Source organism: Eptesicus fuscus, chromosome 15, assembly GCF_027574615.1.
Source record: "Eptesicus fuscus isolate TK198812 chromosome 15, DD_ASM_mEF_20220401, whole genome shotgun sequence".
Lineage (NCBI taxonomy): Eukaryota > Metazoa > Chordata > Mammalia > Chiroptera > Vespertilionidae > Eptesicus > Eptesicus fuscus.
Window position 1 is genome coordinate 52351905 of NC_072487.1, and position 288358 is coordinate 52640262.

The following is a 288358-nucleotide window of genomic DNA, read 5'->3' on the forward strand; positions in this document are numbered from 1 at the left end:
TTGGGCCTTGGACCATTCCCAAAGAAACTAAACACAACTTCCTAACCTGTTCTTGCTATGTCAGCTACCCAGGGACTCCTGAGAATCGTCTGATATGACTTAATAAAAAATCTATCTACAATGGATACTTTACCCAAGAATATCTATGAAGGCCCAATAAACGTGAAAAGATGCTCAGTATCATTAGTCATGGGAATATGCAAATTCAAACCTCAATGTGATATCTCCAGATATCCACTGGAATGGCTAAAATGAAAAAGACTGACAATACTAAGTACTAGAACAACTGGACCCCTCATACATTGGTGGGGATAAGAGGGAGGGGAATCCAAAATAGGTCAATCACTTTAGAAAACAGTTTGATCTTATAAAGTTCGACATGCAGTTACTCTATAACTAGAAATTCTACTCCCAACTCTTTTAGCAAGAAAAACATAGAACCATAAAAAAATCTGCATATGATTGTTTACAACAATTTTATTCATAACTAGAGGCCCGGTGCAGGGATTCGTGCACCGGTGGGGTCCCTTAGCCTGGACTGTGGGGATCAGGCCAAAACCAGCTTTCCGACATCCCCTGAGGGGTCCCGGATTGTGATGCACCCTGGAATCGGGCTCCCTCCTCTTTGGTCCTGGGTGCGTCACCTGAGAACCACAGCTGCCAAGTCACCACAGCTCAGCAGCTCCTGCATTGAGCGTCTGCCCCCTGGTGGTCATTGCATGCCATAGGGACCAGTCGGATGGTCAGACGGTCGCTTAGGCTTTTATATATATATATAGGTAGGCGCAACCTGGAAACAACAAAATTCATCAAACTGTATATTAAATTTTTTATTATATGTAAATTATTCGTTAGTAAATCTGATTTCTTAAAAAACTAGCTGCAGAGCATCTTTTTCCTTAATCCATAAGACAGCCCAAACGTGGAACCCCTTTGCAAGGATAAAGGACCTCAGACTTGGGGTCAACTCAGTTGGTTTATCACTTATTTTGTATATTGGACTCTGCAGTTTTTCCTAATTTCCTACTCCAACTGGCACTCTTTCAACTGGGAGCGGCTTTTTACGTATTTCCCATTTTAAATATGGAGCCAGAGAGTGTTACCAGCACTGCAGAGTCCAATTGGGTCTGGTTGCACTTTAGGTCTATTAAATCCACTGCAGTGTTTGGAGCAGATTGGAGGAGAGAAGGGAAAGAGCTCTGAAATAGACTGAAATACAGCATCGGACAGAAAGGAGTGCCAGGGAGAGACATTGGGCAGACTTAGGGGCTAGATGTGGAAGTATAAAAGAGAACAGTGTTCAGAGACAACTTTGAACAGTTCCCCATTGCGTTAGGGAAAAGGCCCAAATTCCTGAGCATTTGTCTATCAGGCCTTCCATGATCTACTCCCAATCTACTTTTCATTCCTGAATCAAAAGCTCCTCAAGCACAGGCCTTAACATAGTAGGCACTCCATGAAAGTTTGTGTTCAATATATACTGTTTGTCCATTCACCTTCTGATGAACATTCGTGTGTTTCCATTTTTGGCTGTTAGGATTAAAGCTGCTATGAATATTCTTTCTTGTCCAGGTCTTAAAGTGGTCATACGCTTTCATTTTTCTTGGGTAAACTCTAGAAATGGAATTGCTGGATCATATGTTGGTTTAAGGACTATAACCAATATGCCCAGTAAGTGTTGGCAATACTATATGTGCAGAAGAAATAAATGAATAAATATTAGGTGTTCATAATTTTAGAATGAATGAATGCATTTGACAAATAATTTATCATGTGCCAGGCACTGTCCTAGGCTCTGGGATTAGACTAGGGAACAAGACAAAGATCCCTGTGCTTATAGATCTTTAACTTGAGGAGGAGAGTAGATAGGAAAAGGTAGGAAAACATTCAGCGGGCTAAGGAGAGAGAGCAGAGAAGGGAGACAGGGAACATGAGGGAAGGAGATTGACGTTTTTGAGATTGTGGCCACTCTCCCCGAAAGGGCGAAGCTTGAAAAAGACCTAAAGGAAATGAGCGGCGGGGTGGCTGTCTAGCTGAATAAAAATTGAATGAGCAAGAGTTGAATGAAATGCCGGATGGCAAGGTTGAACGCAACAGCAGGAGCGCGCCAGAGCGGGTGGGTTCTGCCGGTCCCGGGCCCGCTTATACTTGCGCCGCCCAGGAGGAGGCGCTGCTGAGCCCACCCCGCAGTCTGCGCCCCGGGCCCGCGAGTGGGCACGCGCAGAAACCGCTAGGCGGCGTCGGTTTCCCTTCCCACGCGGGACGCCGGCGTGGGCCGACGCGGCCGGAGAGCCCGCGCGTGCGCACACCGAGGCTGGGCGCTCTCGGGGAGGGCGGGCGGGGCCGACGGGACGGGGCGGGGCGGGGGCTGGCGGTGATTCCCGAGCCGCAGCGGCAGCTCGGGCGGTGCGGGGGAAACCGAAAGTGGGCGGCGGCCGCGGCTGTGGCCCGGACGGAGACGGCGGCGGGAGCGGGGTCCGGAGGCGTGGGGACCGGCCGTGGGCCCCCGGAACCAGGTGAGCGCACATCCTGCGGCCGAGGGTGCGACAGGTGCCCGGCGAAGTCGGACAAGGTTGGGGCCGGCGCGGCGCACCTGTGTCCCCCGCGGGACAGTGGCCCGGGCGGGACCTGAACGGGCCTCTTGGCTGCTGCCGCGGGGGATGCCGCGGTCCCGACCGCCGGAAACGGGCCGGGCGCCGGGGAGTTGGAGTTCCAGAGCGCTGTGTTTTAAATCTCTGATGGGACCCCTCCCCCCGGGCACTCGGGGCCGGCTGGGCGGTCACCCGGGAGTCGGACGGACCCTCCTGCCCCGGGAAACTCGGAGCAGCGGGGGAACTGCGGCAGCGGGGGTGTGGCCGCGGGGCGGGGGCGCTGACCAGGAAGTGGTTCCTGGCACCGGCGGGACCGCCACAGCCACAGCCGTCAGCTCGCTCAGCTGTCTGTCTCTGCCCGGAACCTGGGAGATCCGAGCCCCAGGCTGGATGAACGCCCGTGTTTTATTCCTGGAGCTTTAAGTTCCATACCGACACGGGCTTCTCTTTTTGGACCAGCCCATGCAGGCCGCCCCAGGTAATGCGGGACGCCAATACCACCCGTTCCATCAAACCGTGAGCACAGGGTGGGTACCGAGCTCCAAGCTCAGAAGGAAACGTGAATCCGTGAATGAGTTTGTCCCTTAACTTTCCCCTCGATCCAGCAGGGCCCGGTTCTCAGCTTCAACTTAATGGGAGGAGGCTTGGAGCTCACACAACTTGACTGCTCCGATCCACTGGAGGGACATGATATATTTCCGTTAATAACCAAGGGTGTCACTCCCAAATAATTTCCATTACTTGAGCAGAAAAGGGGAAATACCTATATTAGAAAAAAGTCCAGGGCCCAAAAGGATTCTGATAACTGTCCTACAAAACAAAACAAACCATTGATCTAGGTCAGCTTACCCCCAACCCCCAAATTGTGCAAGTGGAAAAAATTGCAGAAGCGTATTCTGTCTAGTGATAAGCATTGACTTAATGACTGAAAGTGAAATTTAGACACAAGTCCCCAGCTTACACCGAGCTGCCTTGATGGGCTGCCTTGATGTGTAGGTGTTGCATACTGCAAACATTGTGGCCTTTGCAGACCTGGATTGGAATCTGTCTGGGCTTCTCCTCTTACTAACTGTGATCTTGAACAGATTGCATACTTCCGTTGAGCCTGGTTTTCTCTGTGTCAAATGGAAATATTTAACTTAGTCTGCACAGCTTTTAAGAGATAACTATTGTAAGTTCTTTGGCTTGTAGTAACTAGTCAGGAAATGTTAACTCCCACCATACTTCCCATCATTTCCATAATTGGGCTTCAATTTCTTGGAAGCAGGGACACATCTTTAAATCCTCTACATAATATAAAGTGGCAGGTGGTGGAGATTTTTGCAGTTCCACTCAACTGACATTCATTGAGCATCAGTTACATGTAAAGTACTGTGCTGGGTGCAGGGAATTCAGGGAATTGCTCCTGGGCCCAGCTGGATTAGAACCCTCATCTCCTGTGCCTGGTACAAGACCCTTTAGTGGCACACAGCCTCCCTAGTTAACACAGTGAGACTGTGAGGCAGCGGTTGGCGGTGTTTTCGGATTTCAGTCCCTGTAGACTGGAAATGTAATCCCTGCTAATGCCCTTTTAAGTGTACTGGTTGAATGTGGCTGAATGAGCTATTGTAGTTTGTACCAAGAGATTTAAACTTCTTTTTTTTTTTTAATATATTTTATTGATTTTTTACAGAGAGGAAGGGAGAGGGATAGAGAGTTAGAAACATCGATGAGAGAGAAACATCGATCAGCTGCCTCCTGCACACCTCCTACTGGGGATGTGCCCGCAACCAAGGTACACGCCCTTGACCGGAATCGAACCTGGGACCTTTCAGTCCGCAGACTGACGCTCTATCCACTGAGCCAAACCGGTTTCGGCAAAATTTAAACTTCTTGAAGGACCTCTCTTTATGTTCTCCATGCAATAAATCTAGTTAGAGACTTAGTTTGAATGTAAAGGAAAAACATTTAATAATCTGACTCTAAGTGCCTACTCTGTGTTTGATCAAGTGCTGTTTTCAAAAATTGGTATTTGACATAGAGTGAGTGATTTGCTTCTGGGCACTTTCAGGGTCAGCAGATAAATACAGGAAGGACAGAAATGCCCTGGTGTATGGAATGAAATCTAATTTCATTTTTGTGTGAATTGGTTTTTCTTTCTTTATGTAAAACCTACTTTCTCCACCCAGTACTCCAACTTAGTGCTTTCTTTTTATTATTTCCCCATTGGGCCACTTTTTTTGTAAAGTTCTGTCTTTCAAACAAGCTATTTTAAAAAAATCATTTTTAGCTAAAGATTTGTGTGTGTGTGTGTGTGTGTGTATTTGCCAATAAGAGCTTCTAATCAGCACAAGTTACCCAGTGTGACCCCAACGTGAATTCAGTATTTTAGTCGTGCAACTTTGTCAGGGGAAACAAATCCATGGTTCCCATTAGGCCTTTGGACCCCATTTTAGAGCTCTAAGGACTCCACGGAAGATTGAGAATCATGGTTCTTGTCCACCTTCCTTATCTTTCACGTGAAAAAAGAGACCAAAAATGACTTGCTCACAAGGTTACAGCTGATAAGTAGCATAAATAGGATTAAGATCCACACTCCTAAATAAACCAGTTTGTCATCTCTAGTACAAATATAGATTTATGTAAAGCCCTTGTTTATATACTCACTAGAGACGCAGTGCATGAAATTCGAGCACTGGGGGTGGGCGTGTCCCTCAGCCCAGCCTGCACCCTCTCCAATCTGGGACCCCTTGGGAGATGACTGACAGCCCTCTCACAATTCGGGACTAATGGCTCCTAACCACTTGCCTGCCTGCTGGCCTGATTGACACCTAACTGCTCCCCTGCCAGCCTGATCGCCCCCAACTGCCCTCTCCTACAGGCCTGCCCCCCCCCAACTGCCCTCCTCTGCAGGCCTGGTTGCCCCCAGTTGCCCTCCCCTGCCGGCCATCTTGTGACAACGTGGGGGTGGCCATCTTGTGGCAGCCATCTTGTGAGGATGTGGGGGCGGCCATCTTGTGAGGGCAAGAGGGTCAATTTGCATATTACCTCTTTATTATATAGGATAGTATGAAGTTAGTCATGCATGGATAATTTGAAGTTTGAAATTACAATAATAAAAAAGAAAGCTGCTTCCTAAAGATACTGTGTGGAAGTATGTCACCATCTGAGCCATTAATTATTATCTTTCCTTTTAAAAAGTTGATAAAGGAGTGATTCAGGTGGTAACAAGTAGACTACAATTGGGGAAAAATAATAAACATGTTAAACTGTTACAAGTTGAGGAATCATGTGGAGGGTCTTTGGCAAAAGCATTTCTTCTCTTAGGCTCATTGTATTATTTTGTAAGATGAGGGGTTTGGGCTGATGTCTCAAATCTTTTCAGCACAGACATTCTGGACTTTAGAACCCTGGCTTGTTGCTAAAATAGTGTCTTCAAGGATAAGAGCATCCAGTTGCTAGATGTGTATGTCCTGAGGAGATACTACCCTCCCCCCTTATCCTCCCCTCCTAGGCCTTCAACACACTATTGTCTGTGTCCAGGGGTTATGCATATATGCATATAAATTCTTCGGTTAATCTCTCTCCAACCACCCACCCATCCCTACCTTTCCTTTGAGATTCATCAGTCTGTTCCTTGCTTCTATGGCTCTGGGTCTATTTTGTTTATCAGTTTATTTTGTTCATTAGAGTCCACATATGAGTGAGGTCATGTGATACTTGTATTTCTCTTACTGGCAAAAATAAGACTGTTTCTCAGGACTCTTTTTAGGTGTATGAAAGAGAAAAACTGTGAATTTCCAAAATACAGTTTAGAATGTGAGAATTATTTTAGGCTATTGAAAATGTTTAAATCTTGCTTTTCTAAAAGTTGTCACTATTCTCCCCTACTTCTTGCCCCACTTCTTGTACATATCAACACTTGGGGGTACTCATAGTTGATTATGTAGCAAAGAGAAAAGGAACAGGATGAAACGATAAAAGGTTTCAATTGCCACCATTGAATTTTTGCAATAGTTGGCAGTTCTTTTGAATTTGGATGCCACACCCTTCCATCAGAATGTGGCAGATCCCTGCTTCATGCCACTTTAAGGGCTAGTTGCTGAGCACAACCCAGGGTTGTTGTCAGTGATCCTAAGGCAGATTTACTTTCAGAAGCATATTCCACTCTACATTTGGAGCAGCTGTCTGAGAAGAAGCCCTATGTTTGGGAGTCAGAAGATCTGGATTCTTGTGGTTCTGGCCATAAAAATATGTAAGACCTGGAACATTGACTCTGGGCCTCAATTTCCTTACTTGTAAACTGAAGAGCTTGGAGGAGATGGTGTGAAGGTGCCCACTAGACGCCCATGCGTCTCTCAGCTCCCCTTGCTGAGGTTGGGCCCACCATCCTGTGCTGCTTTCCTTGGCCAGGCAGAGCCTAGGGACATTGTGGGGTTGTGTCTGGCAGGGGATCTCTGCTGCGAGACCATTTGCCAAAGCAGTAAATGACTTTTTGCCTATCGTTTAGATTAGAGATGATGTTGGAGGAGATCCAGTGGCTTTCTTACCAAGCTTTCCTGTTCATAGTATGCCAATGCTTATATCATTGCACTCTTGGCCATATATTCATAGGTAGTTTTCTGTCCACACCATGCTTCTAGGGAAATGTTTTTAATTAAGTAACTACTGATGTCAAGTATTGTGGTAAGCACATGTAACTCTACTTTCAAACTAGTCATTCAGAAAGAGAAGCAAAGAAAGGAGGAGAAAAAAGAATGAGAGGAAGGAAGCGAAAGTCAAGTACAATATGTTGTGATCTGTTGTGGCCAGTTTCTTCCTTCTTGACTGTGGTCTTTGCTAGCTGACCTTGGTCAGTTTTTTAAATAAAAAATACTTTAATTCTCCAGATCCACCTCCACTTTACTCTGCTGTTTAGGATTCTTATTCAGCGGAAACAGCTCCCTTAAGCCTCTTCGTTGTCTAGGGAAACCCTTAAGGGTTTTAATCTGAGAACCTGTGGGCTAAAACAGAGATGCCCAACCTTATTTCTCCCAACCTAGCCTACCTTATGGTCCACCAAGCCTTGCATAACATTCTTAAAATCTAAGTAAGTTGAATTCTCTTAAATTCTAAATTGTATTTATTACAACACTTTTAGAGAATAGAAATAATGGGGAAGAGATTTGAAAGATCAAATTGGCAACTTTAGAATTTTGGGAAGCCACTTTAGAGAAACTTCAAACTTAGTTTTTGGAGGGATGCCTAAGGTTTCCCATTGAGACACTAAGAGTTGAAATTTCCATGATAAACTTCCTTTTGTTTCTAATGGATGACATTCAAGATGGTAAACTTGATTTTTATAGTTAGAGGAAAGTATTCTCATATACTCCACCTTTTGTAAAAGTTCTCAAGTATAATTGCCATCTTCAGGAAATCTCAAAATATGCCATGATAACAAAGGAATTAACAAAACTTAGAGCATTTGAAGCAATATAGTAGATCAGAAAATGATAATGATTTTTTAAAAGCTTTAGTACCTCTCCTTTTGTTCAATGCCTAAAGTGATATTGCTAATGTAGGAATTGCAAACCAGACTGCAAAGCATGAGAACAAGACATACATCTGAACAAGACATACAGTCACACCTGCTGTTCCAGGTCTTACTGTGCTTAACTGCTTCTCACCAGCTTTGGGATCCTCAGTCTTATAGTCTAAGGAACTGCTCTTCCCTCCAAAAGTTGTATGCAAATAGAGGATTGTAGTATTCCATGAAAATAGCATGTGTTTTCAAAGTCACGGGGTAGAGGGGGGGGAGTGGAAGGGTACTTAATTTAGATTGCCTTCTTGTGGTCAAGCATTGCTTTCCAGTCTTAAGTATAAGGTCCTTTTTGTTAGCTTTGTAAAAAACGTTGTGAAACCTCACACACTAGTGGTTGTACTTCTTCTAGTGTCTATTGGTTGATAAAATACATCACTACCCAAAGCTGTTGTGAATTCAATATCAGTTTGGGTTTGTAAATCCCAATGGTGTCTGTACACTGTTTGAAAAACAGGAATATGTGTGAGACACCAGTATTCAAGCAGTGCTCACTGCTCATCGGAATGTATAGACTCTGTGCAGTTTGCTGTGGCCTTGACCTGGGCCTGCCTATGAGAACACTGGCTCAGAGTAGCAAGGCCCAGAATTCATCCACCTGATGGTTCTCAATGACAGCTTGGTGACACAATTGGCTGTCTCAGTCAGTCGATAACAGTCATTAAAATTTGCAAATATTTTTTTCTCTTTTTTCCCCCTGCAAATAATTTTTAACATAAAACTTATTCCTTTAATAGTTCACATGCATATATTTTAGTGAGCAGGAGAGAAAAGCAGTGGTGTTAGGTAGATGGAGACTTTCTCATTCAGTCATTCAATGTTTATTGAGCTCCTCTTGTGGCCTGGGCAGGAGGAATTCGGCAGTGACCAAAACCTTACAAATCCCTGCTTTCACAAACCTTACATTCAAGTTGGGGAGACAGCCAGTAAAATTCAGTAAAGTATTTGATGATGGTGGTAAATGCTGAGGATTGTTATGTCTTCCTGATGAATTGATGCCCCCCTTTTCAATCATATTATTAGTAATGTGTGTGTTTTCCTTAATAATCAGCCTGGAAGTTTATCCATTTTATTGATGTTCTCAAAATACTAGTTTTGTCTTCGTTATAGACCTGTTTCATAATCTTAATGTTTATTTTGTTCTCATTTTTATGATTTCCTTCCTTCTACTTTTGCTATAATTTGCTCTCTTTTGTTTTCAAAGTTGTAGATTAGATCACTGATTTGGGACCTTTCTTCTTTTCTAACATCCTATCTAATAAAGAGGGAATATGCTAATTGACCATCACTCTGTCACAAAGATGGCTGCACCCACAGCTGAGGCCAAGTTTCCATAAGGAGCCTTAACGAGCAATCAGCAGGGACCTGAGCCTACGCCCTCCCCAACTCTGTGGGGCTTGACAGGGGATCTCAGGCTGCACCCCCCCACCTGGCAGGGCTTGACAGGGCACCTCAGGCCACACTCCCCCACCTGGCAGGGCTTGACAGGGGACCTCAAGGTGTGCTTCCCATCCTGGTGCTGGGCTAGGGGAACTCAGGCTGCTCTCCCCCCCCCACCCCAGCGCCAAGCCGGGGGACCTCAGGCCGCACCCCCTACCCGGCGGGGCTTGACAGGGGACCTCAGGCTGCACCCCTCGCCCCAGCACTGGGCCAGGGGACCTGAGGCTGTGCCCCCCTGCCTGGCTGGGCTTGACAGGGGACCTCAGGCCGTGCCCCCCAGCCAGTGGGCCTTGTCAGGGGACCTCAAGGTGCACCCCCAGTGCTGAGTCGGGAGAACTCAGGCTGCACCCCGTCCAGCAGGGCTTGACGGGGGACCTGAGGCTGCGCCCCACTCCCGGTGCTGGGCCGGGGGACCTGAGGCTGAGCCCCTCCACCTGGTGGGGCTTGACGGGGGACCTCAGGCCATGTCCCCCACCTGGTGGGGCTTGGCAGAGGACCTCAAGGCACGCCCCTTGCCCTGGTCTGGGCTGGGGGACCTCAGGCCATGCCCCCCCCCCATCCTGGCGCCGGGCCAGGGGACCTGAGGCTATGCCCCCTGCCCCGCAGGGCTTAACAAGAGTGGGACTGGCCAGGTCTGGATCTAGCCCAATGTGGGAGGCCAGCAGGTCTGGGTCTCATGCAGTTTTGAGGTGCATGTGGGCAGGCGGGAACTTGACTCTGGGTCCCGTGGTGAGCCCCAGACTCTGACAGGAGGAAGGTTTTCATATATATTTTACTAATTTTCTTTCATCTCTGACACTTCTAATATAGAGAAAGGGCAAATAGTAGTATTAAATTATTTCCTCTAATTAATCCCCTTTTAATGTGCATGAATTTCATGCACCGGGTCACTAGTAACCATATAATGCTCCAAATTTGCCTCTAAATGCAACCAGTAAATTTCTATATATTGTGTTTTCATTTATTTAAAAATATTTTCTGATTTTTGGAGAGTTTTCCCTTTGATAATTGCTTATTTAGAAGTATGTCATTAAATTTGCCAATACATATATCAATGTCATTGGTACCTAATTTAATTTTGTTCTGGTCATAGTGCACTCTTTGTGTAATTTCAGTTATTATAGATTGGTCAAGGATTGTTTTGAGTTTCAGAATATATTCCATCTTGGTGAATGTACCATGTGCTCTTGAAAAGAATGTATATTCTGTTGTTGGAGGGGAGTATTCTATAAATATAAATTAGATTAGTTTGGTCGATAGTGTTGTTGAACTCTTCTATATCCTTACTGATTTTTTTGTTTACTGGTTGTACCAATTACCAATAACTATGAATCTATTTATTCTTTCAGTTCTATTGATTTTGCTTCATGTGTTTTGAAGTTGATGTCAGGTGCAATATCACTTAGGATTGTTACGTCATTCTGTTGAATTAACTTCTTAATTATGATATAATGTCTCTCTTTGTCTCTGCCAATATTGTTTGTTCTGATATTAATATAGTCATGTATTAGCATGGAATATCTTTTTCTATTTTTTTACTTGTAATCCATGTATTTATATTTAAAATAGTTTTTTTTGAGATAATATTTGGTAAGTCTTGCTTTTACATCCACTCTGCCAATCTGTAACTTTGTATTGGAATATTTTGGTCATTTACCTTTAATATAATTGTTGGTACGGTTGGTTTTAAATCTACTATTTTGCTTGCTGTTTTCTAATTGTCCTGTCTATTCTTTGTTGTTATTGTTTTTCTTTTTTCTCTCATCTTTATTATTTCCTTCTAAGTTTTTTTTATACTTCTGCCTGCCTGCTTTTTGATTGAATTTTTTATTCTATTTTATCTTTACTACTGGCTTATTAGTTATACTGCCTTAAACATTTTTAGTGGTTGCCATAGTGTTTACAATTTATGTTTTTATCACATTCCACTTTCAAATAATATTTTGCTATTTCATGTACAGTATAAGGACCTTCTAATGGTTTGCTTCCAGTTTCTCTGTCTTTGTGCTATTGTTGTTGTACATTTTACTTTTACATAAGTATGCACCCCACAGGAGGGAACTTTTTTGCTGATGGAAATGTTTATGTCTTGATTGTGGTAATGATTGCATGAGTGTGTATATTTTTCAAAACTCAACAAGTGTACACATAAGATGAGTGAATTTTATTGTATGTAAATTATACCTAAATGAAGATTTTGATATATATATATATATATATATATATATATATATATATATATATAAATATGTATGTGTATGTGTCTATTTATCTATCTACAGAGAGTATAAGAATATAGACCTAGTATAGGACTTTCCAAGACTATGGTATTAGTTAAATGTTGTTGGTGCTGGTGGTGACAATTTAAAAAAAGTTAATGTTAAGTGCAAGAAGGCACATGAGGAATACTTAGGTCTAAATATTTGTCACTTAAACCTTGCTGTCATTTGAATATCATATTTATAATTAAAAGGACCCACACTTGAGCTAATATTTTGTCTCCTTTTTCAAAAGGACAAATGAGGAAATTGACAGAATTCTCTGCTGTTCAATGTGGTATCTAACAACTATATTTAATTTTTATAAGCCAGTCCATGAAAGAAGAATACCACATGATCTCCCTCATTTATGGATAATAAAGAACATTATAAACTGATGAACAAAAAGATAGATACAGCGGCAGTAAAGCATCAAACAGAAGGTCAAATTACAGCGGGAAGGTTAGGGAGAGGTGGGGGAGATAAGAGATCAACCGAAGGACTTGTATGCAAGCATATAAGCATAACCAATGGACACAAAACACTGGGGGGTGAGGGCATGTATGGGAGTGGAGGGGGGGACAATGGTAAGATATGTACACATATAATACCTTAATAAAAAAAATGGGGAAAAAAACAAAAAATAAATAAATTAAAATACAGTTCCTCAGTCATGTTGGCCACACTTCAATGGTTTAGTAGTTCATGTGGCTATTGGCTACCATATTGGACTGCACAGATATAAAACATTTTCATCATCACAGAAAATTCTGTTGGATAGCACTGTTGAAGGAGAATATAATAAGTTGTCCATGGCTTACCTTTCTGCTTCCTTTAATGCTTCCCACTTTTCTTGGCTGTTTAAATGTCATTCTCCTTTTGAAACATGCCTGTTGCTGATCAATGAAAATTCTTATCCAAGGTCCTCATGGATTTCCTAGGTACCAAAATTCAACAGTCGCTTTGCTTTTTTCTCTCTTACTTGGCTGCTGCAGATGACACTTTCGAATATGCCATTTTTCTTGGTTCTTTCCTCTTTTTGTTTATATGACACTGTCACTCTGCCTTTTCTACTTCTATTTCTCTGGTCCTTTTTCCTCAGCCTTTTATACGATTCTTCTTCCTTGCCTACTTCTTAAATGACAGCCTTTCGCAAAGGTCCATCTTTAACTTTGTTTTTAACTCCCTAGTTATGAAATACCACGTATATGCTGAAGGCCAGCAATCTATAACCAGTTCAGACATCTAACTTAAATTCCTAGTAAGTATATCTGTGTGGCTGCCTTGTGAGCATCCCAAACTTCTATGTCCAAAATTAATTCACTCTATTACTTTATTTTGCAGATCTACCTCACCTCAGTGTGGGTCATTACTATGCACCATGCTTCTAAAATAGGAATTTGGAAATTCCCTCATCATCCAAACCAGCTAATCAATTACTGTTGACTTCACCTCCTAATTACCTCTCAAATTGATATTTTGCTGATTCCCAAGGCCCTGTTTTCAGGTCATCCACATTTCTAAGTATTCTTACAAGTCATTAATCTTTCTTCTTCTAATTTATCTTCCCCACTACAGAATAGTGATATTCCTAAAATGCAGAATTAATCATTTTATCCCCCTATTTAAAACCTCTCCAAGGCCCCACATTACTTTTGGCAAAAATGCAAACATATTAGCATAATATGATAGACTCTTCTGGGTCTGCCTCTTCCCACCTCTCCCATCCCTATTTTTCAGCCCTTACTTAGCTTGGAGTCTTTGTTCAATCATGTCCAGCCACTTAACTACCAGAATTCTCAGAACAACCATGAACTTCTCTCTCACTGCTGTGCCTTTTGCACTTTCTGTTTCCTTTACTGGGGCTGATACCTCTCCATTCCCTGCCACCCCCCCACACACACCCTTTTCCTCTTTGTCTAGCTGATTCCTTCTTGTCTGTTAGGCTTCCATTCGGGCCTCCCCTCATCTGGGAAACATTCCCTGATATCTTCCCTTCAGAGGCTAGTCCTTGTGGCTTTCTGACTTCCTGTGTCCTCCTAACATTCTGTGCTTTTCTCTACCATCACAGTTATTGCTCTTTATTGTAATAGCACAGAAAGTATCCCGTAACAATTTATCAAATAGTCTAACAAGTATAAACTCTGAAAATCTACTTGAATTCACAGGCTAATGAATCATCTCACAGTAATCTTGCACTGTGCTCTTATAGGTGAAGATGCTGGAAGCAGATCTGGTTTCAAAAATGCTACGAGCTGTTCTACAGTCTCATAAGAATGGAATAGCATTGCCTCGGCTGCAAGGAGAGTACAAATCCTTGACTGGAGACTGGATCCCCTTCAAGCAGTTAGGTTACCCGTCACTAGAAGCCTATCTGAGAAGTGTGCCAGCAGTGGTCAGGATAGAGACCAGTAGATCTGGTGAGGTAAGGGGGTACTTGTGCATGTCAGAAAAGTCACACCAGTTCTTAATTTCCTCTTTGGTGCTTTCAATCTCATCTGTGATAGAAGTCAAAATGAAAAGTGCTAGCTAAGCCTTGGCCGGGTGGCTCAGTTGGTTGGAGCGTCATCCCGTACAGCAAAAGGTTGTGGGTTCGATTTCTGGTCAGAGCACATACTTAGGTTGCAGGTTTGATCCCTGTTCAGGGTGTGTTCGGTTTATTTCTCTCCCTCCTTCCCTCCCTCCCTCTCTCTCTAAAAATCAATTTTGAGAATTTTTAAAAAAGCACAGTCTAGATTCTGATTATTTTGGTTAACCCCTCAAATTCATTTGTTGTAAAAATAAGATTTTAACCATATTAAATAAGAAATTTTAAAATTAAAGTTCATTCAGTCTCAACATCCAAAGTAACTGTACTGGAAATCTTAAGTGCCTAAATGTCACACCCACCCATTATGAACCTGCTACAACTGTTTTCCCCAGGTCATTGACCTCCTGATTGCCAAACTAACAGATGCTTTTAAATTCTCATCATTTGACTTCACTCATATCTATTCCTACTATCTGGACCCCAGTTCAATCCCTCATTGATCATTTAGCATTTGATTATTTCAGGGCCCTCCCAGCCATTCTCCCTGTCTTCAGTCCTTTCTCTCTCTCGCCTGGTCTTGCCTTCACACCAATGTGATCATATTATTCCATAATTCAAATCCTTTAGTTTCTCTAGAATAATATTATGTATTCATATTTATATTCTCTGGAAGAGTATTTTATGTATAACATGGGCAATTTGTTGGTAGCAAGTAAGTTTTTTCTTGTGCGTACCCTGTCACCCAGCAGTTTCACATCTTGGTATCTGCCCAATGTACAGTGTGGAAGATATGGACAAACCATCACCCAAAAGACAGGCAAAAACACCAATCCCCCAAAACAGTACATTTTTCTGGGTACATTTCTATAAATGTAAGTACATCAAACAAGTATGAAGTATTTCTCACCAAAACTTACTATATTTGTTCCTCTATTTGCAGTGCACAGGGGAGGCAATGGGTAGAGGAGGGAAAAGGGTCCCAGGATCAGCAGTGGTCAAAGGGGAGGGTCACCTAATCTTTATAAGGAGAAGCTATAAATTAATTAAATATTATATTAATAATAAAACTTTCTTCAGCATCCTTGATTCTCCTAGAGAGATTTAAGCCATCTTCTCTGTCCACTTGGCACCTTGTAATACATCTAACATCCTACTTGACACAGTGTTTTCTGTTTAGTCTCTTTGCCCTCTCTCTTTCATTCATCAGTTTCTTTAGGATGAGAGATTGTTTTTCATCCCTAATTGTTGGTGCTTAGTAAATGATGAATGTATGAATGATTAAATGAATGAATTAATAAAGTAATAATGCTTTAATAGAGTTACTAATAATGCTTTAATATAATTTACTCTCTTACTTCCCTATTTTGGACATTTTTAATGTTTCCAGGTTTTGACTGTTAGAATAGGCCCTATTGCACATATTTGGGTATGTAATTTTTTCTTCTTAACATATTTTCAGATTTAGAAATACTGGGCCAAAGAGTAGGAACATGCTTTGGCTTATTTTTGCTTTCCCGTTCTTGAGTTCAATTTAGAATCCAAGACTTAAATACTAAATGGGGCTTTAGAGATCATCTAATCCTAATAGTCTACATACTTTTGTCAAATATTTTTTCAAATATCCTATATGTTGCACAAGTTTTTTTTGTGTGTGTTTTGTTTTTAAGATAAAAAGCTGAGCTGCTGTTTTAAGCAGGAGCAGAGGGTCCTGGCCTGCCTAACTTCCATACCTAGCCACTGTGAGGCCCCTGAGGCAACTCCATGGAATCCTATGGCTCCACTGAACACTTTGAAAACCCTAAATCTAAGCCCTGTAAACCCTTTTTTACAGCTGCAAATTCTGAGATTGGGAGGTTAACTAATTTGCCCTAAATCACCAAGCTAATCTTTGCAGTGTCAAGACTAGGATTTAGTGGTCTTTGAAAAGTAATGCAACATAGCAGTTATGAGTGCCTACTTTGGATTCAGATAGCCTAGCTGTGTGACTTGGGTGAGTTGCTAACTTTCCTGAGCCTCTGTTTTCCCATTGTATTAAATGGAATAAAATATATCTCACAGATTATCCTACCTAATAATAGACTAATATGCAAATTGACCGCACCTTTGCTACGCCAAGCCACGCCCACCAGCCAAGCCACACCCACCAGCCAATCAGGGCGAGTATGCAAAATATCCCACCAAGATGGCGGTTAATTTGCATATCAAGACAGCGTAGAAAGAAGCCAAGAGCTGCAGAAGGGAGCAAAGCTGCGGAGAAGCAAGCAAGCGGGGTGGAGGAGAAGGGAGGAGTGCAGGTGGGCTGGCAGAGAAGGCGGGGCTGGCGGAGAAGGAAGGAGCGCAGGCAGGGCCGGGGGAGAAGGAAGGAGAGCAGGCGGGCTGGTGGAGAAGGGAGGAAAGCAGGAGGGGCAGGATAGAGTGCAGCAGGAAGCCCTATTGCAGGAATCTTCCTGCAACAGGAATGCTAGTGTTAGATAATATGTGTAGATCACAGGTTTCCTTTGGTTCATTTGTTATTCCCATAGTACCTAGCACATTGTAGATGCTTCATAAATACATGTTTAGGAATAAATGAAATTTTGAATTTAACCAAGGAAGATTATTCAGTATGTTAGACTGTACTTGATTTCTATGTAGAAAATAAAATTCTGCTCCAACGTGATCAAGAAGAGAGTGATATGCATATTTGCATACAGCTTGATTTGGGACATATAAACTCACTGAGATCCACTTTTGAAAATTGGCCTCTAGCCCTAGGTGGTTCAGCTCAGTGGGTAGAGCATTAGCCTGCGAACTGAAGGGTCCCAGGTTCAATTCTGGTCAAGGGCACATGTCCAGGTTTCGGGCTCGATCCACAGTAGGGGCACGCAGGAGGCAGCCAATCAATGATTCTCTCTCATCATTGATGTTTCTATCTCTCTCTCCCTCTCTGTTCCTCTCTGAAATCAATAAAAACATATATTTTTAAAAATATGGCCTCTAGGCACCAGTGTGTCTGAGAATTGTTTCTCCTCTCACTTTGCCTCTTACGAATAGACTACCTGTTATGCTGTGGCCTGCACAGAAACTGCAAGAATTGCTCAGCTTGTGGCTCGTCAGAGAAGCTCTAAAAGAAAGACTGGGCGGCAAGTTAATTGTCAGATGAGAGTAAAGAAAACCATGCCGTTTTTTCTAGAAGGTATGGTCTTTTCACGTGCTAAAAATTTTAAGCCTGTTTATGAATACACTGACATATGCAATTCTGGGAATATTGCTTATATTCATGATAAACTTATATTTGTTAACATTTATATGTCAAGGGTGAAATCCTGAAGCTAATATTTTCATTTGAAATCAAGTGAACATGACGAGCATGACTTGCTAAATGAAGTAATTACTCAATGTGAGATAACGGAGAGTACATTTTAAGCTTATAGCAAAATGTGGTGTTATTCTTTTAGATTATTTGAGGGAAAGCTTCATCCAGCATGTTGGATGAACCCAAGAACCTATGATTTAATGTATTATTTATCAAATCATGCCTTTTAGTATAAATTCTCTTTTTAAAAAATATGAATTATATGGTAGACAGAGGTATTATATGGGCAGGTCAGCCTGTGTTTACTGAATACTCATTTTGAGGAGCTTATAATCAATTCTAAAACTAAATTCTCAAGAAATAGCTCAGTGGTAATACAAAAGAGTAGATGAAAGGAGGAAGAGGGATTAAACAAAAATCCCCTATAGACATATATAGCATACAGACACTGACAGCAGGTGATGATAGCCAGAGGGAAAGGGGGTGGGAGGTAGGTAGAGGTGGCAAAGTGAGGAAAGCTGGGGACAGAAAAAGACTTTGCTTGGGGTGATGGGCGCAAGATGCAGTGTGCAGATGATTTATTGAGCTGTACACTTGAAACTTGTATGGTTTTGTGAAGAAATGTCACCCCAATAAATTCAATTTTAAAAAGAGTAGATGCTTGAATGCCACAGTAAGCAGTTTACGTGAGAATGACAATGGAGGGCTTCATATTGAAGAGGAGATTTGAACCCAGACTTCAAATGATGGAAAGAGTTTAAATTGATGGAGAGGGGATAGAGGACTGAAATATGGGGAGGTGTGGTACGTTTGTAAGAACATGAGATGGTTGCTACTAAAGTGTTAGTTGGTAAGTAGAGGGAAAGTAACTAGCTCGTCGAGTAGATGAAATCATATTTTTAAGAACCTCATCTGCTAAATACCAACCTACTCTTCCCCTACTGACCAACCCTCAAGTGGCAACTTCCTCACATTCTTACATACTGCTCTGAGAATAGAGACCTGTAGAAAACATCTGGACAGGGGAGCGACATAATGAAACTAGGGTTTTGGGAAGCTAAATGATTCCATTCTGTATGTCTAACTTCATAGGAAAACCGAAAGCAACTCTCAGACAACCAGGATTTTCTTCAGATTTTTTCATCAGCAGAAAGCCTAATGCAGCTCTGTCAAGAGACAGAGGAAACTCTCTTGGAGTCAAGTCTGATGCTGAATTACCACCTTACACAGTACACACACATGTTGGAAGTGAAGTATTCGAAGATGTTCCCATGCAGAGGCATGTGACCATGCCTACCAACAACAGGTATTTGTTCTTTGTCAGGCTAAAAAAAGTTTAGTGAACCTAGGGTAATAAATGTTAGAAATGTATATACTTTGTTTTGTCTAATGTAAGTTTATTTGTATGTAGCATCATTATTTGTAAATCCACTTTTCATGGCTGCATGAATATATTTCTCTGAATACCTCCGTTCTGTATTTTCTCCACATTTTTTGTAATCCCTTCTTGTGAAATTCATTTTAAAAACTTTCACAAATTGTTTTAAGATGCCATTTCAGTATAACTTACAACTTTTTCTGAGAACCTTTCTTAGAATACATTTTGTAAGTTTTAAATAAAATCTGTTGATTTGCACCTTAGACTGTGTTCCAGAAATTAATCCATAATTATGCAGTTGCATAATATATACATGCATCAGAATACTGGATTGGCAATAATAACACAGCTTTAAAGTCTGAGTTTGATGCTGCCATTCACAAGCCAAGGGAAGTAAGTGGTCCAAAGTTTCCTAACATGTGCCCTAATGTCCAGGATACAACAACAAAAAATCACTCATTGTACTAAGAACCAGGCACATGACAACTTGAATGAGAATAGATAATCAACAGGCATCAACACAAGATGAATCAGATGTTAGAATTGTGTGACAAAGATTTTAAGGCAGCTGTCATGAGAGTGTTTCCATGAGCAATTGCCAATATTTTTGGGGGGGGCGGGGGGATAGAAAATTCATCAAAGAAATAGAACATAGTAAAAAGAACCAAATGGAAACTATAGTACTTAAAATGCAACATCAAAATAAAAGATGCGCTGGATAAGCTCATTAGCAGAATGAAGATGACACAAGAAAGAAGTCATAAACTTGAAGATAGAACAATAGAAATTTCCCAATCTAACAGCAGAGTAAACAGACTTCAAAAAATCAAACTAAACCCAAACCAAAAAACCAACTAGCAAAGCCTGAGGAGCCTATGGGGGAGAAAAAGCTTGCAGAGCCTTAGAGGCCTATGGGGAAAATGAGAAAGACCTAATGTCTGTATTATCAGAGTCTCTGAAAGAGAAGAGTGAGTGGGGCTTGAATGAGTATTTGAAGGCATAGTGGTTGAAAATATCTCAAATTTGGCTAAGGACATAAGCCTATAGATTTAAGAAGCCTAGAGAATTACAAACAGGATGAATCTAAAGAAACCCACACCAAGACACCCGTCAATAAACTTCTGAAAACTAAAGACCAATACAAAATCTTTAAAAGAGCCGGAGAGAAATGACACATCACCTGTAGGGGAATACCAGTTTTAATGACAGTGGATTTCTCATCTGCAGCCATGGATGAAGAAAATGACCTATTTTTCTAGTGCTGAAAGAAAAAAAATGTCAACTACAAATTCTATATCATTCTATTCATTCCTACAATATTCACTCTTCCTTGCATGTACCAAGCATTGCCCTAGGGCCTAGGCACTGGGAACACAGGTAATTAAGACACTTAGAGTCTTAGTGAGGGAGTCAGAAATGAACACAAATTATTGCAATCTCTGTGTGTGGTTTATTTCTTTGTCCTCATATTTGGGAAAATCTTGCTACATGTATTTATTATAATTCATATAAAATTATTTTAGTAAGTGTATGAGGTGGGGAATCTTTATTTTTTCCTAAGTGCTTATTCGAGCAATCCTCTCTCTGGTTTGAAATGCCACTGTTATCATATGCTAAGATGTGATGTAAATTGAGTGTTTCTAAGCTTTCTACAATTTTACCTATCTGTTCAACTATTTTTGTAACTTCATTATGCATTTCAATATCTGGTGATGCAAGTCTTTCAGTTTTTAGTTATATTCCAAAAATAGTCTTTATGTTCAACTGTTCATTCTTTGCATGTTTTTAAAAATTATTTTGTACTGCTTGTTCCTTAAAAGTGATTAATTGGAACTCTGACTTCCAAATTATTTTATAGTCCTAGTTGAAATTTAGCTTTCAATACATTTTCTTTTGGTGAATATGAAACATGAAAGCTGAAATAAGGTATATTTTCATTTCAGTTTATTGTGAAATATTTTAACGACTTGTTTTATGTTCAATGCCACAGAGACTTTAATGAAAAGTATAGTGTTTAAAACTTGGTATTAACTCTGCTATTTTAATTTTAATTAACTTTCTTTATACCTTAGGTTTAGCCCAAAAGCATCCTTTCCACCACCTTTACAGATACATCTCTCAAGAACCTGTGCTAAGGAAATGAGTGGTACGTTCCCTAAACATTAGCTTCATGATACATTTTGGCTTCTGGAGCCTCAAAGCCCTAAGAAAACTATCTGGTGATGGCTTTGACATTTGCTCTCACCTTCTCCTGCTTGGAATATCTCTCCTCCCCTCTTTCTCAATTCCTTTGAGTTATGAGTTGAAGTGATGTAAAGAGAAAATAATACCTCCAAGGATATCATTATTATTCTGACTTCCTCACATTAGACCTATTCTGTTTCAATTCCAAGTGTCACCTGCACAGATACTTATGTCCCTTGTCACCCTCACACGCATTAAGGGTAAGATTTAAAGTCTATAAATATGGGACCTAAACACATAAAATCATTTCAGATGCTCTGCCATTCAAAAGCTGGGACCCTAAGCTGTATGTAGTGACCACTAAGTATTTAAATATGAATATAAATGATTCCTGTGCTTATAAATTCCAAAGGGGGCCGTTAAGAAAACAGTTGGAGACAAATATAAAGTCAAAGAATCTGAAGGTTAGAAATGTACCCACTCATCTTGTCTCCAGGTGTAAATCCCCTGCTTATAGCCCCACCTGAGGGACACACTATTTTCAGAAATAACACTTAATGTTGCATGAAATTTAAAGGATTTGCTGCTTTATTTTTTTTTCTTTTTTTTTTATTTTAATGAATCTTTATTGTTCAGATTACAATTGTTTCTCCTTTTTCCCCACATATCTCCCCACCACCCAGTTCCTACCCCCCTCTTCCCTTACCTCCCCCCGCGCTGTCCTTATCCATAGGTGTATGATTTTTGTCCAGTCTCTTCCCATACTCCCCACACAGACACCCCTTTCCCCCTGAGAATTATCAATCCACTCCCATTCTATGCCTCTGATTCTATTAAGTTCACCAGTTTATTCTGTTCCTCAGATTTTTAATTCACTTGACTTTTAGATTCACTTGTTGATATATATGTATTTGTTGTTCATAATTTTTATCTTTCTTCTTCTTTTTCCTCTTTTTAAAGAATACCTTTCAGCATTTCATATAATGCTGGTTTGGTGGTGATGAACTCCTTTAGCTTTTTCTTATCTGTGAAGCTCTTTATCTGCCCTTCAATTCTGAATGATAACTTTGCTGGGTATAGTAGTCTTGGTTGTAGGTTCTTGCTATTCATCACTTTGAATATTTCTTGCCACTCCCGTCTGGCCTGCATGGTTTCTGTTGAGAAATTAGCTGATAATCGTATGGGAGCTCCCTTGTAGGTAACTAACTGTTTTTCTCTTGCTGCTCGTAAGATTCTCTCTTTGTCTTTTGCTCTTGGCATTTTAATTATGATGTGTCTTGGTGTGGTCCTCTTTGGATCCCTTTTGTTTGGGGTTCTGTGTGCTTCCTGGACTTGTAAGTCTATTTCTTTCATCAGGTGGGGGAAATTTTCGTTCATTATTTCTTCAAATAGGTTTTCAGCATCTTGCTCTCTCTCTTCTTCTGGTACCCCCATAATTCTGATGTTGGTTCGCTTGAAGTTGTTCCAGAGACTTCTTACACTATCTTCAACTTTCTGAATTCTCTTCTCTTCATGCTTCTCTGGAGGAGTGTCCTTGGCCTCTTTATATTCCAAATCTTTGAGTTGATTCTTGCAATCCTCTAGTCTGCTTTTGGGTCTCTGTATAATATTTTTTATCTCAGTCAGTGTATGTTTAATTTCTAGTTGGTCCTTTTTCATATCCTCAAGGGTCTCATTGAATTTATCGGCCTTTTCCATGAAATTCTTGAAAAACCTTATAACCGTGGTTTTGAACTCTATGTCCAGTCGCTTATTCTCCTCCATTTCTTTGGTTTGTGATCTGTTTCCTTGCCTTCTCATATTCTCTGCTTCCCTGAGTTGGTAGGGTAGTTTTGTCTACTAGGTGTCCTATTGGTTCAACGGGTCAGCCTCCCAGTTACTTGAGGTGGACACTCTTGGTGTACCCTTGTGTACTGTGTGTTCCCCAGCAGGAGCTACAGCAAGGGCTAGTTTTCTCCTCCTTTGCTTGGGCGGTTTTGGAGCAGTCTGGAGCTGTAGTTGGTTAAGCTGCCACAGAACAGGCCATTTATATGCAAAAGCCGCTGTGTGGAGTCTGGGCGGGTTTGTAGAATGTGCGGGGCGGGGCCTCAGGGCGGGGCGGGGTCTCAGGGCGTCACTAGGCTGGGGCGTGGCCAACGGCAATGGCTGCCGTCAGCCGTCTTTGCCTTTCCACGTTTCCAAGTCCCTGCGCCCCGCGCACCAGCGCAGTAAACAATGATTGCTGGGCGCACCACTGCAAAAAAGTCACTCTCACTTTCCGACCCGATGGCTGATGGCCGAGAGTCCAGCTTCTCCCCGTAGGCGTCTGGGTCCCCCGAGTGTCCCCAGAAACTGGATTTCAGAGTGATCGGGAGCTTGTCTCCCTGCGGGTTGAAGAAAAGCCGCGCACCCAGCCGCCCGCCGCCGCCAGCTCGATTCGCGTGCCTCCGTACCTCAGCTTTTCAGCGATTGTGCTCCTTTCTCTTCTCAGCTGTAAATCTTCCACTGAGCCAGCTTTCCCGTGGTTCTGGGTGGTAGACGTTTTTGTCTTTTAGTTGTGTTTTTGAAATTGTTGTGTGAGGCAGCAGATTAGTTGTTTAACTATGCCGCCATCTTGGTTCCTCCAGATTTGCTGCTTTAAGTGTGATTCTTACTGAGTTGAAATCATTTTTTCTGTAAGAGCATATCTCCAGTATTTCTTATAGAAATTAATTAAACAATATTATTTTTATGTAAATTACTCTTACATATGCATTTCCTGAAACATGACCACTATACTCAATAAAGTCATATACCCTTTAGACTGGCTATAAGTCCTTTTAAATCAGAATAAGCCTTTCCTGCAGAACCAAAGGGACTTTTTCAGGAAGATTGCAATTCACCTGGCAGCTGATATGCATATTTTGTTTTCTTAACAGACCTTTTGGAGTTTATAACCTGAGGAATCATTTATATTCATATTTAGATGCTTAGAGGTCATTGCACATGATTTAGGGTCCCAGCTTTTAAATGGCAGAGTATCTGAAACTATTTTATGAGTTTAAGTTTCATATTTATGTATATTAAATCTTACCCTCTTATTAGTGTGAGTGAGAGGGTGATAAGGGACACAGTATCTTGTGTGCACACCTCTTCTGCCTGCTGACAGCCTAGGTTACCTCCTCGATTTGTCTAACATTAGGTGGCTCCAGAGGCTCCACAAAGCAGGTGTGTTTGCAAAGACTCCAACTATGCATCAGCTACTGACACTCTCTGGCCAGTTCTGAGAAAGTCGTCTCTTTTCTGATATTTTTATATCATTATTTGGTAAAAACTTAAATAAATTAGCTCTGCCTTAAATAGGAAACTTAGGTGGGCACCCTGAACCCTTTCATTCGCTGAGCCAAACAGTCTCAGCAAGGCTAGGTCTCTTGCCCTGTGGTGGGTAAAGCAGTCAGCATCCAGCCATCCTCAAGGAATAGCTCGCTCTTTGGCGTTCTGGCCTCTTCAGCCTGTGTGTCTATACCAGGCAGTTTAAAGTGAAATTGTTGAATCCCAGTAGAAATCCTATATGATTGAAATGTGAACATATTTTGCTTTTAGTTGGTAATTTTTAAAGTACTTTGATCTGTATTCCAGTGAAATTTAAATAAGATCTGGAATGAATCTCATAGTTACTAAAATAACAGAACTATCAGCTATCGTGAATACTCAAATTTCTTTAATGTCTTAGGATGTTAACTCAGGCACTCTACATTTTATTTTATTTATTTATTTATTTTCCTTTTGGAATGAAGGATTTTTTTTTTTATTATTGTCTAAAGTTTTACATATGTCTTCTTTTTCCCCAGTTGACTCCCCACTCCCACCCCCCAGCCATTCCCACCTGGGCAAGCCCCCACTGACCCGGTGTCTGTGTCCATTGGGTATGACCCCCCCATTTGTCTCTGGATCTATTCTTGTTCATCAAATTATGTTGATCATTATATTCCACATATGAGTGAGATAAAAAATTAAATGAGTAAGAGAGTCAAAACTTTATTTATGAAAGATAAATGATATGAATTGGGGAAATAAAAAACCATCAATACTTATCTGTGTACTTCAAACCTTTTATTTATATTTATAAACTGAGGCTAGGATGATTAGTGTAAGTGGATCGTTTTTTGAACTTCTATGTATTGCCAAATTTTCTCTTGAATAAAGGGGAAGACTGATCACATCTTAAAAGCTGGACAGTTTATTATCTACATTAATAAAAGAGAAACATGCTAATTGACTGTACCTTCGTGATGCCCACCAGCCAATCAGGAGTGAGTATGCAAATTAACCCAACAAAGATAGTGGGTTAATTTGCATACACAGGCACAGAGCGGCCAGGAGTGGGGCGGGATGCTTGCGTCGTTGCCATGGCGACGACACAGGCATTCCGCACCACCCCAGCCACTCCGGGCCTCTAGGCAGCGTGGGAAGGCAGAAAGGCGGCTCCCAGCCAGAGCGGAAAGGTGGTTCCGGGCCAGAGCGAAGACGGTGCCAGCAGCCAGGGGAAGGAAGGCCCATTCTTGCATGAATCTTCCTGCATCGGGTCTCTAGTTTTTTATAAAATATCTTTTGATCTTTCTATTAAGACTATCCTCATGCCTTGTGGAATATAGCTTTAAATTCAGTATTGCATATAAATCATTATTGTGTAAATTGAACCTTCCTTAGTTACAGTTAGAAAATGATTGGTTAAATAATAAGTTTCATTATTCTTTTTTAATTTTTATTGATTTTACAGAGGAAGGGAGAGGGAGAGAGAGATAGAAACATCAATGAGAGAGAATCTTTGATTGGCTGCCTCCAACATACCCCCTACTGGAGATCAAGCCCTCAACCCAGGCATGTGCCCTGACCAGGAATCAAACTGCTACCTCCTTGTTCATGGGTTGACACTCAACTATTAAGCCACAGTGGCCAGGCAATTTCATTGTTCTTTATGAAGCAAGATTATTCTGATGTTTAAATTAAATGAAGTACCCTTGCAAAAAAAGGGGCCAGGTTCCTTCTGTGGGTGGCTGTTGACCCTGCTGGTTATTTCATGGTTAAAACTTGGAATGAAGTTGTCCTGGTCCTGCTCTGCCTAATGCTGCTCTCTTCTAAATCCCTAGCCCCACAAGCCTAAAGTATGACAAAGCCTAAAGCACAATCATTAGGTAATGGGAGTAAGCTAAATTAAGCATTTTGGTTAATTCTATCATTTTTTTAATTTAAAGATAATTTAAATCAGACTGTTGAAAAACCAAATGTCACGCCTCCTGCCTCTTACACTTATAAAATGGATGAGGTTCAAAACCGCATAAAGGAAATGCTAGACAAGCATAACAATGGCATTTGGATGTCTAAGCTTCCACATTTTTACAAAGAGTTATATAAAGAAGAACTTAATCAAGGAATTATACAACAATGTGAGCACTGGCCTCATATTTGCACGGTATGTTTCTCCTTATTCCTCCCTCCTAATGCCTCCTCCACTTTCAGATTTGAGTTATTAGTCATGGCACCTTTTATCCTGAAGGAACCTGTGAGCAAGAGCCTAACCTTGAGCCATGCTGAAAGAAAATGACTTGAAGTTTATCATACAAATAGTTGCAGTTAGCATCAGTGAAAAGTCTTTACTGGGCAAAGCGTTGGGGGTGAAAAAGAGTATGAGCCTTGAAATATAAGGAGCGTATAAAATTATTATATGTGGAGAAAGAGTTTCTCTGGGAAGATGATTTGTACACAAGAGTTGCCCTCTACAAGGAACTTTTACATTTACCTTTGACTAAATCTCTGTAGAATATGCCATAAGCAGTCGTACTTTCTTAAACAAAAATAGCTAATAAATTCTAACCCTTTTCAAGTACCTTAGTATCACAAGCATCAGTAACTGCTGCAGAGTTTGGGTGGTGACCATATAAAATGAAATTTAGAACTTAGAGTTTCAGCACAAAGCACCCCTATGCAATGGAAATGAAACTGTGGCTCAATAGACCCATAAACTGTTTTGGAAAACTTTCTGATTTGATTGGTCAATACCAATTCTGTTTTAGAATCCCAAAGAAAATTCTAATTCCATAAGAGACAGGATCTTTACCTGAGCCATGTGGCCAAGTTAGCAGGTGAGTCTTCGTGGACTCAAAGGAATTTTACTTCAAGAACTTTAAGTTCAAAGCACATGTAAATTAGAAAGGAAGACATTTAGATCTCTCAGAATTAAGGAAAAGCAAGTTTCTAGGTAGATAGGGTGAAGACTTTTATTTGTGTGAACATACAGGTTGATGTTTTCAGTCCTTAAGTCTCACATCTATCAAATCTAATGTGTCTACCCCAGACTTACAGAAACCCAGAAGTATCTCATTGAAGTTGTGATTCCAAATGAGGCAGAAATCAAGCTAAATATAATGAAGTTGTGGGGATAAAAATTGTAAGGCATATTAGATACCAGAATCTTGTGACCACCAAAGGAGATGGCTTGAATTCCATGATATATGGAGTTAACCTTTTATGTTACCTACCTGTCTCTCCTGTTGGGAGGTGAGGGTCCATAGACAAATAAATTGACCCACTGAGATTGAGAAGAGGTTAGTAGGTGGAGACTGAAGAAGTGTTTTATGATGGGCCCAGAAGACTCAGCTGGCTTTGGACATGGAGGACTGCCATGCCTAAATCTAAACTTACATTAATTGGGATTTTATATGACAAGTGAATAACTCATGTAGAATTGTTTTGTTTTTTCATTTGCTCCAAAAGTATGTTTCTCAAACCTTCTCTGGATACTCAGTCTGTATTTTTGTATCTTATTAGGTGTCTTAAACTTTTAGAATAGTGAAGACTGGCGTATTAAGATTCCAGATTTAAAAACATGAGTCTCTAGAGAGGTGGACTAACCATTGAGAGCAAAATGAGGAGTTTTAGATATTTGTATCCATAAGGGACATAGGTTGTGACTGTCATTTAATGCAGCATTCAGAGTGTCACAGGGTGTTGGCAGGAGTCCACTGATGATGATGGGGAATGCCTGCAGATGCAAAACACGAACTTACTTGTGCTATAGGTAACACCTCTGCTTCCATTGATGCTTTAGGGTTTTTGGGCAAAGACTTTTTCTTCAGTCTTCAAAATTTAAGCAGTACACATTAGCAGAAGAATATGAAGAGGAAAACCTAATGTTTTATACTTATATTAATATTCTTCCTCCTCATGTATTATCCAGAATATATATTCAGACTAAAAGGAATCTTCTATCTTAATATTAAATTAGCTATATTTTCGACTTATTAAATCTCTTTGGTAGCAAGACAATACCTTCTTTACATATACACATCTATGTTCTCTCTTCCTCAGCATTTTACTTAAAAAATGAAGTAAATATTCTTTACTATCAAGCTACTCACCCCGCATAGTTTCATATTCTATTCTTCTTAGGGAAGAGAGGACCTCTTACAAGCTTGTATTACTGCCTTTGTGTCTGGAACACTCTCCTAAGGGCTTCAGTCGCAGCTAAGGAATAGCTGAACGGGATCTGACAAAAAAGGAACATTTTATATATACTGAATTTCATATAATTTTCACATCATGAAATTTTCACATCAATCAATTCTTCTGATATTTTTCAACCATTTAATATATAAAATTTATTCTTAGCTCATGGGTTTTGCAAAAACAAGGGATGAGCTGCATTGGGTTGGGGTCAGTAATTTTTGGTCTAGCAGTAAAAGGCTGTACACCAGTTTTTCTTTTTGTTCTCTCATTATAGAGATGCCATCATGCAGGAATGTTATGCAGCTAGAATTAGAGGTCGGATGACATACAAATGCAGGCATTTTTAACTCATGTTTATTGGAGGGGTAACACTTCAGCTAACCTTGGATTGTGGTGCTTGTGGAAACAGTAGCTTACCTCTGGAGCGTCTTTTTCTAAATGATGGAAAGCTGAATGTTTCCTCAGGCTATTGCAGGAAGAGGAGAGACAGTACTTGTCTTTTATCTAAATATTTCCTAGCTTGCTTCCCTGTGGCTTATTTCTGACAGTTCTGACACCTCTTCACAGCTTCGTCCCACCTTGCATTCAGTCAATTTTGTAAACTGTTGCTTTGGATTTGGCAGAGAGAACTGAATGAGATATGCAGCATACAGGGCAGAACCACTCATGGTTTCCCAGGGTTATTGGAGGCCAGATACCTCCCAGGGAAATCCATGCTATTTAATTTCTGAAATGCGTCTCATGGTGTTATTTGCAGGTAAAGGCAATGCATTAAAGTCTTCGTAGTTGAGTCAAATGTACACATTTGTGTTCTCTTGATTCATTTTAAAACAGTGTTGCTCTTAAATTTGAAATGAATTACTGTGTTTTCAGATTGTTTATAGTCTTTGAATTATCTGTCATTTGCTTTCTTTAAAAATTTCAGGTGGAAAAACCTTACAGTGGTGGTCAAGACTTGCTTCTTTACCCAGCTAAGAGAAAGCAGCTTTTGAGAAGTGAACCGGACTCTGAAAAAGTGCCTCCATCTCCACTACCTGCTCCAAAACAAGTATCACCACTAAAAGGGTGTCCCACAGTCATGCCAGGAGACTTTAAAGAGAAAGTCGCAAAGCTGCTGGTGAAATACTCAAGTGGTCTTTGGGCCAGTGCACTTCCAAAAGCTTTTGAGGACACGTACAAAGTAAAATTCCCTGAGGATGCCTTAAAAAATCTTGCCTTGCTTTCTGATGTATGCACCATAGACTACATTTCTGGAAATCGCAAGAAGGCCATTCTCTATGCTAAACTTCCACTGTCCGCTGACAAAACCCTGAAGGATTCAGGGCACGCATACGGCGATTATGCTTTCAAGTCCATGATTGAACAAGAATATTTGCAGATAGAAAAGAATGTTGTCGAAAGTGCCGATGCCATTTTGGAGAATATAACGGTTCCTCCGTTAGTCATTCCAACGGAGGCATCCCCATCGGTATTGGTGGTTGAACTGAGCAACACAAATGAAGTGGTTATCAGGCAAGTCTTATTTTCTAAATTTTTAGGATCCTTGTGTACTGTTGTTACTTGCTTATTTTTCATGTGGGTGATGGGATTTGAGGAACAATAATATAGTCTAAGTTCTATAGAGGTATAATAAAGTATAATATATTCTTTATATCTTTCACATTTCTCTCAACTACCAGAACTTTTTTGTTTGTATCTCTTAGGAGACATAATTTTTATTTCTTCTACATTATGGTTATATAAGTACATTTGTCTTGCCCACTAGATGGTGAGCAACTTGAATTCAAAGGACTTAAAAATTAATATCTATTTATTGTCATTCCCCCTGCTTAAAGCAAATGATGCATAACTATCTCTGTCTAGCACAATTCCATAGCTAGACAGAGATGCTTGGCCTCAAACATGGTAAAAAAAAATTTAAGATCTACATATATTCTAATATGTGTCAGTTTTATAAACTGTTGCTTTGGATTTGGCAGAGAGAACTGAATGAGATATGCAGCATACAGAGCAGAACCACTCATGGTTTCCTAGGGTTATTGGAGGCCAGATACCTCCCAGGGAAATTCATGCTATTTAATTTCTGAAATGCGTCTCGTGGTGTTATTTGCAGGTAAAGGCAGTGCATTAAAGTCTTTGTAGTTGAGTCAAATGTACACATTTGTGTTCTCCTGATTCATTTTAAAACAGTGTTTCTCTTAAATTTGAAATGAATTACTGTGTTCATTTTGAACATTCTAAAATGTTCAAAATGTACAACTATTCTTGAGATAAAGGATTACTAACGGTTTTAAAAATTGAAATGATAACATAGTATGAACTTGAAAAAAATTCTACGTTGAAAGCATAATGGTAACTATGTCAAAAGTGATACCTAGTCCAGAGAAAAAGCAAGTCGCCCACCGGGTAGTTAATAGTAGTTCATCTGGGGCTCTGTGGCATTTCCTAAAAGTCCAAATAGCTAAGCACCACCTCCTAGTATAAAACATCAGATTAGACCTTGGATCCAAAGATGCTCTGATTTTTGAGGCTTTTGATATCATTGCCTGGGAGGGAGGATTCATTACCTGAGTGGCTAATGATAGCTGGAGGTACAAAAAACAGTCCAGCTCCAGGCACTTGACATGGAGTTTTGGAGAAAATATAGAATACATAAAAAATATTGAAAGACTATAATTTGTGGTTTCTGACTCAGGATAAAGAATGGGAACTGGGCCTTGGCCCGTGTGCTCAGTGGTTAACGTGTTGGCCTATGCACTGAAGGGTTGCAGGTTCGCTTCCCAGCCCCCAGTAGGGATGCATGCGGAGGCAACTAGTCAATGTGTCTCTCTCACATTGATGTTTCTCTCTCTCATTCACCTCCTCCTCTCTCTCCCATTCTTGCCCTGAAAAAGCAATGGAAAAAAAAAAAATATATCCTCAGGTGAGAATTAACAACAACAACAAAAAGAATGGGAACTGGTATAGCTGGATCTCTGGAGGTATCAGCCTTAGGCTGGATCAATCATGTGATTTCTGATGTTCTTGGGGTTGGCAGGAATCTGGGTCAGTTCTAGGACTTCTGTAGGGAGGTTGCAGTTTATTCCAGGATGACTTGGCCGGAGGCCTCAGTTTATGTAGATCCTTTTGTGGCTGTGGCTAGACAAAGCAGAAGGCTGAAGCAGAACAGAACCTAGGCTTCTTCAACAAAATTGTCCTATGGTTTGGGCTGTTACTCCTCCAGAGAATCATAGCTGAGCTGGGAAGGCCCAAAGAAAGGACACAAAAAACAAATCCTTCAATGAAAGAATAGATAGAAAAAATTAAAGCTCTTCTAGTTAAATAAACTAAGTCTGAATGGATAATGACATGAAAATCAAGTATCTTGGGATGCTCCAACTAGAAGAATGTACAGAGACTTTAGAGAAGTCCTGTTTTATGCAGGGGTAGTAAATGTATAAAGTTTTTATTCTAAGATGTGGAATAGCCTGAAGAAATAAGTAAGTAGCCAAGAGTTATGGGTCCCATTTGGTTCACTAATAAATTAAGGTAAAGGAAAGATTTGAGAAACACATGACTAGCTTTTACTATTTGACGTTATTAAAAAAATCTAGATCTGCCTGTTCGGCAGTATCCTTTGGTATGTGTTACAGTAGTCATTGGTGCCATAGTCAGAGGCCAAGCACACAGCACTAGATTGGATCAATCATGTGATTTCTGATGTTCTTACCAAAGGATTGGCATGAATCTGGATCAATTCTAGGACTTCTGTTGGGAGGTTCCAGTCTATTCCAGGATGACTCGACCTAGGGTCCTCAGGTTATTTAGATCCCCTTTTCCAGTGTAAACTTGAATCCTAGAGTTAGCACTGCACATTTCAGCAGATGGGTAATGTCTGCCATGGGGTTGACTCATTGGCATCCCCCACTGTCCTGAAGACAGCAGATCCCAGATGGGCCGAGACCTGTTATACACCCACACCTTCATTCAGACAAGGCAGTAAGCTCTGGAAGTTAGACCTGTGACTCTTGAAAGGTCCGGAGAGGTGCTATAGTAGAACTCCCAGGTCAAGTATGGGATGTTGTCTCCGGTCTCAAAAATTAACTTTGTACTTATGGCATACCTAAATTGTCCTCCATACATTCTTTGCCCAATTGCTCAGGTAATTTGGGGACTATGTAAGATCTCATTCCTGCCACTAACCACTATCATACCAACTGTAACATTATCCGCCTACTCCACTAACCATCCTTTTCCACTGGTTGCTGCAGAATCTGCCTGCAGATCATACACTGCTTCTCACTACCTTCCTCCTCCACGGTAGGAGCCTGTGCGAGGTGGACAACTAAGCCCGAGGGCTCTGTTCAGGCCTCTCTCTGCCAGGGAGCTCCCAGGGCTGGAGCAGCGCTGCAGGGAGGCCCTGTGAGACTCCAGTCCCAGGAAATGAACACTTGGAAATAGTATGTTTGGTAATATGAACTGGGACAAGGTGACTACAGTTGTCAGCAGCAGAAAATTGTAGAAGGAGATAGGAACATCTCCTGAACACATACTTCTCAGGAAGCACACAATGTCAGAGGCATTTTGCTATAGCATGTTACCCCTTCTAAGGGTATTAGAACTCAACATTTTGTTGTAATGTGTTCAGTAAGGTGGGGAGGGGTTGTCACGTGGTTGTGTTTAAAGCTTTGTTTTTCTGTAGTAAAATTTCACTGGTTTTTAGAGCTTGGGCCTTGTTTAGACCCAGCCTTAGTTAAGGCAAAACTATCAACTAGATTCTCTTCCAGTAATCTGCAAAGCTCTCCAGCAGCCTTACTCAAAATCTCTGTCCATTCTTGCTGTCTGGCCTCCATTGGAGTCGCAATATTCCATGTCTTCCTCTCTTCCCTTCCCTGGAATCTTTTCTCAGCCTATCGTCCTGAAGATGCCCCAACTACTGGATGTGCTCGAGCATTTTTTGCTCTGTTGTGTGGTATATTGGACCTTGTTCTTTTATGCATGAGTGCCACAAAATTACATCTTCCTTTGTTAGATATAATTGTTTGCTAAATACATGTTCTTCTCCCTATTGACGTAAGCAAGTCTGAGACTGGAACCAAAGATGGAGGCAGAAAAACAGTAATATGAATGAATTATTATAGATTGCCTCCTCCTGTGTTGCTTCATTTGTGTTCCCCTCTAACTAATCCAGGTATGTGGGCAAAGACTACTCTGCTGCTCAGGAATTAATGGAAGATGAAATGAAGGAGTATTACAGTAAGACCCCGAGGATCACACCGGTCCAGACTGTGCATGTTGGGCAGTTGCTGGCCGTCCATGCCGAGGAGGACGCTTGGTTACGGGCCCAGATCACCTCGACAGAAGGGAACAGAATCAAGGCAAGCACTTGTTTACTTTGCCGTAGCATTCTGAAGACAAGCACATGAGTTTTCAACTAAAAATGCTGCTTCCGATACTGTACCCTAAGGACACAATAAATAAACTGTTTTATTTTCTCCAGAGGTTGAAAAGATAATCTATAAAAGATTTTCACTGTCAGCTTTTAAGCCAGTGGTAGTTATATTATCTCAAAGTTTTAGTGAAAACAACCACAAAAATTCTCCTCGTGGAAGTGTCTGTAACCTATGATGTAATCAGGAAGAGCCCTTTATTCTCATTGCCCGGGAAAAAGAATAAATACTGATCATAGCTCTGTGGGCATCTGGTCAAGGTCAGTACTTTAAAGTGAGGGAAACAATACAGGTCAGAGGAGATGACACCCTTCCTGTCCCCTCTTCTGCAATCAGCTGAGGATCCCAAATAGGACTTGGACATGCTCTGAGGCCTGCCTTCTCATTCGTCTTGGAAAGGTCCGAGGGCCTTTCACCAGTCTCTCCCCTCAGCAGGCTCTATGACTCCAAGACTTGGCGTAGCCCTGGTGGTCAGCCTTTCCCCATTGCCTCCTCTTTCCCTCAATGCAGAGACCGAAAACTGGAACTCTCTGGCCCTGAAAACACTGTTTTGTCTCGATTTTACAAGCACAGAGATACACTTCTGTTTCTATGGTCTCTGTCCCATAATATAAAACCTAAAACTAATGTAATATTGTATGCTAACTGCAATGAACAAATAAATAAAAACTGTTCCTTGTGCTAGTGTCAGCCCCTGGCAAATAATCTCCTTTGTGTCCCTAAGTGCAGATAGCTACTTTCTGAATTCGAGCTTCACTCCATCAGGTACTCTCCCCTGAAAGCCTGCCTTCAAATACAGGGTCAGGAGGTCAGAAAGGGAGGCTGTCTGTTTCCTACCCAGTTTGTTCAATAGGAGATACCCTGACCACCCAGCCACTGTTTGCCATTCACAGAGAAATTTAGGAAATGCTTTAACCAAATCTACCGAGATAAAACTTTAAGCGATTTGATGACCTAACTTTCAAAATTTGAAAATTGGCTAGCAGTTTCTAGTTTCTTAAAAGTTAAATCTTTTCCATATGGACCTTAAGTATTTACACAGGAGGAAACATAGGTCCACAAAAAGGCTTGTACACGCGTTTGTAGCAGCTTTATTATTAACAGTATTAATCTGGAAACAACCCAAATGTTCACCAACAGGTGAATATATAAATACATTGTAGTTTATCCATATAATGGCATACTATTCAACAATAAAAAGGCATAAACTGCTGAATAATTGTATATTAGTGAAGTTGAGGATGGGGAAAGTTCATTTGTATAGTAGAACTTGCATCAGTGGTTGTCTGGGGCAGGAGGTGGAGAGGGTTAATTGCAAAGGAGAAAGAATTTGGAGCGGCAGATGATCTGTTATCTTGATTGTGTGGTATCTACATTTGTCAAAACCCATCAAACTACACTCTAAATGTGCATTTTTAATTCAGTGTGAATTATGCTTGAATGAAAATATAAGCAGGCTCCACGACTGGTGAGTATTAGAAACGGGAACATGAGGTTGGTGCCAGTTTGCCTGACCAAGACATCTCGGGAGTCTGCTGCTGATTGCTCAGGTGGTGCTGTGAGATCTTTGGCCACTTGATGGTGCTAGAGAACCAGGAATGACTGGGGCCTGGTAGCAGGATTCTGAGCCTGTATGTGCTGATCCAGAGCATTAAAGAGAGAAATACTACAGTGTGGAGAGTCAAGCTGGGCAACCCAAGGGCAAATGTTTCATAGTCGTCAGCTGCCATACAAATATATGATATCGTGATTTAGAAAATAAAGAAAAAGAAAACAAGCTCTAAACCTGACAGAAAACTTTTGAAGATTTTAGAACAGTTATTCTTCAGTCTGTTGGTGCTAGGAATATATTCTAAATTTCCCAGGAATCACAATCACATATTATATCCTACTGTCAGGTCATGTTAATCTCCACTGTGGGTCTGGGAAGAGCAGAATCCAAGTGGTAGGTGGTGGTAGCTATTAAAGGAAACAAAGCTGCCTGAATCCTGAGGCCTGTGGGAGGAAGAACAGGTGCTAAGTTCAGACTGGAGACGTGGACCTGTCTGCTGAAATGGCAGGCTGCCTGCAGTAGGGCCCCTGCCGAGATCTAGGCCGAGGGAGCAGTGAGTCGATATGGACTCTGAGAGACGGTCCTCTCCAATAGGCCATGTATAGGCTCCACCGATCCAGTGCTCAGGTGGTCAGGGAACAGCCTGCGTGGTCTCTAGCCTTATCTTCCTTAGATTCTCTGCTTGAAAGAAGTTTTGTTTTGTGTGTTTGGTACCGTAATCTAGGAACTAAGAAACCGTAAACATTAATTTGCTGCAGGAAGTAAAACTATTACTTAGTCTTTCTGTGCCCTGGGTTTTGCTTTATTTTGTTTTTGTAATAACAAGCATCTGCTTTAACTAGAGGAGCAGTGCCCCAGTCTCCCTCAGATTCTTATTTATCATTCTAAACCACAGCTTAATGTTTTCTCTCCAAAATAGGGCTTTGCTTTTAGAGTCATTTTCAACGGAAGGTTCTGCTAATACTTTAAAAATACTATCCAGACTCTTAATGATCTGCTCTAATGGTGAGGAAGTGTCGTGCAGATTTCTGCAAACACAGAGCTCTGTCCAGCAGATTTGGGGCCTTTTGCTAAGCTAGATGAAGGCCTAACCCAGCTTTATACCCGGAAAACAACAAAACAAGCAAGTGTTTGTTTTTACGTGTAGAATTCAGTGTCACCCAGCCATGGCATCGTTGTTGTCATCGACAGAAAGCATCTCAGTCCCTGGAAGCATAATAGCCGAGAGCAGCCATCCCGAATGCTGCTTTGGGGATTTAGAATCTGATAAATACCATCAGAGTGACTCCTTCTCAAGGAACAAGTAGTGCTGCCTACGGATACAAATCCTTGGTGGAAGGATATAAAGCAAGAAGGAATAAGCATTATGATATTAATGAAAGGTGGGGCAGCCGTGGCTGGCAGACCCAGATGGGTATGCTGCCGAGAAGTGGCAACAACAGAGCATCAGAGCTCAGCGGGCTTCCGTTTTCTCCCCGTTGGAAAGTGCAGTAAAGGAGTGCGGCCTGGAAGTCGGGAGCCCTGGCTTCCCTGGTCGCAGCCCCAGCCTTTCTCTTCCAGGCTAAGCCAGGGCACCTCTCCTGGCATTTCCCAGGCAGTAAAACAGAACCAATTAAGTACATCAAGTGATTTTTTAAGAAGTGAGGATAAAGAATTTTACTTGAATCTAAACATTGTTTTTGTTATCATTAGGTATGCTATGTTGACTATGGATTTAGTGAAAATGTTGAAAAGAGCAAAGCATACAAATTGAACCCAAAGTTCTGTTCCCTCTCATTCCAAGCTACAAAGTGTAAGCTAGCAGGTAAGAGGAACTTTTTTGAAAGCTCTTTCCATTTTGATTACTATTGTACTTTGTGGTTAAATCCTAAAATGTGCTAAGTATCCCAAGGTGTTATAATGTGTTATTTTTTGAAATGTATAAATAAAGTCATGTCTAATATCATCTTTATAAGATGTGATCATTATAAAAATATGTTTTTATTATATTTTTGTTATATAGAACATACATATTTTATTTTATTTTATTATAAATATGTTTGTTGGCCATCTTAAAGGGTTGTTGTTGTTTTTAATCTAAATTTCCCACTAACAACTGCTGGAGGCCCTGCATCATGGAATTTGATCAGTTTAAATCATGTTGTTCAAACTGTTTTGAAGTGACTCCCAGCTTCATTCCTAGCAAGATGGACTCTGTGGATGCTGCTTACTACCAAGTAACACACCTTCGTGCGCCCAGGCATGAGTTTGGCTATAGGTCATGTGCAGTCTCTGGCAGTCACTGTTCTTTCCTTTCCTCCTCAAGGAAGCATAGAGGAATGCACGTGTAAGAGAGTGACATTGTAGGGATAACCTGGAAGTATATGGAGGATACAGTGGCCATGTTAGTGGTGAAGAAAGACATTGAAATATGTATGCATCATGCCAAAAGAGTCTGAGCTAAATTCAGAAAGTGATCAAAATTCTTTCATGAGAATTAGCCCTGTGAAGAAATCCCTCCTTCCCAGGAAGAGTAAATCTTTGTGTCAGAGGAGCTGGGTTTGGCTCTATCTGTGGGATAAATCTCAAGTTATTTTAAAAGCCTGTTACAAACCTGTGGGAGTTAATTTTGAAAAGAACGTGTCAGCATAGGACAAGATTGAGGATGCTGAAATGAAGAGCAATTGATAAGAACAATAAAGTCATATATCTGGAGAACAGAATAAGAATGAGAGAAATGTTGCTCTGAGGGAGCCTGTGAGCTTTTGCTTATGGACCTAAAGGGGATAAATATAAAAGTAGACATTATAGTACCATTGGGGAGGTGAGAGCTAGTTTTAATTAGTTTAATAAGTTAACTTAAAGTTTTCATATATATGATACATGAAATTACAATTTTCAAAAAATTTAAAGAGTAATTAGACTAGAACAAAATTCCTCTATATCTGTATTATGATAAAACAATATTGAATATTTCTACAATAAGTCAGAAAGTTCTTTGGTATCTTTAGGGTCATCATGGTATACTTAAAAGAAAGAAGAAAGAAAGAAAGATGGAAGGAAGAAAGGAATGAAGGAAGGGTGGTTGTCTAAATTGCCAATAAATGCATGTTCACGTTATAAGGAAGAAATAATTGTGTATATTTAATTAGAAAATGAAAAAAGTCAAGGATATACTTTTAGAAAGAACATTACAAATACATGATGGGCAGACATGATTGATAGCATTTTTAATGTATTAGATTTTTAAAAAATATATGTTTGTATATAAGGTGAAGGTTACTTCTTCTAAGGTAGAAATTCTGATTCATGCCCAATTTTTCTTCTTGTTTTAAATTGCCTGTCTTAGTGTGAGCATTCAAAAGGCATTCACATTATAATATACTAGAGGCCTGGTGCATGAAAATCGTGCACTGGGGGGAGGGGGTGTCCCTCAGCCCAGCCTGCACCCCCTCCAATCTGGGATCCCTCTCACAATCCAGGACTGCTGGCTCCTAACCACTCACCTGCCTGCCTGCCTGATCACCCCCTAATCGCTCCCCTGCTGGCCCGGTCAACATCTAACTGCTCCCCTGCCAGCCCGATCACCCCCAACTGCCCTCCCCTGCTGGCCTGGTTGCCCCCAACTGCCCTCCCCTGCTGGCCCAGTTGCCCCCAACTGTCCTCCCCTGCCAGTCTGATGGCCCCCAACTGCCCTTTGCTTCCAGCCTGGTCGCCCCCAACTGCCCTCCCCTGCTGGCCTATTTGCCCCCAACTGCCCTCCCCTGCCAGCCATCTTGTGGCTGCCACCTTGTGACGACATGGGGCGGCCATCTTGAAATGACGTGAGGGCGCGAGGGCCACCTAGGCTTTTATTAGTATAGATATTTTAAAACCTAAAGGTGGTTATTTAAATGAGATTGTAAAACACAGCTTCCCCATAAAATTTAAGAATTTCGTAGTAGAGTCATAACTGTAGTAAGTATCCAAAACAAACACAATCCAACTCGGCAGGCATGGCTCAGTGGTTGAGCCTTGACCTATGAACCAGGAGGTCATGGTTCAATTCCCAGTCAGAGCACATGCCTGGGTTGCAGTGTGGGGCATGCAGGAGGCAGCTGATCAATGATACTCTCTTGTCATTGATGTTTCTTTCTCTTGCTCCCTTTCCCTTCCTCTCTGAAATAAATAAATAAATAAAACCCACAATCCATCTATCCATCTTAAAATGATTCTTCTAATTAAGTAGAAATTAAAATATTCACTGTTTTTCAGGGTTGGAAGCTCTCAGTGATGATCCTGGTTTAGTGAAGGTGGTTGAATCTTTAACTTGTGGGAAGATCTTTGCAGTGGAAATTCTTGAAAAAACTGATATTCCACTTGTTATTCTGTACGATACCTCAGGAGAAGATGATATCAATATCAATGCCACCTGCTTAAAGGCAATATGTGACAAGTCACTCGAGGTTCACCTTCAGGTACCACTGTGACCACTACTGTCATCTGTTACACATATCACAGGAAAGGAAGTTATCAGAAAAGGATGTTGTAAATATTAAACTAACGCTAGATACAGACAGATTACATACGTATTGAGAAAAAGGGGCAGAGGGGCTGGAAGTGAGGAACATGCCAAAACCGTAATGGTAATTATTAGGAATTGGATCTTTGTTTTATTTTCCAGTTTCTATAATAAGTATGAAACTATTTTGCAAAGATAATAGGGGAGGATATTACAAAAGACAAGAAAATTAAATCAGTGAAGATGTTTATTAAAGTACTAGAGGCCCGATGCATGAAATTCGTGCAAGAGTAGGCCTTCCTTCCCCTGGCTGCCAGCACCGGCTTCCCTCGTAGAAGGTCGTCCGGTCTAATTAGTATATTATGCTTTTATTATTATAGATAAGCTTTAACATCTTAAAAATGTAAAGAACATGGATATCCACAAAGAATAAAACCTTTCAATAAATTGTAAAACAAAAATAAATAAATTATAAAACAGCCACTTGTAAAAAAATAGGATGAGATGTTAAAAATGATCATTTTAAAGGCTTCATGGCAATGTTGGGAAAATATTTGTTTTAATGAGTAGAACAACAGTGAATTATTTTTATATTATGATTTGACTAAAGATGGCTAAATTAAACCTCTACTGTGATTAAACATTTTTTAAATTATAAAATTCTTGTGGCCTGTGGACACAGATTAGAAAGTAGGTGGTAAAGGGATTGATTTGGTGAGAGTTTTTTATTTCCATTTCTGTAATATTGCAAAAATATGTTTTATATAATAATTCTTTTTTTAAATTAATGGAGAGAAAATGAACTAAAGTGAAGGATATTCTCAGCTTTTCAGACAATGGAAAGTGTTAATAAGTTAATGTATGCAAAAAGCCTATTTTGTGCCTGATACAGATGATATCAGATATTCCTTTTGGAAAGAGAGGTACCTAAACTAGTTTTTACATTTAAGTTATGGATTTTATTCTATCCTATTTATCCTCCAACTTAGAAGATTTTTACATATGTGTTTATTGATTTCAGAAAGGAAGGCAGAGGGAGGAAGAGATAGAAACATCAATGATGAGAGAATCATTGATCCGCTGCCTCCTGAATGCCTTCTACTGGGGATTGAACCTGCAACCTGGGCACGTGCCCTTGACTGGAATCGAACCCGGGACCCTTCAGTCCACAGGCCAATGCTCTATCCACTGAGCCAAACCAGCTGGCGCGAACTTAGAAGATTTTTAGATAGACACCCCTTAGGTAGGGAGGAACTATGCTCTATTCTCAAGCCTCCTTGGCATGTCCTTTGTTCGTTCCAGGTTGATGCCATGTACACAAATGTCAGAGTGACTAATATTTGCTCTGATGGCACACTCTACTGCCAGGTGCCTTGTAAGGGGCTGAACAAGCTCAATGACCTTCTGCATAAGATAGAGGATTACTTCCATTGTAAGGTATGTCAGAGCATCATCTACCTCTAAAGTTAGTCCTGAAATTGCAAATAAGAGTGGCCTCTACATTTATATACATATGAGTAACTTTTGAATAGTTTGAGGTAGAATAGTGGGTGATAGCCACAGACTGCTAATGTAAAACAAAACAAAGCAAAACCCTCTCCCCCACACACTGATTTCTCCATTGTAAAATGAGGGTAAAACTGTGTACACATAGGATTGTCAGGAGAACAAGTTGCAAGCCTGCTTAATGAGCACAGAGCCTGGCTAATTACGTAAGTGCTCGGCAACTGGGAGATTTGTTACTTACAACGTGCAGGTGATGATCCTACAGTGCCTGCCTATCTGCCAGAGACAGCTGGCTCCTCTGCCTTGGGCAATGGTGAAACCATGGAATTTAGGAGAATAAAACCTCTGGCATCACCCCCCACCCCCCCGCCCCACAAGCTCTTTATGGTCTCTGAGAACCTACCACCTCAGTAAATGTGGTTCTGCAGTTTAAATTTATTAGTGAGCTCCTTACCCTGTAAAGCTAGTATTCTTTTCTGAATCGGGATAGGAAGAGGTTTTGATTTAAGGTTCTAAAGTGATTTCTTTAGCTCCATTAGGACATTATAATCACAATCCAGAATATGCTGTGATTTCTGAGTGACTAAACCCTAATGCCACTTCCACCCTGTCCCCCTCGCCCCTGGAAGTGACCCCTGGCCTCTAACGTTCAAAGCACACTAAGGCCTCGTGGCACTTACGCAGTACTGAATTTTAGCTGTTTGGGTAGGGGTTTGTCGTAGAGTGTAGGCTTCTTGAGGGCAGAGACTGAGCTTTACTGGTAAGTGCCAACTTCATTTAGGTGCTGTAGTACCTAATCTAGTATTTTACATAGAATGGTATTTCCAAAGTTTTTACTGAATCAGGTTAAGCCTGTATTCAGACTATAGCCTAGAATTAAGGCATTAAACCTATAGTTTTGCCTCTTTCTGTGTTAGAGATGTTTTAGATAGATCTCAAGGTCAATACTTAGGATTGATTTGCTAGTCTATCTTGGAGAAATCTGATATATCCAGAGAGGCTGATGCCAGCGCTCATTTGCATGCATGTGCTTACAACCTATGGTGGTGACAAGCACTCTCGATAGTCCCTGGTGTTCTTGTAACCCAAGTGGAGGCATGACCTGTGGGGAAGAGTAAGATACTGTGGCAGGTCCCCAGCTTCAAGGGTGGAGCAGAGGAGGATGAAGAGACCTAAAGCTATGATGTGTTGGCTTTCATGGGCACTAATGTCCATATTTTAAAATCCCGTCTTTGAATCTAACTGTTAAGTGATGAATAAAGAGACCTTATTGACAGCTCGCCCAGCCTCCTCACTGTTCATCCAAGCTGTTCTTCTCTTTATGGAGTTCAGCTTCCCTCTTCATGTTTAACTGATGGCGCCAGAGCCTGTATGAATCACACTGACCTCCCTACTGGCCTTTGTAGACATTTTAACAGGCTGATTTATGAGCCATGTGCAGGGAAGGAGCATAGATTGCTGCCATCAACAAGTGTAGAGAAGCGAGGCAGAAGTTCTGTGACCCTGGGCTTGCATTCTCAGATCAGATCGTGTGTGGGTGAAGCGGTCGGCCTGGGCCGCACGATGTTTCCCTAATGGTGCAGCAGACGCTCTTTGCTGAGAGTAATAAAGTGTCATGCATTCTGTTTTGCAGCACATGACCTCAGAGTACTTCGTTTCCTTACCCTTCTGTGGGAAGATCTGCCTCTTCCATTGCAAAGGAAAATGGTTGCGAGTAGAGGTAAAAATTCGTCACTTGACTTTTTTTTAACTTGCGAAATATTTCAAACATACAAACAAGTTTTTTAAAAAATGGAAAAAGCAGTTTGAGAAATAAAATATGACCAACATGGCCGATGCTCCCTGTCTTCAACCCCTTTCTTCTACTCCCACCCCTGAATTTGCTGTTTCTCATTCCTATTCATTTCGTTTTACTTTTGCTATGTTTGTATCTATATACATACACTTTTACTATCTAGATACTTTCATATACGGGTAGTAGAAATATAGAAAAGAATATAAGTATAAATATTTATAATAAGGAATAAATGAATATGGTATAACTAGATGAAATATATATTTTTAAAATATATATAAATAGTAAAACGTATTGGTTCTTCTGAGACATGCATTTCTTTCTTTGTGAGATTCATCCATGTCCATGTGTGCAGCTCTGGTTCATTTGTTTTCATTGCTGTGTGAAGTAACCATGTGTGAATATGCCACCGTTATTCCATTCTCCTGATGATGGATATTTAGGTTGTTTCTAATTTTTTGTTATGAACAATGTCACCACAGACCTTCCTGTGCATATCCCCAGGGCACATATGTAGGGAACGGAGTTCTGGGTATAAGAAACACCTATCTTCAGCTTCACTAGATTATTGCCTACTTGCTCTCCACAGCCGCCCTTCCATTGAAGCTGTGGCCCTTGAGAGTTCCAGCTTCTTGGGGGAGTCTCAAACCCTCTCTCCCTCCTGCCCAGAATGGCTTTGGCTTCAGTGTTCACACACTCCTCTATTTCCAGTCCCTAATGATTGTCTTATTTTCTTATGAGCTCAGTTATGAATTTGAAAGGTTTGTTATATTTTATCATGTATTTCTGTATGTTTTTCAAAGATGATTTTTTGTTTTTTTGTGGTTACTGTTTATTTCCTTTCTTTGTGTCTTTTTAAAAATATAGCTAGTTTTCCCAATTGTTAAAATTGAAAATTTGGGCTTTATTTTCTTTTCTTTGTTACAGAGGTTCTTAATCTAGGTGTGAAGACATCTACTTTCAGGGTTCTTGCAAAGTGTGTGTGTGTGTGTGTGTGTGTGTGTGTGTGTGTGTGTGTGTGTTATGTATTTTGGGGGGTAATATCCATAATTTTCATAAGATTCTCAAAGAAACTAACCCTAAGAAGGTAAGAACCATTGCTCTATTGATTTTTAATACTGTGTAAGCAACATATTGAAAATAAATTATACTGATTTTCCCTTTATTTCAATAAAACTTGGTCATGTCTACTTTAACGAACGCAGCGATTTTGAAGTAATTCTTGTCATTAATGTGAATGTGTGTCAGAAGGCAGGGGTTATAGAACAAGAGTTTTGTGCTTAGCTATAAACTTCAAAAACATGACTCATTATAAAGAACATGGCATTATCAAATTTTAAAGTTTGTGATGTTTAGTGTATAATATATAAATGCGCAAATACTAATTTCTTTAACTTTTATTTTGAAATAATTTTAGACTTTTAAAGAATTGCAGAAATAGTTCCTATATGCCTCTTACTGACTGTCTCCAAATGTTATCATCTTGCATATAGCCAATATCAAAACCAGGAAATTAACATCGACACAATATTGTTAACTACACTTCAGAACTTACTGACGTTTCCCAGATTGTCCCTCAAATGTCCTTTGTCTGGTCCAGGATTCCAAGTTGTATTTAGTTGTCATGTCCTCTCAGTTTTCTCCAACCTGGCAGTTGCTCTGTCTTTATTGTTTGTGACCTTTTAAAGGGCAGCAAAATTTTGTCGAGTATCTCTCCACTTCAGTTTCTTCAGACTATGCCTATTTGACAAAAATAACTTTTCAGCATATGCTCAAATCTTTAGAATAATATCTAGTACTATTTTTATTACTATCAAATTGTGTATGGAATATCTTTGAGATAGCAAAAGTGTTCATTCTTTTAGTGATGCACATAGAAAGTTAAGGAAGGAAAGTGGATTAGTGAAAAGCAGATCATGTGTTTAAATGTTATATTTGCTCTTGACATATCAATTTCAGTACCTATGCATTTTAAACTTATTCTATCCATCCAGTCAGCTTTATTTCGTGGCCATCCATCTCCCTGCCATCACTCTTCCTCTAAACACATCCTGAGTGGTCTGCATTCACTTTCTACAGAATAATATGTTCTAATTTTTATAAATCAGTTTTTGTAAAAGCATGGATAAAATACTAAGAGGATAATTATAATCTAATAAATATATATGTATATATTATTCAAATATAGGGTATATGTGAATGCCAATTCTAAGCACTTTCTCCTCCTGAAAGCTTGCTCTAACATCTGCTTCCTGTCTGGGTCAGGTGCCCATCCTCTATGTTGTCATAGTTCCTAACTTTATTATTGCCCTTACTAAATTACTTTGTGATTATATATTTGTATCATCTCTTATGAGACTAGGAACTCTTTAAGATGTGAAAGTATATCTCTGTGGCCCAATTATGCCTGGATATAATAAGTATTTAATATATACCATGCCTACTAATATAAATACTCAGTGTATATGTGGGTTTTTTTTTGTTTTTATTTTTATATTTTATTGATTTTTTACAGAGAGGAAGAGAGAGGGATAGAGAGTTAGAAACATCGATGAGAGAGAAACATCGATCAGCTGCCTCTTGCACACCCCCTACTGGGGATGTGCCCGCAACCAAGGTACATGCCCTTAACCGGAATCGAACCTGGGACCCTTGAGTCCGCAGGCCGACGCTCTATCCACTGAGCCAACCCGGTTTCAGCCAGTGTATATGTTTGAAAAAATAAATACATTTTAAAATGTTGCCTCATTGTGCTGTTTGTGTTTATCATATCTTAAGAGATTTAAAAATTGTATTAATTAAGTATTCTCTGGGGCAGTGGAACAGGCTTTTCTTCTGGTAAATCTGACTTCCATGCCAAGACTGGTTCAGTTATTCATGGCAGTCACTATGTTGAAGGCACCACCATTCCTATGGTGGCAATTAGTGCAATTGTAGGCATGAAGTTCCTGCCCAGATGACCATCCACCTGGGGCTATATTTGGCTGGTGTAACTATGTTCAATGATGCCAAATGTCACAATGGCTTATTAAGGGAAATTATGGGCATTTAAAGATGCACCCAGTATCTTACATTGTGAGGTTGCCATTTGATCACAAATCAAATGTTGCCTTCATTTAATGTGTAATTTTCCCATTTTCGAATTATTAATTTGGACTTATTTTACCTCTCTATGATTTTCTGAGTTTCAAATTTTTAGCTAGGACAAATGAAGATAATTACAATTGGGTTTTCTGACAAAGCTACAAAATACCATTTAGGATTCAAAAATATATAGCATTTATTTGCTATAAGTAAAAATCTGTCTCTGAGTTATTTCTATTCTTTATTTCCTCATTGCTAAAACACAATAGTTTTTTTCTCATATTTTAATATTGTGGAGAGAAGATTGCATCCTATAATCAGCAATACATAATAATGTGTCAGATTGTTGTATAGTCAATAGTGTCCTAGAATTGAAAATATAGTAAATATTACTGTGTTTATTAATTTTACTGATTATTACTAGTTTAGTGATTGGTACTGATGAAATAAATTAACAACTAGATGTTGAAATCAATTCTACTCTAAAAGAATACCTATAAATACATTTTAAAATAAGAGATAATTTAGTAACGGAAGTCTGTGTTGCTTTTACATGCAATTTAGAGTTGAACAAAATGTAATGGTACAGAACCGTTTTGACCTTTGGGATGTGCTCACTAATGAGCCAAATTGTCTCATTGCAGATCATGAACGTTCACAGCAGCCGGACTCTTGATGTTCAGTTCCTGGATTCTGGCACCGTGACATCCGTAAAAGTATCTGAGCTCAGGGAAATTCCCTCTCGGTTTCTACGAGAAATGGTTTCAATACCATCTCAGGTACTGTATGTTACAAGCTCAAGAGGTTTGCTGAAAAAGATTTGAATGTATTTGTAATCATGTTGTGAGATGCCCTCTCAGTTTTGATCTTGATAATGATTGAAGTCTGAGTTTGTAACAAAATTGGAAATGATCCAAATGTGGTTGTTCACTGGTTTTCAGATATAAAATTCAGCTGTCTCAGACAAGAATACCAGACTTATAGAACACTAGAGGCCCGTTGCACAAAGATTCGTGCAATAGGTCTTCCTTCCCCTGGCTGCTGGCACCAGTTTTCCTCTGGCACCCGGGACCGAGGCCTTCGCTCTGGCCACCGCCTTCCATCTTCACTGTAGCCAGAGTCTTCAGTGTTCGCTCTGGCTGGAGCCTTCAGTCTTCTCCGCTCTGGCTGGAGCGCCCATCCTGTAGCTCCCTCCGCCTCCCACCCTCCCCTCCTAGCAGGTGTCCCGCCCCGCCCAGCCGCTCCACACCTGCATATGCAAATTAACCCACCATATTTGGTGGTTAATTTGCATACTCACTCATGATTGGCTGGTGGGTGTTGCAGAGGTACGGTCAATTTGCATATTACTCTTTTATTAGTGTAGATGGTTTGATGTTTGTTTTCAAGTATGTCAGGTCATTAGGGTATGTTGTCCAGTTAGAGGTTCCATTTTAATAATTTAGTCAGTGCCAACTTCTACACAGCTTTAAGGTATTGTATGTAAATAATTACTTCCAGAGTTCTTTGATTAGATAACCATTATCTATGGAAATCTGTTTATATTTAATAATTTTCTTATATGATGTTTTCCCCATAGGTTTTAGTAAAAAGATTAACCTCAGCCTGTTTCTTCTCTATTAGTAAAAAAAAAAAATTGATAAGGAATTTTGAATTAATTTAAATTGTTTAGAACTATTCCTTAGTTTTGTTTTTTGGTTTTTTTAATATATTTTTATTGATTTCAGAGAGGAAGGGAAAGGGAGAGAGAGGTAGAAACATCAGTGATGAAAAAGAATCATTGATTGACTGCCTCCTGCATGTAGGGGATTGAGCCCGCAACCCAGATATATGAGAACCGGGAATCGAACCGTGACCTCCTGGTTCATAGGTCAATGCTAACACTGAGCCAGGCTGGCTGGGCTATTTCCTACCTTTAGGAGAAGTAGAGGATTTTGTATAGAAATTAATCATTTTTTGAAAATAAAATTGTTCGACGTTCTGTAATTTTAAAAGGCTGCTTGACTTATATGTGCAAGAAGATCCTTATGCCATCAAAGCTCAGTGAATAAAAAGCACTTGTTCATAATCAGCATGGCTTTTATTTCTTTCCAGTTACCACTACCTTTTCTAAAATGGCTATTACAGATTAGCTGTTTAACTTGGGATCAAGCCAGTTTTCAAATCACTTTTATTGTTGCTCTGCCATAATTTTGAAAATTGTTAGACTTTTAAGTGCTCCTTTCTCTTGATACCCCTTGTTAGGACATCCACCGGGGCCAGCCTTATGGAGGGGAAGGAGACAGGGGCTCCATCCCACAGCTTCTGACTATCTGAAAGTCACACAATAGACTTTCTTTAGCTACAGCATTAAAAGCCATGACAACTTTTTCTATTAATCTTATCCAAATTCACTGTTTAATAGATGTGAAGTTGAGGGGACTTTAAAAGCCAATGAGGCCAAGCCTCTGGCTAACAGCATCTTCCCAAAAGGTCTAAGTCAGAGCAGCAAACTGATGGCCTGTCAGCCAAAGCTGACCCATGAATATTGGGTTTGGGCTCTTGGCTCTTAGTGTTTTAAAATGTGAATTGATTGCCAGGATTTAAAAATCAGATAATTTCACACTTGACAAACTAGAAAATCGGACAATATTGAGTGTTCTTCTTTATGGGACAGTACTCTTGTCGGAGCTTGGGAAGTGGCATTCTCCCTGGAAGGCCAGTATGCTGGCTCCACCTGGCCGCCTCACTCCCTCATCACCTGCCTGGCCCCTGCAGGTATAGAGTGTGTGACCTCATCCGGGGGAAACATTGAGAGACTCAGACACCCGAAAGAGGAGGATATGACAGGGAGGATGTGGTCCAGAGAGGAAAGAAGGAATCCAGGAAATGGGTTTTGTTCCCTTCACAGAATTGCCTCCATCAGTTCAACGGCTTCCATGAGACGGCAAGGGTCCCTGAGGTCACCTTTTACTACTACCTGCTGTAGCCATTCTACAAAAGCTTGTGCCGTGGTGGTGAAAGGCAAAAGGATTGTGGGAACTGAGGCTTTTAGCTAGCGATGGGTCTCAGTTTTTCTTCATTATAACCTCCTCCCAAAGGTGAGCAGAATTGTCTGGCATCCACAAGGTGCTCAGGAAATGCTGAATGAAGCACATAAGCCTCCAAAAAGATTTTTTCAACAAGATTTTTATCCAAATGACACTTCATTTTTTTTAGTTGGGTTTAGAGGGAAGACCTAGATATAAGTCCCAATCCTGTATTCTCGGTTTTGTGATCTGATAGTCTCTCCACATCTGTTTCACATCTATATAATTATGGTTGCAACGTTGGCCTGTCAAGCAGAGAAGTATTGTAGGGTGAGAAGCAGGTGAAGTGCCTGGTACTAGGAGTAAATATAATAGTAGGAATATAAACAGAGCCAGGAAGAAAGCAGGTGCTCTAGCCTGAGCACTGTGATTGTCATTATTAGCTATTGCTATCGTTTGCTTTCTATCTTGGCAACATCTGACTTGTAGGAAAATAATATTGATGTTACAAGTACCTACTTTAAGGTAGTGTGTTTGCTTTTCCATCATGTTTTCTTTTTCAGGCCATCAGGTGCTGTTTAGCGGATGTTCCACAATCTATTGGCATGTGGACGCCAGATGCTGTGCTTTGGTTAAGAGATTCTGTTTTGAATTGCTCGGACTGTAGCATTAAGGTTAGTTATCTTATTGGTCTCGATACATTTAGAAAGGGAGCTGTCAGCTGGAAGGACTCATTTGTTTTTGTGGGAAAGAATTTATCTTACTGTAAACTGATACTTTCACGCCTGAGATGTGTGGTGAAAAGATATTTCATGTTTTAATTTTTTAAAATATATTCTTATTGATTTCAGAGAGGAAGGGAGAGGGAGAGATAGAAACATCAATGAGAGAGAATCATTGATTGGCTGCCTCCTGCATGCCCCCTACTGGGGATAGAGTCTGCAACTGGGGCTTGTGCTCTTGACCAGAATCAAACCTGGAACCCTGCAGTCTATAGGCCGACACTTTATCCACTGAGCCAAATGGTTAGGGCTCATGGTTTAATTTCTATGTAAGAACTTATTCTGGTGAGTGGGGAAGAGGGGTTATTGGGGGGAGGGGGAAGGTAGACATCTGTAATACTTCCAACAAGTAAGATTAATTTTTTAAAAAGCACTTCTTCTGTATCTCCAATACTATTTTAAAACCCTTTATATAATTTTTCCATTATAATCAAGGTAGCAGACATGGTTCTCTGCTCCTATTTTGTACCATGATAAGGAATTAAATCCCCAACAGAGGCACCACCATATATGTCTTGATAAATGTTTCTAAAAATCACTTAAGTCCTCTGTTTCTTTTTTTCTAGTGTAATAGATTATAAACAAATTATTTACTTATAATCCTGTTTTTTGCCTCTTTTTCTAAAGTTTGCTTCAACTGCTAGATTTATTTCACTAGTTTTTTTTTATACTTTTGCTTCTTCATATCAAAAACATTGCTCATATTTCCAAGAATAGAAATGCAAACTGATATTTCTGTCTTAACTAATGCAAAATTGTGTTGTCATTTCCTATGAAAATTTAATAATGAGATGTCCTTGAGAAATACCTTCATGAAGATTTCTAGCTCACACTGATTTTCCTCTCTTCATACTCCTCTCGGGTTTATAATGCACAGTTTCTCACTTAATTACGTATTATGTTATATTTTTTAATTGACACATGATAATAAAAATTGTTTTCTCAGCTGCTTTTTCAGCGCCTCAATTCAGAGCATTGGGTACTCACTAAAAATATTTTAATGGTTGACTTTTGAAACGGTACTTCTGTATCATAAATATCAAAATGATTAGCAGTCAGTACTTCCTTAGCACTCCAATGATGAATTTAAGTAGATTCATCTTGCTAGGGAAGAAAACAATTTTAAGTAAATCGCTGCCGCAGGATTGCCTTGCAGGTGTCTCCCTGTCTTCAGGCCTGTTCTCTGCCTTTCACTCCTGGCCTGATGTGATAAAAACTAGATGTGGCTAGAATTATCTCATGTTTGTCATTTCTAAGATAAGCCAGAGGGGCTGATGAGAAGACTTGAACAGTCAGTCACCCAACAGTACAGCCCATTATCAGTGTCTGGTGTCCCAGGCAGACACTCATTCCGCTGACAGAAAGAGGTAGCTAGGTAGTCAGGTCTCCTGGACAAAGGTGCAAACTGCCCTTCTGGCCCGGAGCTTCCCTCCTCTCTCACTCCCAAGGTCCCTCTTCTCTCAGTAACTGGGGAAGGACTGAGGGCTGAGTCAGATATTAAGACCAAATAAGGAGTTTAGACCAGAGGTCCTGGAGGGTATGGCGAATGTCAAAGCTTTTTGCTCCCTTCAGTGTGAGAGGACACCAGCCTCAAGCAGAATGCTTACTGGACCTTCTGCCATTGCTGTGATTATTTATTATTGTTGAAGTTGAGCACATGGGGATTCCTCATACTCTTGTTTCTATTTTGAGTGTTTTAAGTGTCATTTATTTAAAAAATTTAGTCATGATATATCAAATCATTTCCTCTCAGTAATAATGACCTCTAGCAAGTTGGAAGGTAGTCTCAGAGATTTTGGAACTTAGTAAATTCTTCACTTCCATAAGCTTGTTACTGGTTGCTAGCCCTGAAGTAAAATGACTTTGAGCAAGTTGGGGTGGGGATTTTTTGCAAAATACTGTGCTTTAATATTTAACGTTAATATTATAACCACCTGTTGGAGTTCAGTACAAACTTGGATTTCTTGAATTGGTTTTTCACGTTTTTCAAAGGTTACAAAAGTGGATGAAACCAGAGGGGTCACACACGTTTATTTATTTACTCCTAAGAACTTCCCTGATCCTCACCGTAGCATTAACCGCCAGATTACAAACGCAGACTTGTGGAAGCATCAAAAGGACGTGTTTCTGAGTGCCCTGGCCAGTGAAGCTGGCTCTCCCAACAGCAGAGGCGGGCACACCGCCGCTGCGAGCAACCCGGGGGAGAATGTCAGAAAGAGCCTCGCAGATGTCAGCAAAAAGCTCGTGGTGGATCACACGGTCTCTTTCTCCACGGAGGAACTGCCGCCTCCGGTGCACCTGGCACAGCCAGGGGAACACATGGATGTGTACGTGCCTGTGGCCTGCCACCCGGGCTACTTTGTCATCCAGCGGTGGCAAGAGATCCATAAGCTGGAGGTTCTGATGGAGGAGATGATCCTGTACTACAGTGTGTCTGAGGAGCGCCACGCGGCAGTGGAGAAAGACCAAGTGTACGCCGCAAAAGTGGAAAATAAGTAGGTCCCTGGACAAAGCGTTTTATTCTATTCCTAAGAGAAATGTGTAGAGTGATAACAAGAGTCCTTAATCCCTGCAGGGGGACTTTGAACAGCACAAATGGGAGTTTTGAATGTGAAATGAGACTAATGAATTATGCAGTTTTCTAATACTTAAAATGATGTCATTTATCTAAAAATCTAGTGATCATTTTCCTATTAAAACCGAAGCATATCTGAAGTGAAGTTTTAAATGTTTTTTCCTACTTTTCTATTAGAAAATATATGTGTTTATTCAGAAAACATTTTTATTTAATAACCTTTTAATTTAAAAAATAAGATGTTTATTGTAGAAAATTTTAAAAATACAAAAAAGTATACAAAACGAAAATTAGTTAACCAGACACTACTTATGTATTTCTTCAATTACTTATGTATTTCTTCTAGTTTTTACTCTGCATATTTATACAGCTGGATTATTATTAGTATGTATAATTTTGCACTTACTCTTTTACGTGACAATCCTGTGAACAGTTTTTCATGTAATAAAATTTCTTCATAAACATTTTTAATGGCTGAGTAAATAGTCCATCATACAGAGAAATCATAATTTAGCATTCTCTTGTTATGTAGGGTTTTTTTTTCTCCCACATTTTTCACTCTTAAAAGTGAAAAGTATAGTAACTTGTTCTGAAAAGCATTCAACTAACATGTTGCAAGTTTTTCATCTTCCAAAAAGCATTTTTACTGTGTCAAGTTATTGATAACAAAAAGCATAAATATGTTTAATTCAGAATAACAGAAACAGTGTTGGTATAATTTGCCTCAGAATTCTTTGCAGGATAATTTAATCACAGTGAAAATCAAATTACTGTTACCTGTTATCTGGGGGGAAGATTAATGATAATTAATGGGGGTTCCTACTTGGAAGCAAGGGTTGTGTGGAGGAGGCCTGCCGTATGGGATGTTAGACTCCATTCCCCTCACCCCATGTGCCCAACAGCTCTACCCTGGGACTCTTGGGCTTCAACCAATTAATCTGTACCCCAGATAAGCAAGGGATGTCTTATAGATAAGAACAGATTCCCTGATTTTTTTAACTTTATGAACTCTGAAACAATGTAAAATGTTTAGAGTTTCTATCGCTTACAACCCAGGACATTTTACTACACCTTGTTTCCAACTAAGGTAAGTTAACACGTAGGAATTTTGGATGCATTTTTTTTATTACAGTGGTTTCCAGATCTATCTCGGCTAAGAATAACCTGGGAAACCTATTAACAATGGAGATCTCCTTCTTCACTCCAGACCTGTAGTGAAGGGTCTCCCCAGATACCCTGAATCAGAATCGCTGGGGGTGGAACCCCACAATCCATGTTTTTAACAGATTTTCCAGGAGATTCACAAGCAGCCTTGCACTGAAATTGGAAATCTAGCCTTTATTTAAGCTATTAGTTTTGAAAGTTGAAAGCTGAGTAAAAGTACAACACAAGTTCTCTGTTTGGTCTGAAGTTCTTATATTTACACAGTTTATCTTCATTTTAATAATAATTATAATGGCTACCATTAGCAAAGTGCCTAAAAGGTCAAGTACATAAAGTGCTAAGTGCTTTGTATATATTATTCCTGCAAGTGAATTAAAATTAAATATTACCCATGAGATAACAGGCTCAGAGAATAAACAAAGAGCCCAGTGTAACGCAACTGCAAAATGGCCCAGCTCAGGTGGGACTCCAGCTCAGCAGTCTGGCCCGCAAAGCTCTTAGGTACTTATTCTGATCCTTTTTTGTGGCCCTGTAACTCACGGATTTTTGCTTGCTGCACTGTGGCCTAATTTGAAGGTTTATGGAATTTCCCCTAGTAGTCCCCAATCAGTGTTGAAGAAAGCCTTTTTGTAGCTTTCTTGCCGCAGTTCACCGTGGGGCACCTGTGTAGATTCCCTGTACCCATTTCCCACTAGGTGTACACTGCTGGGCAATCGGTCCGGTCTGGCCCCCAGCCCACAGTGTTGCAGTGTTGCTGTCCCACGGGGCTTGTACCTGATACACGTGTTTCAGAGGGTGTCGGGTCTGCCCCCTGAGGCAGGCCCCGGCTCCCACCGTGCAGGAGCAGAGACTTCCCTTTCAGACATTATGAACGATCATCCTCGCCTCAGTGTAATCATGTGAGCAAGACTCTAGGACTTTACAATGGTCCTTCATTCCTGAACGCGGAGGTCTAGGTTTTTCTCTTTTTAATGAGTAAAGGCCCAGAGGGGAAAAGCATATTTGTGTAAATTTCTGGCATCTTGAACACTGGATCTTCCCCCATATTCTCCTACCCTTTCCAGGTTCTTTAAACAATAGGTTAGATTTTTTTGTTTTGTTTTTCAATGCATTTACTTGGCATAATTAAAATTGTCAACTTTACATTATTTTTTGGTAATCTCTTCCCAACCTCCCTTCCCAGTCTTTCTCTCCCACTCCTGCCCACATCCCACCCCTCCACTCTACTGTAGTGTTTGCTCCATCCAAATCACCACGCCCTGTAGAGTCCTCTGTGCTTTTCTCCTCATGCGTGTCTTCAGCCTGGCCTGGTCCGCTTGCCTCCCTCTTCCCACCTTCCACACATGTGCCTTGCCCCCCAACGTGTGGCCATCCCTGTCTCCCCGACAGAATAAAGGGATCTACTAGCCTTGTCCCGATCATCCTCCATGGCATTTGTTTCATTCTGCTTAGTGATGGTCAGTAGATTGTCTCATTCTCCTTTAGCTCCATGAGGCCTGAAAAAGGTTGTTGGAGTGAGAGAATTCCATCAAATGAGCCAGTGATAAAGCCGAGAATAGGAACCTTTGGAAAAAGAAGAAGCAATCCCTTTAAAAACTTCTATGATAGTATAGTTCTATATTTTGATAGACATCATTCATACTCATTTTTCTTTTTATCGTAAAATGTTATCCTTAACTAAAGCAGGTGTTGATTTTGTATGTTTCTTCTTCCTTTTCAATCCTTTGCACACCTAGGTGGTACAGGGTGCTTTTAAAGGGAATCCTGACCAATGGACTGGTATCCGTATATGAGCTGGACTACGGCAAGCACGAGTTAGTCAACATAAGAAAAGTACAGCCCCTAGCGGACATGTTCCGAAAGCTGCCATTCCAAGCAGTCACGGCTCAACTAGCAGGTAATTTCTGTGGAATTTGAACTCACTCCCCAACGTGGTTTATATTGTCATTTTGTCCTGAGTACAGAGTCATTGGCCTATTGAGGTAACTTTTTTTTTTAGAACAAATAACTTCCCTACCATAATGGAAATAATTTTTAATGATCTGTCAGAGTCATGCCCTCCAGCTATACCTGCTATTTCTGTTTTTCCACATTCTTTCTGTCTCTGTTCATGCATGAGTTTATTTCTGAAGCTATAATCTTAGTACAGGTACAGTATTACAATCTGCTTTTTTCACTTAGCATTTCCCCCCTAATTTTGGGGTGGCTGTTTGATGGTCTTAATAATGATTTTAATAGCTGAAAAATATTCTGTTTAATCATTGTTTCCCTATTGTTGGATGTTTAGGTTCTTTATACTTTTATTGTAGCATTAAGAAAAAACTTGCAACGTCCTGGCCAGTGTTTAGGGTGTCGGCCCGTGCACCAATGGGTCTTGGGTTTGATTCCAGTCAAGGGCATGTACCTGGATTACAGGTTCGATCCCTGGCCCTGGTGGGGGCTCATGCAGGAGGAAACCAATGGATGTGTCTCTTTCACATTGATGTCTCTCTCTCTCTTTCTTTCTCTCTCCCTCCCTCCCCTTCTTCTCTCCCATCCGCTCTCTCTAAAAATCAGTGGAAAAAAATATCCTCAGGTGAGGATTAACAAAACAAACAAACAAAAAGTCATGGGGATTTAGAAATGCATGGGACTTAAATTTCATCTGATTCAACCAGTTTATTTTATAAGTAAACCAAGGCCTGGGAAATAAACTGATTTGCCCAAAATCAGACCACTTGCTAGAGGAAGAGCTGGAAATAGTAACTGAGTCTCCAGATGTTCAATCCAGTTGTTGTATATAATAAAATGTTGAAAAATTAGTATATTAATGCTTTTTTACTATATCTCATTCATCAAGGGAAAAAAATCTATAAATCAGAGAAATGTTATTGGTATTATTGATATTTTATTCCCCCTATTTATGTCTATTATCAGTTTAAATTTGCATGTACTTTATGTAGGGAAATGTTCAGTAGTTATTATAACTTCATTTTATAACACAGCATTAAACCTCAAATAAAGCTGTGTCTGTAGAAAAAGGTCTACAAAAGTAATCCATTTAGAATAGAAAACTATAAGCTGGACTGCTTCAAGATGGTTCTGCAACTGTTTTTCAGCTAGGCAAGTCTAGCCTGGGATGTTTAAGCCTCTCTGGAATTGACTAAGTTTTCCATTATAGTGGGCAGAGAAAGGCTCATTAACCCCTCTCTGCTCTGCTGTTTCTCCTAGGAGTGAAGTGCAACCAGTGGTCTGAGGAGGCTTCCATGGTGTTTCGAAATCATGTGGAGAAGAAACCTCTGGTGGCACTGGTGCAGACAGTGATAGAAAGTGCTAATCCTTGGGACCAGAAAGTGGTGGTGTATTTAGTGGACACATCCCTGCCAGACACGGATATCTGGATTCATGATTATATGTCAGAATATTTAGTAGAGCTTTCAAAAGTTAATTAATTGCTGCTCTGAGACCTCCACAACTAATTCAGATGTTCTAGCAATAACAAAATGTAGTAGGCTTAAAAAAAATCTTATCTCTGCTACATGGCTCTGACTGCTGTGGGGTTTGAAAAGAATATGTTATGTTTGATGAAAACTATTTAATAAGTATTATTTAACAGAGTTGAATTTTCAAAGAAAATTGCACTTGAATTATTACTATAATATTAGATTAAAATGTTTATCAATATAAGAACTGACTACCTCCTAATTTCTAGGCTTTATGATCTTAAGATGAAGAGTTTCCCTTTCTCTTCATGTTGGCTTCCTTGCAGTGCTGGGTTCTTCTCCAGTTAGACTGAGAATTTCGTGACTTAACTCTACTCTGGTCCCAAAGTCACCAGACCCTGTGAAGACTATCCCGAGTCTTTAGCACACCAGCATTGCTAGTGGTGCTGCAGGAGGGGCAGCTAGGCACACCAGTGTGCCCCTCCCCCCAGTCTTGAGTGGCTTCTCATTGCTGAGGGAGTCCAGACTGAAGACCCAGGCCTTCTACCATCTCCCTACCCAACCTCATTGTCCACCATTCCCCGTGCCAGGCACACGGGACCTTTATGTGGTCCCTGAGCCCCATGCATGTTCATCCAGGGTTACTGGCATTCTCGAGCAGTGATGTGCCGGTAGATGTTTGACCACTAGTTCTAGTGGGTGTGGTCGGTGAACCTTGATCTGCAAAGTGTGATGATTCCTATGTTGTAAATACGCCCTCCGTTGTTCAGTTCCAGCTAACCGTGTGACGTCACTGAGTGTGGAGTTGGTGGGAGATGCGCACCACTGTCTGTATCCTCCACAGCACACACAATGCTGTCTTGCCCATATCAGGCACATATAATGAATGTGCTTGCTAAGGAGTGGGCAGGATGCATCAACAGAGGGACAGGATGGAGGCTTTGGCAGTGGCCTAAAGATGAGGGGGGAGGCCCTGGCTAAAGTGGAGCAATGGGACTAAAGAAAAAATATTAAAGGCTTTTTGAAGTTCTTGGTTAGAATGACTAGTACTGACATCTTGGATATAGAAGATAAGGAAAAAGAGGTATCAAAGAGTGATGCCAGCAAAAAAAGAAAAAGAAAAAAAGAGTTTTGCCAAGTCTTAAGGTCTGAGAGGCTAGGATGGTGACCCTTACTCAGTGTGACTGGGAGGCTTAAACTTTTTGTTTTGAACATACTGAGTTTAAGCTAATAGGACTCTGGGTGAAGATATGCACAAACTACTGGAGATATGGAGTGGATTTCAGGGAGACTACCAGGCTGAAGGTAAAACACTTGAAGTCATTTGCTTATTTTTTTGTGTGAGAAAATCTAGGGAAAGAAAGAACAGGAAGTTAAAGACCAGGTGTTTTAGTTCTTCGTATAAAGCATTAAAATGATCTTTCTAGCTTTTTAAAATTTATACTTAATATTTATAATGAAAGTGATTCAAAATTCGGGAATACTTATGCCAGTGACTTAAGTAATTATTTATGATAAAGTAAAAAAGTCTGACATAAATGTGTAAATGAAATAAAGTAGTATAAATGTTTTTTTATAATGGTTTCTTTTCCTACAAAAATAAACAAAAGTTCTCAAATTATCTACAGATAATGCAGAGGTGGTTTCTATTTCCCTGACTTTAGAAGTGTTTCCATTACTTTTTAAAATAAAGTAATTAATTGCATTGTTGATGTAACTGAAAAAAGTAATCATGTGCTAGGACAATTTGACAGACAGACAAATGAAACTTGACCTCTACCTCACACCATATTCCAAAGTCAATTCCAGGTGAATTTGAAACCTAAGCATGAAAGGTTAATGTAGGAAGAGAACATAGGAAAATACCTTTATAGTCTAGTGCAGTGGTCGGCAAACTCATTAGTCAACAGAGCCAAATATCAACAGTACAACGATTGAAATTTCTTTTGAGAGCCACATTTTTTAAACTTAAACTTCTTCTAACGCCACTTCTTCAAAATAGACTTGCCCAGGCCGTGGTATTTTGTGGAAGAGCCACACTCAAGGGGCCAAAGAGCCGCATGTGGCTCGCGAGCCGCAGTTTGCCGACCACTGGTCTAGGAGTAGGAAAGATGTCTTACACAGGACACACAAGGTGCTAACAATGAAGGAAAAGTTGACAGACCAGACTGTATTGAAATGAAGAACACCTGTTCGTCAAAGACATTATTATGAAGGTGAAAAGGCAAAGCAGAATGGAGGAACATATACTGTACAGGATGGGGCCAAAGTCGGTTTACAATTGTATGAGAAACAGATTTTACTTTTATATTATTATTTATTAATTATTGTATTATTTTTCCATATGAACAACTGTAAGCTGACTTTGGCCCCACCCTGTATATATGTAGTGGGGAAATATATTGAACATTTTCAGTAAACAAAAGGTTATCCAGAAACAAAATGGGCAATACTTTTGAACAAAATACAAGAGAGAAAAACCACTGGCCCATAAACATGAAGAGGTGCTCAACCCAGTAGGACACAGGGAAATGCAAATTCAAACCTCAGTGAGATGCCACAACTCACGTACCAGAAACGGGGGGAATGTTTCCACTTCTGTTAATTCCAAGTGTGGCTGCGGCGTGGACTTGTGCAGAAGGACGACACCGGTGGGGAATGTTCCCAGCAGCACTATTTGTAACAGCCAAAACCTGCAAGCAACCTAAACGTCCGTTGACAATGAGATGTGCACTTAAAAACGGTGGTACACCGTGGGGTGTACATTCCTCTACAGCAAGGAGAGGAAACTGCCGCCTGAGGAAACAACACAATTTCACAGCATAGAATTGAGCAAATGAAGGCAAATGTGGAGGGACGAGGGAAGCAAGGGGGTGATGACTGAGAGTCAGGAAAGTCAGCTTCAGGAGGGAGTGCTGGAGGGAAGGGCACAGGTTGGCTTCCGGGCTCGTTGGCAATGCTGTTTCCGGACGGAGTGGTGGTTGCAACAGGTGTTCTCAGAGATGGGAATTCTTGAACCTGCACACCTGGGTGGTATGCACTTGTTAGATTCCACCACAAAAGGGTTTTTAAAAATACATCTGGAATGTTAAATCATTGCTTTATTTTAAAACATATCCCTTGCAAAGAGCATTCTCTTACAGCTTTTGGGGTTTGTCGTGTAGAGATGCATTTTAGTGGAAGATGAGATTAAAAACAGAGTGTTTCTCATTGGTAATCATACCCCAGGATTAAAAACGGCTCCTATTATTTGTTCCTACCACAAACTTTCCCATCATAACCCAAGGAGATCTTACCTTCTGTCCATACAAATTGTTTTCTATGAGCCATTTTAAAACTTAAAACAGTTTGTTGGGCTTAAGTGGTTTGTTCTGCAAAACATATTAGCCTTTTAAGAAGGTGGGACTTGTTTTGTTGTGGTTCTTTTACCTCGTTGTTTGGGACCCTCCGTTCTCTCAGTAGAGAGACGAGACTCTCAACTCTGGAACACAAAGCGAGCGTTCCCGCGGGGCTGCTGGTTAGGTGGAGGGGCGTTGCTTCCGTGGAAGGAGGTGAAGGTGCAGCAGCTGGTGGGCTGGCTTTGCACCATCCAAGACCCTTCCTAGACCGGCAGGACCGAGAATCCGCCCCCCTTTTCCCAGATGACCTACCATCACTGTTACTCCTCCTGGGACCAGTGGGAACCCGAGACTCCGTAGTGCGCTGCACCCAGAGCCAAGCCTCTCCTCGGCCGGCCCCTGCCCAGGCCGCCCGCCGGGTGTCGCTCCCCGGGCCGCGGCGCCCCCGAGAGGAGGAGAGATAAGGAGGGAGAGGGCGGCGGGCGGGGCGGGGCGCGGTGACTGCGCGGAGCCGGCCCGCCCCTGCTCCCACCCCCGAGCGTAGCGCCCGCCCGCCCCCGGCCGCACGGGAGTTCGTCCAGCCCCGCGCTCCGCTCGCCCGCTGCCCGCCAGCCCGCCGCCCGCGCCCGCGCCCTCCCCCGCAGCTCTACAGCCCGGTAAGCCCCCCACCCGGGCAGGGGTCCCCCTCGCGCCCGCGGGGCTCCCTGCCCCCGCGCCGGGGCCCCAGCCATATCTGGGCAAAATATTCAGCTGTCGCCGCCGCCGCCAAGAGGGACTGAGCGTGGCTTCCTCTATAAATAGCTGCCGCCTCGGGTTGCCTCCGGGGCCGGGGAGCCCGGGGCCGGGGGTCCGGAGTCCGACGCCCCGGTCCGCCCCGCCGGCGCGGGTGGCCCTGCCCGGGCGCCCTCCTCCCGGCACCGCGGCGCCGCATCTGTACCGGGAGCGGAGAGCCGCGCGGGCTCGGGGGCCTCCCCTGCTGGGCTCCAGGTGCCCGCCCGCGCCGACGTGCTCCCGACAGTTTGGGGTGCGAGAGGGGGCTGGGGTGGGCGTGGAATCCGGGTTCGGGCCGCGCCTGTCTGTGGCAGGAAAAGTTCCCCAAACTGCGGGAGACGAAGCGGTTTGAAGCGCCACGATGCGCGCGCCCAGGTGGACCGGGAGGGAGCGTGGAGGCAGGAGCCCCTGGTGGTTGCCAACTCCCTGGGTAGCCCTGGCGAGCCCTCTCCGTTCTCTGGGACTCGGTTTCCCCATTTGTAGGGGCGGGATTCGGTTCCCGGGATGAAGCGGGGATCCCCGCCTGGGCCGTGGGAGCCGCAGGACATGCTCTTGGCCACGGCGCTCCCCCAACCTGTTCCCCTGCTCCTGCCCGGGGCCCCGGGGGCACAGGGCGCAGGGGTTCGGAGACCGGGAACTCGGGCGGTCCCTCCAACTCGGGTCGGATTCCGGGACCCACGAGGGCCCCCGGGAGAGCTAGCCTGGGCCGGACACCCGCCGGAGAAGGGCGCCCCGCGGTGAGGACGGCGTCGTGCTGGGTAACAGCTACCAGCTTCGCAAAGCGGCCTGTGACTCCACAGCTTTGGACCCAAAGAGCTGGGCAGGCCCGGAGGCTCCGGTCCAGCGGCCCCCTGGCCCCAGGTGCCCTGATTATGATCGGCTGGTCTCCAAGCCGGGCAGGCACATCCCCACCCCCACCGCTTCTGCTCTTAGGACCCGGCGCTGGGCCTCCACCATCGCCCTCTCAGACTTTTGGAGATGACCCGGCCCAAGCACGTCCGCACCCTAATCACAGAACTAGACCCTAGCCGAAGTCCTGGGCCCTCAGCGGGAGCACCCCAAAAATCCCCATCTGGAATTCTCCCAGGGGTGGCCCTCAGCGGGAGCACCCCAAAAATCCCCATCTGGAATTCTCCCAGGGGTGGCCCTCAGCGGGAGCACCCCAAAAATCCCCATCTGGAATTCTCCCGGGGGTGACAGCCATTTTGTTCCCGAAGGGCCGCAGAGCCCCCTGCTCAAGGTCACGCGCTGATGGGCCCGCCCGGCCTGCGGCCCCCACCAGCCTTTCTCATTTCTTTCCTGACCCCTCTGCTGCTGAGACAGGTGTTGGGGATCAGGGAGCACCCCGCCGAGGCCCCCTCTTCTTTGATCTGCTGCTGTCCGGGACTTTTCCTTGCTCGGACAAGAGCACCCTCGTCCCGAAGTTTCATTTTTGTTCCTACTTTACTTGGTTATATATTTTCTCTAAGTGCCATCTCAGAGCCTCACGGGTAGAATTAAGGGGAAATGGAGGCAAATAGGTTCTCATCCGTTCCAGCCACACAGCAGACAGGCAGAGAGGGAAAGCGAGGCACGCGGAGGCTGCGGCTTCTGTGTCTTAATTCCCTTCAATGAGCCAGCCTTTCAAACCCGTGTTTGACGGTCTTGGCCCTCGAGTTTCTCCCAGACTAAGTGGAAAGCCAGCGCCCTCTAAAAATAGCCTCCGCCCACCTTATCAGGGTCTCTCACCTTCTCCCTCCTCCAGGGGAGGGCTGCTTGCTACTGCTCAGCAAAAAAACCCACAAAAACGGACAAACAAACAAAAACAGGGAGGAGGTGGTGGCCGCTCGGAGAAAGGAAAAGTGGACTTGCCTGGAGGTTAGGTCACCTGGCTCCAGCCCCGGCTCTGCCACTCACTCAGACCGACCGGGCGCAATGAGGAGGCGGGCAAGATGGTCTCTAGTGGGCCTGGAATCAACAGGGCTTGGAGTTTCCTGGAAGACTTTTTAACGTGAGAAGAGTGAAGTGCGGGGATGAAATCTGGGGGAACCCCCTCTGTGAAGCGGAGGGAAAGCGTGGGGGAAAGTGGCTTCCCAAGAGCCCAGGTAGGAGAGGGGTTGGCAGTACCAGTTGCTGCACCAGGACAGAGGAGATGAGGACTGAGAAGGGGCCACCAGGGCTGGCAGGTGGTCATGGGTGACTTTGGCCAAGGCAGTGCAGAGGCTTAAAAAGTGGGATCTGCTACTGCCTTACAGGGGCTAGTGAGCCTGCCTGTCCATCTGATGCTCAGTTTTCTCCTCTGTACACTGGGATAATAATAGCACCCATTTCATAGGGGTTGCTGTGGGAATTAAAGGGCGATGATGCAGGGAAAGCCCTCAGCCCAGTGCTTGGCACCTGCAGTAATATTATTAGTGTCAGTGAGGGGAAGAGGCAGGAGCTAATGGGAGCTGAAGAGGTGGAGACAGCCTACTACCCTTTCTAAAAGCTTGGATGAGAAAGGAAGAGAGAGGGAAGGTATTAGGAGAGGGAGACAGGGCACGGAGGAGAGGCAGGTGTTCATGGGATGAGGCGTGTGAGAAGAGAGAGAGAAGGACCAGGAGAGAGGAAGAGGGGGAAAGAGAATCTAAGGGGTATGCACATGGGCGGACTGAGGACCTTCCTTAATAACCTGCTGGATGTCACACAGGCTCTAGAATCAAGCTGAGCAAAGGAAGGGTAAAGTGAGGCCCATTTATTTCTGGCTCAGATTCTCCTTGGAAGACTTCAGTATCTGCAGAGGAGGGTGCTGATGGGCCATGAAGGGTAGTTTGACTCTGCCCAGGGGCCTCGTGACATTGGCTTGCTTATTTCTGAAATGACATCATCTATTGATGACTCCGGCTCAGCCCAGTCATAATGGCCTTTTCCAGTTAATGTTTTGATTTTTCGGTCTTACTAATGGACCAGCCAAGCTGCCAACATTTCTAAAGAGGCCAGTTCGCTTTTTGCTTAAAGCCAGAACACCAAATAGATCAATTATTTGGCTGCTAGGAGACATGACCAGTTTAAAGCCACAGACCTGTTTCTGCAGCAAAACACGAGTCAGATGGCATGATCCAGGGGCCATTTCCTCTCTTTGATTTGTTTGTGAAATCCACCTTTGGTTAATCATGACAGGACCTGGCTCTCTTTGCTCTTAATGATAATGAAAGAAAGAGCTCATTGGAGTCAACCTTGGACAAGTCTGGGAGGTTTTTCTTTGATGTTAGGAGGTGCTAGGTCCATGTCTGATCTAAAAACCTAAACAAACTCAAGCATGTCTTTTATTTCCTCTCTTCTTACATCCTCTTGATTTTTTCTCAGAGAAAAACAGATTTGTGAAAGGGCTGGACATTACTGTGCATGAGGAGAAACGTGGGAGGGATGGGGAGGCAAGCCCGGTCCATGTGTCCTGTCTCAGCTCTCCTTCTCAAGGTCCTTAGTGACGAGCCTCTCGTCACTCTGGAACTCCTAGGGTGGTGACCCCAGGGCATTCCCGGGGATGATTCTGGTGGATGATGAGTTGTGGCCACTGGGTGTTCACTCTCCATGCCCATGGGAACCGGGGAAGCAGAAATGCCTCTTGGTCTCACTCAGCCTCCTTCGTGGGCTCATCTCTCCTGCCCGTTCTTAAATGTTGGTGCCACTCTCAACCCTGTTCTCTTTTTCACTCCACACCCTCCTAGAATCCCATGCACTCTATGGCTCCAAGCGCCCCTGTAAACTAACAACTCCCAAGTTCATGTTCCCAGGCAGGACTGCTCTCCTGTGACTCCTGCCAGTTGGAGCAAGCCAATAAAACATCCCAAAGGCACTTCACCACCAACAGGCCCAGACTCAGGTTCATCATCACCCAGTCCTCCTCTGGGTCCCCCCTCTTGGTCAACGGTAACACCATTCACCCAGACGCCCAGCCAGAAACCTCCCTTCCCTTTGCCACCCCGTTCCTTTGGTCAAAAATCCTGCCAATTCTACCTTCCTCGATATCTCTCCTATTCATTTCTATATCCCCATCACTACCCCAGTCCATTACTTTGCCATCTCTCCCCTGAGTCATTGTCAGAGACTCTGTAAAGTCTTCCCACCTCAAGTTTTTCCTTCTGTGCTGCTGTGACAGGTCTTTGTGAAATGTAGCTGTGACTGTGTTGTTCCCCTCCCTTTGGGGGCTCCCCATTTCCTACCAGATCCCTTAGCATTGAACACCAGGATCATCTAAGACCTGGCCCCAAGCCACTTCTCCAAAATCATCTCTTGGCACTGCCATAAATTCTTGTCATGGTGCAAGCATACACGCCTTTATACCTCGCTGCCTTTGTCTCTGCTGTTCCTTCTGCCTGGAATGCTGATCTCTCCCTTCTGAACATGGTGAACTTGTAGTTACCCTTTAAAGCCAAGCTCCCATTGCCTCATCTGTGCTCTCACGGCCCCCTGAATGGACCTCAGAGAATCCGCATAGTGTGCTCTAAGTGGAATCATCCACCTACATCCTTATCTTTGACTAGACGAATAGCTTTTGAGGATAGAGTTTATGGCTCATTTATTTCTGCTCAGAGCTCTTTATGGTTTTTTTTCTTCCCTTTCTTTTTCCCCTTCCCTCCAATCCTTACCAGAGGATATGTTTAGAGAGAGGGAGAAGGGAGAGAGAGAGAAAGAGAGAAAGAGAGAGAGAGACATGAGAGAGAGAAACATTGATCTGTTGCTTCCCATATGCATCCCAAACAGGGATTGGACCCACAACCTAGGCATGTGCCCTGACCAGGAATTAAACCCATAACCTTTTGATGTATGGGACAATGCTCCAACCAACTGGGCCACCCAGCCAGTGTGCATTTTGTACTTTAATAAAAGACTGACCACTGAATTAATTAATTAATTAATTAAAGAGTAAGCATAGGAAAGCCCTGTGATAACTATGATAGTCACACAATATCGCCCAGCATCTACACGTGTTTTCCCATCTCACCAAACCATCGAGGCCATGAGGGCAGAAACCACACCTATTCTGGTCCCTCACCGACTCTGCAGCCCCTGTCAACCTCATCACAATAAGTAGAACAAATCCATTATCTCATTTGAAACTCGGTAATACCATAAGGAGGAAGGACAGGTCTTATTACTCCATTTTTGTAGATAGGACAGTGAACCCCAATAAGAATTGTTCCAGGTCATCCAGTTGGGTGTATATTCCAGAAGAAACAAATTGCTCTCCAGGGTTTGGTAAACTTGAGAAATGAGAGCCCTTGTGTTCTATACTAGTGCTTCTCTAGGGGTTGGGTCACTCAGAATCTCATTAAAATGCAGATTCTGGCTCAGTAGGCCTGGGAGGGACCTGAGATTCCGAATTTCTAATAAGCTCCTTGTTTCTGATGAGCTCTAATAAGCTTACTAAGTAAGAAGCTTAATAATTCCCAATAAGCTTTAACAAACACCTCTAGTAATGTGATGCTCACCCTGCATACACATTCATACTGTGAGCACCAAAATGAGCGCCAGTTACCCCAAAGTTTTCCCTTGGCTGCTGCACTTAGATAATGTTCTTATTAAAGTCTATAAAAGAATTCCGTTAAGCCCTGACTCAAAATCAAAGTCTCTTTCTGTTCTTTGTTATGTTTTTCTTGGTTTGTTTTAAATGTAGCACACGTGGGCACGCAGAGCATGATGGGGCACATGGGGAGGTGCACGGAACAGGTGCAGCACGTGCCCCCACCCCCACCTGTGGTCAGACACGTGATGGAACACTAGGATGGAGCATGTGATGGGTGGGAGGGGCATGCAGTGGGGCACGTGCCAATTCATCTTGCCTCCCTTTATTCAGTGAGTAAACGGGTAGGATACATTTTTAGAAGTGGAATTGCTGAGTCAGGGGTTGGGTGCATTTTGGTAGATATGGCTTAACTTGTCTTGACAGAGGGTAGTACACCAGTGTAATCTCTTCTGTGTGAGAGCGCTGGTCTCCTCCACTCTTGGGAACACTGGAAGGTCTAGGGCTTTTATCTTTGTCGATCCGGTAGAGGAGAACTGATGTCTCATTTCTCAATTGACTTTTCTATAGTTATGAGTAGCCTTCGTATCTGTTCATAGGCTTATTAGCCATTTGTGTTCTTAAGTGAATTGCCTGTTTCTTCCCTCTTCCTAAATTTTTGCTGGGCTGTTTCCTATCTATCTATCTATCTATCTATCTATCTATCTATCTATCTATCTATCTATCTCTTTGTCTATTAAACAAATTGACCCTTTTGTTCAATGTGCAGCAAATATCTTTTCCCTGATTTGCCATTTGCCTTTTGGCATTGTTGGTGCTAATTTTCACATGGGTTTTTCAGAAAATATAAAACCACTCTTCATAAAGGTATGAGGCAAGGTGATAGTTTGTGTTTGTAAAATGGACAACAAGAACAGGAGTGAGCTCCACAAGTTTCTCTACAAGCCAGTTTTTATCTGCCAGTGGTTTTGACTTTGACTGTCGAAACGAATTATCGTTCATTTATTCAGCTAACCTGCCTTCAGCCCCTGAGAGGTGCAGGGCTTTGTGTTGGGCAATGGGAGACAGAGATACTTGCCCTCAAGTAGCTTTCCGTCTTGGGATGGGGGTTTCCCTGAGAGGATATCTCTGATGGCAGAACTCTGACGACCTCTCCCATTTGTATTAAGACATTTACCCCTTTTAAGCCGGTGTGGAGAGAGACGACACAGAAGAGACAGGGGTTGGTGGGAGGGCACAGTGGCCTGAACTAGGGAAGCTGAAGAGATGTGGGAGAAGAAGCCAGAGAATGGAGAGTGGCGTGGTTTGCAGGGCAAGGGGGCAGGGCAGTGCGGGCAGAGAGATGATTTCAAAGTCATTTCCTGGAACCCTGTTACCCACAGTGACGGATGTAGTGACTCAGGCACCGTGATGACCTCAAGAGATGCGAAATAAACACACACTGGGCCTTTCTCACTTCGCCCTTTGGCCATCGTTGACGGACCTGTGGACCTTCGCGGCTCCGTGTGCCCTGGGAGGGAGCTGGTAGCAACTGCAGAGAGAGATGGAGTCACTGTGTTCAGCGTCTCGGGTTTTTCAGAAGGTGCTTTCCCATGTGACTAAGAGAATGAGATCAGCTAGGAAAATAAATGCACACAGGCCCGAGAACCGTCTTTTAAAGACTGCTGGTCTCTGAGTCCCCATCCTGTCCACTCAGTGGCCCCAAACACGGTTTTCATAATAGAAGCAGGTCTTGACGGGCCTTAAATCTCATCTTGTCAACTCCCAGTGGCCACATGCCCGCTATACTTTCCCGGTTATGTTCAAAAACAGACAAAGCTCGTCTGTGGTTTTAAAAGTCAGAATAGTAGTTACCATTGCGGGAGATGAGTTGGGAAGGGGGTGTGAGAAAGCTGAAAATGTCCTATAGCTTCATCTGAGTGGTGTTTCCGTAGGTGTATGCCTATGGGAAAATTCAGTCAGCTGTCCCCTTAAGATTTGCACCCTTGGCTGATAATTAATAAAACCAATTCCTTATTAAAAAAAGAAAAAAACAGAACAGCTCTCCAATGGAAAGTAGGAGCCCAGAGCTGAGCTCCAGCCTGAAGCCCAGCAAGGCCATCATCAGCCCTGCTGTGGCCACTGTACTCTCATTCATGCAGCAGAGATAGCACCCTGACTCTTGGGACCGAGGCCTCACACTGTTGACCTACATTTGGGGGGACAGTCACATGGCTGTTCAGCCCATCCAGGGCTTGCGGGGCTGGCTTGTTGGGCTGGTGCTTTGTGGGACTGAGGCAGGGCCATAAACACCAGCAGGCTGAACCGCATCATCCTTTACCTCATTTCCCCTTCAGAGTACTCTTGGGAGGTACCTGTTGTGCCCTCACTTTCCAAACAAATCCGTGAGACAGTGAGTGCCATGCCGGAGTCTGCCAAGCCATTGAGAGCCAGGGCAGGGTGTTAGCCCAGCTCTGCAGGACCCTAGTGCAAGCTTTCACCTTGTACCAGGCTGACCCTACAGGAGGCTCATTGGCAAAGTGGAGCTAATGACCCAGCTTGCCCCGCCTCTGAGGGTAGTGGATGAAGAGACGATGCATTTGACATTACCCCAGGGATCCTTAACTGGAAGCTTCCTACGGGCTGGGGACTCCCTTATTAATTTCTGTTTCTCCCACAAAGCCCACACTGCACAAAGTAGGCCTTCAATAAATACTCAATTAGGTTGTGGAAACAGATCCAGAGAGGTATAGCAACTTGCTTGAGGTCACACAGCAAGTCCTCAACCAAAGTCAGGGCTTGTAACCAGCTCCACTCCCACCTGAGCGCCTTCTGCCATTGTACGTGGCCCAGCTTCCTATAGATCCAGGGGACAGGGGTTCTGGGGCCTTCAAGGCGTGTGTCCTGAGAAGAGGGCTGGAGGCTGTGCGGTTGTGCAGAGCCCTTTTCTCATTTAACCCGTGCTTGGTTAAATGCTCTGCAGATGCTTTCTTGAATTCTTCATTTGACCTTTGGGTTTCTGTTTTTAAATATATTTTATTGATTTTTCACAGAGAGGAAGAGAGAGGGATAGAGAGTTAGAAACATCAATGACAGAGAAACATCGATCAGCTGCCTCTTGCACACCCCCTACTGGGGATGTGCCTGTAACCAAGGCACATGCCCTTGACCGGAATCGAACTCGGGACCCTTGAGTCCGCAGGCCGACGCTCTGTCCACTGAGCCAAACCGGTCTTGGCAGGGTTTCTGTTTTTAACTGAGGCCCCATGGACAACGGCGGATGCACCAGTGCTTGGAGCCTTGGCTCACAGGGGGACCCACCTCCTGCTGCCTCTCTGCTTCCTGGCACTCCAGCTGCCTCACCTCCGTCACCCCCAGGTCCCACTAGCCTCTCTTCCCCACCCCCACCCAGCTTCCATTGGGGCTCTCTGCACACCCCCTCCCCATTGCATTCAGCTGGCAACTCTGGGGGGCAAGCCTCTCATCTACCCTGATCCAGGCACGTAGGTTTGCCCCACTCCATGTGTTGCAGTGGCCTATGGGAAGTGGAGTTGCTGGCTCAACTGGCAGCCACTGGACTTGGTGTGAGTTGCTCTGAGATGTAGCACGTGGGCACCTGCGTGTGTAGGTAGTGACATTAAAGGATACATTTTAAAAACACCATGATAGATCAAGAGAGAGAGCAGGAGAGAAAGGAAAAACTTGATGTCTCAGTACCTTTAATAGCACTTTCCCCCCATTTTTGAACAAAGGACCCCACGGTCTTATTTTGCACTGGACCTGGCCAGTTCCGTAGCCAGCCGTGACTTGGGAGAAGCAGCAGGGCAGGGGAGCGGCTCAGGCCTCACGCAGGGCTCCCTGGGGAAGCGGGAAGGCAGGGGATTGGGACCCAGGGGGCTGGGAGAGCTGGGCCCTCTCCGTCCGGCTGTCTCCCTCTCCCTGTCGGTCTGGATGGCATCATGGTGACAACACACCCACGTTACAGGGCACCTGAATCTGCAGGCCTGAGAGTGGTGGTGGTTTCATAAGCTGCAGGGGTCTCTGCACATTGGAGTGGTTGTTGGTATAATCACTGCATTGCATTTTAAGTGTTTTAAAATGTAAAATTGAGGAAGCCCCCTCCCCGCAAAAGCTTCCATTACCTACTATCTACCCCTTTCACACCTACCCACCCCCACCGGCCCCAGTCAAGGCCAATTTACTACCTTCCCTGTGGGTCTCTGGCCTGGGATAGAATAGGCTTGTCCACCCTACTCCTGGGGACTGTCCCAGGACTATGCTCCTGGCTGATCTGCAGTCGTGGTGCCTTGACTCGGAGCCAGGCCAGGGCTGCGCACAGAGATGGGAGCAGGTCAGAGGTGATTGCTGCCCTTGCCCACCCCGCCTGGGGGCTGAGAGGGGTGGGAGCCACAGTCTCCTCTGCAAGATGGGGCAGCGCTGCTCTCAGAGGGCTGCAGCGGAGAGTGTGGGGAGAGGCCACGTGCACCCATGAGGAGGCTGGGGGTGCCGTGTGGAGAGGCGGTGCTCTGAGGACTTGGTAGGACTTCAGACTGTGTGGAGGCGGGGGCCCCAGGCTGAAAGGACGCGGAACACAGCCTAAAGGACTGAAACTCCAGGGTGCTCAGGGATGAGTGGTCTGGGATGGCTTCAAACACCAGGCTGGGGCGTGTGCTGTCTGTCATAACGGGGGCTGTTGAAGTTGGCTTTCAGCTTGGGAGCAGTATCAGAATTGCTTTTCACAAAGATCATGTGGACAGGAAGGTAGGAGGATGGAGGCAGGGAGACCGTTTGGGAAGCTGTTGTAATAACATAGATTTAAAGAGGCAAGCCCCATGACCCGAAGAGGAGGGGCAGACACAAAGGCCGTGAAAGAGGTGGGATTCTGGTCCAAAAGGACAAATAATGCCTGATTCCACTCAGGCGAGGCACGTAGAGTAGTCAGAGAGTAGAACGGTGGTTGCAAGGGGCTGGGAGCGGGGGTGGAGGAGGGTGGGAGTTGGTGCTCAATGGGGACAGAGTTTCAGTTGGGGAGATGACTGGTGGTGATGGTTGCGCAACAATATGAATGCTACAGAAATTTACACTTAAAATCATTAACATTTTATGTTACATGTGTTTTACCACAATTAAAAAAGAACTATAACGTTCAAAAGAGATAAAGACAGAGACAGAGACAGAGAGAGAAAGAGGGAGAGAGAGGATTGACAGGCGTGGGGACCTACCAGAGCTCAGGAGTGGGAAGGGGAGAGTGCAGGCTGACCCAGGTGTCCGGCCTGGGTGACGGATGGACGGCAGAGGTGCCATCACCCAGGTGAGGAGATGATGGTGGAGGAGAGGTGGGCCATGCCCAGGGTCAGGCACTGAAGCCTGAGGGACACCAGGAGACATGCCCAGCAGGGAGCCTGAGCTGGAGAGAGACCATCTGAGTCATCAGCTTATCTCTGGTAACAGACCTCACATGGGAGATAAGAACCCCGGGGGAGTGTGAGAAGTGAGAAGAGGGCAGAGCCCAGGGGAACAGCTGGGCAGGAAGAATCCGTCATCAAGGAGACTGAGAAGGAGGGAAGCAGAGGGTGAGAGTCTGAGCTCTCCTCTTGTTTGGCTGTAAGGAGCAGGGACTCATTCAAGGTACCGGAGTGCTTTGAGGGGTGGGCCTCCTCAGGACTGTGGGCGGACAGGGGCCTCAGGAACCCAACATGAGCCATAGCTATGCAGGCCTGAGGGAGCAGGGACTGGGCACTTCTGGGGACACCATGTTCTGCATCTCTCTCAGCCCATGAATTCACACACACACACACACACACACACACACACACACACACACGAAGACTCTCACTCCCCACACGTCTCTTACCTCATGGCCTCCGCTCTCACACGTTCACCTCTCTTCACTCCCAGCTTCCCCTACCACCTGCCTTATTCTCTCTTTATGTCCCAGTTCAGTGCTGTTTCAGGTTGAATTATCCCCCTCCAAAAGTTCTACCTATAAATGTGACCTTATTTGGGAATAGGGTCTTTGTAGATGATCAAGTTCAGATAAGGTCATGAGGAAAGGCCTTAGTCTAATAGGACTGGTGTCTTTATATAAAGGAGACATTTGGGCACAGACACGTACAGAACTGGGAGACAGCCAGCGCAAGCCTGAGGCTCCCAGAGCAGGGAGAGAGGCATGGAACACAGTTGCCCTTTGAGCTCTCAGAAGGAACCAGCCCTGCCAGCACCTAGATTTTGGACTTCTACCCTCCAGAACTGAGAGACCTAAAGTGCTGCTGTTTAAGCCATCTGGTTTGTGGTCTTCGTTAGGGCAGCCCCGGGAAATGAATACAAATGCCAAAGAGTAAAGGAGCTCATAGTCATCCAACTCATCCTTTTTCTGGTCCCAGGCCACCTCACAGGTCATTGACGTGAATCAGGCACCTGTTCTGTCCAATCTGCTGGGGGTGGGGGGTGAAGATATAAAGCATGGCTGCCCCTCATAGGTGCCCCTTGAGGAGGGCTTGGGAGAGACAGCTCCTTCAAAAGGAATAGGGACTCTCAGGCACGGCGTGTTCCTGAAGCCCCTGGAAGAGAGAGGCACAGACTTCAGTGGTGAGGGCGCATGGCATTACCCTTTAGCCGAAGGTCTTCAGCTCTGGCCGGTGTGGTTTGGTTGGTTGGAGCTTCAGTCCATACACGGAAAGGTTGCGGGTTTGATTCCTGGTCAGGGCATCCAGCAAGTGAGGTTGTGGGTTCGATCCCCGGTTGGTAACTAATCAATATTTCTCTTTCACATCTCTCTCTCTCTCTCTCTCCTCCTCCCTTCCTCCTCTCCCTCCTCCCTCCTTACCTCTCTCTCAATAAAAGCAATAAAAACATATCCTTGAGTGAGGATTAAAAACAACAACCAAGTGTCTTCCAAAATAGAAGAGACAAAGACAGGAGGAGACGGGGTATGAAAACAACTTGGTTAATCGCTCCTTCTTCGCCCACTATTCAGATGTTCACTGTGGCTGAAATAAGAAGATGGTATAAGTGGAAAATATCCATTTGAACTTGTGACTCAGCTCCTCCTGACCTCAGGGAAGTGTATGCCATAAATCTAGATGCGGCTCCAGCGCCTCCTCCCAGCGTTCCCACAGGGGCGGAGGCTGGAGAAGCCATTAGCAGAAGTGACAGGACCCACTTGGGTGAGAGATTTAAAGGCTTATTTGGTTCTCCAGGAGCGTCCCTGTCTCCGACCTCTCCTTTCTGAAGCCGCTGATGGATGGCCTCAGCCCTTGACCCGTTCGTTTTTACTGCCCATCCCGCCCAGTTTTATTTCCTGGCACAGCTTGTAAATTGTTTTATTTTCATATTTAGCAGCAGCAGCGGCGGCAGCTTAAGGCTGCTGAGAAGCAGGGCGGCCAGACGCGCTGTTCGTGTGATATACACGCCGGCTTTGGAAGACTTAAGTTTTTAAATGGGTGTTACATTTATTGAGCCGCCCCTCCCTTCTCTCACCGCCTCTTCCTCAGGACCCGGTTCAGAAGCAGGCAGCAGGCACGGTTCTGCTTCGGCCGGCCATGCTGGGGGCCCTGGCAGCTTCATCGCCCTCTTCCTCCCTCTTCCTCCCGCTCCCTCCCCCTCTCGGGCTCCCTGCCCTCCAAGGCCTGGTCACACCTTTCCGTTTTAAAGGTGGGAAGAGAGAGGATCCAGGAAGAGAAGGGACTTGCCCAAAGTCCCAAGGACACTTGTGAGACCAAAACCCAAATGTGCTCGTTCCCTACCAGGACGTTCGCCAGGCACAGGGCTGGACCCCGGGACGTGAGGAAGAGTGAGACACAGGTCTGCCTGAGGGAACCGACTCTGGTGATGTGCACGGGGAGCAGGGTTGGGGGCGGGGGCGACTCCAGCAGCAACCTCAAGATAAGGGCTCCCCGTGTGAGCCTGCACTGCCCATGCACCAGCCCCAGCTTTATGCCTCCTTTGCTTGTTGCCAGTGACTCCTCACAACACCCTCGGGGGGAGTACTCGTACCCTCCCACTAGATAGATAAAGACACCCAGGCCCGTGAGTCGCAGCTTGCTGCAATACATGCAGAATTTCCCAGTCCGCTGATGCTCACTTTACAGGTGAGCAAACGGAGACCGGGAGGAGAGGAACCCCGTGAGGGTACCCTGGGGAGTTACCACAGCTCTTACGCCTACCGAAGTCTTCGGAATCTCAGGCCTGTGTCCATCCATGACCACTCTTTTCTTAGGAGACAGAGGCCTTTTATTAACAACTATAACATACCATCTCTTCCAAGCCGTATTGTAAGGCCCAGCCTGCAGTGGGCTCTAGTAGCAGGGGATTTCACCCCCTTCTCATCCCTGCCCTTCCCCAGCTCCAGTTCCCCGTCATCCACCACAGGAGGAGTCTCGCTTTAGAGAGAGAAACCATGCCTGGGAGCCAAGTGGATGAGTGTGGCTTGAAGCTCACAGCTTCAGAGTTTACCTTAGGAGTTCTCCGCGCCTCTCAGCTTATCTAACGCCATGCCTCATCACTCTGTAATAGTCACAGGACACTTGACAATAGAAAGAGCCTTTTAAAATCCTCTGAAATGGGATTTTTTAATTCAACAGCGCCGCGGAGTGTGTAAGTGGATTGTTAGCTTTCTTGTGTGTGCTGAGAGCGAGACTGGATCCTCAGGAAACTGAATGACGGCCTCCCTCAGGACGGCCGCCCTGGAGGTCCCACCTCCTTCTCTCCTCCTGCTCCCTCCCCGTTCCTTTCTTCCAAGCTGGCTTTGATATAGATTCCTCTCTCCCCTGTTCCTTCTTCCTGGTTCCTCTCTCTTCAGTGTCTGTCCGTGACTTTTTCAAGGATTGTCATGCAAATTATCTAGAAAATGAATCAGCTGGCAAAGATAACATACAAGCCAGCTCCTGAGCCAAACCTGCCCTCGCTGGCCCTGCCCCTCTGTCCCTCCCTGTGTGAGTCTGAGTGGCTCCTCATGCCCCAGAGGTGAGTCCGAGGCTGTTTTCCCAACTTCGTTTCACGAGAGCCCAATTCCAGAAGCAGTTCTTCAGAGACATGTTTTCCTGGTCAAAAGGACGGGAAATTCTGCTTGCGACCCGCCCCTCTTGGAGACATTCAGTGTGTGGAACATACCAGAATTTTTTGGAAGTCCTGCAGCCCAGAGTCCTGTGGAAGCTCACGTAACCCAAACCTGTTTGAGCACCAAAAACGTGTTTTGCAACCCACGTAAGAGACACTCGTTCAGAGGTAGCTCTATGAGTTGGTTCTGGAAGATTCTAAGCCCTTGACTAGGGTTCTTCTTGGTCCCGGGATGGAGACCTCTCCTGGCTCCACTTAGGAAAAGCCAAATTAGGTTATTCTCTGAGAGCCTTCAGGAAGGATTTTTTCGTCTATACCAGAACATTGTCAGCTGCTTCTGCTTTCTTTGGAAGTAAATAGAAATGAATGGGGGCGGGGGGGCGCGTATTTATGGCCTGAACATTGCATTTTGGGGGTCTGGTCAGAGGAAGACGTCAGGCCAAGCGAGCCATTCTTAGAGAAAAAGATGTGCTGGGGTTTTCTGTGTTTGGGAAGCTAGATCTTTCTTATCAAGCCAGCTGTCACACACTTGGATTTCTTCTACAAATATGCCCACACATGCACAAGCCCACATTAATAATGCGTATCTCTGCCTTCTGAAATGGAGACATTTCTGTTAGCTTAGTGAACTTCAGTTTTAGTTTATTTTTAACAGCTTCAGTTGTTTTTAATTAACAGTTAATACCACCTTTTTGATTGATTCGTTGGTTGTCTTTCCCTGGTTTTTGTTTCTCTCTACTCTGGAAAATTCCATCAGTCATGTCACAGATGAGCCATGGGTTTTGTTTGTTTGCATGGGGTGGGGGCATCTAAAAACACAAACTGCTGTGAAGAAGGTGATACCGACTGTGTACACTTGCTAGGGCTGCCATAACAAAGTACCACATACTGAGTGGCTTAAATAACAGACATTTATTGTCTCAAAGTTCTAGAGGCTAGAAGTTCAAGATCAAGGTATCGGTAGGGTTGGTTCCTTCCAAAGGCTGTGAGCATCTGTCCCAGCCTCGCCCCCGCTTCTGGGGGTTTGCTGGCCATCGTTGGTGTCCTTGGCTTGTGGAAGCATCACCCTGATCTCTGCCTTCATCACCTTCACATGGTGTCTCCCCGCAGGCCTGGCTGCCCACATTTCCTCTTTTTATAAGGACACAGCCATGTTGGGTTAGAGGCCCACCCTTCCTCACCATATCTTCATCTAAACTAATTATATCTGCAAGGGCCCTGGACCACCTCCCTGCCCCTCTGAGCCAGCTCCCTCAGGAGTAATATGAAGGGTCTGGAGGAAGCACTCTCCCCTGGCCAGGACTTGGGCGATTCTATGAAGAAGGTGTTGGAATACAACGGCTAGAGCAGTGCGCTGGGAAAGCCAGCGGACCCGGCTTCCAGTGCTGGTTCTGCTGCTTCACAGTGTCATGGTTTCTGGGAGTCCCTCAACCTCTCTAAGCTCAATATCCTCACCTGCAAAATGGAGATAACAGCTAATACCTACCTCAGAGATGAAATTAGGAAATCCTTAGGAATTGCCTGACGCATGAGTTGACGTATGGTAGTAAGAGTTAACGTTACTGCTGGCTGTTTCTTGTGAGGATTGGATGAGATATTCTAGGTGAAGGGCCTGCAGGAAGCAGGTGCTCAGTTAACCACTGATACTCCCCCTCTGTTAAGGACAGCTTTGGCAGAGTTCCCAGCGTTCGTGTTTTCCGTCGGGGTGTGGGATGAAGGGTGGAGGATTGTACAGAAAAGTATTTAAACTACCTGAAGAATAAAATAGTTTTCAGGCACTCATAAGCCATTTATAATAACCGGTTACTCATAATTAGTGGTCATGCCAGTGCAATTAATTAGGATTCATTAAATTACCTGCCCTCGGGTAATAAAATTTTCACCTTGCGTGGTTTTATTATGGAATTAGTCCAAGTTAGTGCAGTATTCCACTATAGTATCATTATCCTGACGATTCGTAAGACGTGCCCAGGCCACCATGTGAAAGACAAGCATTTATTTTCCCTGAGAGCAGATCCAAGAAAGGTCTTTCTAAGATCTTTTCTCTCTGGTAGGTCTTATTTCAGCACGGAAACCCAGAAGACAAAGGCAAGTTCTTCACAATGTCGTACAGACGAGAACTAGAGAAATACCGAGACCTGGATGAGGATGAAATCCTCGGAGCCCTAACAGAGGACGAGCTCAGGACCCTGGAAAACGAGCTGGATGAGCTGGACCCTGATGTGAGTAGGCACTAGGGGACCACGTTGTCACAGGCACAGGGACAGCCACCATGACCACCTGCGGGAGGGACAGGTGCCATCACTTCCACTTTCCTTCATGGCCATTGCATTGGAATAACATTGCCTTTGCAGGTGTGTGTGTGTGTGTGTGTGTGTTGTGTGTGTGTGTGTGTGTTGTATTCATCAGGGTTCTCTAACAGAACCAATAGGACGTAAATACATAGAGAAAGAGATTTATGATAAGAAATTGGCTCACACAATTATGGCGGCTGACAAGTCCCAAGGTCTGCAGTCAGCAAGCTGGACACACAGGAGAGTGAACGGTATAGTTTTATTCCAAATGCTGGCATGCTTGAGAGCCAGGAGGAGACCCAGTGTTTCAGTTCTGCTCTTCTTTATATCCCGTAACTTAAGTACTATGATGTAAATGAACAATATTTAGATACTACAGAATAAAATCAAGATTAGAGACTAAGGGGAAAGAAAACACACACACACACCTGCAAACATATTCATAACAAAATAAGGAAATACACATGGTTATAGCTGGTATTTATAACTACTACCTTCTTCCACTACCCATTCTGTATTCCCTTTGCCTTTGGCAAGCACCTAGCTGGTCACAGTTCCTTGCCTGGTTAGGTGACCCACGCCTTTATCCCTGAAGGTCTGAGCCATTAGTGGTCCTGCCTGGATTGGTTGTTGTAGTTTTCCATTGACTGTAATCACGGGGCATGGTAATTAATACTAAGAAAGCCCTAAGCAACCTCCTACTGCAGACATATGCTTCCTTACCCCCACTGTGGAGCAGCAGTCCCAGTTTCCCCTTGGTAATTAGGATCCATCACCCCAGCCAATACAGAAACTCCTTCTCGGCCTATTGCTCAGAGGTATGAGGAGCCCAAAGTGGCCGGGCATCAGTCTTAACTTCTAGTCCAATGGAATCATTGTTGTGTCTCTGGGAGGAAGCATTTTTCCCTTTGGAACTAAGTCCTGAAACTAAGACCTGTAGGCCAGCAGAGCATAAGGTCACAGGAACAGGAAGTGAACATTTTGCCAGTGAGTCACTAGGGGTAGTAGTGAGCGGCGCCACTCCCATTTCTACCTTGATTGCTGGACCCGTGGATCCTGGCTGTGGGAGAAGCAGCTCCATGTGTTGGACACTGAGACGGAGCACATGCAGACTCCTCGAGAACCGGGGCCCAGCCCTGCAAAGATGGCCACCTAGCTAGCACGGCCCCTGAGTCTGCAAAAGCCCGTTCCACTGGTGCATCCAGGCAGCTGCTGCAGGATGGTGGGGGGAGCATGAGTCATGCAATAAGTTAACCAAGAAATAAAGGACTAGAAGAGTTTCACTTGTTAGATGTTTTTATCATTGCATTTCATAGCCGGCACACTTAAGTGTGTTTGATGCTCAGAATTTGCCTCTGATGTTAGAATCACAGCATCGAAAGGTGAACGGCTCCCTGGTTATGTCTGTGGTTTGGCCAGGCACCGTGGAGCCGTGAGCAGGGTTAGGGAGGATTCCTAGGAGGCCTACTAGCTAGCAGGGGCCTTTCATTCCACATCTCTATCTCAGGTACGCAGGTCAACATCCAGCAAGGAGAAGGAAGATAATGAATGTTACTGAATTTAGTGAATTTTCCATTTGCTATATTTTTATATTAAAAATGGGACATTTTACACCTTTTTAAAAAAAAACTTGTCATTGCTCAACTGTAGTTTAATAGTGATCCATAAAAGAAGAACACTTGTGTACCATTCCACTAACCCTCAAGTAATCCCAGCTTGTGTAGAGGCAGTAAGTTAGCAGGAAAAATGAGGGACTAGAGCAGTGATGGCGAACCTATGACACGCGTGTCAGCACTGACACGCGTAGCCATTTCTGATGACACGCGGCCACATGCCGAGGATGAAACATTTGCTGCTCCTGAGGATGAAACATTTGCGAAGTAATGCGTTACCTGATTTGCAAGTCAGTTTTTTCCTCAAAGTGACACACGACCCGAGTTATGCTCAGTTTTTTTGGCGAAGTTTGACACACCAAGCTCAAAAGGTTGCCCATCACTGGACTAGAGGTTAGGTGTCCCGGTTCCAACCCTGGCCCTGTCTCTTACTCCATGTGGCCTTGACCCAGTTGCTGTCCTTGCCTAGGCCTTAGTGTCCCCACCCATAAAATGATGGAATTGGTTGGTCCCTTTCAGGGCCAAGCTCCCTGAGCTTATAACCTGGTCTTGCCTCCAGATTTGATTAAGTGGCTTCTTTCTAGAAACCTAGAATCCTTGACTAGGGCCCTGGTTCGCAGGCCCCGTAGATTGACAACTTCCGCCAGCAGCACACTGTCACCTTGCTATTCCCGGCCCCCCGGCCAGCTGTGAGGAGTGGGTTCCCCTGACGAAGTTGCTCCAGTTGATTAGAAGGCAGCATGGCTGGGGAGCCTTGGGTGCCTCCCCCTCCCCTGCACCATGGCTCCCTCTTAGCCTGGGTTTCAGTAAAAAGCTAGTGATGAGGGCAAGAAACCATCAAGCTTCCAGCTTCGTTGCTATACAATTATTCTGTTCTAATTCTACCCTAGATCATTGCTGCAAGAACAAACAGCTTTAAAAAGTGAGGACAGAGGGGGATGTGCTACTTGTAGTCAACGCAGCGAACATGGCTCGGTTACCCACCAGGCGCCAGGCCCCGTGCCGGCTGCCGACAGGGGAGCCTGGCGGGCCTTCTGTCCCGCAGGCGCTCAGTCCCGTGGGCAGCAGATGTCATATAAACGCCGTTCTAAATGGGAGCGGACAGGAGCTCAGGGAGAGGACTAATCCTTCCTGGCGGGAGGCTTCACAGAACAGGCGATATGGGAACTGGGCCGTGGGTTTTTTCTAAGTCAAGAATAAAAACAAAGAATTCTGGGCGGAGTGAAGGCCGTGAGCACAGGGTCTTGTACAGAAGGGAACCAGGGGCAGGGAGTCTCAGTATGTCTCTGTGGAGGGATTGGTGGGCTTGCTGTCTCAGGATCGGGACAGATGGGCCAGCGGAGATGCCAGATGCCAGGGAGACGAGGGAGAGGTGGAAGGGGCTCACGTGGGAGCCCTGTTGTCCTGCCCAGCCTGTGGTCGCAGGGTTCTTTTCTGACAACAAGAAAGGGCTCCTGCCCCTCTCCACAACCCTCCCGACATATTGCAGAATCTTTGCTGTTCCCAGGGTGAAGCCCAGACACGCCACCCCTGGGGGACCCTCAAGGCCTGGGGCCTCTGGCCTTCGGGGCTGTGGGAGTTGCCCTGAGCCGTTGCATGAGAAGGAGGTTCGATTAGGCTGTGACTGCAAATCCGGCAGATGATGACAGGGCCAGAGGCAAGCATCAGAGCTGGGAGTGGGCAGGGGACAGGTGGAGGAGCCCTCAGAACCCAGGGTAAGCCCCCAGGGACTGCTGGATTTCCAGCTGGGAGCTCTGTTTCACCTGGAGACCGGCAGAGAGCTCCCACAGTGCCCCCGCCCCAACTATCAGGGTACCTGGCCCCAGCAGCAGGTCCCCAGGGCCTCTGTACCGCCCACACAGTCGGCTCCCCGGAGCCCTTCTCCCAGGGGATTTGCAGGAAGGGGTGCTTGTGTCCCCTGGAGGGATGGAGACCCTGGGGCTCCGAGAGCTGACGGCGCGCCTGGTGTCACAGGACCAGGCGCGGGGGCTCGGATTTCTCCTAGGGAGGAAGGTGGCTGTGTATTTGGACTGGGGAGTAGGTTGGGCAATCTGAGACCTGTGGTTTCGAAACGAACATTTTCAAAGACCCCTTTCTCTCTAAGCTCAAGGAAAAGAAAAGAGAAATCAGAGAGAGGAGAGGAGATAACCGAGGCCAGTGGGTTTTTTGTCCCGGCCGCACAATCGGGCCCTTCACGGAGTGTCTCTGTTACCTGATTTGCAAGTCAGTATGTGAGTTTTGAAAAGATCTAGTGGGCCTCCCTCCCTTCTGAGAGCACAAAGATTCCAGCTCACATTTCACCCGCCCTTGGCCCAGGTTCCGCAATCACAGCACGGGGAGCGGCCGAAGGTATGCGGACCGAGCGTGAGAGACATCGGAGCCGGCTGGCCCGGACGGGCACAGGGGCCAGCAGGTGTCCAACCCTCCCACTTGCAGAGCAGGAGCTGAGCCCAGCGAGGGAGAGGAACTTGCTCTCGGTCGCACGTCCACACAGAACCGGGCTAGATCCAGGCCGCTGTCTTCTCTGTTATGCTCTTAGTGGCGCAACTACGATGTGAACTCTTAGAACATTATCCTCTTGTTTTAATTTTTGTTTCACAAGTGCTTATATGGCACTTTCTATGTGCAGACACTGTTCTTAGCACTTTGAAAATATGAAATCATTCAACCATCATCATCCTACAATGCAGACTCCACTATCATCCCCTTACAGACAAGAAAGTGAGAGAAGGCCCTGGCTGGGTAGCTCAGTTGGTAAGAGCATCGTCCCGATACACCAAGGTTGCAGGTTCCATCCCTGGTCAAGGCACATACAAAAATCAATGAATGCAAAAATAAGTGGAACAGCAAACCCTTCTCTGTCTCTGCCCAATCAATATGTGTGTGTGTGGGGGTGTGTGTATGTGTGTGTGTATATATATAACTGAGAGGTGCCCTAGCTGGTTTGGCTCAGTGGATAGAGTGTCGACCTGCGGACTGAAGGGTCCCGGGTTTGATTCCAGCCAAGGGCACATGCCTGGGTTTTGGGCTTGATCCCCAGTAGGGGGCGTGCAGGAGGCAGCTGATCAATGATTCTCTCTCATCATTGATGTTTCTCTCTCTCCCTTCCTCTCTGAAATAAATAAAGATATATTTTTTTTAAAAAGAAAAGAAAACTGAGAGGTGAAGTGACTTGTTCACATCCCAAACCCAGACAGTGGCTGAGCCCTGACACTGTTCTAAGAGTTCACATCGTAGCCGCACCACCAGAAGCTTCATGGGAGCCTCCAGGGAGGCAGTGCGAGCCACAGATGTGCTCTGGTCTGTCGTTGGGGACGGTGCTGTGTAGTCATCTTCCTTTCTTCCTGGAGACAACCTGAGACGCAGACGCTCATGTTCACTCCTGGCTTTGTTTGCAATGTAGGCACGTGCTGGCCCCTCTTGGAGTCTGTCTTCCTCTCTGCAGAGTGGCTGCAGCCAGGCTCAGGCCCTCGGACACCCCTCCAGCTCTCAGCATCCATGCCTTTTTCTTTCTTTTCTTTTAAAAATTGAGTTGAAATTGATATATAACATTCATTTTAGGTCTACAACATAATGACTCAATACTTGTATATATTACAAAATAATCACCCCAATAAGTCTAACATCCATCACCACCCATAGTTACAATTCTTTTTGTAACCATCCATGATTTTATGAGCAGTTGCTGGCCGTCTTTAATTTTTTTCAACTGCAGTTGATATACAATATAATGTTAGTTTCAGGTGTACAACATAGTAAATAGACATTTATATAACTTAGGACGTGATCACCCCGATAAGTCCTGGCAGTCCTGATACTTGAATTCAGCTCAGGCTTCAGGGGGTTATGTTTTCAATGATGCAATTGTTAAGCCCCAGTGTCATGTGACAGAGTAGAGTACTCGGAGTTGGAAAGCAGCTATGTTTGCAGCAGAGGACTCTAGACTTGTGTACGTTTGGAAGAAGAAAAAAAGAAAAAAGTCCCCGAAGCTTTCTATCTCTCTGCGGCCTGGAAAAACTCGAGCTTATCATGAGATTGTTGCACTCGGACTCCCACGGGAGAGGAATGCTCCATGTGCTAAAAGTATCCGCTGCTGACCGATTCCCCAAGAGGATCTGCCCTTTCTCATCTCTCTGGAGTTAAGTGGATGCTGCTCTGAAGCTGAGCCAACTCCTCGGTTCAGATTGCCCTTGGACCAGGCAGCGGGGAGAATCGGCAATGCATGAAGAAGTTCTGGAATGCCAAGCGCACACGTTTCTATAGGGTCACCTGGTAGTTAACATTTCCTGGGTATGCCGTGGGCAAAGCCCCGCGTGGATTATCTCCTTTAGTCCTCCGAGAGGTTTTGTTATCAGCCCCATTTTAAATATGGGGAAACTGAGGCTTAGAGAGATGAAGTAACCTGCCCAGGATGCAACACGGTGGTGCTGGGGTTCCAGACTCGGCGGGCCTGACCCGGTAGCCTGGGCTGTTCCCCGCCGCCTGCTGTGCACACGTGTGGGAGGGGCCTGCGCATTACCAGCAACTTGTTTTTCTCAATTCGATGTCCTTTGAAGTTATGTTATTGTTACTATAAATATTAATCTCAAGAAAAGAAGGAAAGCACCAACACAAAGACTTTCATTACAAATATTGCTTGTTAATGAGGCTTTGGAGAAAAATAATATTTTTTAAAGTACTAGTATTTCAGTAAAAAAAAATCAAAATATTTGCAGGAGAGAAGATGGTAGAGATAATTCCAACCTTGTAAAGAAATTGGGTCCTAAGAGTTGACTTTGAAGACAGCCATTGGGAATCGGTGACACGTTATAACCACAGAAACTGCCGTGGAAAATGACAGGCCCCCTGCAAAGCCGGAAGTAGTAATAGCAATAGTAGCAGTAAGGACTATTGTTCTCTCCTGAGGTCGTCTTGCATGCCAGGTGCTGCGCTCCGTGTGGTGTGGGGACCATCACATAAAACTTCTGCAGGGATCCCAGGAGGTGGATGCTCACAGGCTGGGGTTAGCACCATCCTAAGATAAGGAAGTGGATGCCCAGAATCACACAGCTCGTCAGTGATAGACCACATTCAGCAGCCCTGCCCTCCTTGGCCCACGATGTATCAAGAGTTCAGAGAAAAGGGGCCATGAACTATAGGAAGAAATGATGGAGGAGAAAACCTAGGACTGTAGAATCTCAGAGCTAGAAACACTCTTAGGGACTACCTAACCCTCCCTTCCCCAGCCGGCATATACATACATACAACAGGTAAAGAACCCCTGATCTCAGGAGTCCCTCTTGGACACGTGTCATGTACTTGGTGTTTCATGGATCCCATCAGACCTCATACCATCCTGTGAGGGAAGTGTTGTCAGGACCATTTCAGCGATGAAAACTCAAAGCAAGAACAACCCTGAGGCCCAGAGAGGGGACGGGACTTGTTCAAGGTCACACAGCGCGTCGGCCGCAGAGCCGAGATGAGAGCCTGGGACTCCTGCGCCACCACAGGGCTTTCCACCAGACTCCAAAACAGAGTGGCATCCTCCCTACTCACGCCCAGATCGGGACCTGTAAGCCAGAGGACCCTCTTGGCCACGAAGGAAGCCGCCAGGTTTGGTCCACGGGGCCGTGACTCTCCCTTGTAACACAAACCGGCAGATTCACAAGCCTGGGACAGAAGTAAACAGTTGAAATAGAAAGAAATAAATCTCTGTTCTAAAAATAGGCACATATCCTTAGAAACACTGCGGGCTGTTCACAGAGCCAAGGATGGGCCTGGGGTGGGGGGACGGTGAGGGTGAGTGAAGCCAGGTGTCCGTGTGTCCCCACCCTGCCTCTGTCTTCTGACCCCAGGACCACCTCCCCCTCACCGCTCTCCGACCTCCCCAGAACGCCCTCCTTTTCCCTCCACCCCCCTCCTCTCTGCTGCCGCTTGCTTGCTGGGGGACTTCTTCGACCTGGAACCCTTCATTCAAGATGGAATCCTTTCATTTTTCAAGGCTGAACCTCCCGCCCCTCCCTTGCAAAGCCTTCCCGACACCAGCCCCGCCAAGCCCCCAGCACAGCACCTGCCACAGAGGATGCTGGGATCGTTTCCTTTTTGATTGTGACATTTTTAATAGGAAACATTCTAAACATATAGGAGAGTACAGAATATGCCTATACTAGTATTTCCATCATCCAAATTTAACAAATATAAAAATTTTTAATCTTATTTGATTCAAATCACCCGTAAAAAGAAAAATAATCACTATAGATAAAGTTTAAACCCAGTCTCCCCCATCTCTCCCGCTCTAGTGAACACTTTCTATTTGAGGGGCAGCAAACCAAACACCCGCAACATCAGGGAGGTAATGAGCCTGAAGGAAGGAAGATGGACCAGTTTGGGTCATCTTTTACTTTTCCACTCTTGAAAGAGATGTGTACCTAAGAAAGTTTTGACTCAACCTTCCAGGAAGAAAAGCAGCAACAAAGCCGGTGGTAAATGGCCACTGCTTCTTAGTCTCTATGTCAGAGACAATAGGGAGTGGTGGGGACTGAGGCAAACGGGAGTTTTTGTTTGACTAAAGGACACTTAATACTCAGTTTCACCAATTGTTGACATCAAGAGATACTGGAAATCCGAATTTTTATGTAACAAGTTTCCTATTTTGAAATTTTGGCAGCTCATTCAAACACATAGACCAAACAAACCACATTTGGACATTCGATTGGACTGTAGGCCTCCCATGACCACTGCATTCCGGGCATTGCAATAGAGGAACAAAAAGGGCAAAAAGAAAAGGAAAGGAGAAAAGCGATTATTCAAGTGCCTGTTTTAAGGGAGGTTAATGGACATTGCCACTGGGCACTTCTCATATCTTTGACAGGAACTTAGTTTCATGCATGGTTCAGCTTAGCTGCAAGGGAGCCTTGGAAATACAGTTTTTAATCTGAGTGTCCGCGTGCTCAGTTAAAAGAGTGGAGTGTTTTTATTACTGAAGTAGGAGAGACATGCTATTAGGGACCATTTGGGTTTGCAGTTTTGTGGCCTGATGTTGTGCTTTGCCAAAAGCTCTAAGGAGCAGTGAGAGGAGTTAGTAGGGGTTTAGTTAAATCCAGACCCAAGAAAACATTGCAAAGGTCTTACTCTCTAGTTGGCATTTCCCCAAACCCCCGTTAGTGAACTCTGGTCCCATTTGGACACCCCTACCCTGATACCTTTCATAATGTGTTCCTTCTTCCAAACCTGCTTGGGGCAGCAATTGGGTGACCTGGCAAACAGCTGGAGGCAGCAGGTGTAACGTTGACCTGAAGGGTGTCCAAGTAATACCATCCTTTTCCTAGCTGGAAATGGATGCCCAGTGTTTGGTGCTGGGGATTCAGAGAAGACTAAGATGCATTCCAGGTGGCCTTTGAGGGGCAGCCAGCCTCCTCAGGGAGAGAGTTTAGGTATAGATGTGCTCCAACACAGATTAGGATGAGCATTATAGAAGACCTGGCCAGATGCCTAGGGGAGTTTGGAAAGAGAATTGCCAGATCCATGTGGGAAGCACTGCAAAGGCTGAACAGGGTGCCCAAAGGGAGGGTTTTGAAAGACGAATGCAGGGGAGGGGGAGGGATGGAATTCCAGGCTGAGGGCACAGCCCAAGCAAAGCATGGCAGGGTAGAGTGCAGGGCGTGACTGTGGAATGCGGAGTAGCCGGCAGTGGCCGAAACATGGCACACTTGAAGCCAGGAACAAATCAGGAGGCTGAAGTAGGTTGGAGTCCAACCATAAAGAGCTCTCCATGCCTGGCTGAAGAATTTGGTCATGATCCTGCAGGTCAGTGGAGGTGCTGAGCATTTGTATGTGTTGGGGAGTGACAGGGTCAGATGCTCATGCTGGTGAGGTCTGCTGGCTGCTGGGAGGAGGAAGGAGTAGAGGTAGAGAGGCCCAAGGAAAGGAGACGGGCCAGGAGGTGGATCTCATGGTCCCAGGAAGACATGATGGACTGAATGAGATGGTGCCCATGGGATGGAGACAGATCAGAAACCTGGATCGTTTTTGTTCGCCAAAGCCTTCCCCTAGCAAACCATGTCCCCTCGTCCTGCCATTGCCTTTGTCTATGCTGTGCTCTCTATCCCACCGTAGCACCACTTTCCTCTCTCCTCTTCATCTTGCTGGTTCTTATCTGGTCCCCTGGGACACGGCTCAGGTAGCCGCTCCTCCAAGAAACCTATGGGTGAAGAGGGACAGAGTAAGCTGCTCACACGTGGGTGTGTCTCCCTCTCGCTGGGAGCCCCTATGGAGCAGGATCACACATTCATTGTCTCAGGATGCCCAGTGCCGGCACAGCAGGGAATGTGCCGAAAAGGGGGATCAGGAGAAAGCCAGGGAGGGGAGGTTTGGCCCCACCTCGTGCCATGCATGCCAGAGAGAGTCAGAGTGTGTTGTTATGAGCAGTACATCCCACCATCCACGATTACTGGGCTTGGGCCACAGAATGCCTTTGGAAGTCAGCACCAATGCCCTGTAAACTTGATTGTGGGAAATAGCAGCTATTGGGCTGCACCAGTCCTGCAGCGAGGTCGTGATGGTTGAGCCAAAGGCCTGGATCTTTCTGGAGAAAAAGAGAAGATGCCCAGAGTGTGTCTGTTGGGGCGGGGCGTATGTTTAGAGAGAGGGCCTCTTAGAGGTTTGCTCCTTGCTTGTGCCCTCTGTGTCTGGGGCGTGACTGGTGCGGCCCCTCCGCCCCTCCACACGGTCAGGTTAAGTCCCCCGTATGTGACAATAAACAGCTGAAGCCACTGAATGATTTCTAGTGGGATCTGGGAGCTGCTGGTTGGCAATGCAGAGGCTGAGCGCTCTTTATCTGGTTGGGGCCTGAGGGACTAGAGGGTTGCATTTCACACAAGGGAAGCACACCAGGCAGATAACTGGAAAATAAAAGTCCTCCAGAGCATTGGGAAGAAAAAAAAAATGGGAGGGGGGGTGTCAAATATCTTATAAAAAGTAAGTGGATGACTGACTTCTGTAAAATGTTCAGCCTGGCTGTGGTGGTGGAGGGGTGGGGCGTCAGGTAGGGGCATACTAAGCTGGTTTGAAGTAGGATGGGGAGAGAAGTCATGGGAATTCTGAGAAGTTAAACCTCCTGGGTTTCTCTCACCCCAGGACGGTACCTCCACGCCTCTGGGCCTCAGTTTCTTTGCCTGTAAAGTGAGACTAGATTGATAAGGAGAGGAGCTCTGGCTCGCTTACGCTGGGAGAGGAGCCTGGTGCTCACATGGTGCCACACCTGCTTCCAGGATCCGTTCCTAGAGGAAGCAGGCCTGGGATGGAAAGTTTGCTGTGGCTTGCAAGCCGAGAGCCCTGGCTCTCAGTCCAGTGTGTGACCTCGGGCGAGGCCCTGCCCCGCCCTGGCTCATGGCTGCTCCCAGTAGCTGGTGAGGTTGTAGCGCACGGTCCATCCTCTTCTAAGGAGTTGTGTCTGGCTCAGCCACAGGACAGAAACCCAGGACTCCTGGAGCCCAGACCCAGGGGCACATTTTACATCCCATTGTTCTCAGGCACAGCTGTTTAATTGGGGAAAATGATAAACGTGTCACTGTGAAGGTTAGGGGGGACATTTTATATATGATTAGCCACCAGTCTGAACCATGCATACTGCTCCTTGGGCATGCTACTTATATACAGTGTGGTTTCTACACAAGCTCAGGCGTCCTGGCTGTGTGGCTAACAAGCTGTGTGACTTTGGGCAAGTGGCTTTAATTTCCTATGCCTTGGTTTCCCCAACTGAAAAATAAAAGAATTGGCCCAGAGGCCCTCTAAGGGCTTTGCAGCTCTGAGCTGCCAGGAGTCAATGCTTCTTTTAGTAAGTTGTGTGTGTGTGTGTGTGTGTGTGTGCATGCATGTGTATGTGTGTTGCCTGTGTGTGCACATATTATGCACGTGTACATATCTGAACAAGCCCTCAATGGTGCTAGCCGGCACGGCTTCTCACGTAGCCCTAACTATCTATAGCCATGATAACGGTGCAGATACTTGATATTTGGCCTCACTGGCACCTGTTGGTAGGGTGTTAGAGCTCCTAACAGCACAGTTGAGGATTTATCAAAGTTTCCATCATCCTTTGGACAGCTGGGCTCCAGAGTGTGGCTGGGAAAATTAGACCAAGATGTTAACCTGTCAAGCTGCACATCCCAGTTTTAATTTTATGACATTGAAAAGGAAGTGACCCTTTAAAAATACATGAGTAATGGGGGGGGGGCGCAATGGGGTGATAAGGACACATATGTAATACCTTAATAAAGAAAAACATTAAAAAAACACACACAAGTAAGGCACTACAAGAAGAGATTGCCTAATTTCCCCCCTATGATTATTTCCAAGAACATATTAAACTTTTAGTGTGTTTTTAACATTAAAAACCCTTCTGTAAAAATCCATATATATACCCCTTTCTTCCTCTAGAGCAAGCCTGATATGGGCAAGACACTCACTAAATATTTATGGAATAAATGAATGAATATCTTGACGGTCTTCTACATAGAATTTTAGTCTAATAGGAACCTTAGATCAGATGTGGCAGAGTGGACCAAGTCTGGTCTGCAGATGTGTTTTATTTGGCCTGAACATTGTTTTGAAAATATTTGGATCATGTGTCAATATTAAAATCAAGAGATTTCACATAAAGATGAGTACATCTAATAACATCACCCACATTCTTTTTTAAAATACATTTTTATTGATTTCAGAGAAGAAGGGAGAGGGGGACAGAGATAGAAACATCAATGATGAGAGAAAATCATTGATCGTCTGCCTCCGGCATGCCCCCAACTGGGGATCAAGCTTGCAAGCTGGGCATGTGCCCTGATTGGGAATCAAACCATGACTTCCTGGTTCATAGGTCAACGCTCAACCACTGAGACATGCCGGCTGGCATCACCCACGTTCTTACATGGAAATACGCTGCTGGGGCCTCCAAAGCTCCAGTGTCGCACAGTCTCCACCACTCCACGTATCTAACAGCTATGATTTTAGGCGAAGATCAGAGAGCATCTAGACATTCCTCCTCCTTAAAACCAACACTAACTTTCCTCTCCGGAAATGATAAGACATCCAGGCATTAGTCACTGCCTTTCTCATGTGAGTAAATTTGTGGTTGTAAGTAAGGACATGAACACATGCTAGAGTTCTTAGGTACCAGAGCTTTCTCCCAAAGCCAATCTCACCCATAACCAGCCTGTCATTGGACTAAAGGTGTACGTGTGATGTGTGCGTATGAATACAGAGTCCCCTAATGACAGCTGATGACTGTCCTGAAGGAACCGGACTGATACTTGCCTTTGAATTAACTATAAAGGAAGCATGTGCCCAAAAAATTCACTCTGTGCACATTTTAAGATTAGGAGACAGAGACTTAAATTCCTTAAAGTTAGATGGTTCCAATTACCCGTAGGCACCATAGACGTATACAATCTTTACAGGCAACGTGGAGGCTAGTTATTCTTTGCTATTCACTAAAGCAAACTCCTCTCCCCTTAAGGATCTTGATTAACGGTAAAATCTAAAGCAATGCCTTGTTTTCCACACATGCTGTCATTGAGACTTTTCTCTCTTTTACTTTACTTCCTCCATTTACCTCCCATCCCCTGGTTAATACAAATTAGAGAGCTCTCTGTGAGGGCCTGGCCTTACCTGTTAGCACACAGCCCTGACACACAATGCTTACTCCCCAGATGTTTGTTGAGTGAGAAGGAATAAAGGAAGGAATATACATTTCTACGCAAACACGTCCACCAAATGCTCTGCTGGTCAGAGCTCCCGTGGTTGGGGGAACCCTCTCCTCACCTGTTGGATGACTGGGTCTGAGAGTCCGTTTTAGGTTCTAATAGTCATGACAGATCCAAGGCAGTATTTTCTTACCCATTTAACTCCTCGACAACAAATTCACATATTAAGGCACATCTGGTCATAAAACAGGACACCACTTTATAATTTGCCCAGCTCTCACCTGGCCAGTCTCTGCATCACTGTTGGCCACTGGCATGCACAGAGCCTCTGTCCTCAGCAGTCCTCAGCCACTTAGTTTAGTTATTGCACTAGCTTTTTTAAAAAAAATTTTTTTAGATAACATATGCCAATTTTACTTTTTTAAAAATATAATTCATATGTCATAAAATTCACCAATTTAAAGTGTGCAGCTCAATATTTTTAGTATATTCACAGAATTATACAACCATCACAATGAATTTTAGAACATTTTCATCACCTTAAGAAAAAGACCCATACCCATTAGCCGTGACTCCGTTTCCCCTCAACCCCCCCTGCTCTAGGCATCTGCTACTTTCTGTCTCTATAGATGTGACCATTCTGGACATGTCATGTAAATGGAATCAGACACTGTCGTCCTTTGTGCCTGGCTTCTTTCACTTAGCACAATGTTTTCAAGGCTTCCTCTATGTTGTAACAGGTATCAGTACTTCTTTTCTGTTTATTGCCAAATAGTACTCTGTTGCATGGATACCACACTTATTTATCCATTCATCGTTTGATGGACATGTGAGTTGTTTCTACTTTTTGGCTATCATGAATAATGCTGCTATGAACTGGAGAAGTTTTTGCATAGGCATATGCTTTCATTTTTCTTGGGTATATGCCTATTAGTGGAATTGCTGCATCAGATGATAACTGCATGTTGAAGCTTTTGAGAAACTGCCAGACTGTTTTCCAACGAGGCTGCACCATTTTACATTCCCATTAGCAGTGAATGAAGGTTCTGATTTCCCCACATTCTTGCCAACATTTGTTATCTGTCTTTTTTATTATAGCTATCCTAATGGGTATGAAGTAGTATCTCTTTCTGTGTTTGATGTTCATTTCCCTGGCGACTCATGATGTTGAGCATCTTTTCATGTGTTTATTGGCCATTTTTATGTCTTCATTGGAGAAACGTCTATTCAGATCCTTTGCCCATTTTTAGATTGGGTTGTGTGTCTTATATTTTGAGTTGTAAGAGATCTTTATGTATTCTGGATGCCAGACTTCTGTTAGATATATGATTTGCAGTTTTTCCCCAATCTGTGGGTTGTCTTTGCACTCTCTTGACAGTGTCCTTTAAAGCACAAGCATTTTAATGTTGAGAAGGTCTAATTTATCTATTTTTCTTCTGTTGTTTATTGTTTTAGTAGCATATCTAAGAAACCATTGCTTAACCCAAGGTCACAGAGATTTATGCCTATGTTTTCTTCTAAAACGTTTATAGTCTTAGCTCTTATATTTAGGTCTTTGATCCATTTTGAGTTAATTTTTGTTATATCATGTGAGGTCACATGCCATTTTTGAAGATAAATTAAAATGAGAAATCATCAGGACTTTAAAAATATGCAGCTGTCTCTGATTTTAATTGAAAATCATGTTATGTTTCATTAAACATATCATTTAATGGAAAAAATTAATTCCTAACAAGGCTGATATTCTCAGTAATTACTTTAAGAATTCTATAACCTAAGAATTGTTAGAAAAAAGGCCTTTGACATTCTTGTTTCTTTTTTAAAATCAACTGCATTCTGTAGAGATTTAAATAAATAAAGCCATATTTTAGCATGCTATATAAATGATATTTTAAAAAATATTAAAAACATGTCTATTTTCCTCTTATAATGACATGGGCTTCAATTTAACACAGTGGTTTTCAATCAGGAGGGATTCTGCTTCCCAGAGGACATCTGGCGATATTTGGAGACATTTTTGTTCGTTACAATGTAGGGAGGAGGATGGTACTGTCATCTACTGGACAGAGATGCTGCTGAACAGTCTACAGGGCCCAGAACAGCCCCAACACAAGGACTCACCCAGCCCCAAATAGGAGTTGTGCCACGGTTGAAAACCCTACTTTCACTAACTCAGTGGCCCCTCTTAGATATATTCGAGAAGAGGTGTGAGTTTGCAAACCCCTTCCCCCTCATTTACAACCTCATGGTTTTCTGCTGTCACAATACTGAGCCTTTCAGAATGTGCCCCAGAATGTGCCCCAGAATCTTCACTGCCACCACCACCCTTACAGACAAAAACCTTGGAGGATCATTGGGAAAACGCTTGTTTCTGTTGCTTAGTTTATTTTGTACTTGTGTGTTTTCATTTCTGAATCTTAAGGTATATTTGGATAAGTCTTCCCCGGTTCAACATGCATATGTGGGCAACCAAGTCTCCTGTTAAAATGTATTTTATCTGATTATAGAACAATAGTTATAAGAAGTAGTTGTGATGCTTGGCATTATGCTAAGCACGGATCCTGCATTATCTAATTTAATTTTCTCAACAGCCCCGAGTGACTAACATTCACGTATTCCAGCCACAGATACTGGGGCACAATGAGATGCAACTGGCCCTGGGTCATATGCGTCATCACTACTCCAAGTCAGGGCATGAGCTTGAGGGGACCACTGTGAGGTGCAGGCATGTCACAGAGCGTTGGGTTACTCATTATGGGTAGTCACAGAGAGACAGGTGGTTCTCGCCCTCAGTTAAGTCACAGTCAGGGCCCTGCCATGGGGGAGAAGGAGTGGACCACACGGCTAGCCAGCCACAGGAGGGCCATCTCACCTTGGGCGTGCCCACCGATGCGTGGCTCACCTGTGACCATCACCCGTCCCGCATCCGCATATCACAGTGGACAGCATCTGAGGACTGCTGCTTAGGGGAAACGGGGATGTCTGTGACATCTCTTAGGTTCTTAATAGTCACCCCTAATCCATCAAGGCTCAAATTCTACCTACGGGCCATCTACTCACAACATGCTCCGACTCCCAAATGTCTCTTCTGACTTGTGGCTTACATCCACTTGCATGTTCACCAGCACCACGCCCCGAGCCCCTATACATGCCCAGCACTGAGCTAGACCTGCTCACCTTCAGTCTCCCAGAGTCAGGGCCACTCCGGTCCCCTGATCTCACAGGCACTGCTCTTTACCGGAATAGCACTGAGGGGGTTTAACAGCAGTGAAACATCTTGTAAAAAATATAGACTGCCGTTAATCAGGAGTATTTCCCTCGCAGGCTTTATCCCTCTGTGTGCACATAGCTATCCCCACATACCTGGTATCGTTCCCCTCTCAGAGGGATTTTGGGAAAGGAGCCTTGGTGTGGGTGAGTGACTGAAGGTATGCATTTTGATGTACAAAGATCGGAGATGGAATGGCTGTCCGGTTAGGCCACGTTGGGGGTGTGGCAGGAAGTGAGGTGAGATTCTGCTCACATCTGCCTTCCAGGTATCCTCCACCACCTCTTTGAGTGAAAGGAGGGGAGAGCAATGATTAGAACTGACGATTGCCCTCCTCCCCCAAATCTAAAGAAGACCTGTCCCTGAAACTCCTTGGGCAAATCTTGCCTTGTTCTGAGCCTCAGTTTCCCCTTAAAGGATGGATACATACATCAGACAATCTCTAAGCATCTTTGCAAGTATAAACTCTTTTTTTTTTTTAAACTTTGAATGTCTAAGGTATTGGGGGATGCATTAAAGGGAAGCCAACCCCCCCCTACTTAGGAATCTGCTTTAATAGGAAGCCCACACCTAGAAGCCTGCCCACGTTGGAAGGAGACACGACAATGATTGGTTGATGCTATCTTTCTTCAGAGACCCATCTCCAGGGGCGACGTTCAAAATATTTAACAGCCAGCATTGCATGAGCACTGACTGTCAGAAAGAGAGAAGGAGCTGGTCGGGCCTTCCCGGGCTGCAGCCTGAAAGCTCGCCTCCCCCACCTGGCCCGCCTCGCCTGCCCGTGCCACCTCTCCCACCTCACCGCCTGCTGAGCCTTTGCCAGTTGTTTTTTTTTGGGGGGTCTGCCTCTTCCTGCCTGACTCTGCATCCGGGGCCCTAACTCAAACCCCTTGGCCTTCTTCTCTCCCCGATTGCTTATACACAACGGCTATAAATATCCTCCTGCATCCAAACACCAGCTTAATCATATTTGTCACTCAACAGATGCTCTCGGAGCATCCCTCTGCGCTCAGCCCCATGTTGGCTGACCCCTCACCCTCTCGTCTTCAAAAAACATTAGAGGCTGAGGAACGCAAGGAGATCCAAAGGCCTAGCCTAGCTCTGCCCTCGCCTGTTGCATGACCTTAGACACGTCCCTGTCCCTACCAGGTGTCAGACTCCTTCCATGTAAATGAGTGACTTGAGCCCCATTGTTCAGTGATGAGTTTCTGGAGAAATGCACGTCTTCAGCAGCTGACCTCTCTCTCTCTCTCTCTCTCTCTCTCTCTTTCTCTCTCTCTCTCTCTCTCTCTCTCTCTTTCTGTTTCTCTCTCTGTCACCCGGGCTGCCACCTCCACTGTAGAACGCACTGCTGCCTGCAGGCCTGAGGCAGAAGGATCAGACCACCAAGGCGCCCACGGGCCCCTTTAAAAGGGAGGAGCTCTTGGATCACTTGGAAAAGCAAGCAAAGGAGTTTAAGGACCGAGAAGATCTGGTCCCCTACACAGGGGAAAAGCGAGGTACCGAATCATGTTGCTCTTATGAATATGTCACTCTCCATGAATCGCTGAGTGCCAACTGTATGCCAGGCCCTGTGTCGAGCCCAATGTGAGTGGGCCTCCTTGCCTACATCCCTGCGTGGCCAAAAAACATAAACCCAACTCCAAAAGCATTGCTGGTGTAGATTTAGGGAAGTTATGGTTAAACCAGATCAGTGTAACTCCCCCCTTAATCCCCTTTAACTGGGATGCCCTGCTTATTTTTTTATACAAACCTAGACACTTTTGGAAATGATAGAAGTGATCATTAATCGTGGTATCAGCACCTGGGACCTAAACAAGGCCCATTCTGTGCAAACCAAGAACAAGAGAGACCCTATCTCTCCCCGAACCACCCCTGCTCTTTCCCAAGAGTTCCTCTCTCTGGCAGTTGCATTACTCCTTCCTCCCTCCGTGCCTCCATGACTGCCCCAGCCTAAGGCAAGCCTCCAGAAGTGTCTGAGGAACAGAGGCAGTCCTGACCACCCAGTCCTTCGAGGGCTTCCTGTTGCTCTCCAAACCTCTTCCACCATGCCCGCCCTTGCTCAACTCCCTGCTTCCCACAGGCCTGCTGAGCGCTTGTCCACCTCACCACCTGTGCAGGTAGTCCTCTTCCCTCTGCCTGGAATGCTGGCCCTGCTGGCTGCCTCTGTGCTGTCTTCCTGCCCTGGCAGAGGCACAACGGTTGGAAACAGCCTGGAGCAGGGTGCATTCGGTTGCAATCCTGGCACTACCCCTTCCTAGCTGTGTGAGCTGGAGTAAACTGTTACACCTGCTGTGCCTCCATTTCCTGGTCTAAAAGGGGCCGATGAAAACAGTATTACCAGTTATGAGGCTGAGGTAAGACATGTAGTGCCCGACCCGTAGTGAATGTTATGCGAGTATTAGCTATGAGTACCCTTTCGGTCTCACCTGCCCTGATCCCTCTTTCCGGGAAGCCTTTCCTGTCTCCTGGGTTTAGGATGTGCAGTCCCTTCAGCTCCCCCTTGGGAATTCTCCACCTCAGGGGTCTGTGGGCTTCCTTCATAGCAATTCCCACGTTATCGTCATCTCTGTATCATTTGTCTCTCTCACTGGCCCGTAAGCCCCATGAGGGCAGGGACTCGGGCTGTACCCTCAGCACCCGGTGCAGGGCCTGGTGTACAGTAGGGCTCAGTAGAGAGTTGGTGAATGAATGAATGAATTCAAATTAAATAAATGCATAATGCCTGGTGGCTCAGTTGGTTGGAGTGTCATCCTGTGCACTGAAAGGTTACAGGTTCGATCCCCAGTCAGGGTGTGTATGAGAGGCAACTGATTGATGTTTCTCTCTCCCTCTCTCTCTCTCTCTAAAATTAATTTAAAAATATATTTTAAAAAAAGAATATAAGCCCCATGAGTACAAGTACCACATCTGTCTGGTTCATTGCAACCACATCTAACAAACCCTACCACATAGTAGACACCCAATATATATTTCTTAAATTAGTTAATTGTGTAATTAATTGTTTAGCCTCTTCCATTCTCCCCCAAGAATGTAAGTGAGATGAGCGAAGGGTCCAGGTCTGTGGCTGTTAGCTCTGTATCCCTGTTGAATTAGCACAATACCCTGCAGAGTATCTGCTGGATGAATAACAAAACGAAAAGGGCAGCAGGAGTCGACACAGTGGGGAGGACGGTGAGCCATCCCAAACCCTGGCGTTGGAGCTCAGACCAAATTTTATTGAAAACTTGGAGGGTTAGGGAAGCCCAGGGGCACCTGGCTACGGAACCCCAGAAGGAGGACTGTGTGATCTGGAAGGTGGTGGCAGGGCAAGGGGTGGGGATGACTGGGGCCTTGACCAGAAGGGCTAGGTGTGTCCTGCTGAGAATGTGGCACGAGATGTTCTTAAGCAAGGCACTGGTGCCATGAGGAGTGGTTTCAGCACAGCAGAGAAAGAGAATAGAATCTCTGGATTTCATGGCCTTAAAACACTCAGCGTCCCACCCACACATTTGAAAAATGAGAAAACTGAGGCTGTGAGAGAGTCGGCAGCAGGCCCGGGTGGACGGCTGGTGAGTCCTTGCTGGCGTCCACTTGCTCAGGCCCCCATCGCTCTCCCAGGGGAGGAGCTGCGGAGGGGATGGGTGTGGGAAGGGAATCTGGGCGGCATACAACCAGTCCTGCCGCTCCAGAGGAGCCAGTCTGGCTGGAGCCTGGCACAGTGCTCTCGGCTCCCAGAGCCTGACTGCCTTCGTGAAAAACCAGGCCGACCCGAGGAGGGTAGCTAGAATTTATTCTGTTGCCGCATAATGACAAGCTTAAAAGGTTCATCATCATCACTCTCACCCCCAACATCAGTGCCATCTCCATAAAGTATTTCCTGGTGATTGTTGGAGTCCTTGTAGATTGAATGAGGGGGGGAGGGGGTCTCAACAGAGAGTGTGGGGAAGACCTTCCATCTCCACAGCCAGACTCAGGGCCTTTCAGTCCAGCCCTGGCTGGGCGTTCACCCACGCTGGGCCTAGAGCTAGCTAGGCTGAGGGGAACCAACACTCCAGCACACAAGACCCAACAGAACGTGGTAGGAGCCATACACTGGTGCACAGTCCTGAGGAATGTGAACTTCATTCACGCTGACTCAAGCAGGGGTCAGAATAAAATATCCATGCAGAATATTTTCGTTAGAATTAGATTTGTTTGGCTATATGTGCTAGGGAAAAAAGTAAAATAAGAGAACTTAAGCAAGGTGGAAGTTTAATTTTCTTTCACTTACAAGAGTTGTAGAGTTATGCAGTCCAGAGCTAGTAAGGCATCTTGCCTGGTATTAGGAATCAACACCCTTTCCAGTTTATTATTGTTATTGTTATTGTTATTGTTATTGTTATTATTTTAATCCTCACCCGAGGATATTTTCCCATTGACTTTTAGAGAGTGGGAGAGGGAAAGACAGAGAGAAATATCAATGTGAGAGAAGAACATCGATTGGTTGCCTCCTACAGGAGCCTGATCAGGGCCCAGGCCAGGGAGGAGCCTACAACTGAGGTATGTGCCTTCACCGGAATAGAACCCGGGATCCTTTGGTCTGCAGGCCGATGCTCTATCCACTGAGCCAAACCGGTTAGGGCCACCCTTACCAGTTTTTTAATCTTTCATCCCCTGCAATATGTTCTTGTCCTCGTGGCCTTTCTGGTTGCTTGAAGCTCCAGCCATCACACCCACATCCAATTAGTAAGATGAAGGAAGGGAAGAAGTCCGAATCCTTCTTGTACCTCTCTGGAGGCGCCTGCTGTAGGAGATAGGAAACCACAGGTCTTAAATATTTATTGAATTTCATCCTAGGCATTGTATTGGTCATTTTCACAGTTGATTTTCATTTTAGCCCCTTTGTCTCCTTTGTATGTTTTGCCCTTTTCCAGATCCATCTCTGGATACATTTCCCCCCAGATGATTTTGTTGTGTATTGGCCATTGCTGTAAACAATTTAAACAATAAAAGTAACTCAACGTAATTTCCTCCACTGAGAGATAGACACTGATCCCATTTTAGTGAATATTCTTCTGGACATTTCTCTCTGCACTTTCTACCCCTTCCCACCTCTACCATTACCACCCTGGTCCAAGTCACCCTCATCTCTCACCTGGACTATTGCAGGAGCCTCCTAACTATCTCCCGCTTCCATCCTCACCTGCTTCGGGCTATTCTCAATCAGTCGTGAAAGTGAGCAGGTTTTTTTTTTTTTAAATTGAGGTAATAGTCACATAACATAAAATTAGCCATTTTAAAGTGACCGATTCAGGGGCATTTAGTACATTCATAATGTTGTGCAAGCACTATCTCTGTCTAGATCGAAAACACTGTCATCACTCTAAACTAAAACCCTGTACCAAATGAGCAGTTCCTCTCATTCTCCCTTCCGCTCGCGCCCCGGGCAACCACCAGTCTGTTTCTATGGATTTATCTATTCTGGATATTTCCTATAAATTAAATCACATAATGTGTGACTTCGTGTGTCTGGCTTCTTTCGCTTAGCGTCTTGTTTTCAAGAATCATTCATTCCCTTTTATGACTGAATAACATTCTGTAGTTTGTTTAACCATCCATCCAGTGAGGAACTTTTTGGCTGTTCCCACTTTTTGGCTACTGTGATTAGTGCTGTTATGAACTTTTATGTACAAGTATTTGTGTGTGTGTGTTTTTTTCAGGTTTTTTCATTGGATCATATGGGGGGAATACGTTTTTTGAAGAACTAAAAAACTTTTCCAAAGCAACTTCACCATTTTACATTCCCACCAGCAATATACAGGGTTCCACTTTCTCCACATCCTTGCCAGCCCTTGTTATTTTGGTGTTTGGTTTTTACTGTAGCCATCCTGATGGGTGTGAGGTGGTATCTCATTGCAATTTCGACTTGCATTTCCCTAATGACTAAGGATGTTGAGCATCTTTTCACATGTTGTTGGAGAAATATCTAAAAATCCTTTGCCCATTTTAAAATTGGGTTTTGTTGTGCTTGTTGAGTTGTAAAAGTTCTTTAATGTAGTCTGCATATTAGACCCTATCAAATATGTGACTGTGAATATTTTCTCCCATTGTGTATGTTGACTTTTCACTTTATTGATAATATCCTTTAATGTACAAAAGTTTTAAATTTTTTATTTTTATTGATTTTTAGAGAGAAAGGAAGGGAGAAGAAGAATAGAGAAATAGAAACATCAGTGAGAGAGAAACATCATTGATCAGCTGCCTCCTGCATGTCCCCTACTGGGAATTGAGCCTGCAATCCAGGCATGTGCCCTTGACTGGGAATTGAATCGGTGACCTCTTGGTTCCTGCGTTGATGCTCAACCGCTAAGCCTCACCAACCGGGCAAAGTTTTACATTTTTATGAAGTCCAATTGATCTTTTTTTTTTTCTTTTGTTGTCATGTCTAAGAATATATTGCCAAACCTAAGGTCATAAAGATTTACATCTGTTTTCTTTTAAGAGTTTTATAGTTTTAGCTCTTATGTTGAAGTCACTGATTTTTTTCCATTTATTTGTATAAATGCTATAGATGCTATGAGATAGGGGTCCAACTTCACCCTTTTGCATGTGGATCTCCAGTTGTCCCAGCACAACTTCTTTTTTTAAAAAAAAAAAGTTTTTTATTGACTTCAGAGAGGCAGGGAGAGAGAGAGAGAAACATCAATGATGAGAGAGAATCATTGATTGGCTGCCTCCTGCACACCCCCCCACTGGGGACTGAGCCCACAACCTGGGCATGTGCCCTGAGCAGGAATAGAACCATGACCTCCTGCTTCATAGGTCGACGCTCAACCACTGAGCCACCGGAAGGGCCATCACAACTTCTTGAAGAAACTATTCCTTTTTTCATTGAATGGACTTGGCACCCTAAAATAACTTTGCCATAGATCTACGTATAGGTTTATTTCTGGACTCTTAATTCTATCCATCGTTTCTATATTTATCCTCATGTCAACGCCACCTTGCTTTATGTTGTAGTAGGTTTTTAAATCAGGACGTCTAAGTCCTCCAACTTCATTCTTTATCAAGATTGTTTTGGCTATTTGGTGCCTCTAGCAATTTTAAATGAATTTGAGGATTGGCTTTTTCATTTCTGAAAAAAAATAAAAAGCCATTGGAATTTTGATAAAATTGCATTATGTCTTTAGATTGTTTGGACATTATTGCCATTTTAATATGGTTTTCCAGTCCATGAACTCGGGATTCTTTTTTATTCATTTATGTCTTTTTTAATTCCTTTCAGCAGTGATTTGTAGTGTTCCATGCACAAGTCTTTCACGTCCTTGGTTAAATTTATTTCTTTTTTTTTTTTTCCTTTGGATGCTATTAGAGATGAAACTAGAGGCTCGGTGCATGAAATTCATGCACTGGGGGTGGGGGTCCCTCAGCCCAGCCTGCACCCTGACCACCTTCCTGAAGGAGCAGTGCCCCCTCACTCACACCCAGCCTAGAACTTCCTAGTCATTTGCTCTGCTTTATATTTCCCCATAATATCCTCTAATAGCTTTACATGCTTGTTTATTACCTATCTCCTTTCACTAAGTTGTAAATTGTTCATTGATATTCCTCTAGCCCCTAGAAAGGTGCCTAGCACATAGGATACACTCAACAAGTATCTATTGCATATATCCTATATAATAAAAGGCTAATGTGCAAATCCGATCGGTGGAACTACTGGTCGCTATGATGCGCAGTGACCACCAGGGGGCAGATGCTCAACGCAGGAGCTGACCCCTGGTGAACAGTGTGCTCCCACAGGGGGAGCACTGCTCAGCCAGAAGCTGGGTTCATGGCTGGCAAGCACAGCAGTGGTGTTGGGAGCCCCTCCCAACTCCGCAACAGCGCTAAGGATGTCCAATTGACAGACCTAAGCCATCAATTGGACATCCCCCAAGGGCTCCCAGACTGTGAGAGGGCACAGGCTGGGCTGAGGGATCCCCACCCCCTGAGTGCACGGATTTTGTGTACTGGGCCTCTAATATATATAAATATAAATATAAATATAAATATAAATATAAATATAAATATAAATATAAATATAAATATAAATATAAATATAAATATAAATATATATGTATATGTATGTATATATATGTATATATATATGTGAGTGTGTGTGTGTGTGTGTGTGTGTGTGTGTGTGTGTATAATTTTTCATGCATGGAATTAAATTATTCATGCTATTTTGTAAACTGGCTTTTGCCACCTTTTGTCTTGGCATTTTCCTTCTTAGTAAGTGGAGAGCCCCATCATCCTTTGTAAGAACTGCTGGGACCCCATCGCATGGATGCCCCAGAATTCCTCCAGCGGTCCCTCTGGGTGGACACTGCAGTGACCATCCTTGTGCCCCTCTTTGCTCCTCATTCAGTTCTGAGTCTGACACTTTAAAAATATCACGTCCCATGAGGCAAGGAAACATTTCTTGCTCCCTAGTCCTCTTTTAATAATTTGAGTGTATTTTATTTATTTTGTTTAGAAATGTTTCTAAATTTTTCTCTCCTATCAGACCCCTTAGTTAGGATATCCCAGGCACTGGCATTCGACTTTTTTAAAATCTTTTTTCTACTTACAGGCCATTTAAATTAATGACCCATGTTTTCAATAGCAAACAGTCTAGTTTGACCAAGCTATAAAGGTATCCTTTTCAAAAAGAAAGGTACTTTGTGGGAGATCTTCCATTCCTGTTCTTGGGGAGGTCTGGCACTGGTCCCCAGAGGGAGACACCTCCAGGGACGCTCAGCATGGAGGGATCCCAGAGCTCAGGGAAGGCGCCAGGGCTGTTGCCGGAGGCTGCCCGGTGCCGCCGCGCTTGCACTCCCTGTAATGGACGCTCATGTGTTTGCAGGAAAGGTCTGGGTCCCCAAGCAGAAGCCGATGGATCCCGTGCTGGAAAGTGTGACCCTGGAGCCGGAGCTGGAGGAGGCCTTGGCGAACGCCTCCGACGCGGAACTCTGTGACATCGCAGGTGAGCGGCGCACCACACGCTCCCGTGTCCTCCAGCAGGACTTGACCTGCGTCTGCAGGGAGCCGTGGGCAGTTTATTTCAATGTGAACCGCCTCTCTCTCTCTCTAACAAGGACTAGAGGAGACCAAGAATATTAAAATGGAAGTCCATCATCAAAAACCAAAATGAGGGAAATAGAGGTAGAACCACCTAAACTCATTACACTATGGAACCATCGGTTGTTGCCATGAGACCCCATCCCAGAGGGATGTGGAAGCATCCTGGGGTGGGGGCTGGGGCTGCTTGGGCCCTGTTCCCATCTGCATCAAATCCTGCCCATGCCACCTGGGAAGAGAGAATGGGGGGACAGACAGAGGACTGTGGGCATCCCAAGCTTGGGAGGTTCACAAGGGCTAGAGCAAAGCCATCTGATTTTACCACTTTGCACCCTCAGGAAACCCCCACCTCATATTTGTACAGCACTCTCCCTCTTCCTGTGTATTGCCACATGATCTTCCCAAATGGCCCCTAAAACTCCAGCAGGTGGCCTGATCTTTAGAGCCCTTCACCACCTCAGCATCTCTCCTTACTACTGTCTAGTCTCTGCCCCACATGCCCACCAAGAGTCAGATCTGGCCACACCTAACAGTCTGCATGCCCCCCACCCCACCCCCATCGTGCTGTGCTCCCTGGCCAGGGGGATGGGTAGTCTTTTGATTCTGCAGACTTGGGGGCTATTAACCATCACCACCCAGATGATGACAGGAGGGTGGGTAGGACGGGGAGAGACTCAGACACGTGGGAAGGGGAGAGGAAAGATGGGGTTGACTCTGCCTGGCTGAGGTTGAGGAGGAGTCAAGGAAGGTTCCAGATTGCCAGCTCCAGAAACTAAGTGGCTGTTGGTGTCATTAATGAGCGTGTATTCGTCTGCTTGAGCTGCCATAACAAAATACCCCAGGCTGGGTGGCTTAAACAACAGAATTGTATTGTCTCACGGACTGGAAGTCAGAAGCTCAAGGTGGCGGCAGGTTTGATTTCTTCTGAGCCCTCCCATTGGCTGGTCAGTAGCCACATCTCACTGCGTCCCTCTATGCTTCTGTCCCCTGGTGTGATGTGTGTCCTACTCTTTTCTTCTGAAGACGCCAGTCAGATTAGACTGGGGCCCACCCTGAAAGCCTCATTGCAACTGAGTCACCTTTTCAAAGACCTTACCTCCAAGTACAGTTACACCTTCTAAGGTCCTGGCGATCAGGATGTGAACCTTGGGGGTTTTGGAGGGACACAATTCAGCCCCTACCGGTGGCAGAGGAGCAGGCTCAGGGGAACTGCTGAGTTCAGTTTGAGACCTTTGGAGTTCAAAGTGCCTGTGGGCCACCCAGGCGGGAAGTGTTGTCCATGGACGTCTTGAATTCTGCAAGGGATCCTGCTGCAGCCCTCGTGGCGTCATTAGCATGGAGATGTGGGCATCAGTAGCATTGCCAAGCTCCAGGCAGAGGGCATGACAGGAGTGGGGCCTGGGGGTGTGCAGGCAAGTGTCCTGGCTCGGGTAGAAGCCTTTGAGAGGTGAGGGCCAGTTAGCCATAAATGGGCTGGGAGCCGAAGGTCAAATCACAATGGACAGAACCTAATGCAAGAGCTAGGGAGACAGAATGAGGGTTCGGGGCTGGCCTGAGACACAGAGGTGTGTGAGGCCGGAGGCCAGGTGAGGCCACCAGTGCTGGGGGACATGGTCTCCTGCCTCATCGCATCCTCTGGCTTCTCGTGGGTGCTGTGCGTGCGTGCTGGTGGCATTTGTCGCAGGGGATGGGAGAGGGAAAGGGGGAGGCTGTCATCTACAGTGGAACCATGTGGGGAGGGACAGTGAGAGGACTCCAACATGCAGGAGGGGTGACCTTGGGTGCTGGTGGCCAAAGCCAGGTTTCAGGGACCAAGTGGCGAATGCAGAAAGCCAGTGCGTAGACTGTGAGTCCAAAACGCCCTTCCCTCAGGAGGCAGGGAGTTTAGGAAAGACCATAGGACAGTGGCTTGAAGGGTGTCAGGGGCCGAGAGAGCGAGGTTTCCATTCCACTATGAAATACAGAAGCCGTGAGCACCCACCCGGCCCTGATGGAAACAAACACTTAACTCAGAAAACGTAACCGGTTTGCTTTGAAGTTCAAGTTTTGTTTTGTCAAAACCACACAAGTCATAGTAGATCCCACATCATGCCCATGGATTTCGACCGAACCGTTTCCCTGATGGGGGATCCCCTTGACTCCCGGTTAATCTGTGCAGCAGGGAGGTGGGTGGCTGACATCCTTGTGCAGCACCTCCACGCTGACTCACCCCGGAGCTGTTTTTATCCTGGTCCTTCTCCCCCTGATCACCCTCCGTGACATCACTCCCCTCATTAGTCAGCTCAGAGGGATTATCAAATGACTCCACTGTCAGAACCGCCAGCTTCTGTGCCAAAATAGAACTGCAATATTGGGCCGAGTTTCTGTGTTGATTTCTTGAAACTGTTTCTTTTATTTTTGTTGGCGTGGCTCATTATTATTATCTGTTCATGATACCATACCCTTCCCATGCCCGGAGAGGAGAGGGGAGCCGTCAGTCGACACAGGTGTTCACCGGCTCAGCGTGGGCGCCTCTCATTGTGTATCAGCCATTTGAAGGTGACGGTGTCTCTGGGGAAGGAGGGGCTGAACAGATGCTGACCTCCAACGCCGAGGTCCCAGGTGCGCTGGGCATTGCTTCCAATGCCTTGCTGTTTATTTATTGATGACAACACCCTGTGAAGTAAGATTCATTGTCCCCATTTTACAGACGGAGAAAGTAGGCACCGTGAGGTTAAATGCCTTGCCCGTGGGCGTGGAACCCAGGCAGCTTGGTGCGATGGCCCACTCGCTTCAGCACCAACTGGTGCAGCCTGGATAAAGCCCTCAGGGTTGGGGGGCACAGTGGACGCAGACGGTGGGTGGAGGGGGTGCCGAGTCTCCCGGAGTGGCTGGGGGAAGATGGGGCCACAGTAGGAAAGGCTCTGTCTGTCTCTTTGTTTAATCCTCACCCGAGGATATTTTTCCATTGATTTTTAGAGAGTGGAAGAGAGAGGGAAAGACAGAGAGAAATATCGATGTGAGAAATATTGGTTGCCTCCTGTATGAGCCCAACCAGGGCCCAGGCCGGGGAGGAGCCGGCAACCTAGGTACGTGCCCTTGACCGGAATCGAACCTGATACCCTTTGGTCCACAGGCCGACACTCTGTCCACTGAGCCAAACCGGCTAGGGCAGGAAAGGCTCTGGATGCCACATTCCGGCGCTGACACCTGGGACTAGGGGAGTGCTGGAGAGGCGGATGAAAGCAGGGGTGTAGGCAGAGAGGCAGTGGTGTTTAGAGGATGGGGCGTCATAGAAGGCAGCCCCCAGGTAAGGCCAATGGCCAGGTGGAACCATGGGACTGCATAAGAGGTGGCTCCACCGAGAGACCAGCTATTCCTAGTGCTGGATCAGAGGCCAGAATTTCAAATATGCTGCAAGAGATGGAGGCAGGGGGCAGGACATCTTGCCAGAGTGCTGGGTGTGGCTGACCCACCAGAGGCAGGGATGGAAGGGTTGGGGGGTGGCTGGGCCTTCCCAAGGAGGGGGTGCATGGAGCCAGGAGGTGGACGAGTCACTAGAGATAGAAAAGTAGGGAGAGGAGGGCATCACTTGGAGCCTTCACACCTCAGCTCCCAGGCAGAGCACTCCCATAGGCTCACCTCCGCCACTCACACATTCACGCACTCCGCGGCCGTGTATCTGGCCTCCCCTCCGTGTGCCAGGCGCTGGCCCGGCCCTGGTAGAAGAAAGCAGCCTGGTGCCTGCCCTCCCAGAGCCACCTAAGCCAACACTGAGGCCAGTGGGAAATGACAAGTGAGAGTGAGTGTCGCAGAGGGTAAAGGACAGGGTGCAGGAGGGGGCTGGGCTGCCTGCTGGGGAGCTAAGGCCAGAGACAAGCTGATCCTGAAGGAGGAAGGGTGATCGGTGAGCCGCTTGCTTTGCAGATGCACATGCACGGGCTTGGCATTTGGTGCTGGTAGGAACAGGTAGGACCCCCAGCAGGCGTCACATTGACTCAGGTGTGACACGGGTCAGGCAGGGCCTGTGAACTCTCGTTTATTCATTTGTTTTCATGTTTGTGCGTCATTCATTCACTCGTGGAGTCACGTGCATTATTGAACTCCTACCGTGTGAATGAGTCAGACCCAGTCCTCGCCCTTGGCGGGCCCAGGACGTGATGAGGACGGCGCAGAGGCATGTCAGTTTTAACGTGAAAAGCGTCGCCACGGGGTGGGGAACACTTGCCTCTGACAGTACTGAATTCTTGGCATGTGGCCTTGGGCTGTGGCTTGGGGGCCCCTGGGAGTCACCTGCAAGCACTTGGCATGATCGTGCCTCCCCTCCTCAGTTAGGGATGCCATCCTGGCTTGCCTTTGGGGACCCTTCAGATGGGACAGACCCAGAAGGAATTGTGGGTAGGGAGACTCGCCCTTCAGAAGGGCCAACCCCAGGCAACCCCAAGGGCCGTTGGCACCCCCTGGCTCTTGTGACTCTCAGAGGTCGTCTTAGGCAGAGCCCCCTCCCCAGCTTCAGGTGCTCTTTCATGCCCGGAGGCTCCTGCTGTAGGAGAGGCAGGGTGCGGGCATTCAGCTGCGCCCGGTCCTGGGCCAGAGCCAGCTTCTCCCACCTGTTCCTGGATGCCTGCGTCTGCCCTGCACCGGCCTGAGCCGTTGGCCGCTGGACAGGCCGGGGTGTGTGCCGTTATCTCTCGGCACCCTTAGCGGAATTACGAGCCGAGTGAGCCCTGCCAAGGCAGAGAGGGGAAGGAGAACTTGATGTTCTTTTTCAGAGTTCAAAAATAGTCCTTTTTGAGTTTTGAGGAAGATTTGACTTATTTTAAAAAACTCACATTCCCTAGTGCTAAATCCAGCCTTGCCAATATCTACCAGGAACGAAGCAGCAGGCAATGCTGATGTGCTGTTTTCCTTCATCACTCATGCCTCCCTCCCTCCCTCTCTCCTTCCCTCCTTCCCTCCCTCCTCCCCTCCCTCCCTCCTTCTTCTCCCTCCTTTTTTCTCTCCCTCCCCCCCCCCCTCCCTGCCTCTGTCCTTCCTTCCTTCGTTTTTTTCTCTCTTGGATCCCTACTTTCCTCAGAGTTCTTCTTAGGCCTGCTATTGGCATTCATGACTTCCTAGAATACATGTTATCTGTTTTTAGGATTTTGAAGGAGAGGGGAAGTTTAGAACTTTAGGAGTGCTGGTGACCTAGTGCATGGAGGCGTGTGTGGGAATGAAAGCTAACTTAGAAGCCGGAAAGTCCTCACTAAATGGTCTCTGACAAACCATTTCCGCTCGAGCCTGCTGGAAAGTGGAGGGTCCACAGCGCGTTCAAACAGGATAAAATGATGAGATGTGATGTGGCCGTTAAGTGCTATGTGAAGGTAAGAGACCAGCTTTCGAACACACCCCATTTTACAGGTGAGAAAACTGAGGCCCAAAAAGCAGACGTGACAGGGTCACCCAGCAAATGAGTACGAAGGCCAGACTGGAGCCCAGGTCTCCTTCCTCGGGTCCCCGGCACGTTCTGTAACCTTCCTGCCTCTGCCCTCCTTTCTGGACTGTTACAGGAAGCTGTCATCCGAGCCCAAAATGTATTTTACATTTTCCATCTCTATACACGCTCAGGAAGACCAGTCAGCCACGTGCAGCCGTGTCTGTCCTGGGATTCCCAGGAACCTTTCCAAACTGTTCTTCCAAACCTGCAGTCGCAGCAGCAGCCCAGAAGCTCCCCGAGCCACTCCCTGTGTGGGAGCTGGGAGGGCGGCTCCAGAAGGCGATGCACGGTGCTCCGATCCACCTGCCGCTGACTCAGGCCTCAGCTCCCACTACCCACGTAGCCACAGCCCAAATAGAAGCCCAGAGGGCCTGTAAAATGCAGATGCCTCTCTCCCTACCAGTTCTCCTTAGTGATGAGCCGGCAGGTCTAATTTTAGCAGAGAAAACGCTTAGAATGTGAGAAACAGAAGGGACTTGGAGATCATCTCATCTTGTGGCTCTCAGCTCCCACTGAACATCAAAACCATCCAAGGTGAGATTAAAAAATATACCTCCAGAGATTCGGATTAGTTGGTCCAGGGTGGAGCAAGGATATTGTCTCAAAGTTCCCAGGTGAATTGTATGTCCAGCCACGATCTTGTCTCACCCTTTCATTGGACAGAGAAGGCTGAACCCTGGAGAGGGAGGGGACTTGCCCAAGGTCACACAGCATTGGGGGCATAATCAGGACCAGTCCTGACTCTTCCCTAAGGGCTCTGGTATTTTTTTTCTAGCTAGAAACCACGTCTCATGAAATGGCTGGGGGAATTTTTAAAAAGCATCAGCAAATAATATTTACCAAATGCTTACTGTATTCTGGAAGAGGTAGAGAGAGAGAGAGATTATATTCTTTCCTGGCCTCTGGAAGTCTATAGCCCAGTAGGGGAAGGACACAGATACCCAGATATTTCTAACTCCTGGTATACTATGTGCTGGGATAAGGACACCAGGTGCTGTGGGAGAACTAGCAGGGGAGAGGGAGGAATCCAGGAGGACTTCCCGGGGGAGGAAGTGTTATTCTAAGTCTTGAGGGATGGAGGGGTAGAGTTGTTAGGTCAAATGCAGGATGCTCAGATAGATTTGAATTTCAGATAAACAACAGGTAAGTTTTTAACATAAGTAGCCCAAAGACTAAATGAGACCTACGCATACTAAAACATTTTTCAACTTTTATCTGAAATTCCAACGTAACTGGGTGTCTTTAATTTTATGTGCTACATCTAGCAACACGACTAGGGGCATTTCAGCAGTGGGCGCTGCAAATGAGAGAATTGACAGCGTGGGGGTGTGGGGATGGGCGGTGGCCTTGGCAGAAGCAGGAGAAACTACTGAGCAGTGAGTGTCCCTGGGGCAGAGAGGGTGTGCGGGAGGGACAGGCTGTAAAAGCAGGGCCAGCCCAGGGAGTGCTGGTGAAGCCAAACTCGGGGGGTCACAAGCCACCACCCACCCACCCACCCACCCCGATGACTGCAACAGCCTCGTGGTCCCCCCATGTCCTCCCCTCCTGCTGTAGTTAGTGCTCCAGGCAGCCAGAGTAACACACTGAACTCGAGTCAGGCCAGCTCATGCCCTGCTCAGGCCTCCAGTGGCTTCCCAGGCTGCACCTAGAAAAAGACACCCGAACTCCTTACCCAAACCTAGACCACCCGGCAGGATCCCACCTGACTATGGAATACAGTCTGCTCCCAAGCGTTGTTGGGACGATTCAGGGGGATGGTGTCAGGCGGAGTCCCCCACTTTGACGGCCCCTTGAAACCACGTGGGAAGCTTTTTATGAAGGCAGATATCTCGGCCCTCGGCCCCAGAGATGGTGGTTTAATTGGTCTGGGGAAGGCCTGAGTGTCAGGAATTTCTAAAGATTCCCCAGTGATTCCAATACACAAACAGACGAGAATGGCTGATGTGCAGCGTGTCCTCTGGCCCAGAGCGAGTGGCACCCCCGACGTATCCAACTTCATCTCAGCCCGCTCCTGGCCCTGCACTCCCCGAGCCTAGGGCTTTCCCACCCGCTGTTCCCTCTGCCCACAATGCTCTGCCTTCCTTCTCTTCACTGGGCCAACACGAACTCATCACTCCCATCCCATTCTCCCAGAACCGTGGTCGGCAAACTGCGGCTCGCGAGCCACATGCGGCTCTTTGGCCCCTTGAGTGTGGCTCTTCCACAAAATACCACGGCCTGGGCAAGTCTGTTTTGAAGAAGTGGCGTTAGAAGAAGTTTAAGTTTAAAAAATTTGGCTCTCCAAAGAAGTTTCAATCGTTGTAGTGTTGATATTTGGCTCTGTTGACTCGTGAGTTTGCCGACCACTGTCCCAGAGCACACTGAGCTTCTCCCTTACCACACCTGCCTTACACTGTGCCTGTGTTTTTAATTGTGTGGGTCCCTGCTTAGCGGCTCTGTCACCCGCAGACAGTAAGCTACACGGGTGGGGACCCTGTCTTTCCTGTTCCCCGCTGTCCCCCTCGCCCCTGGAGCTGCACACATGAGATCGGCACTCAGTAAACGTTAGTGAGTGAGTGGATGAAAGAATGACTTGCGCACAGGTGTGATGTGGTCAGATCTGCATTTCCAGAAAGATGTTTCTGGCTGCTCTGTGCTGAAGCTGGGGGGTGGGGCCGGGACACCAGCGGCTACACAGCTGGGATAGTACAGCCAAGAAATGGGAGAGCCTCAACCAAGACAAAGGTGATGGAGCGGGAGGTGGGACCCACGAGAGACACTGGTTAGAAGGGTGGGGACTGGGTGAAGGTGCCTGGACTGAGGTTCTAGCCCGAGGGACAGGCAGGGTGACCAGATGGAAGGAGATCCAAAGGAAGAGGCTGTTGCTGGGGAACATGAGTTCTGTGTTGGCCACGTTGGGTTGGATGTGTCAGTGGGACATCAGGGGACATCTAGGAATCTGAGGCCGGGGACTAGAGAAGTGTAGGCTGGTGACAGAGATTTGACATTCGTGCAAATAGAGGCATATGACATTTAAAAGTTTTCGTGCATGAGTTCCTTGCCATTTCTGGGAGCAAGAATTTCAGGGGTGTGGAAGGTCCGTGCCCGGGAGGCTCTTCTGTCTGAGAGGGGCGAGTCATGGGCCCTTCCGTGTCCCCGCAGCTATCCTGGGCATGCACACGCTCATGAGCAACCAGCAGTACTACCAGGCGCTGGGCAGCAGCTCCATCGTGAACAAGGAGGGACTCAACAGTGAGTATGCAGCCCCCCTCACCCCTCCTCATCCCCCCAGCGAGGACACCTGGGAAGGGAAGTCGTCCTCATACTGTTTGCTTCCTCCCACTCCTGCTCTTTGGCTCCTGGCAGAACTTTTACATTTTTACGTCGCCAGATCTATCCACCTTTTCCTTTTGCTCCTCCGGGGCTTACGTCTTGTTTACAAAGGGCTTCTCCATCCCAGTGTTATTAAACTATCCTCCTGTACTTCCTTCTAAAAGTTGTAGAGGTTCACTTCTTCTATGCAACTTCCTAATCCACCTGGAGTTCCTGTTTGTGTGCGGTGCGAGGCGAGATCAGATTTCCATTTTTCAATGGATACCTCATTGTCCCAACACCGTAATGTATTTGCACAGCGTCTTCCCACCGCTGGTGTGGGACTCCACCTTGATCCTACACTTCCGTGCGTCCACGTGCGTCTGTCTGTCTCGGGCGCCTCTCCTGTTCCACGAGTCCGTTTTGTCTCTTCCTGTGCCAATATTGCACTGTCTTCATTGCCCCGGCACCTTGTTCCAAGCTGGCGTTTGGACCCAGAGAGAAATGGGGGTGCCCAGAGAACCACGAACACACACCCCCCGTAAGGCTTATATATATGTCTCTCCCACCCAGGCTTCCTTTCATCCCCACAAGAGCCCCTGTTCACAGGCTACAAGGCGAGGACCCCGAGGTGCAGAGAGTTTTAAGGAAGTCACCCACCCACTTCTTGCCGGACATTAAAGACAATCCAAGCAGGGCCCACCCCCTCCACCTGTCCCTGAACTCTGCTTCCTCCTGGGCATGCTCGTGTGGAGGGAAGGTGACCCCTGTGTCTCTGTCAGACACCCCCCTTTCATGGGTCACTCTAGGTGTGATTAAACCGACACAGTACAAGCCTGTGCCCGACGAGGAACCAAACTCCACCGACGTGGAGGAAACGCTGGAGCGGATAAAGAGCAACGACCCGAAGCTTGAAGAGGTGAACCTCAACAACATCCGGGTGAGTCCCCATCTTCCCACGGCACCTGAGGGGGCAGCTATGGCCTGGTGTCACCGTGATGCCCACAGCCGGCTTCGCAGCACAGAGAGGGCGGGCCTGTGTGGGCTCCGGGCCCCTCCGGGTCAGGAATAGGGGCAAAACCTTGGGCGGGGGTCAGGGGGTGTGGACAGTGCAGACGAGCACATCCCGCGGCCCTGGTTTGTTTCCGAGGACTGACATCGGGCCCAGATGTTCACCCCAGACCAACCCAGCTGCCGCTCGGGAAACCCGCCCTGTTACTCAAAACAGAGCCTCTCTGAGAGAAAATCGTGAGCCACACACACTTGGCTGCGCAGGCTCCACGGCTGGAAAAGCCCGGTGCCCACCAGGCCCGCGGGGTCCCCCAGCCTGGGAGGCGCCGCCCGGAACCACCGCTGCGCTGTGTCATGCTCCCTTCAGCCTCGTTCTGCAGCGGAGAGGGGGCTGTGGGCCCAGAGGTCTGAAGCCGTACGCCACGCTGTCAGCCATCTCTCTCCAGGCGTTTCCCGTGTGACCCCCACGGGCACAGGAGGGACAGATGGACAGGCAGCCCTGTGCTGGACAGGCTGCAGGGGAAATTCAGAAGCAGCCCAGCTGCCCGCCCACCTGCTCAGCCCGGCGGCCAGGAGGATTGGTTCCGGGAGGGGGTGGCAGCAAGACACGAAGCAGGCCCCTCACTCCGGGCTCCTCTTTCCTTTCTTCTCCACTTTCTTTTAAGTGACTGCCAGCCCCGCGGCACAATCAGATTGGAAACCTGCGTCCGGAGTGTTCTCCCCCACCTGCCTCCCAGGCTCTGTTCCCATGGGAGCTAAAGTGACGCTCTGAAATGAGAGATCCATTAAGACACAGCCAGGGCCTCCAATGCCTGCCATGTGCCGAGAGGGAGACACTGGCCCGGTTCAGATCTGTGCATCCTGGAGTGGATGGCGGCTCAGAGGGCATGGGGTGGGACCCCGCCCCTTCACTGTGGGGCCTCCGCAAGGGCTCGGCCTCCCCAGGCCTCATTCTCCCCTCTGCACATCAGGCAGCTGGACTAGATCAGTGTATTTCACCTGCGGAAATAAAAAAATATATGTATATGCCAGACCCACCCCCCTCCCAGTTTCTAATTTTATTGGTCTGGAGCAGGCCCGAGCTTCAGCATTTTGTAAAAGTTCCCAGGAACCTCTGTTGTACGTCAGGGCTGAGACCTCTGGGACAGATTTCTCTTAAAGATTATCTAGGGCACCCCCCGCCCTCCCCCCCAACACACACACACACACACACACACACACACGTTTTCCAGAATCAGGCCCAGAGAAGGGAAGAGCCCTCCCAGAGTCACCGAGCAAACCGGAAACATTGCCACGTGCTGGGGCGGAGGCCAAGCTCCTGCCCACCCCGCAGCCCAGGCCCGAGTTCTTGGCCCCACACTCCTCCGCACCCACTGCCTTGCTTTTTCCTCCTCCTCTGGTCTCTGTGCACACAGAGGTACGGGTGGGCCCTGTCTGAACTTCCAGGAAGGGTTTCTGTCCATCTGTTTCGAGAAGGTTCTCCCCAAATCCCAGCTACGTGGAGCTAAACCGGAATCCTTTGCCCAGTTAGCTTTTGGGTCAGAGATTTGCTATAAATCAGGCTGCACGTAGGTGCACCCATCTGCCTGCCCAGCCTGCCGCTGGCAGGGGCCGCTGGTCACTGCTGCCTTTCTCTCTGCAGAATATCCCCGTTCCCACCCTCAAGGCGTACGCAGAAGCCCTGAAAGGCAACTCGTATGTGAAGAAGTTCAGCATCGTGGGGACGCGGAGCAATGACCCCGTGGCCTATGTATGTACCTTTCTCTTCTGCTGCCTGGAGGGTGGGTGGCACATACACAGGAGGGTTGGTTCTTGTGGCCTCGGGACTGGCCATCTCCCACTGAGGAAGAACCTCGCGTGGTGTGGTGAGGGGCACTGGGCGAGAGCCAGGAGAGGACGTGGGCAGAATGGTGGGTTCCCAGGCACCACCAGTACGTTATCCTCATTCATCTCCACCAGCACCCCTGGTCCCGGAAGGGCAGGCCTCCCCACTCTGCAGATGAAGAACCTGGGGTGCAGGGAGCTCAGGAAACTTGCTTTGTCCAAAGTTGCAGAGCAAGTGGAAGGGGGAGCTGAGATTTAAATGCAACTCACGTGGGCCCTACAGCTGGATCGCTGCATTCAGCATGGTTTGGACAAGGGCCTGCCCCACACTGCACCTCGGTTTCTCCATCTTTAAAATCATTGTCTTCCTCAGTGGGTCCTGATGACCAATTTTATTCATTGGGTGTTTTTTTTTTTATATATCTTAAAAATACTGTGGTTCAAATGAAATTGTATTTATTATAAAGTAGCCTTCAATTTTTTCTTTTTACACATTCAACACAAAGGCGGATGTCAGCCCGTCCGCACCAGTATACCCACTCTGGATACTGGGATGCTCTGGGCCGGCTGGTAAATCAGGCCGCTCTGTATGTACCCCCACCGCCCACCCCAGCTCTTCTCCCACCCACCCCTGACCCCCAATTTCTTCACTCTGGTCCAGCAAACAGAGCTGACACCTGGCATGGCAGTGCCTCCGGCACCTGCTCAGCCATCAGCGTGTCCACTCGGATCAGCCTGTGGACTTGCCTGTGGTTATTAAATATTTTGATTGGCAGGCCCAGGCAAGGGGGATGCTGGGAGAGAACCCAGACTGGGTCCCTCCCCTCAGGAGGGTCACAGAGAAAGCTGACATGCGCCCTGGGGGTGCACAGCAGGGCGAGCTGAGCGGGGGGAGTGATGGTCTCAATAAGGAAGGCTTCCTGCGAGTGAGCCTTGCGTGGGGTCTCAGCAAGCAGGGGCGGTGGGAAGGGCACTCCTGGCTCAGGTCGCCATTGCAGACAGCCAGGCCCACGGGTTGTATATCCTGGCCTGTCAGCTGCTGGTTGGTGTCTCCTTTCCTCTGAGACACACTGTTTCCGCCAGCCGCTAATTACTTCATTTCCTCCAGAGGCGCTGCCCCAGGCCGAACTCCGCCCACACGTGCTGGGGCTACCTGAGCCCAGTGGGTGGTTCCCAGGCTACCCTCTCTGCTCTCTGCCGCTCAGACCCAGGGAACAGCGGCTCCATGGAATCCCAACAGGGAAATAGAAGAGACAGTGAGAATATTTGGGGAGGCCTGGACTCCACCAGTCGCTCAGTGGACAGTGATGAGGACCTGTTCCGTGCTGAGCACTATGGGATGAATGCAGTGATTTCTCAGCCCCCAGAGGGTAGAAAGTGTAATGGCAGAGACAACATCAGTATAAAAACAATCTAAACCAGGGAATAGCAGTGCCACGAAGGATTGTGGATAAAGTCCATGAGGTTCAATAAGACAGGCCACAGCGAGCTGGCTGTGTCAGGAAGGCCCCTCTCGAGAAGGGGGCATTGAAAATGGCCTTGAAGGACGGGGAGGGTTTGGATGAGTGAAGCAGAAGGGAAAGGGCATTCCAGTCGGCAAGGACAGGATGAGCAAAGGCTACACAGTGGGAGAGCGCTGGGTGTGCACGGGGGCCTGGGAGTGGCCCTGCCATAAGGGAGCAGCGAGAGCTGAGGCTGAAGGGGAGAGGAGAACCTGCCTCCAGTAGAGGCTCCGGGAGGGGTTTGGGAGCCATGGCAGGGTGGAGGGGAGGAGAGACTGTGCTTGGTGAAGGGAGTGTGGCGAGCCTGGTCCCTAGCTTGAACAGCAGAAGTGTACTAGGGGCTCTTGCTCCTGGCAAGTTTCCCTCGATGGTTTAGGTTTTACCCAAGAGGGGCGCCAGCCTTGCTCAAGGCGACGCACAGGTAACCCTGGCTTTTCTCCCGTGGCCCAAGGCCCTTGCGGAGATGCTCAAGGAGAACAAGGTGCTGAAGACCCTGAATGTGGAATCCAACTTCATTTCCGGAGCCGGGATCCTGCGCCTGGTGGAAGCTCTTCCATACAACACTTCCCTGGTGGAACTGAAAATCGATAACCAGGTAAGCTGAGCAAGGGTCTCCTCGAGTCCTTCGCCACAGGACGCTCGCCGTCCTGCGCTTTCCTCCATGCTGCTGGAGGGAGCAGGAGCTGCTGATTATAAAAGCTACGGAGCCCAGCTTCAGGGGACCTCCACCACGCTCATCCTCCTTCTCCATTCCCACCAAGGGCTCTGGCAGCTTTCGCTTGTGTTCCCCTAGTGACGGGGAGCTCACTCCTTACCCGGCTACCCTTTCTTAGCTCCCATAGAAATTAGCTCCCTTTACTAGTAAGTCCTGTTTGTTGGGCTTAATTCTATTCTGTGCTACACACAGGACACATCTGTTGCACAGATCTTATAAACCATTGGAATCTTCCTCTCCAGGCTAAATATCCCATTTCCTTCCATCACCCCCGCCCCACACTCAATGGGTTTTTGAGTCTCCTTACCATCGAAGTTACTCTTTGGGTAAATTCTGGTTTGTTTTTATCCTTATGGGGTTATCGTTTCTCTATGACTTCTGTGATTCAATCATTTATTTTCAGGGCAACTCTTTCAGTTCTGACTTTGAAAACAGAGCTAATAACCATATCTTACAGGTTGGATATCTTATGTGTTACATGTGTTGAGGGTCCATTGTGGGCCAGGCTCCGTGCCATGCACCTGACACACAGCATCTCTGATTTTCCCAACCTCCCTGCAGGTGGTGGGTACTCTCCCTCCCACTTTGCAGAAGAGAAAACAGTTCAGAGAGGCTCAGGCAAGCAACATGCTCAGGGCCACCACGTTCATGTTTTAGGAGCCAGGATTTGAATCCAGGACTCGGTGACTCCAAAACCCACCCTCCATCCATTACGTGTTAAAACACTCTCACACTGTCTTCTTCATGGTGTGTGGATAGGGAGCTTGTGTTTTCTACATGAAAATGTTTGCTTTCTGGTCATACAAATGTGTGCATAGGAGAAAGATGGGAAGGAAGTACAGCAATTATAAGTAGTGGTTCTCCCTGAAGGAGACATTTATCTCGATTGTAAACCGGTTCAAACAAACAGAAAAGTGCGTGAAACTTAAACGCGCAGTTGAACAAATCACACCGCGCTGGTGACCCCTGTCCAGGCCAAGAACTGAAATAGCACCAGGTTCCAGAAGATTCCGTGGGCCCTTGTCCATCAGAACCCCTTCAGAGCTCTTCACAGTGTGCTCCCTGCTTACTTTCCAACCTGCACGTCTTCGCTCCTGCTTTTCTCCCCATTGGAGGGTCCTCCCTGCCCCCACCGCGTCTCTGCCTGGAGAGCGCCTCTCCCTCTGGATTCAGCTGCAGCCCCTTCCTCTCCCACTGGGGTTCTGGAGCCAGCTGGACCCAGCGTGCCAGAGCTGACTGCACATCTCTCCCCAAATCCCCTTCAGCGATAGCACCTCGGAACCTTGAAACCCCCCCTAGCAGGAATGTTTACACTGGAAATTGGGCCCCCAGAGCGAGGTGGGTGCTCCCCGCCAGTGTTCTCCTAGGACCGTGGTCAGCAAACTGCGGCTTGCGAGCCACATGCGGCTCTTTGGCCCCTTGCGTGTGGCTCTTCCACAAAATACCACGCCCTGGGCGAGTCTATTTTGAAGAAGTGGCATTAAAAGAAGTTTAAGTTTAAAAAATTTGGCTCTCAAAAGAAATTTCAATCATTATACTGTTGATATTTGGCTCGGTTGACTAATAAGTTTGCCGACCACTGTCCTAGGACGTTGGCTTCCCTGTGAGGTTCTCAGAGGCTGGTGCTGTGTCTGTGTCGTCGCCATCTCAGGGCCGAGCTCAGAACCTGGCCCGCAGCGGTGCCTGGTAAGCAGGGCTGCCCTGGATAGCTGTGCGTGTTCACCGCACCATGAGCAGGCAGAGGTCGGAGTCTAACCCGCATTCTGCTCTCCGAGACTCGGGGTGGGGCTTTGTTCCGCAGAGAGGGTCCTTTTCTCTAACTCATGTGAAACGGCCGCGTGAGCCCTGGCATGTGAATCTGCTGCATTGGACTCCTTGCCTCTCTCACGTGCCGTGGCCTGGCTGCTGCCATTGCTGACCCTGCTTATTGGAGGCAGGAGGGGCACAGCAGATGGAACGGAGGCATGCAGCAGGCTTGGCAGCAGCTCTGAGCCAGGCCCGGGATCAGCTGGTCATGTGACTTCAAGCCTAGCTGTGCAAGGAGTCAGGGTCTACCCAGCGTCAGCTGAAAACTGACACCTGGGGCAGAATGCTGGCCAAAGAGGGCCCAGACCACTGGCCTCAGGGCACTGTGATGGCAGCTGCCAGGGAGTGAGCTGCCCACCTTCCTTCTCACTACTATTCCCCCAGAGCCCAGAGATGGAGCATCACCCTCACCTGGTTCACTTCCCTGAGCCTCACTACCTCCCTTGTAAATGGGGTAATAAAATCTCCACTTCTGAGGAGATGACAGATTAAACCTAAATAATAAAGAGGTAATATGCAAATTGACCCACACACCATAACACCATCACAAGATGGCTGTGCCCACAGTGGAGGTGGAATTCCTGTAACAAGCAATCAGCAGGGACCTGAGGCTGCATGGCGCCGGGCTGGGGCAGGGGACCTGAGTCTGTGAGGGGATCTCAGGCCGTGCCCCCCTCCCAGCAGGGCTTGACGGGGGACCTCAAGGCACATCCTCCACCCCGGTGCTGGGCCAGGAGACCTCAGGCCATGCCCTTCACCCCAGGCCAGAGGGACCTGAGGCCATGCCCCCCACCCTGGCGCCGGGCCGGGGGACCTGAGGGTGCAGTGGGGGACCTGAGGCTGTGCCCCCCACCCAGCATGTGCCAGGGGACCTGAAGCTGCGCCCCCTGCCCGGTGTGCACCAGGGGACCTGAGGCTGCATCCCCGGCCCGACGAGGCTTGACAGGGACCTGAGGCTGTGCCCTCTGCTCGGTGGGGCTTGACGGGGGTGGGGCCGGCCAGGTCTGGGTCTCGCGCGATTTCGAGGCGCATGCGGGTGGGCAGGGACTTGACTCTGGGTCCTGCGGCACACCCCAGACTCTGACAGGAGGAAGATTTTTATATACACTTTACTAACTTTCATCTCTGACACGTCTATTATACAGAAAGGGCAAATAGCAATATTAAAGTATTTCCTCTAATTAATTCCCTTTCAATGTGTGCAAATTTTGTGCACCGGGCCACTAGTGTGGTCAATAACTTCTGTAATTACTCTAGAGGCAATCTAGGGAGTTCACACATTATTCAGAGTTAATTTCCTGAGCAGGTGCCTCAAATCCATTACATCATGTAATGCTCACACAGACTGTGAGTGGGTGTTGTAGATGAGGAAACTGAGGCCCATGCAGGCTTTGTGACCTGCCCAAGGTCACACAGTAAGTAAGTGGCAGAAGCAAGATTAGAACCCAGGTCTAGGCGACTCCAAAGGGTATGAGCTGTGCCTGTCTGGGCTCTTGAACGCTACTGTAGTTTCACATGGCCCTCGCTTGGCTTTTCTCAGCTGTCCATTCCTTTGGTGTGAGGCCAGAGCATTCTCACACCTACCCCCACAGCCTGGGAGCCTCATTTTTGGTTTCTGTCAGCATTTGGTGAGTGCTGGCTGCACCCCAGAGCAGTGCTGGGCACTGTGTGAATGAGGCTCTCATGCTGCCCTCCAGGGATTCTGTGCTGCATAGGAAGCATAGAGCAGGAATGACCATTAGGTGAGGCACTCCAGCAGGCCACAGACTGGGCCCTGCCGTCCACCGGAGTGGGCAGTCTCAGCCAGGAGCAGGCATCAGGGAGGGCTTCTTGGAGGAGGTGAAGTTTGAGATAAACCTTAGGGTGGACAGTATCTCAGAATGTGAAGTGAGGCCATGGCATCTCAGGTGCAGGAGTCACACAAACAAAGAGAAGGAGAGGGAGAGTGAAGGAGCCCATCCAAACGTGATGAATGGTACCCCAGGAGGAAGGACAGACAGGGAGTTGGGAGTCCAAGGGGCTCTGAAGGAATGCGGAGGGAAGGTGGGTGGTAGACTGCCCTGTGCACCAAAGTTGTGCTCGGGGAACATGGTTCCCTGCTGGATGGGAGCGGGAAGAGGGCATCTGGGCCTGGGAGACCAGAGGGGGTGGGATGACCTCCTGGATGAGGGCACCTGGAGGAAGGGCTCCCATATGCTGGAGTCTGGAGACTGAGTGGGATCCGGCAGGGGAGGAGGAGGACTGGGAGGAGGCCTGTCACGGGGAGGGGGCTCTGCCACCCAGGCTCTAGGGAAGGCCACCCATGCCTCTCACAGTGCGTTAGGAGGTCTGGGCATGGCGACTGCCTCTCATCAGGTGCCCCGGCCCCTAGGCTTCTGGGGAGCGTGACCAAAAGGAGGTGGTGAGTGGCATGCGATTTATTCCTCGTTCTTGTTTAGTCCCCGAGGCCTTCAGAGGCGGCAGCCTTCTCCTCAGCCCTTGTGCCTGTAACCTGTGTCAGTGAGTCGCTGCTCTCCTCTCTCCTTATATGGCCAAGGAAAGGGACGTGGGGCCTTCTACCCGGTGACAGGAGCCTCCCGGGCCGGCTCAGGACACAAATTCTGGAACCAGGACTCTGAGGCTCTTTGTTTACTCGGCCAGTCTTCCTTTATCTCCAGACTCCGCTCTGCTGCTGCGTGAAGTTGCCCAGAGCCAGCAGTGAGGGCTGGAGGGGCTGGGAAGGCAGTGAGCGTGGGAGGGGGCAGAGGGGCGCTGACCGGAGCTGAGGACGCTGAGAAAGTGGCAGTCCTGCCCTCCTTTTACAGGCGGGGAAACTGAGGGTCAGAGAAGGGATGAGACTTGCCCGAAGTCATAGATCAAGTCAGAGTCGGAGCTGGGTTGGAGCGGAGAGGTCCTGCCTGTCAGACAGGCTGCCTGTCTGGATGGACAGGGGAGACCCTGCAGATGGGGTGTCTGCAGGCCCCGTCTACTCCCAGCAGGTCATACCCAAATGGGGGTTCTCTGGGCCTCTCAAGTCACCCTCCTCGCTCCTGACTGGGCTCCCTCCAGCAGGCCCTTCCCAGGACCCTGAGGGCCCAAGGCGCTCTCCCTGCCCCTCTGAGCAGACAACACCTGAAACACGACCCCCTCCCCAAATGAAGACAAGTGCAAGGTCCGGGGTATTGGCTGGATTTATCACATTTCATTCCAATGTTTGACAGTGAGGATGTGCTTAATATTTTGAAAAAAAAAAAAAAAGCAAGTGGATTGTGTTTTCTTGTTTTCCCCAGATTGGATTATTTTCCTAATGAAAATAAGTTTAGAAAGAAAATAAAAGCTACACTGGAACAGAATCCTGAAGGGTTTCACACACGGCGACACCCCTTACTTTTAGATGACACACTTATGTCAGCTGGCTAACCATGCTGAGTGAGACTGAATATACTTCTGGTTTTGCAAGGCGTGAGAAGAACACTTGAAAACCAAAAGAGCAAGACTTGTTGACTAACTGTGTTCTCTGTGTTGTTCCTTATCCATTTACCTCCGAAGCAGCAGCTCTGGGTCTGTGCATCATTTTCACGTCTGTATTTTCACTGTGATTTGAAGTAATTCTGCCTGGAATTAACTAAGTAATCCAACTTCAGTGAGAGGACAGGCCTGTGTCACTGTTCCTTCACCCACATGCCAATTGTGTTCCTTTACTGACCTCACTTCTCAGGGAAAAATGAGATAAAATTAGTGGAAGTGAGAGAAAAGATACATGGTGAAGAGAAACCCTTTTCCTACCCAGGTCAGAGTGAATTAGACTAAAGATTTGTGACAACCACCGTCTCGCTCCGTGTCAGGTTGCCACTACACTCTGTCCTGAAAAACCAGGAGCTTCCCAGACAAGAGACAGCCTGACCCAAAAGATGACCTGTCTTCAGATCCCTGACACTTAAAATCAAACAAAGGATCAAGGCCCCCTTCTGTTCTTGCTGTGCAACTCGGGGAAGTCACTTAATGTGTCCATGGCTCAGTTTCCTCATCTATAAAATGGGAATAATACTGATACTCAACCTACTAGCATAGTGAGAGGATTTAATGTGTTGATCCTTCAACCATGTAGTATTCTCTCAATCAAAGGGAGGTGATATTTCTGTCGTTTGTTACACTTAGTTCTTGGTGGACAGGTGGGGTGGGGAGAACCGACTTCTGGGAGAGATTCTAGCTCATGCAAAGAACAACTTTTTACCTCCTTTCTTTCTTCCCTTATTCCCTCCCTTTCTTACTTAACTTTACTTTTTTAGTGAAGTGTAACATATATAGTAAAGCAAATATGTCTTAGAAGGACAGCTCAGTGGATTTATACATGTATTCACCTGTGAAATCCCCACCAAGATCAAGACAGAATGCCTCCAGCAGCCCAGCAGGCTCCCTCATGCCCCTTCCCAGTCGATTCCCTCCTAATGCAATCACATCCTGCTTTCTTTCACCAGAGATGAGTTTTGCCTCTTCTTAACCGTCAGATCAATGGGATCACATGCATGTACTCTTTTACATCTGGCTTTTTTTTGCTCAATATTACGTGTGTGCAGCAATTATCTATAGCTGTGTAACAAATTACCCCCCAGAATTTAGCAGCTGAAAACAATGATCAACACGGGAGCAAACCGCCCATATTCAAATCCTGGTCTGCACCTGCCTAGCTCTGTGATTCTGCGGGAATTTCTTAATACCTCTGTTCTTCATGTCCCTCACCTGTAAGATGAAAGGTACAACAATAGTACATATTCCATAGGTTCCTAGTTAGCGTATGTAAGGTGCTTATGACATACAATGATCACTAACTAACAAGTATGTGAAAAGTAAGTAAGAACCAGAGTTTTAGTCCTAACCTCATCCCCATGGCCTCTTCTCTCATCTCTGAGATGATCGAGGCCTTCTAGTCTCAGGGTTCCTGGAGAAAAGGGGGAGGGCCTGAGAATGAAGCAAGTACAAAGCTTGTTAAGATGCTTGCATATTTTCTATTTTACTCCTTAATGTAAAATAGTGGTTTTGGTCCAAGATTAACATGCCAGGAAGATTGGCCACAATTATCTAAAAGAATCCTGTATCTTCTCTCTCTCTCTCTCTCTCTCTCTCTCTCTCTCTCTCTCTCTCACACACACACACACACACACACACACACACAGAGACATCTGCGTGAATCTCAGGGATAGCGGATGCGAGTTTGAGAATGTGGGCCTACAGGGTCCTCTGAAGTCCTTCCAGCCCCAGGCCAAGGTCAAGCCTTGGCTCTGTCAGTAAGCAGAGGGAGCACAGTCCAGCTTCCATCTATAGGTGGGCTCAGTGTACTCATCTCTAAGACGGGGGTGCTAGTTCCTGCTGCCCAGCCCACCTCCGCAGGATGTAGGGAGGTTGGATGGGGGCAGTCTGCATTGGGGTGCTCTGTACTCTGGACTGAGCGACCTCAAGGGCCAGCTTTGCAGAAGCAGCCCTGGCAGCCCCTCCAGTCAGGGAGGACCTGCGCTTCTGCGCTCTCTCAGACTAGGCCAGGGGTCGGCAAACTGCGGCTCTCGAGCCACATGTGGCTCTTTGGCCCCTTGAGTGTGGCTCTTCCACAAAATACCACGGCCTGGGCGAGTCTATTTTGAAGAAATGGCGTTAGAGGAAGTTTAAGTTTAAAAAATTTGGCTCTCAAAAGAAATTTCAATCGTTGTACTGCTGATATTTGGCTCTGCTGACTAATGAGTTTGCCGACCACTGGACTAGCCCATCGTGAGTTTGCGAGTTTGCGAGTTTGCTCAGTGCTCTCCCAGCAAGTGCCCGCAAGGGGAGGCCAGGCTTCCAGCTACAAAAGGGGGACAAGGGGGGGGGGATGGGCTGCCAGGCCAAGCCAGCCAGAGCGCAGGGCTGGTCCGAGTCCTCTGAGGACAGGCCAGAGCTCTTCCCAGCCCTTTCAGGAGCCTTGCCAGACAGTCTGGCGGAATTTCACCAGCGGCCCTCTGCTTGCCCTGATCAGCGGCTCAGCCCCATCTGAACCCAGACAAGCTCTGGTGAACTCAGAATAACCTGGGAGGAGTTCTCTGTCAAGATTTCAACCACAGTTCCACGCTTGTCTCTTTGGATGCTGGGCTGATGTATTATCTCAGCCCTCCTATGCATCGAGCCCATTCCTGTTTCCTCCATTCAATTCAATTCCGTGACCTTGACCTAGAGCTCCTGGGTCCTCTGTGCCATCCAAGGGCTCACAGTCTAAGACAGCATCTCCTCAAGAACTTCCTGTGATGATGGGAATGCTCCGTATCTGCAGCACCAACTTGGTAGCCGGTGGCTATCGCACACTTGACCTGTGGCCAGTGCAACTGGGGAACTGGATTTTAAATTTTATTTAATTTTAATTATTTAAATTTAAAGTTGAATAAACAGCCCAGTTTTAAAATGGGCAGAATATCAGAATAGACATTTTTCCAAAGAAGACCTACAGATGGCTAATGGGTACATGAAAAGATGCTCAAAATCATTAATCATCAGGGAAATACATATCAAAACTGTAATGAGATATTGCCACACACCGGGTAGAATGGCTATCATCAAAATGACAAGAAATACCATATGGGCTGGCAAGGATATGGAGAAAAAGGAGTCCTTGTGTACTGTTGGTAGGAATGTAAATTGATGCAGCCTCTATGGAAAACAGTATGGAGATTCCTGAAAAAAATATAAAACTACCATATGATCCAGCAATCCCACTTCTGAGAAAACACTAACACTAATTCGAAAAGATACAGCATGTACCCTCAGGTTCACTGCAATTGACAATACCAACACATGGAAGCAACCTAAGTACCCATCAATGGATGAATGGATAAAAAAGGGGTGTGTGTGTGTGTGTGTACACAATGGAATATTATTCAATCATAAAAAAGAATGAAATCTTGCCATTTGCAACAACATAGATGGACCTTGAGAGCCTTATGCTAAGTGAAATAAGTCAGACAAAGACAAATACCATATGAGCTCACTTATAACCCAACCAAGCTCATAGATACAGAGAAAAGATTGGTAGTTGCCAGGGATGGGGTCCAGTGGGTGAAATGGGCGAAGGGGATCAAAAAGTGAAAGCTTCACCCTGCCGGCATGGCCCAGTGGTTGAGCATTGATGAATGAACCGGGAGGTCATGGTTCGATTCCCGGTCAGGGCACGTGCCTAGGTTTCAGGCTCTATACCCAGTAGGGAGAGGCAGCCGGTGAATGATTTGCTCTCATCATTGATGTTTCTCTCTCTCTCTTCCTCTCTGAAATCAATAAAAATATATTTTTTAAAAAGTGAAAACTTCTAGCTATAAAATAAATAAGTCATAGAGATGTAATGTACAGCATGACTTACATTATTAGAGTTAAGAATACTACATTGCATATTCAAAAGTTTCTAAGAGTAAATCTTAAAGGGTTTTCCCTTTCTTTCATCTTTGTCAGATGATCACTATAGCTTTGGGGGTAATGGACATAACAGGCTATAGGAAGCTGACTCTGGCATTCCCACCCCCTGTGTGACTTTGGGTAAATCCTTTTCCCTCTCTCAGCCTCAGATTCTTCATTTGTAAATTGCAGATGAGTCTAAATGACTGATTAGCAAACCTGGCTGTACATTGGAATCACCTGAGGAGTTTGAAAAGCCACGTACACCTGAGCCTCACTCCCAGTGATCCTGGATTAATTAATACGGGGAACAGCCCGGGCAGCAGGATTTTTACATTTCCTTGGGACTAGATGATTTGAAGGTCCTTCTGCTCAGTCCTTCTAGGATGCTGCTGTGGGCCAGTGGAAAGACTATCGTAGGTGTCCAGTGGCCTGGGTTCGAATCCCAGCTCATTTCCTCCCGGCTGTGACCTTTCACCTGCTCCAGACTTCCATTTCCTGCTCTGGGAGGTGGGGATAAAAATCCCTGCCCACCACTCAGGGTTTCTGGTGGGTAGAGAAGAAATAAGTACCTTGCAAATGGAATGAGTGGTGACTGTTGTTCTTTCTTGACCAAAGAGCCAGCCCCTGGGCAACAAAGTGGAAATGGAGATCGTGAGCATGTTGGAGAAAAACACAACGCTTCTGAAATTCGGCTACCACTTTACCCAGCAGGGGCCCCGGCTGCGGGCCTCCAACGCCATGATGAGCAACAACGACCTTGGTGAGTAAAAATTGCTCCCTCCCCACCTGTCCTGGGGGAGTTTTCATGGATAACTTCTCCAGGGGGTCCTCTTGGTGAGCCTGACTCCGACTTTCACGTTGGTTGCATTCGTTTTGTTTGTTTGTGCCTTGTCTCCTCGCTGGGCTTTCTCAGGGATCTGAGGCTGGGCCCTCTCCACACCCAGCCCCCCGCAGCAAAGCTTAGCTCAGCTCAGCCCAGCCCCCGAGGGCACCCTCAGTGCATTAGCTCCTGAAATGAACCTTGGAAGAACACAGGCTCGCTGAGTAAGTCTCATCTTCTGAACACCCTTCTCTGAACTCAAGAATTCTGTCCAGGTCACGGTCTGGCTCTAGCCCCAGGTCCCACAGCCCCCAATCAGCACTATGACCAAAGCCCCAAGCCTAGGAGACGTCTCTTTGTTTTTAAGATAAAAGTTGAAAATGTTGACTTCATAGTAAACAGGTGACAGTAATTGAATCTGTTAAAGGTATAGTTTGTCTTTTCTTAAAAGAAAATATCACAAATTTTCTTGTGAGCAAACACCCAATAAGTCAGTTGAATGAAAACTGAGATCCATCACTGACTTTTCCAGATGCCAGTTGTTCCCCAGCTCTGTGTGTAGTTATTTATGTGTGTTCCTGCTGGCTGTTAAAAGAACTTGGTATAGTCTCCCAAAAAGAGTGTGTCTGATAAGGCTATAGGAAAATTGGAGGAAAAAACAACCAAGAAAAGGAGTAGGCCTAATACGTTAACATAATTGATTATTATATTTAGCCATGCGTTTGCTAGAGACAAGGCAGGAAGAAGAAAAACCAAATTATGTTATTCTTATTACAGATGAGATGGCAGCATGATGAGTTAAAAAAAAAAAAAGTTGCTTTCTGAGATTGAATTATGAAATATGTTTTCTAAAGGGCAATGTATCCAGTGAGCTTTTCATCAAATTCAAACCTGCTTTACATGTGGCTTTTGTTTGTTTTGTTTTTAACACTCAGTAAAATACAAAGAGCCTCATACTAAAGCGCCTGGTGATGAACCTGAGGCGAGGTGAATGCCTGGAGATGAGTGTGCAGGTGTGTGTGTGCACAAGGCAGGCGCTCGCAGAACCTCTGCCTAGATAACCTCAGAGCCACACACACTGCAGGATGAGTTAGTCCGTTCAACAAACACTGGTCAACGCCCCATCGGCCCCTGGGTGTTGAAGATGCAGGTTCTTGCTCTTCAAGATATCACAGCCCAGAGGCTAGTCCAGGCGTCCTCAAACTACGGCCCGCGGGCCACATGCGGGTGTTTTTGCCGTTTTGTTTTTTTACTTCAAAATAAGATATGTGCAGTGTGCATAGGAATTTGTTCATAGTTTTTTTAAAACTATAGTCCGGCCCTCCAATGGTCTGAGGGACAGTGAACTGGCCCCCTGTTTAAAAAGTTTGAGGACCCCTGGTAGTCAGTCATTACTCACGCCACTTGCCACTTTTTTCTAGAGCTGCAGGTCCAGCAAAGTCCATAAAACAAACCAAAAAAATGCACCAGTGTCCTGATTTTTCTGAAGTGCCCCGATTTGAAATAAAATAAGAAGAAACAATAAGAATTAAGAACTGCGATGATTATGGTGCCACAGAGTTGATAGCCACCCTGAACTGTCACGGGAGGCCATCCATCTCAACTCTGTTGACCCAGCTGGGTGGGAGCTGGCTTCAGAAGGAGCACTGGCAGCCTTCAGATCCACTGTGCTATGCAGTAGCCTCCCATGTCCCCTCCCAGCCTAGGTTGAGCTTCCGGGGTGCCCCTCGGTGCCTCTCTCAGGGCTAATGCAGCTCGGGTCTTCCAGTAGCAAGATGGTCTGGGGGTCTTTTTTTTTTTTCCTTCTTCTGGGGAAGGAAGGTTCCAGGTGACTAGAGATCAGGGTTGCTGCAGGGACGGTGGGGTAGGGCGTGGGGGTAAGCTGAGACACCAAAATCAGCTGGAGGTTTAATGCAATACTCTGGAGGACACTCCCAGTCCTGAGAGTCTGTGATTCCAAAGTCCAGGCCCAACTCCTAGCACCGGGGATCTCCTGAGGTTGTGCCTGAGCTGGAAGGACTTCAGGCCCATCCCTCCGTTTCCCTGTGGAGAAAGTGAAGCCTGGGTCAGGCTGCCCTTGTAGGCAGCGGCTCAGTCAAGTCACACCAGTGGTTAGTGAGCGTGTGCTCGGTGACGTAAGGGGTAACAGAAACACTAGTTCTCTGACTCAAGAACCTTTATACCTTTTAGGGGAGAAAAGCCTCAAAGATGTGCCTGAAAATTCAAGTGTGCCTGCATACCGTATCCAAATAAAATGAGGAAATGATTTGTGAGGGCAAAGGCCAGTTAAACAAAGCATCCTGGTTGGGGTGGGCCTTCAGCCAGCCTGGAAAGGAAGGGAGGCTGTGGGGGGAGGTCAGGAGGCGCTCCTGATGGGGTACTAGCACGGGCAAAGGCGAGGTGGTAGGACCCAGTGTGCAGGACAGGAGAGACGAAGGGCCCAAGAGGACTGAGGAACTATTACGGGGAGTTAGACCTAGAACAGAAAATAGGAACTCACTGAGAAGGGAGGGAGGGCGTTTCAAGCAGAGGGAAGGGCATGGGCAAAGGCAGGATGATTGGCAGGTATGGGAGGTGTTCACAAGGAATGGGACTCAGGAAATGTGGGGAGGCTGTGAGCCAAAGGCCTTCAGTGCCAACCTGAAGAGTTTGGTGATGAAAGCAGGTGGGAAGCGGGACTGTGGCATTTTCCTGGACAGGAGTGACGGGTGATCAACGTGGGCCTCTGGGTTACCCCGGAGACTGTGCGGCTTTCCCCTTGGGGTTCCCCACAGGAGGAATCGGAGCAGAATCGGGTCGGTGATTACACACAACATGCAGAGCGCTAGTTGGTGATGTAGGATTTCTAGCTTTAAAAGCAAATTTGCGGCCATCTGCTAATTTTGGTAAAAAGAAATGCTTCTGATTCTGACAGTGCATCAGAAAAAGGGAAATCCCCCTTTAAAAAGGGATTCTCTGAAAGAAAAACCCTTTCTTTCCAACTCAGTCCCTTCATCTCGCTCTTGATACTCTGATGAAGCAGACAGGCTTCTGTGTTTTCCAGCTGAATATGTTTATCATAAAATATTCCTGTGGGCCCCACCCAGCCACCGTGGTCGTGAGCAGTGTCTGAGCCTCTCCCGTCTCCTCTCACTGTGACCTGCGTCTGTGCTGGCTCCCGGCCTATGGCTTGGGCAGGTGGGCTCCTCCTGGGGGGATAGCAGGCCCCAAGGCCATGGGTCAGCCAGAGCCCCTGCAGACAGGCAGCCTGCCTGGGACCCTCCTGACTGGTGTGTCTGTGATCCCTCCCACCTGTGTTCCGTGGGAGAGAGCGGGACCTGGGCATGGTGGTATCTGGGAGGAGCCGTGGGTCCCCGGCTACGTTTTCCCATGGTGATCTCAGATGAGTCCTATTTATAGCTCAGACCTAGGCTAAGCCTGGCTGTCAGGTCCTGTAAATCTGCTGTTGAAGTTCTCTCTACTTAATTAAATCTGAACTGCAGCCTCCACGTTAAGACAGTTGTGTGTGTGTGGGACGAGGAGGGAGGGGAGTCCGGAGAGTGGGGCGGGGTAGGGAAGGCTGGGGTTGGGGGAGGGTGTAACATGTTTAAAACCAGAAAACATCCCTTCCTAGAAACGTCGCTCTTTTACCGTATTCTCAAGAAAGTCCTTTCTAACAAGCACCCCTGGCACAGCACACCCCAAATCATCGTCTTCCCCTAAAACCATCTCATTTCCTCACCGCCATTCAAACCAGAAATCTGGGCCTCTCTCTGTACACAGCCCCACCCCAGCCAGTCACCTCCTCGCCACCCCTATCGGGCTGCCTCATGTCAAGTCCTCATCACACTTACCTGGTCCTCCAGGGCTGGCATCAGGCACAGTGCTCATCCCGAACCTTGTCTTGTCAGGATTCCTTCGGGCTCTGCTTAGACCTCTTTCTGGGCTCCCACTGCTCTCAGCCTAAACGCCCTGACACGGCTCACAAGTCCCTTAACAACGTAGTTGATGCATGGTGCCCGCTGTGTGCCAGGCACTGCTGTGCACACTCCCATCTTACTCCCATTCTGTGCTAAGGAAAGGAGGCCTAGAGAGTAGGTAAGGTTACCCGCAGTGGGCAGAAGTGGGCTTCAAACTGGCAGTCCAGCCCTTGAACCTGTGCTCCCCACCTCCTCTCTGGGTGAGGCCCTGCCAGACTCATCTCTTGATAACCCTGATGAGCCATCCTCTTGCCATATTAGCACCAACCATTCCAGGTAGCTCGAATGCCTCTGAGAGACCCAAGCGAAAGCATCCCCATAGAGGGCCTTGACTCCTAATGTTCCTGCTCCCTTCCCACCATCTACCCCTTTCTCCTGTAAGGTTCAGCAGAATGTTACCTGACCCTCCTCAGAAGATCTGACCGCTTCGTGCATTGTGCCTCATACTTGATAGAGACCTGCCAGGGTACCTGTAATAGTTTATCAAACTTACTGTTGGTATATCTGGGTCCCCTGTTAAGCAATATCTTTAGTTCTGATTCTTGTGCTTGGGGCATAATAGCACTCGGTAAGTGCTGTTGTGTATATAAATGCACGTAAAAAGCTCCCCAAAGACGTGATGGAGGTGTCCAAGCCTGGCGGGAAGTGATGGAGGGAGCTCAAGCCACCATGGAGGTTGGTCTGGATGACTCAAGATTCCTTCCGGCTCTGATAAACGAGTCTCTTGATGTTGCAATGGTAGGCAACACGGAGCAATTCGCTTTAATGGAAGTAAAAAGCAGGTTGGATGGCAGGTAGATATTGGGAGACCTGGCTTCTACTCCCAGTTCTGTCACTTATTCTCATGAATTGGAGCATGTTATTCCCTCTCTTGGCCTCAATTTCCTTAAAATGGGGGGAAAGAATATTGAGTACTAGTGAGTGAGTGCCTCCCCCTCTCCTCACCCAGTCCCTGCAACGTCAGTGCAGGGGAACTCGGCCCAGCCCCAGGCCAGGGTACGCAGTGAGGGCATGCAGCGGGGAAAGAAACACGGGATCCTTTTCTGTACCCTGAGCTTGGGCTGGGGACCCAGGTTCCAGTCCTGACTCTGCCACCAGCTCTCAGGACCCTGGCTCTTTCCTTGTCCAGGGAAACGGAGCTAATGCTCCTGTGAGGACCAGATGAGCTGTGGATGTGTAAAACCCACGTGGTGGGCTCGGGTTGTAGTGAGAGAGGCGCTGGACTGAGGCACAAGCCTTGGTTCTCTCTGGCACCAGCTGTGGTGCTTTGAGCCGGAAGTGTACCCTCTCTCTGCCCTTCTTTCCTCGTCCGTCATATGGAAATGGTGACAACACCGACATTCCAGAATTGTGGAGGTCTGCAATGAGGCGTTGCGTGCAAGAGGCGTAAAGAGGCTGCCCTGCTGGGCATGCTTGCACAGGTAACATGGACATGCCTGAAGCTCTGTTCACGTAACCAGGGATGGGGAACCTTTTCTCTGCCAAGAACCATTTGGATATTTATGACATCATTCGAGGGCCATACAGAATGATCAACTTAAAAATTAGCCTGCTGTACTTGGTCAGACATTTAATTAACTCATCCCTACTGCCGTGGCAGGGCCAGACCAAATGATTTCACAGGCCGTATACGGCCCACGGGCAGGGCGTTCCCCACCCCTGAATCATAAACCCTTTGGTGACCTCAGGTGAACCTCCTCCACTCTTTGGGTTTTTGTTTCTCCACATCTAACCCCAAGCTGTTGGACCTTCTGATAGTTCCACAGTGTTTTCTCATCAGGAGATTGCCCATTGATTTGCATTTATTCTTCTCCGGATGGGGGCGAAGGGGTGTGTAGGAGCTCAGGCACCAGCTGAACTCTGGGCCCCATACTGGGTGCCCTGTGCCCCACGCCCCTCCCCCAGCTCCCAGCCACAACCTGAGGACTGCACCTTCCTAGGTGGTTCTGCTTTATAGGCTCCGTGATTGCACACGCTGATTCGGTTCTTGTTGCAGCTCGTATTCATCAGTCTGTTGGCTGCAGGTCTACTGTCCGGCTCGGGAACTGGAAGATATCCAAGTATATAGACCTTTTTCCTCCGCTTCCTGTCTGCCACACCAGCAGCCCCGACTGCCACCTTCCAGCTCTACAGACTTCTTCCTCTCATGGCTGATCTAGCTTGCTGCTTGGTCTTCATCGGCAGACACTTAATTCATTTCAAAACACTCTCCCTTGTTACAACCAAGGGAACCCCTTCCCTGTCCCGTGGTCCTGTAAGCTAATGCCTCCAGCCTGCAACCTCCTGGCTAGTGTTTTCTTCTTTATGGCTTTTCACTACTCTGTTCTGTGATTGCGTTTGAGCTTATGTTTTGCATCTGGGAAAATGTCAGGGTTAACCCTGAGGGGACAGATAATGCAGGGGAATCTTAGGGTAGACACTGTTGTTTACATAGTCAGGAGGGAGGCCAGGAGCTCCGAGAAAGCCAAGGGAAACGTACCCAGCAGTTAAGACCCTAGTCTCATTAAGAAGACTGACTTAACTCTTATCTGAAGTGGACTAGGGATCTTCGGCTGTAGGGCCTCTGTACATAAAGTTAAAATAGTGGAGCTGGATAAAGGCGTTTTATATCTGTAGGCCAGCGATTTAGAAGTAATTTATGAATGAATCTACATTACCACAGACCCTCATCAGTGAATGCTGACAATTTGGAGGGCCGTTACACAACCCACGCATAACTATCCTTTAGAAACAACTGGTTTCAGACTCTGCTAACCAAAGAGTTAGCGAGAAGCTCACAGCACTTTCTGAGCCAGAGGTGGTTCCTGGCGCACAGGGACAACTGGCTTACATCTCATCTCCATTCCTTTCCAGTGAGGAAGAGGAGGCTCGCAGACTTGACTGGGCCCATCATTCCCAAGTGCCGGAGTGGAGTCTAGTGCGTGGCGGTGATGACCACGCCTTTGAACTGGACACGTCCTACTGATACTCTGTGCTCTGCGGTGGAAGCCAGAAGGCAGAATGCCGGCACAAACCCTTTTGTGGTTCAGTTCTTTATGCACAAAGGTTTTAGGATAACTAGTGGTTACAGTTGAGATTTTATAAACTATGGTTAATGTGAAGTTTTTCTTTAGTCACAGAAGTTCCATCTGGTTATTGTTTAAAAACTAAGAAGCCCCTGGACCAGCAGATCTTCCTGAAGATGACGTTACAGCAGCAGTGACTTACCCCCGAGAGCCTGGTTTTGGTGGCCTTGCTATGTGGTGTTTCAGGTGTATTGACTGTGTAACGCACGAACAAACAGCACACTCTTCCGCACGGTAGAGAAGCATTATACAATACTTTATTACAAATTTGATCTCGGCTATTTAGCCAGCACAACAGGTTTTTTTTATTAACCCTCCTTTAAATCCAAGAACCTCAATATTAAAGTTGCCAAATTGATTACTGGATCAAGAACACAATTTTTCCCCTCAAGAAAGACAGAAAGACTGAAGCCACTGAGCTCTGCCAGGAATCAAAGAACACGAGATTCCTTTTGCTGGATATGAGGAAATTCCAAGTTTCAAAAACGATCTTGTCTTTACCAATCCCAGGCAACAAACAGCTCCTTGAGTGTTCTTTATGGCATCTGGGGTTTATTTATAATTTAACACCGGAGTCAGAATGTTTTCCTTTATCGAATGCTAACCTTATGGTGGATATGAAACCCTGTGGCCAAATACTTGGAAACACCTTTCTGTATCGCACAGTGGGCTAATGGCTTACTTGAAGTCAAACGTTAGAGGGATAAATTTCCAGTCTATGCTGACAGACTTGCAACTACATGTGGCAGCACTTACTATACATGTCACTGCTAATCTTAATTAAAAAGTTAAGCCTCTGAAAGCCAATGGGGAAGACCCAGATAGTAAAGATAGGAAACCCTGGCCAAACTATCCCAAGATGATGATTCTGAAAACGTAATTTTGGTATCTCTGCCGCATCCCTTTAACATCATGTGCACTTCTTGGGATCCAGCAAAAATGTGAAGCCACCATGCCCTTGTGCCTTTTAACATACCACAGTGCCAGTCGAGCTAGTATTTCTGTTGCTTGGGAAGTTACATTCATGAGTGATAGGATAAATCTTCTGATCAAGGCCAGGCCAAAGAGCTGACGAACAGACTGCTGCAGAGCACTGAGCAGAGAGGCTTTTGACGAGAAAGGAGAAGTCTTGCACACTGAACTGTGATGCCGTGACTGTGCAGGGTAACCAGAGGTGGAGCCACCTCTGTGGAAGAGTGTCTACGAGGCTGCAGATGGACCCAGGAGTGGCACCACCGGCTTCTCCTTGAAACACAATTGCAGCTGTATTCTGCATCACTGGAAACTGCAATTTAACATTAAATCTGTTGGTCTATGAATGGCTGCGTATGTGTTTTTTGGGACCTGTGTGACAGGGACACACACCCGACAAGGCCGGGAAACCACGGCAGTGCTGAATGACCTCACTCAGAATGTCTTGTATCCCAAACCACTGGTGTAAAAACTGCCCCTATGTGTCATCAAGCTAATCTGAATCCCTCAAAGAAAATACTTAAAAGCAAAGTGTGGTGGCTGCTAGGGAAAGCAGAGACTACTAGGGGAAGATCTCTGTTAAAAACCAAATCAATAAAAAATGAAGGTGAGCCACATCTTTATGACCATCTGTTCAATCAGTCGAGCTTGTGGTTTAGACCAAAAGGTGGCAATTTTTTTCTGTAAAGGAACAGATAATAAATATAGGTTTTTCAGGCCATAACTTTTCTGTTGTAAATACTTAACCCTTTGCACTCGCTTGCTTTTTTCTCGATTCCTTTATTCTACTCGGGATTTAATTTTTTAAATACCCCAGATTTTACAAAGCGTGGCAGTAGAATAAAAAACTGGAGTTTCTTTTCATACAAATTTATTTATTTGGATTTTTTTATATTTCAAATTATTGATACATTCAATACAATTCGACATACGAGCTGCTACCGATGCTAACCGTGTCGAGTCACACTCGACATCCGAGTGCAAAAGGTTAAGTCTGTCTTAAATCATATGTTAAAAAATGGGTGTGGCTATTCCAATGAAGCTTTATTTACAAAAGCAGGAGATGGGCCAAATGCCGTAGTTTATAGATCCCGGTCTAGTGCACTCAGGCTAACAGACGAGGTGAGGGTTGGGGTGGATGGCAGGGGACTAATAGGACTTGTTCCAAGGAGTCTACTTCCAGGGTCACAGCTTTCACACTTTTGCCATCAGGACAGACAGGTATGATGACAAGAAAAATGATTGCTAGCAGCCCTGACACCTGGCACAGAAAAGGCATGACCTGGTCGCCAGGATCAAGGCTCTATTCCTCAGCTGCTATGGGATCCCACACAGCTCACCTTTTCCAGTGCTCTAGCATCTTCTGAGTCAGAATGTCTCAGGTAAGTGGTCAGCACCAACTCCCTCTTCTCTCTTATGAAGTATAAGTGGCCAATAGGTGGCCAGTTTGCCACGGTGTCATTGGCCAGCACCCAAGTTCCCCATTTCTCTGTTGCTGCAGCCTGGCTATTCCCAGATACATGGCTGCCTCGAACCTAGCTTTGTGAAGCCTCAGGGAAATGCTGCCGGTGCCGCTCACACAAGCAGGGCCCATCCTCAGCAACATCAGGTCTTGGCTCTGGGCTCAGGGTGGGTAGCGCCTGCTGTGGAAGTTCACTGGGTATGCGTGGCCGTCGGGCTGTACAGTCACATTCCTCTTTAAAGCTGTTCTGGGTAGGGCTTGAAGCTGGCCTGCTCCCTTTGTCTTGACATGTGATACAACAGGCTGTGAGTCCTTGTCCTTGACAGGCGGGGCAGGTCAAGACGAGCTGGCGGCACTGGGGAGTGGAGCAGAGTTTATACTGGTCCCATGGGGCTCCACAGTATGAACATTCTGGGGACGGAAGAACAATCTTTGTTATAAACACACGCACTTCTCCAGTTCCTAAATATAACTCTTAGCTCATTAGAATCAAATATATCCTGTTGCATCTGGGGAAGATTTCTAAATAGTAAGTCTCCTATCTTCTAACAAAAAACACTCCTCATCCCCACTTTTTGGGGGGAGAGGTTGCTTCCAGAAATTGTCTTCCTGATTCCAGCATTCACCAATCCACTTTTCCTTTTCCCATTTAGAAACAAATAGTAATGCTTCTCTCTTTCATTAACTATTTCAAAGCGAGCCAACCACCCTCTTGTTCAACCATCTTTTTCCTTTAGATTACTCCCTTTTTCATTGGGAGACAACATACCTGAATGTAGATGATCCCACATCTAGACTCAGCTCTGCATCCCTCTTCCCCAGGCCTGAGGTTCTCCTGCTGTTTGTTGCTAACAGACACTTGCCACTGGGATTCCTAAAAATCATACTTACCTACTTTCTCAGCGGGTTTTTTCCTACTGACTCCTGTTACCATTGGTAACATCCTTCTTCAAGTCTCTTTACCTAGCTTATCTAAGATACCTTTAGGCCTTCTCTCTTCCCTTTATACTCCACCTAGCTCCAAAACAGATGTGCAATATAGCTTTTAATAGCAGACACAAATACAAGACTATCCAAACTAATTAAAGATTAAGAAGGAAAGAGGACAATCCAACTCCTATCTTATTTATTATGTGAATAGTCATGCAATCTCAGTCTCTGATCCCCATTCTAGAAACTACAGTAGCCACTAGGGATGTCTGCCCGTGACCTTTCCTGCTCAAGACCGTGGCATCAAGAGCCCTTTTGCTAAAGGACTATTTCCATTCTTCTCCACGGACTGCCTTCATTTGGTACCACATTTTAGTGTGGACTCAAAACTAGTCAAACCACACATTTCCTGTGGCCACCGCTTCCTGTGGCCACCGCTTCCTGTGGCCACCCCTGCCTCTGGCCTTGGCCCTAGGTCCAGCTCCCACCTTGGAATGCCCCACCCACCATGCAAAAGTGCAAGACCACATGTGTCCATAGACCATCTAAACTAGGGGAGTCTTTTCCTCTGTGCCAGGGATTTACTTGGCAGTCTAGTGAAGACTATGAACTCTTAGAAATATATATTTTTAAATGCATAAAATAAACTACATAGGATTACAAAGGAAAGCAATTATATAGAAATACAAAATATTAAAATATTTTTAAAAATCTGGAATATAGAAAGATTTTAGCACATTAAATAATAAGAATTAGTGGTGGGCCTGATAGCTCTTTCCATTTTGAAGCAATGATGAACATAAATACGATTTTGAGATACAGGTAGCAACTGTAATCTATGAAAATACTGATTTCTACTGACAAAGTCAAAGGTACATCTAATACTACTGATTTGTTGCTTATATTCATAATTGATGGTAGTGTTACATTTAGTGAGAGGTTATGAAAATAAATTATTCCTATCCAAATTCACAGAATTCCCGAATTCTACATATTGACCCCAGGTGAAGAACCCTGATTTAGCCTATTAGTTCATTGCCGAGCAGGCAGAGAGCTAGGGACATTATCTCCATTTTTAGGACTCTAACAAGTAAATGGTGAAGCCAGGATCCCAACACAGGCCTCCTGGCTCTGCTGTACCGCTACATCTCCAACTCTGTTGGGCAGTGGTGGTGCCACGCACTCCTTCTCCCAGTTTTATTCTTCACAGAATCAGTGCCGGCCTGCCTTCCAGCATGGTTCATACAGAGTGTGCCTAATCGTGAGTTTAGGTTCTAGGCTTGTGCTGACCTACCTGACACTATGTCACTGTTGTAGGACAAGGCATAACGCTCATCGAAAACAAACAATTTCCCTTTGTAAAAACCGTCAGGAAACTCTTCCAGGTACTTGTGGATGCCACCCTTGAGCTGGAACACTTCCTTGCACACTCCCTATGTGTGGAAAAACAGCAGGAGATTCAGGTCAGGAAGAAGCTCTACAGAGGAGTGGCACGTGGTGAGGATGCCCAAGGGTGGCTCCTGGCTCCCACTGCAGGACACTGAGAAACTGCTGACCAAGGGCGCAAGGAAGCAACTGGCCAGATCTTGCGTGGGGGGGAGGGGAGCGATGGGTGATGACAGCAGTCAGGGCCTTCACTCTCTAGATTCTGGAAGCTCAACTATTTTTGCCACCCCCTAAATATAGAAAGACACCTGTTGGGACATGTAATGTTACTGAATTTGCTCTTCTCAGGATCAAGCAAAAGTATTAGGCAAAGGGAAACGTTAACTAATCTTTCCCGTTTGTACCTGATGAGTTTCTAAGACTGAGTGTTTTTCACATCTTGAGATTTAAGAACTTTGTATTTTGTACTTATAAACTCCAAGCTGAAACCATACCAGGGGAAAATAAACACTTGGCTGGCCAGGATGGGAGAGGGAATGAAGGGGGGAGGGAGCTCCACACATGCTGTGGACTATGCCTTCTTCACGGCCAGGCCTATGGTGCCCCAAGGAGGGTGACTCACCTTGGCTTTGAGGTAAGCAGAACCCCGCTCACAACGGATGCCCCCAGTGCAATACATCAGTACCCTCTTCTCTCTGAAAAGTTCTAGGTTTTTGTCAACGTAGCTAGGGAAGTAACTGAATTTCCTGATGTCTGGGGCTAAGCAGCCCTGGAAGCGTCCCTACAGTGTGGGATAGAAGGAAAATGGTAAAAAAAAATATATACCTGGTATGCTTTTTTCTGTCACACACACCCTCCCCTCCCCCACCATCTTCCTTGGCAAGGAAGCACCAGCTAGTTGCTGTTCTCATCCCACTCTGAACCTTTCAACTTCAAGATCTGGAACTTAAGAGACACAGCTGGCGAGCTGTGAGTCACCTTCCCAGTCTTCAGGGGAACTGGAGAGGCTGCCCAAAGCAAAGTTTACAAGATCCTTGACATGTGTCAAGGGTAGGCACATGGGAGCCAGAACGCACATTATTCGCCAATATGTCTGTAATTCCTATTTTCTTAGGCTTTCTCATCAGATCCTGCATTGAAAGGCTTGGGTTTTTCTCTGCAGCTGCTAGCAGTGGGAAGAGATCCAAGGGACTTGACCACTGATGGGCACACACATTCCCTTGGGGAACATGCCATACTGTGGGGACTCAATTCTGGTTCTTACTATTTTGCTTTCATAGAAGTTTCTGCAGTCCAGGAGGATAGTATCACTTTGTTCTTGATTTGCCTGAGACAAAAACTTTTCTACTTCTTTATGAAATTCACCTGGGGTTAAATGGATTCCTAAAATCAAACCAAAAAATTAGTTGATAAACTATTCACAATAAGAACTGCACTCTTCCAAAACTGCTATCTTTAAAGAGGAAACGACTTCTTGCCAAACCGTCATCAAGAATAAGCCATTCTGAGGGGGAATCTCCAAAGAGAAGACCAATTTAAGCATTAAAAGACCCAAATGTTAGCCACCCACAGCTATTTTAATGAAAGGATTCATCACAACTCTAGCTGATTGATGTGTCTAACCTTCACATATGTCTATTGTTTTGTCCTTCTAAAAGCAAGCATACCAGGCTTTTTATAGGAGATCTTATTGGGACTGATCCCCATAGGCACAATTTCTTCAAATACACCAACACGCAACTCTGGAAAACAGCAAGCTCCTCCTTTGCTGGTCTAGCCAATGAGAAACAAAGCAGATAATGTTGAATTTTCTGGAACAGTCTAGCCATAATTCCCTTTTCCCATTAAAACAGGTTTTTCTAATTTGAGACTTCTTAATACTACAGCTATGGTATTATAAAATAATTCTCATATTTGGTACTTACTGCATATTTACCATGTTCAGAAATGTTACACTGAAAAGGTGTTTCTATAGCAATAGCATTTAAAATTGAAACACCGCTGAGCAATTTCAACATGTAAGATCACATCCCAGCTTTTGTCCTGGAGCAATGACCTCTCTTTACCTATCACCACCAGCACTAACAATACCAAGGTATTTCCCACCACCTTTATCACCTATTATGATAAAGCACCTGAGCTGTAAGAGCAACCTTGTTCCCTGTGTGAAGTGCTGATCTGATCATTCCAGGTTTACCGAGATAGCCAGGCAATCTCCCAAATAAGCAAACACATCTAAGTTTCAGAATTTAGATTGTGTCAACCTTATTCTTTAAGAAGGGAGACTGAGGTCCAGAGAGGGCACTAACTTGTCCAAGACCACATGGCGACTCAGTGGAAGAACTGGAACCAGCACATCCTTCCAACACACTACCTTGTCACCTGGTAACGGGGAAGGGTAGTTACCTGGCACTGCTTATTTCTCTATACTGCCCTCTCTTCATAACCTACAGCAGGAAGAGGCACCGAGGCATGGCTCTAGAGCCATTTCCTTTTCAATTTCTCTTACCTTAAAGTCATCCTCACACAGATAATCCTTAAACAATGGGCAGGAAAGCATGACTTCCACATAGAGTCTGGTGGCCAATTTGCTTCCACCAACTGTCCCGTTGATTCCTTCGGTAGCAATTCGCACCTGAGACACAAGATGGTGAGAGAAAGGGAATGCAGTTTAAATCTTCCCAGGGCAGAACAGGCTCAAGTGTATCAGTGAGTTGAACAGGAAACACAAGACACTGCTGTGGACACCAAAGTGTTACCACAAAGATACCTGTGTTTTCTAAAACGGCACTCCCTAAGTTCAGATGAGGTACTTGGTTAATGTGTGCTGAATAAGAGCATGAAATTAAAGCCCCATTTGCTAGGGAGCTCCAGTTGTCCAATGGCCAGAGAACCACATTTTGAGTTTAATCCAGGTCAGCAGATCTAGAATCAAGATTCAGTTTTGCCACTTCCTTGCAAAGTGCCCTGAGGAAATTATTTTACTTCTTTATCTTTTACTTCTTTATATAATTTCTTTATCTTGATAAAACAGAGGAAAATGAGAACAATGAAAACCACTGCTGGGGAGAGACTCCCCAAGTTCTAAAGCACAGAGCACACCTGAGGACTGGGAATGGGGTGAATGCATCTCTGCATGGTGTTTGGGGAAAGCCCACCATTGCAAACCCACCCACTGGAATACAAAGCTGCAGGAGGAGTGTGTGTTTGGTTCACTGTTGCATAACCAGTGCCTAGAACACCTGCTTCATAGTAGGCATTCAATATGTATCTGTTGAACAAATGAATGAACAAACAGATGTGTCCACATCTGAGGTTTTCTGGCTTCTCAAATCTGTACTCTTTTTAAAATGCTTCACTGGTTAGGAGACATTAGAGCTTGGATTAAGGCCCCTGCCTTAAGAGGCAATGCTCTGGGGACCCTGCAAAGTTAGCTGTGTTGGTGCTACAAAATCCTTGGATGAGTTTAAAGATGTATCATCTTTAGAGGGTGCTGAGCTCTCTAGAGAAAAGTGCAACACTTACCTATATCACGGTATTCTCTGGAAAGGTAATTTAAGGTCCTATAGTGTTACTACTACCTGTATAACAATGATACCTCCCAATGCATTAGAATTTTAAAATTTTTAAAGGCTCCCCCTTTTCAGGGCCCAGAGATGATACTCCATTGGCTGAGACACTTGATTCAGTTCTTTTAGGGCATGGATATAAATGGGATTCATTTACAAGCCCACGCCAGCTCACTAGTAGTGGCTGTGCAGAGTTCCATGATGAGCATTCTGGGTCACATCCAGTCCTTGAGGGAGTACTGGAGCCTAGTGAAGCCTGTTCTCGGCCGGGAGAAGAGAGTCGGAAGTACACGCCATCTGCAGAGACTACTATACCTATCACCAGCTTATATATACACATTTTTTCCAATTTAACAAAATTATTTATTAGGCTTTATTTCAAAATTGAGATAACTATTACTATTGCAATAATAGTAATACAATAATACATTTTTTACTACTTGTTATTTTAATAAACTTATGAAAAGGGTAGAGATCATTAAAAATGAATGTCCATTGCTGTGTATGTCTAACAGTATTGACGGATCAATGTTTAAAGTGTAAACATTATTTATTTTTACTATGAGTAATATTAACTGTCTACTCTCCCACTAAACCTGAAACTTCCCTCTAAACCATATTTGGAGAGAATTTTTTGATTAAGTGATTCAACTTCTATATTTTTAAGGGATTACATAGAAAAAGAGCTAAACCAGGATGAGTCAGGAACTCTACCCTAAAGCTGTTATTACTGTGACAGATATGATGAAGAGGTACATACTTGTACGTAACTGTCTTTTGGGTAGGTTAGTATATTCTTTCCTGTTATTTTAAATCTCAGAACCCAAATAAAAACAAGCACATCCACTCCCTATACAATTGGGGCAGAACAATCTCTAAACTCATCCGCTAGACTTTCAATCACTAGGATTCTTTAACAGAAATCTTCAAAGTAGCTTCTTGGTGAGAAAGGCCTTAAACCTCAGAGATGAAGAGCAACAGTTAGCATTTACTGAGCACCTACTATGAGACAGGAGCTTTATAATATATTCCTGAAAGGTAGATGTCATAATCCCCACTCAACAGAAAAGGAAACAGAAGCTCAGAGAAATCAAGTAATTTGTCCAAGAGCACAGGTTGGTAGGTGTAGATCTGGGATTCAAAACCAGATCTTATTGGCTATAAATCTTGTAATTTTTCCTTTCCAAAGTCTCCAATGCATTCCCTTATGTATCTTTCGGGAATAATGAATGTATAGCCATAGGAACAAGAAGCTTCCTTCCATAATTCCAGAATTTTCAAGTTCTCCTCTTTTCTACCTAAATGCCAACATCCTGACAAATCTCCTACCAGCAGAAAACTATCTCAGTAAACTCTTCATGTATCATGGAAACCTTAGAATTTAGACCTATGATCTAGGCAGGTACTGCCACCTTGTGGTTAGGGACCCTCACTGTTAGTTCACCTCAGGTTGGGCCAAGAATAAAAATCTGCCCCTAAACCAAGGAAAGAGATTGATTTCATATTTTGTACATTCAGTTTTACTATGAGAATGCCCATCTTTTAAGATGCTCTCTAAATAGACATGGTGACAAATGTATTCATTCACAAATGTTTACTAAATTTTTTATTATGCACAAGGAACTGTACTGAGAATTAGGGATATAGTGGTTGGGAAAAAATAAAGTTCTTGCGCTCTTGGAGCTTATAGACTAAGGGAAGTCACAGATATTAAGATAAAAGTTACAAACACAAGCGCTATAAAAAATAACTACAAGATGCTATAAGAGAGTATATTTTGAAAAATGAAATTGATTGAAGGTCAAGAAAGATCTCTTTGAGAAGTGAAGATTGAGGGAAAATTACACAGGAGAAACCGAGTACTAGTATGGGAGAGTTCCTTAAAGACTTTTCTTATAAAAAGGCCCAAAAACACAAAAAGACTTTGTGGGCTCCAAGAAACTGAAAGAAGAATGGTATCAGATAAGCGGAAAGAAGGTAAGAAGGGTCCAAATCATGCAGGAACCTAAGGGCATGTTAACAATTTGGGTTTTACACTAAATGCACTGGATAGCCACTGAAAGATTTTGAGGAGGGCTAATATGATTTTATTTACCTTTGAAGATCATTCTGGCTGCTGTGTACAGAAATGGCAGGCAGGGATAGAAGAATGGAGAATAGTTTGCAAGCTATTGAAATGGACCAGGTAAGAGGGTGGGGCTTGGTCTAAAGTGGTGGAAGTGTAGGACAGAGTGAATGGAGTCAAGGGACATTTTAGAGGTAGAAATGGCAGGACTGGGTGATGAACTGAATGAAGCTTTCAGTCCACTATCTGTTAGCAAACATGGATGTGGAAAATGTCGCTGACTGATCAAATGATTGCCAAAGCAAATTAAAACCTGGGACATGAGTGGGAAAGATTACACATAGACAGTACAGCGTCATAACTAGAGGGGATCCCAGAGGGAACCTAACTCACTTTTTAAATTTTTAAAAATATATAATATACATATACATGAACAGATATGTAATCATCAAGGATATTTTTAAAAAAGAAAAACCACCCATAATCCTCTGGTAGAGAGTCATAATTAACACTTCGATGTCTACTACTCTCCATCTTTATACACACAAACACTTGTGCTTTTGTTACAAACACATATTCATTCCTTTATTCAACATTCTCTGAACATACACTGTCTGCTATGTGCTAAGCCCTGTGCACTGACAATACATCAATTAAGACCAAGTTCTTGTCTTCATGAAGTTTACATTCTATATGGGACAGATATAACAAATTAAAGACTATACTTTCAGATAGTAGTAAATTCTTTGACTAGAAGGGATAGAAAGTGATGAGGCTTACAAAAGGACCTCTTCAGATTAGAGTTCTGAGAAGATAACATCTGAGCAGAGATTTGAAGTGAGGAATGAGCCATGTGAAGATCTAGGGAAAAAGCATTCTAGAGGGAAAGAAAATAGCAAATGTCAGTACCATGAAATGGTAAAGGCCCTGGCATGTTCTAGGAAAATTAAGAAGAAACTTGGAATCACACCTCTATGTACAGTTCTATAAAATGTTTTTCTAGGTACTATATCAACATTTCCCTATGCCAAGGGAAATTATGCCTGCTTTTGCAGGAACATAGGCATACCCATCCATTTACCTAATTATCTACAGTTGTTTTCATGTTACAAAGGCAGGGTTGAGTCGTTTCTTTGTGCAAATCCTAAAATATTTACTATTTGGCTCTTTAAGAAAAAGTTTGCTGACCCCTGGTCTATGCCATTATATATTCTTATAAAACACCATGTTAATAGCTACTTAGTATTCTACTTATATGCCTCACAGGAGTTTGCTAATTTCTAAAAACTCAACAGCAAATCTCTTTGTAAAGAGCACAGCCTTACCCTAGCCGGTCTGGCTCAGTGGATAGAGCATTGGCCTGCAGACTAAAAGGTCCCGGGTTCAGTTTCAGTCAAAGGCACATGCCTGGGTTGCGGGCTCGATCCCCAGTAGGAGACGTGTAGTAGGTAGCCAATCAATGATTCTCTCTCATAATTGATATTTCTATCTCTCTCTCTCCCTTCCTCTCTGAAATCAATAAAAAAATAAAAATAAAGAGCACAGCCTCTCCAATCCAAGTTGGAGGCCAGAGCAGCCTAGTGAAGGAGGGGGCGTGGAAGAAGGTGTTACCTTGCCTGTGAGGTGCAGGTGCCGACACAGAGCTGTCTGCCAGGCACAGATCCAGTGGGGGTCCTCCAGGTCACGATAGCAGTAATAAAGTAACACCTCTCCTTCATCACTGCCCTCGCCACTGTAAAAAGAAAACCACAGAGAAAGGGCATCTGAATCACTGGCCTAAGTTCACCAACTATAACCAGATCGCGGCAGGGAAGGCCTAGGTGGAGCAATTCATGCCTGCCTTTGCACCTACTATTGTTCTCCTAAAATGAGAAGCAACTCCTATCTGTCTGTATTTGCTCTAAAGAAGAACATATCTGCACTTTATAGCTAAGTAAACTGAAGTCAATTCCTTACAGGTGAGACAGCTACAAGTGACAATCAGGACTCAAAACACCAGATTTCTGACACTAGAACCCATATACCCTTTCTATTGCACTGTGCTGTCTTATACTAACTTGTGGGATCCGGGCAGGTCACTTATCATTTCTGAGCCTTGATTTCCTCATCTGTAAAACTGGAGAAATGAAATAAGCTGCATTTCCCAAAAGTGTGCTCTGAAGCTGTTCTTTGAAATCACCTTTGAGAAATCCTACAGGCAGTTTTTCCCTCTTTCAGTCCCAGTAAAAGCCCCTTATCTATTGAAGACTCTGAGAAATCCTGTAATAAAGAACATTTTAAACTAGTGCTTCCAAACTTATTTGTCTTTAGTACCTCTTTTCAATACCTGCTAGCATCCTCTACAATAATGTTGCACAGATGTATTTTAGAGAATGCTATAGAGGATGATAATTAAGGTCCTGTCCAGCTCTGGAGTCTAAATCTCTCAATACCCTCATCATATTTCAGCTTCCTCCAAAGCCTTTTCTCTATTTCAGAGCCTATCTATTTTCTTTTCTCTAAACTCCTGTAACAAATTATCTGAACCATACAACTTAACTAATAATTATATACTTTGTCTCATATCTTCTGCTAATTGTTTCATGCCCTTTTCTTTGTTTTTCTAACTAGAAAGCAAATTCCTTGAAATGCAGGACCATACCTAAATGAGGCCACATTTATAAAGCACTTTATAGTTCACAAGTGCTTGTACCATCATCATTTTAGAGAACTCATACAGCAATACTGTATGATAGGCAGAGCAGACATTATTATTCCAATTTTAAAAGCGAGGAAATGAAGGCACAACAAATTTTAGCAACTCGCTCAAGTCTGACTCCAAGTTCAATTCTCTTCCTTTCTCCTTTTCTTTCTGATAAACAAGGTGAATTTGGCACTAAATACTAGTGACATTTTCTATTCACCAAATTCAGGAATTGCTTAAAACCAGAAATCCGTCCTCTAGAATTCTGTAGTATAATTTGGTAAGTTTTTCAAAGGCAGAGTCTAAACCTCTTAATCCTATACCTCAGTTCTAAAAGTTAACATCCTTTCTAAAGCTCAGAAAGCCACATTTGGTAACTAAAAAAAATTTTTAAGCAATGATATTATTCAGGGTAGAGGAATCATTAATGTTTCTGGGCCTTCCTATTCTCTTTGAAAATAATATAATTTTCTGTTCTTTACTTCTCCCTAAAGATAAGATGCAGAATGGCTTTCAAGAAACCTGGCTACATTACCAGCTGTGTGGGTACCTGCTACTGCATAGACTATAATCTTCTATTACACACAGTACATGTTTATCACCCTTGCTTAGGCCTGTAGAGAAATTCTGTGCCTTTAAGATCTTGCCATTTTAGTGATATCTCACTGTGGCTGAAAAAAAACATTTTTTAAATTAAAACAAAAGTACAGAATGAAATTCTTACCTTATCAGCTCATCAGGGCTAAAGCAACTAATGTCAGGGAGCCAAGCAGACACTTCATGGTTTCGAGTAAGGCACTCTTTCGGGGGGTTCCTTTTGTCGGCAGACTTAAGGCTCTTTGAGGTGCTCGATGCCACAGCGAGCTGCTCTAAAACAGAAGCAGTCTGGTGCCAAATCTCATCAGCGTGCTGTGTTGCCACGTGTCTATGGATGCTAGTGGGGCCCGTGAACAGTTGCTGACAGCATTTCCACCATATTTCTTTGCATTTATAAGATGGTGCTGGAACTTCTTTGGTTTTGACAAAAAGGGCAAATGCCTGCAATTACATTTCAAATTGTCACTGTGAAATAACCTTAGGTTTGAGGCTAATGGAAGCCTCAGTGAAATTTCTTCTATTATCTTCCCACAGCGGTTTCCAGTTTCTACTATTCGGTAGAAGAACGTGAAGAGTAACAGTTTTATTAGTAAGCTTTATATCAGCTGGATCAGATCAGGAGTCTCAGATAGCAGCTGCCCTACTGCCTGTCTGTTCTCCCTGTGACTCGGTCTCCTGGGTTTCTTCCCATAACCCAGGGTGGCGAAAGGAATCCAGCCCATCTGTCTAGGATCTGTACCTCACCACACGTGTTCCAGAGCCACACCTTGCCTACGAGTCTCCTTTGCCTGGCACAGAATTAAGATCACTGGTAATGGTGCTGAGGAGACCTTACTTTGAGCATGGCAACAGCCTACTGTCTCACTATCTCTCCTCTCCCTGGAGGACAACCTTGATGAGCTACTTCCAGATCTACCGGCATTAACTATACACACATGATCCTGAAACATCAACAGCAATTTTAGCAATTTTACCTTTTTCTTTGCAAATGAATATTTCTTCTTTGTATTGACATCTAGCTCTGCTTTAAGACTGCTACTGGGATTGATAATACTTGTGTCTTTCAAATCCAAGTCTGAAAATCTTAAAAGAGAGGCCTCCAGGTCATTTCCTTGGTCTGGTGAAGTCGAAGAAGGCATCTGGTTTGGTTGTAGCAGTGGGGCAGATTCCTTTCAGTTAACTATTTCCTAGGAAGTGAGCAAGGGAGAAACAACATTGTCCAAGTCTTTGATTCCTACTTGAAGTAAACTTGAAGTTAATCAATCATGCAAATGAGCAGGGGCCCAGTAGCCCAAGCTATCCATTCATTCACTCATTCATTCAATAAATAGTATTTAGTTAGCAGGCATTGTTCTAGATACTGGGGATATAGCAGTGAATGCAAAAGAAAAAGTCTCTTCTTTCTTAGAGTTTGCATTCCAATGGGGAGAGACAGAAGGTAAGCAAATAAATTTTTTTTTTTTTAAGTCAGATGGTAAAAGAGATTATGAAGACAAACAGAGTAAGGAGCCAGGGTGATGGAGGGGATCTTTAAAACACAGAGGGTAGGTAAAGTCTGAGGCAGTAGCATTTGAGCAAAAACCTGAATTAGAGGGCAAGCCATGCAAACTTACGGTAAGTTGATACCAAAAAAGCACCGGTACAACCAAGCTGTATGCTAATAACTTCAGTTATAAACACTTCGTTCTTTTCTTGTCCCCTAAATGTTTGAGCTATGCAAATTCCCTTTCTTAGAAGAAATAACTACCAAGAGAAACCTATTTTAGTGAGCCAGAAGAAATATACAAATTGCTACTGTGGCCAAATCTTGTCAAAATGGACACACTACAACCAACATAGTGCATTCTTTCTTTTATAAAGCCAATGTTACAGGTAACAAAGAGGCAACATGAAACACTGGGAAAGACACTGGCTTTGGATCATGGTGTAGCTGAGTGCAAGTATGTGAACCTGGGCAAGATATTAAACTTCTGAGTTCTAATTTTCTAATTTCTAAAATTCGATGACAGCATCTACCTAGTAGGGATGTAGAGAGGACTGGAAAGGAATTTGTCTCCTTAATTCCCCTACCAATCTAGGCTCATCTCAGACAACACTCTCCCTCATATAACCTGCTCTGGCTACAACGGGCTTTGCCTAGTTCCACCAATGACTCATGCCCTTCCCTGCCTTACAGTCTCCACACATACCTTACCCACCACCCCAAAATGGCCTCCCCTCACTCTAAATCCTTTTCAGTTTTCGCCTTTAGACATTCTTAACTATTCTATGCCTGGCACATAGAATAGTGTTGCGGATGCCAGTCTTAATGAAAACAGTTACTATCCCTGCTCTTTTGACGCTTATATTCTAGTAAGAGAAGAGCGACACTAAATAAGTAAACACATTTAAAAACATGAAACTATCAGTGAAACATGAAACTTCTCAATTTCCTTTGCTGGGGATTCTCCTTACCCTCCATCCCAAACTTTAATTATTGAATCGCTTTATCTACACTCGCCCTCTAGGTAATCTCATCTAGTCCCAAGAATTTAAAAACTAAATTTCCTGAGAATAACTGTGATAATACATGTGAAACTAGATTGGTTACTAGTTGGGAATTGCTGAAGCTGATTGTTAAAATACATGGGGGTTCATAATTTTCTCAACTTTTGTAAATATTTGAAAAAGGTAATCATAAATAAAGGGAAATTTATATTGAGAATACTATACACTAACTGACTCCAATTTATATCTCAAGGCTGGGCCTCTCTCCTGAACTCCAAATTCACATATCCAACTGTCTACTGGATAGCTTCTGTGGGAAGGCTAATAGGTTGTTCAAATGCAGCTGTTCAAAACCAAACTCTTGTTTTTCCCCAGTCTTCCTTACCTGCGGTCCAGGAGGGATGCTGCAGCCCCCGCCTAGTTCCACTTGCATAAATGGCATTTTTATTCTTTCTGTTATTCAGAGAAAAAAAATCTTTGGGCTTCTTCTTGACCCCTTATTCTTTCACACTATTGCACAGTCTCTCAGAAAACCCTACCAACTTTGTTTTTGAAATACAATCAGATCAGATCACTTTACACCACTTTCACGACCAACTCCATTCAAGCCACCATCATTTCTTGAGTGAATTATTGAAGGACACTAACTGGCCTCCTCATGTAAGAGCCAGGAAGGTAACTATTAGAAAACTAGACCAGTCTCCAAACGCTTCTCAACTTACTCAAACTCCAACGTCCTTACAATGCCCTTCCCACCACGTCTCTAATCTCTTTTACTAAGTTCCGTTTGCTCACTACCTCTGATTGCATTGTTTGTCCATCCCTGATTGGTCACCAACACCAAGAAAGCAGGGATTTTCCTTTGTCCACCTGTGCATCCTCAGCATCTAGAACACTGCCTGGCACACAGGAGGTGCTAAATGTTAGCAAATACAGTATGTGAAGTAAAAGTGATTGGGTAGCCAGAGAAGGCTTCACTAAGGACCTGATGTTTGAGCTGAAACCTAAAATGACAAGAAGCTCTCCATGCAAAGTTGGCAGCAGAGATCTGCAGGCAAAGGAAATAGTGAGAATCATTTCCTAAAGTGGGAACAAGCTTGACTTATTGGAGGTTCAGGAAGAAAGAGTGGTTGGAGTACAGAGATGAGAAAGGAAGTAATGATAAGGAGTTCGCAGTGGCAAGTCATAGGAGAGTTGTAAACAAGGGAGTGAGGCGGTCTGGTTCTGGATTTGTTTTGAAAGTAGAGCCGACAGGGTCTACAGATTCATTGTTATGTAGGACGCGAAGGAAAAGGAGGACCCAAGAACGACTCCGACCAACATTTTTGGATTAAGCAATCGGATGAATGGTGCCATTTACCAAAATGGCGCTCCGGGCAAGGCCCAGTCTCTCCGGCCGGCTTTCCCGAGGAGGCAAAGGCCCGGAAGTGGCAGTTCGGTGAGCACGTACCTGCCCGTCCAGATCCTTTCTTAGATCTTTCTTCATCGAACAGTCTCCGCCTAAAAATTAACACAGCTCACCACCCAGGGTCCCGCAGGCCCCGCCTGGAGTTTACGTAGGAAGGAACGCTGGAGACGTCAGCCGCGCCGGAAGTCTTTGAGACTTTTAGCGGAAGGGACGCTGGGAAAACCAGAGAGCCCGCCCCCGCGCCGACAGAGGGTCTGGAATTGAGGCGGGGGCTGCAGCATCCCTCCTGGACCGCCCGCCTCCCAGCTTGGCTCGCAGCCCCGGGCCGTAGCTGGCTGAAGCGGTGTCGCTATCTACGTGGCCCCGGAAGGACTTAGAGCGAGTGGCGGGAGAGGGGAACCGCTGGAGGAAGCACGAGGGGGCGGCTGCGTGCGGACCTGAAGCCCGCGGCCCGGGGAGCTCCTAGACACCGCCGCGTCCACCCGGCAGCCCCTCCTCGCGCTTCCGGGAGCCCTCCCGAGCGAGTGCGCCTGCGCGCCGGCCACTCCGCGCGCCTCGCCGCTGTCCTCGCGCCGGCCGGCGTTCCGACGGTTCCTTCGGGGCTTCCCGCCCGCCCGCTCGGCTCGGCTCGGCAGCGCGGAGACGTGCGGCATGTCGCGGCGGCGGCACCGGGACGAGAACGACGGTAAGTACAGTGGGCCCGGCCGCCGAGGCCGCGCCCAGGTGGGGGCCGAGGTTTGGCTTCCTTGGTCTTTGGGTCTCGAGGGAAGGGGACGGGAAGCCTTCCCACGAAGAGGGAGGAGGGTAGCACAGCGGGAGTGTGGCCTGGCGACTTCTGAAAGGCTCCTGCTCCCCTCCCCTCCCCGCCTTTAGTCGTTGGCTGATTGGAGGCCTTGGGGGGGCCCCACGTCTCTAACGACTTTCCTGGATTTGGTCCTTAGCACCACGGAGCAGGGAGGGAAGCACACCTGTGTCTGCGCGGCCGCCTCTTAGGGACAGTGACGGCGACCCTCTAGTCCCAGTCTCTCGTTTTGACCCTCAAACTGCACCTGGAAAGGACTCTGGGCAGATTGCTGAGGGAAAGGAACAAAGCAGTGACTGAAAGGTCTCATGAATCTACGTGGTCTCCCTCCCCTACCGGTCATTGTGGATTTGCCTTCTCTTAAGCTGCGGGGAAAGAGATCCCTCATCCACACCCAAGAGGTCGCTAATAAACAGATGCGTGTAGTTAAGTTAGATTTTGAACTGGCTGTAACTGTATTTCCCTGGTGTAAGAGACTGCTGGAAAACCACCTGGAGGGCTCTTGGAGATTTAGATCAGGGGTTGTCGTCTCCATTTGGATGGTTGTGCTCATGGGGATCATGGTGCATCTTAAAAACCAAGTATAATTGTGTTAAAAACAGAAAGAAAGATGCTCACATTACATAATCAGTCAAGAGCACACATCCAAAAAACCTAATTCTATTAATATTTTAATGTATTCTTTGAAAAGAATGTAGTGTAGTGGTTAAGTGGGCAGACTGGAATCGAGGGTTTAAGATTAAAGCTAGACTCTACCATTTACCTGGGGGTTATATCACCTTTTTTTAACATTAATCTGTAATATAGAAGATGATACATACCTCTTACTGGTTTGTAATGGTTAAATGAAATAATACATGTGATGAATGGCATATGATGATGTCTGTTTTATCACCTGTTAATGCTTAAGTGGTGGTAAACATTGGCAGATGTCAATGATGTAAGAAAAAAATAATAATAAAATTTAATTGAATTCATTTTCTCCACTAACATATTTCTCTCCATGAATGTTGATGCGGTTAGGAGTAGGTAAAACTAAATCACGTGTATTTAGTTTTAACAACGAAACAACAGATTTCAGCTAGGGCATGGCTAAGCGGTTCTCCCCTGATACCTCAGGATCTAGAGTTTTCGTGTAATTAACATGGAGCCACAGCTGGCAGGGCTTAGATACCGGTGAGCGCAAGTCCAGGGTGCTCTTCACTACACAGTGTGCTCATACTTCTTTTTTTACATGGGCTTTTTGTGTAAGGTACATTCGGGGCACAGAAAATACAGTTTTCTTATGCTTTGAATTTGATTAATCAAAAACTTAATATGCTTGGGGTTTAGAGAACTTGAGCCTTTTAAAGTTATTTCATTTTCTTTGCTTTTCTTATACTTTCTTTTCTCCATTCCTTCTTCTCCCTTCTGGAGTAAACCTATTGGGAGAGAAAATGTTTCCAGAGGGCAACTTGGAGAATTGGATTTGAATATGTAAAAACGCAACTTTTGCTTTGGTTATTGGGATGCTGGCACAATTTTCTTGAGAGTTAGTTCTTTTAATACCAGCTGGCAGCTAAATCATTGTCCATTCGGGTCTTGTTGCAGGAACCTCAGAAGTAAAATAAGGAGTTACTTAATCAAAGTTTACTATGGCAAATAACTTAGTAATGGAGGGGCAGTTTATAGACTTGGTTACTACACCAAATCTGGAACTTTTGTATTTGTGTAATGATTAGGTAGGGCTTACCCTAACCAGTGATCAGAATCAAGTGTTTTATGTACTTTTGTTTTAGTTGAGCATCTATTAATATTTTTAAAATTAAAAATATTAGAAGCTTAAATATTATCATAGGCTATGTTCTTATAAGCTGAGTTATTATTATTATAGTTTAATAGAAGATACATCAGAGCATTTCTGGATTATTGTCAGCTCTTAATGAGGCATTGATTGCCATGACTTCCCATGTGCTTGATGAGATATAATCATTTATTCTACAGATATTCGACAGTGCCAAGCATTGTCCTAACTACTGGCAATACAGCAGTGAACAATATAAAGATAGAAAACAAATAAAATATAGTGTATCATATGACAATAAGTCATATGGGGGAAAATAAAACTAAGAGGGCAGAGACTGCTGTGGGGGAGGAGTTGCTGTGTTTTCTTTCTTTTAAATTTTTTTTTTTTTGGTTTGTTTAAAGTATTACAAATAGTAGTACATATGTCTCCCCCCCCCCCCCCCCATTGGCCTTCCCCTGGCCTCCCCTCTCCACCCCCCTTCTCCTCCCCCAGTGTCTTTCGTCCATTGGTTTTGCTTATATGCATGCATACAAGTCCTTCGGTTGATCTCTTACCCACCCCCAGCCTTCCCGCTGTAATTTAATAGTCTGTTCAGTGCTTCTCTGCCTCTGTATCTATATTTTTGTTCATCAGGTTATAATGTTCTTTATTATCCATAAATGAGTGAGGTCATGTGGTATTTTTCTTTCACTGACTGGCTTATTTCACTTAGCATAATGCTCTCCAATTCCATCCATGCTGCTGCAATTGGCAAGAATTCCTTCTTTTTTATAGCAGCATAGTATTCCATTGTGTAGATGTACCATAGTTTTCTAATCCACTCATCTGTTGATGGGTATTTAGGCTGTTTCCAAATCTTAGCTATTGTAAATTGTGCTGCTATGAACATAGGGGTGCATATATTCTTTCTGATTGGTGTTTCTGTTTTCTTAGGATATATTCCTAAAAGTGGGATTACTGGATCAAATGGCAGTTCCATTTTTAAATTTTTGAGGAAATGCCATACTGTTTTCCACAATGGCTGCACCAGTCTGCATTCCCAACAACAGTGCACTAGGATTCCTTTTTCTCCACATCCTCGACAGCACTTGTCATTTGTTGATTTGTTAATGATAGCCATTCTGACAGGTGTGAGTTGGTACCTCATTGTTGTTTTGATTTGCATCTCTCGGATGATTAGTGACTTTGAGCATGTATTCATATGTCTCTTGGCTTTCTGAATGTGCTCTTTCGAAAAGTGTCTATTTAGGATCCAAATTTTAGATCCTTTGCCCATTTTTTGATTGGTTGTTTATCTTCCTTTTGTTAAGTTGTAAAATGCTGTGTTTTCTATAGGTTGCTCAGGGAAAGCCTCTTTAAGGATGTCATGTTGCCCTAGCTGGTTTGGCTCAGTGAATAGAGCAGCCTGTGGACTAAAGGGTCCCAGGTTCGATTCCAGTCAAGGGCACATGCCCAGGTTGCTGGCTTGTTCCCCAATTGAGGGCATGCAGGAGACAGCTGATCAATGATTCTCTCATCATTGATGTTTCTCTCTCTCGCTCCCTCTTCCTTCCTCTCTGAAATCAATAAAAATATATTATTAAAAAAACTTTAGAATGGCATCTTTAGAAGGTAAGGAGCAAACTAGATGGCTCTATGGGGGAAAGCAGTGGTGGGGAACAACAAATGCAAAGGCCTTAAGGCTAGAACATTCCTGTCTTATTCACAAAACAGCAAGAAGGCCAGTGTTGCTGCTGCGGAGTGAGTGAGGGAGAGAGTTATAGGAGGTAAGATCAAAGAAGTAGCAGAGGATCAGCTCATAGAAGTTGATTTTAAAATTGTATCTCTGGTCCTGGCTGGTTTGGCTCAGTGGATAGAGCGTCAGCCTGCGGACTGGAGGGTCCTGGGTTCGATTCTGGTCAAGGGCACGTGCCCGGGTGGCCGGCTCGATCCCCAGTGGGGGTCGTGCAGGAGGCAGCCGATCAATGATTCTCATCATTGATGTTCCTCTCTCCCTCTTCCTTCCTCTCTGAAATCAATAAAAATATATTTATAAAAAAAAATTGTATCTCTGTGTCGAAACTAAAGTATCAAGGATCCAGGGAAACAGGAAACTATACCAACGAAGTTCACCTATAGGTCAATTTATAGACAAAGAAAGAGAAGTCCAAGTGAAAATGTGTATGGATACTGGTCCAGTGCTAAATCTAACATTTCTTATTATCTCTTTAAGAGTATTTCTGAAGCTTTTCAGTTATAGGATATGCATAGGATAATAACTGTTCAGTACATTGTTTTGTTCTTTTAAGAAAGTATTTAAGTTGTCCATAATCTTAGCCAAAATCCCACATTAACCCCATTTAAGCTACTTAGAATTAGATCCTTATCCTTTAGGCTAACTGGTTTTTTACTTAACTATCTATATAAAAGCTAATATATTAAGTGTCCAACCATCCGGGTAATGACATCACATAGCAATGCCTGGCTTCCTCTCCCTAGCGACTAGCCTCCTTGCAGTTTCTTCAGCTCAGGAACACAACTTGCTTTATAGCCAGGTGGAAACATTTCACACTGTAACCAAATGTCTGTGAAGCGTTTTCACGTGCCTTATCGCATTTGATCCTCACAGAAGTTCTGGAGTAGGTAGATAGACTTGGTGGAATCCTATTTTCTTTTCATTAGCCAGAAAACGGAGATTTAGAAAGCTTAGAAACTTGACCCAACTGAAAAGAAGTAAGAAATTGTGGACCTTAAAAATGACTTCAAGTTTTCTCACTGTGCAGAATATAGTCAAACACTGCTGCAGTTAAATATTTTACCCTTTGTTCTCCCTGCGTGATCTACAATAATAATCTGCTTCATGTTGGTATTTATTGCTGTGTTGCTGACAATTACCTGAAAGAGAAGTTGGGGTGCTTCACTGGGCTGGAAAAAACTCAGCTAAATCAGAAAGCAGGTCTAATTAAGCAAGTTTATTCTATATCTATAAAAGGCTAAGTTGACTCGCACATGTGCCGTACATATAAAGCTCTCACTGGCGCCAATTGCACGCATGTGTTTCAATCTGTCATTGTCAATTGTGAATTTGGTTGACACTTCTATTATAGAGAAAGGGCGAATAGCAATATTAAAATATTTATTCTAATTAATTTCCTTTCAGTGTGCACGAATTCATGCACCAGGCATATATATATATGGCTAAGTGTCCATCTGACTGGTAGCTATGATGCTCATGGACCCCAAGGGGGCATACGCTCAACACAGGAGCTGCCATGACGTGTACTGGCCATTTAAAAATAAACTGCACCACGGACCAGGCGCCTACAAACCAACACTTGGCTTCCCCCAAGTGGGAAACAGGCCCCGCCACCACCCCGGAGCAGCACCCCACCAATATCGCACCCAATGCTGCCAAGACCCCATGGCGCAAAATGCGGCCCTCAGCCCAGCCCAGAAACGGTCGCTGTGGGTGCTGAGTAATGACATCACATAGCAACGTCCAGCTTCCTCTGCCTAGCGACTAGCCTCCTTGGAGTTTCTTCAGCCCAGGAACCCGACTTGCTTTATAGCCAGGTGCAAACATTTTACAGTTTAACCAAATGTTTGTGAAGCGTTTTTATTGCCTCATCTCATTTGATCCTCACAGAAGTCCTGGAGTAGGTAGATAGGAGACTCGGTAGAATCCTACTTAATTTTCATTAGCAAGATGTGAATAGCAATATTAAAGTATTTCTTCTCTAATTAATTTCCTTTCAATGTGCATGAACTTGTGCACTGGGACACTAGTAGAAAAATAAAATGAATAGAAGTGAAGGTATTTGTTACTTTCAGGAAAAGTATAGCTTGTTTCAGAAGTGATGGTTACCTCTGCTTTAAATATGCAAGGTCAAGGTACTTTATTTTTCTCTTTTACCTTGTAGGTTTTTGTTACTTTACTTTCTCTCTTACCTTGTTGGCTTTTGTTTTTGACTTTGTGGGTCTAAAACTTCTTATAGTATATCTAATTCTAAATAAGGACATAATGTATAGGACAACATATTCATATAAAATTAGAATCACCTTACAGGGGGAAAATTATTTGGTGTACCAAGATCCTTTTAGATGGGTTCAATAGAGACTTGCTGCATCCGTTCTATTCTAGCCAAGGGTGTCTGAGTGAAGTGGCAATATGTAACTTTACATTGCAAAACTATTACATAGTTACATTTTAATATAAAATCTATTCTTGCTTTGGGAGCCACCATAATGTTTGTTTGTTTTAAAATATATTTTTATTGATTTCAGTGAGGAAGGGAGAGGGAGAGATAGAAACGTCAATGAAGAGAATCATTGATTGGCTGCCTCCTGCATGCCCCCCACTGAGGATCGAGCCCACAACCTGGTCATGTATGTGCCCTGACCGAGAATCAAACAGTGAAACTCATGGTTCATAGGTTGGCGCTCAACCACTGAGCCACACTAGCCAGGCATAAATATGTTTTCTTGAGGGTATGTGAAGACATTCAGCTAATTCCCCAAGTTTTATTCTTAATTAAGGTGTTTTATTCTACTTCCCCATGCTTGTCATCCAGGTTCTCTTCTACATTTCAATATCCTGTTACTGTCCATGAGTTCGAATTTTGTCTGTAGTTTACCCCCTCCCTTCATATTCTCTCCAATATCAGGTGAGAATGGGGCTTCTCTTCTCAATACATCCTGACTCTTTCCATTCTCCACAATAAATTAGTTTTTTGATATAGTCAAAATGGGAAGAAGAGAAAAAAGAGGTGTTGTAGTTCAGATATAGGACTGTGCACTTGCATTATCTAGCTTTTCTTTGTAAATCCTGCTTTCTCTCCCTACAGCATCATTTCCTCCTTTTCAAGCTTCTATAAGGGGCGAGGCGGGTTGCTTTAAAAACCAGGGTATGATTTCAAACTGGTATGGGAATAAGCCAGCTGGATAGCTAATTTAAGGAGGTTGTGGAATAAAGGGTTGGCAAAGTAGATGGGGCACAAAGAAGATAGCAGTGGTTAAAGTTTAAAACAACAACAAACTGCTCTCATTCAGCTAATTTTTCAGCCTGTACATACCCCCAACCTTATTGGAATCTGGTTCCAAGGAACACTATTAGCATTCTGCCTCCTAGAACAGAATTTTTCAACATCAGGCTGGGTTATATGTGGTTGGGAGTTGCCCTGTGCAGTGTAGTATATTTTGCAGAATCGCTGGCTACCCACTTGATACTAGAAACACTCCTCAAATTGTGATGACTAAAATTGTCTCCAGCAGTTGTCAGACGACCCTTGGGGAGCAGAATCTCACCCAGTTGAGAACCACTGCTCTAGGAGAACGCTATTTTTAATGTCCTGGCTTTTAGCTTACATAAACGTTGCATCAAATAGGCAACTTTTATTCAATGAATGAATCCTAGAAATAGAAGACCTTTGAATGAAAGTTGGCTCTCCAGATAGTGGATCCTTTATAGATCTTATGACTTAGATTTGATGTATACTTAAGATTCAAGGTCATGCCCTAGCCGGTTTGGCTCAGTGGTTAGAGTGTCAGCCTGTGGACTGAAGGGTTGTGGGTTGATTCCGGTCAAGGGCACATACCTCGAGTTGCAGGCTCAACCCATGGGAGGCAACCAGTTGATGTGTCTCATATCGATGTTTCTCTCTGTGTGTCTCTCCCCCTCCCTTCCATTCTCTCTAAAAAATCAATGGAAAAAATATCCTTGGGTGAGGATTAACCAAAAGAATCAAGGCCACTGATCTCAGAATGCCACACATGTCCACAACTTTACACAGGAAGATGTCTCCCAAGAATATATCTCAGCTGTCATACTGCATGCGTGTTGTATTTTTTTATGGCATTATCCCTTCAAAACTGTACTCAGTGGTTATTTAAGCCAGATCATAATGATGACTAAGGGGTGGAGGAGTCAGGACACCGAGTGCTTTACCCTGTGGTCTTTGTATCTGATCCTACCTGGGTAGTAATAGATTGGTTTTATTCAGCATAACATTTAAGGGGATGCAAAGCAACGATCATTTCAGTCACTGGAGCAACTTTAACACCCAAAGCTTCGAATAGCCAAATGCTGTGTTTTATTATAATCACCATATATTTCAAGCCAAATGGTCTCCTGGCAAGTGATTATGAACTTTGTAAAAATGGCTTAGTTCTTTAGGCCATACAAGTCTAGAGAAGATTGAAGTTATGTATAACTTGCTTCTGGGTAACCCTATATCCAGCTGCAGATTTTCATTACTAATACAGATCCCCAGCACAGTTACAGACTACTGCTCCCTTGTCTATTCGCTATCCTAATAATCTAATTGTTGGAAGTTCAAAATTAAATTATAACCCAGCTGGTGTGGCTCAGTGGTTGAGCATCGACCCGGGAACCAAGAGGTCACTGGTTCGATTCTGGTCAGGGTATATGCTGGGATTGCGGGCTTGATCCCAGGTGGGGGGTGTGCAGGAGGCAGCAGATTGATGTTTCTATCTCTCTAGCCTTCTCCCTTCCTCTCACTAAAAATCAATAAAAACATTTTTAAAAATTTTTAATTATATTGGGAGACTAGCCAGCATTATGTGTAGCATCAGCATTATGTACCATACTTAGCAATATTAGTTTTAAATTTTTTAAGTGTATGGTATGTTATTCCACAAAAGGACATGAGATCAGTATATTATAGTTGTATTTTAATCCTCACCCAAGGATGTTTTATTGATTCTTAGAGAGAAATGAAGGGGGGCGGGGGAGAAACATTGATGTGAGAGAAACTTAGATCAATTGCCTCCCCTACACGACCCAACCAGGGAATCAAACCTTCATCCTAGGTATGTGCCCTGACCACATCAAACTGCAAACTTTTGGTACACGGGATGACACTCCACCAAACTGAGCCACCTGGCCAGGGCAGTATGTTAGTTTTAAACAAAATAGTAAGAGATCACTAACAGCAGGAGTCGGAATAGTAGACAGTCCAGTGCTTAAGGTTGATTTGTAGCACAGCTTCATTCAACTTTAATTCTTTAGCAACTGAAAGGACAGATAGATAAAATACATTTTATTGATTTCAGAGAGGAAGGGAGAGGGAGAGAGAGGTAGAAACATCAATGATGAGAGAAAATCATTGGTCAGCTGCCTCCTGTGTGTCCCACACCTGTGATGGAGCCCATAATCTGGCATGTGCCCTGATCGGGAATCGAATAATGCCCTCCTGGTTCATAAGTCAGTGCTCAACCACTGAGCATCACCAGCCAGGCTGGAAGATTTTCTTTTAAGCTTCTTTAAAGAATCCTTTTATTCCACAAAAGGATGTGAGGTTTTTTTGAACATAATAGGATCAATAGTTAAATCGGGGAATTCTAAAACGCATACTTTTTCCCCACCAATTATTTGGTAGAGTGCTGAGGACTTTCTTTGAGTATATATGTCTGATTGTAATTCCCATTGCTTGGTGTAAACTGTACCTTAGTGCTGCATGGTCTACAGACCCAAAACTATTAATTGAAGAATTAAGAGCTCAGATTTTTGTAAAGCTTGTGAGGAATTCTAATGTTTTATTCTCCTTTTCTCATTATTGAAGTTTTCCTCTTCATACCTAATATAAAAGCTTTATTTTCTAATCAAGTCTTTCCAAAGCTTCAGTTTGGTTTTGCACCATATTTTATCAGCTTACATAATAATTTTATTATTACAATGAGTATTGCTAGCACTAACAAGTTTTAAGAATAGGCAATTGAGGAACAATAGACAATTCAAATGTAAGGAAGGGAAGTAGCAATACAAGATGTTAGAGAGTGCTCTGTCTGCCCGTGGATAGCACCATTCCTGTCCATGCGCAGAAATGCAGAGGGCTGCTGCATTCATCACTTGTGGGGCACCTTTTACACACAATTTAACATAAATAATGCCTCCTAGAATTACAGTAGCCCTGGGTATGGAGACTGTTGGTTAGTCCAGCCTAATTTGAGAAGTGGAGGATCAGTTAAGAGTTTTTTACTATATGGCCGAAACCGGTTTGGCTCAGTGGATAGAGCGTCGTCCGGGGTTCCAGGTTCGATTCCGGTCAAGGACATGTACCTTGGTTGCAGGCACATCCCCAGTAGGGGGTGTGCAAGAGGCAGCTGATCGATGTTTCTCTCTCATCGATGTTTCTAACTCTATCCCTCTCTCTTCCTCTCTGTAAAAAATCAATAAGATATTAAAAAAAAAAAAAAAAGAGTTTTTACTATATGTAAAAAGTAGGGCTTCTGGTAGAAAAAGAGACTATAGTATAGCATTTAAAATGTTAAATGAAATTTGTGACAGCTAATTTATCACGTAATGTTAATTTTTCATGTTGTTGAAACAGGGGGACAACCTCACAAAAGGAGAAAGACCTCTGATGCAAATGAAACTGAAGATCATTTGGAATCTTTAATATGCAAAGTAGGAGAAAAGGTATGCACCAAAATATGTACAAACTGTGAGGGACTAAGGGTTGTAGTTGACAGTACTTTGATTAATTTCATCAGCTGAAAGCTTTGATGGTCTGTTTTAGGCAAAGCTTGTATGTATTGCCATGCCTCTGTATCCCAGAGTATGCACATTTAAAACATTGGGATGCAGATAATTGAGAATAAATGTTTTTAGCACTTTTCATAGAATATGAGTCTTAAGACATTTTAGGGAATAGTCTCTCAGTTTATAAATGAGCCAAATAAATCCTGGATACTTAAGGTACTTTGCCCAGTGTCATATAGTAAGTGAATTAGAGAAAAAGAATAGAGCCGTGATGTCCTCATTTCTAATACTTACTCTGCTGTCTTAGACTGCTTACTTTTAAATTTTCACTCATTCACTTTTCATGGATTTCTAAAAAACAGTAACGACCTGAATTGATTTATATTAAACCTTAGTGCCTTGTGTGTGTAACACTTTAACTTTTTTTATGATCACCTAGAAAATTTTAACTTACTACTTGCTAAGTACTTGACAGATACATAATATGCTGTCCTCCACAGAGTGCCTGCTCTTTGGAGAGCAACCTAGAAGGCTTGGCTGGTGTTTTGGAAGCTGATATTCCTAACTACAAGAGCAAGATCTTAAGGCTTCTTTGTACAGTGTATGTATGCAAAAGATTTATGAATCCAGGTGATAATGTATTATCTACTCTTAAATGCTTTGGGAAATGTTAAAAAATGTGTTTATGTTCTCTGTGTGATCAGCTTTCCTTCTGTTGGGGAATTCGTACAAATGAAATGACCTGTGGCCCTTTGGTTAACTTTTTCTCAGAGATAGAACTAAAATTGAGCATTTTCCTTTTGTTTCTTGTAACATGAGAATCATTTGAATTGACTATTTTTAAGTGAGAAAGTAGATACTTTCACATTCAGAGATTTTCTTTTAAGCATGTACATTTAAATATATATAATAGAATTTAACTTGTATTTTACCAAACAAATTTGAGAATTAAAGTAATTCTTGGAAGCCTGAGAAGCTTTTGAAGTATTATTAGGCATAAACTTTCTGAGTTAGATTAGCTAGAACAAGTATCAGCATTTAATTTGTGAGGAAATTAAAGTGAGAAAAGTCTAACGTGGAATCATGAAACAGTCTCTCCTAGTGGTGGAATTAGCAATCTAGACTTTCTCATCTCTCAAATAGACTGAATCGTATGCCTTGAAAGAAGTAGCTATGACTTTTGGATTAAGGGATCTTTGTACTTTATGTGAAACTAGAGGCCCGATGCACGAACTCTGCCTCTGCCTCTATCCCCGCCCACCGCGGCTTGGTCCAGAAGGACCTCCAAAAGGACATCTGGTCTAATTAGCATATTATGCTTTTATTATTAGAGATTATAAATTATCTAGGTATTCTTGAATTATGAAGGTGACTTATAAGTTGTCATTTCAGTTATTTTAAAATGTTTTTAATGCTTATAGCTCTTTTTTTTAAAAAAAAAAGTATATACAAATTGAAGCTCTCAGTGGTTTTCATTTAACCTCTCATAAAGTAAAAATTTCACTTATAATTTTTCCAAGGAATCCAGTTAGTATTCAAGAAGGTATGTTCTTGGACTAAGAAACTAAGAAAAATCAGTTTGCTATAGTTACCCATAAGATGTCTTCTGTTTTGCAGGCATTTGTTAGAATGGAGTAGATTTATGCTTAGACTCAGATGAGTCATGACTTTTTTAGGAGTGCAGGAATTACTATCAATGGAAAGATTTTTTTTTTTTTAAATAAATTGCCCTTCTCTGCTAGGTACCTTAGAAAAACAGAAAAAAATAGATGAGAATCTGAATGATCATGAGTTCCTAGTTGCTTTTCTTTTTTAGCTAATTTCTAAAGGCTGCCGAAATTAGGAAGTAACATTTGCTTTTTCCAAAGGTTTATTACTGTAATCCTCTTTTCTTCTTTTCAAATAACTTTAATGAAAATTAACACACCTGGAATAAGCAAACTGGGATATAAAGAAATTTACTATATCAGAGTACCATTTTAAAATTTCAATAATTCAATAATTTAACTGTAGAAGCTTGATTGAAACTAGTTTTAGTTCTGAATAGTGTTTCTCAAAATGGAATTCCGATCTTATGACATTTGGTTAGCTAAGTTTAGAAATGCTGAATCTCCCCCTTAATGAAACTTGTTTGACCTGGTATTTCCCAGGAATTTTACCATGAAAACTGTTTTGTATGGAATTGCTACTCAGTTGCACTAAAAATGTTGGATTAAAAACTGGTTATATATTTTTTCTGTTTGGCAACTTCATAATTATAGTGCATTATTTTTTTAACTCTTGGATTAACTAATTAGAATTAAAATGAAAAATTGTGGGGGCCATGTCGGCAACTCTTCTCAAAATTTATGCCTTTTCTGAAGTAGTTTTGAAAACAGCCAGAAGTAATCCTGTTCCCAAATTCATAAAATGATAAAAGGTTTATGTAATACAAAATTCAGCAACTTAACATAATGCTTGTTTTGGGGTTTTCTTCTTGTACTGGGTTTTCAAATCAGTGCACGTCTGTTACCTGAGAAGTTGACAATTTATACAACATTAGTTGGATTGCTGAATGCCAGGAATTACAACTTTGGTGGAGAATTTGTAGAAGCCATGATTCGTCAACTTAAAGAATCTTTGAAAGCAAACAATTATAATGAAGCTGTGTATTTGGTAAGTTTTATGAGGTTTTTAAGGGGGGGTGTTTTTTGTTTGTTTTTGGTATATTAAGATAGGGATTGCCCTAGCTGGTTTGGCTCAGTGGATAGAGCTTCGGCCTGGGGAATGAAGGGTCCCAGGTTCGATTCCGGTCAAGGACACATGCCCGGGTTGCGGGCTGGGGCATGCAGGAGGCAGCCGATCAGTGATTCTCTCTCATCATTGATGTTTCTATCTTTCTCTCCCTCTCCCTTCCTCTCTGAAATCAATAAAAATATATTTTTTAAAAAAAGAAAAGACAGGGATGGAGGTGAATTACCATCAAATAATTTGTCCTTTCTCTTGAAATACAGTTCCACACTCATCACAATAACTATTCTCTTTAAAGGTACCACAGAGTTCATTACCAAGTCCAATGGTTTCTTAATCCTAGTTCTTCTCTCTGTAATATGTTATTCTTTACATCTGTTGGTTTTTGCAGCACCACAGCCATATAAAAAAAGAAGATTATACATTGAAGAAGCTAGAATATCACAGTCTAGGTTCTTCGTATAGTATAGAATGGAAACCTATAAATGCACAGATTCCTGTCCTTCATAAGATCTCAGACACAATTACTCAGCTCTCCTATTGTAGCACAGAAGCAACCATAGACAATATGTAAACACTTAAGTATGACTATGTTCCAGTAAACATTTACTTGTGGACACAAATTTAATTTTATATAATTTATGTAAGTCAAAGTATTCTTTTGGATCTTTCTCAAGCATTTAAATATGTAAAAATTATTCTTAGTCCATAGGCTATGAAAGAAACAAAAAAAATAAAATAAAAACAGACTAGATTAGGCCCTTGGGCTCGAGTTTTTCAGACCTGTGGCTTGCACCTTCCAAGTTTGTTTTGTAGTTATTATAAGGGACATTTCAATTTAGTAGAAATTGTTTTCTCCAACAGGTTCGTTTTTTATCTGATCTTGTGAATTGTCACGTCATTGCAGCCCCATCAATGGTTGCTATGTTTGAAAATTTTGTAAGCGTAACTCAGGAAGAGGATGTACCTCAGGTAAGAAAACTCCTTATGCTGAGTCTTGTCCATATAGTACCAGGAATTTTTGACTGGTAACCCTTTTAAAATAATGTTTTTAATGCTTATAGCTCTTTTTTTTTTTTTAATTTAAAAAATGTACATACAAATTGAAGCTGTCAGTGGTTTTCATTTTAACCTCTCATAAAGTAAAAATAATTTACTTGAAAAGATAATAATAGATTATCATGCTATAAATTCTTAATATCTAAAAGTTAAGTCAACTAGTATTCTGATAGGTTCTTATGACTTCTATGTTAAATGATTCTGTCTAGTAAAACTAAAATATCTAGAAATGCTCTGAATGAAACAGATGTCTTAAGTCCTGTTAAATAGCTTTCACAGGATTTCATTCAAGAATACAATATGAATGACAATTAACTAGCACATATTTTAAACTTACCTTTTAAAAAATTCTTTAGGTGCGACGGGATTGGTATGTGTATGCATTTCTGTCATCTTTGCCCTGGGTTGGAAAGGAATTGTATGAGAAGAAAGATGCAGAGATGGACCGCATCTTTGCCAACACTGAAAGCTATCTTAAGTAAGGGCACAATTCATAGTTCTCTTTGTTTAAGTAAAGAATACCTTCCTGATATAAATGTTTTATGTGTTAATCTGTTTTAGTAATATCATTTGAATTGCATTTCTCAAAAATAAGCTGTGGAGTTTCCTAAAGCTTTTTCTAGGTAATCTCATATCCCTACTTCGTTCGAGCAAGAGTTGGTAACATAGCTGCTTTTAAGCTACTCTTGTACATATTGCAAAGGCATAAAACATCTTAACACAGTGGTTCCAGATACTAATGTGTCTAAGATTTACCTGTGGTACTTAAGTATGCTCTAAACCCAGCCCCCAGACCTACCGACTCACAATATTTTAGAGGTTTGAACATCTTTACTATTAATTTATTTCACAGTGGAGAACATACAATGTATTTCAGGTGGGTAAAATCCTAAACCAAGTCCTTGTAACAGTGGTCCTTAACCTTTAATACTAAAAATAGGAGTTATTAGTAAACTTAGGCTTAATTACTTGGTAGGTAGGTACTTGCTTTGTGCCCCCTACATTTTTCAAAATACGTTTGTTACAAGTTTCATTTTCTGTCTATTCATAGATATTTCTTTGGATATTGTTAATATCTACTTAGTTACAAATAAAGCTAAAAGAAGTCTTAGGATAGAAATCTGCTTTTTTTTATCATGTTAAGCTACCTTTAAATGTTAGATTTTGAAAATGTTTTTATATTTTTGAAAAGTTGTACTGGTTTTCTTAAAAAATGTAGATGCTTGCCAAAGAATAAAAATTAAAATGTATGAATATTCTAGCATTTGAGGGCTGGTATATGTCCTTCCCCCTTTTTTATCCATATGGTAGTCCAATATGCACACTCTTCTTTTCTTGCTTCCCCGCCCCTTAATATAACTTGGGAGTTTTTTGCATAAAAACATATAGCTCTTCCTCATTCTTCTTAATACTTGTACAATATTCCACTCTTTTAATGTGCCATAATTTCTTTAGTTCCAAGTTGGAGATATTTAGGTTATTTCCAGTCTCTTGCATTATAAACAGATGTTTCAGTGAATATCCTTGTACAAATGTCTTTGTATACATATGCAAATATATTTGTGGGAGACATGAATTCTTAGAAATGGCATTGCAACTGAACATCTTTTCATGTTTTTAAAAACCTAAAAAATAGATTTTCATTTTATCTTTAGAAGACGCCAAAAGACTCATGTGCCCATGTTACAAGTGTGGACTGCTGAGAAACCACATCCACAAGAAGAGGTAAATTAATTTTAGTCTCTTGAGATATAGGGACAGTCAGCTCTTGAGGAGATTCTTATCTCTGTGATTATTCAGGTCATTCCATTTATATACCTTAGCTAGGTTTCCACATTTCCTATCAGGGACCCACCTCCTCATAGCCCTGGGCATATAGTGGATATTTAATAAATGTTCGAATGTAATTGAAACATTATTGAAACATTGCCTGTTCTGGAGAATTCCAGCTATCATAGAGTTGACGTCTTTTTTTTTTTTTTTTTTTTTTTACTTAAATGCCCAATTTGAAGAACGTAACAGCTTCAGACAGATACTGACTTTATAAAATCATTAAAACAAAAACACCATTCCTTTGTACTATATTTAATTGAAAGTTAGCTTCTTTTCTGCATCCTGTATTTTAGAAGTCGTGATTTTTGGCTTTGTCTACTGAACATGTTATTTCTTCTAGCCTCCAAATATATATTAATTATTAAAAATTAATGTCTTTAGTATTTAGATTGCCTGTGGGCCCAGATTCAGAAATTGAAAAAGGATCGCTGGCAGGAGCGGCACATCCTAAGACCTTATCTTGCCTTTGACAGCATCCTGTGTGAAGCATTGCAGCACAATTTGCCTCCTTTTACACCACCTCCTCACACTGAGGATTCAGTGTACCCAATGCCAAGAGTCATCTTCAGAATGTTTGATTACACGGATGATCCTGAGGTATGTGACCAATTAAAGTTCCTGTCAAATACATTGTGTTGCATTGTATTTATGGTTTAAGCGTATTTGAATTATGCCTGTGATACATTTTAATTTTGAGTTTATTATCTAAGAGGGTCTGTAGCAATGAAGTTAACAGTTTAATTCAGTGAATGTTATCACTTCTTATGCAAGAAATTATATTTAGCATGTCTATATAGATTAAGAGAAAGCACAGTGTGAAATTAAAGAGAGTAAATCTGAGCCCTGGCCAGGTGGCTCAGTTGGTTGGAGCATTGTCCCTGTACCCAAAAAGACTACAGGTTTGATTCTGATCAGGGTACATGCCCAGGTTTCTAGTTCAATCCCTGGTCGGGGCATTACTGGTGGCAACCAGTCGATGTTTTTCTCTTACATAGATGTTTCTCTCTCTCCCTTCCTCTCTAAAAATCAATAAAAAACATGTCCTTGGGTGGGGATTAAAAAAAGAGAGAATAAGTTTGAGAACCACATTCGTTTGTGTTTTAATGCTGGTTTAGTTATATCCTTGATGTGTGATCTTAGATGAGTTAGTTACCTCTCTGTCTCAGTTTCCTAACGGAATAATAATAGTACTGTTAAATAAGGTTGTAAGAGGATTAAGTTATTAATAAACATAACATGCATAGAACAGAATACAATAAATTATGAATGCTCAATAATTTTATTTATTATTTTCTTTTTTTTAAATCCTCACCCAAGGATATGTTTATTGATTTTAGAGCGAGGGGAAGGGATAGAGAGTGACATCGATCAATTGCCTCTCGTACATAGCCCAACCAGGGATTGAACCTGCAACCTAAGTATGTACCCTGACTGGGAATCGAGCTCACTACCTTTTTGATATACAGGATGATGCTCCAACCAACTGAGCCACCCGGCTGGGGCACTAGCTATTATTTTTAATAAGGCTATTTTTCAAGAATAATACCCAGTTTTAGAGATCACTCATCTTTCTCTAATCCCTACACTTTAAAAAAAATAAAGTAATTAAAAAACCCTGACAATGAGCTGAGTTTATAGTTTAAAACATATGTATTTTTTAAAACATATGTATAAGCTGAGTTTATAGTTTAAAACATATGTATTTTTTATTATGATGTCAAGTTGTTGGCAACAGTTACACTTGAGCAATTAAGAAAATGTATACTTTTAATATTAACATTTTAGTATAAAAATTTACATTGTAACTATGCTTTAATTATTTTATACTTCTGCATTTGAATGACTGTCTTAACTTTCATATCCAAGCCACAGGCACAGTGATTATTGGATTCGTACTAAAAACTCAAATGACTGAAGTACCATACCTGTTGCTTAGTGCATGATTTTCAACCAGTGTGCCACAACCATTTTTAAAACATGCATTACCTGACTAGTCATGAGCACTGACCTTTTTCCCCTGGGATTGTCAAATAAAAAAATGACAATAGCCAACACAGCAGTAGCCGTCCAGTGTGAATGAATCTAAATTATAACTTAAAATTTTTTGTCAGATCAGCCAAAAAATATACCTTTTGGTGTGCTGCAGAATTTTAGTAATTAGTTATATGTGCCATGAGACAAAAAAGGTTAAAAATCTCTGGCTTAGTGTATCCCAGTCAGCATAGAGCAGAATTTCTCAGGCTCAACTCAATTGACATTTGGGCTGGATAATTCTTTGTTGTGGGGCTCTGTCCTGTGAATTGTAGGATGCTTAGCAGCATCCCTGACCCCTACCTTCTAATTGCTAGTAGTATTTAGTGGCTAAATGCCAATTGTGACAACCAAAAATGTATCCAGCAATTGCCAGATGTCCTCTTAGGAGCAAAATTGCCCCAGTTGAGAACCATTGGCATATGAACCAGTATTACCACCTAAGGTCAAACTTGAATTTTCTTTCTCCTACCATAAATTGCTAATGACCGGTGAAAATTTGATATATGTAAAATCAAACTGAGTAAAAAGTTGTTAGATAATTGGTTATGTTTATGAAGTTATCAGTTTGCAACCCACTTTGCCTATTCTAATATATAAAAATCCAGGGTCCATAATGACCGACCGAAGGCTTGACCAAACACCGGAAGTCAGTCCTGCAGTCAGTGCTGGATTGCCGTGGCGACCCAGCACTGACTGCTGAGGGAGCTGCGGATCAGGCTCAGAGAGAGGCCCAAAGAGAGAGGCAGGGTCTGATCCGCAGCCTCCATGGCAGCTGTTGATCAGTCATTGCCTCTCTGTCCCTGGGCTTCGCCAGCAGCCGCGCCTCTGTTTCTCTCCAGGCCTCCGAGGGGGGGCTGCTGATCAGCCCTGCCTCTCTGATCAGGCTTGGAGACGCTGACTGGCATAGAAACTGACCAATCAGAACCAAATCTGGGTGAACTGTTAAGGAGCCAATGGCGGCCTAGGAGGCAGAGCTTTTGACGCTGACTGGCATAGAAACCGATCCATCAGAACTAAATTGGCCAGCAGGGAAGGGCAGTTAGGTGCAGGGGCCTGATGCGGCGGGGGCCAGACATGGCGGGGATCTCCCTTTTCCGCATCCCGCGCAGAAAGAGAGATGAACGAACTGGTTCTAAATGGAGGCGGCCAGGGATTGAGAAATATTAGAAATAAAGAAAACAAGACGCAGAAATAGATTCATGAAGCTGGGAGCTGGGTGGATCTTTCTGTGCCTGGCTGAGGCCACAGAACAGATCCAGACTGCAAAGCTGAGGCTTTATTTATAATCAGGGACAAACAAGGCAATTAACAATGTTCTTGTAAGTTTCACTTGTTTTGGCAGCACTTGCTGCCCCTCCCACAGCCCACTAGCTACCCAGGAAGGATCTAGGGATCAGTTACAGGATTAGGCTTAATTATGCTGGGAGGGGTCTGCCCTCCAAACGAACTTGTTTGTGACCCTGCCACAGGTCAGTCAGAGTCTTAACCCTATAACCGCTTCCTACAGTTAGGGGTGATCAGGCAGGCAGGCTGAGGCAGTTAGGGGCGATCAAGCAGGCAGGCAGGTGAGCGGTTAGGAGCCAGCGGTCCCAGATTGTGAGAGGGATGTCTGATTGGAGAGGGTACAGACTAGGCTAAGGGAGCCCCCCCCCTCCATGCACGAATTTCGTGCACCAGGCCACTAGTCTATAATATTAAAAGCGTAATATACAAATCGACCAATCGGCCGAACAGCAGAACGACTGTCCGGATGACAGTCCAGACACAACCAGGTCTGCGAGGGCCGAGGCAACTGCGGCTGCAAAAGACTACTCTTGCACAAATTTCATGCATTGGGCCTCTAGTATTACATATGTAGTAAAATGCTTTTGGCCAGCATTATGTAATGGTCTAATTCAGTATGTCTAATTAAAAGTCTAATTTACATTTAAGACTGCTGGAATCTTTGTGATTCAGTATTTATTTGTGCAAGGGGAACTGGAAAGGGACCTCAAAATTTGTTTTGCCTGTACTGTTTACACTTAATTGATGTTGTCTCTATAATGTGTCCAGAAGAGCATAAAATACAAAAGAACTGTTCTCCTCAAAAGGAAGAGGATTTGCGTGTTTCTGTTCTGGCCTTTGGGGGCGGGGGAGAAGTTTATGTAAAAAAAAATTAGAAATTATAGAGATTAAGAGTCTATAATAGTAAATAATAAACTCTTTGAAGCTATTTGCTATGCATGTACTTTTATAAAAAATTAAACAATACATACATGTTTTTTAACCTTTTTAAAAACAATGTAATGTGGATATCTTACAATGCATACATGATTTAGTTATGTCTATATGGTATTTGAAATAAAATTTTCCCCTCCATGTTTATTATGGAAGTAGTCCACCATTATAGTTTAAAATAATAAACAGTATAGAGCTAATGATGTACAACAATTATTTTGTTTCACATAAGAATTGAGGTCAGAGGTATAGAAGAAATACTGCAGCTGACACTCATTCTGTTGTAAGTGAATACGACGATGATATTTGCTGAAAATACAGAGTTTTCACACTTTCTAACTTTTATTCCCAGCACCCAATTTGTACATAAGCTCTCAAATATTTGTTGAATAAATGAAAGAAAATATTTTTTTTAGGTCTGTGGTACATACATTTGGTTTTCTTTCCAGGGTCCTGTAATGCCAGGGAGTCATTCCGTGGAAAGATTTGTAATAGAAGAGAATCTTCACTGCATCATTAAGTCCCACTGGAAGGAAAGAAATACTTGGTAGGATTCTTTTCATGTTTCTTTAAAGTGGAGAAAATGTAGCAATGTAGATAAGTTGATAAGAGCAAAAATGTATGTTTAGAGTATTAAAAAAAAAAATCATCTGACACCCTGTCTTGCTAAGACCAATTTACTTTGCTTTCTCAAAATAGTACTTTTCTGAGTGCTTTATAATACTATAGTGCTTTATAATGCATATGATGTCGGCTTTTTTGTGTGGACATTTGTAATATGCTATGGACAAGTTAATTTGAATGACAATATATTTGGTGTGAATATTAAGGGAATAAATGAATACTAATGGTTTTGCTGTGTTTTCTAGCATTTAGACATTTAGCTTGGGGAAAGTTTAATATTTTCTTAGACTTTGGAAAGTTTGGTTTGGATTTTAAGGTGGAAAGGAACATAGTCTTTTGGGAGTGGCCTGCCGTATTAAAACTTTTTAAATTAGTATATTGAATACACTTCCTTAGTATTGTTACCTAAACTCCTGACCTTTCAAGGAGTTTTGGATGCATTAAAAATTTTTCTTGTGATAAAATAATCTGTGCTGTAGTGAAGTAATTGAAATCTAGAAAGTTCCAGAAAAGATTTCCTTTCCTTATATCTAAGCAACTGCTTTGAAACTACTTATTTGATTGTTCATGTATCTTTTATACTTACTGAACTTAAATTATACCTTTTACAGTGCCGCACAGCTGGTGAGCTATCCAGGGAAGAACAAGATCCCCTTGAACTACCATATAGTTGAGGTATGCATTCCACATGGAGCTCGTTTCTGAGTTTCAGAATCTTTCTACTGACTTAAAAAGTATTAATCTACTTTTGGCTTATTGTTTTTTTTCTTGCTACTTGTCAGGTATTAAAAGTTAAAAGAGGAGCGAGGAAATTGCTGTCTGTTTTGGCGCTCTGTTAGCCATGTTTATACAGAGAAAAGAGGAGGTTTAAACCAATAGTCAAATGGAATTTTGAGGACTATCAATTATTTATATAGTATATCTTCATTCCTGGATAGTTATCATGGATAATATAAGTTACTCTAGCTCTGTCAGTACATTGTCCATGTAACAGATATATAATTGGCTTTAATACTTTACAGTATTGTATTACTTTTAGCAGATAATCTATTTTTAACTGTTTATCTGGCCTCTTAGTAGTATACACCCGACTAGAATATTATTTGCTGTGTCACAAGGTGTAGGGCTAAATATGAATCTTTATTCTTAGAAATCAATAGAGCCAATTATTACCTATTTGGTTTGGCTCAGTGGATAGAGCATTGGATTGTGGACTGAAGGGTCCCAGGTTTGATTCTGGTCAAGGTCATATGCCTGGGTTATGGGCTCGGTTCCCAGTAGGGGGTGTGCAGAAGGCAGCCAATCAGTGATTCTCTCTCATTGATGTTTCTATCTCTCCCCTCTCCCTTCCTCTCTGAAATCAATAAAAATATATTAGAAAGGAAACAGAGAGGGAGGCAGAGAGGAGGAGAGGGGGAGGGGTTAGGGGGAAGGAGAAAGAAAGAAAACCAAAACTCTTATTAAAAAAGAGCCAATAGTTTTGGAAGTAGGAAGAATGAATAATGCTTTGATTAAGTCATACAGAAAGATGATATTAGTAGTATATTTGAATACCTTATGAGATTTAGGTTCTGAAAGTGTTTTCAACTTGACACATGAGTCAAACTGTCAGTTACATAGTCCTTTAAGTTAAAATACTCATGAGCATACTTATGATGTATTATTTATGATTCACTTTTTATTTATACTGCACTTGTGTGCTTTCTTAAAAGTACTGCAGCTGTACAGTTTTTACAGAATTTGAGAGTAAGCTTAGCCCTGAATTTGATTCACTGACATGTCATTTGAAGTGCAAAATATGTCATATGTTAAAATGTGCAGAAAGTCAGAATGAAGTACATATGGAAGTGTGGAGACAGGAGGCAGAGGAAGGAATGCAGATCAGGCTTTAGAATTCTTGGTAGGTGGTCCACACAAGGGAGGGTGGAAACAAGTTTCTGAACAAGTGGCATGGCAAATAATGCCTGGATTACCAAAAAGGTTTGTGGGCACCAGTTTCAAGTAGCAGAGTGGAATGACTTGACTATTGTCCATTTGCATCCTCAGTCTCATAAGAGTTTTTACTACTTAATTTATTAGAATAAAATTGATAGATATGTGCCTCCTATAATTCCAGAATTGGAATTTAATTACATGGTTCTCTGGGATTATCAAATAAGCACTAATAATAGTAAAACCTCAATATAATGGACTAATTTGGGTGAGGGGGTGTCAGTTAAAGCTGAAAGTCTTATGTAGGTTTTCAAAATGTGTACGTTAAAAATTTGACAAAATTTTGGTTTGGCTCAGTGGATAGAGCGTCAGCCAACGGATTGAAGGGTCCTGGGTTCGGTTCCAGTCAAGGGCACATGCCCAGGTTGTGGGCATGATCCCCAGTAGGGGGCTTGCAGGAGGCAGCTGATCAATGATTCTCATCATTCATGTTTCTCTCTCTCTCTTCCTCTCCCTTCCTCTCTGAAATCAATAAAAATATATTTTAAAAAAATTTTTTGACAAATTAGCTTGGTCGGTGTAGCTCAGTGGATGAGCATTGACCCATGAACCAGGAGGTCACGGTTCTGTTCCCAGTCAGGGCAGATGCCTGGGTTATGGACTCAATCCCTAGTGTGGGCATGCAGGAGGCAGTCAGTCAATTATTCTATCTCATCATTGATGTTTCTATTTCTCCCTCTCCCTTCCTCTCTGAAATCAATAAAAAATATATTTTAAAACATATATATATATATTAAAAATTGACAAATTAATTTACCTGTTTTTACTTCTACAGACATGTTTGTGTAATTAAAATTAACTGAAAATTTTAATTTCACAGAAAAGTTTTCTATATGTTACTGTAATTTTAAATTTATACTGAATAGGTCTAGTAAATGCATGCATGCACATAGCTGGGGCACTACTAAACATCGGCTGGCACAAGTTAAAACTACTACAAAGTCACGCCCCAGGACAACAGAACCAGTTACCTTGAGCACTGTGGTGTGATCACATACATTTGCAGAACATTGTTTATGAGCGGTGATTCTTTGATTTAAATATGTAGATTATAGTTGTAGATATATAATACTTACGTCAGTAAAATTAGTGTTTTTCCAACATATGGCCTATTTGCTAAAATTTGTTACAAATAACCATGAATTAGCCCAGCTGGTGTGGCTCAGAACCAGAAGGTCCCTGATTCGATTCCCTGTCAGGGCACATGCCTGGGTTTTGGGCTCAATCCCCAGTAGGGAGGTGTGCAGGAGACCCAATTGATGATTCTCTCTCATGTTTGATGTTTCTATCCCTCTCTCCTTCTCCCTCTTTCTGAAATCAATGAAAACATATTTTTAAAAATAATAATAACCATGAACTAATAACAAAAAAAAAAAAAAAACCCTGTTCATTTAATATAAGCATATCTTGGTTAAAAGCATTTTTAAATTAACAGGGTGTTAATTTTCACATATGACATATAGACCAAAAATTTTGTCCATGAATTTCAAAGTCTGTTAAATCAAGATCCACAAAATTGAGGGTTTACTGTATTTGCATATTCTTATCTGAATGCGTTATACAGAGAAGGAACTTTCATTAAAGATTAAAAAGTAATTCTTGTCCTGGCCATTGTGGTCAGGGGTTAGAGGGTCGACCTGAGCACCTGGGTTGCAGGTTTGGTTCCCAGCCCCAGATGCATGTGGGAGGCAACCAATCAATGTGTCTCTTTCACATGAATGTTTCTCGCCTCCCCGCCTCTGAAAATCAATGGAAAAAATATCCTCAGGTGAGGATTAACCAAAACAAAAAAGTGATTCTTTCATTATAAATGTCATGGAGTTAATGTTTAGAATAGTGAGGTATTTCTAATAGACGTGCATAGATAGCTGTTGAATTGAGTTCTGACTCCTGATTCTTTTGTAGGTGATCTTTGCAGAGCTGTTTCAACTTCCAGCACCCCCTCACATTGATGTGATGTACACAACACTTCTCATTGAACTGTGCAAACTTCAGCCTGGCTCTCTACCCCAAGTTGTATCCTTTCCTTTGTTTTTAAACTTACTCTTGTTGGCCTAGCTTTAAAAGATTACTAAATATTTCTGCTAGTAGGTTTAAATCACTTCATGAAAACAGTTTGACTTTTTTTTTTTTAGTTAAACATATGTGTACCATGCAGTTTAGCCATCCCACTCAGGTATTTACCCAAGAGAAATGGAAGCACAAGTCTACACAAAGACTTAGACATTAATGTTCATGGACACTTTATTGGTAATAACTTTAAACTGAAAGTCCAAATACTCATCAATATATGAGTAGATTAACAAATTTTGTTATGCCTATACAGTGGAATATTACTCCATAATAAAAAACAAGTTTTTGATGCCTACAATAACATGAATCAATTGTAAAATAATTATGCTGAGTAAAAAACACCAAACAGCCCTAAGTGGGTGGTTCAGTTGATTGGAGCTTCGTCCCATGCACCAGAGGTTTGTGGATTCGATTTGCTGTGGGGGCACATACCTAAGTTTCAGGTTAGGTCCCAGGTCAGGGTGAATTCAGGAGATTGCTAATCAGTGTTTCTTTCTCTCTCTATCTCTATCTCTATGTCTCTCACCCTTCTCCCTCCCCTTCTAACTTTCCCTTCCTCTTCCCCCCCTTTCTTCCTAAAATCAATGGGAACATGTCCTTGGTTAAGGATTTTTTAAAAAAATCTAAATAATTCATACTATGTGATTCTATTTACATAAAATTCTAGAAAATGCAAAGTGATCTAGTGATAACCCCAATATTTGCTTGGGAACATGGGTAGGGGTGGGGAGAAGGGAGAATGGATTACAAAGGAGCATGGAGAAATTTTGGAAGTGATGTAAGTGTTCATTATCTTGACTTGTATGGGTGTATACAGGTCAAATTTATTGTACATTGATACCTCAAAGCTATTTTTATAAAGATCAATTACATGAAAAAATGTTTCAACATTATCAGTCATTATACAGACTTGTAGGAAATGCTATTTATTTTTTCTATCACAACTTATTTTGAAGGAGGGTGGAGAATAGTTTTCCTTATCCTCAAATTTACAGCTTGCGCAGGCAACTGAAATGTTATATATGCGTTTGGACACGATGAATACTACATGTGTAGACAGGTACAGTAATTGCCTTATTTCTATACTGGTTGTTAGCCAGTTCTACTTCTTGTGCTTTATAAAAGAATTTGATTTGCCTTTTTAAGAATTTCCAAGTTGATTTTTCTTTCTTGCCTCCCCAAAATAATCCTTTGTATGTACATTTTTAAAAAGTTTAAATTTAAAAAAACCACACCTCATACTTGTAAATATCACATTACACTTTTTATTCTAATCTTCAGTAGGAAATGATGCCCGTGCTAAGGTTTCTTTAATTTCATTCATTGTTTACTTGTTGGGTGCTTTGGTACAGTTACACTTTTCCCACTGCTATTGGGTATGTAAGCTTTTATAATTGACTTTATGCTAACCTCTATGTAGAAGTAGAGTCTGATACTATATATTTACTAGAGGCCCAGTGCATGATTGAATCATGCACGTGTAGGGTCCCCTACACGCTTTCGCTTTTCGCGGTGGAGCTGGGTGCCTGTCCGCCGAGCCGGAGGCTTCTGAAAGGCCTGGTGCCGGAGCAGACAGGCACCCAGCTCCCCCACTTTTGATGGTCCGCGGCCACTGAGGGGGGCTACCCTGCTGTTGAGAGGCACAGGGGGCGGGACTCCCGCCCCCTGCGCCTCTCAGCGGCCACTGAGGGGGGCTGCCGCAGACACCTGGCTACCCTGCCGTTGAGAGGCGCAGCCGGGTGTCCGCGGCAGGCCCCCTCAGCGGCCGCGGATCTGGCCGTTAAGAGGCACAGGGGGCGGGAGTTCCGCCCCCTGCGCCTCTCAACAGCACGGTAGCCCCCCTCAGTGGCAGCGGATCCATGCCTCTTAAAGGCCGGATAGGCCACCCCGAGTCCTGCCCCCCAGCCTCCCGCCGCACAATCGTGGGCTTAGCGGAGTGATGGTAATTTACATGTTACTCTATTATTAGATAGGATTATATATAAGCACGTATATTTTTATTTAGATAATAGTATCTGTTTCTAAAATAATTAGCTTCAACATATACAGTAACTCCAGCTTCAAGACTGTTTATACAAATGACTATATTGGATTTTTATAGCTGTGGTCATTGCATGCCCACTGTCTTCTTTTGAATGAGATCTATGTACCACCTTTCTTACCTTTGTCAGCTTCCCAAATCAGATCAGGACAGGTTTTGAATATTTCTCCAATTTTCATGATCTTTTATGTCCATATTCAAATTCCATATCTAAAAATTATCAATAAGGGCTATTCTGTGTCATTGGCCTATTATCTTGATTAATTTCAGTGATTGAAATTATAGCTACATGAGAGATGTACTTTAAGAAAGTGTCTTCTGATTTTTTCCCCCCAGTCTAATTAGTAAAACTACCAGTTGTATTTGGCATCCCAATTTTGCTATTCATTCAGCAAATATTTATTGGGCTCTTAAAAATTTCACAGTATTATACAGTTTGCTAAGGTGATCCCTATCTAGATTAGATATATTTTTAGAGGCAAGGGAGCTTCAATGGTATATTTTGTTGTTTGTGGTGAATGTATGGTCGTGATGGTAAAAAACAATGCTTTGGCTCTACCATTTATAAAATGTTTTATCTGCCATTTAATCTTTTTTTGCCACTGTTTTATTTTAAGTAATAGGAAAAATAATAGACTCCTCAGAAGTTATTAAATTATATAAACATATGGCACAAAATAGGCACTCAAGTCATATCATATCTAAAAGGAGTGAGATAGGAAATTGTTATTTTTTTAAGAAGATGAGGTACAGGATTTGCAGAGAAAAGGGTAAGTAGCAGAAGATACAGCTATAGGTAGGAGTATATGCTTGTAACTTAACTCTATAACATAGGGTTTTATTTGTCTGAAGGATTACATAAGTTTCTGGTATAAATTGTAACCATTCATCTTTTTGTGTTCCTTCCTCCCTTTTCTCTGTATAGGTTTATTAATTGGTTTTCCCATCATCTAAGTAACTTCCAGTTCCGTTGGAGCTGGGAAGATTGGTAAGTGGTATTATATTTTAGCTTTTCCTTTCTCTACAATCTACCATAATTTTAAAGATACTGTTAATATTTAAAACTATAACATAAAAACAGTCTTCATGGTCTAAAATATTTAGTTTATTTTTTACATTTATATACATAAATGAAATAATTTAGGTAGAAGGAATCTATTTTTAGCTAAGTACAAGTTAGGAATAAGTACAGATTCTGTGTAAGATCTTATAAAACTATGTTTACTCATTAGGTCAGATTGTCTTACTCAAGATCCTGATAGTCCCAAACCAAAGTTTGTAAAAGAAGTTCTAGAAAAATGTATGAGGTATGTTCTTTGTGTTTTCTCCTTAAGTCTCCTAATTTTTGTGGGAAGATTTTTCTCTCTTCTGCATTTGTGGTATATGTCCAGAATATAATTTTAAAATCCAACTACCTGCATCTCTTCCTTGCTAGTTTTTAATCAAGATGTAAGCTGAAAAAATTAGGCAACTATAACATTTGGATTTTGTGTGAATTAAGCCAAAAAGTTGTTTTATTATTTGAGAAAAACATACTAAGAACTCTATCCTATTCATCCAGATTCCCTCATTAACATTTTACATTTGTTCTGATTCTCACTCCTTTTTCTCCTCTGTGTGTACACTATTACATTGGTCTTTTTCTGAACCATTTGGAAACAAGCTGCAGATAACATCTCATCACCTTTAACGGTCCATTGTCTATTTCCCCAAAACAAAGACAACATACCACCTTTCAAATCGGGAAATCAGCTCTGGTACAGATACTACCATACAGTGCATGAATGCTGCTGAAATTTTGCCAGCTATCCTAACAATGCCTTTTTTTCTTTCTGGTTCAGCATCCTATCCAGGAACACGTGTAACATTTAGTTGTCATTATCTTCACATTCCTCAATCGTGAACAGTTATTATTCTATTTTTCATGTCCTTAATCAGTTTTAAAGAATCGAGGCCTCACTTTCTTGGGTCACCCTGCTGTGTTATCATGACCAGACTCAAGTCTTATATTGTTGTTGCTCTTCACAGTGCATACCACCACTGGAGATGTTAACTTTGACTGGCTGGTCCTGTCTCTGTCTGCCAAGGCTTCTCCACCTAAATTCACCATTTTTCCCTTTGTAATTGATTTTTTGGAGTAAATATTCTGAGGTTATACTCATCCTGTTCATCAAACCTCCACATCACCCTATTCTTCACCAAACCTCTACTGGCAACTCTTTACCTACCACCTTTATGATGATTGCTAAGTGATGTTTCTTTTTCCATTGTTCCTTCTTTTATTAGTTGGCATTGTACTGGGAGGGTGCTGGAGATTGTGACTTTCCAAATAAGTTGGATGTTAATGAGGAATGGGACTGATGAATGATATTTCTGAAGTTCTTATTTGTATTGTAGGTTGTCTTACCATCAGCGTATATTAGATATTGTTCCTCCTACCTTCTCAGCTCTATGTCCTGCAAACCCAACCTGCATTTACAAATATGGAGATGAAAGTAGCAGTAAGTAATAAAATAAATTCCTGTCTTTAAGAAGTAACAATGCAAGTATTCTTTGACATCAGTTATTTAAGGAGGAAAAAGTCAACTCTTTCTTGGATTTATATTTTCTCTATTTGAAAGGTGATCTGTTACTAGCCACTGTTGTTTTATTTGCCTTTTTTTTTTTTTTTAATCCTCATCCGAGGATATTATTCCCATTGACTTCTAGAGAGATGAGGGAGAGGGGGGAGAGAGAGAGAGAGAACATTGATGTGAGCGAGACATTGATCGGTTGCCTCCCACACGTGCCCGCACTGGGGCTGGGGAACCTGCAACTGAGGTACATTCCCTTGACTGGGAATTGGACCTGTGACCCTTAGGTCCACAGGCCCGTGTTCTAACCACTGAGCAAAGCCGGGTGGAGCTGCTCTGTCATCATTTTGAAGATTCATTGTGATATACTTAGTTATTACTGGCTTATAACTTTTTTCTTTTAACACTGGTTATTATGTTATAGTCATGACATTGTTATATATTGCTAAGCACAGCAAGGTGAATTTATAGCCAGAACTTATTAAAATGGAGATGTATATTTGTCATAGTGATGGAGATAACTTGATCATCTAATACCAATTCGGGTGTGGGAGCACACTATATATACATACATTATATTTTGACCAGTGAGATTGCATTATAAGCCAGAGGGATTATAATTTGATATGCCATTTTGTACTTCACAGTTAATGAAGGTAAGGTGTCCAATAGTCATCACTGGTAGAGAGTTAGGTGTGAGGTTTCTCAAAGTTAGTCTTTTCACTTGGCATTAAACATATCTCCTCCATGAGTCTTCCATATCATGTTGCGTAGATTCTTTGTATTTTAAAACTTGCTCCTCTCTCTTGCCCTCATACTGCACTCTTAATTCTCCACCTACACCTCAGACTACACCTGTTATCAATGAAATAAACCCCCATGGCTAAATATATTTCCTTAATCCTTAAAACAACTCTGAGAAATAGGTATGTTTATGATATCAGTTTTACAATGAGGAAAATGCTTCAGAGAGGCAAAGCCAGAGTGAGATTGCTTCTGAGTGATAGAGCTCAGATCCAAGTCCAGGTTTACTGACTGAGCAGCCATGCTCTTAACCACAGTGCTTTCCTGGAAGAGCAAAGCCTGATGCAGCACCTAGAAGTGCTGAGTTTTGAGTTCTGCCTTATACTGGTTCAGAATTATAAGACAGTCTTTGATATCCAGGACTTTGTTAGGCTTCCTTTTTTCCCATAAACAACTCAGCCTAACATTTAAGGCCCTAACAGTTTCTGCTTTTTTATTTGTGAGTTCTTCCCACATGGAACTCTACTCCAGCCAGGCCCACTTCCTTTTTTATTTTTTCCATCCTTCTGGTGGTTGGTTTTGCCTTTGTGCTATTGGCCCAGGCTGGAAAGCCCTGTCTATCTTTGGACCCTGTTCCCTTTCTAGTGTCTTCATGACTGTAAATACTTTTAACCTTCAGCAAGCCAGTTTTGTGTTGCTTTGTGGCTGCTTCCTTTGTGACTATCTTGGTTCCCCAGCTAAAGTACAAACACCTCGGTTCCAGGGATTCTTTTTTCTGTCACTTATTTTCTCTCCCAGTTTCAAGGAAAAGCACAAAGTACATGTGACCTATTGTAATTTACTCATTCCAAGTGCCTATTAACTCATATTCTATGTCAGAACTTCCTTTTTAATTGTTTCCTTTGTCTACCTTACATTAAAAGTGTATTGCTCTGGTGATGTCTTACAGCATACACTAGAACAAATTTCATACAATAAGGACTTGATAGATATTAACCAGTAGTAAACACAGCACATGAACATCTGGCTTGTGTATGGACTCAGAAGAAGAAAAAACTTTAAGTTGGCAGCCTTCACCTTGTTCAAACCCAAACTCAGTTTGCTCTATCTCAGGAAAGGAGAAGTGGCAAAAATGAAAGAGGAATACATTGATTCTCAGCTTTTCAGCTTACAGAAGCCTAGGGACTTGAGGATATCAAAGAACTATTTACCTGTATTCACAGTTTCCTTCATTCTCATCCCTGAAGATCAACACCCCTTGTACTGTTAATTTCATTAGCTAAGTGTTTTTAAGGAAGTGTTGAAGTGAGAATTATGCCTTATTTTAGGTAAAAAGCCTTGACTTATTAAATGTAACTTTCATATGTGTTATCTTTGTACAGATTAAATATTGATCTTGGGATAAAGACTATTCTATTTTGAAAAAAACCCCACTATTTTTAGTTTCTCAGTTAATTTAACTATTTGCAAGAATAATCTTAAAACCCGATCTATACCCTCCCCCGCCCCATTCTGTGCTTAGATTCTCTTCCTGGACATTCGGTTGCCCTCTGTTTAGCTGTTGCCTTTAAAAGTAAAGCAACCAGTGATGAAATCTTCAGCATTCTGAAAGATGTACCAAATCCGAACCAGGATGATGATGATGGTAAGGGAATTAAATATTTCTTGAGTGGACTATGTATAGGCCAGGTTAGAGCATAAACATAACTCTGGCAACACAAGCTCCTTTTAAATCTCATTAGATGCTCATAAATCACTGTATTCCTTTGAAGTCTGTTCAGCCTGTCAGTTGTACCTAGTACCTAGGAATTTTCTCCCTTGTATAAAGAGATTCTAACATCCTTATGAAATAGCTTGGATTATGTGTATAATCTAAATGCAAAGCACAATATACTGCTTTCATTGAAAGATTTTTAGGCATTCCCTGCTTTCACTTTAGAAAGGTTCAGGAAGATTTAGTGTATTACAAAGTTGGATATTTTCTCCAAATTAAACTGTTATAATAATAATGTTTAATACTGACTATGTATCATGTAATTCCAGTGAAAGTCCTTAAGTATTTGGAGGGGAAGAATGGGAAAGTTGGCAAAATAATTTCTTAGTTTCCTTGAATCAATAAATGGATAAGACAAGTGTTGAGAGTGACTTGCTTATCACATGTAAAACATATCTTGAAAACTACACAAACGACACAGACAAATCAGTAAAACAGATGAAAATCTGTAACAACTAGGTAACCATTTCAGGAGAAAAAAATTTTGTTAGATCTATGAATAAGACGTGCATAGAAAAAGGGCTAATCAAAATAAAACATTAATGGTCTTTGGGTTATTTATTACTAGGATTTTGTTTGGATTTTTCTAAGACACTTAGGATTTTAGAGAAAATGTAATTAGAAAGCCTAAGTCAAAAGTGTGATACTAAATTTAGAAAATGTCAGACATCTCAGGACACAGACTAAAGTGCTTGAAGTTTACTGTATTTTTTTTATTAATATACTAAAGGCCCAATGCACGAAATTTGTGCCAGGGGCTCGGCCCTCGCAGCCCCAGCTTCGTCCGAAAGGACAACCGGCTGTCCGGTCTAATTAGCATATTATGCTTTTATTATTACAGAACTTACCTTGCTACCATATAGAGAGAAAAGAACAAGGAAATCTATGTGGTATTTATAAAAGAAATGGATCACATAGAAGAATTGGGGAGGCAGCCAAAAAATGAAGAATTATGATTATGCTTAGTTTTATATCTTGAGTATTTGAGATCAGTGGTGGTCTTTTATTGTCTGTTATTTAGATGTGAGCATGCCATCTGTTGAGCATTCCAGGTGAGGGACCAAGGAATTGCTATACTTACGTTGTTCTGTCTTACTATGGAATATTTTTCAGATGAAGGATTCAGCTTTAACCCATTGAAAATAGAGGTTTTTATGCAGACTCTGCTACATTTGGCAGCCAAATCATTCAGCCACTCCTTCAGTGCTCTTGCTAAGTAAGTGCAACAAGAACACACCCCCTTTCTTTAGGTTTTGAACTTGGCTTGAATAACAGCAGTAATTTTTACCTAAAATTGCTGAATATGAAGATCTTAGTATTACAATGTAACTTGATACAATGGGTTTTGATTTGTGGTAATTAATATCCTTGTCCTAGGGCTTCTATCATCTGTGTGTAGAGTTTGCATATATACATGGAATGCTTTTTATATAGACCTTTAGAGAATCCCGTGGAAAACTTGGGTCCTTAGGACAGTCATATCCTATACTAGAGGCCCAGTGCATGATTGAATCATGCACGTGTGGGGTCCCCTACACGCTTTCGCTTTTCGCGGTGGAGCTGGGTGCTTGTCCACTGGTGCACCAGGCCTTTCAGAAGCCTTCGGCTCGGCGAAGGCTTCCGAAAGGCCTGGTGCTAGAGCAAACAGGCACCCAGCTCCCCCACTTTTGATGGTCCGCGGCCACTGAGGGGGGCTACCCTGCTGTTGAGAGGCGCAAGGGGCAGGACTCCCGCCCCCTGCGCCTCTCAACGGCCGCTGAGGGGGGCTGCCGCGGACACCGGGCTACCCTGCTATTGAGAGGCGCAGCTGGGTGTCCGCGGGCAGGCCCCCTCAGCGGCTGCGGATCTGGCCGTTGAGAGGCACAGGGGGCGGGAGTTCCGCCCCCGCGCCTCTCAACAGCAGGGTAGCCCCCCTCAATGGCAGCAGATGCCTCTCAATGGCCGGATAGGCCACCCCGAGTCCTGCCCCCCAGCCTCCTGCCGCCCAATCGTGGGCGTAGCGGAGTGATGGTAATTTACATGTTAATCTATTATTAGATAGGATAATAAAAGGCTAATATGCAAATCAACCAAATGGCAGAACGACCTGTCGCTATGATGCACACTGACCACCAGGTGGCAGACGCTCAACGCAGGAGCTGCCCCCTGGTGGTCAATGCACTCCCACAGGGAGAGCACCGCTCAGCCAGAAGCTGGGCTCACAGCTGGCGAGCGCAGAGGCAGTGGCGGGAGCCTCCCCCACCTCCACAGCAGTGCTAAGGATGTCCAACTGCCAGCTTAGTCCCACTTCCCTCGGGCCTGCAGCCAGGGGAGACTACAACCCTGAGGGCTCCTTGACTGCAAGAGGGTGCAGGTCGGGCTTAGGGGCCCCTCTGAGTGCACGAATTTCGTGCACTGGGCCCCTAGTATTACAGTCAAGAAACTCCCACCCTGTCTGGACATCTTCCTAAAGGAACTTAAGCAGAAATGAGAGCCCACTGCATTTTTGGGTGCCACCCAAAATTTGGCATCTGAAGAAAGCTTTCTGACTCGTCAGACAGTCCAAAATTAGAACATACAGATGTTCCTCGGGCCAGAGAAACTGACCTCCTTGCCCCGTCTTAACCCTTTGCATTCGCTTGCTTTTTTCTCGAGCTGCTACCGATGCTAACCGTGTCGAGTCACACTCGACATCCTAAAGGTTAAACGATATTAGTTGCAGGGTTTCCACAGAAGGTGAGTCGCACAGAATACATCACCTGTGTTTGGAGATGATTCCTTAGACCTCATTTATTCTTAGACACACAGTAAACTCTGTAGTCCTGGGCTAACAATGGTATATTGTAAATCTCAAGATTTTGTGACAAATTACATACAAACTGAATTTCTAATCATTCCTTTTCTATATATCCTTAATGGTTAACATTTGGTTATTTTGCACTTTAATACTGAAAAGGCTTTGAAACATTAAAATGCTTAACGAATAAGTTTTTATGTGGTATTTTTTTTCTCCCGCTATCAAAAGGTTTCATGAAGTCTTCAAAACCCTAGCTGAAAGTGATGAAGGAAAGTTACATGTTCTAAGAGTTATGTTTGAGGTCTGGAGGAACCATCCACAGGTAAAAACTACTTAATTAGACATGTTGAGGCTCTGATTGTATAGAGTATAAAAACAAGGCTATTTATTACCATCTGTTTCAGTTTGTAAACAAGATATTTGACTATAGAATGGTTTTAAAATCTATGTAATTTTTTTAATGCTGTGAATTAATGATACTTGGTTGTGTGTTTTTTAAGAGCAAGTATTTTGATTTGGGACCATAATATCAACACATTTTTTAAAATATATTTTTATTGATTTCAGAGAGAGAGGGAGAGAGAGAAACATCAGTAAGAATCATTGATCGGCTGCCTCCCACACACCCCCCACTGGGGATCGAGCCTGCGACCCAGGACCCTTCAGTCCATAGACTGAGCCAAACCAGCCAGAGCTCGACACATTTTCAATAATACGAATCTTATTGCTTAAAGATTCTACCAATAGGGTAGGAAATAGTTATGCAGTCAGTCTATCCAGTTTCTGCAAACACACACCAGATTTTTCAATATTAATATATTGTTTTTATGCCATGAGTTATACAGAGGCATTTAAATAAGTTTCAGAAGATTTTTATGATAAAACATTCCTATATTTTTGAAGGGTGAGAATGGTATTATCTAAATTTTTTTTAAGTTTGTGTTACCATTCAGAGTTTTTCTTTCTTTTTTTTTTTTTTTGCTCAATCTTTACTAGTGTTATTGTATTTCTGCAATAAGTACCAGAACTAAGGAGAAGGCAGAATAAGTCTTAACGACCATTCTATTTTACTTTTCTAGCAGTGGGATTATTTTGGCCTACATATAAGTGCGATTTACCCTAAGAATTCTTCTCTCGTCGTAGATGATTGCTGTACTAGTAGACAAGATGATTCGTACACAGATTGTTGACTGTGCTGCAGTAGCAAATTGGATCTTCTCTTCAGAACTATCTCGTGACTTTATTAGGTAATATGAATTATTTTACAAAGTTCTTCTTCTCTAAGAATTGGTTTTTGTGTGTTCTTACACGTGAGCTCCAAATTTTGATCCAAACAGGTTGATATTAACATATACTAATGGTCAGACACCTGGGCAGTGGAAATACAGCCAGTCAAGTTGCAGTGTTGCTTAGGGACACACATGTAAGTTGAATCAGGTCTCAACCAGTCAAGTAGAAATGCTGATAAGGATCTAGATTATTAGGAGAGAAGATCAGGCTGTGTGTCAGGGTCTCAGCTAGACTATGGAACACGGAAAAGAATTCCAGCTCCATTGGGGACCTAGAATGCACACTAGGAACTGGGAGAATAGTCACAGATTAAATATACATTTTTAGAGAGAGATTTGAGGGAAGCCTGGTGGACACCCAGATGCCTGTGAGGGAGAGAGGTCTCACCTCAGTCATAAAAATCCTGGATTTAATGCAGAAGATTCATTCTACACCCATTTCCCCTTAAAGGAAAGAGACTTTTCATTAAGTTTGGTTCTTACTCATGAAGTTGAGTCCCCAGTCTTTATAATTGATCAGGACTCAGACAACAGAAATTAACACAAAACAGGGAACAAAGAAAAATTACTTGCAAAGACATAAAAATTTAAACACTAAGCATTTATCCTTTTCATTGTGTCCGTTATTGGCAGAGGACACTGGTCTGAAATAAACTGAGTCCTTAGAGTGAAAGGATGTGATCTAAGGTTATCATACTGGCTAAGTTGGCATTCATAAATGAAAACAACAGACTTCCAAACTCTCAGAAAAGTGACCACCCAAGTAAGTGTTAGCCATTATCCTGAGTGATTTACATTTGCAGCTCATTTACAACACCACTGCAGAACGGGTTACATTATCCTCTATATTTTACAAAGTAGAAAGTGCTTACGTAGCTTGCCCAAAGTTGCATAGCTAAGTGCAGAGCTGGAATTCAAACACATGCATTCTTGAATGGATACATTGTTCAAGAGCTCTGTCCAAGCTCAGCTCTTTCTGCAAAGTTCTCTCTGACCACCCTTTCTAGAGTTAAAGTTTCTGCTTTTTTTATCCTGTCTGCTAGCATTCTAAACAGATAGAAAGACAATTTTCCACTTAAAAATGTCATCCAAGTCAGAATTTGTACAAGGAAGTACTACTCTTCTATGTTATGTCTTGGGGTTAGGAGACCTACTTTATAGACAGAAAAGTAGTTAAGAAGTCACTTAAAAGCGCCTACAAGGTGATTCTGGTACTTTAGCAATTTGCTGATAAGGTAGCTGACATACAAATATTTATCTTATTCTTAAAAGCCCAGCAGTTTACAGCTATTGTCAACTAATGAGTTTCTTAAATGTTCCAAGAGAATTGGCTGAGTGTGTGCTAAATAGTATAAAGCATGTAAAATGAGCCTCAGATTAGGTCTTCAAGAAAATTCCAATATTTAGTGTTTAAATAAGAGAGAACATGTAATTTTGTTCATGTTTTTTCTGGCTTGCCATTTCATTTCAATGAATATGCACACGTTGCTTCAATGTGTGTATCGCGTAGGCCAGTGGTCGGCAAACTCATTAGTCAACAGAGCCAAATATCAACAGTACAACGATTGAAATTTCTTTGGAGAGCCAAATTTTTTAAACTTCTTCAAACGCCACTTCTTCAAAATAGATTTGCCCAGGCCGTGGTATTTTGTGGAAGAGCCACACTCAAGGGGCCAAAGAGCCGCATGTGGCTCGCCAGCCGCAGTTTGCCGACCACGGTCGTAGGCGATGTAAATAAGAAAAATGACAAGAACCCAGTATTGCCTTCAGGAAGCTCACCTGAGTCTAATGGGTAGTGATAGATGCTTAAATGTTAATGGGGACAATATGATTAATCCTGCCTAAAGAGTGGAAGGCTATACCAGACCTTAAGAATGAGTAGGTTATAAAAGTTGAGAGGTCTTATTTTCTGTAAACATTGGTTAGCATACAGTAACCAAATATCATTTTACTTTAAGATTGTTTGTTTGGGAAATCCTGCACTCTACAATTCGTAAGATGAACAAACACGTTCTGAAGATACAGAAAGAGCTAGATGAAGCTAAAGAAAAACTCGCAAGACAGCACAAACGGGTAAGTCTTGTTTCTACTCATAAAAGGTCAAGGTACACCAGAAACTCTTTGAAAAGATTCAAAATTCATTACCTTGAATGGGAACTTATTTTTTCTGAGGCCAAATTTATATATAGCTGTTTGTAGAAGTGAAGGAAGAAGAAGCACGTGGGGATTTGTTGCTCTCTGCTGCATGGTGAGCCTGTTTAGGAAGCACAACCCTTTTCCAGTTGACCATCTCTGGATCGAGGAGAGTGAAAGAAAACACTTGTACTCTTATTTCTCTACGTTTCTGCTGCAACAGGAGGGGGCAGTTATCAATGTTTACCACTCCACCTGTACTGTGAGGGTGAGGCAGTCATTTCCAAGTTTAGAAAATGTTTCTCATTAATAAGAAATTGAGTACTTTGCCACTTTGGAGGGAAGGGGTGAGCTGGCTGTATTTTCTAGTGTTATATACACATTTACCAGAGTAGAAGGTGAGAGCAAGTTTAATGACCTATACAAACCTATAGCAGACTCAAATGCTTCTAGTTTCCATATAGACACACATGTATGTATGTATGTATGTAATTTATGAATTTAAACATTCGCTCATGGACCTAAAATACTGTAAGGTAAATGGTGTCATCCCCATTTTATACATGTATAAATTGAGGTTGAGAGAAGTTAAATAATTTGATTAAGATTACATGGCTTATGAGTGACAGAGGTAGGATCTGATCCAAGTTGGTCAAACTCCAGAAACTTTCCCTCATGCCACACCATTCTCTGTGAATGTGGTGTCCAATACGGTAACAGCTACAATTTAAAATTCATTTCCTTAGTCACACTAACCATATTTCAAGTGCTCAATAGTGTGATAAGCAGCACAGAGATATCTAACTTTTCTCTCATTGCCGAACGGTATACTGGGCAGTGGTACTCTAGAACTTTGCCTTAGTGTAGTGTTAGGAAAAGACAAACATGTGCCCCGTTGCCTAGGCAGACCCCAAAGCAGGTGGTGTGTTAGAGATAAAAGCAGCGTGAAGAGGTTGTGATCATTCTGTTTGGGGAGTAGAAGAGGCTCTCATAGATGGGCCTTACCAGTAGTGTCACCTAGAAAGAAAGGGGCTTTCCAGACGTGGTGCTGCCTACCTTCTTGCTAAAAGGATCTTGGAATGGAACACACCTGGAGTCAGTTCCTGTCTCTGCCACTTGCCGGCTGTGACACTGGGAAAGTCATATAACATCTGAGCCTATTCTCTTAATCTGTAAAATCATGACTTCTGCCTTTAAAAACAACAAAAATAACCTTGGTGAATACTCTTAAGTTCTTCAGTGTGAGTTAGAAGGCAACTGTTAAAGCTTAGAGTTATATTGAGCCGAACATTGCCAGCAGAGTCTTAAACAGTCTGCTGTGTATTGCGTGTCGGACAGCCATTCGTCAGCTATTACAAGGATGAGCCTCTTGAGCTATGTAAGGGCTTGCCCAGTTTTTCTATGTCCCATTAGAGCAGGCGTCCTCAAACTACGGCCCCGGGCCACATGCGGGTGTTTTTGCCGTTTTGTTTTTTTACTTCAAAGTAAGGTAAGTGCAGTGTGCATAGGAATTTGTTCATAGTTTTTTTTTAGACTATAGTCCGGCCCTCCAACGGTCTGACGGACAGTGAACTGGCCCCCTGTTTTAAACTGTTTTAAAAGTTTGAAGACCCCTGCATTAGAGGATGAAAGATTAGCAAGCTACCCTTCTATTATTGCTTAAATGGGCAGGTAGAGATTTATTAATGATTGGAAAGCACTGTCGGCTTTTTCATTGGTCATCTACTTTGTTGAATAAATAGCCGAGTTATAAGAATACATTATCTGCCGAAACCGGTTTGGCTCAGTGGATGGAGCGTCGGCCTGAGGACTGAAGGGTCCCAGGTTCGATTCTGGTCAGGGGCATGTACCTTGTTTGCGGGCACATCCCCAGTGGGGGTTGTGCAGGAGGCAGCTGGTCGATGTTTCTCTATCATCGATGTTTCTAACTCTCTCTTCCTCTCTGTGAAAAGAATGCATTATCTGTCCTTATTATTTGGAGCTTCTATTTTTACAAACTCACTAAAGTAATTTATAACCTCAAAAGTCAATACTCACGGTGCTTTCCTGGTCATGGCAGACAGATGCAGAGCGGTGGACATTTTGAGTTGCCCAGTGGGCTTGTTCCCAGCTGAGATTGAACAACGCAATTCTGCCTTGTTTCAGTGCTCCTATTTAAAAGTGTCCTTTCGATGGTGTTTAGTGCCACGTTATTTGTACTTTTTGTTTTCATTCTGTGCTGGCGTTTTGGTTGGTTATTTCACTTTTAAAATGGTCCTGAAGCATGAGACTGAAGGGCTGTCTAGTGTTCCTAAGTACAAGAAGGCCATGATCTGCCTGACGGGGAAAATACATAGGTTAGCTTTGTCCAGGCATGACTTTACAGTGCTGTTGGTTATGAATCCAATGTTCATGAATCAATTAATATACACCCAGAAAAAGAAAGAGGAAATTCACCAATCTGTACATGAGGATGCTCCATCAAAAAGTAATATCTGTAGTGTGTGATAAAATAGCTAAATGGAAAAATAGCTAAATCTATGCACTTATGAGATGACTTGTTTATTAAAACCTCTCCTCTATAAAAATCAATGGAAAAAATATCCTCAGGTGAAGATTAATGCGGGGGAGACAGCATTCTTGAGAGATTGAAAGCCAAAGAAATTTAGTCATATTACTAAGGGTCAGGAAAATGTTAAGTCCTTCTCAGCTAGTGTTCCAATACTATAGCCTGGCCAGCATGGCTCAGAGGTCAACCTATGAACCAGAAGGTCATGGCTCGATCCCCAGCATGGGGCATGTAGCAGGCAGCTGATCAATGATTCTCTCCTTTTCTCTCTAATTATTTGTAAGATTTATGTATTTTTGTTAATCCTCACCTGCCACTACTTTTTTTCCATGGGTTTTAGAGAGAGGGAAAAAGGGAGAGAGACCCATTGATTGGTTGCCTCCCACACGTACCCCACCTGGAGCCGGAATCAAGTCCACAGGCCGACGCTCTAACCACTGCACAAAACTGGCTAGGGCAAGATTTAGATGTAACCCTCTATTTCCTCTAAGAGCAATGGTTCAGTAATAACTAATTCTGGACTCACAGCTACTTCCGAAAGCATAGCTATGATGAATAACAGGAATCAAGTATATTTTCCAGGAGCTCACAGTTGTTTTCATTTTGACTGGAGGAAAAATATATGCTACACATTTCCTCCCTGATTGGACTATCTTATAAAAGGCATAACTCACTTCTGTTTAATAGCAAACACTCCCACTGCTATTATTCAAGATAAGTGCCACTGAATTTTTCTGACCCTTGGACTTTTGGATGTGTGTTGGGGGTGGTACTCTTCCCTATAGAATACAAATCTTCAGCCCAGCCAGTGTGGCTCAGTGGTTGAGCATCAACCTATGAATTAAGAAGTCACCAGTTTGATTTCTATCAGGACACATACCCAGTTTACGGGCTCAATCTCTGGTGGGAGGCAGCCATCGATGTTTCTATCCCTCTAAAAAAATCAATACAAACATACTTTAAAAAATAGAATACAAGTCTTCAAATAGTATTTGACCAGACAGAATAAAGTTATTTTCCTTTTGTTCCTTTGCATTCTGTAGAGAAGTGATGATGATGACAGAAGCAGTGACAGGAAAGATGGGGCTCTTGAAGAGCAAATAGAAAGACTGCAGGAAAAAGTGGAATCTGCTCAGAGTGAACAAAAGAACCTCTTCCTTGTCATATTTCAGGTATTTTGGCTTGGACATTGATATGTAAAATATATTTCTTTAGTTTAAAAAATGTCATTTGTAGTTATTAAAGTTAAAAGTACAAAGGAGATAAAAGCTGAGCACTTGGGGTTAACCATGTATCTCTCTAAACTAAACTGTGTTGTTGACTCAGCATTCTTGCATGAGCATTTTTCCAGGCTTTAAAAAACTGAGAATGTTTATGTTAAATACTTCTCTCATTATTCCCAATTACTGATCATTTAATGACTGTTTTCCTTCTTGATGAACATTTTTGCACATAGATTCCTCTTTAACATTTCTGATTATGTACTAAGTAATCTAGACATTAAAGGTCCTTACCTATTGCCAAAGAGGATGTACTAACTCACATTATTACTGGTGTGTCTTTGTAGACAGTATTTGTTGAATTATGAAAGTTACATATCATAAAGACAGAACAGATAGCATCTTTACGGTCTCTTGGTCAAAAGTGTGATTGTTTCAGAAGAATTCATTCACTCTCTTTAACACCTCTAACTCTGTACCCCCTTTCCAGCGCTTTATCATGATCCTGACTGAGCATTTAGTACGATGTGAGACGGACGGGACCAGCATATTAACACCATGGTACAAGAACTGTATAGAGAGGCTCCAGCAGATCTTCTTACAGGTTTGTGGGAAACTGATTAAAGGAAAAAAAGTTCTTTAGACCTCCAAATAAAAATCCTCTCTAGATTCAGTTATTGCCAATTAAAACAACCCCTAGTTCTTTTGGGATCTCTATTCAAGTTATATAGGTGCACATAGAAAAGATTATTAGATCACTGGGTAATTGTCTATTAATTTCTTTTGTAAAGATGCCAAAACTTCTCTTCTTACAGCAATTGTGCTACTCCTATTTGTAACATATACCACCTTCCATCTTTTAAAAAAATCTTTGTAGGTCAATCTCTGTCTGGGCTACTTTAATAAAAGTTATACTTGTTTTGACCTCATTAGAGGAGAGAGACCCAGCTTAACCTAGTCTAATAGTGGTAGCAGCAGGCATTGCCATGAGGCATGAATGCATTGCCATAGAAGCTGGTCAGAACTGCATTTTTTAAGTTATTGAACATCCTCATTTCCCTCTACAAATGTTGGGGCTTTTCAGGGGCCCATTTTTTCACAACGTGGGTGGGCTGCTGAGGGGAATATTCTGCAAGATTGCTATGTGCTCTTTTTCTGACCTAAATACCCCTTTTGTGTCCACAGCATCACCAAATAATCCAGCAGTACATGGTGACCCTGGAGAACCTGCTCTTCACTGCTGAATTAGACCCTCATATCCTGGCTGTGTTCCAGCAGTTCTGTGCCCTACAGACCTAAGGGTCCTTTTTCCCTCATGTCAAGATTTTTTTTTAAAGTCTAATTTGTCTTATTTCAGGTGGTTTGAATGCTTGCTTTCTTGTAGCTCCTTTCACTTTCTAAAGGAAACAGAGGGAAGACAGTGAAGAATATGGCATTGGTTACCTGTAATTACCCCCTAAAAAGCAAATATTCCCTAATGACAATGTGACGATCAATGACCATAGGATGTATTATTATATATGTAACAGATACAACTTTTCTGATTGACATTTTTTCTCCTTAAGGCACAAAAGATAACTCATTTGAGGTATGTGAACCCTAGAGGTCAAGCTTACAAAGTAGTATATAGAACCAATGGGTTTATTACCAAGTAGCATAGCTTTTCACAGCTTATGGATAACCTAACATGGCTCAAATAAAACTAAAAATACGTTTTTTACATTTTGGTATTTCATGATTTATCATCTCAGTCTATTTTAAAATTAGTGAGTTGTATTTAAAAAGTGTTATTTACAGTAGCAGTTTCTAAATCTTTCTGAACATAAATCACCTGGCAACCTTCAGTTATTTTTTTAAATTAATCACAGTTGGGGGGGGGGGGTTGCAACACATACCATCTATAGTTTTTAAGGCTTCTGTGTGATTCCAATGTGCAGACAAGTTTGGGAGCCATTATCTTAAAGGCCCTGGTCATTTCCTCCAGAAGTAGCTAAATTGGCTAAAACTCTATACTTGGGATTTTGTTTCTATAGAACCTGGACCAAGTAATACTAATTTCTGAGCCTGTTTACTATATGGTGTTGATACTTAACTAGGATAATGAGACTGCACTGTAAAATAACATACAAGTTTAAGGTATTATCTAACATTTCATATTTCTAGCATTTTTAGACTTTAAACTTTAGAAAAAATTTACCAATAAAACCCCACAACTGGCCCTAGCTGGTTTGGCTCAGTAGATAGAGCGTTGGCCGGGGACTGAAGGGTCCCAGGTTGCGGGTTCAACCCCCAGTAGGGGGCATGCAGGAGGCAGCTGATCAATGACTCTCATCATTGATGTTTCAATCTCTCTCACTCCCCCTCTGAAATCTATTTAAAAAACCAACCACACAAATGGTAGTATTTTTGAGCATTTGTGCAACATAGAATCATAAGTTTATAATGCATTAAGCATTCTTATTAACATATCTCTTTGGTTTACCATACATTTAGTGACTATAAAATATAGTCTACTCAGATGCCATTTACCATCTTTTGTCAAAGTGAACATATACTTTTGTTTTCCCTGATTCTAAATTTCCCAGGAATTACTCAGGAAGCAGTTCCTATGAAGATAAGTTTGTTTGCTTTTACTAGAAAAGTATTTTTTAAGTGAACTTGCCAACCTAACCAGAGCAGACCTGGCTGTCATTAGTATCTGGATACCAGGATTGTCTTAAAATGATGAATGCAAACAGTGACTAGAATTAGATCTCAGCTAGACAAATCTAAAACTATTGGTCTTGATGACAATATGTGCTCATTAACGAGTGGCTGTTATGTTCCACGTTCTACAGATTCACCATATTCAATCCTTATAAGTTTAAGAGATGTGTTATTATGCCCAGATAAAAACAGCCCATGGAGTAACTTACCCAAGGTCCACAGCTAGTAAGTGAAATCTGAACCTAAATCCTTGTGGCTCAAGGGCTCCTTATCTCCCAACGCAGTAATGTAGTTGTCAGCAGCCTGAACTCCTAGTTATCATCAAGCTGGAAGCTTTTTTTTTTTTTTGTCCTAGGAAGGTCTTCTGCCCGTTCAGAATCAATTTTTATTGAGCTGTAACATTTAGCATGGCATATTAAAAAAAAACAACACAAAAAATATATTTAACATTTCTGTATTGAGTACTTATAAAGAGAATAATGAGTAATTATAGTCAACCCTCTTTGGGTTTAACTTTTGTTTTGACTTTTGCCTTTCTTTGTCAGGTTTTTGGTTATCATTTCCTTTCCAAGTGCTAAATAAGCAGAGAAGCAAGCTGTCTTCCCTCCCAGGATAAAATTAGAATATCTGTAAGGCACTTAGCATAATGGTTTCCTGGCACATAAGTGCTCAGTAAATGTTAGCAAGGTATGATAAACTTACTGTAATTACCTTCCTTGCTATTTTTCCATTTTAATCCAGATTTGAACAGAGCTATCTAGCGACTAATATTAGTGCCTATAGTAAACCCTACAAATAGAGAAAACATGGTCAGACCCCTACAACTCATTCTTTATTCCTGTTATTAACCAGGACTTGTCCCAGTGGTAGCTCCTTTCCCCCTGACTTGGCAGGGTTTACCACCATCCCTGTTGTTTCTTGGAATAAGAACCCAGTGCAGCCAGCTTTTGCCTTGACTAAAACTCATCCTCCTAACCCAATCTAAGGTTTGCCTTGGTTTCTTATTTCTCAACTTTAGCTCTCACCTAACACTCTTAAACCTACTGTACCACTAAGCTCCCATCCCTGTTCCAGAAAAAAATTATCAGACCCAGTATTTAGCCCACAACCAGACTTGCTAGACCTGAACTGACACTTGCTCTTAAGCTATAACATACATACTTAGTACTGAAGCATTATTTACACAACTATTTCACCTATAAAGGCATTTTTTGTGTGTATTTTGAATAAGACCAGGGTAAATTTCTTGTATCTAAACCTAAAACTGTGTGAAACAGATCATTTAACTAAAAATCACATTTTCTCATACGTCAATTCATGGCCACATATGGTACAAATCTTCCGGTACATGTCATCTTCTAGGTTTTCTTCTGGTCCATACTCATGTTGGTGAGCAACCACTTCCCTTTTCCATACACTGCTTCTTACTGCTCGCCGTAATTCTAAAGGGAGAAGAGGGGGAAAAACAGGTTTTGTGTGTGTGTTTAATATATTTTTATTGATTTCAGAGAGGAGGGAGAGATAGAAATATCAATAAGAGAGAATCACTGATTGGCTGCCTCCTGAATGCCCCACACTGGGGATCAAGCCCACAGTCCTCATGTGCCCTGACCGGGAATCAAACCATGACCTCCTGATGCATAGGTCAACACCACCACTGAGCAAAATGCCAGTTTGTCAGTAGTGCTGTTCAGCTGAAATCTATCAGGTGTGTAGGTATGTGTGGTTTGCCTTAACTTTAACAAATCAAAATTGATTATACAAACTTACCTCACCAGGTTGACCTGTCAAATCATTCATGCCATTGTAGTAGTATGAAATAGATTCAGAAATGGAGTGTGTGGGTTAGAGAGAGAGCAAAAACAAATTAAGATGAGTAAAAGAACAGGATTTGTTCAAGCGACTGACTATGGGAGACAGGATGCTACAGCAGCCAAGGGGAGTCTGTCTCTTCCTCTTCCCACTTTGAAATTAACAAGCTAATAACTTCAGTTTCTAGTTTAATGAACAAAAAGCAACAGTAATTGCTTGCTTTTTTCTATTCTAACCAAGGATCCATCAAGCCCAGCACTAACAGAAGCACAACCTAAGGGAGAGTATGGTAGTTATCTTTTATGTCAACCATAAAGATCAACATGCACCAAGTAATCACACATTTTCTTTGCTCCATTTTAGATCTGTAATAAGCAATCAAAATGCTACCTGAGTATTCGTATTTTCAGCCTTTATCAAATGAAACATATATAGAGCTATGTATCAGGCACTGCTCTATGCACTGTGTAAAATACATTTAATCCTCCCAATCCTTTGAAATAAGTACAACTATCATCCCAGTTTTATAGATGAGAAAACTAAGGCACAGAGAAGTTACATAACGTGTGTCATAGATCCAACAGCTAGCTGATGGCAGAGGCACAGTCTAGCTCAGGTCCATGTTAACCACAGCTGTGCTGCCTTTTCATACCTCCCGTATGAAAAGCACTTGATCTGAGACGATTTTTAAGCTTCAGCGTACACAACTTAAGATAATTTATGTTCATCCAAAATCTAAGCTTGATTCCTATTATCTCATACTTCGAAGAACCCTAATTTTTCTAGACATCTGAAATGTCCTCTAGGCCTTTTATTATTTTATTTTATCTTAGGCCAGTTTATAAATAATTGAAATGATAAACTAACCAGAACTTCACAGCTGCTTCATGGTTTCACATGACAAGAAAATGTTTCCTGTTTGAGTACCAATACCTGCTTTTCAATTTTGTTCTGATGTAAGGTGTCCCGGCCACTTTTCCTTTACCGCCCCACAGAAAATCCCTCAAAATCTGACTGCATCCCAATCACTGCTAAGCTAACCTCTGCCTAAATTTGAGCATTATGTGAATTTAGGGGGGGAGAGAGAGAGAGAAGAGAAGTATTAACACTAAAAGAATACTTAACCAAAATCTAGCTTAGTAGCCATGATCGGTCATACCTTTAGTATTTACTAGACATTTCTAGGAAAATATGGTAGAAAATAAGGAAGTACTAAAAAACTGATGTTTGTCATTTTCTTGCCCTTCTTTTCCTTCCTGAACAATCCAGTCCTAAAACCAGTAAGTGGAGCAAGTAAAGCAGGCATCCATGGTGGGGTGGGGCAGCCCAAGAAAGGTGAGGAGGATCTCCCTACAGAGGAGGCAGCAACAGTGATGGGACATCACTCACACACGGGCGTTAATCAGCTAACCACAGTAAGGATGATGGGAATCAGATTTCCACTGTCAGGAAAATAGAATGGACCCTAAATTTTATTGAACTCAAGGTTTTAATTTTTATATATGTGTGTATACGGACAAACATAAAAATATAATAAATATACATGTGTTTTATGTAGAAAGCAGAAAGGAGTCCTCAGCAAATGATGACATGTCAAAAGGACTCAGAGCTAGTCTGAAGGTACTCCTGCCCTGGCCAGGTGACTCGGTTGTAGTGCCATCTCATATATCAAAAGGTTGCCGGTTCAGATTCCTGGTCAGGACACATGGCTAAATTACTGGTTCAATTCCTGGTCAGGGCCCATATGGGAGGCAACCAATCAATGTTTTTCTCTCTTCCCCCCCTCCTCTCTAAATTAATAAAAATATAACTTCAGGTGAGGATTAAAATTTGAGCACCAAAATAATTGACAGAAATGAACCTATTGTGAACTAACCCCTACCAGTAATAAACAAATGGGGGAAAGGATGCTGGTTAAATGCAGAGGGAGTGCTAAAGTTAGAAAATCTTTGCAATCTTAATACTCAAGACTGGCTCATGGATAGTTGGTAAACTCTAGGGGGAAGTGTTAAGGACATTTGCAAGTCTTACCATTTTATTTCTTTGTTTGTTTATGCTCATCAAATCAAAAATAAATATTACCACCACCATGCCTCCAAGTGTGATGCCCCGAGAAAGACACATCATTTATGTGTTATCCCTGAAATGCGTAACCAGAATCTAACCATCAGGGCAAATCAGAAAAGTCCCAAGTGAAACACTTCAAAAATGACACTGTCATAAAGGATAAAGGCTGATGGAAATAGTGTAGAATAAAAAAATTTAAAAAGACATGGTACCTAAAGCCGATACCTGATGCTAGAACGAAAAATCATACAGGACTTTATTGGGTCAGCTAACAAAACTAGAATATGGATGACAGATTAGATAAAAATATCAATATTATACTTTGATTTTGTAAGAGGACATTCCTATTAAATAATACGGTAGTATTTAAGAGTAAAGAGGGATGATGTATACAACCTACTCAAAGGATACAGAAAAACATATATAGAATGCAAATAATGAAGCAAATGACAAAGTTAAGAATAGGTAAACTGGGGTAAAGGATATATGGGTATCCTTTGTACTATTCTTACAATTTTATGTAAGTTTGAAATTATTTACAAATAAAAATAAAAGACAGGAGCTAGCTTGAAGGGCTTCCACTGGCCAAATTTGAGACAATAGCATCAAAATAAATGATAGAAATATGGATTATAACACTGGTTTGAGAATAAGAATCCATGAATCCAAATGGTACTAAAAATGCTTTCCAAGATAAGTCAAATAGCAATTATAGAAAGAACAACAAATAGAAAATTGCCATTTACTAGTACATGCACCCTAACAATAACTGACTCAGGAAAGAATCATTCCCATGTACTAAAACCACTGAGAGAAATTTAAGGAACAAGATGTTCACAAAGTGTCAAAAAGTCACCCTGCAGGGTAAAGGGTGGCTGAAGAAATCTGGCAGACGCTGCCTTAACCAAGCAATCAAACTGAGTAGCACTCTCTTAGAGAACAGAACTGGTATGTGTGCTGATATGATACACACATCACCTAGGAAGCGTTCCTACCAAAACCGCGCCACCTGAATCTAATTATGAGGAAACAAAAAGACTGAGAAACTAAGACTATAGATAGGCATCATCTTTGGCCCCTAGATCCAACAACTGAAAAGCTGGTAAAGGCAATGAAACAACAGGGGGGAGGTGACGGGGGGGGGGGGAGATACATACACTAGATAACAGCATTATATTAATGTTAAATTTATGGGTGTGATTGTTTTTAGTTATGCAGAGAATGTCATTGTTTTTAGAACATGTTGACATACTCAATAAGAATTACAGTGTCTACAAGTAATTCTTTTTTTTTTAAATATATTTTATTGATTTTTTACAGAGAGGAAGAGAGAGGGATAGAGAGTTAGAAACATTGATGAGAGAGAAACATCAATCAGCTGCCTCCTGCACACCCCCTACTGGGGATGTGCCCGCAACCAAGGTACATGCCCTTGACCGGAATCGAACCTGGGACCTTTCAGTCCGCAGGCCGACGCTCTATCCACTGAGCCAAACCGGTTTCGGCTACAAGTAATTCTTAAATAGTTCAGCAAAATATATGTGTGAAGGAGAGAAAGCATATATGGCAAACAACATATGGTGAAATAAAAACTTACTTAAGTAAAGATTAGTATGTTTTTCACATTACTTCATTTAAGCAACTTAAAACTTTGGAAAGTAGAAATCGAACTCCCTATTGCTGAGAATGAGAAGAGAAGGCAGAAAGGTCGGAGACTGGAAGAGGAGAGAGAGAGTTGATAGGACTTGGGAGCTGAGGGAACCTTGGAGGGGGGAGCGAGAGGGACCAAGTCTAGCAGCATTGAAAGCCAAGAGTGGTTTACGGTGTTACAACCTCCTAGTCCCCTGGCTTAGCATGCCACAGCACAGACAGCTGTGGACTGCCTCACCTGGTAATTTATTAACCCTTTGCACTCGCTTTTTTCTCGATTCCTTTATTCTAATGCTAACCGTGTCGAGTCACACTAGACATCTGAGTGCAAAAGGTTAAAATACGTGCTACTGGTATCCTTAGGGACTGTTTATACTTTTTACCAAAACAAGTTATCCCTTGTTTCAGTGAAAAATTTATTTTCTGCCTAAGACTTGCATTTTATTTGGTTTAATGCCTTACTTTTGTAAAAGAGGCAGCCTGTATTCAAAGAAATAGAGTGCTGCTTAGGAGGTAAACTTAAGAGAACTGGCTAAGGGAGGCCAGATGCTTTTAAATACTTGATGGGAAGATGGGAAGTTTTAACATAGGGGTACCCCTTGTTAAGTAGAGGGGAAAAAATCACCAGGAAATGATGAAACAACATAAGCAGCTTTTATTTTATTCTATCCTCCATAAACTGAAGCACAGTAACAGGGAGTTGTGTCCTTCACTCTCCTGAGAGATGGCCAAAGACAGTCATCTATATATACAAAAGCCTAAGCGACCGTCCAACCGGTAGCTATGACAGGCACTGACCACCAAGGGGCAGATGCTCAACACAGGAGCTGCTGAGCCGTGTGACTTGGCAGCTACAGTACTCAGGTGACGCACCCAGAACCAGAAAGGAGGGAGCCTGATTCCAGGGTGCATCACCTGAGAACCACCCTCTCGCAATCCGGGGCCCCTCGGGGGCTGTCAGAGAGTCGGTTTCAGCCCGATTCCCACAGGCCAGGCTGAGGGACCCCACCGGTGCACAAATCCATGCACCAGGCCTCTAGCCCATTGGCTCCCCACTTCAGGTCTGGCTCCCCACCAAACCTCTAGCCCATTGCAGAGGTGGTGGGTCTGGCCCTTATAGAAACTTTTCAACTCGATTGATTAGCTAAATGATGAGACGTGCAGGACCTATTGGCTGTGGCCCCGACGTCTGGCGCCCACGCCAGCCCATCCGCTTAACACCAATTTCCAGTGGAGGTAGCAAATTTTCCCATTACCACTCTGAGCTGGGAAATCGGCCGCAGCTTACCTCCTTCCAGGCAGACAGTAAGGAGCACCAGTGGGCAACCTCTGGGGAGGGAAGAAGGCGAAGGAGCAGCTCAGGTGGGAAGAAGGAGGTTCCCGCTGCCACAGGACTCCGCCTGGGCGGAAGGGCCTGGGCGGGAGCCTGACATTGAGCAGAGTCCTGCCCTAGGCCGACTAGATTCCAGGCTAAGTAAATCCTGTTTGCTAAATAATTGCATTTTGCAGCCAAATGCCCACAAGTCATCAGTCACTGCCAAACTTAGGGTAAAGTGAGACAGATACAGAGAGAAAGTGACATAATATTGGGAGAAAAGAGGGAGCCCGATTCCAGGGTACGTCATCCGAGAACTTCCCTCTTGCAATCCGGGACCCCTCGGGGGATGTCGGAGAGCAGGTTTCGGCCCAATCCTCGCAGGCCAGGCCAAGGGATGCCACTGGTGCACGAATCCATGCACTGGGCCTCTAGTAAGTTATATATAACCAATAGAGGCCCGTTGCACGAAGATTCATGCAAGAATAGGCCTTCCTTTCCCAGGCTTTGCTCCCGGCAGCCCAGGAGCCTGCAAGTCTTCGCTCCCGGACAGAGCACCACTCCTGTAGCTCCCACCACCCACCCCCCCCCCCCCCCCGCCGCCACCATAGCAGGCATCCCACCCTGACTGGCCGCTCCGCACCTGCATATGCAAATTAACTCGCCATCTTTGTTGGGTTAATTTGCATATTTGCTCTTGATTGGCTGTGGGCATAGCAGAGGTATGGTCAATTTACATGTTTGTCTATTATTAGGTAAGATAGGCCCAAAATGTAAAATGTCCACAAACTTAGAAGGGGCCCCAAATGAAATTTAATCACCCACTTCTTTTGGGGGAGAGGGAGGGAGGAAATGAATAGTAACAAAGAGTGAAAATTAATTTTCTTTTTTGTTTTAAGAAGGCTAACTTCTACCAGTTCTAAATAAAAGAAAGCTGAGTATAACTCTAAAGAAAAGCCTTCTCTGCCTTATTTGTGTAAAGAAACCATGTTCTGTGTATTTACACCAATGAAAGTTCCCATCCAATATCAAGGCCAACATATACTGCCTTTTTTGAAATCCACTTAAGCTGAGTAGCAGCGATGCCTCCTTGAATCTGAGATCTATAACAATTTGAATTTGCTGGCAAAATTCTTGTCTTTCACTTTCTCTATATTTACATATACCTTATACTATTTATACTTTTAATTTTCTTTTGTAGCAAGATTAATTCTTTCTCAAACTACTGAAGTAGATCATATTCTAAAAGCAGGTAATTAATCTCTTACCTTTCCATAAAGAAGTAAACTTTGGGTCAGCTTCTTTGTGAATCAGAATCAGAAGACCAAGAGGGAACCAGGTCCCAATTTCTTTTCAACTAAAAGCTGTTAGACTTGCTTCTATTCCTCGCTGTTCAGAGACTTCTGAGCAAACTGCATAGTAAGCTCCTTGTTTCCAATCTATAGTGTGTGCTCCACTGTCAGCCCTTTGTGGCCTAGTCAGGAGGGCAGGAACAGAAATATCCACCAACCTCTAAAGCAACTCAACAAGAAGCCATAATTAAAGAAGGTATCACACTGACCAGTGCACATAAAATACCATAAGACAATGGAGTTATGTCGTACAACAAGAGAACTTAGGTTTCCATATGCAAAAGAAACAGAACATTCTTAGGATTTGCAGGGACTTGTAACCACAGGGAAAAATTTCCTCAAAAGACATGCTTTGAGAGGGTCGAAGATGAGGGCTGGCAGGGTGGCAGTGAGGGAGAGAGTGTGAGACAGTGAGGGAGTGAAAGGGGAATGTGTGGACGTGGGATGTGGTGTGTGTGTGTGTGAGAGTGAGTGAAGAACAGTTAGATCCTGCAAGACTTTCAGGGGCTGGTGGACCAGGCTCTCTTACACGGGAGCCCCCGCTACCACTGCAAGCACTCCCGGGTGGCCAGCACTGGCACAGAAACCATGCCATCTTGAAGGACAGAGCTGCTGTGACTAGGAGCCCAGTCTCACCATCACCCAGACTGGCCTCAGACATAAACCGAGACCCTACAGCCACTCTGGACAAAGACCACAGCTGCAGACCCATGGACACTATGACTCCAGCCATCCCGGCCTCAGGCTCCTGTGAGCCCTGAAGTGCATTCACCTCCCGCCTACCTGCCACGGCGGCACAGGTCCCACGGTGGCACAGGTCCCACACATCCCAAGACAGCCCTTGATTGCCGATGTTCACAACTCCTGCCGACCAGCAGCAGCCACGCCTCCCCAGCCCCGAGCCGGCCCCTGACTGTTGGCATGCACGCAGCTCCAACCGACCTGCAGCGTCCATGCCCCCCAGAACCCCCAAGCTCAGCGATGACTTTCGGGTGCAAAACGTCCCGCCAAGCCCACCACTACAGCTCAGGCCCTGTACAACTCAACGCCTGGACCCTCCAGTGATAGCAAAAATGGGGAGACAAGCAACCCCAAAGGAATGAAAGGGGGGGGGGGGCAAAAAAAGGGACTAAATGAAACAGGCATGAAATATATCAGAAAAAGAATTCAGAGTAATGGTCATACAATTCATAAACCAGATGGACGAGAAAATCAACAACCTATGTAAGAATCAAAAGGAAATCAAAAGTGATACAGCCGAAACCGGTTTGGCTCAGTGGATAGAGCATCAGCCTGCGGACTGAAAGGTCCCAGGTTTGATTCCAGTCAAGGGCATGTGCTTTGGTTGTGGGCACATTCCCAGTGTGGGGTGTGCAGAGGCAGCTGATTGATGTTTCTCTCTCATTGATGTTTCTAACTCTCTATCTCTCTCCCTTCCTCTCTGTAAAAAAATCAATAAAATATATATTTTTTTAAAAAGTGATACAGCAACAATAAGAAACACAATGGAAGGTTTTAACAGTAGACTAAGAGAAGCAGAGGACCGAATTAGTGAGCTAGAAGATAGGGCAGGGAAACAAGCCCAATCTGAACAGCAATTGGAGAAAGTAATTAAAAAGCAGGAGGAGAGCCTAAGTGAGCTTTGGGACAACATGAAATGCAGTAACATACGTATAAGAGGGGTTCCAGAAAGACAAGAAGAGCAACAAGGATTAGAGAACCTATCTGTAGAAATAATGACAGAAAACTTCCCTGATTTGAGGAAGAAAAAAGTTACACAAGCACAGAAAGTCCCAAACAAGATGAACCCAAAAAGACCCACCCCAAAACATGTTGTAATTACAATGGCAAAAGATAAAGAGTGAATCTTAAAGGCTACAAGAAAAAGACAGAGAGTTACCTACAAAGGATATCCCATTACATTACCAAATGATTTCTCAACAGAAACACATCAGGACAGAAGGGAATGGAATGAAGTATACAAAGAAATGCAAAACAAGGGCCTGAATCCAAGAATACTCTATCCAGCAAGGCTATTTATTCAAAATTGAAGGGGAAATCAGGAGCTTCGCAGACAAAAAAAAAGGTAAGTAAGTTTATCACTACTAAGCCAGCAATGCAAGAAATGCTAAAGGGATTGTTGTAAAAAGAATAAAAAGGGAAGAAGGAAAACAGGCATAAAGAATAAAAATGACTACGAACAAGTACCTATCAATAATAACCTTAAACGTAAGTCGACTAAATGCTCCAATCAAAAGACAAAGAGTGGCTGAATGGATAAGAAAACAGGACCCATATATATGCTGTCTACAAGAGACCCACCTCAGAACAAGGGACTCACACAGACTGAAAGTGAAGGGATGGAAAAATATTTTTCAGGCAAATGAAAATGAAGAAAAACCTGGGATAGCAATACTTATATCTGACAAAAGAGACCTCAAAGTGAAGGCCATAACAAGAGACAAGGAAGGTCACTTCTTAATACTAAAAGGGATCAATACAACAAGAGGATATAACTCTGGTAAATATGTATGCACCTAATGCAGGAGCACCCAAATACATAAAAAAAGAACTTCTGGAAGACTTCAAGGGAGAGATTGACAGCAATACAATCTATAGTAGGGTACTTCAATACCCCATTGACATCACTGGATAAATCCTCTAGACAAAAAGTCAGCAAAGAAAAAGTAATCATAAACAACTCACTAGATCAGATGGACTTAATCGACATCTTCAGAACATTTCACTCCAAAGCTACAGAATATACATTATTCTCAAGTGCACATGGGGCATTTTCAAAGAGAGACCACATATTGGGACACAGGCAAAGTTTCTTCAAATTCAAGAAGACTGAAATCATATCAAGCATCTTCTCAGATCATAATGGCAAATTATTAGAAATAAACTATAATAAAAACAATCACAAACAGTCAAACACTTGGAGGCTAAATAGCATGTTATTAAACAATGATTGGGTTACCAAAGAGATCAAAGAAGAAATAACAAGCATCCTGGTAACAAACGACCATGAAAACACAACAATCCAAAATCTATGGGACACAGTGAAAACAGTCCTGAGAGGGAAGTTCATAGTATTACAAGCCTACCTCAAAAAAAAAAAACCCACAGAAAACTGGTAAGAAATGATCTAACTCTACAACTTAAAGAATTAGAAAGAGAACAACAAGAAAAGCCCAGAGTGACCAGAAGGAAGGAAATAATAAAGATCAGAGCAGAAATAAATGACATAGAGACCCAAAAAAAAAAAGAAAAGAAAAATACAAAAGATCAATGAAACCAAGAGCTGATTTTTTGAAAGTATTAACAAGATTGAACCCCACTCTTTCTCCACCATCGAGGTGCATGCGTTCTCTTCTCCTTCACCATGTCTTCCCAAAAGACTTTCAGGATCAAGAGGTTCCTGGCCAAGAAACAAAAGAAGAATCGGCCCATTCCCAATGGATTCGGATAAAAACTGGTAATAAAAGCAGGTACAACTCGAAGAGGAGACACTGAAGAAGAACCAAACTGGACCTAAGAGAAATCACACATGAGAGATGACTCACATATTTATGCTGTATTCAGGTTGCCTATACCTTTAAATTATTGAAAAGATGCTACTGTCTGGACAGTTGGGGCATTTTCATTGGAAAATTAATAGACTTGTGATTTTGCTCTGATTTTGATTTTTTTTTCTAAAATAGTAGATTGGTTCAGTAATAAATGTGTGAATCCTTAAAAAAAAAAAAAGGATTGATGAACCCCTAGCTAGGCTCACCAAGAAGCAAAGAGAGATGACCCAAATAAACAAGATCAGAAATGAAAGAGGCGAAATAACAACAGACCCCAAAGAAATACAAAGGATTGTAAAAAAAAATACTATGAACAACTCTATTCTAACAAACTGGTCAACCTAGAAGAAATGGACATACTACTAGAAAAATACAACCTTCTAAAACTCAATCAGGAAGAATAAAAAAATCTGAATAAGCTGATAACTATGGAGGAAATTGCAGCAGTAATCAAAAAACTTCCAGCAAACAAAAGCCCTGGGCCAGACAGCTTCACAGGGGAGCTTTACCAAACATTCAAAGAAGAACTAAAACCTCTCCTCCTAAGGCTATTCCAAAAAATTCAAGAGGAAGGAACACTTCCAAGCTCTTTCTATAAAGCCAGCATTACCCTAATCCCAAAACCAGATAAAGACACTACAAAGAAAGAGAATTATAGGCCAATATCCCCCATGAATATAGATGCCAAAATCCTCAACAAAATTCTAGCAAATCGGATCAAGCATTACATTATAAAGATAATACACCATGGCCATGTGGGATTTATTCCAGAGATGCAAGAATGGTACAATATCCGCAAATCAATAAATGTGATACATAACATAAACAAATTAAGGGATGGTTTTTATCCCTTAATTTGTTTATGTGATGTATCAAGTTTATTGATTTGCGGATATTGTACCATCCTTGCATCTCTGGAATAAATCATATCAATTGATGCAGAAAAAGCATTTGACAAAATCCAACACCCTTGGGGAAACCAAGATGGCGGCATAGGTAAACACCTAAACTGCTGCCTTGCACAATTTCAAAACTACAACTAAAAGACAAAATGTCTATCACCCAGAACCATGGGAAAGCTGGCTGAGTGGAAGTTCTACAACTAGAAGGAAAGAGAAAAGAGCATTGAGACGTGCACAAGTGCTGAAAAGCTGAGGTACGGAGGCACGCGAATCGGGCTGGAGGCGGGTGACTGGATGCCCTGCTTTTTTTAACCCGAAGGGAGACAAGCTCCCGATTACACTGAACACCAGTTTCTGGGGAGACGTTGGGGACCCAAACTCCTACGGGGAGAAGCTGTCTGCCATCAGGTCAGAAAATGAGGGTGGCTTTCTTGCAGAGGTACATGCAGCAATCATTGTTTACTATGCTGGGGCACAAGACGCGGGGATGGGGAAACTCGGAGACACAGAGACGGCTGACTGGCAGCCATCGATGTTTGCCATGCCCTAGCCTAGTGACTCCCTGAGACCCCGCCCCACCCAATCTACAAACCCACCCAAGCTCCATGCAGCAGCTTTTGCATATAAATGGCCTGCCCTATCGCAGCTTAAACTAACAAATTGCAGCTCTGGTCAGACAGCTCCAAAACCTCCAAACCCCAAGCAAAGAGGAGAAAACTGTAGTTCTCGCTGTAGCTCCTGCTGAGTGGCCTCAGACAGTAGCTGAACTGCACCCCATTGGAGATCCAGAAGCTAGTGTATCTAGTGGTCAGTGTGAGACGACACCAGATTTCAACTCCTTACATCCATAAGTGACACATTCAAGAGGCAGACTCAGTGAGCACCAAAGCCCCACTGAAACAAGTCCTGCCCCATAAGCGTGTCTCCAGCACAGCAGTTCTTCCATTATAGACACAGCGGGTCCTCACAGCCAATTGGCCTGGAGGTCAATTCCTCCCAGTGTACCAACAGCAATCAAGGCTTAACTACACCAAGACTTTGCACTCAGCCCACAAAGGGGTGCACCAAGAGTGTCCACCTCATGTGATAGGGGAGGCTGAACCACTGGGCCCTATAGGTCTCCTACCACAGAAAACCACTCCATCAACACAGGGAAGCAGCAAAATGTGGAGACAAAGAAACATGTCACGAATGAAAGAAATGCAGCAATCTTGAGAAAGAAGAACAAAGTTGAAGCGATCACAATACCAGATATTACGCTGTATTACAAAGCCACTGTTCTCAAAAAACGTCTGGTATTGGCACAAGAACAGACATATAGACCAATGAAAAGAACAGAGAACCGAGAAATAGACCCAAGCCATTATGCTCAATTAATATTTGACAAAGGAGGCAAGAGCATACAATGGAGTCAAAACAGTCTCTTCAATAAATGGTGTTGGGAAAATTGGTCAGATACATGCAAAAAAATGAAACTAGACCACCAACTTACACCATACACAAAAATAAACTCAAAATGGATAAAGGACTTAAACATAAGATGGGAAACCATAAAAATCTTAGAAGAATCCATAGACAGCAAAATATCAGATATATGTCGTAGCAATATCTTTACCGACACAGCTCCGAGGGCAATGGAAACTAAGGAGAAAATAAACAAATGGGACTGTATCAAAATAAAAAGCTTCTGTACAGCAAAAGAAACCATCAACAAAACAACAAGAAAGCCCACTGCATGGGAGAACATATTTGCCAATATTATATCCAATAAGGGCCTAAGCTCCAAAATTTATAGAGAACTCATACAACTTAAAAAAAAAGATAAACAATCTAATAAAAATATGGGCAAAGGCCTTATATAGACACCTTTCAAAAGTGGACATACAGAAGGCCAAGAGGAATATGAAAACATGCTCTAAGTCGCTAATCATCCGAGAGATGCAAATCAAAACAATGAGGTACCATCTCACACCTGTCAGAATGGCTATCATCAACAAATCAACAAATGACAAGTGCTGGCGACGATGCGGAGAAAAAGGAACCCTGGTGCACTGCTGGTGGGAATGCAGACTGGTGCAGCCACTGTGGAGAACAGTATGGAGTTTCCTCAAAAAATTAAAAATGGAACTCCCATTTGACCCAGTAATCCCACTTCTAGGAATATATCCCAAGAAACCAATGATAAATATCACATGATCTCACTCATTTGTGGAATATAATGAACAACAAAAACTGATGAACAAAAATAGATACAGAGACAGAGAAGCATCAAACAGACCATCAAACTTCAGTGGGAAGATGGGGGGAGGTAAGAGATCAACCAAAGGACTTGTATGCATGCATATAAGCATAACCAATAAACACAGACACTAGGGGGGTGAGGGCATGTGCTGGGGGTGGGGTGGATGGGGGAGGTCAATAGGGGAAAAAGAACACATATGTAATACTACTAGTATATGTAATACTTTAAACAATAAAAATAAATAAAGTCAGACAGAAAAAAAGTCAAGAACCACATGATATCACTAATACGATATAAAAACAGAAAGCAACAAATGAACAAACAAGAAAAACAAAAACTCATACACAGACCACAGTATGGTGGTTACCAGAGGGAAGGGGGTTGGGAGGGTAGTAAAAGGTAAAGGGGATCAAATATGGTGACAGAAGATGTGACTTTTGGTGGTAAACACACATTGCAATATACAGATGATGTATCAAAAATTCTCTAATTTAAAAGTCTTAAAGTAATCATAAATGTTAACATCGGGTAAAATATAATAGCCCATGAACCAAGATTATGAATCATTAGTTTCTTTGTAATACATCACGTTTCACTTTGTCATTTGACAAAATGGACAATAAACACCTGTCAGGCTGTAATGCTGAAAACAAAACAAAAAGACATGCTTCACCCAAACAAGAAATGAATTAAAGAAACCAGCCTTAAGAAACCTCTTCAAGGATGAGGAAAATCCATAGCAGTCTGGTGATTAATAGCAACTTAACATGGTGAGAAAAAGAGTCCATTATATGCGAGTTTACTTTAAAAAAAACACAACTATAAAAATTGGGTAAATCTCAAAAGAAATATTCTATCCATACCAATATTTAAATTACATTACCTTAAAACTTTTTATAGAAAAAAAGATCAAACCAATGCCATAATATTTTATTAGTCAAATTATAAAAATTTAGTCAACTTTGGGTGACATCTTGACCAAACTACAGAAGTAGTATCTAAGAAAAACATTACAGACAGAAGAAAAACATTACAGATAGCACTCCTTTTCAAAATACTCCGTCTCTTTGCAGGTACAAATTTCTAATTCCTTTATCCATATATTACTGTCTGCACTAAAATACCATCAGGAAAGGGGTTTGAAGAGGCAGCAGAAGGAAGAATTGAGATGATTCAGGTAACTGGGATTAACAAAAACCCTAGACTAATATGTAATTAGTTTATAAACATGCCCCCTCTTTCATATCCCTCAAGATGCCTTTTGTTACTTTATCCTTCTAGGCTCTCCTTGATGTCGAAGAGAGAAAGGGCTAGGGTAGGACATCGAAAAGGTCAAAGATGTCATTCCAAATCCTCTCAATTAGTCTTTGCAGGTATTTTTGAAGGCTGTGGTATAGCAGGGACTAATCTGGGAAGATTCGTCTGTGAAATGCTCTTATACGGCATAGTTTGCTATAGGAAATCTCTCTCAAAGCCATAAAAGTATGCTTACCTTACCCTCTGATTCTGGAATTGATTTGTTGTTGTTGTTGTTAACCCTCACCCAAGAATATTTTTCCATTAATTTTTAAAGAGAGTGGAAGGGACAGGGAGAGACAGAGAGAAACATCGATGTAGGAGAGACACATCAATTGGTTGCCTCTTGCACTCATCGCAACCAGAAGCGGGGATCAAGCCTGCAACCAAGGTACGTGTCCTTGACTGGAATCGGACCCTTCAGTCCACAGGCTGATGCTCTATCCACTGAGCCAAACCAACTAGGGCCAAATTGATATTTTAAGTTAACTGTAATCTATATAAAGATGTATATAAGGATGTTTATAATGCAGTTATTTGTTCCGATAAAGTTATGATAAACTTCACAAATGTCAACAGTGCTTCCATTTTTCATTAAAAAAACATTTCTAAGGTGTCTATGAATTGAAAAGAACTGGAAAAACAGACACTGAAATGTTACTAATTGCCTCAGGGTAGCAGAATTATGGGATAGTTCTTTGTAGTTTTCTAACTTTTCTGCACTGAAATGAATTACTCCCGTAATGAAAATGAGGGAAATGCCCTCACGATAAGAAACAAGGCAGCTTACATTCAGCTTTTATTCTTGGCTTTTAAGATACCTGAGCAACCTTCATTCACCCTGCAAAACCTAAATTCTAAAAACATAAGCAAAATTATTTTTTATGGCTAAGAGATTAATTTCATATGAATCAATATAATATATGTATAACCCTGTATACACATAAAATATATGCTATCTATATACACTTTACACCCTATGGTTCTTACAAATATTGTATGAAGAACATTTATGCCTGCTTTTTAAGATATTTTAGGGATTCTGTGATACAGCAAAAAGTGCTCTTTGTTCTCTTATAGCAACCTATGCTCACCATTATCAGAGTACTTATCACACTCTACTATGATTTTAAGTTTGCTGGTCTTTTTCTTCTGACAACTGTGACTCCAGCATTTATATCAGCACAGTGCCTAGAACACAGCTGACACGTTAATTATTAGATACACTGATGGATGGAGGGAGGGATGAAGACTTATGCACATATGCATACACAGATGGATGCATGAACAAATAAATAAGAGATAAATGGACAACAGAACGGATAGTCACATGGACAGACTGATGTATGGACAGAGAAATTAATGTGCCAATGCAGACTTTCAGTCATAAAAGCCTGGTTCCAACACTCATAATTATGTAACAGGTCATTCTACCTTTCTAAGTTTTTTATTCATATGCTAGTGACCCAGTGCACGGATTCGTGCACATTGAAAGAAAATTAATTAGAAGGTGGCCAGCGGGGTGGGACTGGGCAAGATGGGCCAGACACGCCCTGGAGCCAACCTCCTGCAGTCCCTCCCTGGCATCTGTGGAGTGAGCAGGGTCCCTCAGCAGTTGGGGTCCCTCGGCCTGGCCTGCAGGTATCAGGCCAAACCGGCTCTCTGACATCCCCCGAGGGGTCACGGAGTGCAAGAGGGCACTCTGCAAAGTTGCTGTCGCACAGGGTGTGGAACGCAAATGCAAGTGTGCAGTAAACCAGATTTGGGGCTGACAGTGCCCCAGCAACAACATAACCCACGGCCGAAGGTGGAATCGCACGGCCCCACAAGGAATCAGGCTCCCTCCTCTCTGGTTTCGGGGTGCATCAGCCGAGAACCGTCGCTGCCAAGTCACTACAGCTCGGCAACTCCTGTATTGAGCATCTGCCCCCTGGCGGTCAGTGCATGTCATAGCGACTGGTCGGACAGGCAGAGGGACACTTAGCATATTAGCCTTTTATATATATAGATTATATATATATATATAGATAGATAGATAGATAGATAGATAGATAAAATAAAAGGGATTAAACTAGCTGATATTAGGTTCCTTCTAGCTGCCAAATTAGATAAGACTTAACCAAGATTTTTTCATTTTCAGCAATTAAGAGGCTTGCTAATCAATATATTTGCTTTTAATAACTCTTTTGACTTATAAAGACTGAACTGTTGCCAAATCTTTGACCAGGGATACAACCCTGATCTTATATAAAAACATGATTCACATTAAAATGAGGGTTTACATGCTTTTTAGAATTGCAATATTGTGAGGCTTGGACTCAGAGTGTCAAACACCAACCTCCTGAGAGCATATTTTAAGACTTTTTTCTTCAATGTACGTATGACATATTAGTATTCCAAACGACTGGTGACATTACATCTTTAAACAGGAAAAAACATAGTCCTTTAGGATATAAATATACCCACTTACCTTTTACTTTTTTATCAAACTTCTTCTGTTTCATTTTCTCTCGGTTTTTCTGTCGAACTTCCTTCGCTTCTTCTAATGCTTCCTGACTACCCCAAACTTCAAGAGCCCTCTTCACAATCTATAATACAGAATTCATATTTAAATTAGTTGTGATTCAGAGTTATAAATTATAGTTATAATTATTAAATCCACAGGCACCGAAGAATGATCTAACTCAAGTACAATTTTATAAATATTTATTTGAAATTTTAAATATTGATAAGAAACAACTCTATTAATACCTCTATCTAAACCTATGAGACCCTCAGGAAATGTATGCTAACCTTGATTATAAATAGGAAAGTTATCCTCTGACTGTAACTGTTTCTCTGACTCACTCAGCTTTTCCATTTGAATCAACATAAGGACATATAAATCAGGGGTCTGATGAGTTTTAATAAGCTCACCCCCCAAAATTTATTTATCAATTAGTCACATCAGATCTAAGTAGGAGGTAACCTCCAAAAATCTCCCACCACAGGAAATCAATCACTACCACTCTTCTCCTGAATCAATAATAGTTTCCATCACTTGACTAACTTCTGATCTTTAGAATATGCATTTTTTTAAAATCTATGGTAGCTGAATGACCTAAAAAGTCTTTATTCTACTCTTAGTACTTTAGATTATGTAGCTTTACTCTTTATAAAATTTATTCATATTTAGGAGAATAATATATACACTGAGAATTATGCTCAGGATATCTCTCACAATATGTTAAGGCCATGGTCGGCAAACTGCGGCTCACGAGCCACATATGGCTCTTTGGCCCCTAGATTGTGGCTCTTCCACAAAATACCATGGCCTGGGCGAGTCTATTTTGAAGAAGTAGCGTTAGAAGAAGTTTAAGTTTAAAAAATTTGGCTCTCAAAAGAAATTTCAATCATTGTACTGCTGATATTTGGCTCTGTTGACTAATGAGTTTGCTGACCACTGTGTTAAGGGGACCAAAATATCAATCAATGTAGCCAAACTCAAATTTCTTCTTAACATAAAAAACGTGATATACTCTTATTTCAAACTTTCTAAAACATCTCATTTTTCACAATTAATCCTCTAAAAATGTTGTATCACCAACGTGCTAACTGTACTTTAACAATTCTGAGTCAAAAGTGGTTCAGGCCCGGCCGGCATGGCTTAGTGGTTGAACCCTATGAACCAAGAGGTCAGGGTTCGATTCCCTGTCAGGGCACATGCCTGGGTTGCGAGCTCGATCCCCAGTAGGGGCCGTGCAGGACGCAGCCAATTGATGATTCTCTCATCATTGATGTTTCTCTCTCTCCCTCTCCCTTCCTCTCTCTGATATCAATAAAAATATATATTTTTTAAAAAGTGGTTCAGAACAATTGGACACTCAATGTAAAGAAATTTAGGATACCTTAATAAAGCTGTTGTACTTGCATTTTCCTTTTTATGTACACACAAGCATGATATATAGCAAAAATGAATAATAAGTGTAATGGCACTATTTCAGTAAGTATAAAATAAAAACACCAAGTGATAAGGAAGCACTGTCAGTTTAATGAGCACTTTTCCATTTCTGATAGTACATAAAATAATAGTAAATCTTCTAATCGATAGTTGTCTTATGTTCAATGAAATTCCGTGTATGTTTGGTTTTACATGTGGCTTAATTTTATTTAAAGATACTAGGATTTTCTAGTATATTTTAATTCAAATTGCTCTGAATTAATGCCTCAAAAAGAATACTACAGTATTTGTACCATTCTGGGATACATACAAGAGGCTGCTTGTGACCCGAGGCACCCAGCCTGGGCACTATCGCAGCCCCAGGAACTAAGAGTATTCACTATCTTGGCACACCTGTAACACAATGGCAGCAAGAGGAGTTGAGAAAATCTGCTCTGGAACATACTACAGTTACATGGACACCTCACAGCGTTTCAGATGAGTATTTCCCAAATAGAGTTAGATTTTAGACATCTGTAAAATTGCTGAATTTTTTTAAAAAAAGACTTTCGGGTCAGAGGGCAGCAGGAATGCAGGGTCTGCCTCTCACTCCAAGCTTTTTTAGTTTCCCAACTGTACTCCTAACATTACTCAATGATAATACATTTGCTCCAAAGTGCTGCACCAAAAAGCAAAATAAGAAAACATGCTATTGTCATTATGAGTAACTGTGATTCATATGCAAAGCAAAATGCAAAGGATCTTTTTAATTCTAAAAGCAAAAACTAAACTAATTAGAACTAGTTGCTTGTTAAAACTTCACCTGTCCCAGGGAATAAAATGACTGAATATAACTCATTACAGACCTGTAATTTTAAGTAGAGTTTCATATCACCCCATTGTGAATGACGAGGATTCTTCTTCACAATAAATTTAAGAGGTGGTTCTCTTTTTTCTAAATCACAGTCTTTCAGAAGGTATTCTTGTTTTGCTTCTGTTTTAGTTATAAGTTTGTGTTTATCATCAGCATCTCTGAAAACAAATTAAGTCCATTATATAAGTTAGTTATTTAATATAAACTACGTTTTCAAAGAGCCTAACAACCTAAGGGTATGCATACCAAAAGGAACATATACTTTTTCCTGCAGCTCTCATGGTCAAATTGGCAGCACAAAAATTCTAACAGAAAAAAATGCTTTATCCTTTACATATTCTGAGAAGCTATATTAGCAACAAATCCATATTATTGAAAATGTTAAGAATTCCTTTTCTACTTAAAGTCCCTCTTTTCCACAGATTTTTAAATAACTCATTAGAGTATAGCAAATATAAATGAGAACTAAGACTCAATAAATAAGAAAATATAAATTAAAGCATAAAGTCAGGATGGACAGGCAATAAGGAAAATAAATATGCAAGGTCCACCTGCCCCAACACAGTTAAGTGTCCAGTTGGCTCTGAGCTTTTTAAAGTCAAGGCAAAAATGGAGACAGTCAATTACATAGTTCTTCTCATTCATTTGTTCCCTATCTACATGCCAGGTATTGTCTGAGGCATGAGGAATACAGCAAAGAATAAAATAAAGCCTTGTTTTCATGAAGTTTACATCCCAGTAAAGGAAAAGACAGTCAACAAGCAAACACAGTGACAGATAAAAGTGCTATGAAGGAATATAAGAGGGTAAAGAAAGGATTTTCAGATAGAATGGGTATCAGAGAAAGTCTGATAGGGGACTCTGAGGAGAGCCCTTAAGAAGGCAGAACATTCTGAATAGCCAGAGAAAGAACATTCCTAGCAGAGAGAAGAGCAAACACAAAGGCTCCAAGACAAGAGTTTGCTTAGCAACTGGAGCTCACAGCAAGATGGCCACTGTGGCTAGAAAGCTTAAAGTGGGTGATGGTGAGCAGTGATGAGTGATAAAATCAGAGATAGGCAGCGACCTCCTAAGCAATGATGAAGACAATTTTATTCCAAATGGATAAGGAACCATTAAAGAGTTTTGAGCCCTGGCCAGTTTTGCTCAGTAATTAAGAGTATAGGCCTCCCGATCAAAGGGTTGGGGGTACAATTCCTGGTCAAGAGCATATACCTGGGCTGCAGGTTCCATCCCCGGCCCTGGTCAGGGAGGGTGCGGAAGGCAACCAATTGATGTTTTTTCTCTCTCTCTCCCATTACCCCCTACACTCTTTCTTTAAAAAAAAAAAAAAAAATCAATGGAAAGAAATATCCTCAAATGAGGATTAGCAAAACAAAAACAAAACAAAGAGTTTTGAGTAAAAGGCTATATGGAGAAGAGACTAACAGTGCAAAAGTGGGGAGAAGAAACCAGTTAAAGGATCACTACTGCAGTGGTCCGGGCAAGAGCTGATGGAGGCCTAGTCTAAGGTAATGGTGGGAGAAAGGATGAGAATATAATTTGAACATGGAGCCAAACAGATTTGGAATTAAACACGGAATAGCAGAGAACTAGCCAATGAAGGAAGTTGGCCTTTACTGAAGTAATGAACACTGGAGGAGGTACAGGTCAGGGAGGGAGACTTAAAATTGGAAATACCTTTAAGAAAGTAAATAATTTGTAAGTCTCAACTGAAGGAGGGGACAGGTAAACTACACTGTACTGAATTATAATCCTGGAAGATGTTGAAAGGAAACAGAAAGGAGTACTGTGTTCCTAAGTATGTGTAAATTTTACAAATATATTTTTACCACTAATTTTCTTAAATTGATACATCAGTTGCTTTCATTTTCTCATGGAAATAGATTATAAGTGCGAATTCAGTTTCCAAAGCTATTGATACTTCAAGGAGAGGAGCAATATTATGGACCTTAACCACTGTGTGCATTAATGACACTGTCAATGGGAACAGATTTTATCATTTATATTCCAATGGGTGCCAGAACATCTCCAGTCACCGATGTGATCATGAAATCAGAAACAACTCCATTCTCTCCATCTTCCCAGGATTCTGCCTACAAAAGCCAATGCTGACTGCTCCCAGTATCTGCAGCAGGGATGCTGAAAAGGCAGGTCCCCTGGCAGGTCAGGAGTTAACCTAGGGCTACAGGTAAAAGAACTGGGAGTAGGGAACAGATAAGAGAGCTAAGTAAGATTCCAAGATAGGATCTTAGGTGTGAAAGACACCAACACAGGACTTGGCTGAGGTAAACAGCAAGGAACAGGAGAACCATTTGGAAAGAATTATTCTGGGGTAATATAAAAAAGGGGATAAAGGCCAGGAGAAGAAGAAAAAGAATGACAGAAGAATGTGATTTTTCCTCATCTATATTCTTCCCTGGCTGTTCAGGAGAGTAAAAAAATGAATGGAAAGAACTAGGAGAGTGACTGGAGAGCTCTCTCTCATTAACGGCCCCAGTCCTTAGACCAAGGCATCAACATACACTGAGACAAGTAAGAAATAGAGATCCTTAGAGAAGGGTTAGGAACCTGCTACTGAGAGATGGTTAAAACCCCCAGGCCAGCAGAAAGAAAAAAAAAATAACTATCTATGGCAGAACTTAGGGCATTCCAATTTATGTGACATATAATTTTGATAAGCACAGGCTTCCTGTATTTCTTTGGCAAAATGGAAACCATAGAAATGTTAGGAAACTCCCCAAATAAAAATCATTATTACTAAAAAAAATATTAAATCCAAGTGCCTGTATGTAAACATTCAACTTTAGCAATTGAGAACATTGTCTGAAATAAAGTACCTGCAGTTATCACAAGTTGGCAAATCAAAGTGGCTCATAAGATAAGAATCCATAAATTCTCTACTACATTCTTCACATATTGCATAATCAAATTCCATAACAGGTCCTAAAGAAAAGAAGATCAATTCTTTAAGTTTTCTTTTTTGTGACTAGAATACATTTTCCTCTATTTTATTAGCTTCTCGACATGTATTTTATGCCTGACAAAATTTACATAAAAGACAAAATAAAACTTTAAGTAATCTTATATCTACTGAAAAAAAAATTTTAAAGGATAGAATAAAAAGGAAATAACATCAGGGGGAAAATCCCTATCAATTCATCAAGTGTTTTTGAACCCAAACACATGCAAGATAATTATTTACCATCAATTTGCAAAGAATTATACAAATTACTCAAAATTACCAACCTAGCCTGGCTGGTGTGGCTCAGTGGTTGAATGTCCACTTATGAATTCAAGAGGTCAAGGTTCGATTCCCAGTCAGGGAATCTGTCCAAGTTGTGGGCTCGATCCCCACTGCAAGAGGCAGCCAATCAATGATTCTCTCTCATCTTTGATGTTTCTTTCTTTTTTTTTTTTTTACAGAGAGGAAGGGAGAGGGATAGTTAGAAACATCGATGAAAGAGAAACATCGATCAGCTGCCTTCTGAACACTCCCTACTAGGGATGTGCCTGCAACCAAGGTACATGCCCTTGACCGGAATCGAACCTGGGACCCTTGAGTCTGCAGGCCGACTGCTCTATCCACTGAGCCAAACCGGTTAGGGCTCATCTTTGATGTTTCTATCTCTCTCTCCCTTCCTCTCTGAAATCAATAAAAATATAAATTTTTTAAATGACCCACTTAGATTCCTATTTTCTGAAAACACACTTTACCTGGTTGATGAACAACTTTTCCAACTGTATGTTCTTCTTCTCCTTCCTCTTCCAGAATGAAGCCTCCATGTGTATCAATTATCTTTGGGGCTGCTTTTATATTGGTCATGCCTATAAGAAATAAGTAAAAGTGGTCAACAAATGAGCTAGGTAAACCCATATGCTCCCTCCTGCATTAACAGAAAATTTCCTTAAATTTAATATATATATCAAACAAGACAAGGAATGTCCACTATAACCACTTCTATCCAACATTATATTAAAGGTTCCAGCTAGTGCAATATGACAACAAAACAGGCATAAAGGTTGGGAAGAAGTAAAACAGTCTTTATTCACAGATGATCTAATTATGTAGGTAGAACATGCACAGGAATGTACAATTACAATTAAAAAATAACAGCCAGGGCCCTGGCCAGTGGGGCTGTTGGTTGGAGCATCCTTCCATACTCTGAAAGGTCACAGATTTGATTCAGTTTCGGCATCTGCCTGGGTAAAAGGTTCAGTCCCCAGTTGGGGGGGCATACAGGAGGCAACAGATCAATGTTTCTCTCACATCAATGTTTCTCTCTCTCTCTCTCTCTTTCTCTCCCCCCCGACCCTTACTCTCATTAAAATCAATAAAGGCATATCCCTCAAGTGCAGATTTAAAAAATAAATAATAAACAAATAAATAGCACCTAGAAAGAGACTTCTGGTCAAGATGGTGATGTAGATAAAATCGGTACTTGAATCCTCCCACAAACACATCAAAATTACAACTATAGGAAAACCATCATTCAGAATTGCCCAAAATCTAGCTGAATGGAAATCCTACAACTAGGGATTTAAAGCAGCAGCCATGTGACCCTGGTAGGAGGGGCAGAGACCCAGAAAGGGGTGGTCCCACACCCACGCGTGGCAGATAAAAATTACCTCAATTGTGGAAGTCCTCCCTTAGGAATGAGGGGTCCCAGACCCACACCAACCCCCCAAGCCCAGGGTTATAGTGCCAGGAAGAGAGGCCCCATAGCGGATGGCTGTAAAAACCAGCAGGGATTGTGGCTGAACAAGATGAAGGGTTGCTGGAGTCCCAGGCAATTCTTCTCAAAGGGCCCATGCGCAGACTTACTCGGACTCATTCTCCCTGAGCTTCAGTGCTGGGGCAGCAACTTGAAAGGAACCAGGGACGTACAAGGAGGAAATGAATTGTCTGGCATCAGGGTCAGAGCCAGGGGAACAGCTGTCTGCCAGACAAAAGCGCGCCCTAGCCGGTTTAGCTCAATGGACAGAGCATCGGCCTATGGACTGAAGGGCCCGGGTTCTATTCCAGTCAAAGGCATGTACCTCGGTTGCAGGCTCCTCCCAGGCTCGGGCCCTGGTCAGGGCTGTGCAGGAGGTAATCAATCGATGTGTTTCTCTCATTGTTTCTCGCTGTCTGTCCCTCTCTCTTCCACTCTCCCTAAAAATCAATAGAAAAATATCTTCACATGAGGATTAACAACAACAACAAAAAGTGCTAGCAGAAGCCATCGTTCCTTTTCTGAGACCCCGCACCCCACCCCCCAGGCCCGAGCCATAGCTGAGTCTCCATCAACCTGGCTCATACTGTGTCTAACCTGCCCTTGTGATTCTGAGGCCCTGCCCCACACAACTTCTGAGCCCACCCAAGGTGTTTTCAGTGACTTTTCCATATGAACGGTCTGCCTGGACTCATGCTTTTTGTTGTTGTTAATCCTCACCCAAGGACATTTTTCCATTGATTTTTAGAGAGTAGAAGGGAGGGGGACAGAGATAAAGAGAGAAACAGAGGATGAGAGACACGTCGATTAGTTGCTTCCCATTTGCAACCCAGGGCCGGGGATCAAACATGCAACTGAGGTACGTGCCCTTGACCAGAATCGAACCTGGGACCTTTCAGTCCGCAGGCCACTCCCTATCCACTGAGCCAAACTGGCTAGGGCCTGACACATGCTTCGGACCTTCCTAAAATCTCTTAAACAAGCAACATCTGGCCTCAGAAAGCCTGGTACCTCTCACTGAGTGGCCCTAGGCCCGGCACTAGCAGCACTTGTGCCCAACATAAAGGTGAGAGATGCCTAGTGTAGCAGAGGCAGCCAGAGGGGCGGAGGGGACCTGATCCCAATGTCAGATGACCTGAGTTCTAGTGCTGATTAGCCTTGTGCACTTGCGGGGATGAACCCCTAACAAACCTCTTTCCTTTTCTGGTCCTCAATGAACACTTCATTAAAACAGATTCCAAACTTTCCCCTAATCCTCTTCCCGGTTAGCTCTGAGAATCAAACGAGCTCATTTGAAACACGTGAAGCGCAACAGGTGCTACTTCTGTTGGCCCCACACAGAAGGTAGCTAACGTCCGTCTGCTCCTTTTGGCGCCCTGAGGTAGCAAGCCCCTGGCTGGGTACGGAAAGTGCCCTCAGCCGCCCTTTGAGGATGAATGAGGGAGCAGGTGCAGATCGCTGACATGGTGAAGGTCTAAAAGTTTTATACAAGGACCACCTCTGGTACCTGGAAGCTGCAGGAAGAGAACAGAGAGGGGCAGCCGAGGAGCTGACCGGCACTGGCGCGCCCCACCTGCCGGCGAGTGCAGCGGCTTTCCCACGCTCAAGACCGCGGCAGGGCAGCCCCGGGCTGGGAGTCAGGAAGCCGGGTTCTACCGCGGAACCGTCCCGTGGGCGGGGACAGCTCGCTTCGACAAGACCCTGAGCGGACCCCCCAGCCACCCAGGACAGCGGGAGGGGCTCGACGCCACACAAGGGACCCGGCACCTGGTCCCCCAGCAGAGGGAAAGGGCAGCGCCGCCAGGACCCAAACCTCCGGTAGCCGCAACCGCCGTCGCCGGGTAGGGCCGGGCCGCCAGCCGGGCCTGGCGCAGCATCAGCGCCCGCTGCCGCTTCCGCTCGATGCTCGCCCGCACGGAGGCAGGCAGCTCCGCCGGCTGCTCTGAAGTCGCCGGCTGCGGCGAAGTTTCCTCGGCCGCCGCCATCTCCAACCTCAGAGAACCTGGTCTCCAGCCCTGCGCACGCGCACGCGCAGGCGCCCCCGAGCAGCCTCGGCGGGGAAGCGCGCCTGCGCGATGGGAGGGCGGAAGGGAGGAGCGGCAGGCGGAGTCTGCGCGCTTGTGAGGACCGGGAATGGCGGCCAGTTTATAAACTAGGGGGAAAAGCGGTACCCAGGTCGTTTTCTTCGGGACTTGGTCATCTTTAAAGTAACAGTTTCGGTTGCCGGTTTAGAATATAGGCTTTGGAGTCAGACCTAGGTTAAGTCCTACTCTGACACCATCTGCGTGATCTTGAACAAGTTACTGTATTTAACCTGAATTCAGTAGTAAAATGAGGATAAGTACGGAACACTTCCTGGTTGTTGGGAAGATTAGATGTAAAGACTTTCAACACAATGCCTGGCACAGAGTAAGCTTCCAAAAATGACAGCAGCTGGTAGTAATGGTAGTGTCAATCAAGAGAGACCCGGGGATGATGGATCTGACTTGCCTTTGGACAGAGCCTTAGGCTTGAAATGGGAACACCTGCGTTCAAACGCTCACTTGCTGTGTGATCTCAGGCAAATGCAGAGCCTGGTACCAAGGTTGGTATACTAAGTGTACCGGTTAACAATGCGGATTCTTCTCAAGAGATGGAGTTACACATATGTTGATATATATGCGATTTGATATGTATGCTATTTTGTTGTATTGCTCCTTCAGATGACCACTTGTTCCGATCGATGGCACACGCACTTTCTGAGCAGCCCTTCAAAACGTACGAAGAAGTGGAAAATTGGGTCTCTGAATGGTTTGCCTGAAAACAAGAAAAGTTCTATTGGGATGGTATCCACAAATTACCTGAAAGATGGGGAAATACGTAGCTAGTGATGGACATTACTTTGAATAAAGCACTTTTGATGTTTCTCTTGAAATTATCCTGTTTTCTTTTATTACAAAATCCAAATTATTAACCGTAATAATTAATGCAGATTCATTATTAACCGGTTAATAATATGGATTAACTATTAAGCAGTTAATATTGTGGATTAGCTATTAACCAGTTTAAAATGCAGACTATTAACTGGTTAAAAATGTGGATTAATTTTAACCGGTTAATGTGGATTAATTATTAACCAGCTAATAGTGTGTATTACCTATTAACCAGTTAAAATGCGGATTAGCTATTAACCAGTTAATAGTGTGAATTAGCTATTAACCGGTTAATAATATGGATTTTGTAATCCAAAGAAAACACGATAATTTCAAGAGAAACATCAAAAGTGCTTTATTCAAAGTAATGTCCATCGCTAGCTACACATTTCCCACATCTTTCAGGTAATTTGTGGATACCATCCCAATAGAACTTTTCTTGTTTTGAGGCAGACCATTCAGAGACCACTTTACACCCAATAAGATGACTAGAACTAAGAAAAACAAAATAGTAAATTGACAAAGATGTGGAGAAATTGGAACCCTCACGCATTGTTGGTGGGAATATAAAATGCTGCTATATAAAACAGTTTGGCTATTCTTCAAAAAAGTTAAATATAGAAATACCATATGGGTCAGCAATTCCACAACTGGGTATATATCCAAAAGAATTGACAACAGAGTTCAAACAAAAACGTAGACACAAATGTTCATAGCAGCACTATTCACAATAACCAAAAGTTTGAAATTACCCTAATATCTATCAAATGGTGGATGGATAAGCAAAATGTGGCATATCCATACAAAGAAATATTATTCAGCCATAAAAGGAAGAAAGTACAATACATGTTAAAACATGGATAACCCTTGAAAACATTATACATTCCTTTTATAGGAAATATATGAATAAGCAAACTCAAAGTGACAGAAAGCCAATTAGTGATTGCCAGGGGCTGAAGGAAGAGGGGACTGGGGAATGACTGCCTATGAATATAGGCCTTCTTTTTGGGGTAATGAAAATGTTTTGGAACTAGATAGTGGTGAATGGGCCCAGGCGATCGGTGGAAGTTAATGAACCTGGTCAGGTGTGGGACTTGAGCAAACTGGAGTGAGGGCACCTCTTAAAAGAGTCAGCTACTGCCCTAGCCGGTATGGCCCAGTGGACAGAGCATCAGCCTGCGAACTGAAAGCTCCCAGGTTCGATTCCGGTCAAGGGCATGTACCTTGGTTGCAGGCACATCCCCAGTAGGGGGTGTGCAGGAGGCAGCTGATGGATGTTTCTCTCTCATGGATGTTTCTAACTCTCTATCCCTCTCCCTTCCTCTCTGTAAAAAAGCAATAAAATATATTTTAAAAAATAAAAGAGTCAGCTACTACACAGATCCCATGGGTAGTTGTCAAGACAGAATTTGGGCCCACTATTGCCAGATTGCCCAATGCTTCAAGAAAAGTAACTGCTTCTCAAACTTTAAGCACAGACAAGTCACCTGGTGATCTTGTTAAACTGCTGATTCTGATTCAGTAGGTCTGTGGTAGACCCTTAAGAATGTGCATTGCTAACAAGCTCCCTAGTATACTGTAGCTCCACTAACCACAATGAATAGTAAGAGTCCCACTCGCAGGTTCTCAAACTTGGCAGCACACTGGAAGCATATGAGGAGTTAAGCCAGCGCATGCTTAGGCCCTACCCCCAGAAATTCCAATATCATTGGTCAGGGATGGGATCTGGGCATTGGAATTCTGTAAAGTACCCTCCTTACCCTACCCCTTTACCCTGACATACTTCTAATGGGCACCAAATTTGAGAGCTAGAACCCTGGGTGACCCTTTTAGACTCTATGCAGCTCTAAGAGTCGCTGGGGCTATGCAATATTTCTAAAGAACAAGGTAACAGTTCTTCCCCAAAGTAACCTTTTGAGAATAATTAGCCCCTAGGGCCTCCTCCCCAACAAAGCATTCGAACAAAGCACAGCTGAGATGCTGTACAAGCCCTAGTGTTTCGTAACTCTTGACAACCTGTTGGGTCTCCTCTTATCGGTAACTCCCTCTCCTCCGGCTTCCTGGCCTTTGTTAGAAAGTTTCATGAAACTGGGTCTGAATGGTTAGCTGACGCCTCAACCACGCTAAAAAGAGGCACCTTTAGAGAAAGGAAAAAGAGTGCATGCCCCGATCTGTACATCTCACAGGGTGACGGAGGCCGTAGGGCTTGCCCGGAGCGCAGCGGCATGAGTCATCTCCATGAGGGCACAAAAGGAAAGCAGGCAAGGAGAATGGGCCAGTGGATGTATTCTTGCCTCTCCCCATTTCCAGTCTCGGGGAAAACCTGTGACTACGTCTATCTTCCTGCTTTGTACCTCTCTCATCTCCCAGACCAACTGTGATCCCTGGCTGAAAGAGGGGTGATTAACAAAGCACAGAAAGAATGGAAAGCCCTGACCCAAGCCTGAAGCGCAGCAGGCAGGTAAGAATGGAAGCCAGGAAGGGGAATGAGAAACTTGGCAGTGTTTCCTGACAGGGCCTCCTGTCTAAGAGCGTTACTGGGGTTATTCATGCCGAGATGACAGGATGTGAACATATTTGTCTTTATTATCTAGTAAATAGTACGTGTGTGTGGCTTTCTTTCTTATTTTCATTTTCACCCTGATTCCCTGGGGCTGCACCCCTTAATGTGGTCACTTTGAACATAGTTGGCATCAGTCCATAATAGGAGAACATCTGGTGAGAAGGAGCACGCCAAGGGGGAAACCGTCTGGGACAAGGATGCAGAAACACAGAAGTCAGTCTGATCCTGTTGACTTAAGCTGTATTGATTTAGTAATCCAGGAAATGCAGTCCCTTTAGGCTGTGATTGACCAGGCAAACACTCCTGGAGAAATTTAGATTTCAATCTCCATGAACCAAAAGATAAAGGGATTAAGAGGGGGGGAAAAAACATCATATTGGAAATTTGATCAATAAAATGTCTGCGTGTGTGCAAAGGGATTTAGGAAACATCTTAAAGACTCACAAGGACTTCCTTTCCAAAAGCAATAAGGGGTGGGAGGGCCCAAATGATTCAACTAAGGACAGGGCCTAGGAAAAATGACTGTCAGCACTGGAACCCAAAATCCTTTGTCACTCCCGGACCTTCCATACTCTGCATTCCCCAGATCCTGAATACAGCCCAGGGGACCTTGTGTCTTACTGCCTCTTCCGAGAAGCCTGCCCTGACTTCCTCCTCTGGCTGCCTATGAACCTCATATATGCTGGTGCTGTGGCACTTACCACACCTGCTATCCTTACTAGATTCTCGGGTCCTTGAGAGCTGGGACCATCTGATTTACCTCACATCTCCGCGACTTAGCTCGATGTCTGGCACAGAGTAGCTGTTGAGTAAATGTCCGTGGAGTTAAATAGAATGGTCATACTGACTAAGCCTAGTTGGATGTTTCACCAGCACTGAAAATTCAAGGTCCACAGCTGAACCCTACAACCACCTTGGTTCTGCTTATACACCTGCAGTGGTAAAGAATACTCCACTTCAGAACAGCCTATTCCACTGCTGTCCAGCTTTAGCCATTACTTACTGCGATAACAATAGTAACAATAATAACAGCAAACACTTATATTGTGCTCGTGGTTTCAAAAGCATTTTAAATGTATCTCATTTTTATAACTACTTAGTGGGTATTTTCACTCATCTCAGTTAATAGATGAGACAACGAAGGCATGGAGATGTTAAGTAACCTGTTCAAGATGACAAGAACGAAAGCAGCGTCTGAGCTGAGGGAGGTGTTCTTCTCACTGTTTTGGCTGTTCAGACCACATCTGGAGCTTGTGCCCCCTTCTGGACACCACCGGGGGAATTTGAGCCATGGTGTGGCCAGATTGGAGGGAAGGGCTAGGAACCCTATCACAGGAAGAAAGTGCAGGGAGGAAGGCTAATTCAGAAGGTTCATGATCAAGGTGCCAATCTCCAAAGGACTGGGGCAGAGGGCACAGAGGCGGGCTGCAGCCTTTGTGCTCTCGCTGAGCTAGAGATTCGCGGCGGTCTCACTGGGCAGGGTTTCTTCTCCCTTCAGATCACCAGACTCATGGCCTTCTCTTGTGGCCCCACGTCTCTGGAGTTGAAGACAGAAGTGGCAACAGGATGATAGTCTGACCCAAGGTCCATGCTTCTGGGACAGGAAAGCACCAAAGACCCTACAGGGAAGCAAATTCAAGTTGTCATGGGGCCCAAGCTTGTAATGGAAACAAGTGAAGCTAGTTGGGCACTGGCCTTTTAAATGTACAGAAATAGTTTCACTTCCACAGATAAATATGTCAGACCTATTTTCCTTACAACCAATGACTTGGTCTTTTATTTTTCCTTTTTTTAAAAAAATATATATTTTTATTGATTTCAGAGAGGAAGGGAGAGGAAGAGAGAGAGAGAGAGAGAGAGAGAGAAACATCAATGATGAGAGAGAACCATGGATGGGCTGCCTCCTGCACGCCCCACACTGGGGACCGAGCCCGCAACCCGGGCATGTGCCCTGACCAGGAATTGAACCCCAACCTCCTGGTTCCTAGGTCGATGCTCAACCTCTGAGCCACGCCAGCTGGGCTATTTTTTCTTTTTGACAAAGATGTAATAAGAAAAATGTTTTTACTTTTGTTTTTATAATAAAAACAAACAAACACACAGCATATGTGCAATGAGAAATGGTGTCACCAGGCATCCTTGTTGCCAGGGCAACAATAGGGAGCTGAGGAGGCAGCTGTGACTCGGCTGAGGCAGGTCCTATGAGGCTAAGCCTTCCATTTTGTTAGAGGAGAAGCTAGAAATCTGGGTTTTTATATAAAACCTTCCAATTTCTAAATGTTAACACTGACGCTTAAAAAACAAATGCAAGCTTGATTGAAATCGCTCTACAACATCTCTGCTGTGTGGTCTTCCTAGCTCTGCTTGCTTATCCCTGGGATTGGAGCTCACACCCACAGAAGCAGCCTTCTGTCCATGGACTGCTCTCACTACGAGGAATAGATTTCTCACTATAAGTCAAAATTGATCACTTTATAGAACACCAGCCCGACCACCCCGACCTACCCAGCCTCTGCATTAGTCCTAACCCTAGACTACAGCCTCTGGGCCACTTCATTCATTCATTCATGCAATCATTCATTCACTCATTTGCATGTGCGTGTGTGTGTGTGTGTGTGTGTGCGCACGCACACACACACACACACACACACACACACACCAGGGACTAATTGCACAGCATCTGTTGAATTCGGTGAATCATGATGCAAGTTACCTATGAGTAGAAAATGTGTTTTCTTTATCCCTGAGTCTCTTGGAACCTCCTTATCACATAAGGCCTGGAACAGAGAAAAAGGCCCAGAGAATCCTCAGGTGGGAACACTGTGTTCCTCTGGCTGGGAACACTGCAGCTTCCCAATTCCTCCTCTGGATAAAGGCTGTCAAGAAAGAAGCTCCTTGCAGACCTTACGTGTGCCTCTCCTTCTGGGCAGCAGCCCAGCCCAGTGACTAGGAACAGCATTTCCTGGCCCTGTGGCCTTAGGCAAGTCACTGATGTCCCAGCCCAGGCTTCCCCATGTGTTGAATAGGAGCGTTAATGCCTACTTCGTGGCATATTTTGAGGTTATCCTTTTTTAAAATATATTTTTATTGATTTCAGAGAGGAAGAGAGAGGTAGAAACATCAATGATGAGAGAGAATCATTGATGGGCTGCCTCCTGCACATCCCCTACTGGGGATGGAGCCCACAACCCAGGCATATGCCCTTGACCGGAATTGAACCTGGGACCCTTCAGTCTGCAGGCCAACACTCTATCCACTGAGCCAAACTGGCTAGGGCTTGAGGTTATCATCTATAAATTGTTTTAAGTGGGAAGTGCTACATTGATTTGAAAAAGTGGGAAAGAATTTGGAGTCCCACTGGGCTACAACTTTGGGCAGACAACTGAATCTCTATGAGCCTCAATTTCCTCTTCTACAAAATTGCCTACTCTACTGGCCTGTTCTTTGGATTCAAAATTAGAAATAATGATGCATGTTGAATATCCTGCACTGGAGGTTCCAGGAAGGGGTAGCTCTTGTTGCTGTTACTGATAACCAGTAGAGGGCACCAAACTATTCCAGAAATGAAATGAAATGAAATGAAATGAAATGAAATGAAATGAAATGAAATGAAATGAAATGAAATGAAATGAAATGAAATGAAATGGTCTTGGTAGCCTAGCCACAAAGGCAAGGAAGGGAGATCCACCAAGTAGGTAGCTTTACACAAACACACACCCCACTCCTTTTTTATTGGAAAGTTAGAAATCACGGTTTACATTGTGCTGTTGAGGGGAGAAGGTGTGTGTGGATCACTTATTAACAAAAGCAGCTTAGAATTCAAAGATGGCTCTCCTAGCAGGGTTCTTGTCCTTGCCCTAGTCCTTGTGTTGTGTGACCTTGGACAAGTCCCTACCTGTGTCTGGACCCTTTTTGAAGCCCAAGAGGGTTGGACCAGGTGCTAAGGGGTCGCTAGCTGTCCGTGACTAAGGTCTGGGGACAAATACATTTCAGGAAACATGCAGGTGGTGGGGTCGGGTGGACAAAAACGTCCTCTGGATGCCCTTTCGGGGCTGGGACTTGATGATTTACACACAGGCCAGGGAAGCCACATTTGCCTAGCCCTGGCCTCACAAAGGAGTGCGGTTAGAGCTGTTGGGTGGTGGCAGTGTGGTTCTGCAAGTGCACATGATGCTTATCATCTTTTGTGCAGGTTGATGGCAAAGCCACGGAGACCACCCAGCCTGACAAAGAAAGGAATTCTTGTCTGCAGTTGACAGCCCTCAGGTTGACGGCTTTCCATTTGCCTGGGAGGCTGTCACTGGCAGAACAATGGCAACGAGCAGGGTGGCTCTCACCTGAGACGGGCGCTGCCGCCAGGAGGGGGAGGAGGCCGGCCAGGCCTAGGGTGGGGGTGGCTGTTGTCTCTCCTCCCAGGATCTGCGGGCTGTACGACCTCCCCAGCCTGCAGCAGACATGGAGAGGCTGTGGAGGATTGTTTTGTGCGTAGATGATTGCGTCTCGCTCTACAGATGGGAAAGCAGCAAGAATTTACTCTTCATTAAGAAAAATGATAATGAATTATTGATATACACAACACATAAATCAATCTCAAAAGCATTATGTTGAGTGAAAGAAGCCAGGCACAAAAGAGTACATACTGTGTAACTCCATTTCTATGAACTTCTAGAGCAGACAAAACTAAGCTGCCACGATAGAATCTCGAGCAATGCTGCCTCTGTGGAGAGGGAAGGCTGCCTGCACAGGGCAAGGAGGGACTTTCTAGGCGGTGGAAGCTTTCTACATCTTGATTGATTTCTACCACTGGTGATGACATGAGTGTATCGTAAGTCCCTTTGCAAAACTCTGTACTCTACACTTAAAAACCCGTGCATTTTACTGTTTGCAAATTATACTTCAATAACATTGATAAAAACGGAATTGCAAAAAAGGTTTCATGACTTTTCTCATTCTCAAAAATAAATACACGTTCACACAAGACTCAAAAAATACAGGCACGTTTTTAAAATAAAAATTTAAAAAGAAATAAAAATAATTTTAAACCCCTTACCCAGAGGTAAACACGATTATCAGTTTGATATTGATAGTGCCAGGTCTTAATTTTCACAAAGATGAAATCATATAGGTTTGTAATCTGCATTATCATTAATTTATTTATGCATTGAATTGGCAATATAAATACACAGTTAAAACTTCAAAAGGTACAAAAGGGCATAAGTTAGAAAAGAAATCTCTCTTCCAGTTCCTCTCTCCAGAGCACTTACTCCCATCATTTATTTGTATATTCTCCTAAAGATATGTCATGTTATGCATTTATAATCATATATGCATGGTGAACCTCAAGGAGAAAAAAAAATGGTAGCTTACTGTTCATACAATTTGCACCTGTATCAACCTGTATTTTTAATATGATGTAACAGCATGAATTTCTTTTCATGTCGTTAAAATTCTTCTACCGTGTCAGTTTAAGTACACTTTTGACTAAAGCAGAAGATAAAAACAGAAATATGCAAAAAAGATTACAAGTCTAAACCTCAAAGTGTTTTCATAAATTGAATCTACTTTTATATTCAGTACCAATATAAAATAATAGGTCATTTACCAGCATCCCAGAAAACCCTTTTGATCCTCTCCTAAAAAGTACCCACTCCCTCAAAAGTACCTACTATCCTGACTTCTAATTTCTAATGAGTGTAGCCTGGTTTTTGAACCTTTGGATTATACAGTATTTATTCTTATGTCTATATTCTTTCCTTCAGTTGAATATGAATGGGATTTATTCGTGTTTTAGCATATAGCAACAGTTCATAAACACCTGTTACCATGTAGTATCCCTTTGTATGAATATATCACCATTGATTTATCCATTCTACTGTTGGTGGACATGAGGGTTGCTTCCAGGTCTTGGCTATCGCAGCTGCTCTGAACATTCTTTAGATGTCTTTTGGTAAACATATGTATACACTTCTGTTGTACATATGCTCAGGAATGCAATTGCTAGGTCATGGGATCTGCATATGTTCAGCATTAGAACAAATAGTCTCCAAAACGGTTACACCCATTTACACTCTCTCTTGCTGTACGAGAGTTCCCATTGCTTTACAGCCTCACCTACACAGTCCATTTTCATGGCTACGTAGCATTGCATTGTACAGAAATGCCATACTTTATTTACCTGTGTCCCCTTGTTCCGGATTCCTGACTCTTTTTGTGCCCTAGATACCCTGGCGCTCTGATAAAGTTTAAGGACCCTTCTCAGAATACGACATCGTAAAGCATATAATTCATTATTAACACACTGGGAACATCTAGCAGCAGGTCTAATGATCGTGGTAACATCAAAGTTCCAAAATGAGCATAAACAGAAAAATGTTTATTGACCTTTTGTGCTGCTTTTCCTATGAAATGCATATCTTAGCTTTTGCCAATTTTTAAAATAACCTATTTATTTTCGAATTTTGTATAAGAACTCCTTGTGTATTACAGATATGAATCATCTGTGTGAAATGTTACAATTTTTTCATTTGTCATTAACTTTGCCATTTTGTTTTTTAATAACAGCTCTATGTTTTTTTAATAATAGCTTTATTGAGAAACAATTCACACACCATAAAATTTGCTCTTTTAAACTATACATTTTAGTGGATTTTAGTATACTCACAGAGCTATGAAACCCTCACCATCATCTAATTTCAGAACATATTCATCACTCCAGAAAGAAACCTCAAACTCATTAGTGGTCACTCTTCATTTCCCCAGACCCCAACTGCTGATACCACTGATCTATTTGTACTTCTATTCAGGATAGACCAGTGGTCGGCAAACTCATTAGTCAACAGAGCCAAATATCAACAGTACGACGACTGAAATTCCTTTTTTGAAAAAATATTTTATTGATTTTTTACAGAGAGGAAGGGAGAGGGATAGAGAGTTAGAAACATCGATGAGAGAGAAACATCGATTAGCCGCCTCCTGCACACCCCTCACTGGGGATGTGCCTGCAACCAAGGTACATGCCCTTGACCGGAATCGAACCCGGGACCCCCCAGTCCGCAGACCAACGCTCCATCCACTGAGCCAAACCGATTTTGGCTGAAATTTCTTTTGAGAGCCAAATTTTTTAAACTTAAACTTCTTCTAACGCCACTTCTTCAAAATAGACTCACCCAGGCCATGGTATTTTGTGGAAGAGCCACACTCAAGGGGCCAAAGAGCCGCATGTGGCTCGTGAGCCGCAGTTTGCCGACCACTGTTGTAGGGGAATACCCAATTTTTTATCCATTTATCCATTATGATAATGCTGCTATGAACATTCATGTACAAGTTTTTATGCAGACATACATTTCATTTCTCATGGGTATATACCTAGGAATGGAATTTCTGGATCATATGGTAACTCTAACATTTTGAGGAACGGCCAGTTTTCCAAAGTGGCTGCATCATTTAAAATTCCCAGTAGCAATGTAGGAGGTATTTATGGTTTTCTAATACATAGTAAAATAAAGCAATGGTTTTCTTTATGGTTTCTGTATTTGAGGCATTCTTACAAAGGCTTTCGCCATTCCAAAATTATAGAAATAGTGTTCCTTTTCTGAAATTAACATTTGTAAACAACCACTTGGAATCTACATTATGCAATGCCGGTCTTCCTACTCTTTCTGCCATTTTGATACACTTCTTTTTTAAAAATATATTTTATTGATTTTTTTTACAGAGAGGAAGGGAGAGGGATAGAGAGTTAGAAACATCAATGAGAGAGAAACATCCATCAGCTGCCTCTTGCACATACCCTACTGGGGATGTGCCCACAACCAGGGCACATGCCCTTGACCAGAGTCGAACCTGGGACCTCTCAGTCCGCAGGCTGATGCTCTATCCACTGAGCCAAACCCATTAGGGCTGATACACTTCTTGATGCAGTTCTGCCTGCCTTAGAAGTATGGCAATTTTTCCAAGATTCTGGCCTGTTAGTACTCAGAGATGTGGATAATTGTTATTGGACTTTTTTCTTGTTTCTTCAGAAGTTTTAATGTCTGTTTTGGATATTTCTAATCAAATGCTTGTTTTTTTCTTTTTGGCATATGTTTAAAGAAAGTGCTCATTTGAGTGGATTTTTCAGTGGTTATAAACATTTTATCAGAACTGGAAAAGGCTATGGATAGTGTTCTAGATACTTTATTTCATGTGTCCTGTCTTTTCCTGCTTTGGTTTTCTTTAGGATGAATGGAAGCTTTGCGTTTGGTGAAATGCAAAGGTTAAGTACATAGGTGGCGAAGGGACTAGGGACTCTGAGAGGAGCTTGGGATTGTTGAAGGAACATCCTTTAGTTTTTCCAGCCCGCCCCCTATTTTTTCTCACTTTCCCCACCATCTCAGAAACAGAAAGTGGGCTGTTTCCACTTGCAATGGTATAACCAAGCCTCATGTTTCCAAAGCCTCGTAGCATTTTTACCCTGTTTTGTCCTTACTGCAATCCAGGGTTCATTAGCTCCATTTTACAGATAAAGAAACTGAGCCCCCGAGAGGGTAAATGCCGAAATCACAAGGCTGCAACATGGCAGAGCTGCATCTTAGTCCAGGACTCCTGACTCAAAGCCTCGAAAACCCCTGTTCTGAAAGGAAAGGGGGTCAAAGGGCCAGGGTGTGTACACACACAGCCCTCAAAAGGAATGTGAGGTTTTGTGGTTTGGGTTTTAGTCCCCTTTCTAAGCACGCCGCTTCGCATGCCAGCAGAGGGTGTGCGTCTGTGTGCTGGGGGTGGGAGGGGTTGCAGGGTTGCGTGTCATTCCTCAGACATTTCACAAAGGAGGCCGAAGCACTGCATCGGTGAGGAAGCTCACGAGCCCTTGCTGGTCTCCTGCTGTCTCCTCAGAGCCCAGCTTCTGCGAGCTTCTGACTTGGAATGAGATGCGACTGGGCGGTGGGAACTGGGCTTCGGTTCCATGTGACATGACTCATTAAGTGGTTTTATTAGGGTCTGTACGTGTGCTTCAAATTCATAAGACACCCCTTTTGTGACAATGGAGATAAACTCTGCTCCGTGGGCTCAAAAATAAAAATTGAAAAGATAAAATCTTTGCATGCCTGTGACACTGCATGTCTCAATGTGACGTGTCCTTTGTGGGGGCTAAAGAAGATTTTCTGGTCAAATGTTTTCAGCAAATGCACAAAAGGGGTATTGCACAGCCCTGTTGGAGATTCACAGTGAAAATTAGTATATCTGAGGCTCCAAGAAGGGGGGCAAGGATGAGACTCGTTGAATACTTAAAACCAAGCTTTACCTAATGTCTCTAATCACTGAACCCTTTCCACAGGTAACGAACATTCAAGACTTCCTGCCAAATGACAGCTCCATGGAACCCAACTCTGCATAGTGTTGAGCAAGGCTGATGTTTTTGAGCCTAAATAAATGTAGGTTAAACCTTATTATAACAAACAGCAAGAGGCTGCCCAAATCCTTTTACATTCATGTTGTGCTTTTAGATGTATCAAATATTCCTTGTTATAATTGTACTATTTTCAGAAACAATGTTTTTCTGATCACACAGATATTTTTATTGTGTAAGAAATGTATTTTAATATACATTCACCTGTATTGCACTTATTGAGTTACTTGGAGCCTCTATTCATAAAATATCTTATTTTCAAATTCTTTCAGTATTATATCATCATTATTTTTTATTGAAGTTGCATATAAAGCTTTTGTGAAAATATATAAATGGATTTTTCCTTCAGGGCATTAAAATACTTTTGGATAGGATTTTCTTTTATTATAAGAACTAGAGGCCTGGTGCACAAAATTTGTGCACGGGGGGGGGGGGTCCTCCTCAGCCCAGCCTTCACCCTCTCCAATCCGGGACCCCTCAGAGGGATGTCTGACTGCCGGTTTAGGCCCAATCCTCTGGGTTGGGCCTAAACCGGCAGTCAGACATCCCTCTCACAATCCGGGACCACTGGCTCCTAACTGCTCACCTGCCTGCCTGATTGCCCCCAACTGCCCTCCCCCCGCCCCCCAATGGCCTGGTTGCCCCATGCAGCTTGCTGCTCAGTCATTTGGTCGCCCCTCACTAACCTCCCTGCTGGCCTAGTTGCCCCACGCAGCCTGTTCGGTTGTCCATTCGGTTGTGATGGTCACTTAGGCTTTTATATATATAGATAATTGATGATCCCTTTTAAATTTTTAGGAAATATGGAAAAGCAGAATAAAATTAATTATCTATTCTCTCACATAAACCACTATTAACATTTTCATCAAGTCTTTTCTTCTACACATATATAGTTTTTACATAGTTGAGATCCCACTTTGTAATGTCTCTTCTTTATTATTTAACATTATTGCAAGACCATTAGCGTTTGTTTTTATATTCAATTAATGTAAAAACAAAGAAAACCATTTAAGACCAGACTCTGCCTTCCAAGAGGTGTTGGTGGTTTTGATTATTTGGTGTCCAGCAGGAGTAATTAAGGTGTTCCTCATAGAATGCAGAGAAATGCAGGGCTGTCTTAGATATGACCCTAAGGCATCAATGAGGTTGCATCTGGCCACCCACTTGGGTCCCCCTGCAAGCTCCTCCAAGCCTAGATGCTGAAACCATCCCTTCCCTTGGTCAGACTTAAGTCAAAAGACCAAGATTAGGAGGGACGGGTGAATTCTCCATTCACGTTATGAAGAAAATTGAAATAAGTGGCCTTCCCTCAACCACCCAGTTTTGCTTTTCCTTTTCTCCCAAGTTGGTGATAACATAAACTATTGCATGCTACTTTACAGTCTGAACTCTGGGTAAAACGCATAATCGAATGTAGTCCTGGGGCAGTGGTCGGCAAACTGCAGCTCGCGAGCCACATGCGGCTTGCGAGCCACAGTTTGCCGCTCTGTTGACTAATGAGTTTGCCAACCAGTGGTAGGGGCTTAATCACAAGGAACAACAACAGCCTGTAATTATTGGAATTGAGAGTCTAGGTCAGTGGTTGGCAAACTCATTAGTCAACAGAGCAGCAAACCATGGCTCGCAAGCCGCATGTGGCTCGCGAGCCACAGTTTGCCGACCACTGTCCCTGGGAAAGCCTTTTACAGATGAGGTAGTTGAGACTCAGGGGGCTTACTGGTTTGGTCAAGACTCCTTTCAGCTGAAACCGGTTTGGCTCAGTGGATAGAGCGTCGGCCTGCGGACTCAAGGGTCCCGGGTTCGATTCCGGTCAAGGGCATGTACCTTGGTTGCGGGCACATCCCCGGTGGGGGGTGTGCAGGAGGCAGCTGATGGATGTTTCTCTCTCATCGATGTTTCTAGCTCTCTATCCCTCTCTCTTCCTCTCTGTGAAAAATCAATAAAATATATTTAAAAAAAAAAAAAAAAAAAAAAAAAGACTCCTTTCAGCTCTAAGTGATGGATCAGAGTCCCAGCCCTGGTCCCTAGCCCTTCACCGCTCTGGGCAGGCCTGCATCCCTGCTTCAGGCAGCCATAAAAGCCGTGTAAATGTCAGACAAGTACGGCTGTCTCTGGCCGTGTGGAGCTGGAAGATATTTCAATCCGGTAGAATTAATGGGCTTATTACAAAATCCTTCTAATTCCTCAGTCAACTCATCTGAGCCCTCGTTCTGGGTCCTCTGTTGCTGACAGATGCTGCACGTTCAGAATAAAAACCACGCGGGGCTGGGAGGTGGCTTTCATAATGGCCACAGGTGTTCTGATCTGCCTTTCCGCTTCCCCCTTTTCACACTTTGCCAGACGATGAAAACTGGTTTACCTCTCTGAGGTTTTACACAGCTAGCAGCATTTGCTGGGCAGGCAGCTTGCACTGGCCTGGGGAAGTAGAACTCAAAAAAAATAGCTCCAAAACCTTGGGTCTGGACGGTAGTTTAGGCTTAAATCTGAGTATGGAAAGTGTTTTTGTTTGTTTGCTTGTTTTTTAAATTAGAGTGAAGTGAAAAGAGCTTTCTTAACTAGGCCATGTGTGAGACTAGAGTTGGAATTTGCTGGTGGCAGCCAGAGAAAGGTAAGGAAGGAACCAAATTATCTGTTATTTGTTCCTTTAAAACAGATAAAGTTCACCACGAAAGGCATGCCCTTTGCATTTGACATCATTATAAATAGATATAGTTGCCCAAGCCAGAGGCTAAGAGGGCCCCAAATGGAACCTTTCCATCTTTTATTCTAATCCCTCTGGTATTCCAGAAAGACTGGGCTGAGAGACATAATTTCCCAGTCTGGGTCTCAGTTTTCTCATCTATAAAATGATGGATTTTTATTTCTTTTTCTTTTTCTTTTTTTAAAAATATATTTTATTGATTTTTTACAGAGAGGAAGGGAAAGGGATAGAGAGTTAGAAACATCGATGAGAGAGAAACATCGATCAGCTGCCTCTTGCACACCCGCTACTGGGGATGTGCCCGCAACCAAGGTACATGCCCTTGACCGGAATCGAACCTGGGACCCTTGAGTCCGCAGGCCGATGCTCTATCCACTGAGCAAAACCGGTTTCGGCAATAAAATGATGGATTTTTAAATATATATTTTTATAGATTTCAGAGAGGAAGGGAGAGGGAGAGAGATAGAAACATCAATGATGAGAGAGAATTATTGATCGATTGCTTCCTGCACGCCCCACACTAGGGATCGAGCCCACAACCCGGGGAATGTGCCTGACCTGGAATCAAACCCTGATCTCCTGATTCATAGGTTGATGCTCAACCACTGAGCCACACCAGCTGGGCTACAATGAAGGATTTTGAACACACAACCCCTGAGGGTACTTCTAGTCTAGTTTCTATTATTTTTATATCATTCAGCTTAACAAACAGCATTGAACACGTACCCTATGGCAGGCCTTGTTCCCAGCGCTGACAGTGCCCAGACGGAGCCACTCTTCATTAGGGTGATGAGGCTCCTGACACAAAGCCAAGCCCAGTGCACAGATGGTGCAGGAGATGCAGGGGCCAGAGGAGTAATGGGAGGAGCCAGGTGGAAAGACGTTGTGGAAGAGGTGGCATCTGATTGGGCCTTGAAGGATGAGAAGGATTTCAACATGTGCAGATGAGGAGAAAGGAATTCCAGGCAGGGGAAGAGCCATGAGCAGCAGGGATGTAAGAAAGAGCAAGGCCAGGCCACATAAATTATGAGGTGAACGTGCCAGGGACACAGGGCCAGTCATTAGGAGGCCTTGAATGCTAAGGCCAGGGGTGTGCCGTTCATTGGGGGGGAGGAAGGGGAGACTGGGAGACCTAAGGCAGAGATGTAATGTCATCAGCACTGCACTTTAGGACTACTACTCTGGGAAAACGGGCATACTGGTTTTCCTAAAGGCCCCTGAGGTGGCAAATGGAGGTCCTGAGATTAGAACCCACCCAGACCAACTCCCACAGAAACACTCTAATGAGCTTCAAATCTACAACTGCTCTGTTTAGACACCAGGGTCCTATCCAGAGGGATGCACCTGGAGGAGACAACATCTGACAGGAAGGAGTGGAGATTCACCTGCTAATTTCTAGGTAAATTTCTAGGCTTGAATGGCGGCCCCTGGAAAGTTATGCCCACATTATCATCCCTGCTACCTGTGAATATTACCTTATGTAGCACAAAGACTAAATATCACCTTCTATGGCAAAAGATGTGAGTAAGTTAAGGATCTTGAGACTTCTCCTGGATTATTCGGGCAGGCCCTCCATGCTACCCCATGTATCCTCATAAGACAGGCACACAGAGAAGAGGAGGAAGCAGTGTGACCACAGAGATTGGAGTGATGTGGTCGAAAGTTAAAGAAGGCCCACGGCCAAGAAAACGGATTCTCCCCCAGAGCCCTGGGAAGGAGGGTGGCCCTGCAACCCTTGGGTTTCAGACTTCTGGCCTCCAGAAAGCTGAGAGCATATCAATTTCTGCTGTTTTAAGCCACGAAGCCTGTGGTACTTTACTACAGCAGCCACAGGAAACTAATATATTAGGTTACCTTTTGTTAAATTTAATTAATCCATTTAAACTGGCATTACATGCACGTGGTTCAGAATTTTTAAAAAGGACATATGCTGAAAAGAAAATCTCCCTCCTTTCTATGCCCATGAGTCACCAGATTTCCTTCCCAGAGGTACCACACTTAATCGTGTGTGTGTGTGTGTGTGTGTGTGTGTGTGTGTGTGTGAGTGTGTGTGTGTGTGTGTGTGTGTGTGAGAGAGTGAGAGAGAGAGAGAGAGAGACAGAGAGAGACACACAGAGAGAGAGACTACAGAGTTTTGCAAATTGACAGAATTTTGTAAATTATCCCAAAATAATCTGGAAAGTAGCATGTGATCTTGGGGTAATGAAAACACAGCTACCCTTGCAGACAGACAGACCTGGTTCAAATTCCATCCCAGTTCCAACACATGCAGAGACTCTCTGGGAAAGTTCCCCAACATCAGGGCCTTGGTTTTCTCCTCTGTGAAGTGGGGATTAATCATGAATGTGTTTCACCTCTCGGACTGCTGTGAGGATTAAGTGAGATGATGTGGGTGAAGTACGCGGCTGCATAGGAAGTTCCCATCTTGTGAACTAAGGTCACTGCTGCCCGCCTGGCCTGTTGGGGGTGCGTCTCAGCTCAGCATCTCTCCACCTGGAGCCAGCCAGCATGTCTTTTGCTGACATGCCTAAGAGATACGACTGCATTCTTGTCATTCCGGGGTTACTTCTGTCTGTGGTATCTTCTTTAAGTGTTGATGGAAAACCAAGGTTATGTAACATCAAACACCCAATTTTTTAAACTCCTTGAAAGAAAGTCGTGAGCAATAGGGGGAAGCAGATGTGCCTGGGCTGCAAAGACAGGATTCTGTGCCTTTGCCCAAACTACCCCTTCACCTGCAAGGACTTTTGTCCCAAGAACAAAAATTCCAACGGTGACTGTGCAATGGGGTCTTCAATGTAATAGAAAGCACAGGAGGTGGAGGATTCAAAAACACTTATTTACACTGCAAATTTGTCCAGGACTCTTCCACCCAATGAGCCTTGGGGTGCTGTGTTTTTGTGTGTGTTTTTTTATCTGTAAAATGAGGATAATGCTCTTTTCCTACCTTCTCAGAGTTGTCACATGGGTCACAAAGAAAGAATCCGGGATCAGCTTACACATTATCTGCTCCATCCCCTTTTTACAGATGAGAGAATTGGGACCCAAAAAAGGCAAGTTACCTGCCCAAGATTACCCAAGAGTCAGTAGCTGAGCTGGGGCTGGAACTCAGCCTTCTCTTACGCAGACTGACTAGATGTATGTAATAAGAACCATAATGTACTAGGTAAATGTCATTTGAGGTCGCTCACCTTAATGATGGCTAGACCTTGGTCTACCTGTTTGTTCTTCTAAAGTTTTGTCCAAAATGGATGCAAGCCTCAGTCCTCTGCCTTTTGGTCTCTGAAGGAAGGGTGTGGGGTATTTGAATTACCCCTGCAACTATGGGCGTCTTGTCCCAATCCCCTCCTGTCCACCGGCTGCTCCTGACAACACCCACCCCTCTGTGCCCCTTGATCAGGAATGCAGGGAATGAGTCTTGTGCATAAGGCCACTTGACCTTCTGCAGGGTGACATGGTGATGGGGACAGGTTGCAGGGAACCTTTTAGTGGCAAATGATTCTTACCTGGATTGGGTAAACATTCTTTAAACCCACACATAATTCTCAAATATTTGTCTCCCTGACTTGGACTTTATTCTTTCCAAGTTGTATGAAACTGGAAAACAACTTGGGAGGTTTCTAATAAATGTTTACCACAATCCAAAATGTACTGTCTTCTTGCTTTTTACCTGTCATTCAAAGCAAAACAACGGCTCTAGCCGATTTGGCCCAGTGGTTAGAGTGTTGGCCCTCGCACCAAAGGGCACCTTCAAACCAGTCACTCCGAGGGAACTCCTGCAAGTCACCACCCAGCATCATCCTGGTCAGGAGCAAGGGAGCTGGAGGGAGTATGAATACCTCTGTGTCCATCTGTTCATGGCAAAGGGGGCGGGGTGGGCCTCCTCCCAGCACTTGGAGCGCTCCTGTATGCAGGCAGAGCAGATGCCAGCACTTGAGGACAGTCTTCTGACAAAGAGATGCAGACATTGTCCATAGGTAGGCTCCACCATGGGAAAGGGGTCCGAGTGGATATAGATAAAGCACTGACATACAGGTAGGCTGGACATTCACAACAAAAGAGAGAAAGTGAGAACCAGTGTCACACACAGGACAGGCCTTTGGGAGTCACTGCAGTTAGGTGCACGGAGACTGGGCCCAGAGAGGTTAAGTGACTTGCCCAGGGTCACACAGGTGGCAGGCAAGATCCCAGCCATGGTCTGTTTGGGTTAGGTCCCTCTGGTCTGTCCAAAGCCTGTGTGCCCTCTTCCATGCCATGTTGCTTCCTACTGAAACCAATGTCTTTTTTTTTTTAATTAAAAATATATTTTATTGATTTTTTACAGAGAAGAAGAGAGAGTTAGAAACATCAATGAGAGAGAAACATCGGTCAGCTGCCTCCTGCACACTTCCTACTGGGGATGTGCCCACAACCAAGGTACATGCCCTTGACCGGAATCGAACCTGGGACCTTTCAGTCCGCAGGCTGACGCTCTTTCCACTGAGCCAAACCGGTTAAGGCACCAATGCCTTTTCTATGAAGGGCCACCCATAGAGAATCCACCACGTGCCACAGAATCTTGCAGACCTCCTACCTTCAGCAATCCCTGAGTCCCCGTGGTGTCCTCAGGAGGGTACCAGTGGCCCCTTTCCCAGAGTCACCTTTTTCTCTTGAATTTGTCCAACACAAGGCACCAGTGTGGACTGAGTCACGACTTTCTGAACTCCAAAGAGAGGTGCCTATGTCTCAGATACAGGGTGGCCCGTCTCCTGGCTGCAAAGACGCTATTAGTGATTTGGGGAGAGTCAGTTAGATAAACAGGTACCATCCCAAACAAAAGACCTTGTGAGATCATCGCTTGTTTCTCCTTTATTGTACTTAAAGGCAATTTCCCCACATCCTGCTTTCTGAACATGAGCGAACATGTGGAGGAGCCAGACACACAGAAGCCCAAGTCACGCAGACCGCACATCTGGCTGTGGAGCAATGGTCCAGACCCCAGTTCCAGGGCCGGCCCTGCCGCACACCAGCTGAGGGACCGTGGGTAGGACGTCATCCTGTCAGGTCTGAGCATCCTCATTCACGAAGTGGTATGGCCATAGCTGTCCCATCGAGGAACTGTGAGGATCTATGACACATGTAGAGGGTTCCGTAAAGTGTCGAGCTCAATGCATGCGTGCAGGTACCGTAATCCACATTTGTTCTACCCACATGATTTTTATAAAACCAAATGCAGTCATTCCACTTTTGGGGGAATCATCGATCCAACATCCGCAGACACCCAGACACCAGCCCAGAGTTAGGATATAAACTTGCAAGGTCCCCGGGGCCGCTGTACCAGGTGACGTGAACCCATGCGCCTTCCTCCCAATGAAGCAACCGGCTCCGGTGCCCAGTGTGTTTTCTTCTGGGCAAGTCTGACAAGCTTCGTTATTGTGTCTGCTTTTTCAGAGGAGAAGCAAACAAAGACTCAAGCAGTTGGCCCACTGACCCTCGCCAAAGGCAATATTTAACAGCCTGACAGGAGAAATGTCCCAAAGAGTATAAATGACAGCTGTATTCACTCAAAATCATAGTCTGGGGTCGAAAGCCTCCACATTCCAGGAGCCGCTATGTCAGTAACGACTCAAGACGTGAAGAATAAGTCGCTTTGTGATCTGCGCTCTCCGTTTAAGAGTGCAGGGGCGAGGAGTAGAAAAGTTGGCAGAAAAAAAATGTCCACTAGCACTAGGAATTAAAGTAAAAGCACACTGAACAATAACAAGCCTGTGATGTTTAAGTTAGCATGTATTTTCTGAAATAAAAACACCTGATGCTGGTGAGGATGAAGTAAAATTGGTTCCAGTAAAACAAAAACTATACAAATGTCTCAAAATAAAGAAAAGGTGAAGTGAATTTTAACTAAATAAAATATGACATTCTACATCCACTAAAAGTGGAAAATTTGAAAACTATACAGGAATGTGGAAAATTGCTTATATTACATGAGAAACTACAAGACACTAAAACTACAAGACACTACAGACCAACAACTGCCCACAACTATGTGCCTCAGAAAGAGCAGAAGGAATATCACTGTGTGTTCCTTCTTTCCACCCCTCCTTTCTTAGCACTTGACAGATAGGGAAATTGAGGCCAAGGGGCTGTCCCTGCTGCTGAGAGCCTGTCACTGCAGCTTCCGTGTGGCCTGCAGGGGTGCCTGAGGGGCAGGGTGGAGAAGCCGGTGACCCTGCACCAGGAGGGGCAGGGCATAGAAGACGTCTGGGGGTGGGGCGAAGAGGGCTGGTTCAACACATACCTGTGGCACAGGTTTGCTGAGCAATGGCGCCGGCTCAGTGATAGGCCCTGAGGGACAGAGGGCAGTCAGACCTGGTGCCACCCTCACGGAGCACATGGGAGGGAGCAATGGCCTCTGCCTGAAGTGATCAGGGAGGGCATCAAGGAGGAAGCGTCATTTGGAGCTTGAAGCAGGGTGAGGACATGTGGCATGCTGGAGCCAGTTTGTGCTAGTTCATGAGACCTGACTGCTAAATTTTTAGGAATCTTGCACACCGGTGCTTAGATATAGCCATTATTAAAAATAAATTATATAAACTTACCATTTTATAAAATAATATTTGAGACAAAGGTAATACCTCAAACTCATCACATCCTAATTATTTTGCCCTTGAGCTTGTTTACCTGTACTGTATCAGCAGTGGGAGACTATAGAATGGTGTGCTACCATGCATCTCTCCCCAACTCCACATTCAGTGACATGTCAGGAGCTTGAAACTGGCAATGGTGGGAGTTCTGACACCATGGAAATGGGCAAATGCTACAAACCAGGACTTATTTTAACGTTTTGTTGATTGTAGAGCTTAGACTCTGGACTAAAAAATGATGGAGAAAATGTTAATAATGCAGATTAAATTTAAGTCTGCTATATCTATAGTTTTTTATATTATTAATAACATCAACATATGAGGAAATTTTTCTAGTATTTGAAAACTAATCTGATTCAGGAAAAAAAAATTATCTTTGCCATTGATGAATGAGTGAAGTTCCATTATATGTCTTCATTATGTCATTTTTGTCTAACTCTAACATTGTATAAATGAAAATGTCAGTGGACATTCATACAAGAACTTCACTCCATGATGTGAGTGACTTCTTTGCTGAATCCTATTAGGAACCAAGCATTTGTTCATAGTTTGATTTTGTGACACTGTTGTTGGTGATAGAATTATAAAAACTGATAGTGGATATTATAAGGAATAGCAGCACTGAAGTTAAAGGTTGTATGGAATTTACAATAAAGAGTATTGCATATTATTATTTGTAAATTTTATGCTACACATTCTTTATATCAGGAAAATGTGTATTAAACTTATATATGTATATATATGAGGCCCAGTGCACAAAATTTGTGCACAGAGGGGGGAGGGTCCCTCAGCCTGGCCTACACCCTCTCCAATCGAGATCCCTCTTGCAATTCGGAACCACTGGCTCCTAACCGCTCACCTGCCTGCCTTCCTGATGCCCCTAACTGCTCTCCCTGCTGGCCTGATCCCCCTAACTGCTCTCCCCTGCCGGCCTGATCCCCCTAACTGCTCTCCCCTCCTGGCCTGATTGCTCTAACTGCCTAACTGCCCTCCCCTGCCGCCTGATCACCCTAACTGCCTAACTGCTCTCCCCTGCCAGCTTGATCCCCCTAAATGCCTATCTGCTTTCCCTTCCTCTCCATGCCCTGCAGACCCCTAGCACAGGCATGCTGAGAGCTCTCTGCCTTGGCCCCGCCCCCGCCCCATCCTGATTGGCCATTACGTGATGGCATCCTGACCAATTTGCATATTCCTCTATTATTAGTATAGGTATGCACCTTTTTAAGGAGACCCTTGTTAAACATTACAACACACCACTGGTAAGGACTCAGGCAAAAGAGACAGGGCAGGAGCGGGTAGAGAAGGTTATAGCAGGGAATGTAAAATGGATTCTACATCATAGTGACACTGTAGGAGGTGAGGTAACTGCTATTTCCAGAGGACCAGCATCCTCACTGCCCTAGATTCCTCTAGCCCCAATCCTTGGCCCAAACAGCATTCAGGAGGAAGGAGGAGGCTGTGGGTGGGGCAGCTCCCGACCTCCCAGTGCGTGAGCCTGGCTGGAGCTTGTACTGAGCCTGGACCACCCCAGGAGGAAATGCCTTGGGGCCATTGGAGAGGGAGACCCTGCACTTTCAAAGCATCCCAGCAGTGAGACAGCCAGAACTGGGAGGGCCCAGAGATCTCCTCACAGAGTGCCAGCTCTCTCAAGGTCAAAGAGGAGACAAGTCCAAGGCAGGGACTGGAGGTCTGGGCAGGCTGAGCTGTCTCCAGGGGGCCCTGCACATCCAATCTGACACCTGTGGCTTCTGCCCTTCACAGACACACACTGCAGCCTCTGGCTGCTTTGTTTTTCGCCTGATACTGCCATTGCTTTGAGTCCTACTGAGGCAGGAAACTCCAAGAAGGTCTTTCTTTGGCTTTTGTTATGCATGCCTGGACTCCATGCTTCCAGGAGTTACAAACCAGGGAGGTGAATTATCACCACTCCAGGCAGCACAAGTCCTTCTCTGACCCCTTCTGAGGACAGCAGTTACAATTGGGTTTTCCCCCTGCCCCGTTTTCTCCTGCTTTACTCCTAAAAGCCCAAGTAAAGAATGTGATGGTTTCAGAACTACCAATACATTTGGGTGGATCTGGTCCCTTTCCTCATCACGCCTATGAGAAAACTGAGGTCGGGGGATGACCTCACAAGGAAGCAGGGCCAGGGAAGAGCCCCCGTCCTCCCTGGCTCCACAATAAGAAAACAGCCCTCCAGAGGGAAAGCTGTTCATCCTCCTGAGAGCATCAGCGTTTGGGAAGAGGCCTGTGTTATCATAGAACAAGCATGGCCTTGGAAATCACACAGACCTGAGGCCAAATCCTCGCTCCGCTGCTTGAAGCAAATAAATGGAGGTTTCCGAACCTCGGGTCCCAACCTTGAAAGTAGGATTACAGCGACGTTAAGATGAAAGCTAGCATATGAGACATACCTGGCCCATGGTATACGCTGAATAAACGGATATGATTGCTATTAGGGGACTCTAGGTCACCAAGGAAGTCCTGTCACACGGTCTGGGACACGACACAGGCCGGTGGCAGAGGGGGAGGGGGAAGCAGCGTTGGCTTCCCCAGGGCGTTACCTACTGCCTCCAGGTTCTTCCTTCCTCTTGTGACTTGCATGCCTGAACTCCAAGTTCACCTGGGAGCTGTTCCACTAGACACACATTTCCTGAGCGGCAACTGTGGGCTGGGTCCTGTAGGGTTCCTGCCCTTGAGGAGCACCCAACCTGATTGATAGGCGACGGGCGTGTATATGCAGAGCTAGAGTACAGGGCAAAGTGAGAGAGAGTCTGGGTGAGGAAGTGGCGTGTGAGGTGGCCCGAGGGGCCATGGCAGCAGGGGCAGGGAAAACACACAGGATGAGAGCCAGCCTGGCAGTTTACAGATGGGCAGAGGGGCCGGGGCTTGGGCCAACACTCCCAGGAGCCCTAAAACCTGGCTCCCCTGCCTCTCCATCTATTTTAGAATCTACATTTTAGGGAAAGCTGGACTGATACAGTGTCAATAAAGAACCCAGCAGATATGCAAGAGCTTAGTATGAACTTGTAGGCATAAAGCAAAGCAAATATGCTAAGCAAACTGAGAGTCAAAAAGTCTTTTGTATGCCTTTCTAAGCTAATAGTTCACAAAGAAGGACACCTCCCACCCCCCGTGAAGGACATGTGAATTTGTTTTAATAAGTGGTATTCACAAAGTATTTTGGTCTCCAAATCACATCCACATCCACGTGGACGTCAGATGCAAGAACAAGGACTCATGAGGGACAGCACTTGCTCTTTCAAACCCAAGGTCTGAGCTTGGTGTGTGGGACGGGAAACCAGGAGGCCAATCTGTGCCTGACTTCCCTGTGATCTGGGCAATTTCTGTCCCTCTCAGGACCTCAGCATCCCTGTCTGTGAAATGCGAACATTAGGCTAACGGTCCCCCCGGGGCTCCTTCGATCCGATCCAGAGTTCTTAAATCCTGCCATCCTTTTTGAGAGACTTGTAACAGCCTTGGGAAGTAGACAACATCGTGCCCATTTTACAGATTGAGAGCCGCGGCTCAAAAGAGGGGAGAGTCAGAAGTCGCCAGAGAGTCAGAGGCTGAGCCAGACAGAATGCAGAGCCCCACACTTTTCCTGAGTGTAACTCCTAGAAAACTCTGCATGTACACATGTGCATGTACATACATGTGTGTGTATCAGGGTTCATGTTTCCACATGTGCCCCAGAGCTGCCCTGCAGCTGTTCCTGGATGCTGCATGTGCAGACTTGTTGGCTGGGCCTGCCTGTTCCAGGCAGTTCCACCCTGTGGGAGGGGAAAGAAGGAGTGGGGGGGGGGGGGGAGGGACGGAGCTACACCTACATTTTTGTGCTGCCCACTGATTCCAGCTGCTGTGTACTTAGCTCAGTCGGAGTGACTCCATACATGGGCAGTGGACCAGAACACTGCCCTCCAAGCATCACAACTGACAAGCTCATCTCACAGCTGGGATCTGGATGGGATCCCATGGGAGCATTTATGGCCCTTCTTGCACATGCACACAGAAACTCACACACACACATCTACACGCACCCAGAAATGCACGCTCACGCATGCACGCACTTAGCAAATGCTTCCCCCTCTCTGGCCCCAGTTTCCTCATCATGGAGCTGTCTCCTAACATGGGAGACAGATCTCTTTGCCTTGCCAGACGAGCCTCTGAGTTCAGAAACACTGAAGTGCCAGGAAGACCCTGCTGAGATCCTGCTTCTTCAGTCTGCCCACACAAATGTCAGAGAACAGGCCTTTTCCCTTTTCTTTAAGTAGTAAAATAAGCCATAGGAACTGCCTTTAAATGAGATTAATTCACTCTAGTTTTATCCTACTACAACATTGGTGATTTCAACCCCAGAATCTCACTGTTTGGTGCACCCTCCCTCCACTAAACCTGGACTGGTTTGACTACAGAGGATACCCACTCACAATTCAGAAGAGGATGAGATAGTGAGGTGATTCACAGACTGGGCTCTGGAACCAAGCTACCTTGGTTCAAATCCCAGTTCTGCACTTGCTAGTTGTGCTGTTGGTTCTGGGCCTCAGGTTCCCCATCTGTCAGGTGGGGTGACGACAATACCTACTCCATTGGGTAGTTACAAGTGACTACACATACAAAACTCAATAAAAGTGTTTTCTCCCACCCTAACTGGTTTGGCTCAGTGGATAGAGCGTCGGCCTGCAGACTGAAGGGTCCCAGGTTCAATTCTGGTCAAGGGCCTGTACCTTGGTTGTGGGCACAGCCCCAGTAGGGGGCGTGCAGGAGGCAGCTGACCGATGTTTCTCTCTCATTGATGTTTCTAACTCTCTATCCCTCTCCCTTCCTCTCTGTAAAATATCAATAAGATATATTTGGGGGAAAAAAAAAGAGTGTTTTTTCCCTCTTGAAAGCAGGGTAGATGGTGATGGACATATTCAGGTCACTCAGAGATTCACTGCCAGTGCCAAGGCTAGCCTGAGGTCTCCCATACCCCCTTCTAACCTACACTGGCTTTGGGGGAACGCTCTGTTGTTAGAGGAAAGGGCAACGACTCTGCCCAACTCCCTGCCCACAGCCTGTGGGGAGGTTTCAATGAAGGAGGCGCAGGCCCCAGCTGGTTGAAAGAAAAAGGTGGGGCTCTCTACCAGCACTAGCATCAGCTTCACCGTCATCTGTGCCAGGACTTGTGGCAGAGGGTGAGAACCCAGAAATGTATCAGAAAAGGAAGAAACCAAATGAAGGCTTGGGCTCCCATTTCTGCTCTGCCCTGACAAGCTGGGTGACCTCAGCAAGCCGCGTGTCCTCTCTGAGCCTTTAGAGACAACGCTGGTTGCAGTTTTTAAGGCGAGGGCTTGATATGCTCAGAAATGTCACATTCCAAAGCATGTCGACAAAAAGCACTGGTCAGCCTGGGGAAGGTTTGAGGAGAGATCAGACGTGGAGGCTTTGACTCTAACCTACTGAGCTGCTGAGAGCCATCATCGGAGCTTATTGTCAAGCTGTTATTTCTAGGAGCAATTGTATTTGCAATTCAAATGCAGCACAAGAAGCCAAGACACAAAAGGTCAAGTCCTGGGAGCTGAGTCTGTTCTGAAGGCACCGCCCAGAGGGGGAGGTCTGGAGGGGCTCCACTGTGTAGAAGAGTTGAGCACAGGGGTTCCGGTGTTAGCAGACCTGGGTTTGAATCCCTGCTTGGCCACTGACTACAGCAGAAAGGCCTTAGGAAAGTCCCTCCACTCTCTCAATCTCTCGGCAGGATTATGTAATGTGGTGGAGTGAAAAGCTCTTGCCACGTAGCTCAATAAATGGAAGATGTTGGTCTTACTTAGGATCCTCTTGGGTTTCGGGTAATAGAAATAAAACTCACACTACCTTCAGAAAGCATTTTATTGTTTTAAGTAACCAAGAAGAGCAGGGGCAAAGCTGGCCTCAGGGAAGTCTGATACCAAGGCCTCAGACACCAAGACACTCACTCTCATCTCTAACTGTGGACTTCATTCCATCCTGACACAGCTAGGCTTCTCCATGGGCGAGGGCATGGCTCCTGACAGCCCTACTCTTCACATCTCCATCACCCATCAGGAGAGGAGTCTTTTCCACCAGCTAAAAATATCCTAAGAAAGGACACTCATTTGTCTGGCTTAGGTCATGTGATCATGACTAAACCAATCACCACTGGAGTCCTCTGGGTCATGTGCCTAGGGTAGCAAGGGACAGCTTCCTAGAAGTAACAGAGGAAGGGGATGCAGTTCAGTTTTCTTCTCAGAGCCCAGACATGGGTGAGGCAGGGGAACCGTTCTCTCCCCCAGGTGCTGGTGATGGCATGAAGCCATGTCTTACAAGCGCTTCATCCTCTTAGTGTGCTTTTGCTGCCATGTTTATCCTACAACCTACTCTTTGTAGAAACAGCTCCACTTAATACAGCTTAATGCTGCCTAAATCCACCATCTTCAGCTGCTGTTTGCAGAGCTTACGTGGCGCTCGAAGACGAAGCCCAGGCACTGTGGCAGTCTCAGCCCATCGTCATCAGGCAGCAGGACCCTGGCCTCACTTCCTCTACTGACCCTCGGTGGCAGATCTCAAGGAGATTGGGGGTATTGCACTTAAAGCAAAAAATGATAGTGCTGGAAGGACCTCAGGGACCACCTGGCCCACTTCACAGGTGGGGGACTGAAGCCAAGAGAGGGCCAGGAGCCTGCTTACTCCAGGACACAGAATTCCTTTGGGAACTGCATCTTCTTCATCACAACCCCCAGCCTCCGGTTATCAATTAATATTAGGTGAATGAATGAATGAACTGAGATTTGAATCCTGGCCTCTTGATTCACAGGTTATTATTATTATTATTCTCAGATTCCCATATTATTTCAGCTGTATCATTCTGTTTTCCCTGGAACCTGAAAAAAAAAATCTTAATTTCTAGATCTAAAGTCCTTTCCCATTCTAGGGTGATGGGTCCTTGGCCAGGATGGGTCGGAGGGGTGTGTAGACGCTGGGATGACCAAAATGCTCACAATCAGAGCAGAGGTGAATGAGAACCGGTATGTGGAATTGGAACAGGCAATGAATATATACTCACTGACTTTTTACCAATTATGATTTGGTTCTGTGTGTGACATTTCCATCTGTTGGATGAGGAAACTGAAACTCCAAGAGGGCAAGGGACCCACTCAACCTTGCTCCCTCCCCACCCCACTCCCTGCACACGGTGGAGGAGCCTGGACCCATTCTCAGGTGGAGCTGTTTTAGTCTGGGTCACTGACCCTCCGTGGCACATACTTCAGTGTCCCGCCCACATGCCCTCAGCACCTGCCACTCTGCCTAGTCCCCCTGCCGGTCCGTCACTGCCAGCACAGAGAAGACGTGTTAGGGAATTAACAGCCCCCTCCCTGGAAGCAGTTCTCCACCGGTGGCTGCCACATGCTGGGGGTACCTGCTGCAGCTGCCTCGCCCCTCGGGTGGGTAACGTCCAGGATGAACACTCAGCCACGCTGGCTCCCAGAGCCCCCACAGGGGCCACTTGCTTGGTAACATGCCTTTCATTCTTCCCCTTCCCTGCTTTACCACCATGCTCCCTGACAGCATTTCCTGGGTCCCCTCCCAAATAAATTACTTCCACTTGTATCTCTGTCTTAGAATCTGCTTCTAGGGTAACCCAAACTAAGACAATGGCCCTCTTTAAAAAAAAAAAAAAAATCAATTGACTAACAAGCGACAAATACAACCTATAGAAAGTAAATCCAAGCCAGGTCTAAAATGCTACGATGCCTTCTTACCGCCTACCTGCCCCTTTCCTGGCCCCACCCTCACTAGTCCTGCAAGTTTCTCCACCACCCATTAAGGAGGTCATTACCTGTGAGGGTGTCACAGGTCATGCTACTGAGAACCAACACCATGCAGGGCTGGCTCCATCCCTGAGCCCTGGGTGACAGTTTCCCCTGGCTCTGATAAGGTGCCAGGAATGAGTTGGCACATGCCTGCCTTCTCAGGCAGACGGCTGGCCTGTCCCTGTGCCACACACGAGTCCAGCCTCAAGTCACACTGTTTCTGCACCGACACACGTCCAGGATGACCTATGCCTGGGCCTGAGGACCAGAGTCATGGAGAGCTGGAGAGACCCACACAGGGACCGGGCCCTTTGTCTAACCTTCCCATTGTAGAGGGGAGCGGGGGAGGGGGTGAGACTTGGGGGAACATCAGGTCTTGTCCAAGGTCATACAATGCATCCGGGGTGGAACAGGGCATGTCCCAGGCCTTTTTCTTGTATTTCCAGTTCTATGCCTTTGTCTCCTATTATCAGACTGTATGGGAAGAGGGGAGGGGAGCTGGCAGACGAGCAGGAGCTCTGCACTAAGGCTGGGTAGACCTGGGCCTGAAACCTGGTTTTGCTAACTGTTGGCTATGTGACTGTAAGCAAGTTAATCAGTTCCATGTGCCTCAGTTTCCATGACAGTAAAACCAAGGTTCTATTACCCATCCAATAGGAGGCTTAGCAGAGATCATTGAGATGGAAGACACCTGGAAATAAGAGATGCTCAATAAACATCAGGCGACTCTGCGTCTAAAAGGAGACCCCTCCCATTTTACAGGTCTCCACATGGGTTAAACTCCACAGACGTTAAGCAGAAATGTCCTCATCATCTTCGTAATCACGTCAAGAAAGTCTTCAGCACGGTCTAATCCAGGATTTCCAGACCGTGTGCTTCAGAGTACTACTTCTGTGTGAGAAAAGGTGAATAAAGAACGGCACTGCCAAACACATGTGGAAAGGGTTGTTTTAACATCGACCAAGTTTACATGTTGCAGGACTTCTCATGGCCTCTGCTTCTGTTCTTTTCTTTTTTCTTTTATTGATTTTAGAGAGAAAGAGGAAGAGTGAAAGAGAAACATCGATTTACTGTTCCACTTATTTATTCATTCATTGGTCAAATCTTGTATGTGCCCGGAACGGGGCTCGAACTGCAACCTTGGCGTATCAAGATGATGCTCTAACCAACCGAGCTACCCAGCCAGGGCCATGCCTCTGCTTCTTGATGTGCTTTGTGCGTGTGCAGCATTTCCCGGGCTATCTGACCACAGGCCTCTTTGTCAGCAGCATTAAATGTTTCCCAATAGTTAGGGGTGCTCCAGGAAACAGTTTGGGAAGCAGTTGCTGTCCACTGGAAAGGCCACTTGACTGAAGTCAGGACTGTTAGCTCTGTTACTCATATCTGTCACTTACTCATTGTCTGGCCTCAGACAAGACCCTGATCCCTATGGGCCTCAGTGTCCCCATCTGTAAAAGGAGAGGAGTAAATGGGACCCATAAGGGTGCTTCCAGTTCCAATGTGCTGGGATCTTGAAGCTCTTCTCCACCATTGGCTCCCTGCTTGTAACCCTAGCACACCCAATCTGGCCAAGCACAGTGTTGGGAGAAGGACAGAGGTCCAACAGGGTGCCGGCAAGCAGTCCCATTGCTGGTCTCACGTCTGGTCCTTGAAAGGTATGGAGCTGTGCAGGGCAGGGCCACACCAGCCTCCTGCCTGGAGAGGAGACATGGCTGCTCTCCCCTTCTCTCTCCTCTCCACCACCCTGCTCTACTGAGACAGGCAGACACTGGAAGGATTAAGAGTGGGCCCAGCACCCATTCAAGCCATTCAGCAAGACAGGAAGCCAAGTGCGCTCCTGCCCGCCCACCACTGTGGGGCAGGTCTGCAGGATTACCAGCATTGTGCTGGGGACTCCCATCAAAGGAGGCCCAGCCCGACAAGGCTGTGTCCCCATAGGAATCCCTCCTGTGTGGACAGTGGCTGGGACAGGCTGCTGGCCTGCAGAGCTAATGCACCCATCTGCCTGCTCATAGGTGCAGGTACCCAGAGCTGCTCTTTTCCTGCACAGTGGGTGGCTTGGGGCTCCCAGGGGCACAATGGCTGCCATCCCTCACAGTGCCATCCTCACATGAAGTTCCAGCCTGCGTGCGTGAGTCTTTTCTCGGGACAATGCCGAGATCTGCACAAAAGGCAGGCAGGCAGGCAGGCGGCAGGCAGGTGAGGACAAGTTCATCTCCGTGAAGGCCTCTGGGGAATGGGCAGGTTCATTTTTCTACCTTCTTACAGCCACCATCTAATCCTTCATCTGGACAAGCTGGCTCTGGCTCTGAAGGCAACGCAAAGACTCAGGTGCCCTAGTCAGTTTCCGAGGGCCGATGGGCCAACCCTGACCAGACAGCCAGGCTTGGCAGCAGGCTGGTCCCATTGAAGATCACTGCGGGTCCTGTGGAGGAGATGTGTGCCCCAGGTGGTTGGGCATAACTACAGACCCTGTGAAGATGTGTGCCCCAGGTGGTCGGGCATCACTGCAGGTCCTGTGGAGAAAACATGTGCTCCAGGTGGACAGGCATCACTACAGACCCTATGGAGAAGACATGTGCTCCAGGTGGTCGGGCATCACTACAGACCCTATGGAGAAGACATGTGCTCCAGGTGGTCGGGCATCACTACAGACCCTATGGAGAAGACATGTGCTCCAGGCAGTGCAGAGTGCTCTGAACTTCACTCCTTCCTCATTTCAGCCCTATCAGTGTCCACCTGTGCTATTACTGACAATTTTTTATCAACTTGCCTTTTAAATAGAAATAATTTCTTTAGCCCTTTGCTAAGCAATCTGTGAAATCATGGGTCATATGTGCTAGTAGTTCCTAATACAATAAAAATAATTTCCCAACCACAAAAAGATGATTTGTCCCTAGACTACCTAAAATCAGCTTGGGAATCATCAGCAGTAAGTGAGGCAGAGATGGGATTAATCTAAGCCCCCTTCAACCCTTAGGAGCTGGGTTTGTACGATACTGAGAATCTTCAATGCTACGGATTCCAAAATTCAGCACAGTCACCTAAGCCAGACACTCAAGAGTCATCCCAGACTCCTCTTCCCTCCTCGCTCTTCTGATGTAGTCACTAGGCAGTCCTGCCTCCAGAACACCTCTCCCATCTGCCCCTCCTCTCCCATCCCAAGGGTTTAGGCTTTCATGCACTCTCACCCTAACCCCTGCACTAGCCTCCTCACTGGTCTGCCTGTGGCCTCCTGACTGCCTCTGATACACTCTCCACCCTCCAACCAGAGGCCTCTTTTTGCCATGCACACCTAAACCTCCTGGAACATGGTAAACACTCCCAGGTGTGCAGGATTTCCTTGCCTGTCCCTCAGCAGTATGGCATCATTTAATAGAATGGATGGCTGTCCAGGCTGTATTTCCTTACATACCCACATAGCAGAGTTCTTGTGTGTAATCCCATGTCGAGATGACCTCTTGCTACTGTGCTATTTCTCACTCACAATGAGTTACCCTCAATCTCATAATCCCTCCAGTTCAGTATTTCAACTGCATCTGGAAATACTCTGGCTGAAACTGGGGTTACACTTTGTGGTATTCCGGTGTACACTGTTAGGAATTGTTGCCTCGGCCATAGAGTAAGCCAATGAGACCCTTTGGCAAGGAACTGGATGTTTATGTCAGGGCCCACTGATTTGTAGTATATTGTGTATATACTTAGGTACAAATAAGTATGCAAATATATATGTAATTCTTATTTAATAATGTGCTTCATTTTTTAGTGGGCCTGTTTATCTTAAACTTTTTAAATTGAGGTATTCTGTGCATACAGTAGAGTACTGGAAATGTCCTATACTGTCCATTGTCATCTCCAATTTAGGAATATTATGACTAACGATGCTATAAGTAGTCTTATAGTCCTTGTCTTCCAGTGAACTACATTTCTCTTTGATTTATATTCACGATTACAATGGTTGGGTCATAAGATAGGTGTATATTTAGCTCTAGTTTACAACTGTAGAGAATGAGGTTTTTCCTTCATGGTATTGTTATATGCAGATCCACAGACTGGTTGGGTTCCACCTGAACTTCAGCCCGTATTCTGGTGCTCTAGATATGCCCAATCAGCTCAACAGCCCCCTTTACAGAATTCTGTCTTAATAAAACATTTTTCCTTCTTGTCTTTGCTACACACCACATTGTCACTGTCTCACCCTCTATTGCAAACTGTGTTTTACATGCCATTCCCCCTTCAATTTCCACCAGACTGAATGCCCCTTGAGGACAGGTCCTCTGCCATCCCTGCAATGCCCCTTGCTCAGCATGCAATAGATAATTAGTGTGCAAAGATCTATATATATAAAAAGCCTAAGCGACCATGACTGGTCAACCAGTCGCTATGATGTGCACTGAGTACCAGGGGGCAGACGCTTAGCACAGGAGCTGCCCCCTGGTGCTCAGTGCACTCCCACAGCCAATCTCCCATAGCCAGCCAACCTCCCCCTGTCCCTCTCCCAGTCTGGCAGGCCCCATCTGGCAGCTGGCAGGCACCATCCGGCAGGCCCCATCCAGCGGCCAGCAGGCCCCGGCCAGCAGCTGGCAGGCCCCGGCTGGCCCGGCCCTAATCAGGACTGGGCGAGACGGCCCTAATAGGTCCCAATTGTTGGCCAGGCCTAGAGACCCCACCTGTGCATGAATTTCGTGCACTGGGCCTCTAGTAAATAATAATAGGTAATTGTGTAGTTATCTGTTGTGTGTGACAAGTTGCCCTAAAGCTCAGTGGCTTAACATAACATTTGTCACCTGTTTCTTCTGTGGGTCAGAACTGAGGCTTAGCTGGGTGCTCCAGCTCAGAGTCTCTCATGTGATTGCAATCAAGGTACTGGCCAGGGCTGCAGTCATCCCAAGGCTTGACTTTACAAATTCACCCACCGCTGCTGTCAGCTGGAGACCTCAGTTCCTTGCCACGTGGTCCCCAGTGCAAGCGATTAGAGAGAACAAGGAGTCAGCTGTCACATCTTTTATGACCTAGTCTTTGGTGTCACACACGGTCACTTCTGCTTCATTCTCATCATTAGAAGTGAGGCACTAGGTCCAGTCAATACTCAAGAGGAGGAGAATTGAGCCCCACCTTCTGAAGGGAGGAATATTAAAGAATTTGCATGGACAGATCCTAACACCACCGTCTATAATAATAGCTAGCAAGTATTAAGTGTCTACTATATGCCAGTGCTACACTGTGTGTTTTTAGAAAGCATTTTAGTTAATCCTTATTACAACCCTACAAGAACAAGATACTATCCTCACTGTTTCAGGCAAGAAAACTGAGGTGCTGAAAGATTCAGGACTTTTCCCAAGGCCCTATAGCAAATGAGACAGCTAGGATGGGAAGCCAGGAGTCAGACCCCAGAGCTCTTACTCCTCACCACTAAGTTATATAATGAATAAAAGACAGTGGATGGCTCTATGAGCCTAGGGTTCTCCGATGGACTGGTGGGCTGAGTGGTGGCCCCAAAGATATGCCCATGTCCTGATTCCTGGAACTTATGACTATTATCTGGCACAAGATGTGATTAAGTTAAAAATCTTGAGAGGAGGAGCTACCCTAAATTATCCCTCTGGGCTCCACATGCAATCACATGTATCGTCATACGAAAGAGCCAGAGGGAACTTTGACACAGAAGAGGACAAAATCCGGTAAAAGGGAAAGAAAGAAAACTGTATAATAACCACCTATATTGTTATTATTAAGCTTAAGTTTTACTCTGAGCTTCCTGGTAACTGAGGCTAAAAGATAATCAGGATGAATTATGTAATTTCCATTTTCTGAAAAGGAACCACATCTGTTCTTCAAGAAGCACACATCTTTCCCTCACAGCATATTCTGAGAATAACTGAGCAAGTGACTCTTCACACACCAAACAAAGCAAGAGATAAAATGTCAACGGTGACTTAGAGGAGATCAGGGGACTGCCCTCATGTAGAGGTCTCTTGTGTAACCCCAGGATAAACACTACAGCCCAGTGGAGAAACACCGTTCAACATCCTGACCACACAGGGCAGCACCTAGGAATGAGAGCTCACATGGACACAGGGCTCCAGTGTTCACAAAGTGCTTTTAATCCCACCATCCTATACATGCTCTAGTAGCTCCTGAGAGCCAGAGAAGTGAAGATACTGTCTCAAGGTCACATAGCTGCCGAGTGGCAGGGCGGGTTTCAGTGAGGCTCTGAGGACAGGTCTCCAGGTGGCTGACTCTGCTTCTTCCAAATGCCTCTTATTGCCCTATAAGGAGTTCGTGCCCACCTCTCTTCTCTCTCCAAGCACACTGAGCCTTTCGGGGAAGGATGCTCCTCCCATACTCCTTGGGAAGCTCCCACCCACCTGCTCAGGCCTGGTCTGTGAAAGATGCCCCTCCATTTGTCAGGCCCTGCCCCTGGGAAGACTACATCCCACCTAAGCTAGCTGAGAACAGTCACCTAAAGGAGAGGAGATGAGGATGGGACTGTGGGGTTCAACTCCAGCACCATGCAGAGATCCAGGAGTGAGGGGAATGCGGAGCCCCAGTTGAGTGTGGCCACGATGCTGTCCGCTCAGCAGTGCTGACTGGTCTCCTGCTGCTGGGAAAAGATGGTACCCCCAGGGAGATGTGTTTGGCCTTCCCATCTTCTGCCCTTCTAGACTACTAGTCACGTGAGGGACCCGGAATAGAAAAGATGGAAGGGCTGGTTGCTTCTGCTCTTCTCCCTGCTCTCTCTGGTGCCTCTTGCTCCCCAGTTCATCCTCGTCCTCTTCTTTCACCCCATTCTAGCCTCCTCACTGTTCTTCTGGAGTCACTTTCTTTTCACCTCCCTCTGTCCCTATTCCCTCTGTTTATTCCCTCCTCCCTCTTTCCTCTTCACTCACTAGCTGTGCAACCACTTGCAAGTTTCTTAACTTCTGAGTGAAATCCCTGACCTCAGAGGGTGGCTGTGAATTTCAGTGGTCGGTATAGAGAAGATGCCCAATCGAAGTGCGTGCCCCTCACCCATTCCCCTTTTTTCCAGATGAGGAGGAGGAGGGGTGGGGATGCCACGCTAGCTCCCTTCCACTCTCCCAGCAGAGCCCCAGCAACAACCGCTGGAGAAAGGCTTGAGGCAGGACTATCCTCCTCCACCCGAGGAGACAGACTGCATCCAGCAGGGCAGTGGGTAACAGATGTTTGGTGAAAATCTCGGTGGGAAAGGGAATCGTGGTTTTCCACAAGCCTACTGTGTGCCAAGCATGTGGTAAGCATTTTTTTAAATATATTTTATTGATTTTTTAGAGAGGAAGAGAGAGGGACAGAGAGTTAGAAACATCGATGAGAGAGAAACATTGATCAGCTGCCTCCTGCACACACCCCACTGGGGATGTGCCCGCAACCAAGGTACATGCCCCTGACTGGAATCGAACCTGGGACCCTTGAGTCCGCAGGCTGACGCTCTATCCACTCAGCCAAACCGGTTTCGGCGAGGGGTAAGCATTTTGACATGCATTATCACATGCAGTCTTTGTGAGAACCCTAAGAAACAGGTACTAGTATTACTGTACTAATTAAGAGATGAGAAGAGAAATTCAGAGAGGTGCAGTGTCTTGCCTTGGATCACACAGCTATTAAGTGGTGAAAACAGGTCAATCTGACTCTAAATGCTATGCTTTCTAACTTTTTATTAGGGAGAAATTTAAACATATAGAAGAATAGACAGAATAGTATAATGAACCCCCATGCACCTGTCACCCAACTTCACTGATCAACTCTTGGCCTGTCTTGCTTCATCCCTACCCATATCCAGACCAACCTTTCTTTAGTTGGAAGCATATCTCAGATATGATATAGCTTTAACCGTATTTCAGTATGTACCTTTTTAAGATAGAAAGTTAATTTTTAAAACATAACCAAAATACCCTTACTATGCTCTAATTTAAGATTATCTAGCAATAACACAGAATTCTCATTTCCAATTATCGTCATGCTTTTCTGCTCTCCCCTTCAGCCACTCTTAATAAAGATAATAATACCCCTCCCGGTGCAAAGCCCTGCCACACACAGTGCTCATATCAGCCCTTGGAGGACTCCCCTCATTTTGGAAATGAGGAAACTGAGGCTGAAAGAAGTGAATGAACTTGCCCAAGTTCACCCAGTGGGTTAAAGACAGAACTAGGCCCTGCCCCAGGCCCGTGTCTCCCAGATCTTGCTTCTCTTCACCCCAGGGGCCTCACCATGGGAGATTTCAACTGTCAAGCTCAGAGGCTCTATGGGGGCCTAGAGGAGTTGACTCTCCCCTGGCGACAGGTGGACAGTGTGGGTCCCCAGCTGGAAATTTACAGCCACACTCCTTTCTCTAGGAAACAACAGAACTAATTCCTCGGCTCAGGCTTATTTGCTTTCAGGAGCTCCCCAAAGCCCGGGCAGCGGCTGGGGCTTACCACGCGGCCTCCCGAGTGGCATGCCTTAAGCCCCCTGCACTATGGCAGATTGGATGGTGAAGCCCAAAGGGCAGGCACAATAGCCAGACTACTCAGCCGACCTTATCCTGAATCTACTTTCTGCCTAAGTGCGGGAGAAGGGCAAAGGTCCATCTGCTTTTCTCCTGGGAACCTCCCTGCCTAGCCAGCCCTGTGCATGCAGAGAATGCCAAGGATTCCATTCTAAATCCTATGGCTTTTATGGCTAATTCTTCCATTAGTCTGCAGGCTGCAGAACAAACCTCTTAGCCTGGCATTCAAGGCTTGCAGACTGCACTGATGCAGCCCATCAGGGACCAAGAGGACCATGGAACAATTTCAGGGGCCACAAAAGCTTTATACTAGCTTAATTACACTAGCCAGTGCTCCACTTCTCCTCTGACCTGCCAGTGAGGAAACTGCAGCTCAGAGAGGCTGGTGAAATTCTCCATGGTCACACAGCTGGACAGCAGTCGAACCAGGATTCAAATCCCAGCCTGTGCTCTTAGCCACACGGTGAGCCTTCCTTTGTCTGTCCATTGCATCGTCCCCTGAGGAAACTGAACATGCACTTAACATGTTAAACGATCCTGAGGATCATTATTTTACTAAATATTTCCCATGTTTGTTGGAGGCTGGAACAACCCCCTCTCACCACCACCTTTTGTTTTACCGAATCCTATCCACATCCCACAGAAGATAATGTTTCACTGAACATAGTTTACCGAGTGCTGCCCTAGAAAACATCAGCTCCTATGAATAACCTGAGAGCAGAGGACAAAGATGTTGAAGGAACCTTGGAGACCTTTGGGCAGAGCCTCTTTGTTGCACACTGGGGTTCGGAGACCCAGACCATGGCACGTGCTCCCCACCTTACAGTCAGTGAGGGGAGGGAGCAGGTCTCTGACTCACTCCTCAGGGCAAAGAAATGCCTTTATTCAGGCAGGCTGGCGGGGCTGGCAGTTTGAAAACCTGTCAGTGGTGGAATTCACAAGCCTTCCTGTAGGGGCCGCACAGGCTTCAGGAGATGGAAGAAGCACCATCTTCTTGAAAAAGTAAATAAATAAATCTTAAGATCTGAGGATAACAAGCAGGATGGTTCCACAGATTACATCAAATGTAATTATTCCTCCAACACAAAGACCAGAGAGGGAAAGGGACTTGTCCCAGGCCACACAACAGGTTCAAAGCACAGCTGGAACTAGAGTTCAAGCCTTTTGCCTCCTGCTCTAACTGGCCTTTCCTGCAAGTGCTGATATACATGTCTGTGTCCTCAGCCTGGCCAGAGGCCCCTCGAAAACAAAGTGTCCGATTCATGCCTGATCTCCTGGATTCTGACATTTAGAGTTAAAGAAATATTAAGTGAATTTTATTTGTTTAAATTAAAAAATGTTTTTCACCTTGATCATTTACATGGCTGAGATTAACTTTTGGCTGTACCCTCAAAGGAGAAACATTTGCTACTAAAGAATAATAGTGACATTATATTATGCTTAATACATAAGTGTGTGTACACACACACACACACACACACACACACCCCAAACACTGCTCTAAGCATTATACCTATATTAACTTATTTAAATCTTATAGTGACCATAAAGGTAGGTATTATTATTATTGTCATCCCCACTTTGTAGATGAGAAAAACAATATGGTACAAAGAAGTTATGTAACTTGTCCAAAGTAACACAACTAATAAATATTAGAATCAGGTTTTGAACCCAGGCACTCTAACACCAAAAGCTATATTCTTTTTAAAAAATATATATTTTATTGATTTTTTATAGAGAGGAAGAGAGAGGGATAGAGAGTTAGAAACATCAATGAGATTGAGACACATTGATCAGCTGCTTCCTGCACACCCCCTACTGGGGCTGTGCCCACAACCAAGGTACATGCCCTTGACTGGAATCGAACCTGGGACCCTTCAGTGTGCAGGCAGACGCTCTATCCACTGAGCCAAACCAGTCAGGGCCAAAAGCTATATTCTTAACCACTGTGTTATAGCATATCTTGAAGGTGCTGTCTTAACCACACATGTGCTATGTGCCAGGCACTATGCAAAGCATCATTTACATTATCTGTAAAGCCTTGATATAAATATTATCTTCCATTTTACAGCTAGAAAAATGGAGGCTCAGGGGGTATAAAAGGACTTACTTGTCTAAAGTCCACACAGCTAAGAAGTGACAGAATTGAGACTTAAAGCCATTGATTCTAGTGATAAAACTATGGTCCTCACTCATGGTTAGTGGTGTAAAATGCCATGTGAAATTCAGTCAAACTTAAGTAAAAGTCAATGCACTGTCATCTTCGATAAAATCATGTGAAATATTTTTCTTCCAATATAGAACTATCTTCATTTTGTTGACTGAGTATCTCTTGACTTTTTCCAAGGTTTAGTCATTCATTAATTCATTTTTTCATGCCAATACTTACTGGAACACACACATACACACGCACACACACATACAATGCAGCACCTGGTATGAGGGATAGGGTAGTAAACATGACAGACACTATCTCTACTAACCTTGCCTTCACAAAGCTTACATTCTGCTAAGACTGATCATCATTTAACAATTAATTAGCCAATTAAAGTGGTGGTAATTGCTACAAATGAGAGGTAGAACTACATATGATTAGCTTGTTCAGAATAGAAAATTCCGGTTAATCTGCTTAATGTTTTGAAAACTATTATTAAAATCAACTTTACCGTAGCATCTATGGCAGTTATTAAAAAAAAAAAAAAGAGCAGGAAGAAAGAAATTCTTGTTTACCTGGAGAAATAAAAAGGAATCATTGATCAATACATAATCCTGGAAAACAAGACTACTTAAGAATAAATTAGAACCCTGGCCAGTGTTGATAGGTGGTTAGAGCATTGGACCCTTGGAAATAGTCAAGAGATACTCGGGTTCGATTCCCAATCAAGGGCATGTGCCTGGGTTGCAGGTTTGATCTGGGCCTCGTGGGGGAGGCAACCAGTCAATGTGTCTCTCTCACAGCAATGTTTCTCTCTCTCCCCCCGCCCCCACTCCTTTTCTTCCATTCTGTCTAAGAATCAATGGAAAAAATATCCTCAGATGAGGAGTAACAAAAAAAAAATTTTTTTTTAAAGAAGAGTAAATTAGAGAGAAAATAATCAAGAGATACTCAAAACAAACGTCCATTACATGATGGAATTCTCTGAGGGGCTTTCCCAACAATGCCATTAAGTAGGCGTCGTTAGCCCAATTTAAAGAGGAGAAGAAATCGAAGACAGAGTGGTTAACCAATTATCTGAAGGTCAGTCACCTGCTACCAAATGGGACCAGGACACAAGCCCGGGTTGATGTGACAGCAATGCTCAGAATCTTCCTCGGAACCACACTGTATTTCCTAATCTAAAAAGCCGATCGGCCAAGAGTTGAAACTCTGGGCTCTGACATCATAGGAATGCAAAGTCTTCCTGTCAATGCCATCGCTCCTCCATGGGGCCCTGGAGAAGAAAAGCTGCATTTTCTGGGAACAAAGAGGATCAAAATGAGAAGATCACGTATGATGCAAACCACACTTCTTGGGGAAATTGTTAATTACCGGAATGATTGCATTCCTTTCCCCTGAGATATAGGTTTCTTGCACAGAAAGCTTTAACATTTTGTTTATGCAAATGGAGAAACCATTCTCCATCTCTCTAATAAGATGCCCAAGTGGGTTCTTTCCTCTGCCTTTCCGTGGCTTAAGCAAACCTTCCCCTTTTCTAAGGCAATTCCACCTCTTGGTGCGGCCAAACCTTGCCACGAGTTCCTGGCCCCAATTTCAGAAGCAAAAGCATTTCATACGAATCCGGTTTTCTCATAGTTTAAAAGGGAGAATGGGGCTTCATTTTTCACTTGAAGGAAAAGGGGCTTATCTTTTCTGGACTCATCCTCTGGCCCTGGGACCATCTTCATCTGATCACCCACATGGGCCTGACTCCGCAATTGCCTTTTTCACCAACGACGAACACTCGGAGCATTTTCCAACATCAAGAATGAATCCGACTTTGGACTAGAGGCGTGTAGACCGTGCCTCGGCCAGCGTGCCTTCCTGGAAGCCTGCTCTTGGAAGCGTACTGCTCCCACCACCCCCAGCCCGTCCCACCACGGGAGTGTGGGAACCTAATGTCCACTGAGCCGCTGCTCTTGAAGCAGACATTCTGTCTTCTTGAGCATGAACAGGGAAGAGGGCACCTGGACAGACATGTATGAACAGCCCTCCCTCCTAAGGAGCTTGCCTTTCAGGTTTCCTAAGAGCCAGTGTGCCCATGGATTGTATAATGAGGAGGGATTTGTTTGTTGAAGGATCTTTTCAGCTTTATTGCTTAACTCAAAGGTGAGAAGGGGGTGGGGGTAAGATGAGATTTACTCTCCTTTGCTTTCCTTTGTCTTCCCAAATAGTCCAAATTTAAGCTCTGTCTGCAGCTGCCCTGAAACAGCAGCCAAGGTAGTTTTAAGAATAGGGAATCTGAAGCTTTAGTCCTGGATTAGCCCCCCTAACCTCCTATGTGACCAGGGGCAGCCCCTCCCCCTTCTCTGGGCTAGAATCCCCACTCTGCTCAAAGAGAAGGTGAGTAATATTATCTGTGTCTCAATTTCCTCATCCGTGCAGTGGGCACTGCCGTAAATATCTAACTTCACTCTCCTGGTGTTATAAAGATCAACATGGACTAATGTAAAGTAAACCAGATCTGAGAACTGAAGGCTGAATGCTGACAGTGGAGGTGTTGGAACTATAAAGCAGGGGCTATGCCATTGGCTTTGAGATTTCCTTGGTGGTGGCTATCAACTCCTTTGTGCAACAAACATAATTTATTTTATAACTTCTTATTTTGGAATACTTTTCGATTTACAAGAGTCACAAAAAATAGAACAGAGAGTTACCAATTATCCTTCACCCAACTTCCCTTGATATTAACATCGTACATTAATTATTGTACAACTATCAAAACTAAGAAATTAACACTGGCCCAGACTAAGCTACAGACTTCACGAAGAGTTCACCCATTTTTCTACTCATGTCCTGTTTTTGTTCCAAAATCCAATACAGAGTAAACACCAAATTTGGTGGTCCTGTATGAGTTTCTCAGCCTTCCCTTTTCTTTCATGACCTTGACTTTTTAAAGCTGCCTGGGCATTTTATAGAATGTCCTCAACTTAGGTGTGTCTGCTGTTTTCTCATGAGCTGACAGAGCTAATGAGTATTTAGGAAGAATTAACACAAAGATGGAGTTCCTTTCTCAATGCATCACACCAGGGATATGAGATACAGTACTAGTGTTATTGCTGGAGAGGTTAAATTTGATCACTTGGTTGAGGTGGTGTTTGCCAGGTTTCCCCACCATAATGTTACCATGTTTCCCTTTCCAAACTCTACTCAGAGAAGAGGCTGACTGAGCTCAGCCTGTACTACGCACTGAGTTCAAGAGATGAGGAATCAAATTCCACCTCCTGAAGGAGGAATATCAAAGAGTTTGTAGCCTATGTTAAAATCAGCACATTTGGTGAGGGGTCCTTTTGAGGCCACACAAATATCCTGTTTGTCCTTAAAGTTTTGCCCATCGATTTTATCATTGGCTCTTGAGATTAATGGGGTGTTCAAATGGTCTTTTTCTCATTCCTTCTGTATTTATCACTTGGAATTCTTCTGTACAGAAGATTCCTTATTTATTTATTCTTTTGTTTATTTATTTTATCAATATGGACTCATGGTTTTATTTTTTATTCTTTGGGTTATAATCCAATATTACACGTGTTTACTTTAGCCACTGGAATCTCTCTCGGGGTCACTCTTCCATGCTTTTGACATGCCTATCTTTTTTTTTTTTTTTTTAAATGCATCCTCACTTTTTAGCACTACTGTAGGCTCTGTATCATCTTTTATTTCCCCTGACTCAGTCCTAGATCCAGCCATTTCTGACAGGATTCCTGGCTCATTTCACTGGAGAATGGCATTTAGGAACCAAGATCTAGACTCTGAGTGTGATCACTGTTACTGGGGTGTCACTGCTTCCAGGCCCTCTCAGCAGAGAGAGAAAGGAAATATAAATGTATGCTAACCCGTGCAGACACACATATCTGTATTTGTTTCTATATTTGTACATACATTAGAATAGACATGGCCCTAGCTGGTTTGGCTCAGTGGATAAAGTGTTGGCCCAGGTTCGATTCCGGTCAAGGGCATGTACCTCAGTTGCAAGCTCCTCCCCAGCCCGGGCCCTGGCCGGGGCTCATGCAGGAGGCAACCAATCCATGTGTTTCTCTCACATCGATATTTCTCTCTGTCTTTCCCACTCTCTTCCACTCTCTCTAAAATTCAATGGAAAAATATCCTCTGATAAGGATTAAAATAAAAATAAATGAAATAAAAAGAATAGACATTAATTCATACTGATACCTCCAACTCTAATCTATCCCCACGGAGTTCTTTCCCCCATGCTCGTGTGTGACCTACAACTTATTTATTTACTTGTGGCCTCTAATATCCATGTAGTTTCAGAACACTAACCTCTACTCCTATGAGGAACACATTTATCAACTAGCTTATTTATAAACACTTCTTTTGGTCTTGAGCCAAATATAATTTTTCATATTTAAAATAAGGCCTGGCTTCAAACCCCAGCTCTGCCACTCACTGACTATGTCAATATAAGGCACACACTCAAGCTCTCTTTAATTTCAGTTTGCTCATCTATAAAACCAGAATAATAAGCTCTGTCCTACCTGCTCCATAGCCTTGGTGGAAGGGAAGAATTAGAGGAGATAAAGTATATAAAGGGCCGAAGAACTGCCTAGCACCCCTCACATTTCTGATGGCATCATAACATCACAGGCCTGGGCCCTGCAGAGGGCAGCTCCTATCCTCTGAGTCTTGTCCTGCTCTAAGGCACATACAAGGGTCACAAGCGTCCACTCCTTTCTGCATCCAACTCAGTGAGTCTGATCCAGGCCAGGCTGGGAGGGAGCCTGGTCTCTGGCTAAGTAAACACAGGCGCTGGGAGCACCTGGGCTCTTGGGAGCTCTCACTACCTGTTGGGGCATTTCAGCCCAACCAGTCTGGCCAGAGACAAAGCTCTCCACTGACCTTTGCCCTCGGCTGCCTCTTCTTCCACAGCAGCAGACCTTCCTGGGGTGCCCCTCCCTTTGCTGGGAAGATCCCCGGCATCCCAGGATGGAAAGCTTTGCTCCAACTTTGTTTTGGAGACTCCCAGGACCCCTTCCCTTCTCTGTTCTTCTGTTTTCCTCTCTGTAAAATGTGGGCGTTGAATTAGATCAGAAGTGACAAACTGGTCACTAGACCCAGCAGGCATGTGTTACATTTGGTCCACAGGGCACTTTCAGTATGGTGTTGTTGTTTTTTTAAATAATAGCCTTTATTTTTTAGAGCAGTTTTAGCTGAAAAATTGAGTGGAAAGTTCCCTAATTCCACCCCGACAGCTTTCTGTATTATTAACATCTTGCATTAGTATAGCACATACGTTGCAATGGCTGAACCAACATGATACATTATTATTAATTAAAGCCCATAATTTATATTAGGTTTCACTCTTTGGGTTACAGTATATGAACTGTGGCAGAGCATAATGTCATGTAGTCACCATTACAGCGGCATAAGAAGTTTCACTTCCCTAAAAATCCCCTGTGTTTTACCTCGTCATACTTCCTCCTTCCCCCTAAACCCCTGGCACCCTCTGATCTTTTTATTGTCTCTATAGTTTTGCCTTTTCTAAAATGTCACATGCTTGGGATCACACAATATGTAGCCTTTTTAGACGGGCTTCTCTCACTTAACAATATGCATGTAAGGTTCCCCCATGTCTTTTCATGGCTTGATAGTTCATATCTTCTTATTGCTAAATAATACTACATTGTATGGCTATACCACAGATTCTTTAACCATTCACCAGAATGATTTTAAACTGGAATTATTTGTCAATAATTAAGAATGGAAGGCATTACACTGAAATCCATATTCTCAGCTTCTCTTTAAAAAAAAAAATGGGAAGATTTGATAGCACTGGGTCTGTCTTCCCAGATGGCAGCAACGGGCTGGAATTGAATAGCAGCAGGCCTGTTTGGATGGGGGAACGGGTTACCTGCTCACTACACTCCCCTCCTGTCCTCCTTATGAACCTGCCAGGTCCTGGTAAGCATTCAGACCTCAGACCAAGCTTTGCATCTCATTAGTGGAGTGGCTTCAGGGAAATGTGCTGACTGTTTTCCATTTGTGCCATGTCCTATCCCTCAGTCCCTTCTCCACCCGTGGCCGTCCTGTGCCACTGACCCTGCAGACTGCATCTCCCAGGCTCCCTTGCTGGCTGGCTTCCAGGAGGGTTTGGCTGCTGGGGCACGGGCATGGGATCAGACGGTGAGAGGAAGGAGGGACCATTATGTATGTTCATCGCACTCTCCCTCGCCCTCCTTGAGCGCCAACAATCCACAGTAGCTGCAGCTCTCCAAGACCATGGCTCCTGCTGGGCAACGCTCCCCTAGAGTCTCAAGGCTTTCTGGGCCCTGGCACCTCCATGCCCTCCCTTTGCCCCTCCCCACCGTGGCTAGCCTCTGGGTCTCTCAACAGCTTTTGTTTTTTCCATTAACCTCATCTGTAGACTGGGTCATGGCTACCTGTCTTTCGGGAGTGAAGGAGGACAGGAGGGGACTGTAGTGAGCAGGTAGCCCCTTCCCCCACCCAAACAGGCCTGCTGCTATTCAATTCCAGCCCGTTGTTGCCATCTGGGAAGACAGACCCAGGGCTATCAAATCTTCCCATTTTTACAGAGAAGCTGTCTTAAGGGCTAATGGGCATCACACATGCACAGCACTCAGCACACAGTAGGCTCTCAGTGATGGGCTGACTCTGCCCCTCTGCCTTGTTCCACATCTTCTCCACATGTGTTTTGACTCTCAGTCCCCTGGAAACTTATTCCCAGTGATGATAACAATGACATCTAAGAATTATTATATTTGGGTTTTTAAAAAGCAAAAGGCTCAGAAGCCTGAACTTCTAAATCCTTGGACACATATTGGTGTGTCTCCGCATTCAATGCATTGCTGTATTAAAGATGGTAGGTACTTAAGAAATATTTGTTGATTTAATGATTTAAAATGCAGGTGGTTGACGCTGGGATCCTCCTCACCTCCCTCCTAATCTTAATAGGCACGCTGACCTTGATGAAACCTCCAGAGCCCCCAACAGCCTAGGATGTGGTCCAGAAGCGATATGTTATCCTCATTTTATGGGTGAGAAAACCAAGTCTCTGTGAAGTTAGGCAACTTGCCCAAAGTCACAGAAGTCTCCTAATGCAGAGTCCAGTGGTCTTACAGTCTCACGAGCTGCCTGTCTATCTGTGATGAGAAAGGATGGGGTCTCCCAGTAATGCTCCTCTCAACCTCAGAAGCCAAGTTCCAGTGAGGGAAGCACCTTGCCAGGGCACACCACAGAGGGAACCAAGTTGGGACAAAATCTGGGTTCTCCAGCTCTCTCCTTTGGGCTCCTCTCATTCTTCTATGTGCCGTCGACTCAAAAAGGAAATAGAGCTCAGCTGGTGAGAGTGTCATCCCGATACGCCAAGGCTGCAGGTTGGATCCCCAGTCAGGGAACATACAAGAATCAACCAATGAATGCATAAATAAGTGGAAAAACAAATCGTTCTCTCTCTCTCTTTCTCTCTCTCTCTCTCTCTCTCTCATTCAATAAATAAAAATTTTATTTAAAAAAAGAAAATAGATATGAGGCAGGGAGTACTCAGGGATAAGAAAATTAGACAAATACTTCAAGTCCTCAGACCCTCAATAAATCCAATTCCCCAGAGAGTGACCAGGAGAAGTCTCCAGGCTCAGGGTCCTACGTGCCTGAAGGACCTGAGGCTGGCATGTCTCCCAGGAGGCTGCCCTGGCTGCCCAAGAGCTCACAGATGGCATTCAGGCCCCAGAGCCCCGGGGTGGAGCAAGCACGGGATCCCAGGGTGCCTGGCTGCACACAATGCCCTCTCCAGCACTGCTTCTGACCCAGGTGTCATAGGTGAGTGGATACCCAAGCAGGTGCTGAGAAAGAGAGGCGACTAGGGCTCCAGGGGACACTTGACTTGTCTCTCAGTGGAGCCCAGGACATGCTCCAGTGACAGCCATGGCTATTTCCTCTGAGGCCACACTGCCTCTCAGGAGCCTGCCTTTGGCCCTTCCTAAGGGGCCTGTGGGAGTTAGTCGAGGGGTCCTGCTCTGAACTGAGCATCCAGAGGGGAGCCGGGTGAGCAGTGTGAGTCATGGATAAACTTTCCTCAGCAAACATTTCCCAACTACCTGCTCTCAGTCAGACTGCACTGGGAACTAGGGATTCTGTAGTGAACTGGGCACAATATTGGCCCTTTACAATCTAGTAAGATTTATACCCAAGTAGCCAAAATACAAAGCAGAGAATGGCAGGTCCCTAGAAGAGAGACTCCGGAGTCATGCTGCCTGGTCCAGTCTCAGCCTAGCCCTACAACGCTGGGTGACCTTGAGCAAGTTGCTTAACCTGTCTGATCGCAGTTTCCTTCCTCCAAGAACTACTCTAAGAGAAGTGATGTAATAGGTGATAAAATAAGGTAATTGTCTTGGAAGTACTTTACAGACAGAAGCTGAACAGAGAGAAATGATTACTAGTGTTTCATAATTTCATCATTAATTAGGCAATTTATCCCGCATCTTCCAAGTACCATGTGTCTGCTCAGTACCACATGTAATTATCCCAACTACCCGGGTGCAGCTGTGTTACTATCAATATTTTGGAGATGAGAAGTAGAGGCTCAGAGAGGGGCGGGGACTTACCCGTGGTCACACAGATTGTAAGTCATGCAGATTCCAGAGCCTGCTCTTTCGGGACTGCCTTCTACAGCTTCCTTCTTCCTCTTCAGTCTTTCTTTCGGCCATGATTTACTGAACCCTTTCTACGTGCCTGTCATTGCGCTGCGCTCCAAAGGTACTGAGGGGAGCAAAACTGACCTGGCACCTTCCTTCCAGCCTCACCATTTAGTGGGGAAGGAAGCAATGGGAATAATTACAAGCGTAACTGTCACCAAAGAGGAGGACCAGAGCCCCATGGGCGTGTGAAGCTTATCTGGGAATCTAACAAGGCCTTCCAGAGAAAGTGATCTTAGAGATAAAATCTGAAGGTTGACCAAGAGTTGGCCAGACAAGTTGGGGGGCGGGAGGAGCGGGGGAGAGAACAGCATGGAATCTGGAGTGACAGGTGGTTGAGGAACAGAAAGAGAACAGGAGCACAGACTGCGGGAGGACGCGGCGCAAGGATGAGCTGAAACGGAAAGCAGGAGCCTTCTCACACACGCCAAGGGGTTGGGACTTGACAGTCGAGTTCATAGGGACTCATACCCCTCATTTTAAAATCTTGTAGCTTCCTCATCTGCCCTCTGACTGGCTGGATCAGCAGCTGAGGAGCGAGGAGGGACAGGGGCCAGAGGAGCTGAAAGTGACCAGACAAGCTGAGGTCAGCACACAGCGCAGAAAGGACAGGGAGAGGCAGAGCCAGGCAGCACCAGGGACAGCTCTCAGTGGCTCTCAGGACTCAAAGGCAGTCAAAGATCATTCACTCTCTCATTCATTCATTCATTCTACAAATATTGAGTGCCCTGCTATATGGTCCCCGTTTTGATATTGGAAGATACATCAGAAATTAAACAGACAGAATTCCCTCTCCTCCTTGAGATTACTTTTTAGCAGAGAAAGACAGAAAACAAACCTAAGAAATAAGAATTATGCAGTATAGTATAAGGTGACAGGTGAACGGAAAGAATAAAACAAGGAAGGAGGACCCGGAGTGTAAGTGAGAAGGGGAGCAGATATAACTTTAATAGGATCATCAGAGAAGGCTTGACCATGAAAGTGACATCTGGACAAATAAGTGAAGGAGGTAAAGAGTCAAGGGCATCCATAGGGAAGAGAGTTTCAGGCAAAAGGAGCAGCAGATGTGAAACCCCTGAGGAGGAGAATGCCAAGGATGCTGGAGGGTCTGTGAGGAGGCTGGGGAAGGAGGTAGATTGGACAGTTTCAGAGAGATGGCAGGGAGGGAGGCAGAGCAGAGAGGACCATTGTAAGGAGGTGGCTTTTACTCTCAGTGCACGAGGAGTCACTGAGGAATTGGAGCAGAGAGGTGGCATTATTTGACTTCTATTTTCATAGGCTCCCTCTTGCTACTGGATAGCTATTAGATGATGGGGGTTAGAATGGAGGCAGAGAGACCTGTTTGGAGGCTACTGCTACTTCAGACAAGATTAGTTTAATGTTGTGTTCAGTATAGGAAGGGTTAACTATACCAGCAAAGGAGCAACTAAAGCTGGGGGGAGGCTCTGCAAAATGAGGCCAGAATAGAGAGCAACAGGGAGAGTCCACACCCCTGGTTCCCAGATGATGGGCTCAGCGCCTATGGGAGTCTGGGAAACTGGGAAGCTGAAGAGGAAGATGGGCACAGAGGAGTCCATGCCCTTAGGGGGAGATCCTCGCTCTCTCCTGCCTTCCAAAAATCGACATTTTCTAGGCCCTTCTTCCCTGGCTCCTATCGCATGAATCTCCTGTGTTGTGTCTCGCTTCTTCCAACCTATGCCCCATGCTGCCCTCATGGGGCTCTTCCCAAATGCACCCTGGACACCACCATTCCATTGCACAAACACCTTCAGGGGCTCCCTTGGTCTGTAGGGTAAAGTAATACCTCCAGTTCCCCCATGACCTGGCACCACTCTTAACTTCCCAGCCTCACCTCTTAGCATTTTCCATCACATCCTCAATATTCCAGCCATGTCCAACTCCCTGCCTTTTCCCAGACCGGCCTCAAGCTTTTCTGGCCTTTGCCTACCATGCTACTTCACTTGACACTTCTTTACCATGGAGGTTCTCCAGGAAGCTGGGTCGTCCTTTTCTTTTCTTTTCTTTTCTTTTCTTTCTTTTCTTTTCTTTTCTTTTCTTTTCTTTTTAAAATATATTTTATTGATTTTTTTACAGAGAGGAAGGGAGAGGGATAGAGAGTTAGAAACATCGATGAGAGAGAAACATCGATCAGCTGCCTCCTGCACACCCTACTGGGGATGTGCCCACAACCAAGGTACGTGCCCTTGACCGGAATCGAACCTGGGACCCTTCAGTCTGCAGGCCGACGCTCTATCCACTGAGCCAAACTGGTTTCGGCTGGATCGTCCCTTCTAAGAACATAAACAGCCATGGATCAGCTACCTTATTTCTGCCAAGGGCCCAGAGAAGGGGAGCAGCAAAGGCAAAGTGAGTGAGTCCACAGTCAGCACTCGGGGCAGAATGGCTGAGGCTCCCACCCAGCAAAGAGCAGGGCCAAGCATCCCAGGCCAGCCTGCAGCGTGATCCTTTGAGGCAGAATATGGAAGGAGCTACAGATTGTGGCCAAGTATACCCTTGAGCACAGGCTAAGGCAGGGGGGTCAAGGAGCAGCTCCCTCTGCTTGTATCCAGAAAGCTTCCAAGCTGGTGGCTTCAGTGGAGAAGGCAGAGTAGAGCCCAACGCAAAGGAAAATGACTTCTTATATCATATCTAACCAAGCAATTTTCACAATCTTTTGGATGAAAAGTAAAATAAAATAAGCCTGCCAGGCTTTGCTTGACGGTGTCTACAAGGGAGTTTTAGAAACAGACAGACTTGTGGATCAAAATATAATGCTCACCACTTAAATAGCTTTATTTCTCAACAGCTACACTAAGTCCCTAAGCCTCCCAACACACAAGAGAGGAGGTAACACACATCACTGCTCCTTGCGGAGGACAGTACCCCAGACTGAGGGCATCTTGAGCCCCAACTCAGACCCAAAGGCAGAGGTGGAAACCTATCATAAGAGGGGGTGGCTTTGGAAAGACCCCAGAGGGCAGAGAAGCTGCTGGGTGGGGAGGTGTGTCTCCTTAGATCTTGGGCCACCCTAAAGTCCCATCTTAACCCAGCTCTGGGCCTGAAAGGGAAATGTCTGGATACCTACTGGGGCTAAGGAACAGATCTCAAAGGATCTCAGCTGCCCACCTCTCTCGGCTCCTTGCTGGGCTTCCATCAGCTTTACTCCAGTCTCTGCCACATGATGTAGCTACCAGTGCAGAGCCTCACCCTGTGGGGGCTGTTGAAAAGACCACCCTCTTACCCCCAGTGTATCCTCAACACCTACACCCCACCCGCAAGTCTCCTGAGGGTCAGAGAGAACAACGGACATGCAGTCATAAAGCTGGATTACCAACAGAACGCTTCCAAGAGTCTGAAACAAAGAAACATCAACCCTCCACATGGGTTTTCCTTGTGTTTCTGATCTCAAAGACCACTTCCCTTTCCCTTTCTGGGAGAGGAACCCTTCTGTCAGTTTTTCACCAGAGAAACTTCACCAGTTAGGAAAAGCTCAACCCTGATCACAGGGATGGGACTAACCCAAAGTCAAGGCGACCCACTGTATACAGTTACCCCACCCCCACCCCCAGCAGAATCTCTCCCAGAGTCTGAGTCTAGAATAACCACGTCGAGCCCCTGCAGAAGAACATGGCTGGGCCTGGGCACTCAAAGGATGGTCCTTGTCAATGTGTCTCCACCAGTATGAGCTAAAAAGGCCTACTCATTCTTCCCACAGTCTTCCGAATGGTAATGTTTGGAACGCACACATACAGTTTTCCAAAGCTAAGCAATAATTCTCAAAGCCAGGATAGGCTCTAGACTATCAGAAGGAAAGCATTTTTCAAAATCCACGTAATCTGCATGGATTCCTCTGCCCATAAGATGCACTGAGCCCTCGCTGATTTGACTCAGTGGGTAGAGCATTGGCTTGGGGACTGATGGGTCCCGGGTTCGATTCCGGTCAAGGGCACATGCCTGGGTTGTGGGCTCAATCCCCAGTAGGGGGCATGCAGGAAGCCGCTGGCCAATGATTCTCTCTCATCATTGATGTTTCTTCTCTCTCTCCCTCTCCCTTCCTCTCTGAAGTCAATAAAAATATATTAAAAAAAAAAAGAAGAAGATCCATTGATGGTTTCTATCCCTTGCTCCTCTCACTTTCTCTCTCTGAAATCAATAAAAACATACTTTAAAAAATAAAAAAGAAGATCCATCTTATATTATTATGGAAAGCAGTAACATGTCCCTCCTTTTGCTCAAGCCAGTTGGAATTAGTTTCTACCCCTCAAAACTGAGAGATTCCTGAGGACGCACTTCCTCTCTCTGCCCCGATTAAGAAGCTTTCAGCTGCAAATAACACAATGTATTGTCTCACAAAACAGAAATGTGGCCGCCCTGGCCGCAGCTTCCCTTAAACTTGGGCCACATCAACGCCTCAGGCAGGACGTTTTCGCCCACTAGTCTGTGCAAGAGGAGGGTGCTCGGTGAAGACATGCACATACCTTGTCCAGAACCAGAACCAACCTTTGGGCACTGATGTCTGCTCTCCTAGTCACTTTAAGGGGCTTGTGACTGATATGGGGCTTGAATTGGAGTGAGGTGGGGCTGGAGGCAGGAATGGCAATCGGGCTGTCAGCCCAGGACTTGTGAAGCGAGGAGACAGCTCAGTCCAATAGTGCCAAAGCCTGAGGCATGAGCAGGGTTTTGGCAGGAAGGGTATGCCAAAGGAGCCCATCGGTGAAGGCCAGACAGGGAGACAAGACTCCATGAGAAAGAGGTGGAGGGTGGAGACCCCCACAGCCATCCCCGTCACTTGTCCTGAATGGTGCTGGGCAGGTTGGACAGACAGGCCCTCACCAGGCCTGGCCCTGATGGCCTCTCCCAGTCAGCTCAGTGGGCACTTCTTGGGTGATGGGACAGGAAACCTGAGATTGATCCTGCTGCTAGCCCTCCTCCATTCTCACACCAACCTTCACGCTCCATATATGCTGTGCTCTTTCTTGCCCTCAAGCCTCTGCCTATGCTTTTCCCTTATCAACAAGGCCTTTTCCGGCCCAGAATGCCCCACTTCGCCCTTCTCTTGCAGCCTCTGGAGCCTCAACTGAGTGAGCAGCTCCCTCCTTCTACTCCCACACAGCTGTACTCTATGTACCTCTGACCCTTCGCTACAGTCCTGGAAGGTAAGCAGGATAGAGATCCTAATTTTCATTTTACAGGCGAGGAAGCCAAAGCTCAGAGAGATGAAGACTCGTGCCCCAGGTCACACAGCTGGCAAATGCTGGAGCCTAAATCAGACCTCAGTTAGACTCCAGCCCCTTCTTTTCCTCCAGTTCCATGTCACCTCCCACTAAAGGGTCTTAAACTTGTTATCTGGTGCACTGGTCACTTCAACAAAATTCCTGTCGAGTGTTCATCCAGCTTCTGTTTAAGTGTTTTCTGTGACAGGAACCTCACTACTGTTCCCTGAAGCAGTATAATCCATCCTTCAATAGCTCTTCCCTATCCTGAGACTGTAGAAGTCAGGACACAGCCACGAAAATGCCCTCTGCAACATGGAGGCCAGTTAGCTTACAGCCTCTGCTCAAGAGAAGAGACTAAAATTGAGGTCATCTCACTCTGAAAGCAAGCATGGCTTTAGGCAAGTTCTTTCCTCTCTGAGCCTCCATGTGCAACTCTGTCAAATGGGGTAATAGCACCTCCCTGGCTGACTCGGGTGAGGATGAAGCAAGGTGCCCCTAGCCAGGGTGTAGCCCGCAGGATCACCTGGGGAGTGTCTGCTCCTGAAGCTTCACTGAGCAGCTCTCTGGTGAGCTTGTCAATAAAAACACCATAATAACATACTTATATAGTTACTGCCGTTTCCAAATGCCTGCTCTGGGCCAATCCTCCCACTAACCTCGGAGGAAGGTGTCATTTCCATTTGCAGATGAAGAAACTGACAATTAGGCAGCAAGCTGGGGTGACATGCCCAAGGTCACTCAGTAAGTCAAGACCAGGACAGGCAGCTAGGTCTGCCTAAAGCAAAATTTTGTTCCTTAACACCAAACTATGAACCAGAGTGTGGGAGCCTATGGGCGCATCTTCCGTCCCAGCACAGGGACCACCGCCACAGCCCCGAAGCACGACTCCTGGGTGTGGTATGGTGGACGAGCACCGGGCAGAAGTCCAGAGCCCTGAGTCAGTCTGCTCCCCTCTCTGCTGCAAAGAGACTGCATGATCCTAGGCTACTGCTTACCCTCTCTGGCCTCAGTTTCCCCATCTGTATAGTGGGGGTGCTGGAAGTCAAAACTCTTGGGATTGTTTTACTATTGTGCAGACAATAGCAGGAACTCAGAGGAGAAAATGTGTCCTCATGGGAAGAATATATCGAGTTCTGCCATCCTTTAATAACCACTAATTAGTTAATCCCTATAGCAGCAGGGTGAGTTATCAGGCATTATTATCCTCGATTTACAAGCAGGAGGTTGAATGAGAGAGGGATTGGCCCCAGGCTCAGGGCAGGGATAAGATCAGTGAAAAGACACAACAAATTGCTCCAGAACTGGGGGAGGGGGCAGTAGAGGGATGAGGGAGGCCTAAAGGGAGAGAAACCACATAGGAATGTATTTCTGATCCGCATGGAGTTGAGGTCCCTTGAAGGGCATCTGAGCTAGATCTCTCTTGCACAGATGGGCAGACGAAGGCCCAGAGAAGGGGAGAGGCTAGCCCAAGGTCACACAGCCAGAATCGCAGACCAGGAGCACACAATGCCATGGGTTCTCAGCTGAGGCTGTTCAAATGGGAGCTGGGAGGGGATGGTTCCTGAGAGCTGGGCTCCCTCTGTAGCCCTCCCCAGATTCCTAGAGAAACCAGCCAGTGGTAAACCCCTGGGGATTATGTGTGTACTAATGGCCTGTGACAAAGGCAGCAGGATAAGCTCCCTGCTCTGCAGACTAAACAAGGTACAAGAAGCCAAGTCAAACAAAAGCGCAGGTTTTGTGTTGGCCTGGCTGGTGGGCTAGAAGCCACCCAGCCTCTTGGGAGGCCAGGCTCGGTGCCACGGCCCAGAATCTCCTCTGGTGGCCTTTCTCCCCTTTGCCACCGAAGGCAGGATGGAATCGTGTCCACGACACATGACCGTCCCCTGTCTGCAGCACAGAATGCACTTTCATCACATTGCCCCTGAGAAAAACATTGGGCACCGGAGAGGGGGAAGGGAGATACGTGTCCCAGGTCACAGGGCACGTCAGTTAAGAGGCTGGGACCCAAGGCTTCCTGACTCCCCGCTCTACCACAGCCTCCCAAATTCTTCCTTCATGCTGAGAGCCATATGAACTGGAACAGAGGGAAATGCAATACCCGATTCTGTCCAAAGTATCGTCCTACCTGATATCTCATTGAGTCCACGGCACAGGCTTTGGCAGTGGAGAGGCCTCGGTCCAAGTCCTGCTTCTGCCTGCTTCTAGCCCCACGGCTTTGGCAAATTACTTCACCACTCTGAGCCTCAGTTTGCTTATCTCCAAAATGCAAGAAATAACGGGTACCCCCTCACTGAGTTACTGGGGTGATTAAATGACTTAATGGAGGCAGAGTGTTTTGCTCTGTGGGTGGCATACAGGAAGCACCCAATTACTGTTATTGCCATGAGCAACCGTGGCACCAAAGCACCACATGGCTGAGGGCCGGGCCCTCCTCCACTTCTCTAAGCTTCACATTCTTCTCTTTCAAATGAGTTATCACAAATATTTCTTCTAACTCCGGGGCTCTGTGGTCTCTACCCCCAGCTTTCCCCAACCCAACTGAAACTATGGATTCCACTCCAGAGTCAGGGAGGTCACTTCTCTGTTTCCCTTTCTAGGCCCGGCTGCTGGCCCTGCCCGTGGGCCCCACACGCCCGCTCCAGGATATTCTGGGTGTGAGTCCCCACACAGGCAGTCTGCCCATTCCCAGAGCTGCTGCTGCGTTTGTATGTGATCGCAAATTAGGAGACCTTGGGCCTTGAAGAGCTGGGGAAAAACTTGGCGATCAGGGCTGAGGAAGAGAGTCAGGAATATTTGGGGCTGCACTGGAGGGCATGGCGTCCCTCCTCTCTGGACAAAACCTTCCCTGCATTTCAGGTAAAAACAGCTGAAGAGATGGCATCCTCCTACCTCTGCGGACTCAGGAGTCGGTCTCAAGCAACCCCCTCGACCATGTATGTGTCAAAGGGGGCCTGCCCTCTCCCCAGTCTTAACTGTGCAGGGATTGTTCTGGTTGTTTCTAAACACGCGTTCTTTTCTTACCTTGTAGAGCTCACTTCTGCAAAATAAGAATGATGTGACTTCAGGCCTGGGGCCATTTCTCACTCCTTCCCTTCTGGCTCCTCGTGGGGATTAAGGTGATACTGTTCTCTACCAGCAAGGAAGGTGGCAACAGGACACGCGAGGAGATTACTTACCTGCTCCTGCGTAAGCCCCTGAAGGGTTTGTGTAATACTGCTTAAAAATCTTAAAAAATAGAGACCCTATTTGTGGGATTACAGGGTGTGGAGACATTCTCGCCTTTCACATTGACACTTCGGATGGCTGCCAACCCCGTTCAGTCCTGCCAGTTGCTGAGCCCTGCTTTGCACAGAAGCGATTTATTCCAGTCTATTAAAAATGAGTCACACTCCAGGGGCCCCTTATCTTTAGAGCACATTCTACCATTGACCAGTCTGGACTCAAAGTAATGTTTCCAGGCACAAGGGTAGCTGGGAAACTGCTGGGCTGTGTAAAAGGCTCTGCTCCTGCGGTGCTTGCTGTGTGACCTTGGGCAGGTCACGTTTCCTCTCTGGGCTTCCATTTCTTAACCTGTTGCCAAATCATAATAACCTCCAGCCACATCTGTTGTTCATGGTTAGGTGAAGGTGCTTTCTGAAATGTATATTGTGGCACAGATTCATTGTCAAATCGTATAGCGTTATTTGACTCTTTAAATTACTATATGTATAACTTTGATAAAAATAAAATCTTTTTTCTAAATGATGTCTTGATAAGCATTGTAGAGTTTAGTTGAAACATTTGGGAATAATCAGGGGAAAGGACATAGAAAATTAATCGAAACAATTATTAACCCCAGGAAAAAAAAAAAAAACAGAAAAAAAGTACAAGAAAGGAAACAGTATTTTAGTAGGCTTAGCATTAAATGATATTTAATGAAAACACTACATACTGATTGAACCAAACATTGTGATAGTATAGTAAGAGGATGAAGTGGAAAGTTGGGGAAGGTTAGTTAAAGAGGGTAAACCCTCTCCTATAAAAATAGGAAGTCGATAGATAATGTCTAAAATTGACAAATCTAGAAGTCACAATTTAGGCATATCAATTAGAAATGCAGATATAAGTATCAGAAGAAAGAGCTAAAGGAGTGGAAAGTGGTTTCGAGGAGGAAGCACCCAGGGGAATAAGGAAGGGTGAGGAAGAGAGCTATTTTTCAGTATAAATAAGATGTCTAACATTATTTAAATTTTTTAGTTATGCGCATATAGTCTTGGATTAAAATGAAAATTAATTTAGAAAAATAAAACTAGAAGCAAGTGACAGCTATAAGGCGGCTAATTTAGGTTCCAGATAAAAAAAGAACTTCCTAATATCTAATCTATTCAAAGGTGGAACTGGCTGCCCCTACAGACAGTGAGACCCCTATCATCAGAAGTATTTAAACAGATGTCCATCTCAGAAATAAGGTAGAGGGCTCCGGCTTTGATTGGGAAGCTGGACTAAATAAACTTAGCGATCCCTTTCAAGTCTAAGGTCCCGTCCAGGTCTATGCATCTGTGGAAGTTGGAATGTTATTGTGTTTTTTCTCTCCTAAGTAAATCATTTATTTATCTGTGCATGTACTAAGCATTTGCTTAGTGCCTGTTTGCTTTCTAGGGCTATACCAGGTCCTGTATTGGGGGAAGGGGAGCCAGAATAGATATGACACAGTGTCTGTTTACAAGAATCTTTAAAGGTCAGTACTGGGGCGCTCCTCAGCATTTGTCTGATCCAACCCCTCATTATACAGAGAAGAAAACTTAGGCCCAGAGAGAGGCAGACACTTGCACAATGTCACCCCACATTAGTGGCAGAGTCAAGCTCACATTTAGCACTCTTGATTCCTGTGCTACTACTTGTTTCCTCCCAATGTCTCCTCTGAAGAGCACTTCCTCCAAGATAGTTCTAACAAAAATAAAGCTGATTCTTGGTGGTTTTTACTGATCTCACGTAGACATCATTGTGCAATTGTAGCAAGATTTGGCTTCCTGGATATCTACTTCAGAGGAACATGTGGTGAGCTTTCTGGAGACACCCAAAGTTCACTGAACCCAAACCTCCAAGATCTAAAACAACAGAAATAAAACTAATTGGTATTGCTGCGTCTCACCATCTCTTGAGATGCGTGAGAATTCTTAGGTAGAGCGTTATGGCCTATGTCATGGGTAAAATCCCAACTCATTTTGTGGAGTTTGTTATTGTTCCAACGGCTATGAGAGAGCCAACATCGGCATGTACCAACATCTCTTTGTAGTATCACTTCCTGGATCCCTTTTGCTTGATTTGATAGTCCTGACTTTGTTACCTTGAAAAAAAAAGTCCCACATCTCACTGAATTTCAGTTTTCCCTATTGGTTTCCTGTTTTATAAGGAAGAGTCAACATGGGTATTAAACGAGACCAGTGGTTTTCAACCATGGCCATTCCCGCCCCCCCGCCCAGGGGACGTTCGGCAATGCCTGCAGACATTTTTGGTTGTCACCACTGGGATGGGGTGCTACTGGCATCTAGTGGGGTGGAGGCCAGCGCTGCTGCTAAACATCCTGCAGGGCACAGAGAACCCCCCCCCCCCCCCCCCCCCCGCCGCAACACAGAATTATCTGCTCCAAAATGTCAATACTGCTGCTGTTGAGAAATCCTGGGCTAGACTCCTTGGCTCCAAGTGACAGGAACCCAATTCTAACTTGTTTAAGCAAAAGAAAAAGAAGGAAAAAAAGTAATAAAAGAACATGGGTTATCAGAAGGATATTATCATTACTTTTTAAAAAATGTAAGAGCCAAAATAACCTCAGATTGGATACACCTTGGCAACTAGAATAAGTAATTCAACTCCCATCTGGAGTACCTCTCCCTTCTCTCTGTCTTCCTTCTGTTATTCTTTCTGTGCGACACAGGACTAGCCACATTAGTCTGAGCTCATGTCCTCGCAGCTTCATAACCAGAGAGGTTTAAAGGGCCTTTCCTTTCCCAGCTCCACTATCGCAAATGCCAGGGAAGGATTCTGATTAGTCAAGCTTGGGTCACATGTTCATCTCCTGAACCAATGACTAAGAGAGCGTGAAGTACTATACAATGTTTGGCTTAGCCTGTGCTACATGCCCACAGGTGGCCAGAGGAATGAATTCTGTTTCCTGAAGTTGGGGAAGAGATTCTAGACGGACACAAACAATAGCCACCACAGCATGGAATAATAGCCACCACATCTGGATGCTATTCTTGGCTCTGCCTCTAACTTGCTGTGTGATCTTAGACTATTTTTCCCTTTCTGGGCCTGTTTCTCACCTGTACAATGAAAGGGTAGACCAGAAATCAAAGGGATCTCCCTTCTCTTCTAACATTTGATAATTTTTAGTTAGTTAAGTATTATTCATCACCCCAACAATGATGACATTTGAAAATACTGGCTTTTAGTTTGCTGGCTCAGGATATAATATTAGTCTAGAAATACCTAGAAATTTTTCATATTTAGTTTAGTTTTCTGATATTTCCCAACTTGCTAATGGTAATGAAAATAGCACCAACTAAAATGCTTTAGGATATATTCATATTTTCAAAACGACTCATGTATTTCTTTGCATTTCTTAATTATTTCATAATATTCAACCCTTGTGAATGAAATTTATAGTTCCACAAAAACCACTTACATATTGGTTTTTATTTTTAAAAATAAATTATTGGTGATTAGCTTCAGAAAGAATAAATAAGTGAAATTTTCATTGAACTTAGAATATAAATTTTACCTTATTCTTATTTAAAATGTATACAAAAGAAATAGACTGCGCTTAGAAATCCCCAACAACATGGAAGAAAAGGCAAAGATTTCAATAACACCAATCAATCACTCATCCAACAAATATTTCATGAGTGCCTACTATGTGCAAGACACTATTCAATGATCTGCCTCTGGGTAACTTACATTCTAGTGACAGAAGGATTTGTTAAGTCCTGGCCCTTCATCAGTGAGAGGCAGTCCATACCGCTCAGCCCCTTGCCAGCCTCTCCAGCTCCAAGAGAACTCCCACTCACACACCCTCACCTCATCACACAGGACTTCAGGTTGCCAACTCCAGAACTCACCAACTCCCTCTTCTACTTGGAACTCTCCCACCTTTACATTTTTATCACCAACTCTAGGAAAGCTCCTCAGATGTTTTCTTCTTACCCCACAGATTTAGTCCTGACCACCTCATAGAGATGTCTACCACTCAGTACCTTTCACTTTTTGTCAGAATTATTTGTTTATGTCACTGCTTCCCTCACTGGATTATGATTTCTCCAGGGAAAGGAAAGGTTCTTATTTACCTAAACATTTTCAGAGCTTAACAATCAACACACACACACACACACACACACACACACACACACACACCCCTCAAACCTACTCTTCCTCTTCTATTCCTCTTCTCAGTGAGTGGCACCCCGATCCTCCCAGTGGCTCAGGTCAAGCACCTCAGCATCATCCTTAATGAATTCCTCTATCTCGCCTCAACCAACTGAGCCACACTGGCCACGGCTATATAATTTTTTTAAAAAACAGTCTTTATCTTTCAGAAATACAAGATACATGTATCCCAAATGATCTGGGATTTCCTTCAAAATAATCCAGTGGCAAGGAGTTGGGAGTGGATAGGGTGTAAATGAAGCAAGATTGACCATTTGTTGATATTAATAAAGCTACAGGATGGGGATGTGGAGCTTTAGTATATTAATATCTCTATTTTTGCATATAATTCAAACTTTCATTTAAAAAATTTTTACATAATACCTCTAGCCAACAACATGGGGGCAGATATTTCCAATGATGATCTGAGTGCAGCAGAGACAGTCTTTACGTCTCCCCCTCTCACCAAATGCCCCTGCACTTACAGGACTAGAAACCTGAAGAGGCGTCTGAAGTCACATTTTAAGGATGCATAATGGAGGGGAATTTGGAGAGGGAACAAAATTATTAAGGAGGATTATACTGTCACCACTTGACACAATGGGGATTGCTGCTTTTAACTGCTTTAAACAAGTCTTACTTCATACCAGAGCTTCGGCTCAAGAAGGCGTCGCCATGGGAAGTGGATCCTGCCCAGGAGATCAAATCTTCCTTCCTGGCTGGGTCTTTGAGTGCGTGCTCCTACCCTACACAGCAAGAGAATGGAGGTGGTTCTTAGAATGCACTTGAAATTCTTTTTCCCTCTTC

At 44.2% G+C, this 288358-nt stretch overlaps 5 protein-coding genes across 11 annotated transcripts; 3 read left to right on the forward strand and 2 right to left on the reverse strand.

Moving 5' to 3' along the window:
- The first annotated feature begins 2394 nt into the window (after window positions 1-2394).
- On the forward strand, window positions 2395-59098 carry TDRD7 (tudor domain containing 7). 2 transcript variants are annotated; one of them, XM_028145978.2, is made up of 18 exons: window positions 13037-13107; window positions 13191-13353; window positions 14059-14271; window positions 17410-17551; window positions 18764-18977; window positions 21122-21195; window positions 26447-26664; window positions 29623-30209; window positions 33868-34054; window positions 37371-37482; window positions 39912-40114; window positions 41461-41595; window positions 43298-43384; window positions 47188-47322; window positions 50115-50225; window positions 52326-52828; window positions 55809-55969; window positions 57283-59098. In XM_028145978.2, the coding sequence occupies exons 3-18, from the start codon at window positions 14065-14067 to the stop codon at window positions 57501-57503; spliced, it is 3297 nt and encodes a 1098-aa protein (XP_028001779.2). In that variant the 5' UTR covers window positions 13037-13107; window positions 13191-13353; window positions 14059-14064; the 3' UTR covers window positions 57504-59098. The 2 variants fall into 2 exon arrangements, with proteins under 2 accessions (XP_008140101.2, XP_028001779.2); XM_008141879.3 differs by lacking the exons at window positions 13037-13107; window positions 13191-13353 and adding an exon at window positions 2395-2516.
- Window positions 59099-61439: 2341 nt separating this feature from the next.
- TMOD1 (tropomodulin 1) lies at window positions 61440-136187 on the forward strand. Of its 2 annotated transcripts, none has more exons than XM_054727110.1 (10): window positions 61440-61488; window positions 78176-78343; window positions 96314-96470; window positions 103820-103939; window positions 112631-112720; window positions 113590-113720; window positions 115434-115541; window positions 117569-117712; window positions 127640-127784; window positions 134657-136187. In XM_054727110.1, the coding sequence occupies exons 2-10, from the start codon at window positions 78224-78226 to the stop codon at window positions 134719-134721; spliced, it is 1080 nt and encodes a 359-aa protein (XP_054583085.1). In that variant the 5' UTR covers window positions 61440-61488; window positions 78176-78223; the 3' UTR covers window positions 134722-136187. The 2 variants fall into 2 exon arrangements, with proteins under 2 accessions (XP_054583085.1, XP_054583084.1); XM_054727109.1 differs by lacking the exon at window positions 61440-61488 and adding an exon at window positions 74145-74230.
- On the reverse strand, window positions 135107-152648 carry TSTD2 (thiosulfate sulfurtransferase like domain containing 2). 2 transcript variants are annotated; one of them, XM_008141876.3, is made up of 10 exons: window positions 152470-152648; window positions 149507-149719; window positions 148660-148973; window positions 146864-146984; window positions 142128-142253; window positions 141286-141391; window positions 140883-141001; window positions 140241-140399; window positions 139527-139665; window positions 135107-137713 (listed from the first exon to the last, which is right to left on the reverse strand). In XM_008141876.3, the coding sequence occupies exons 2-10, from the start codon at window positions 149669-149671 to the stop codon at window positions 137376-137378; spliced, it is 1587 nt and encodes a 528-aa protein (XP_008140098.2). In that variant the 5' UTR covers window positions 149672-149719; window positions 152470-152648; the 3' UTR covers window positions 135107-137375. The 2 variants fall into 2 exon arrangements, with proteins under 2 accessions (XP_008140098.2, XP_054583082.1); XM_054727107.1 differs by lacking the exons at window positions 140883-141001; window positions 141286-141391.
- A 306-nt stretch (window positions 152649-152954) lies between these two features.
- Window positions 152955-196874, forward strand: NCBP1 (nuclear cap binding protein subunit 1). 3 transcript variants are annotated; one of them, XM_008141875.3, is made up of 23 exons: window positions 152955-153112; window positions 163343-163431; window positions 163995-164095; window positions 165993-166149; window positions 167089-167196; window positions 167640-167761; window positions 168939-169008; window positions 169498-169713; window positions 173817-173914; window positions 174603-174666; window positions 177889-177999; window positions 179052-179116; window positions 181023-181085; window positions 181330-181404; window positions 182495-182598; window positions 184937-185059; window positions 186302-186404; window positions 188193-188286; window positions 189108-189211; window positions 191212-191326; window positions 194978-195106; window positions 195645-195758; window positions 196340-196874. In XM_008141875.3, exons 1-23 carry the CDS (start codon window positions 153079-153081, stop codon window positions 196451-196453), a joined length of 2373 nt encoding a protein of 790 aa, XP_008140097.1. In that variant the 5' UTR covers window positions 152955-153078; the 3' UTR covers window positions 196454-196874. The 3 variants fall into 3 exon arrangements, with proteins under 3 accessions (XP_008140097.1, XP_028001769.1, XP_054583081.1); XM_028145968.2 differs by lacking the exons at window positions 152955-153112; window positions 163343-163431 and having other exon boundaries at window positions 164027-164124; XM_054727106.1 differs by lacking the exons at window positions 152955-153112; window positions 163343-163431; window positions 163995-164095; window positions 165993-166149 and having other exon boundaries at window positions 167111-167196; window positions 169590-169713.
- XPA (XPA, DNA damage recognition and repair factor) lies at window positions 196868-225576 on the reverse strand. 2 transcript variants are annotated; one of them, XM_028145972.2, is made up of 7 exons: window positions 225390-225576; window positions 222579-222689; window positions 221702-221807; window positions 218854-219019; window positions 216539-216656; window positions 199170-199302; window positions 196868-198253 (listed from the first exon to the last, which is right to left on the reverse strand). In XM_028145972.2, exons 1-7 carry the CDS (start codon window positions 225559-225561, stop codon window positions 198172-198174), a joined length of 888 nt encoding a protein of 295 aa, XP_028001773.1. In that variant the 5' UTR covers window positions 225562-225576; the 3' UTR covers window positions 196868-198171. The 2 variants fall into 2 exon arrangements, with proteins under 2 accessions (XP_028001773.1, XP_008140096.1); XM_008141874.3 differs by having other exon boundaries at window positions 198198-199302.
- Window positions 225577-288358: the final 62782 nt, after the last annotated feature.

What these genes read in the sequence shown, in the direction of transcription:
- TDRD7 (XM_008141879.3), top strand. Translation starts at nt 14,065, where the DNA reads ATGCTGGAAGCAGATCTGGTTTCAAAAATGCTACGAGCTGTTCTACAG. An exon ending in CATGCCGTTTTTTCTAGAAG is followed by an intron (nt 17,552 to 18,763) that starts GTATGGTCTTTT and finishes CTAACTTCATAG; the next exon opens with GAAAACCGAAAGCAACTCTC. An exon ending in GCCGCAAAAGTGGAAAATAA is followed by an intron (nt 52,829 to 55,808) that starts GTAGGTCCCTGG and finishes TTGCACACCTAG; the next exon opens with GTGGTACAGGGTGCTTTTAA.
- TMOD1 (XM_054727109.1), top strand. Translation starts at nt 74,147, where the DNA reads ATGCGGCTCCAGCGCCTCCTCCCAGCGTTCCCACAGGGGCGGAGGCTG. An exon ending in AAGTGACAGGACCCACTTGG is followed by an intron (nt 74,231 to 78,175) that starts GTGAGAGATTTA and finishes TCTCTCTGGTAG; the next exon opens with GTCTTATTTCAGCACGGAAA. An exon ending in TGAACCTCAACAACATCCGG is followed by an intron (nt 113,721 to 115,433) that starts GTGAGTCCCCAT and finishes TTCTCTCTGCAG; the next exon opens with AATATCCCCGTTCCCACCCT.
- TSTD2 (XM_008141876.3), bottom strand. Translation starts at nt 149,671, where the DNA reads ATGCCTTCTTCGACTTCACCAGACCAAGGAAATGACCTGGAGGCCTCT. An exon ending in ACCTGCACCTCACAGGCAAG is followed by an intron (nt 142,254 to 146,863) that starts GTAACACCTTCT and finishes CTTGTGTCTCAG; the next exon opens with GTGCGAATTGCTACCGAAGG. An exon ending in CTGCTTACCTCAAAGCCAAG is followed by an intron (nt 139,666 to 140,240) that starts GTGAGTCACCCT and finishes TTCCACACATAG; the next exon opens with GGAGTGTGCAAGGAAGTGTT.
- NCBP1 (XM_008141875.3), top strand. Translation starts at nt 153,079, where the DNA reads ATGTCGCGGCGGCGGCACCGGGACGAGAACGACG. An exon ending in TATGCAAAGTAGGAGAAAAG is followed by an intron (nt 163,432 to 163,994) that starts GTATGCACCAAA and finishes TGTCCTCCACAG; the next exon opens with AGTGCCTGCTCTTTGGAGAG. An exon ending in TTAAGGCTTCTTTGTACAGT is followed by an intron (nt 164,096 to 165,992) that starts GTATGTATGCAA and finishes TTTTCAAATCAG; the next exon opens with TGCACGTCTGTTACCTGAGA.
- XPA (XM_028145972.2), bottom strand. Translation starts at nt 225,561, where the DNA reads ATGGCGGCGGCCGAGGAAACTTCGCCGCAGCCGGCGACTTCAGAGCAG. An exon ending in GGCGGTTGCGGCTACCGGAG is followed by an intron (nt 222,690 to 225,389) that starts GTTTGGGTCCTG and finishes TATTTCTTATAG; the next exon opens with GCATGACCAATATAAAAGCA. An exon ending in AAAAGTTGTTCATCAACCAG is followed by an intron (nt 221,808 to 222,578) that starts GTAAAGTGTGTT and finishes TCTTTTCTTTAG; the next exon opens with GACCTGTTATGGAATTTGAT.